Consider the following 246,781-nt stretch of genomic DNA (forward strand, 5'->3'; position numbering starts at 1 on the left):
TATACAATAGATTTCGAAAGAGATTAATTTTTATCGGAAAATCAAAATTAATATCTATATATTAACTGTTGACGATGCCGTGTGCGCCAAGTACGTGAACGGTGAAGTTTGAAGATGAACTGTCACTTAGCTGTCAAAACACTTTAATTAAAAAAAAAGAATGTGCATGCCATTCCCATTGTCAAAGCTTGTAATATTGAGCCGTAAAAAGCAGTATAAATCTCCATTTTATTCATTTTATTTTCTATATTGAAATGTTAGGCTGACTGCCACTGTTGTCTGTAACCAGTATATCTGTACTATGTAAAATTACGCAGATACGTGGTGTATCTAAAAACCTAATATATAATTTAATTAAATGTTTGATTTTGATTCAAACGTTACTTGGAATCTGCCAATATTACTGTTACTTGTGGAGTTTGTGTAAAAAGGAATATGACATACAAGGTCAGTTGATTTTCTTTTTAATTTCTTTTATAACCCGTATTATTATGAACAAATCAAAATTGAAAAAAAGTAAACATTAGATTGTAAATAGAAAGATGTGTATTAAGTATATTGTGGATGTCGCATTAGCTTGGGTTTCGTGTAAAACTACTATCTAATTCAATTAAATTTGTATGCTAACTTCTACAACCTTTATACAAATCTGTATACTTAAAATTTCTAACAATTTATATAGGCATCATTAGCTAACTACATTAAATTGCCCAAACAGTTGATACTTAGTTTAAAGCATACAAAAACATTTGTGCGTACTTTTGGAAAAATGTGAATAATATCTTATGCAAATTATCTAATGCCTTCAGTAGATATATGTAATATTATGTATCGGGACTGCAAAATATTGATTATATTGCACTAGTTAAAATAATACGCATAACCCTTAAAACGGTTTAAAGATTAACAATTTTGAATTCTAGTTAATATGCACTACGTAAAACCAGAATTTTCAGACAATTATACTCCAGAGATTTGCTTTGAACATTACACGTACAACTGTTGTTGTTTGATTTGTTATCAAGTTTTCGTACGAAATCATCTATTTATCATTGAAGAGTTAAAATCATCATGTTATAAACTTTCTATGTTCTTGATGCTGTTTACACATGGCTAAATAGTGCTGACTTTACGGCTGATTCGAACCGAAAGGACGAGCATCATTTAACCAGATCCTTTGGTCTGCGTTTGCGCTATAATGATGAAGTATTGTCTTTTAACGATTCTAGTTTCGGGAATTTTTTATATCGCATTTACTCCAATAAGAGCTTGAGAAAAGGAACACTGCAGACACTATAAAGTCAGTCTCATATCTCCATCTACACTTAGAGATCGATGGAAAAGGAAAACTTGTGACCAAAATATAAAACAAACGATAATAATGACTTCCCATTCCATATTGTTAACTTTCCTTTCTTATCATAACACTTACGTTATGCAGGAGCTTACTGTTACTAAGTGGACTTTTTTGAGCCGTGTAAGATTTCTCACAATTAAGCTTCTGGACAAGATTATTTTGCTACAAGATAGGATCCATTTGCATCGTAAGATCCGATTTGTTCATCTTATCATAGATTTACTTGCTTATTTCTTACACCCCGCACGTGACATTTTATGATCAACTTGATTGGTGTTTCTATAAAAAAAAACAAAGGACGCCTACCGACCGGTTCACATGATTTGCTCATGTACTTTTATTTATTTGTACTTGTTATTTTAGTACTTTCATGCGTGTCTGCTTTTCTTGTTGTAATAATTCGCATTACCCTTGAAATATGTTCTTATTTCTGCTCAAATCTTGGTTACCTTGATTACTCTTTGTCACCGTCATCATAAAGACCACAAATGTGGATGATTACATTCTAGTGTATACCATTTTTCTAATTGTTCATTTATTGATATGCATCCAAGCGCATTTGCCTTAATGAAAAAAATGAACGAGAATTGGAACTGTAATAAGAAAAGAAACAATCCAATAATAACAACTAGACACTGAAAATAAACACACACAGCAAAGAACATGAAATATTCAAAATATCACACACATTGAAACAGAATTAAATGAACAACCCGGAGTCCACTAAAAACACTGGAAGCATGAACCAGTTCTCCTGGTAAGCTAAGCGTCCTCTTTTTTTTTAAAAAAAAAAAGTTGCTTTTAATACTAATGTGTTATGTTGAAGCTTAACGATATACAATTAAGTACATAATCACTTCTGTAACCCGAAATTAGTACCAGCAAAATGTTTGTCCTAGGCCACTGTTTGGTTTAGAGACCTTAAAAACATTTTGGACGGATAGTAAATAATGTACACAGGTAACTTTTCTGGAGGAAAAGGTATATTTCATTTTCCACAGATTGGCAGATTCTATCCTATAGTATTGCACATATTAGTTCTTTTTTCCATTTGGCCAATATTCATGCCTAATTCTTATATTATCGTTATTACTCTATTTGGTAGCGTAACCAAAAGCAAATATTTTCAATTTGTCAACACTTTTGCAGAAAGCATTTTTTTATCTTTAATTATATCACTTCGTTTTTGGAAATGAAAAAAACAGTCGTTGGACACATTAATTATTTGTTTACGATGCTATCACTTAATTTAGCAATGCTGTCATCAATGTCAGCTGTTGATATAATTAGTTAAAAACATCAGACATTTTGATTGTTCGTGCGTGAATTGAAATAAAAACTTTTGTTGAGACATATAAACAATACATAGCAAGATAGGTATGTGTCCTGTCAAACATTGCTAATAAAATTATTCAAAAGTATAAAGCATAATATGAATGACATAATATATAAACCGTAGGGATTCTAATAATTTAAAATGTATGCCTAAAATAATGTTGATCAATTAAACTCATAATTTCAAATCATATTTAATCAAATCAATCTTTGGAAAATCCCAAAACTGTTATTTATAACCAGGTATTAACCGAATATCAACAATAAAATGCCATTTAATGCTACATCAATAGTGAATTGGGTGGAATAAAAAAAAACTGAACATTGTAGTAATGCATGCAATCAATCTTTATAGGTGATGATTGGACAACTATTACTACAAAAAATATTGCTTCAAAACCTGTTATCTCAATCAAAGACAAACAAAGCAACTGATTTCAAAGCTTCATTATACAAGATAGGTAGCAAATGTTTAATGTAAGTTGAAACGATAGAATTAGAGACATAAAAAAGCAATTTGTATTATAATATGTGAATAAAGAATAACTTCTATATTTTCATAAAATCGTTTTGATCCAGATTCTTATTATTTTCTTATTTTTTTGGGGGGAAATTTTCATTCAGCTATTCCTCAAAAACATATGGTGTATTTATTATTTTAAGTAAGTTAAAGAAATAATTTTTGACTGGCTTAATTTGACGGCTTCTGAAAAAAGAAAAAATGTTCAGATAACATGTCTAACTTTTATGATTTATAATATTGTGACAAATACAACTTAAACGTAAAACGACCTTTTTCAGTCTTAAATTATTTGACTGTACTAATAAATTGGTTCCGTGAATAAGAGGGTATGAGGACAAGGTAGTTTATGCATTGAAACTGAAAATGGTGTATAAAACTGAATGTAATATATTTTCGACTATTTCAGCAGTGCACTTGGTCCATGCTCCCAGTTTTTAGGGGAGTCCGAGTTGCTTATTTGCTTTTGTTACTTTGTATGTATGATTTTAGTTACTTTATGGTCTTTGTTGTGTATGACTGTTTTCCATGTCTGGTCTTTGTCCCTGGATTACATGCCTTTGATTATCGTTATAACCTTGGTTCCCTTGATTACTCTTTAAAAAACATATGTTACTTAATATTTGCTGTGTTTGTCTGCTTTCCATATTTAGTCGTTGTCCCTGGATTACATTCTTTTGATTTCTGATAGAATTTTGATTCGTTTGATTACTCATAAATGTCAATCACGGTTATCAGAAATGTGATTCCTTAGCTAAGAATACGTGATTTCAATTAAAATTCTAGTCGAACCAAAAAAAAGTAAAACTTTCATATGATTGTAGATATAACATGTTCTTTGTTGTGTGGGTCTCCCTGTCTAGTCTTTACCCTTCGACTGCATTCGTTTGATTTCCGCTAAAATATTGGTTCCCTTGGTTACTCTTTTAAGATAAGTACATAATCAGTACATAAATTCTGTGTTATGTTGCACTTTTTCTCGATCAAAATATTTTGATGGGATAGTTGATTCTTGGAACATTTTCTTTGAATAGAAAAATCCATGTCAAAATCATGTTTCATAACGACTCAATTGGTCCTCATAATTAAAATAATCTAATTGCTTTTGGTGTCGAAAACCGAATGATGGAAAAATATTGATTAATTTGAAAAGAGATACGTTATATCTTTTCTCCAGATGCACAATGATCCACGTCAAATTCCTAATATTATGGAACAATATCCAGTAAAATGATTAACGGGGGAGATTATTGTTTGATATCCGTCATCCTTTCTGTCATTCTGATTGATTAGTTTCACAATAATTATGTAATTATCAAGTGTCATTCAGTACGTTCGCAAATGAATAATTCAACCTTGGAATATCAACAATAATTAATTGTTAAAGAGTTGAAATTAGTCATTTGAATGTGGTGTCAATTCTTCTTTCTTAAAACGTCATGTATTCCTTTGACAAGTGTGTGTATTTATATGCGCATGTACCAGACAGTGCGTAAGGTGAAGGCAACCAGACAAGAAACCTGACTTATACGACAAGAAGAAGAAAGGCCATAGATTCCTACAAATGCGGGTACATAAGCAAAACTGCAAAACGATTAGATCAAAATCGGTTTGTAGAGTTCTTGTGATTTTTGTTTTTGTTTTTCGGGGTTTTTTTTGTCTTTTATAGGGGGGGGGTGTTTTTTTTATTTATTTATTTTTCTTTTTTTTTGCTTTGTCTTAATTTTTTTTAAATTTTTAATTGTATTAATATAGTTTCCAACTAGACACTCGGGAAATATTGGGTATAATTCGTAGTAAGTTCAAATGTATCCATCACTAGAATGTTAACCTATTTGGCCTCCATCAACATACTCAGCGCAATTGTACTTTGAAAACTTTAAATAAGTTCAATTATGTTGTAAAAATAAGGGGCATCCATAAAAAACGAACCTTAGTGAATGAGTTGCGCAAAGTAAAGGAAAATGTCATTGACCTATACCGTATACATATTCAATGAAGAAGTATGGCAAAAATTGTATGATATATATTATGTTGATTTGCCATCTTTTTAACGTCTTCTTTTACTATGCAATTTAATTTCTACCAGAGTAATAAAAAAAGTTCCATGTGGGTATGATTGTCTTCTTCACGGAAATTATTTGTGAATGTGGGTTGTTGTCAACAGCATCTATAATTATACCCATGCAAAGTATCATAACGCTAACCTTCTAATATAGATAATGTTAAATAGTTATTTATACAGTAAAGAAACAATCCACTGTTTCTGTGTTAATTTTATAAATACATACAAAAAAAAAACACTCGAACAAGATAAAGTTTTCATTTTACTTTATATATACACAGACATTAACATAATGCCGTTCCTCCTAATGCCCTATTTACAACTAATTTCCCATTATACCTATAATTTTCATAATTATGATATTGTACTTAAAGAAAATGGTCTTTTACCAATTCTTTACAGTTGTAAAATACAATAATTGTTGATTACAATTGAAAAAATCTAGACCCAATCTCCCAGTACACCTGTTCATATAATTCATTCAATAAAAAAATTATGAAGATTACAACATTTGTTGATACTCAATGATATTCGATATAGAACACCTACAAGTAAGCACTGGAAGGCCACGACAAAAAAGTAATAAAATACACGAGAAGTGTCAAGACTATTTTGCTGACCGTTTATACATAAAGACACATTTCGATGAACAGAATGATTTTCATTTGGACCACTTTCGTATAACATAATTTTATCTGATTACTAGTAATTCAGATTATTTTTCATAAGATAAAAGCTAAGGTTTAAACTAAGGCAAATGATGCATTTCCTTACAATACTTCATAATTGATTAATTTCAACAGTTCTGTTCTTATAGCACTCTTTTAAGAACCGGTCCATAAAGTTTCAGAAGACTAGGGAAGACTCGTATTTACAATGAATTATAAATAAATGAATACAGTTCAATTAATCATCATCTACTATTTTTTACTGAAAAGTAGATATATCTTAGTTTACTCAGAACTTATTCAAGTTTTTGTTTTTTAAGAAACTATCTTTCCATATGGAAATATGCGTCGTTGACCGCCTTTGCAGAAGAAATTGTTTCTGCTGTAAATAGTGTTCTTTGATATGGCAAGCCAGAATTAAAAATAAATCTAGATCACATGGATAACTGACAGTAATATGACAGCCTATTTCTGTATATAATAACACTAGCAATCTAAGTTATGTACGGAGAAGAAACAGAGGTTATCAGAATGCTACACATAATAAGGAAATTTATTGATATCACTTATTTAGTCATTGTGCGTCTGTTCTTTTGGTACAAAACGTGTGAGTTTTTGTCTACATTTTTCTTCCACTGTCACTTCAAAGTAACCAATTGCTTTAGACACTGCTTGTCATCATTAAGTCATTCTATAGATTTTATGATGTAATATTATGTATAGTGATCATACCATGCTTTGATGTAAGGTAACTATTAGTTACATGTCATAATGCTTGCATGTAGACGACGATTTTGTCATAAATATTTTAGTGTTGGCCAAGTTATGCTTAAATACGCGTCTGCCTGACTTTACCCTTATTAATCACAATCTATATCTAGAATCAGATCTATCAGAGCAGCATTTAGTACAAATAATATATTACATTTTTTTTATCTGGATGATGTTTCGGTGGTTATTAACGATTGTGCAACTCACACAAGAGAACTTACTATATCCGTCAGAACTTTCCGTCCGTGAATGAAGTTAAAAATTATGGACAGGGTTGCTTCCTGGAACTTGGATTCAATCTCTTTAACAGAATCTAAGCCCCTTCAATTGACATTTGTATGTCAAAGCATGTCGGATTTATTCATTTGTGCGATTTCTTTTAGGATTTTAATGAGTCTTTATAATTGAAAAACTATATCAAGGTTTTCGTTTTCATAAACTTATTAAAATTTGTCCCGATTTTTCATCGAAGACATCATTCGTAAATACAAATCATCTTGCAGATATTTTATACATTTAGGAATTTCCCACCCATTCTAATATCCTTTACAAAGCACAAAAATGTCCCTGATTGCTGAAGGAATTAATTGAACATTAAAATACAAGGGTTATAGTTATATATTTATGAAGTAACTAAAGAGGGCAGTTTTTGGATTGAATATGAATTCCCTAGTGCTTTGCATTGATATCACCCTGCTATTTAGAACCCAATCGTTGACATGAGATTAGTTGTGCTCTAATTATAAACTTTGATGAGGCACATTATTCAACTATTCAACTAAAGTCTATATCTGGAATGTCATTAACAGTTAAAAGTCGACTCAATATTGTTTATTGTTTTGTGAATGGTTTATCAAGTTTAATTTTTTTTCACATTTGCCTCCATCCTCTTTTAATTTAACTAATTTCTGTATTTTGTTGTTCGCATTTGCTAGAGGTAAGGGGACCTTAGTCGCACCAAAGTAGAAGTAGTTCATACCCGTCGTATGATCTTATGCACCTGTCCTAAGTAAAAGAACCTCTAGTTTTTGTATATAGCAGGGATTTTATACTTTGTTTAAATTTAGGGTAAAATGTAATGCAGATTTCGTTGAACTGGTATGTTTGTCGTTTCGGAAGCAGTTCGGAGGCGGACACCGAGTGTAGAAAGAGTAAACAAGGGAACCAATGTTATAGCGGTAATCAAAAGAATGTAATCCAATGACAAAGACCAGACATGGAAAACAGACATACACAACAAAGAACATAAAGGTGCACTATACATTTATATTAAGGCGCACTGTTTCGCACACCAAGTTACCCCGGTCAAATTTCGTAAAACTTAAAATTAAAAGTTGAAATTTGGTGGATACATTGTTTAAATGTAGATAAGCATTTATACATAGACAGATGTAATATTTGTTATGGTAAACAGGTGTAATTTAAATGAAAAATGGTATCCGGAACGTTTCAGTCCCCTGCCGTATTAGGCTCTCTCCTCAGCATTAGATGGCTGATTTTCAAAATACCTTATTTTGCACGAACTTTTGGGATTAAAATTGTGAGAGAATGAATCGAAAACGGTCTTATTATTTTTACCCTTTTCCACCTACTCCATGCATGCTTTCGTCTTGTGGTAGTGCTGAGTGTCTGATATTTTATAAAACATAGTATTTGACTGTTAGTTTTGGAAAGGCATTCCTGATTTGTACTAAAATTCAGTAATATTTTTTCAGTATGTTACCATGGCTACTGGATTTTATTAGAATAATCACTAAATTACTTATAAATGACTTGAACCTCCACACACCAAGGTTTTAAAAAATATGCACTTTGTTTTATGACAAAACACTAGAAATTTCTGTGTGGACTGCCTCAAAACAGCTTTATTTCAACAAAATGAGACCAAATTTTCAGAAATGACCTAACTGTATTATACTACCTAAAGTAACTAAAATCATACATACAATGTAACAAAAGCAGCAACTCGGACTCCACTTAAAACTGGGAGCATGGCCCAGGTGCACTATTAGGGTAAGCGTCCTCTGCTTTTCTAGAAACACCTGCCGAGTTGCTCATAAAAAGTCAAGTCCGGGGTAGACAAACGAGGAAAGGAATACAATGACCCGTTGAATAAATCAGTTTTCATGGTGCTGATGGATACACCATAACGATCCACGAGTTCATGATGACGACAAAAAAACTTCTGTAGTGATAACTTCAATCTTGTAGCAACATAACCCTGTTCCAGAAGCCTATTTGTTAGAGTTCTAGCGCGATACAAAAAGTCTGCGTAGTTTCACAATAATAAACGGAAGTTCTTAAAACTGCATTAGGGCTTAGTAATTGGTGTGGTTACACTTGTTCTAATCCTTTTGGTGACCTCTGAAAGTATTTACTATTTTGTATTTAGGTTGTACACTGGTGCTTTTGTTACGTTTCACCATATCCGTTCCTTTTTCTTTTGTCTTTTTCAGTTTCGTAGATTTTTTGCCTCTTTAGCACATACTTTCTAATTTTTAACCTTTAATGTAAAAAAGAAACACGATATTTCAGAGAATCTGAGAAATCATTGGAAATGTAATCGCAATTAGAAAGTATTTTAAGCTTAGTACAACTGGAATTTAATACTATGATTTTATTTTATGCGGATTACAAAAAAAAAAAAACATTTTTACGCAATAAACCAGTTCAATAAACCAGGGATATTAGATAGCACAGAACAAACACTACAGCAGTCATTGAGGGCACTTAGCACATTGATCAGAATCTATAGGACTTTACCTGACACCATTAGTTCAGTGCAATGATCTTTTTTTTATATTTTTGTATTTTATTACATCGATTTGCAGGTATCAATTACAGAAATATGGGTTGAATCGATCATTAAATAAAACAACGGTTCATTCGTTGTCATCAGAACTGAACATGGCCTTGCTTTCATCTTTTTGTATACAAATATATAAATTGCTAATTGATTACAGAGTAAACAGTCGTATTCCGCAAAACAGTGTTTGTTTAATTACCGCAACGTGATATTGTGTAATAAAATAGCTTTAATAACTTTGCTTGCATTAATGGGGTTGTTCAATGAAAATGCAATTTGATTTAGTAGGCTTTGAAACTGGACAATAACATTCGAAACTAAGTCTGAAAGAAAAAAAGACTATCCAGGACTATTCATATTACCTAGAATACTAGCATTTTATTCAATCAAACACAAAGAAAACAAGGAATGCTTATCCGATGATGCTGTACACGTTGTCTCGTGCTAAGGATTCCCCAACTCGTACACAAAGTTGATATCGAACAGCACCCAAAATTACAAACAATGTACGTACTGTCTATATGTAGCATCACTTCAAATTTGATACCAATCCATCAATATGAAGCCGTAATTTTTGCTTCGAAAATTTTTTCTATCATTCCATATAGCGAAAAATGGCTGTCATACAAACAAAGACGTTGACATATAGGACAGCACCCGAATCGCTAATAGCATATACCATATCTTTATAAAGTCACACACAAAATTTAAAATGAATCCATCAATCGGGAGCTGAGTTAACTGCTATTAAATACAGACGGCCGGACGGACGGACGAGGTGATTTCAATATACCACCAATCAGTGAAAAGTGTTTTTTAACATGGAACAAAACCAGCTTTCACTGTTCCTAACACAATTATAAATATTTTTTAACTTATAAACGTCATTTTCCTTCCTGATTACCAAATCAAACCAGTCATTTATCAAATCATGGTAAATTGATTAAAATCAACACAGGAAAGCCCTGAAATTGACACCTTAAGAAAGCTATCTGCTGATATGTCAACACAATTATAGCATTGATTGTACCATTTGATGAACTAATATCTAATGATGTAGGATATTTGCACATTTATATAACAAAATAATTTACTATATCAGATTTATTTACCGATGTTCTGTATATTAACCCAGCAATAACTTCAATAAGAACATTTTATTACAACATCATAACAATAAATCAGGAGAAAAAACAAGGGTCAAACCAATAATCTCTGCTTTGAACTAAGTGTTAAAAATGATAAAAAAAATACCAGTATATGTAACTCTTAACTCCATCAACAACACAAGATTTAAAAATATGCAGAAAACACGCTGGACTATGACAAATGAAACGTCTATTTTCATGTTTTCCTGAGTAATACATGATCAGTATAAACACAACAACATTTGGGTTTCGGATGATTATTTTTTAACTAAAAATGAAATCGTTTTCTATGCTGGATTTTAAGCATTATCCACATTTATATTTTAATACTTCACACTCTTACCAAGACTTACTCTCATCTCACATTCATTTACAAACAGGCACAATTATCCTTAATTGTGCTTAATCGACAACACAAAACAAATTATGTATAAATACACAAAAGTTGTTCTATGGATCTGGGAATAACGTTACATGAGGATTTTGTTTCACATAGTATCTATCATCGTGATATTCACGTGTCTCTAACCTCTGTATTCTACTAGGAGGCCATACGATAGCTGTAGCTTTGGCATAAATAAGTCCAAGAGGAACCTGCAAATACATTCAAAAAAACATTACTATAATATAATAATACAATTTCTCAAATCTAAGATGTTATTATATACCTTATGGAAATTTAAACGTCTTAAAGAACTTACCGGAAGTTGTAATTACACTTGTTGAAGATCTTTTTGTGATTTCTGAAAGTATTTACTATTTTGTATTAAGGTAAACGCTGGTGCCTTTATGTTTCACCATAACCGTTCCTTATATCTATTATGTCCAGTTAAATTATGTGTCATTCTTACACATATTCACTCAATGTAAGTACTAAGAAAGGTATTGATTTTAATATAAGTTGAGATTTTTTTTCACTTTGTATATGTATGCCAAAAATGTAACAAGAATTGTATTAATAAAAATATTAACTACAATTTCTTTCCTTTAATTTAAGACCCTTCCAGGAAATGAAATAAATAAATTATTGAACTGTATGTCTACAAATTCTACCACCGTCGGGTTGATGTCTCTTTGATATATTCACCGTATCATTTTGTTCTGATATATCAAACACCCTCAAAATATAATAAAATACTTTTTTTACATTAGTAAAATTAAAATCAAATTACCGGTCCAAATTTGTTACTATCAACACTCTGCTCCACATTATCTCCTTCTACCCAGCAATGTCCTCTAGGAATTCGTACACCGTCTTTCTTTTTTCTGGGCCTGTAGAAGGAAATTTAATAAAACACTGGAGATAAGAGAGATTGTATCAATTTATATGTATATCCTCGATAGCAATCACCTCGCTATTTAACAAGTGCAGGATTAAAGCTAAATCATAAGTAATTAATCTGTTGTCCATGAAAAATTTACTTTCTGAGAAAAGTATGTGAAATACAATGTATATTATCAAGGCAACATAAAGTACACCTCGTTTGGTGGTGTTACTTCTAAATTCTAAGGATAATCTATTTAAAATTAGAACTTATTCATCTATTCTTTATTCTGACAACGTAATCAGTATCATGACAATTTCTACTTAATAATAACAACCTGATAACATCGCCTTCAAGACCCACAATTCTTTTGATGAAATTTTCATCAGGCTTGCGTGGACTCCTGAAAAAGGTGTTAAAAACGCTTAAAAAATAATAATTTTGGTATTCAATTATTTATAATCTATGTCCGGCCATACTTACACCATGCAAATTTGAATTACAAAAAGACTAGAGATAACTTGACTTAGCACTAACCATATCCGTGACATTCAGAAGAAATATTTATTTCTTCGTGCAACATTAGAAATCTAACACTCTTCTGGTTGCAGTAATCCAATCGAGCGTATCCTGTTTCGAAAATAATGAATCAAACAGACCCTTTGCTGTATTATCTGTTGTAAATTGTATTCATTAGAGCAAACTGTTCATAATGATTTAGAAAACTGCAATTTGGTGCGATAAGATACTAAGTATTTGTTATAACTAACAGACTTGGCGTTTAAACAAATGTTTTACATTACTGGTACTCATTAAGCTACAAAGAATCTAAAATAAATGCACACACCAATTGAAAATAAAACGGTTTACACAACTAAGTGTTCTTTTTCAAGAAGTTTACTTTACACTATTTGGAGTTAATATAATGCTGATTAATTATAGTAAGGAATTCCCAAGATAAAAACAAAATGTTCAATGCCACTTTGCTTCCATATATCATTCTACTAGAATAGATCGGAGATTTCTTCTAGCATCAGTATACAATTGCGTGAGCGAATGCACAATAGAAATACCAGATCTTTGCATTGTATTGTCAATTCTCTTTTATTCATTTGTATTTTCCACATATCGAAACATGCGTTTTGTCATATACATGCTCAAGTTAGCCAAAATATCTTTGAATGTGCAGTCTGCCAAACCACAGTTCGACATACATAGGAAAATAATACAAAATTTATCATCTTTAAACACAATTCCTGACCAACAGAGAAATTTAATATATAATGGGTACAGTAATATCGCAAGTTATTCTATCATACAACCATCATATTATAAATCATAAAAATGGGCTCTAAATTTAATGGTGTACAACTCGTTCCAAATTAACCTAATCATTGTAGAAATAAAGCAGCTCGGTAGAAACACTTTTAAAATCGCCCATACAACAAAATGACATTTCGTTCATTAAGGATACCATTAAGGGCTACAGTGACCATATAACGTGCAAATTAACTACATCAAAGCACCATAACAAATCGACATGACTTTCTGATTGAACTCAATCATTTTATACTGCTAGTAATAACGAACAAACAACAACAAAAAATACAAAATACTGAGCATCGAACTACATGGCAATTACCAGGTTATCTTTATAACACCAGGACTCCATTGATAACCTAAATGAGCGAATCAGAGAACAAAGTTTCTCAATAATCTCTATTGGCATAGTTCCATTAAGCACTCAAAAATCTATTTTGCAGCTATTTACAACTTAAAGACCTGTTTAACTGTATTGTTCGACAGGAAATCTTCGGACAGGCTTTTACAATTACCATCAGGCTGCCAAACAAAGAATCCATATTTGAAAAGTACGCTGAAGTGTTTCTGGATTTAAAATCGTCATTTGAACTGTTCTTAGAAAATAAAAGAGCCGCGATTCCCTGGTGGAAATATACAAAACTGAGCTATACGTTACGAGAATTTTATCTCAAATATTGATTTAAGTTTCTAGAGTAGTATTTTGTCTGCAACAGTTGTTCCACTATTCCTGTATCGGTTATTATCACTGGGTTGCACGAGATATCTCATGTATTTCGCATATCAGAAGTTGTATTTTTCATTCACTAGTATTGCGTGACTGTTCATTCGATACCAATTTTGTTTTGGATTTTACTCTTCTCATACTTAAAGGTTAGTTAATGTTTTCAAATTCTGAGAAAAAATCTTGCAAATTGCAAAAAAAAAAAATTATCACCGGAATAGTTTACCACTGAACTAAGCTTTCAGTGAAACATATCATTGAAACACTGAAACTTGTCAAATTTATACTTACAACTGCATCACGCACATAACAATTTTGAACACCAGTTCTGTTATTATTACCTTACTGCCACTGAACTGTTGAGCCCTCGAGTCTCCGGTAAAAAATGCCATTTTCCTCTTTTAAAAATTACATAAACAGGGTTGCATAACACCATAAATAATAAATGTTTAATTTGCTAATGGATTGTAACTCTTGAGTGCAATTCCAATTAAATTAATCGACGTTTTGTTGATAATATCAAACAAATAGGTGTAATACTAGTAAATTGCTTTTATACGATGTTTATTTCACGTGACACCATTTTGTGACAACTGTATAGATATGACAATATGCCATACATGATTAAAGAAACGCAGGCGCGGATCCAAGGACTGGTGTACCGGGCGTAATTTAAATCTAAATCGGTAAGAAAAAAAAATTACCGCAAGTTTCACCCCATGATATTTTTTGCCTTGCTTTGCACGGCATTTAATTCAATTTACGCTCCCCCCCCCTAAACTCAAATCCTGGATCCGCCCCTGAAACGTGTCTGTTATTTCCCCCTATATATATCTCTCTTCAGTATTCTAATTCTTATCAAAATTAAGTTTCATGTCATGCTTTATAAACCAAAAATTCGTTTTACGTTTTATTGTTTATCTTTCAACATAACTAAATTGTGATGGGATACTGGTTATACATTACAGAATGGTTTAATTTTAATCTAAACTTTTGCCACAGTTTTCATGTTCAGGATACTCAACCGACCAAGCCCAAATCCGGTAAGCAATAATGTGTTGGCTGACTTGAAAAAGAAAACCTACAAGTCAACGTAGCAATAATAAATTTTGAATAACATACCATTCTTACAAAAGATATCCAATACAAAGCTCAACATGTATTTAAACTTTACCTCTCTTCACTAATACATATGTAGCCTTCCAAAAATCAATGAAACACATGCCCGCCTTCATTCTCAAAATGACTTTTCAAAACAAATCCCTTGTATTTATAATCAAAGTAACGAACAACATGAAAAGCCAATTTGCAAACATTAATCATGTTATATCCACATAACAGAGTAGAGACATAATCTAATGATGGCCCATCACAGAGATGTTTAGATAAGAAGCCTTTTTAACCCATACATTTAATCTCTGGGTAGCTAGTACTTTTCGAGGACGGTTGTTCGTGGATATGTGGGTAGTAAATAAAAGATTAAATACACAATTTACAGTTAATGTGTTTTCATTGGTTTGTTCCACCAGAACCACAGATTCCTGTTCCATTATTGGCCGGACAGGTCCGTACCTAGCGGCTCGACTAAGACGACGTACCAGAAAGTTGGTTCGTTAAAAAGTCTTTTTGTACAGTCTCTTTTAACTCCATATATATATATTTTTTTCAGATTCAACACACCTTCCCATGGGCAAAATCGAATAAAGAAGCAAATGTACAGTTGCGACTTTAGATAAGATACATCATATTATCAATCGAAGAGTAGTGAGAGAATTATGTAACGTTGAGAGAATCTATCTAAAACTGACTAAGGCAATAATGCTAAAACAGACTGCTGTAACTACTTTGTCAATCAACTTGCTGGCATAATCTCCATTTTGAAGATAGGAAGCGTCCAATGACTTCAACCATGTGATTATAAAAGTACGGGAAAACATGATTTCATCCTTTAGAAAGGGCAGTCGTAGAAGATTAATCGTAAGCTTTGTGATTCTGTTGGAATTGTTCATTACAGTGTCAGCTCGAATGGATTGGAATGTTCAATGTCCTGTAAAATGCGCTTGTTATATTGGAAAGCTCAACACAGAAAATTTTAGAAAAGTGATGAAAATTGTTAATTGTACGAGAGCAGGGTTAACTCGCGTTCCACAAAATATTTCTACCTCTACTCAAGCGTTAATAGTATCGAGTAATACAATACGTGATCTTTCACTCCCGCCTCGTATGAGAAAATTGGAATATCTTGATGCTTCAAATAACAAAGTCACTCGGTTTGACAAACAACTACAGAAGCTTATTCAATTGAGGAGCCTCAACTTGCAAAGTAACTCAATAAGTACGCTGGTCAATGGCCAATTTTCTGGCTTGAAATACTTAACGGATCTAGACTTGTCTCAGAATAGATTACGGTATATAGAGAATCATGCCTTTGGGGGTCTTAACGAAGTTCAGCGTCTAAATCTTGACGATAATGATCTCTATTCATTGAACAATCAATGGTTTGTTAGTATGCCATCATTGAAATGGCTCTATTTATCAAAAAATGGTTTGAGACTAATTAAAAATGGAACTTTTGATACCCCAAACCAACTTGACACCATAAATCTCAGTGACAATGGAATTCACGCAATCGATACTGAAGCATTTTTCGGTCTTGAAAAGCTTGCCACACTGATCATTTCAGGAAATAATCTTCTGTCAGTTCCTTGGCGGGCGTTCTTTGAACTTCCGAATTTAAGGAAACTGAATCTAGATGGTAATCCCATTTACCGTTTAGATTCAAAGACATTCTGCAATCTCAATATAACGGTGCTTTCATTGAGCTACATGCCACATCTTACGGTCATCGAGTATAACTCATTTGTTAATTTGACAAACCTTCGTCAACTTCAGCTTCATGACAATCAAAAGCTAGTGTTCATAGACCCAAATGCATTTCATAACATTCCGAAACTGACTAGTTTGTACATCCATAACAACAGGTTACGAGTACTTCCACATGAAGTTATCCAAAGTCTGCCATCAATCAAAAATTGCCATTTTTATAGTAATCTGTTACATTGTGATTGTAATTTAGATTGGATGGTAAATGATATCAAACTTGCAAAGAAAACTCCAATAATGTACGATGGCGAAATGTTGGTGTGCTACACTCCAGCCGAGAAAACTGGACAAAAACTAGCTAGTCTTCCTAATAATTCAATCCCACGAACCTGTGGGCCAACAACAATTCCAATTTACGCAAAAAAGTACGAAATGAGTGTCGGGGAGGAATTGCGACTAGAATGCCACGCAGTCGGGATTCCAAAACCAAATCTGACATGGATGCTGCCAAATGGGACGTTATTAAACCATAATAAGAAATACGATGGAAGAATCGAAGTTAAGGAAAGTTGTACATTGATCGTTCGCCACTTACAGGAGTCTGATCAAGGATTATATGCCTGTCAAGCCACAAACACAGATGGCTATGATATTAGCGAGACGATGGTAACAGTAATCAATAAGCCTTTAAGAATTATCGCCATACCGTCTGCACTAAATTACATTACAATTACTTGGAACGGCACGAAGTACCTATCAATGATCTCTGATTATCAAATACATTACAGGGAATCTAAAAACAAGCCACATTACAGAATAATTCACTTAAGCCCACATTCAAGGACATATACTTTCTCTAATTTAAAATCGTATACTTCTTATGAGTTTTGTATAGTGTACGTCTACTCAACAGAAACGTATCCAGTGGACTGCGTCAATGCTACGTCAGGAAAAGCTTTAGACTATCTTCCGGGTATAACTTCCGTCAACAGGAAAGCTGTCGCTGCTGTTATAACTATATTCGCAATGTTGTTTATAGTAGTATGCGTTATATTGGTCGTTAGACGCTTTAAACGAAAACAAAACTACGAATCGACAGAGGAAGAAGACACATTTGTAGCGACACAAATTCCACTTGAAAACGTCTATCAACCGAGCCCTTATATGTGTTCATCGAGAACTTCATTAATCAGAGCTCAAGAATAATCAAAAAGTTTCATTTTCTTTCTTTCAAAACCGTTTTGGAAAATAAAAGTTCGTGATTAGTATTTCCACAATGTGTACTATGTACGCATAAAAACGTCATTCAATATACATATTGATAGCAAAAATACATGTACTTGTTTAATCACACTGTTGAAGTGCTAACTAAACTGTCATGATTTATTATGATTTGTAACAAGCATTTTGGTTGGTTAGTTCTCTTTAATCACAGCAGATTATTTGGTATAACCTGGTTTGATACTTTGACATAATTACTTTCGGTTGGTCCATGAAATAAAATATCATTTTGAATTTGACTTGGACTGGATTCCAATAAAATTGAAGTATAAAGAATGTTTCAACTTTGTTAACAAGTTATAATTATAATCACACCAAAATTTATAGAAACATTTCTGAATTATAATTATTAATAAGTTATGCAGTTATTTATAATTACTACTGTGTTCAAGTGTTCCTTGTTTTGTTTTTGCTGTATCTTAATTTAAAATTGAAATCAAATCAAAAAATTTACCTAATCAGTATTACTATAATATTTATGTACCTATTATAGGGCAATTATGTGTTCAACTTGAAATGTATATCTATACCAAATAATGAACTCGTTTTCAGTCTAAATTAGCACAAGAACAGTATTTTACACCATTATGAAAGTCCATTTCCTGTTCAAAACAAAATGCAAGCTATACATGATAAATTACTGTATTTCTGATTTCTACAAAATAAAAGAAAATTTCAATAGAAACTTGGGATATTATTGTCTATGGGATATAGAGGGAAGTATATATAACCCTACTATATCTTTTTCAAACATATCTATTGAGTGAAAGATGTGTCTGTTAATTGTAACATACCTGAAAATGGTTTGAATTTTTTTGCACTTTTTGTAATATCAATACTTCATCTAATTTCATCCTTGATTTACTATATACAGCTAATTCAAATGTGAAATTTAAATGTGATGAATAAAAAATAATAACTTAGAACAGTGAAGACTTGCTTGGTTAACAGGACAATAACTTGTACAGGAGTTATTTCAAACGTCAGAGGGAGAAAAATATGTTGTTCAAATGATACTTGTTTCTATTTTTTAAAAAAAGGGTTTCTGTGATGAAGTCCTTTCCTTAAGAATTCTCAACAACTAGCCCGAATAATAGAGAACTGTATAGGTATAGGATTCAACTAGCCTGAAACAAGAAATGTGTGGCTAAAGGTGAGCACTGTGTGATGTAAACTTGTTTATTCAAAGAAGAGTGCTACTAAAGGCTCTCAAGAGCCTTAACCTCTTACTTGGTGCATTTTTTTTTGCTTTCAAGGGCAATCATTCTGACAAGGAGTTGTCCTACAACTTAGACCCATAAACACTTTTGTAGGTCTTGTGGTTAAGATCATTTTATCAAACAAAAGTTTTTTTTTCTACCAGTTTCTATTATTGCTTTCAAGATATTGGATAAAAACAACTGCAAGAAACATCATTTTCACCTTTCCATAACTCTAACAAAGAGTTGTCCTACACTAAGACCAAATTGCTGCTTTTGTAGGCCATATCATGAAGATAATGCAAGCAATTGAAAGTTCTTTTCTATCTATAATGAGTTTTAAGATAATGGTATAAAACTGTACAAAACATAATTTTTTCCCATTTCAAGGGCCATAATTCAAACAGGGAAACAATACCTTGGCAGGCCTTTATGTAAAGATCATTTCATCTCTTGAAAGTTTTTTTTAAATATTTTTTTTTTTTTATCAATTATGGTATTCAAAATATTAGAATAAAAACTGCAAAAAAACATAACTTTCGCCTAGTGTTATTAATTTAATGTGGATCCTGAAAAATTCCAAAAATCTTTTGGAGACTATCAGTTCAAGACTATTATCAGAATATAATAGCATTAAAACCTATGATTTTTCAAAACTGTATACTTCTATTCCACATACTCATTTAAAATCCCAACTTAAAAACATTATACATCGTTGTTTTTCCCAAAAAGATGGTACACCTAGATACAAATATATAGTTCTTGGTGGAGATTACTCATACTTTGTAAAAAATAATTCCAAATCATCTTCCAAATATACAGAAGATGTGTACAAAATGCTTGAATTTTGAATTGAAAACATATTTGTCCAGTGAGGTGGACGCGTTTTTCAACAAACAGTCGGCATTCCAATGGGAACAAATTGTGCACCTCTACTTGCTGACCTATTCCTTCACTCTTATGAGGCTGACTTTATAGCTGATCTGATCCGAAAGAAAGAATATCGTTTAGCTAGATCCTTTAATCTCAGTATCCGCTATATAGAAGACATATCTTTAAACAATCCTAATTTTGGGGATTTAACACATCACATCTACCACAAAGAACTTGAGATAAAGGATACTACAGACACTGTGAAGTCAGCCTCATATCTTGACCTACACTTAGAAATCGATGGTAAAGAAAAACTATTGACCAAACTTTACGACAAACTTGATGACTTTTCATTCAAAATTGTCAACTTTCCTTTCATCTGTAGCAACATCCCTTCAGCACCTGCGTATGGAGTGTTCATATCACAACTCATACGTTATGCCAGAGCTTGCAGAGACTATGCAGACTTTTTGTATCGCACTAAAATTCTAACAAATAAGCTCCTGGAGCAAGGTTATGTTGCTACAAGATTGAAGTCATCACTACAAATGTTTTATCGGCGTCATCATCAACTCGTGGATCGTTATGGTGTATCCATCTGTGCCATGAAAGTGATTTGTTCAAAGTGTCATAGTTTTCCTTTCCTCTTTTGTCTACCCTGGTCTTGACTTTTTATGAGCAACTCGGCAGGTGTTTCTAGAAAAGCAGAGGACACTTACCCTACCAGTGCACCTGGTCCATACTAGCAGTTTTTAGTGGAGTCCGGGTTGCTCATTTGTTTTTGTTACTTTGCATGTATGATTTTAGTTACTTTGTATGTATGATTTTAGTTACTCTATGTTGTTTGTTGTGTATGTCTGTTTTCCATGTCTGGTCTTTGTCCCTGGATTATATTCTTTTGATTAACCCTATAACCTTGGTTCCCTTGATTACTCTTTTGCCTCTCAAGGTTAAATAAAAAAAGGGAACAACTTATAACATCAACTAAATAGTGACTTTTGTAGGCCTTATCATAAGGATCATTTCATCAATTGAAAGTTCCTTTTTATCTGTTACAGTTTTCAAGATATTGGCTGAAAACTGCTACAAACATCATTTTTCTGCTTTCAAGGGCAACAACTCTAACAAAGAGTAGTCTGACAACTCTGATCTCCACACACTTTTGTAGGCCCAATCATGAGGATCATTTCAGCAACAGAAAGTTCCTATTTATCATAGTATTCAAGATATTGAAAATTGTAAAAACAAATGTCATTTTTCACCTTTCAAACACAATAACTCTTACAACTCTGCCAACTTTGACCCAACGCAGACTTTTGTAGGTCTTTTAATGAGGATCATTTCAAGAATTGATAGAATTTGGCTAAACCTGATGGTTTTTGAGAAAGAGTAATCAAGGGAACAAAGATTCTAGAAGAAATCATAAGAACATAATCCAGGGACATCCAAGAAAGACCAGACATGGAAAACAGACAAACAGAACAAAGAACGTAAAATAACCAAAATAATACACACAAAGTAACAAATGTAAATGAGCAACTTGGACTCCACAAAAAACTGGGAGCATGGATCAGATGTACAGGTGATAAAAAAATCCCCACATCAGTTCTATGCAGCACACCTTAAGAAACATCTATAAAGGGCAATAATTCCAACATGGCTTGTCAAATTAAAACGAAAATTCTACCATAGATAGACCTCATCAGAATTTGGCTAAACCAAATGGTTATGGTGATATGTGCGAAATACTTCTGTCTGACCTGTATGTTCTATTTTTAGTAACAACGGTCATGTTTTTCAACAGATCAAAGTTCCCATATCAGTTCTACGCAGAACACCCTAAGGAACATTCACACAAAGTTTGGATCTGATTGGTCTAGTAGTTTCAGAGGAGAAGACTTTTGAAAGAAATAACATTAAAAATAGGACAAAAACTTTGAAAAGGGGCAAAAATTCACACATGTCTTAAGATAAAAATGAAAATTTGACAAGAGATTGATCTCATCATGCTGAACACTTTTACCCATGTCAGAATTTGGCTAAACTTTACAGTTTTGGAGATATATGCAAAAAACTTCTGTCTGACACTTATGTTCTGTTTTTAGAAATGGCACCCATGTTTTTCTTAGGATCAAAAATCCCTGAATGTTCTATGCAGAATACCCTAAGGAACATTCAAATCAAGTTTGGTTCTGATTGGTTAAGTAGTTTCAGAGGAAAAGAGTTTTGAAAAATTGGCCTATGACCAGGTGAGGTAAAAATTACAATTGCATTTTCTCATAAAATTACAATCTCACAAAAAGCAATGCAAGCAATAAATTCTGGAATTACAGTATGTCATTATACCAGTACCAAGACTGATTTCTTGTTGTTTAAGAAATCATTGAATTCTTTGTTGAACAAGGAAGAAAAAGAAAGCCCCCTTCCCTGAAGTAATTTCAACAGCATTCCAATATTTTATAATATTAAAAGGGCCATAACTTCTGCAAAAAAATATTGATCATCAAACTGACATGCATGTTATTGTTAACTTACATGTAACTGTATACAATTATGGCAGTTCAGTGCATGTGATATGTTTTATGAAACACTTAAAATAAATAAGAACCAAGCCAATGGCTGAGGTTGAAATATCTTTTAAGTGTCCAATAAAACATGATATTGCATGAACCAAGCTGACAGAAATGTTTTATTCTTTTTCTATGTAGAAATTTTAAGAATTTCCCACTGAGTGACTTTCTCTTTATCACATTAAAAAAATATATATATTGGTATACATTGAATTTGTTGGAATCAAGTATAATTGAATTTGTCAGAATCAAGTATAACCACTTTTTTATGTATTTAGTTTTTGAATGCCCTTTTTAAAAATATTTGACAAATTGATATTCACTTTGACTGTTTGCTACATAAAACACTATCATCATGAATGTAAACAGCTGTGCAATATCACTTTGTAATTAAAAATATCAAGTGTACAATATCACAAAATATGGGTAAGTCAGAAATACATTCTTCAAATGGAAACCATAAAATAGGAGATGTAATACATTGTAATGTTAATTATGGAAAGGCTGGAGTCTTTAAAAATGCATTCAATGGAAACCTTAATTGAAATTAATACACAGACAGATAAAAAAGCAGATACAAAAATCACCATATACTTTTTGCAAGTACCAGGGAGAGAATGTTATGACTTACATGCTGGATGTTTGTATGCTCTGAATAACAATAGGCATCTAAAGCACAGAGAGGCACTATGCTCCTCTTTCAGGATAGATTTGAATAACATGGACCAAGATGAGAATTAGGCCTTTCAAAATTATTTTTTTGATTTTCAAGTATTCTTTAATAAAATAAAAGAGGATGGGAGGCATTGTTTTACTTTGTGTGAAGAAAACAATTTTACATAGTTCATAGCCAAATATAATGAAGTACATGTAGATGCTTTTGTATTCAATATATTGACATTGTAATAAAGTTGAAGGATGGTCAAATACTGATTTATTCTAAAGTTTTACCATCACAGTATCACTTTTGGTAGCTTTGAGGTTTTTTTTTTTTTTCTGCCTCTATCATTAACTTAAATAGAAATTATAATACTGCTATATAGTGTGTACTGCCATAATATATCACTCTAATGGTACCAAAGAACATCATGTCTAAATACAGTAAGAAATACATTAGTTATCAGTTCATCAAAAACTTGATTTATTTATTATATACAAGAATTTGAAGATGTTAGAATACTGAATTGGGAAAATGTTATATTGATAAAATAATTCAAGATTTAGATGAATACGGAATAAAAGACAAACTCATGAATAAAGGAATATCTTTTTTAAAATTCAAAGGGCAAAGACCATGTGAAAAAAATTCAGATAAACAACGACAACATACAAAAACAAAAAGAAAATGTTAGAGAGCACTGTGTAAAGAGAATAAAAAAGTATAGACCAGGTAAAGTGTCTTCAGTTTTTCTCTCGAAACAAACCAGCTCATACCAATTCTAGTATCCTACAGAGGAAGAGTTATGTTAGCTGAGGGTGGTAAAGATATGTACTACAGAACAATACTATAAATACACCATATAGCACTATAAAATTGTATTTTACAATTAAAACTTATCTAACTTACGTCAATGTAACAATATCTCCTCTTTTCACCTCATAGTTCTTTACTGCCCACTTGCTAAGGAGTACTATATCATGTTTGGAATAATCAGGGTTCAGAGTAGGCTGTAAAATACCCCAGATTATCAATAAAATCTTATCGAAAATATTAATTTCTCTATAAGAATTACAGATGTAATAGAGTAAAAACAATGTTCCTAAAATACTTTGGTCTGTGGCACAAAGAAATTATCCATGACAGATACAAATGTAATTGATTCTTAAAAGCAAATGGAAAAACCTCCATAATTAAATCAGATTAAAAAATTAATATACTTAAAACTGCTGAAAAAAAGATCTGAGTCACTACAAACAGTCAGAAGGGAAACAACTCAACTGATACAATGTTGTAAATTTTCCAATTACAGCCAGATTTCTCCCAGTTTAGTAGCCAAAATTATACTGTTCAACTTGAGTAATACTATATCTGTCAGTGATTCAAAACCTGAATGTTTGATATTCTTTATTCTAATGATGTAATCCAAATAGAAAAAAAAATACATTTTCAAAACGAAGACCTTGTTTTCAGGACATTTTGCTTTTCTGTGTTAAATACTGTAGATGCTGTATCATTCTCTAAAATGTTGTATATGAAAGTCCGAGTATCAAATTATCACTGTTTACATTTAGAAAGTAATTAAGGGCAGCCAATTTGCATTTGTGGGCAATACATGTAATATGTAATGTTATTGCTATTTCTGAATCTTGTGTTCCAAATCACCAAAACAAATGCATGATTGATTGATTGTTGGGGTTTAACGCCCAAGCAGCAATATTTCAGCTATATTCAGGCGAACCAAAACAAATGCAAGGAAAAGTTTAAATAAACACTCAACTGTTATAAATAATAACACAGCTAGAATAATGTGTTTAAACTACACAGATGCCCCATCAAGCGCTGCACACCAAATTTTAAAAAATTCCCATACAAGGTTTCTGAGATTTTCTTGAAAAATAATTATGAAACTTTAAAAAGCAAGTAAGATGATGCAACATCGAGAGCTGGAAAGCTTAAAAACACGCAGTACAACTCATCAAGGAAAAGCTGTATACCAAATTTCAAATTGTTCTAATGAAATGTTACTCAGTGGTGCAATTTTTGCGAGAAAACTTCATGGCAGAAAAATGCACATTTATCAACAGTAGTAAAGCATGATGCATCAGCATATAGGTTGGGACAAAAAAATTATTGGCAAAAAGGAAAAGTAATTGTTTTTGCATGCTAAATTACTTACTATGCATATATTAATTGAATAAAATCTTATATTTATATAAGTTTGTTAATTTACAAAACAAAATTTCAAAAGTATATAAAATTTCATTTAGTCTTGAGTATCATATACTAACTTACTGGGTAATATGATACCAAATCTTACTAAAAATTCAGTTAGAATCCTGGATCCTCCTAGAACAAATCTGGGTAATATGATACCAAATCTTACTAAAAATTCAGTTAGAATCCTGGATCCTCCTAGAACAAATCTGGGTAATATGATACCAAATCTTACTAAAAATTCAGTCAGAATGCTCAATCCTCCTAGTACAAATCAAACAAGAGGTATACCTCAAGAACTACTAGGACAAATTCCAAAATTAGAATTATTTCCTACTTTATTCCAATTTGTACTGTCACATGATGTACATGTATATATATCATTAAGAACAAGAGGCTGTAAAATTGACAGCAAACCAAATTTTCTTGCATTGAAACTAGAACTGTGAGTGATTAATTAGTCCATTTTAAAAGCCCTTAAGCAAAAAGTGAGTATAATATGGTAAAAGTCGAGCAACAATAACGCAGCTCACTAAGATGAGTCACAAAGGGGTCATCAGTTTGATTAACATTAAATTGCCTGTTTTCATCATCTTTGCATTAGAATGGCTTCTTGAATTTCACTGTCTGATTTTTACATAATCTTACTTAGAAACTGAAAATTTACATTTGTTAAAAAAACTAAAAATAAAAACTGCCTTTTCTTATGACTTCTCACAGAACGATAAGACAAAATTTTACCATACATACAAATTTTAAAGTTTTATATCTTACAGAAAATCTTCTTAGTCCTGCTACAGAGTTTACAGTTTCATGAAAACAAATCTCAAATTGAGATTTTCCTCACGACCTTCCTGAACTCCAAATCACTTGCAAAAATAAACTGAAGTAGAAGATTTGAGGCAAATCTCAATTTTAGTAATTTTAGTTTTTCTATGAAACCTATGCCTGTACACTTATCCTCAAGTTATTGTCAAGACATAAGGAACATGCATTTGTATTGCCCCCCCCCCCACCCCCCGCCCTTTTAGCCCTTACAACCAAAAAAATCTGTTCAAGCCTTCCTGTTGTGCTATGGCACTGTGAATCAATTTCAAAGAGATTCATACACTTTTACTCTACACATCAGAAAAATGCCTGCCTGTACATTTGTGGATTCTTCTGACCCTAACTCCTTAACAATTGATAACATACCATTAAACAGCTGTGAATTTTTGTGGTAATCTGAAAAGATGGAATTTATTACCCTCATTAAAAAGATCCAAGATCTTTAATGGTGTGAGAACCAAAACTATAAAACTATACCTGCATTGAGGATCCACTAACAACAGAAACACATCCTACACTTTCATACACGGTAACCATGAAAGGAACACACACTGTTGAACCATATACTACTGCTCTGACCCACTTGTTAGACATGATGCCAGAAAATCTGGAGCTCATATTCACTCATCTATCTTTCATTTTCATACATTGATTTGAACTACAAAAACAGATTTAAAAAGATGCATTTTCATACATAAATTCATCATTTAATTTCTATGTTCACACCGTAGACGATACACTTAGTTTACATGCAAAATCAATACTTTCATAGATGCAAATGTCCAGTTCACAGCATAGATGTGTTGATCAATATAGATGCTGTCAATGTAGTAAGAAACATGTTAAATAGATGCAGAATTATTTACTTAGTTCAGAGTGAATTTCAGAATGATTTTTTTTCTGATTTGTGTACAGTGCCAGAGACTTGGAAAAGACATCATTAAATATGGTATAATATTTTGTGTTTTAGAAAATGAATGAAAAAATAAATTTATAAATCTGACCCCAATTATGCAGGTTAGTCACGCCACTATGACTAAATTATTAGGTTATTTAGACCCAAAAAAAAAGGAAAGAAAAAACACATATGTCCCTTATAGTCATACTAGTAGGGGCTATAGTCTAATAAATTGTTGCTTTACTTATTCCTCGATTCAAAATAATGCCATATTCATATTATACCTAGTAAAACTAGTTTCTTCTTTATTTCTAACAGGCACATAGCAGTAATATTCCTTCATGCACAACTACATACATGTATGATGTCCAACTTTCCTATAAAATTTCTTCAAAATCCCTTGAGTCATGGTCACAAAATTTTAACTAGTAAAACCTTCAAGTATATTATCTTAATTTGCATTTTTAGATCTGTCTCACCAAATGGCATATTCTCACGAAGAGACAGGCTGTTGGACCAGGGTTATAAGAAAAATTAGTTCTTTTACGTTGCAAGAAAGAGTTTTATTTCCAATATTCATATCTTATCAAAAATATTCTGTTTCTAACAAACAAATTATAGATAATGGGTTTTGATAATGTCTACAAATTAATTTTCTAATCTGTGATTTTTACTTGTATATTATTATTTTATCTTGAACTTGACACACCTTCCATGCAAAGTTCAAGACATCTTGAAACTTGTGCCTTATTACATAATAATTATTGTATTTATTTTTTTTTTTATTTTCACTTTTTTATTGTTCATATCTTCTGCACTGTTTGGACTCCTGTTCTTACAGGTCTCGAATGGTGGCAATTTGATACTGCCAATTTGTATTTAAATATAAAGGAAATAATGAGTCATAATAGAAGCAGGTTTGGCATGCTATAAAACCTAGTTTAATCCACCATTCATTTTAAAATGTGCCTGCACCAAGTCTGGACCATTGTGGTGGTTTTAAAAGTTTCAGGTTTTTGCCCTAATATTGCCATTTGTTATACAGACTTTCCTTTTAGACTATCCTGTTTGACTTCTTCCTAGAATTTGATCAGTTTAGCAATTTTGTTATTACCTTTCATTTCATTTAACTACATGTATTAAGTAAATAGCAAACAAAAAAGTGGCATCCTACAATCACTTAAATGTATTATTTATGTGAAATTGTAGTCTAACATGAACAACTAGTTTCTGTATCAAAAATATTTCATTTTTTAATACCATACAGTAGACATGGAATTGAACTTAGTACCAGGTCTATGCAAGGAAGTATATAGTACATACATGTAATTTAACTATTACAAACATCCTTGATCTTTGGTTTTACTAAAAATGTAAATGCAGTAGAACAGTTGCATGGTTCATGGACTATATAATAGGAGAGTTTGCCAATCTCATTAGTGATGACAACATGTCATATTCACTAATTTGCATATTTATATATGTAAACTTCTACTTTCAATTTCATATAAAATTATTATTAAAATTTTATGCTCATTAACATATAGTCTAATTACTGAATATTTACTTAAAAATTCCATGAATAAAAAGAGTATTATTGAAAGTGGCAGGAACCAAAACATTTTTTTAATTATCGTAAAAAATGAAAAAGTCATGATGATTTACATTTGATGCCCTATGCCACCAGGCACTGATCCAAGGACTGGCGTGTTGGGCGTACACCCCCTAAATCGGTAAGAAAAAAATTTACCGCAAGTTTCAACCCAAAATATTTTTTGCCTTGCTTTGCATGGCATTTAATTCAATTAACGCTCCCCCCACCAAACTCAACCTGGATCCATCCCTGGCCACTCGATGGATTTTTTGCCAACCAAAGATAAATCACAGGTAAATGATGACATTACAAAGAACTCTCCTATACTAAAGGGAATGGTTAGTGATATCAGGAAATTTATATATGTGTACATGCATGATTGTTCCAATCTAGACTATAGTATAGGAGTCATGGGAGTGTCCCTTCCCAATTAAATATGTTTATGATATCTAAAAATAAACCCGTCGACAGTACCTGGCATCGCAGCCATGAGTTTGTTTGATTGTTTTTATCAGATCGTACGTCGGTCAATGCTCTATCACAAGAGTCTTTAGTAGTACCCCTTATAAACTTATTTCATGACCAAGGGGTCATACACCTAAATAATCGAATATCTTCATTGCGTTTGAATTCATTGATAAAATGATAGAAAAAAAATGATCGTAATCAATACAACGCTTTAAAAATTATTCCGGAAGTTGTGTCGGAGAATTTTGCAGAAAACAATCTTTTACCTGAGGAAAAGCTTAATAATTTCACCAGAGGTATTGCATTTAGACAAACAAGTGCTGCAACTCACAAATGAACTAAATGTCTTCCTCGCAGATCAAGGACGGCTTCTACAAAATCGAGCTAAATAAGACTGTCTGGGAAGTACCTCAGCGTTACCAACTTCTGTCCCCAGTTGGGGCTGGGGCCTACGGGCAAGTTTGGTAGGTATTTGTGGTATACTCATGTTTTTTTAAATTGTAGAATTTCAGTGAACATGATTTAATCGCTTAAAAATTACATTCATGTCAGTATTGACATTGACAAATCCTCAGTAACTATTTCCTGTTGTCATGGTTTTTTGTATCTTTCAAGGTTAGGTTTTGTTATTGTACTTGCAAGTTTCTTAGTTTATTTTTGAGTTATCCTGTAACCAGCATGAGAATGAAGTTGGTGTGAAAATTTCCTGGTCACATGATCATCAAAACATCAATGGTGATTCCCCAATTCCTACATGTGGGTTTCCTGTATTCAGAGTAGAGCTTTTACAAAGGAGATTCATTGTTTGTTTGCTTCTTTAAACTTTCTTAAAAACAAAATGAAGCAGTTTGTTAATTTGGAACTCAACAAAACTAAATGGGAGCTTGAAAATAGATACCATCCAATAGCACTTATAGGTGCTGGAGCTCAGGGACAGGTTTGGTAAGTCTGTACACTATTTCCAATAGATTATAATCAGTTACTAAAATGTCATGGCTTCTAGAATCCCTTGAGAAATTTGCATAAGTTGTAATCCCTTAAACAATGCAGGGTGAATTTGATTATTTAGAAGCATTTATACATTATACATGTACATTGTTGGTAATTCCTTCCCCATGGATGATACTATTGGTATACAGTTGGACTACCATGGTATTCAAGTACATGTAGTAACATGTCCAATGAAGCGCAAATGAATGTAAGTTATATAGTACCTATAGTCAAGCAGAGAAGTTTAGGGGAAATTTTGAGACATTTGACATCTCCATCAGCATAATTCCATCGAAGAAACAACAAGAGGATAACACAGAGTTTAACTTTTGCTCAACAAAAAGCTCTTATTGGTCCCAGTAAAAAGTGGAAATTAACAGTTTTGTTCTCTAACAACTAGCTTAAGCCAATGCAGGAAATAATTAATTAAAGATATTTGAATTGACAAAGGATAACTACAGTACTCACAGAGAGTGTAGAATCGGAAACTCCCATTTCAGTGTCATGTTTAGGAGTGACTCCAGGAAATTCCCAAAAATGCCATAAAAATCTTAAGAGTGATACTTCCTCCAAAAGGCAATAAAATACTCCCAGCTGGGAGTTTTTTATTGTCCTGATTATCCTTTGAAATACTACCTACATCCTGTCTTACCTGTCAAGTCAACATGATTACAATACACAAGGTACATGTACATGTAATTACATGTAAATAAAATACTCCCAGATGATGGAAATCACTTGGAGGATTTTAGGAGTGGACTCTGAAAACTCTGTGATCCACTGGACTCCAAAATAAAAAGAAACCTTGTAATTTAATATCTAGTCAAGTAAAATCAAAATTGAGATTTGCCCCTTCTTCAAAGCCTTTTTAAGTTCGGAATTATTTGAATTGTGAACTGCAGACCAATCGACATTAATGATTTCACAGTACCAATTTATTTTATGTAGAATAACCTACATTTGTACATGTATCTTGCCCAGATGAAAAATAAACAACAAGATTGAATTATTAAATATTGAATGTAACATCAACAATCAGTTTGTTATCTCAGTAAAAAAAAAAACGAGTACACTTTCCAACTTCTAAAATTATCTTCATTTGATAAGATTTTTTAACTACCAGTACATGTACTTACATTTAACTTTTTACATGTACATTGTATATATATATTTTATATGCACACATGTACATGTATATACCTGGTACACATGTATACATGGCATAATCTAGGATTCAGTGAATAAGAGAAGTGATTTGTCCCTTCCAGGAGTGATAGAGAGAAGTGAATTTTGAATAAGGAGAAATTCCTTTGTGGTACTTCAGGCTAGAACAATTTGATGCATCAATATGAAGCTGTATCTGAATAACCATATAGCCTAGTACATAAATATTATAGCAGTGATTGGGAGGAGACCATGCACCATTTTAATATCACATTCCACCTGAAAATGTTCCATTAAAATCAAATTTTTCTGCAAAGAATGTTAAAGAATGGCCCATTAAAATTCTGAAGTCAACTGAGGAACATTGAAAATGACCTATTTTCAGAATTGTAAACCCAATCGCTGTTGTAGTTGACTTTAATTGACACAGCAACTTCACTTCTCTTGAAAATACAGGAGCTGACTACTTAAATTTCCATTTCACCACCTAAATTAAGCCTTGTAACAATACTTTTGAAAAGCATATAATCTGTAGGTTTTTTTAACTACATGTACATGTTGAACAAAGATAATCAACTTTTAATCAATATTCACAAACAAACTTAAGATCTTCTTTAATGTGTACCAACTTGAGATACAAAATACTACATTTGGAAATGTAAGTACATGTAGTTACACACAGTGACAAATGTACAGATAAAGCTCAAGATTAATACAAATGACATGTTTGTGTGTTTTTTTTTGTTTTTTTTTTTTTTCAATTTGAACTTTCATTTTTATTCATCAGCTCGGCCCTAGACACCAACAGCAATACTAAAGTTGCAGTAAAAAAGTTAGCCAGACCTTTCCAGTCAGCCATACATGCCAAAAGAACATACAGAGAAATTCGTATGTTAAAGCATATGCACCATGAAAATGTAAGCTGTCATGAGAACAACATATCTTAGTTTCATTTTTTACAATTAGTACCATATACATATGTATAGTCTGTTTGAGTAAAATTATAAATCTTAAAACAAAATTCTTCTGAAATCAATTTTCAAAATAATTCATTTTTTCAACTGCACTTGGCTTAAATTTAAACGTTTCACTGTATAACCATTTTGAAGGATATAATTACATTTACCCTTAAAAAAAATGCTTGAACAAAAACGAATCTTAATAAAATTTAAATAAATTCTCTGAACAAATTTTAAAATTAAATCTTGTATCTAATTTTGTTTTTTGCAGGTCATAGGATTATTAGATATATTCACCCCTACTTTAACATTAGAAGATTTTAATGATGTGTGAGTATATTCAGCCTATAGCTTAAAATCATATGAGCATTTTTGGAGATGACTTGTATATAAGCAATTGTTTCGAAATTGAAAAGAATGAAGAAAAGCTGTGATTGTCATTATTTAATAATGCTTTAATACACTGTATCACCATAACACAATGGAAAACTTCTTTTATTTTAAGACATCAATGTGTGTTGTAAAATACAAAAAAGGAAACAGAGTAAGGCCTACAAATCAAGTTCTTTGCCCTTCTCTGAAAGTTTTGTACATGTACAGATAGTTGTACAATTGTACAAAACTACTGTATAAGACAATCTAAGTATTGTACATTTGCATTAATGTACAACATCCTATATGACACATTTGAATGTGTTTGACTTTGAAGAAAACATGCCTATCATTCGAAAGAGCATATACTCTCATTAGAGCGTTATAGTGTTTACTTTTGTTAATTTGTCTGTCAACAATTTGGTTGAGGCCAAAAGAAAAAAAAAACTACACAGCGCTTGGCCGCAATAAATAAAAAAAATAACTTGACTTTTATCTAATTTATGTAGGCTACCAAAATAAATGGCAAACAAATCTATACCATGTTTGTTTGGCTTAAATGTGTTTAGGAATCATGTGACATATGAAGATGATTGAACAAAGAGACTTAATGGCACTTATTGATATTAACAAAACCTTTTTAGCTCACCTGGCTGAAGGCTATGTGAGCTATTGCCATCGCTTGGTGTCCATCATCGTGGTTGTCGTTAACAATTTTTCAAAACTTTTCTTTGATGCTACTTGACCAATTGGAACCAAACTTGGTATGAATGTTATTTAGGGTATCTTGCTTAGAACTTATTGTGGGGATTTTTGAACGTTGAAAAACATGGCCGCTGTTACTAAAAATAGAAATAGGGTCAGACAGTAGTTTTTTGCATATATCTCCAAAACCGTTAAGTTCAGCCAAATTCTGACATGTGGTGTAAGTGTTCAGCATGATGAGATCCATCTGTGGTCAAATTTTCATTTTAATCTGTTGAGCCATGTCGGAGTTATTGTCCTTTTTTGATGTTTTTTTGCTATTTTTAATGTTATTTCTTTCAAAAATCTTCTCCTCTGACACTACTTGACCAATTGGAACCAAACTTGGTACGAATGTTCCTTGGGGTATCTTGCATAGAATTGGTGTGCGGATTTTTGATCCGTTGAAAAAAAAACATGGCCACCATTACTAAAAATAGAACAAAGGGGTCACAGTAGTATTTTGCATGTATCTTAAGGTTCTGCTAAAGTCAACATCTAGGACATTCCTCAATGAAATGTTTTCATTCATAGTTTTAATAATACATTAAATTAAAAACTGAAAATTGCTAAATGCATCTTTACATGTATAGAACACAAAAGCACAAGTCAAACTTAGGAACAAATGTTTTATAACTTCTATATAACATTAACAACAAAAATGTAAACAGCATACTTTAGAATAAATCTACAGCTGTCAAAAACAAAATTTGAAGTCTGAAATTCATACAGTTTTGTTCCTAAATGTATAATGCAGTGCAAGCTAGCATTAATTTTCTTGAAAAAATTGCAATTTCTTTAAATTTGGATGAATTGAGATATTTTATACCATGATACAGCTAAATACCAACACCAATAAACATGAAATATTAAAGTTTTCCTTCAGATTTAGTAATTTGTCACAAATAATTGCTTGCTTGCACTGCATTGTTCATTTATGAACAGAACTATATGAATTTCAGATGTCAAATCATGTTTTTGACAGCTATAGATTTATTCTAAAATATGTTGTTTACATTTTTAGCTCACTTAGCCAAAGGCCAAGTGAGCTTATGCCATCACTTGGCGTTCGTCGTCAGCGTGGAAAAATTTTAAAAAATCGTCTCCTCTGAAACTACTGGACTAACAGGTTTTAAACATGGCATGATTGTTCCTTAGGGTGTTCTGCACAAAATGACCATTAGGATTTTTGATCCATGAAAAAAAACATGGCCACTGTTACTAAAAATAGAACATAAGGGTTAGATTGCAGTTTTTTGCAAATAACTCAAAAACCGTTGCCTTTAGCAAATTTATGGCATGGGATAATTTTGTTCAGCATGTTCAGACGGACCTATGCCAAAATTTTCAAAACGATTGGTCAACTGATGTAGGAGGTACGGCCCCTGAAACAGTTTTTTTGTTGTTTTTTTTTTTTACATGTATAACTTTGAAAATCTTCTTTAAATCTATTTATGATCATTGAATGAAAATAAGCATGATAGTTCTTTAGTATATTGCACTCAAAATGACTGTTGTGATTTTTAATCCATGAATAGATATGGCTGCCTATACTAAAATTGGAACTTAGGGGTCATAAGACTGGTTTTTGAATAAAATTCAAAAATTGTTGCCTGTAGCAAAATTCTGGTTCAGGTCATGAAAATGCTATGAAAAGCATTTCCTGCATTTGACAATTTAGTTGATTTTAACTTAGCCTGTCTCATTCCTCAAGTTTTTCTAATAAGCAAATGGTTAATCAGGTGAGCGATTCAGGCTCTCTTGAGCCTCTAGTTGTTGTTATTGTTATATAGAAGTTATAAAACATGTGTTGCTAAGTTTGAATTGTGCTTGTGTGTCATATACATACAAAGATGCATTAAACAATGTTTCAGTGCTAAATTTAATGTATTATTAAAATTATGAATGAAAACATTTCATTAAGGAATGTCCTAGATATTGACTTTAGCTGAACCTTAAAAACTGTTAGGTTTAGCAAAATTATTTCAATTGCTGTAATGACCCTTATTTTAAGGCCTTCAAAAGTCATCAGGGATCAAAGTTGTTAGGCAACTCCATGTAAGAGTTATTGCCCTTGAAAGATGAAAAAGACTTTTTTACAGTTTTCAGCCAATATCTTGAAAACTACAATAGATAGAAAGAAACTTTCAATCGTTGATATGATCCTTATGTAGTCTTACCAAGTCTTCTTGAGTCAAAATTGTTGTTGACACTAGTGATAGCGAACAGTCCCCCACATTAATCTAGGCCTTCTTTGACACTTGTGATAGCGAACAGTCCCACACATTAATCAAGGCCTACTTTGACACTTGTGATAGTGTTTGAAATATAAAAAGAATACTTGGAACAGACAGACATCCCACGTGATACTCAGCCATTCACCAACTACATAACAGAACAGTGGGTTGATGCTGACGACCGACGCACATGGAACCACTTCAACACAGAAGGACAACGCACAACCAACAACCTAGAAGCCTGGCATGGTAAACTTAAGAAAAAGATTCAACACGCACACCCGAACATTTTCACCATCATCAAGACTTTCCAGGATATCCAGAACGCAACCGACATAAACCAACTACAGAGAGAAGCAGGGGGAACAGCCAGACCACGTCCAAAGAAGTACTTGAACACCGACCGCCGCATTGCCATCCTCAAGGAAAGACTACAGAACAGAACCATCATGCTCATGGAATATGCCGACTCAGCATCAGAACTTCTCCACCTAGGTTAATTGTGTACTGACTTTTTGTGCAACTTGCTGATCTGTTATGTGTATATGTTCCATAATAATGATGATTATGTCTATCATATTTTAATATTAGTTTCAGTGCTAAACTTATTATGTTTGTTATGTATAATACAAAATTACATTGATATATAATAAAATATCTATATACTATCTTGTTCTCATTTATAAAGTAATTGTCTGAAGAAAACTTTAAAAAAAGAGTTTTAAGTGACAAATGAAACAAAAACACACAAAATAAATCATTCACAGGCTTTAAAAAAGTTCATAAAACTGTACTTCATTTCAAATCTTTAGATAAAAATTAAATATAAACTTATGATTGATTTTTGTTGTAAGATTTGTTTTTTTTTTTTTGCAAATCAGTTACAATTACACAATATCCTTAATACAATTATCAACATAAACAATAAAGAAAATTATACCTGGATATTAATTTATCTGAGTTTCTCATTAGCGTAAATTCCCTTTTTGGTGCCCCATAATGAAGTTCAGTGAAGAGGAACATGTATATTAATTAATTAAAAGTTGACATTTAGAGAATCAGCCCTTGTGATAGCAAACAGTCCCACACATTAATCTAGGCCATCTTTAACACTTATACATGTATTTTTATTATTTACTTTCTCAAATTATCACTAGAGTATCAAGAGAACCACTTAAGAAACCATCTAGGGGGCACACAAAAAATCTTAGTTCAACATTTTGTTCAACATTTTTTCATGTGTGCATATTCACACAAAAAATATGTTATTTTCATAATTTTCAAGTTCATAGGAGGTCCTTTCCCCCACCCCCACTTGGATCTGCCAATGATTATCATATCTGATTTAATGTACCCCATTAGACTTCATAATCTCTCAACCCAATTTTATCAATTCCTCTTATTTTGTAGCTACCTCGTTAGTCCCTTGATGGGAGCTGATCTTAATAATATCATCAAGACACAAAGACTTAGCGATGATCATGTACAGTTCCTTGTTTACCAGATACTGAGAGGGATGAAGGTATCAGTTTGTAATGACTCCTGTAGTAAAACCATAGTACTTTTTTTATCTGGTCACAAGAAGTGGTGAGGTATTATGTAATACCCGCCAAAATTTGCATGTCCATCTGTCTGTTCCCTAACAGTTTCCATATGATCCCAAAGTTTCAAATGTAGTTTTCAAATTAGGTCATTTGAACATTTTGCCATTCTTTTTTTTCATATGTGGCAGAGTATCACTTAATGCCCAATTTTTTAAGCTTTTATATTGTGATGTAAATGATATAAATATAAAAGTCAAAGGTGCATGTCACTCAGTGTGCTAATCCTATAGGTTACGAGCTCTTCCTGCAATTCATACAAAAAGTCCTGGATGATTTATTAAGTATATGGGTTTTTCCAATCCATGCTGAATGGGAACTGTAATTAATTTGTTTCTACAAGAAAATAAATTCTTTCTGGTTGTGCAAAAATAATTTGTCAATTATTTGTAATAAAAGAATTCGGATGGGTTTATTAAAATTAATGATTATTCAAAACTGAGTGAATTTATTTTTTATGAAATTGATTGAAGCAACATGAAAAAGTAGGTCAAAATTACATATGCTTGGATGAATTTGTTTTTGAGACAATGTCATTCGTAGTACACGGTTATCCAAGAACTGATGAACAAAATATGTCCTAATACTGATATCTTCAACTTTTGTGTTGAATTTCTTAGCTTTTCTTTTCACAATCATGGAAGTGTAATGTCAATATGCACTAATATGACCCTAATGTATGAAGTTTTGATACATGCACATTGTATTGTTTAGGCATAAATGAGTAAAATCCACTATTCATTTGGACAATTTTTTATATTGCACATGTCATGAACATAAATTACATGAATTGAAAAGTATTTTATTCAATGTTTATTTTATTTTTTTATTATTTTTGATTGTTTGTTTTTGACATATTGTGCATTTTTTGTTTCATTTTTTGTTGCCTTTTAGACAGAAATTATGTAGTTATTTTGAATAACTAAAAAAGAGAAAAATGCCTTTGTGTAATTCATTTTGTTTGCTTTTTTTTTTTTAAGAATTCAGTTGTGTGCAGAAAAAATTATGGAAAGTTAATATTGATATTTTCTTTTTATTTTCAGTATATACATTCAGCAGGTATTATTCATAGAGTAAGTACTGATTTGATTAAGTTGTCTTCAACTACTACTGTGTCATGTGGCTAACTACATGTTTTGTAGGCTTTACCTGTAAGAAGTAGACTTTCTTCAGTCCTATAATAAAGTTCATGTTATCTTAGACATCTGTTAACATTCCAAACTAGGAGTGTTTTCTGTTACATGAAGCTAAACACTGTGATAAATTAGTATATTTAAGCCATCCTAATGACAAAACAAGTAGCATTAGAATGCATCTAGATCTTGTATATGTGTAAGTATTTTTTTCCGACTTTATTATGTGCTAATGGCTCTGTGAGTGGGAACACCATGGTGGTCCCACGGTAGCTTGCTTGCCTCAAGTATGGTAGGTTGTTGGTTAAATCCCTGGCTGCATCACACCAAAAACTAAAATTGATATTCACTGCTCCTCCAGCAAGCATGCAGTATTGAGAGCATGGAGTGAAAACTGGTTGGCTTATATTCTAAACAATGTGTCATCCTTAATCACAGGCTGTTGCTTCTGTAAGCTAGCACAATAAAGATCTAGCTCAGCATGTCTGACTAGTACAAAGCAGGGTTTGTTCAATAGGTCAATGTTTTCGCCCGTACATACTTGAATATCTGCCAAAGGACATTAAACCACAACCAATCAATCTCAGGATGTTTAAACTATAACCCATTATGTGATGTGGTAAACCAGCACCATACACTGGTATTGAAGTAATCAAATTAATTTGTATGCATACTCTAGTTGTTATTTACAGGATTTGAAACCGGGTAATGTTGCTGTTACTGCTGACAATTGGCTTAAGGTAACTACTGTTGTCTGTTGCTTTTATTTTAGGATTTAAAGCCAAGTAACATTGCAGTAAATGAAGACTGTGAATTAAAGGTAAACTATGTCTTTGTAATCATGTAAGTTGTCCCCTTGCTTTCTACTATATAAGCTACAGTTATCTCAGTGTAAGAATATTCCATGTTTTTGGCTTAGTTTTAGGTATGGTTTATTTATGGCTGTAGATTTTGTTTTGTTTGCTGCATAGATTCTATGTCCCCTTCAAAAATACATGTAAAAAATAATTATTCCCATCTAGGCTTCTTTCAAAGCTGCTTAAACTGTGTAATAAATTGCTTTAATATTTAGTGCAATTTTCCATTAAGTAGAAACAAGCATGTCACTCAGTTGTTGTAGTTTAATTTTCTTAACATTTTGGGCATTGTTTTTTTATTACATGTTTTAATTTTGTTTGTGTGTGTTTTTTTTTTCATTTTATTGATATAGATGTTAAGCTATATAAGATATAATGCTAAATGTGCATTATTTAGCAGCCAACAGTCTATCAATTTACATTATGTTGGTGATTTTGAGGTTACACTTACCCCTCACCCCAAAAAGAAAATATATATATATTGAAGTTGGTTTATTTTTCTGAGGTCAGATTAATGGATAAAGAAGAACTTCTTTTCATTAATGCCAGATTCTAAATTTGGTATTTTGTCATTTTCACAGGTTTTAACGTTAGTATGACTTATTCATATACACCATACTTGTAGAAAGCAAAAATATATGAGGGGTTAACTCGTAACAATAATTGTTAAAACCAAAAGTTTCACCCGTACTCCTTCATTATCTTAGGATTTAGTTATGTATGCTAGATAGAGTCAATAGACCAAAGCATAGAGCTTATTTATATTCCTTCCTGTATTGCCCTGATTTAAATGGAAGGATTTTTACATAACTTAATGTGTTACAGATCTTAGACTTTGGTTTGGCCAGACATACAGAAGATCAAATGACAGGTTATGTGGCTACCAGATGGTACAGAGCACCAGAAATAGTCCTCAACTGGATGCATTATGGACAGACTGGTAAGTTCTGACCTGGATAATCCAGACTTTAAGGTGTATTTTTAGTCCTAATTCATTAAACATAACTTTTTGCAACACAGCAGTAAACATACAATTTAAATTTTTAAAAAAAGTTTATTATATTAAGTATAACAATTGTCAAAGCACTTGGGAATTACAATCTCAAATCTTGTCAATATCCCATACCATTAGTTCAAAAAACTTTAAATTAAAGAAACATCATGTAAAGATGATCAGTTGAAATGAATTTGTAGAAAAATTGCAAGAACACTCATTATTATTGTAGAATGTCTACAGATTGAGCGTTTCAGTACTAAATGTGTCCGGAATGTGTTTTTTTTTTTATAGTTAGTTGCCTTTCAAATCAAAAAGAACTTGAGCTTAATAGTTTGTAGGACATTTTACATAGATGTATTTTTTTGTATCCTTGATAGTAGCTTGTGTAACTGATATATTGTTAGAATTGAAAGAAAAACTTGAGATGATGATTCTGTTTTAGTTGATATATGGTCAGTTGGATGTATAATGGCAGAGATGTTGACTGGAAAAGCATTGTTCCCTGGAAATGATCGTATCCTATTATAATATACCTGTCTATTACTAGGGGTAATCTGGCTGTTTGTTATCAAGGGATACACAATACATGTAACTCATACACAATTTGAAGGATAATCAGACTATTACTTGAATTGTTAGCCTAATGAAAGGATGCATTTTTTATATCATCTTATCTATCATTTCAGAGTATTTTTTTTTAAACTTTCAATGCCAAAATTAGAATAGGGATACATGTATTTATTCTTGTTCTTGAAACATAGTGTATTTTATGCTCCCATTTATATAAATTTGGACTATACTGTATTTATCTGTGTTAGCTTCTAATTACTAATAAAATGTCAGTATTAATGTTAATATGATATATCAGCATACATAACTACAATGCTTCACAGTAATATACTGGTTATCCTATGTATTTAAAGCCTTTACTGGCACATATGTGGGCATTCACTAAAGTTATCTATTATCATTACCATAAAGTCACATTCAAACAAAAATTTCAATGCTTATACTCTACATCTATCATATTTTATGAGGGGTTGTATTAAAAGTTGTTAATATGAAATAATATTATCACTTTTTAGAGGAAGCTTCATTGTTGTTGTGTTATTCCTCCATACTTTTATCTCAAAAGAAATTTGATAGCATTTTTTTAACCCTTTAAGGACAGAACTGCTTTATCACCTCTGTAGTTCTGCTGAACTTCCTCTTTGGTAAAGCCATTAGTTGTTGAATATCATAAAAAAATTGTTTCATTTTCCACAGTTTCTGATAGGTACAATATTGACCTATTATATGGTTTGTAGCATATACATGATTAAATATACTGCATGTAAAGAGTAGCACAGCACCTTCTGAGCATGAATAGCATATGGGCTCATTTTCAATTTTTATTGTTTACTTGAATATGGAAAAAGACCTAGTTCAATGGCATTTAATAATAATTTTACATAAGCTATAAACATTTCTTTAGCACACCAGTAGCCTCATTTCAGAGATGGTATGCCTCTGTCCTAATTATTATCACTGTATCATGTACCCGTGTTACATAACTATTAACATATATTATACATGTTATAGTATTTATACTAATCCTTCATTGAGCTTTAACAAAACTAACAAGACATTCACCAATTGAGATTAGTACTAACATTAACTGGTACACCACCTCAGCATCTTCTTGATAAAATAACTGATGATGATGTGAGTTAATTTTACTTCTGCATGTGGTGTTGTCTCCCTTTAAACAGTTATCTCTCCTTGAATGTATGGAATGAAAGTGAAGCATGTGTGGGACAGATTTTAAACTTTTTTATGACTTTCAGTTGATGTGTGCTTCTAGTTTGTTCCAAGTCTTAGTCTAGTTAAATTACTTATGTTTAAGGGTGATGGATTTATGAGGGATCTGTTGCTTTAATACTAAATTCAATATGTAAAATGTCCTGACTAAAGTGACATGTATATGCACTCAAATAGGTTGTTGTGTTTTTATTGCTTAATCGATTCAAAATTAAAAGATTTTAGTAGGATTGCTTGGTAGCTACTATAGAATGCCTGTACGCATGCTTTATGTGTTTTGGCAATAACAGTTTAGCCTTACTATAATAATGAATTTCATAGATTAACTGTAATACCTCATTTTTCAAAAAAGATATTGGACTATGCACTTGCTGTTGTGCCTTAACAACTATTGTAGATATTGATCAGTTAACAAGAGTTCTCTCTCTTGTTGGAACTCCTAATCAAAAACTACTTGACAAAATATCAAGCCCAGAGGTAAGATTATAATGGAGAAGCCATTTAAAAATGATTATTGGGGATAATTGCTTGAAATGTTTTTAGCCCTGCTATTTATCAAAAAAGAAAAGATTCAGTAAAATTCTCCAAACCGGCCACCACTGGGACAAGAAAAAATGGCCGGTTTTGTGAAAAATAGCAAAGCATTCTAAGAGCTGTTTCCATTAATGTGTTCTATAACTCTTCACCTTGTTAGTTTGTTGGTCGAGACATGTTTAATGCAATTCAAAACTTTTGGCCTCTTATAACATTTCAAAGCTTGCATCATTTGTAATGATCTGATTTTACAAACGGTTCTGCCGACTAAATAATGTTCACGGTTTTGAAAGAATGTGTATTAAAGATCAAAAGGCTATTGATGGTTATTAATTATTTGTATTGTTTTCGATAATTAACTATCAACAAAGTCTAATAATTTCACCCCTATGTTGTTTCGGCTTGGGTATAGGTCACTTTAATTGACAGTGTAAAGATCGTACTATTAAATGACTCCGGTTGCCTGACGTGTGTACACACCAATTATAACAGCCAACCAGTAACAAAATGTAATGTCTGGATTAAATTTGTTGTCTAAACTACTGTGCCCTTCAATTATCATCTGTCCACTGATGAAATGCAAACCAGTCAGTGAATGAATTATTAATAGCATAATATTACGTAATCATTTAGTTTTGTTGACACATTTATAACAAGTGAACAATAACCGGGCGGCCGGAATTTGAGAGGTTGTTTTTATTTGAAATATGAAGCTAAAACCGGCCGATGTACAGTTTTAAGGGGTGGCCGGTCTATTGAAGACAAAACACACAGGTTTTAAGGTATATCGGCTGGGACTTTTGAAAACAGCCGGTTTGAAGGAAAGACCGGTTTTCTGGGGGTCTGGTTTGGAGAAGTTTCACTGTACATCTTTGTAAGTAAAGTACTTCCTAAGTTTCCAACCACTTATATCTTTTTTTACTTACAAGTCAAGGCATAATCTTTAAATATTTAACTTTTGATGTAAATGTATTTTTTGTTCATAAATATCTCTGTTAGCTTTTGTAATTGGTTTTTATATTGTTTGTGTCTGAGGTATTAGCCTGTAATTATCCAATGAATTTAGTTCTTTTATCTGTTTTATTTTAGTAATTCATCTATTAGCATGGTTGAATATACATATACATGTTCCAGACCAAAAGGGTATTGGGATGTGCATGAATAGTTTAGATCGTATGTGTTGTAGATCATATTGGTTTATTTTTTTAAATGACTCAAGATAACGATAAATTAATTTTTATTTAATATATTCCCACATAATTTGAAAATTGCTAAAAAAAAACATTTTTCAATATACATAATCACATCATTTACATTTGAAATTTTAAAATCCTTCACATTTTATGCAGATTGACCGCATGTGAAAAGGTTATTCAAAATCTACTGGTATATTTGTTAAACCCTGTTTTAAAAATCTGTTCTTTTAAACCTATTTATACCCTTGCTCCAAAAGGATGGGGTATACTGTTTTACACATTTTTTGTATGTTTGAAAAAATATGAGTATGGTCTTGATTGTTGGTGTACAAGCCAAATACTTGTATGGTCAGGAAAAGGAATATTGTCTAAATTGTTGGAAAAAGGTGCAACTTGATATATATTTTAGGCTAGAAGCTATGTTGCCTCCATGCCCAAATGGCCAAAGAAAGATTTCCGAGAGGTGTTCATTGGTGCCAATCCTCTTGGTAAGTATGACAAAATGTTCATTTACTGTTTTACTACCTGAATGAAATGCTGACACTCACAAACACAATTTAGCATTGACCAGGAAGTTGTTAATGATTAAGCAGTGTTGCCAAAACTCAATTCTAACATTTTATTATATTACCAGTCAAAAAATACTAGAACTTTGAACAGACTATTGTATATGGTTACAGAATTTAAACGCAATTGACTTTAGTATATACATATGAATATAATGAGAATTGATATGGTGAGTATATAAAAGAAACAACAACCCCACTGGGATGAAAAATGTCAGCTCAAGGCCACACATTGGTCTTCAATGAATGACGAGGAAACCTTCACACCACGGCAGACTGCAACTGTCCCCAAAACAACTTCATACACAGGTAGAGTAAAATAGTTACCTCTATATACTCCAGCAACATCAAGTAAACTGAAAGTGAAACAAAACAAGACAAGACATACAGAGGCCATAAGTTCTCCATTTAAGACAGGTGCAAAAAATGCAGGGGGGGTTAAAGTACTTTGGCCTTATCACAACCCTCCCCCTTTAAAACTGGCCACTGTGAAAAAATATTACAAAATTAAACATACCTAAAAATCATTAAAAAAAGTCTGAGTTCCTCCTTAAAACTTAAATAAAGAAACTGATTATACATTACATAAATGCACTGAAAAAGGACTACTAGCAGTTAACTGACAAGCCAGCTCCAGTTAAGTCTTCATCATATGTGGCATCAATCCTAATTCTTCCCATGGGTGGTTGAGAACCACAGTACATCGTAAGTCATACAATTTGGGCACAACCTATGTCATGCCAAAAAATAAAATGCTTTTAAATGCAGTAAGTTAATTCTATGTATTTTTAAGAAGCAGACTTTTGAATAAAACAGCAAATTTACATACTTATAATGGCTGTAATTACATTATTTTTTTTTTAAAGTATTAAAATATGTTAGACATACATTTATCTTCATGATAAAACCCATAAATATCCAAACCACTGCACTATGGAACAGTCTTCACTAAATTATTGTGGACTACATTTAAGGTAGATTGTATATACACCTTTTAGAAAGCTTTCAGTTTGTCGGTCTTGAGCAATATACTGTGAAAGTACTAATATTCATTGGGTACCAATTTTTGTGGTTTTGGTGGTAGGCCAAACCACAAAATTTCGTTCCCAAGGAAAAGGAGATTTCCATAGATATATAAACAGAAAACCTCAAAACCAAGAATTCAAGAATCTATGAATTTGTGTTTCTTCCCTAATCCATGAAAATTGGTATCCACAAATTAAATACTTTCACAGTAACTGAATCAGATGTACATATTGATGATGAAGTTTAGATCTGATGTCTTGTTCAGATTGTATTGAAACAGAAATAAATGCAACCTTATGACATAAGGATTTTTCTATTATTTTTGCAGCAATAGATTTAATGGAAAAGATGTTAGATTTAGATTCAGAAACTCGTATCACAGCGGAACAAGCTCTTGCTCATCCATATTTAGCTCAGTATGCCGACCCAAATGACGAACCGACTGCTCCACCTTTTGATCAATCATTTGAAAACATGGAACTAAGTATACCTGAATGGCGTAGTAAGTATCATTTCATAGAAATAGAGGGGAAAGTTTGTCATAGGAGTTTAGAAATTACTAGTTGAGATGCTAGTAAAATGCCTGAGAGATCACAATCACTACAATACAAAGGTAATAATCCAGTGTTGTTCTTGATGATTTGCTGGGTCTTAACATTTTGGGTGTAAATTTCTCAGTCAGATATCTTAATGTATTTGACAAAGGAATTTTCATGTGGTGGTATTTTCACAGATATTTCAGGACTTTGAATGTAACATGATATCCTCCATGCAAAAATTCAACATTTCCAGTAGATGAAACTTAACTTTTAATGTATAGGAGATTGATGTGGAAATTAGAAATCTTACACCTGTATAAGTGCAAGATCGGGAAATCTCAGACACCTGAGGATAAGATTTAATCATTCTCTAACGAGGCTCCTCTGAGATAGAGAACTATTACTTCTTACCCAGGTGTGTCTGAGAATTCCCAATCTTACATGAGAAAAGTTTGTTTGATTCTTTTTCTCACTTCAAGTTAGATTTTGATTAAATGACCTGCATTAAACAGCTGATTAGGCAAGTGATACCGTATATACTCAAGTAGAAGTCAATCCGCCTGTAAGTCGGACCCCCTCTTCAGCCCGAAATTTCTGGAACCTTGTCTTGACCTGCTTATAAGTTGGACTGATTTCTGACAGCTGCATCGCTAACATTCCCCTAATTACAATGAGTTAACCTGTTTGTTTTGACAACTTCAATAAATATTTAAATAAATAATTCCAAGCCAGAGTGGTTTTTATAGTAGGCAGTAGTTAAATTTTTGACAAACCATGTGGATTGTTCTGATATGCCATTTTTCTCATTCAACTATAATATTGATTACTTTTGTCTTGAATTATGTTTTTGGGTCCTATTTCTATTACACCTTTGGATTTTTGGCTATATGAGTGCACACAGGAAAAAATCGATACACAAAATGGATGTGTGGGAAATATGAATAAAATCAGTATTGTGGCAAAATAAAGACTAAACAGTAAATATTCTTTCACATATCATATTTTAGCTGTAAAAGGTAGAAGATGAAGATTATCTTCCTAAAACTGACATTTGAAATTTAACATTAGGGGTAAACGGTGCTGGCCTGGCTGTTCAGTGTTGGGTGTCACACTCAGGTCAGTTATCAAGCTTGTGACATTTTCAAGCAGAAAATTTTAGTTCACAGTTGAGATCTTGCCTATAAGTTGGAACCCTTCCCAACAGTTAAAAATTTAGTCCCAAAAATCTGACTTATAGGCAAGTACACGGTATGTCATGACCAGGTTTAATAATTAGGTCACTTCAAAACAGTATAAACAAACTGCAAACAATAATCAATCACTGGTTATTCTCAGTAAAATTATTATTTTGAAAGAATTTTCAAACCCATTTGGTAAGTATTGATTGTTCTTAATTCTTTATTCGGTTGTTCAATTTTTTTTACGGGAAAGCGCACGTTCTGTCTCCACCGGTGGGTGAGATAAGGAAATCTTGCACATCTAAAAATAGGAATTTTATTGTCTCTTTAGTGAGAAATCAAGTTCTTTTAATTAAAATTATTATTTGAGAAAGTAATGGAAAATATATCTTATTATAATGTCAACTTAGTAATTAGAAATTTGCTAAAATTGACAAGAAACAAGACATCTCAAGTTTGTTGTACTGTTACCTTGTACACTTTGGCTCTCAATAAATTAAGCTGTTTTTTTTTGTAACAATTACAAAGAATTTTGTATCAATTTCAGTAAAAACATTTACATATTTTCATGATGTGATTTTTTTTTCTTTGCATAGGAATGTGTTACGAAGAAGTTTGTATCAGTTCTAAAAAATTATATTTTTATAATTTTATGGGTTTTTTTTCTTTTCACAGGACTTTGTTATGAAGAAGTTGAAGGCGGGCCTCCATCTTGATTTGAATGTTACTGTACAGATTTATATTACATTTATATCTTGTTAGATAAAGTTAGTTGTTCAAAGTTTTAAGGACTCAGTTTATGATCAAACATTTTTATACAACTGTGTATATCATGCTTTTGGTTGACTGATGGTAGAATATGCTCTGTTATAATCACCATTCTGTTGTTTTTGAATTTTTTTTTTAATTTTACTTCTGTAGAAATATAAGATGATGAAATATGATTTTTATTTTTGGCATCTGCAAGTAGATGTGGTGTTAAATCTATAATGTTTCATATGACTGCATTTACATGTCTGATTTGCAGCTATTTAAAAAAAATTGCAATAATTTACATTACAGTTTATTTTTCAATTTATAAATCACAACAATAGCATGAGATAGTAATGTCTATATGTACAGTCAATAATAATAGTTGCATCTCAAGTTTACGTTCTTTATCATTAATTTCATTTGATAGTTTTTTTTACTTTTGAAGTAATCAAACAAATGTAATGAAACCATGAAGTTTGTCATTTACTGGAGATTCCACCTTTTTGCTCACATACAAATATGAAGGAAAATGAATTATTAAATATTTACACATTAATGATGTAAATGAAATAGACTTTTTATACCTCCTTCAAATTGTAACATAATTTTTTTTATCAGCATAATTACCAGCTGTATAGTTATTTTGTACTTTGAACAAAATAATCAAGACCATACATTTACAGTTTCTCAATTTCTATGTCGGACTATCTGTTCTTTTAGCAATTTAGAAATTTTACCTTGCAAGATTGTGCATTCATCTTTAGTTTCAAAATTCATTTTGTTATTATCCTGGGCTGTTTATTGTTTGTAATGAAATTCTTTTTGTTGTTAATTTGTACCTCATTTCAAAAACTGTGCACTCATTAAAATCCACAGAAAATTCTGAACAAAAATATTTTAAGATAGTGCTAATACAGCTAAAAATAGTCTTTTGATAGTATCATGTATCAGAGTAAATTTCTGAGCTTAATAATGATATGTTAAGGCTTTGAAATGATGGAAGTGATTATTTTGAAGTTGAAAATATGTAGTTTTAATTCTACTTATGGCATGATTTTTTTGTATAAATCATTTTTATGACTGTCTATTTTTTTTGTTAAATAGATTGTTTGCCTTTAATTGATTTTAAATACTGGATTAGTACAGCGGGTCATACAGAAAATGGCATTAAGCATTCCATCAATGTATATACATATAAATTAAATGTATATTGGTATACTACAAAAAGAACCACCAGAGAAAACTATTTAAGATTTGTTATCATAGAAGATTATGAAGTAAAGTTTGTATTTTTGTTTTGATTGTTGTTAACCTGCTATCGTTTTTTTGTCTGTGGACAGGACTGTATAATAAATTAGATTTCAGATGTATTGTAGTAAGGCAGCATGGAAAGTTTTAGGGAGTGCCATAGAGGGGTCATGTTATAACATTGGAGGAGGGGGTCTTGTTATGATATCAGAGCCAAGTCCATGGTATATAGATAAGTATGGTGTATGATATTGTTAAGGTATTTGTTATGATTATATAGACAAGAACTAGAAGGATAGTCTTGTCGGGGGTGTATTTCTTCAATTATCAGTTTTTTCATGACTTGAATCTGAAACGATATTCAATGTAGTATCATTTGTTGCTAATTATAAATTATGATTTTTATGTGACTTTAATTAGGTGAAATCTTACTTTTGTATCATCATAATATTAGTCAGGTGAGAATTGTAATTAATAAAAATCTAAACATACACAATAACTTTCTTTATACAAAAATGATTATCAAAGAGCAGTTAATTTGAATTATTTAGTTCCAAAGTAAGGGATAAAAAAATGAGAACCTTAACAATGTTCTTTAGATTTTTAGTAACTTTAAAAAACAGGTAAGAAATGTTTCCAGGAATATCCTGATACTATGTATACTGTTCCATTAAGTGAACTTTGATTCAAGAGTTTTTTTGCATTTTTTTAAAATTAGCAGTGAATATTAATATGCTGAATTTACCTACAGCTATGAGAATTAATGGAAACATTTTATGATATTGTAATTTAATGAACTTGCAATAACATTATCTGTAGTTTAAGATGTTGTTTCATGAATGGAATCAGTTATTTTTAGAAGAGTGTTCTCTACTGCAGTGCAATTGACATGTTATGGAGGTTAGGTTTAAATTTGATGTTTACTGAACGTACAAATGTATTTCTTATATTTTTTCCAAATCAGTTTTTGAAGGCAAGCACCAACAAGTTGATGTACCAATTAAATGAAGTGTTTATGATGAAATGATATTAGATTTTCCCTTTAAGATGTAAACTGTAGTGAAGCAATAGGCTGTGCAGTGTGATTTAACAGAATTTTACTTAACTGTTTATTTTATTGGTAAGGAGTAATTTTCTTGAAATGTTAAAATTTCTTTAATTCATGGAACTATGTAATTTTTAGATTTCATTCAATCATGAAAGATTTATATGTACATCTTACATTCCGTTAAGAATTTGAAGTTTGTAATTTGGTGCCCGTACACATAAATGTTTCTATACAGTATGTATAATTGGCAACAATTTAAATTTCATCATTCTTTTAAATTATAATTGATTTTCAAGACCTTCAACCTGAAAAAAAGAGACTTACTGAATTTATGAAATTCTTCAAAACATTGAGTAGGCTAAGATTTTTTAAGCAAACTGTTAGTAGCTATGGTTTTTATTTGTGGATTTGATTAGAGATGTTCTAGTAATACAAGACACTGTCTACATTAATTTCACTCACTATCATGTTTTTGAGAAAAAGATGTTTGGTTTGTAGTATAGAAATGGATTCTATTCAACTTTGAATTATTTAGAATGAAGAAAACTCTTTTTCGTTCACATTACTAATTTTTATTCTTTTTTTTATACTCAGCCTTTTTACCTATTATGATTTTGGAAAGCTATGTAAAGTCTTGTGCCAGACTCATAAGAGTAGTTAATGGATAGTTTTGTTACTATGGTGAAAAATTCTGACAAAAATGATCAAATAATAGCTGGCAACACCCCTTTTTAAAAACCCTGGATCCACCCCTGGAGTTTGCTTCCCCCTGAGATCATCTACTACTATGCAAAGTCAATTTCTATACAACAAAACATGCACATTTTTTTGCCGATAGACTAAATATAAGTTCAGTGTGTATGTCTGTTAAATGCTTGATCTAGTTCATATTTTATGCATCATTATTGAATTCAGTAGGAAAAACAAACTATCATGCAAATAAAGCCAACAATTTTCAGGTATTGTCTTCTTGTTTAATGTATGAATAGTTTGATCTTACTATTATAGGATTAGGAAAATTCTTCTAACACTGATGAATGTATATAAAAACAACATCACTGCCACATGCTATTGTCTCTTGAAAATCATCCCAAAACTTTGATTGATCAAGTGCTTATTGTTTTACATCCTATTGGAGATATTTCATGCATTTCAAGATAAGATTCGACCCTACTCTCTAATCTGGCATGCTGGGCCAGATTTTTATTGTAGCAGTAAACAGCCTGCTGGTAGGCTTGTTAAACTGGATACATTATCCTGACTACGAGCTTACCAGTCCTCTCTCTTTCTCATATATATGCCATGTGCTTTGTGGAAAAACAGTGACTACAAATTTGAAAGAATTAAGTATGACCTGGTTAAGAAATGAAACTATGACCTTCAGCATTGCAAGGTGATTATGGGACCATTGAAAAAAGTCCGAGTCCTAGTATATGGATGTTTTGATTCAGACAAGTTCTTATACATGTACCAGTAATAGCAGGCTAACTCATGAGTATGATTAGAACAAAATTACCATGAGCTCATTAGAACCTCAAAGCACAAAGGTGCCATATTTTCTTAGTCTGAATTTTAACCATTTTATTAACAACCCCAGCATGTAACATGCCAGGGGTACCCCATTTCACCACCTGGGGCACACAACCCAGTTGCTCTGTGGGCAGAGCGCTAGGTTTCTGAGTACTATTTAGTCGCCTTTTACGATAGGCCTAGCGCTGCTGCAGGCCTATTCTTTTGACACCCGGACCTGCACGGGGCTTTTTTGTTATTAAACAAAAGCCACTAACGGAAGTTACCCTTTGTTTGGTTATTTTAAATATATTTAAACAACGCACAGGCTGGGTGTTTTGTTGTTGCCCTGCTATTGTGTTTTTAGCTGCCAAGACCTTTTAGCCGTGTGAGTTAATGTCATCACTTTGCGTTCATCGTCGTCTGTTGTAAAGTTTTTCAAACATTTTCTCCCCAGAATTAACTCGACTGATTGAAATGAAACTTGGAATGATTGTTCCTTAAGGTATCCTGCACAAAGTGATCTTTTCGATCTGTGAAAAAAAAACATTGCAGCCGTTATTTAATACAGAACATAAGGTTTAGCTAATTTCTGGAGTGGTAGAATGTTCAGCAATACTTGGGGGTATTTTCAAAGGAGATCATTAAAAAAAATAATGGTAACATTGAAAATCTGAAAAACATGTTGAAAAAGGGCAATAACTACAAGATCTGTCAACAAATTTTCATGAAAATTCATACACAGGTAAATCTCACCATGTTGGACATTCCAAAAACATGCATGTATTTGTCCTGTGTTGTGGACGGGTTTTTCAACAATCGGTCGGCATTCCATGCAATCCTTTCACTCTTTATGAAGCTGACTTTACAGCTGATCTTATCCAAAAGAAGGATTTGCAAATCATTTAGCCAGATCCCTAGATCTCAGTTTCCGCGACATATGATGTGTTAATACATTCCTAGATTCTGGGATTTTCTACATCGCATATGCATCTACCTCAAAGAGCTAAAGATGAAGGACACGACAAGAACACTGTTATAGTAGACCTTACATTCTGACCTAATCTTAGAAATCGATGAAAAGAGAAACCTCATGACCAAACTAAACGACAAACGCAATGATTTCTCGTTCCGTATCGTCAACTTTCCTTTTATGTATGCAACATCCCTTCATCACATGCATGTGCTGCTTTCATACCACATCTCATGCATTATACCAGAGCTTGTCGACTATTTGTACCGCGCTAGACTTCTTACAAATAGGCTTCTTAAATATGTTGCTACAAGACCGAAATATATACACAAGTTTTTGATCGTCATCACGCGCTCGTGTGTTGTTACGGTGTATCCATCTGCACCATGAGAACCGATTTGTTCACCCTGTCATAGCTTTCTTATCCTCTTTCGTCTACCCTGGACGACATTTTATGAGCAAGTATTTATGCAAGGTTTCTTTAATGAAAGGCAACAATAGAAAACCACTAGAGGAGCCTCCTTACGGCTACGCTAATCAGCAGGTCCGCTTTTCGGAATGTCTGGATTTGCCATTGTAATTAATCCCTTTTGGGATTCTACGCTGTAGATATTTTTTACCACTACCGATCATTAGCGCCGAATCCCAAAGGAATTACCATTGTTATCCACCAAACTTTTCGCACATAAAAGCACCTCCAAGTATAAATCCGCCTGTGCTATAAAATTTACACTTACAGTATATTAGGGATCCGCCGTTAGGCTGGCAGTTTTGGTCGGGCAGAATATTTTTAAAATGTACCGTTAGATTTATTTACTTAAATTTAATTCGTCTACCCCGGAGGTAGCAGTTTAAAATGGGCAACTCACCAGGTGTATACACATCATATGACACTTACATGTACCCCACCGGTGCACATTGTCTTTGCTCCCAGTTTTAGTGGAGTCTAGGTTGCTCGTTTCTTTTTATTACTTTGTGAATGTTATTTTGTTATTTCATGTTCTTTATTGTGACAGTCCATTTTTTATTCTATTCGTTGGCCTTACTTTGTGTTCTTTTTGATTACCGTTCGAATGGGACAAAGACCATCATATGTAGACATTATAGAGAATATAGCTCAATGTGCTGCTATCGTAAATATTTGGACAAATTTCCATTCTTTAATGATAGAAAAGGGACGACATAGAAATTCCCTGTTACAGAACGTCCATGTACATCTGAGCAAGTAGAAAGTAAAGAACATTTCTTGCCTCATTGTACTCACTATGAACAAGAAAGACAAAAGTTAGTGCTGATAAAAGTATTGTATTTCAGGGGACGACCATTTGGTTCAGAGCGGGGGTAGTTCTGGTCGGGGAAGAATATCATTTTTTAAAAATTGCGAAACAGAAAATTTATTTTCAAATACTCAGTAACTTATTTAACGCGTCGGTATTTTTTTGCCAATAATCGCCAATCATGGGTCCTCTCGGGTAGAAACATAAAGTACTATGATTACGATGATTTTAGAAAAATGTTTGCAAATGTACAATATACCGTAATCACGAATAATCCTCACAAAGTCGGAATGTAGTTTCTGCTCAAGGGTTGTTCTCCTTTGTATATCACGTGAGGTCGTCGCAGTTTGACACAATAAACTGTCAGTAATGTTTTATCGAAATATGCGCATTGTTTGCCTCTTTCCGAACAAGCCTTGTAATGACCATTCATGCATTAATAAACAATTCTGGCAAGTTATTAGAACATGTGTAATATACATGTATATAAATGTATACTTAACAATTCTACACCTGCTATAAATGTTATTAGACAAAAGATGTTTTGTTTTTTAAGCATGCAAGCAAATGAGTCGATGAATTCAGGACTTTATCTCTCCTAAGTTTTATCAATTCTGTTGTTAAAACCTTGAATAAGAAAGATTGCCAATTTTACAGTCATCAACCACAAAAGTTTGGAGGTTTCATCTAAATTCTTAAAATTTTGACAATCGCAATCGACCAGTACGTATATTCTTGTAAATGTGACATTTGGTTTAGAAATGAACTTCATTTTCAATGCCATTTTGTGTACAGAAATTGTATATCGTCTACTTAACTGGAAAATTAGATACTTATTTCTCATTCAAAAATAGTTTCTAACAAATAGGCTTCTGGAACAGGGTTATGTTGCTACGAGATTGAAGTCATCACTACAGAAGTTTTATGGTCGTCATCATGAACTCCTGGATCGTTATGTTGTATCCATCAGCACCATGAAAACTGATTTATTCAACGGGTCATGGTTTTCCTTTCCTCGTTTGTCTATCCCGGACTTGACTTTGAGCAACTCGGCGGGTGTTTCTAGAAAAGCAGAGGACGCTTACCCTACCGGTGCACCTGGTCCATGCTCCCAGTTTTTAGTGAGTCCGAGTTGCTCATTTACTTTTGTTACTTTGTATGTATGATTTTAGTTACTTTGTGTTCTTTGTTGTGTATGTCTGTTTTCCATGTCTGGTCTTTGTCCCTGGATTACATTCTTTTGATTACCGCTATAACCTTGGTTCCCTTGATTACTCTTCCAAAGAGAAAAAAATACTTAAATTTAGAGAATTTTCAGCTGAAAATGATAAGCTGCAATTTTTTCAAATTTAAGTATTTTTTTCTCTTTGGAAACTATTTTTGAATGAGAAATAAGTATCTAATTTTCCAATTATATTGCCTTTCTTTCATCGAAGAATGTTCAACTTTTGCATATCATCAGCCCTTTTATAATTTATCAATTGAAAAGTAATTGAAATAAGTTTCTGGTAGTCCTAATTTCTCCAACAAAAATTTTACACAGTAGTATCAATATGAGTGGCCGTTCATGTCAAAATAGCGTTATTTTCATCTAGATGTAATTTTCTATCTAGATACTTCTCACAACTATCTATATACTTCGCATAACTATCTAGATGCTTCATTCAAGTAAACAGATGCTTCATTCAAGTAACTAGGTGCTTCTTAAAAAGTATCTAGATACACAAAAACTCATCACGAGTATCTAGATACTTGGCTAAAAGCATCTAGATCCTTTTGAGAAGCATCTAGATGCTTGTGAGAAGTATCTAGATAGTTGCGCGAAGCATCTAGATGCTTGTGAGAAGTATCTAGATAGTTGTGCGAAGCATCTAGATTCTTTTGCGAAGTATGTAGATAGTTGTGATGAGTTTTTGTGTATCTAGATACTTGTTAGAAGTATCTAAGAGTAATCAAAGGAACCAAGGTTATAGCGGTAATCAAAAGAATGTAATCCAGGGACAAAGACCAGACATGGAAAACAGACATACACAACAAAGAACATAAAGTAACTAAAATCATACATACAAAGTAACAAAAGTAAATGAGCAACTCGGACTCTACTAAAAAAACTGGGAGCATGGACCAGATCTAGATAGTTGTGAAAAGTATCTAGATAGAAAATTACATCTAGATGAAAATAACGCTCTTTTGACATGAACGGCCACTCATAGTTTCACGTTTGGATATTACCTTCAAGCATAGGAGAATATTGAGGAGAAAAGATGGCGAATAATAACGGTTAGGGCGATTGGTAAGCAGTGATGACCTTGACATTATAAGCACTTCTGCAACAGTTGCTACGCGGATACTTAAATTTGTTTGGGAAACCCCATTCCAGCTAGTCCACAAAATCATGACACCGTTTAGCTCATCTCGACCAAAGTTCCATTTTCATGGTATCCCTTGACGTCCGTTGTCCGTTGGTATACTGCGTAAATCAAAATGCAACCTTATTTTCGGCCCGAAGAGGTGTAACTAAGAATGCTCATCTACTACTTAACGACAGGGACTCGTAAAAGTAATTTTATGCAAGATATTGGTGGTGGGAGGGTGGCTCTATGATATGTGTTCTAGGATTTTACTTTCCAGTCACCAGGGGCAAAGTGAGGACAGATTAGATTACTAAAATAGATTACTAACACTTCAAACTCTATATTTGGTCGAAATTGTGCATCAACTCCTTCCAAGAGTAATTGTCATTGGATGGCCGCAAATGAGGTTTTTGCAATTATTTGCAGATATTTTGAAAATACATATATGTACTTCCATAAATTCTAGTTATAATATGGCTATCTTACTAAATTGTCTTAAAAGTATCATGAAAATTTGACTAAAACAGCAAAACAATAGACCAAGTGATAGAACATAGGAGAGTATTGAATAGAGAACATTGAGTTATCCCTGTTGGTAAGTGCACAAGACTGTCAAAATAGCCAAAAAGATCATAATAACATTTATAGTTCAGACATAAATATGTGCTGTAGAAGAATTGGATTATCTCCCTCATCTTCCATAAATTTTGAATAGTCCTTCAGTTAAGGTGCTTGAAAATGAATAATTTCTGAGAAGTGTCTGAAAATGGTTGAATTTGATGGTGTATTTTATGAAATAAAAATGTCTGTATGCAAGTTGAAAATGTTTTATCCCTAAGCTAAGTTGAATATATGATACGTGTAGCATCTACTGATATAGAAAATACAGTGTTTTTTTTTGTGTTTTTTTTTTTTAATTGTTACATGAAAGAAAACTATTATAGACTACTTTCTATACGCAGCTGTGGTGCTCTAAGATGTATTTGGCGAGGGAGATAATTAATGAAAAAAAAAAAAAAAAAAACTCATACTTGTTAGCTTTAATTTTTCTATGTGTATAACTCATTATCTATTGAGTTGACAAGTTTTGTGGCTTTTGTCTCAGATCTATTTGACTTACTTAGCTTTAGAGATCGTCAGCATCATTCCAGGATCTACTGATGAAACAATCTAATACATTGTCACTTCATCTCATTTTAAAATTTTTATTTTGGTTTTCTCCCAACAAAATTATTTATTTCATGGTCAGGAAGAAATATTTTCTTCAAGAATCTTTTTCTTTGTGTTAAGTTCACTAATCTGGTATGTTTTAAGAAAAAGGAAACAAGAATTGCTTGTCGTAACTTTTTTATTAAAAGAAAAAAAAACAGGCCTAAATTAGTAGTGAAAAAAAAAATATTGTGGCCTACATTTTGCCTTTGTCAGAGAGAAAGATAATTTTCAAAAAAGATTATCTGGTAATATTCATATGGAAAAAAAATTATCTACATGAAGATTCCAGCCCCCCCCCCTCCCCCCATCCACCAACCACCACCACCCATCAATAACAACTCAAATGGTCAATAGCTATAGTCAGCTAATAATAATAAAGAACATTTCATCATTTCAGAAAGATTGTTCCTTTGTACATAATGTTTAGATATTAAAATTCTTAAAATAATTCTGAGTGCCTTATGACTTGAATGCCACTAAGTGCAGATTGACTCAGTAAAAATGTCAAGATATAAATGGGAAAAAAATAATTTTCAGTTTGAAATGGTTTGGAAGAAACAATTAATCTTTATTTACTAGAAACTGATTTTCCTATAAATGGATGGTTTCAGTGGTTAAAAACATGCATTTTGATCAAATTGGTAGTTCTAATGGTTATCAATGAGACAAAAACAACAATTATATACAAAGGATACACAGTGATAAAACCATATTAACAGTAAGTTAGATTTAAACTTATTGACATTAATGACTGTAAATTGAGACACTGAAAGGAGGTAAAATGGAAACAGTAGAACTTGATGAGATAATTGGCAAGATTGATATGGCAAAAACAGTTGGCTGCAGACCTGCATAATTGTTATTTATTGGACCTTTTTGTTCTTGATCGTCTGAAATAAAGTAATGGTTGTTATGCATTTTGATTGCTAATGGCATTCATTGCTCACTGCTTCAAAATGTGTATAAAGATATATGTTTAGCTTTGAGTATGTTTGTACCTGGTCCATGCTCTCAGTTTTCAGTGGAGTCTTGAGTTGCTCATTTACTTTTGTTACTTTATATGTATTATTTTAGTTACTTTATGTTCTTTGTTGTGTTTGTCTGGTCTTTGTCACTGGATTACATTCTTTTTACATTTGATTACTCTTACTGAAACATTGATCACTGGATTACATTCTTTTTACATTTGATTACTCTTACTGAAACATTGATCACTGGATTACATTCTTTTTACATTTGATTACTCTTACTGAAACATTGATCACTGTCAATGAAGAGTTGAACTGTGTTGTAAATACTAAAGATGCATTATTGAAATTTTTGCACAGTCTTGAAAAAACTATTGGTATTGCTGCAGTCCTTTCCATAAAAATTCTCAATGCATGACTAGCCTGAAAAATAGAGGACTGTATAAGATTCAACAAGCCTGAAACAAGAATAGTATAAATCATTTCATTAGCACCCAATTTTTACTAGCCCCCGGGCTTTGGGCAAGTGGCTGAAGGTGAGCACTGTTGCTGAACTTTCAATAACATTGTAACAATATGCTGTATATCATATCAAATCAAAAAGTGAGGAAAGTTTTTGTTCAAGCTCAGTTATGTGCAAACCTTTTGTGAAATGAATTTCCAAACAGAAGGAAAAGTTAAAAAAAAGATAGCGATTTAGGTATTTTTGAATATCTAAAGCTCTGTGACTATTTGATGTGTAATAGATTTCTATGACCCATCATGTGAGTTAAAAAAGGAGACATGGCACCAGCCGAAAATTGTTGAAGAAGGCCCTAGATTATGAGATAATTTTATTTAACTGAAACTAAGATCACCACTTCAACTGAAATACAGTCAGACTGTTAGTTAATCTGTTGTTGTAAAAATCACAAGGGCAAGATTTACTCTTGATTTGTTTCCGTCCTTAGTGATCCAAGTTCAAATATTTGAAAAAGACTTGAGTTTTCTTTCCACTTAACCAATACCAATTAAGAGAAAATCATCATACTATCTTCTTTCTCATTGTAGTTTATTGTTCAGATTTTTCGAGTGCAAGCCTGGTGTTTCTGTGTAAACACTGATAACCTTAAACCTTGGTCAAACTTTGTATTATTGTTTGTACAGCTGTTTGGTAACAAAGAAAGTAAAACCATTCCAGCATCAAACAGGATTCATTCCTTTTTTCCATCAGTTTTATCATAGTACATTTATATGAATGTAAAATATTTGTATTGAGTGGATGTGTTGAGATTGTTTTCTTGATTTCTCTTCAACATGCAGAAAACTGCATTCACATGGACAAGAAAATCTACCATATATAGTGGTTGCACCAGAAATTTTCCTTAATACATTTGAAAGTCTAAAGACATTTGAAAGTTTAAAAAAACTCTTATTCCGTTAATTTCAAAGACACTTTATGAACATGAAGTAAATTTGAAGAACTCTTTTACTTGTGGCAAAGTCATAAGCGGTATACTTTTTTTTTGCATTAATATGGAAACAAGATCCACATGAGATGAACGTTATATGCCAATTTTTATACCCGTATATACATTTTTGACTGCTTTAAAAAAATAATTAGGTTTTTTATTGATCGAACAGAAACTATGTGTACAAACTTTTCAAGCCACAGAAATAAAGAGGTATGTAAACTGTTTTAAAAACACACATAAACAATGTTACTTTACTTCATATTAATGCAATGCAAAATGCCAAGTGACCTATTGAACCAAAGTTTTGCATGATAGATTTAGTACAGTTTTTATAGGTACCGTGCAAAATATGTTCTTTTTTCTGCAAGTTTCTTATCAGACAGTTGTCTAGTATTGCTTTGGAATCTCATAAATGAAATCTTTATCATTGTCAGTATTCCAATAAAAAACTGTAATAGAATGAACCCAAAAGTCATTAGATATTTTTCTATAGTCCAAAATGAGATTTAACTTGAAGAAAATGTATTTAGTGTGCATTGATGCATAAAATCAATGTTTTTTTTTTTCACATGATTTGATTTTTAATGGATACCCTCAAATGATGGTAAAAAAGAGGCCACTTACTCATAATTAGTAAAAGTTTCACACCTAGTGATGCTTAATTGATACCAATCCATGAAATTCAGCTGCTTAGTAACTTTTTTCTTTACCATCCCCTGTATAAGGAATTCAACATACTGAAAGGATTTAAACTGAAATACATTACAGCTAGTGAAATAGTAAGCTTCAAGGGGTAGAGTTTGTCTTCCCTGACCGTCACCTGATAAAATGTCTTTAAAATACATGTAGGTGACCAGGAGATATAAACTTCCTATTATTCCCTAGAAGTCTGGTAGAAAGTTAAAATGTTCAGAGTTGTCCATTTAACTACCTATGGAATTTCATCACCTTATCACAGGAAGACCAACTTCATTGCTAGAACATTATCACAGTTTGTGCTATAACTTTAATAACATTATATTAAACAATCATCTGAAGCAACAATGAAATGAACAAGTTTCATTGAAGTGTTTCTATTGTATTGAGTTGATTGTCACTGTGAGTCAGCAAAACACAATATTCCAATTCTTTAATTTATACCAATTGAATTGAAGTTTAATAGAGATTTATGTCAATCAGATTCAAGATTTGGTGAAATAAAACAATGATAACACCATGGAAAGGCCTTCCGAGTGTTGTAAACTATTCATTTGGAAATTAGATTGAAAAAAGATCATCGTTAGGGGATAACTCCATTAACTCTGAGTGAAGGAATGTCTTGCCGTTAACAGGACGGAAAAAGTAGCTTGTTGGTATTTGAGTCATCAGTCAGTTTCCGTTAGTAATTTCAAGGGATTTGATTTTTAAAATTCTTAATTGGGATTGATTTAAGATGGATGAACATGCGGCATGAAACCCCATGGACATAACCATAACTTTCAAGAGTTTTAAAAGTCTAGCGAATTTGATTTAACTAATTTATTGGCTTGCACTTGAAAGTAGTGTTAATTAGACCTCCTGAATCATTCAGAATTTCCAGTCACATCAAATATGGTATCTGGAAAGAATAGAGAACAAGGCAATAATGACAAGAACTTTAAGTTGTTGGGAAATCTAATAATTAATCCCTAGTAAACTAATGCATAAGAATAATATAGTTTTCATGCTCAGCCAGTGAAGTTGAGGAGTATTGGCTTGTATATAATGTTCTGTGTAGGCATCTGTTTGGCAATCTGTTTTGCTTTTTTAAAACTGTTACCTCTTACAAATATTCAAATGACTGAAAAAGGTTGCAAGTACACTGTAAGTTCACACTTGTCCTTAATTTCCTTGATTTCTTCTTTCCAGTCTTTCACTACTCCTTGTTTCATTATTTTCATAAATATTAGAAGTGATAAATTTGTATCATTTTTCTTGAAATTTTAGGTACATGTGTAGGAGGAAGGAAATGAAAAGATCTTTGCACGTATAAATTAACACTTACTTTGTAAATGTACAAGTTCTTACAGTATTTTAACCCATGCATGCATGCCTGCAGCCTGCCGAGTGGTGTGAGGGTTACCATCGTTCATTGGCCTTGAGCTGACATTTTTCATCCTGATAGGGTGGTTGTCCTTTTGGCATACTTCCCATATCCATTATCCTTATATGTAGTTATTTGCTAGACTTAAATTTAACATAGGCAGATCCAAAGATGAAGGGCCCTTTATGCTTCGAACTATTGTAGAGAAAAACAATGGAAATCTTTAGAGTAGTCCTCTCCCTAAAGCTAGTTGGTGACCCCCTCTTTTTGGAATTTCTGGATCAGCCACTGTTTAGTAATGTCTAGTATTGTACATTTATTGCCCATTGTTTGCATAAACACTAAGCTTTAGTTGATAACAAAATCTGCCATGTGAAGGGAAGATTTTTACATAATTATGGTGTATTATACCTTCATTCCTAGAATAAATATTCATTTATCAAAGAAGTTTATCTTCGTTCATTCCAAATGCCTTACACATATGTAACTGACAAAGCCTTAATCCAAAAGGCAAATTTGGAAATGTAGAAAAGAAGTTTTCATCCCAGAAATGACAGATTTTATGAAGACAAATCCTCATATCATCGTAAGCAATTATGATTTGTCATTGGGATTTGATTCCTAAAGATTTTGGCTAAATTACACATGCTTTGGTAGCTTTATTCCATAGTTCTGATTTCAATGAAATATTTTAGGTATTTCATCTCTTTTGAAAGGATTGCCTTAATGGGTTCTATCAATCATGCAAGCTTATCAGATAGTTTGCTAGCCTAACAAATGAAATTTGCAAATATGGTGCAGAGCGCTATGGTGAATTCCTATTTTTTCAATAATTTGCTTTTTCCTCGTTAATTTGGACTGGGAAACTTTCCTACTGTGCATATCAATCATATGTTTTTATTCCAATTGGCAAATGTAATTTTTCATTTTGATATAACTTGTTAAAATTATCTTTGACATTTGAAAACAATGTTTCATACTTAATGGTTTTTGCCTAAAATCAGTTGCTTTTGAATTTCAAAAAGTTGGTTCATTGATTCTTTTTCTATTGGTCATTGTTTGATTAAATATTGCTTATACAAATGTACTTCCATGAAAATTTTTATCAATAGTTTTATCTCCAAAATAAATGCCATGAAAGTAAAAGTCATTTGGTGAGCAACCAATTAATATTAAGGTTTTTAAGTTAAAAGGGTAAATTTAGATACTCATATTTCAAAGTATAAAATGTTGTACTTAATGCGAAAATGTTAAAAAAAATAAATGTATGGGACCTGTTAGACAGTCACTATCACATATTTCTGAATTCATTTTTTTTGGCCCTGCCCCCCCCCCCCCCCCCCCCCCCCCCCCGAAACTAAAAGTTGGGGCATATTATTTTAACCTTCTCCCACCGCTCATCCATCCATCACATTTTGGCATGATAACTAAAAGATACTTTCACCAATTATAATGAAACTTTAAAAAAAACAGTTTATATCCATATTGGGAAACTCCCATAATTATTTTGAAATTCCATTTTTTCTTTCTCAAGTCATTGAAATTTGTGAATAAAAAAGAGTGGTATTTTCCAGTGTTTAGCACAATTACTCAGAAACACTTTCACCAATTATAATTAACCTATGGCTATGGTAAAGTATGTCTACCTATTGTGGTAAACTCTCTTTAATTTTTTGAAAAAAAAAAACATTTTGGGGGAGGGTGGTTATAGAAATTAATTCATAACAAAGAGTTTTGTAGGGGATTTTAACTTAAGTTTTTGTACAATAACTCAAACAAGCTTGCACCAATTAAGCTTTTTTTTGTGGAAAAATCCATTTTTTTATTTAAAACAATTAGGAGATATGCCAAAATTATTGCGATGATTTTTTAACAATGAGGTCATCACTTTGTCTAGTTTTTAACCTTGGTCTTCAGACAGTCAATCCCACTTTTCTCCTTGTCTAATTAAGAAAAATATTATTTGACATTCCTAATACTGTTAAAGTTTTAAGGGATTCAGGTACCAATGTTGGCTTTAACACTGGTTGGTTAACCAATTAATTACAATTAGTAATGAACTGTTTTTTTTGTTAATGTAGAAGTTGATGGACAAATGTGATCAACATGAATTCAAAATGCAAAGAAACACTAACATTTTAGCAAACCTCAAAAGGTGATATTGAATCAATGTGTATTTATAGATGTGTATTTATAGATGTTGCTATCTTTTTCTTTATCTTTATTTCTAGGATAAAATTTTATTTAGTTGTGAAACGTTTTCATTTGCTTATACTCTTTGAAAGTGTTTGTTATGAAATGAGACTCAGTTTACACACTGGTGTAATAAATGTTCAATGCAAGATGGGTTTTGTCTGACTGACTGTTAACCTTCATATTTCCAAAATTTCAATTTCAGTTTAAAAAGTTGGACCACAATTACTTTGTGCTCATTTCCTATTTTTGTTTAAATGATGTGATGGTTCTGAACTGTTTTGTTACTAAATGATAGATTAATCTGTATTGTATCCTTGATTGATTGCATTAATGTCTTGAGGTCAGGGGTTACAACGCTTTCAACTAATGAGTCACTTACAACCAGCAAGAATTTCTGGTTCCTTAGCCATGTACAAAGCTAAACTTGTTACAAAGCAAGCTCAGACCTCTAGAAAAAAATGTATTAATGTAACTCAGAATTAATTTCCTCCTTTCCAATAAAGAGTGAAAAGTAGCATTACAAATTCATTTCATTATTTGAATGTATCTCAATTAGACATGGTTGATAATTTCTTTTGGAGGTTTCTTGAGACTTTCTAGCAGTTCTTATGTTCACCAGTAATGAAACTTCGATTCAATGTATGCTGTGTGGATTTTGTTATGAAATTTTAGAAAAGAGATTTTGGGAATGACCAGGGGACAAAAAACTTAAGATACAGATGATCTGAGCTATGCCTTTGGTTTTTTCATTGATTTGAAATGGCTCTTGGCATCTAGCTATGTTTAGCTAGTGAGACAAGTAGGAAACACATCTTGACATTCAATACCTTCTATATTGCATAAAAATTGAGGCGAACAAATTATGAGAGGAATAAAATAATAAAACTCTAAGTTTTCAAAATTTGTTCCATGTAATTACATACTCATTCACTGTTAACATTGTAACTGTTGTTTTCTAACTTGTAAATCAATAATCATTTGAGTTATTTCCCTTGCAAATACCCCATTGATTGGAAGAGCAGTCAATTTATGGTTAAGATTGTAAAATTCCCAAAGACACACTTTGAGTAGCCAAGTTCATATTTGACTGACCCTTTAATATGAACATCCCTACAGAAGATAAAACTGAGTTTTGTAAGAAATGACTCCTACAAAGAGTTACTGCCCTTGAAAGGTGAACTTTTGCAGTTTTTAACTTATATTTAAGGACCATGCAGATACGGGACAGGTTTCAATTGCTGTTACATTTATATCTCTTTATTTCTAACATCAAATATTCATTAGGTGAAGAAATGAGTTCTTAGATGAGTGAGTCATGCCTCCTTGGGTCTCTGGTTACTTGTTTTTTTCTTTTTTTTTTTTTTTTTTTTTTTTTTTATAAATATTAGATACCTGATAAAACATATCAAACATCTTGTAAGTTTTAAAAATAGTATACATAACTCTGTTAAAGATGTCTTAAAAAATCAGCAATACATGTATATCATTTATACTTGATTAGGGTATCATAAGGTTTCTTAAGAAATCAAAGATATCATTTAAAATAAATATGATATTAATTAAAATAAATAAGGTATTAATTAAAATAAATAAGGTATTAATTAAAATAAATAAGGTATTAATTAAAATAAATAAGGTATTAATTAAAAAATTGTAAATTATCATATGGTAAATAAACAGGGTATGCAGTAGGCTGCACTTATCTAAATGTATGTACACGGACGAACAGACAGACAGACAGACAGACAGAACGACAAGATGAAACTTATATTTACTCCCAAACATCTTTTGATGGGGATATAAAAATTACAAAAAAAGTTATAATACTAATTTAGTATACTTGAGGGAGAAACTGTGGCTATTTGATAAATTCATATAAACACACAGTTTATAAGCTATGAGAATTGATACATGTAACCACAAATAAAAGTAGTTTATAGCACTTATAGTGATGGCACTCATTGGATAGATCTGGTCTTCATTTGATTTGATGGATGTTAGAACTTTAAATTACACACTTATTTACCTACCTAAGGAATGATGGAAAGTAATTAAACATACCTCCTTCCCCTATCTAATAGTGCAGTGGATGATGGCTAAGGCTAATTAAACATACCTCCTTCCCCTATCTAATAGTGCAGTGGATGGCTAAGACTAATTAAATATGCCTCCTTTCCCTATCTAATAGTGCAGTGGATGATGGCCAAGGCTAATTAAACATACCTCCTTCCCTATCTTATAGTGCAGTGGATGGCTAAGACTAATTAAATATGCCTCCTTTCCCTATCTAATAGTTCAGTGGATGATGGCCAAGGCTAATTAAACATACCTCCTTCCCCTATCCAAAAGTGCAGTGAATGATGGCTAAGGCTAATTAAATATGCCTCCTTTCCCTATCTAATAGTGCAGTGGATGGCTAAGGCTAATTAAATATGCCTCCTTCCCCTATCTGATAGTGCAGTGGATGGCTAAGGCTAATTAAACATACCTCCTTTCCCTATATAATAGTGCAGTGGATGGCTAAGGCTAATTAAACATGCCTCCTTCCCCTATCTAATAGTGCAGTGGATGGCTAAGGCTAATTAAACATACCTCCTTCCCCTATCTGATAGTGCAGTGGATGGCTAAGGCTAATTAAACATACCTCCTTCCCCTATCTAATAGTGCAGTGGATGGCTAAGGCTAATTAAACATACCTCCTTCCCCTATCTGATAGTGCAGTGGATGGCTAAGGCTAATTAAACATACCTCCTTTCCCTATCTAATAGTGCAGTGGATGGCTAAGGCTAATTAAACATACCTCCTTCCCCTATCGAAAAGTGCAGTGGATGATGGCCAAGGCTAATTAAATATGCCTCCTTCCCCTATCTCATAATGCAGTGGATGGCTAAGGATTTTTAGAACTTTAATGGGCCTACAGGATAAACAGCTATATTGTATGTCAATGGTCAAGATAAATCAATGTAATTTTTGAATATCAATCATTTCTTATTGAAAAGTGGTGGTTTTCTGATATTTTCATTAATTAGAGGAGGGTTCAAAGATCAATTGACCCCAATACACTTTAATCAGTAATTTAAGTGAAATCCTGCATTGTAGGTATCAGAAAACAGGTAACATGTAAAGATCACATGTACAGAATTTCAAAAATGTAGTAGAGATCTTTATTTGAACAAATGATGACTATGTAATCACAGAAGAACAATGCCTCTAAAATTGGTTGCATTTTAGTGTATTTTCAATGATTGAGAGATAATAAGACACCATAGAAAATTACAATGTATATCTAAATATTTTGTACAGAATTACAAATAAAATAAACACAACATTCTGGATTTGATCTGCAACATGAGCTTAGGAAAATGAGTTTAAAGTCGCAAATTTTCAATTATTTTTACTTGTACTAACATTGTATAATACTAAATCATTTCCAAGACTATTTGTCTAGTTTCCAGGCTGTTTTATGAACAGACACATGTAAATTATTGGCAAATGTAATTTTTCATTTTTAGGTTTTGGCAAATAAACTTAATGATATTTTTGATAGTTATTTTAATACAAAAATCATACATAGATTTTTTTGTATTTGTTTTTATGTGCTTGGACTTTTTGTTAAATGTTAAAGATTTAACCAAGGATTCTCAAATGAAAAAATGTGACTCGGGGTTCATGACAAGGCTGGATTTCATAATAAATTTGATAATTCATTCTGGTAGCTGTGAATTTTGAACTATGAACCTCTGGATCCGTCACTGCTCTGAACAAATTAAACTTAACCAGATTCATTGTAAGAAATTCCAACACACAAAACTGTCATTAGGGAATGCAACAGAAGTTCTTAGAATATTTTTTCCTAAAAAGACTCTGTTTCTAGTAGACATATGAATAGGACACAATGGTAACATAGTTGTTATAAATGTTAGTTCAAAGGAAAAATCATTGTCCAGGGCAGGGGCAGATCAAGAGCATTAGAAAAAGAGAGGGCTCTGATCAAGATGTTTATAAACAGTAGATACAATCTAGTTTGCTATTTACTGTCTATATATTATTAAAAACTGTACAGAGCAGTTGTAGCAAGTGTTTTGTGCTATAAGAAAGTATCGTTGCTTCTGTTGTCATTCTTTGACAAGGTTGAAAAGTTGTTCTGAACGTTTGCAATGTCATAATTTTAATTTTTGGGCAGCCAATCACATCAAGTCTGGTTCATGTAAAGAAGGAATAAGTGAGCCTATTTATGGTTCACTTTTTGAATTCTGATTGGTTATCATCTAAATAGCAACAAAATTTGAACTGAATCTTGGATTTATCACAACTGTAAAGGCATCTTTGCAAGCCAAGGATTACGGTCCTGCCCCTTCCCTTCACAAAAAGGGAGAGGCAGGACCATAATCTTGCCTAGCGAAGTTGCTGTAAAAGCTAGGAATCAAAAAAATAATCCATTTACAAAAATCTTTGTAGTGCTCTTATTCATTGTCATATACTAGATAACTTTTAAGAATGCCAGAGTTTCCATCCTTCATTTAAATCTGGAATGACATAATTCATATAAGAACAGATTAACGGGTGCTTGAGTAAAAACAGAGAAAAGGGGTTAAAATTGATATCCGACCAATGAACCTGGTCCAAACCCCTTTTTTCATCAAGCCTGGGTTGCTAATTAATTCTTTAAATTTTTATATGTTATTCTTATGACTATTTTTGTATTTATGGTGCTTTGTCTTGACTATGGATATCCTGTTCTTCATACCAATGTTCTCAAAACCAACAGTGTTGGGTGCTCAATTATTATATAACAAACACAAATAAATAAATATCTATGTGCTTAAAAGCTTTAAAGCACTTAAAGTGTTGATCATGTAAAAAGAAGTAAGTTACTTTATATAATAATATTCATGCTTTTCTGTTGTACGAAAAGTTTGGAAACAGAACAAGTTGTCGGTAAGTGATTTGCAAACAATTTTAGAGGCATTTTTGTTTAGTGATAAAAAAGTGAACTTTTGTCGGAAAAAGTTCGTATTTAAATTCTTGAAATTCTATACATGTGATCTTTACATGTTACCTGTTTTCTGATACCTACAATAGAATTTCACTTAAATTACTGATTAAAATGTATTGGCATTGATTGATCTTTGACCCCTCCTCTAATTAATGCAAAATTTCAGAAAACTCTACCATGTTTCAGTAAGAAAAGCACTTTTTAGAACCTGTATGCAGCACTATAAGTAAGTTCACAATGTGATTGACATTGAATCAATGGGACCACCAATTATATCCTCAGAACATGTCATTGTATGTGCTGTAACATTAAAATTCTGTTGTGTAAGATACCTACTGTTTTCAAGTTTCCAGCCTGATCTAAGGGTCATTTATCACACCTAACTATACATTAACAATGATCATATAGAAAAACAAAACACCAAACAATTTGCAGTGACGATAAAAAAAAACAATTATACATACTTACAATATTTTTTGTCTTAAAACCATAACCTAACCCTAGTTTTGACGTTAATTGTCTGAAAAAGTAGAATTTCTAGGAAAATTAATATATGAAGTCAGACAAGAAAATAAAGCAGGAATCAAACAAAAATAAAGATACATAATATAATGTCAAAATGTCTTCCAGACATCATATTTTCAGTTTAAATGAGACTTTTGTCTGTATCTTTAAGGATTTACAGCTAAATAACACTGTGTTGTTATATTTTATCCCTGTCTAACATGGAAGAATTCTTCTACAAAAGGAAAACAAGTTCAGTATAGAGATCATTGGGTTATAAGATTAAGGTCTGATATAAATGTTTCTGTGTTACACATACAAACATGAGAAACTGGGATTTACTTGCACTAATCAATACTTTGTTTACAATATTTTTTGAATAGTTCAACCTGTCAAAATGGAAGAGTAATCAAGGGAACCAAGGTAATCAAAAGAATTGGAACCCTCAATAAACTGAAAACCTGTTTAAACCAGACACTATAAATGTATTTTGAACTTTGCTAAACTGAACATGTCAGGCTAACTCAAACTAAGTCCAAATTCATTGTACATACGGCTGTCCAATCTATTTCCTGCATGTACAGTTTATGGATTAATATGAACATAAAAAAGTAAGATCCTAGGATAAAACCATAGCAGGCACTAACCACATGACAATACAATACATTTTACAAACCTCAATCAATGATATGCCACATTCGTCTCTAGGTGTATTTGCTCTTTATTTTTTTAGCCAGATAAGTAAATTAGAAATGATATATTTCATAAAACTTTCTAAAATATTTATACCAAAGATCTGAAATAATCACCATTGACATTTACTTACCCTAATTGTTACTAAATGAATTGTTCAATGATATAAAAAGTCTACTGATAGTTTTATCTGAACAACAACTTGGTCTTTTGTTTTTGTATTTAGTTTTTTCATGTATTGGGAATATCCCGTTTAATAAATTACAATGTCGACAAGAAAATAATAGTATATCACTGCCATTAGAGTCCAGAGAGTTGATATCCAGTGGTAATTTCTATGGAACAATTAGACCCTTATGAAATGGAAACAAATCATTCATTCTCCATTGACAAATTTGATACGGATGCCTGACTGAATATGAATGACATTAATGAATCCTGTATCTTTTTCCTTGAGACAGGAAGTGTCAAGAAGTCGTGGAGATGTCTCACTGATTTTTCCAGCTGTAAGTAAGAAACGTTATTGATAAGGATATGTCTAATAACCAAGTCCCCTGTTGACAGTATCAGATGATTTCCATGGTATATAAAACCGATTCATCAGGGCCATTACCCTTTTGGTATATAGATCTTTGTGAATCAATTCTCTCTCGCTTTAGTCTCCAAGTTGTAGAATTTTGTAATAAAAGATTGAAGATGGTGCTGATCCAGAGATTTTGAAAAGCAGGGGTTCTAGGGTAATATTTGCTCATTTTTGCCTCAATTTAGTTGAAAGTCAACAAAAATGTTCCTATAAGAGCAAATCCAACTCAAGAACCCCCCGGGATACCACCGCACTAGTCTGTCTTCAGCAAAATACCTTTAAAAAATGTTTTTTTATATCAGATTTTTAGGCTACAAGAAATTAACTTCATTTACTTTGTTAATTTCATTTTATGAATGTTATTTAAAATATTCCCTTTTCCACATTGTCTATCAACATGAACAAAATGTCATCAGTTGTATCAATCTTATTACTTAACTGTGCAATTGAAAGTTTCCTTTTTTTTCATTATCTATCAAATGTTTCAGGCTACACAAAATAAAATGTCATCAATTTTATTACAATAATGCCATTCTATAAATGAGTTTTTGAATAATTTTTAATGAAAATTGTTATATTTTTCATGATCTATGAATACAAGAATATTTTTAAATTACTTATGTTTATTTTGAAGAACAGCACTATAACATTAAAAACAAGCATTTAGATTTTTGGATTCAGATATATGTACAAGAATAATGTGGTACAAAGTTGTCTCCCTTCTACAGGAAAGATAAAATTACCAGCTTAACTATTCATTCATAGAATTGTCTTGAAACTTTCACCACTGTTTACAATCCCATGTGGAATAGTAGAAATGTTGAGAATTTTTTTTTCTAAATAGAACTAATAACAAAAACAATAAGTTCTCTTGATATTCATCTTTAGGTAACTGGTATCTGAAATTCTGAATTTGTATGTTTTCTGATATGATTATTTAACGATTCCCAAAATTCAGTGTACAAGTACATAGATCATCAAATTGTTCTTAAGATCCTTTTGCCTTAAATCGTTATGATTTGGACATTCTCCAATGAAGTGGTTGGCTGTTTCTACATTTTCACATGGACAGGTTTTGCTTTTAATTAAGTATTTTATCACTGTCCTGAACTAGCCCGGTTTAGGTTTTTCTTGGACCTGGTTTTGATAACACAAGATGACACTTATAAGATGAAATGATGGAAAGAATGCTCGACCCTCTGCTTGATTTCATTTTTTTTCACAATAAACAAGATTTCAATCAATGTTCTGTTGAGATTAAAGGCATTTTCATCCGTATATGAGGATTGTTAGTAATTTAGAATGTCATTGCTGTTTGTGTGTTACAATTTTAAGCAGTTACAAGTATGCATAAAGTCGTACTAGAAAGATATATAAGACTTGTACCTTTCGTCAAAGTGCCTGTCTGCCATCTTGCGTTATTGAAACCAGGTCCAAAAAAATCTAAACCAGGCTCATTCAGGACAGTGCTTATAAAAGAAATGGTCTTTCATTCTTAATCTCAATGTATAGATTTAGTTACTCTGTTCACCATAGTGAACATATCGAACTCAACATTCGTTCTGATTAAAAAATGTTTTAAGTTGAGAATTAGAGAAGTTAGAAGTGACTGTCAATTTTAGTGTAATCCAAGCCTGAATAGAAAACGGAAGACAATAATTTTGATAATATGGTGTTTTTCATTGTATGATCCTGATAGGTTAGTCCTGTGATGGTGAAGGTTTAATATAATTAATTAGCTATAATATTACCTTCCTATCTAACAAAACATGTAGATCCGTAAAAAAATAAATGAATTGCTCAATACACTCTGAAATCTATGTTTATCATGTAATGGGAACATACACTTCTGTTTCTGGCAAAGCAGAGGAAGCTTACCCTACCGTTGCACCTGCTCCCTACTCCCTGTCATAAGAAAAGTTCAGGTTGCTCATTCAGTCTTTAGATTCTGAATGTACTTTTTATCTCACCTTGCCAAAGGCCAGGTGAGCTATTACCATCACTTGAAGTCTGTCATCATTGTCTGTCGTCGTCGTCATTAACAATTATATAAAACTCTTCTCCCCTGAAACTTCTTGACTAATTAGAACCAAACTTGGTATGAATGTTCCTTGAGGTATTCTGCATAGAACTGATGTGGGTATCTTTGATTCGTTGAAAAACATAGACACCGTTACTAAAAATAAAACATAGGGGTGAGACAGTTTTTCACACATATCTCCTAAACCATTAGGTTTAGCTAAATTCTTTCAATACTTGAAATGATCCATATTATGAGGGCTACAAAAGTCTTCAGGGATAAAAGTTGTCAGATGACTCCTTGTAAGAGTTATTGCCCTTGAAAGGGGAAAAATGACTTTTGATTAACAGTTTTCAGTCAATATCTTTAAAATTATGGTAGATTAAAAGAAACTTACAATTGTTGAAAGGATCTTATGATAAGTCCTACCAAAGACTTCTTGAGTTAAAATTGTTGGACAACTTCTTGTTAAATTTATTGCCTTTGAAAGGCAAAATTCAACGAGGTGAGCGATTCAGGCTCCTGGGAGCCTCGTGTTTAGTAACTTATTGTGTTTGGTCAGTTTTCTTTTTCTGTTTTCTTTGTATAACCTTTGTTCTTTATCGTTGAAAACCCACGGCTGATTCCAGTGTGAATGGAGAAAGTTACGCATTGGAATCAGCCATGGGTTTCGAACGATGTAGTCTATGGATCATTAATATTCTGCTCCTTATTCAAACCATAGTGTTTTCTTTTACTAAATTGACACATATCTACTCATACTTCTTTAGAAACTGTTTGAGTTGGTGGCTTTACTTTTTGGATTCATTTTAATGAACAAGGTTTTTAATTTACTTTTTTAACATGCCTTCACCTTTGAAAAAAAATTAAAATACAGAAATCTCTCTGTTGTATAATTTATAGTATAATTTATGTATAAATTATCAAATCCAATAGATGTTTGTTGGAATAAATCTATTATTCTTCCTGTTACAAACTAAATCACAAGATTTTTATATTTATCTGTTAAATTTAAGAAATTAATTCTATGTCTCAATAACATGCATGAAAATTGAATGCTTTAATTTGCATTCCCTAAGCTCATTTATGACCAATTATATCGAGTTTTCATTTCGTGCATCAGAATTAAATGCAGATAAAATTAATTTGAGACAAATTAATATTTCTACAGCAAATATGCAGAGAATAAATTTATCCATTATAGTGTAAATTTCCATTTTTTTATTGCGCAAAATCTTGATTTCATGAAATTGCAAACTTATTGAGTAGTTAATGACAAAAAAGATATTTCTGAGCTTTAATTAATAATGGTATTAGAATTAGATATTGGTCTCTGATCTTGCTCACAAATGGGACAGTGATACTGTATTTACTTTCTGTAACACTTGCTTTGTTTTTATTAATGTTGGTTGGATTTATAGCAATAGTGTTCTATGCTGAGGTATAGCAATGTTGTAAAGTGATATAACACCAACAGCAAGCTATAATGAGAGTTCAGAGATCCCTACTTGGTCATCAGACATTGAACTTCACACTATAAAGTTGTGATAGGCCCCAATATGGACATAAAAATGAGTTTTACATCTTGTATAATGTAGCAAACATTAATAACACTGCAAAAATATGTATAGTTTCGATTTGAATTGCAAAATATATAGATGTTTGTTGATTGACATGAGTTGAATACGTACAGACAGTCAAATATATTATGAATTGCCTCTTTTCGGTGGTGAACCTGAGGGGCTGAGTTGGTTCCTGTGATTAAACCTGTCTTTAGTGGAAAAAAAATCAAAAATTTTGTGCAAAATTACTGTAAAAATGAAGAAATTAACCTACGTAGTTTTAGTTAATAGAGCTGAAAAAGGTACATATACTTGATTTGACTGATTGTTAGTTACTATTCGCCATTTGTATTCTGTCTGTCTGTCTGTCACACTTTTTTTTGTCATGCTTGTAGATATTTATTAAATATTTTGGTACATTGCTTTACAATGGCAAGTTACAGATCAGGGTTGAAAAATTTTCCATTCTGTTCATTTTTTTTTTTGCTGAGTTATGGCCCTTGGACTTTATTGATATTAATTCAGACTTGAAGCTTGTCATGCTTGCAGATATTCGAATGATATTTAGTACATTGCTTTACCATGGCAAGTTATAGAATAAGTTTGTAAATTGTTCAGGTCTATTGATTTTGTTCTGAGTTATGGCCCTTGGACTTGACATTTTCTGCACTTTTTAGTAAACAAAATTTGCATGTAGTTTGCATTCTTTTCACTTTAACAGACATTTTTTTTCTGGAAGGGGACTTTGTAATGATATGCAATACACTCTTTCATTTTCACCTCCGCAATATTTATTTGCAGTAACTTTTTAAATGATTAGTATGAGATAATTAAAAGAAAAGAATTAAATAAAAATATTGTAACATTAAACACAAACTAATGATTTATGGCTTTTTGTACTGCAATGATTTGTCTTTTGATATTAGATGGAAATTGAATCTTAAGCTCATCCAAAATTATTTCTTCCAAATCAAGATCTTCATTCTGATAAGATATGGCATACCACTAAGATGGTATGATAGGGGAGATATGCCTTAGAAATGAATTTTCTAGATGTTTTTTGTGCTTGAATAAATTCCTTTGTAAAGCTAATGGATCCATATCACGATGAAATGATATTATTTAATATTGGACGTTCAATTGACGGAAGCAATGCCGAATTTTGATTGTTGGAGATACTTTATAGCTAATATCGTATAATCTTGATTGTCAGAAGGAAAATCACTTTAGACGGAATCGAGAAATAACATTTATATTACTGGTGACTTGATATTGTATTTAGAAATGAACTGTAATACATCAGGTTCGGTAAGAATGTCAAAGGAGCGAGTCTGACTATTATGAATCATACTTCCAACACAATAAATGTCTATGATACCATAGACCAAACAGTATATGTACAGACAGAGTCAAGAATACCAGGTCTATGGGAGCAACTATTTGATTTTTAGGGGGGAGTAGGGGATAGAATGAAATTTTCTATCCTGTTTTTTATTTTGAGGAAGTATAGATTTTGCTGTTTTCTACAATAAACAATACAATATTAGCTAGGACAATAAATTATCCCATCTTCTCATTTTTTCCATATGGTCTATTTTGCTATTTTATTTCAAATTTAATCCTATCACCCCCATAAAAATCAAATGGTACATGTAGTTCCCTAACAACAAAAATATATAGCAAACTCAAAACACAAAAATTAATTGTATAAATTTTACTTGCTCCATCTAGGAGCATGGGTGAGGAGTACCCACCCATTTGCTCAGATCATATTTGGAAGCAGGGGCTGCTTATCAAATATACGCCAGTAGTTACCTGAAATTTGCCAGAGTTTTCTTTTGTTAGCTTCCTAGTTTTGAATGAAAAGGACCAACAAAAACACGTTTTTTTCCTAATTTATAAGTATAAGTCATTAATTAGCTTTTTAAAGCATATAATTACAATGTTCTGGTAAAATGAGTTTTACGTGAGCTGCAAAAGTGTTAACAAGATACCTGCTAAAAAGAAAAGGTAGCTCTGTCCAGGGATGAAATTTTATACTTATAACTAGGGCATGTATCATATACCCACTTTATGAGTGTGTTTTATATTGGAATCGCTTTCACTGTCGGGACGTCTTTCTGCCTGTTGAAATGTCCATCCAAATTTTGTTGAAATTTTCTCAACTCCCAGTGGATGGATTGCTTGGTATGAGCCTTTATATAGATTGGATATAGATTGTAAGCAGTTTTGGTTGTTGTCCAATATCAATTTCTATTTTGTGGTTCTTAAGATTTTAATCAGAAACATTTGTGCTGCCACTGGACAAATTGATTTCAAATATGGTGTGTGGATTTATATATATGATACATATGTTATAATATAAAGGATTTTGGTGGCTGCACTACCACATGAGGATTTACCTTTTAAGACATTGTATGCAAGTTCATGTTTTTGTTGTAACATTAGTTATTGAGAAGTAAAGTTTCAGCAATGACTTATAACCGAGATGAAAATGTCAGCCCAAGGCTTCCCATTGGTCTTCAATGAACGACGAGGAAACCCTCATACCACAGAGCAGACTGCGGCTGGCTCCAAAACATCATTATATACCGGTACAGTAAAAGAGGGGCCCCTACATACTCAAGTAACATAAAAGTAAACTTAAGGGAAAACAAAACAAGACAAACAAAGGCCAGAAATTCCTGACTCGGGACAGGCACATAAATGTGGCACAGTTAAAGTACTATGGTGTGATCACAACCCTTCCCCCTTAAATCTGGCCACTTTGAAAAAAAATGTTACACAATTAAACATACCTAAAAATCAGTTCAAAAGGTTCTGAGTCCTTTGTTACAATGAAATTAAAGAAACTGAATGTAAATTACACAAATGTACAAACTAAGGACTACTAATAGTTAAATGACATGCCAGCACCAGACCAATTTAAACCTACAAAAAGTTTTGTCCCTATCGTGTGTAAAATCAATCCCAATTCTTCCCATGTGGGGTTTAGAATCATGGTACATCAATACAAGAAATGGACATTCTTTATTTTCAATGTTTTCTTTATTCAAAGACAGTTCTACAGGATATATATCTTTAGTATACTTTAGTATAAATGTTGAAGTCATCATTGTCTAGAGCCAAAATATTGTCCACATATGTAAAAGTGTTATTAATTTTTTCTACCAAATGTTGTTTGGAAGGGTCTTTATTTATTCTACCCATAAATTGTGATTTGTAACAGTACAGAGAGAGATCCACAATAAGTGGTGCACAATTGGTCCCCTTGGGAATTCCAATAACTTGATGATAAATGGTTTTGCCAAAAAAAAATGTTGTCTCACTGGACTTTGAGTGCTGTAAGCATATCAAAAGAAGTTTTTACATTTTTTTTTACTTAAAAATGATGTAAAAGAATTCGAACAAATATATTCATATCTCGATTTATAGTACATTGTATACTATTTAATTTCTTTTGTTGAGTGATAGGTTTTTTAAATGTATGTAACAGTGTTAACCATCAAATAATGATTATAATATATTTTTTGAATAACTGTACTAATATGGATTTAAGAAGAACTAAATTATTGTGAAAGTACGTTTATTCATGGGTACTGATTTTCATGGTTTAGGGAATAAATGTTAGTTTGTATATTTGTGAATTTGTGGATTTGACAAATCCATTTTAAAGATGTATTGGAAATTTTCTTTTTGTTTGGAAGCAAATTTTGTGGTTAACCAAATCCACGAAAAACCACAAAATAAGACCTCTTGAACAATAGAACTTCCACGGTAAGTATATTGTTGTTGAGTAACTAATTTGAGCTGATGATTGACATATTATAAACTTTTACATGATTTTTTTGGCTCATATTTAAATTAAGTAGCCTAATTACAAAAATTAAATTTGTTTCTCTTTTAGATACATTTCTTTTCATTAGAATGGTATTATTGAATATTTAGCAAGGAGAGAATTGATTGAAAAAGGTCAGTTTTGTGTTGTTTTTATGCCCCCATGACAAGCAGTTGGGGGCATATTAATTTACCCCTGTGCGCCTGTTCGTCCTTCCATTCATCCGGATTACACATGATCATGGCTTGTCCGGCTATCTCCTCGTACAGTTTTTGAACTACATCTAAAATATTTTACATGATATTTATACACGTGATGAAGGTGTGTAGGGTAAAAGGATTTTGATTTTCATGAAATAATACTGTAAATGGTGATAGTTACACTTAATCATTTTCATCAGAAATAGGACTATATGGCTTGTCCGGCTATCTCCTCTTGTAGTTTTTGAACTACATTTAAAATATTTTTGCAGGATATTTCTACACATAATGATGGTGTGCAAGGTCATAGGATTTTGATTTTTTAGAGTTTTACGGAACTGGGTCGTAGTTGGAATTTGGAATGTTATGGAATTGGATGTTAGTTGGACTTTGTAATTTTTGTCAGAAATATACCCCAAACAATTATTATTAGGAGTATTAACATTTTTTTATGTGTCTGTCAGTCCATCCGTCAGTCCTCTTTTTCTCATTACAAGTATTTTTGCAGTGCTTAGCAAATATTTAATGCATCAACCAACAGTACATAACATTTCTGAATCTGCAAACCACATCTTCATACAAATATAAATATGTTCTTAATAAGAGCGGGGGCATCATTAGTGTCTTACAGACACATTTGATTTATTAAAAAAAAATACTACATGTACTAACAAATGACGTGGGGGCTCCTGTGACAAACAGGGCTTCTAGTTTTTATCAAAGAGCTCTACTTACATCTTCTTGGGATCAAAGTCATATGTCAACTTCTTATAGGAGTGATTCCTCTTTAAAATGTACAAATGTTTTGACTTCTATCTTGAAAACTGTAGTAGATTTAGAGACAAACTTTCAACTGAAGAAACCTTCCATTCTGGGTTAAATAAAGAAAAGATATTAGATATACTAGTACATATATTGACATTATACTCTCAACTTTAGATTTTATTATTGGAAGGGTTTACTACTTTAAATGAGGAAGGGCCCTCTTGATCTGCCTGTCAGACTTTTTATTTGACTGTTATTGAACCACCTTGATCTGCTTGTCATATTGAATGATTGGTCGATGTGATGACATCATATTTGATTTAGTCTTTTTTGGATCTGCATTGACATGTGCAAATAAATTGTTTAACGTTTTAGTTATTGAATCAGGATTTTTTGCTGTTACTCAGATAGCAAGAGTCAATGGTGAAAATAAATAGGGAGTTTTTTTCTCTAACACTGATATTTTTCAACCATAGGGAATAGCCTTTTACAGCATGTAATATAGTTTACTATGAAGTGACTCTTTCCTTGATTGAGTGACCACTCCTGATGGAGGTTAAAATATTCAATAGTTTTTTTATGCAAAGTTTGATAGAAAGTATAAAGCTACTTATTAGGAAGTTTATCAGGTGATTGTCATGCCTAACTCTATTCCCTGAAGTTAACTATATTACCATACTCGCTGTCAAAATATTTCCCCTGATTTTTGCTTTGATATGAATCCTTACATCTCTTCTTATGCTAAGATTTTATTCTGTGTTATTTATATTAAGAAAGCTAAGAACAAACTTCATTTTTTTTTATCTTTGTTGATTTTTTTTCTTATGCCTGTTTTAAAGTTTTAAAATATTTTTTTTTACAATGAGCAGCTTTATTAAAAAACTAGAAAATAAATTTCCAATACAAGTACTTCCATTTTACTTTTACATTGAATTTTTGATGGTTAAGTACTTGTGCACTTGTCCATTATTTTTTACATACTTGTGATAAGTATCCTTGGAATATTCTAAAGAAATGTAGAAATCAAATTTTTGTCGGTTGTCATTGTTGGATTAAAATTTAAAAATGGAAGTAACATGTTTTCTGAATGGTAAAGATTGGTTCGACATGTTAAGTGGAATTCCTGAAAAAGTACGTCCTAAATTTGATTAAAACTTTTAAATATTGAATGACAAGCTATTACTGGAATTTAACATCAATCTGAATCATTTAAAACTGATGTGGATAGAATTTTCATCAATAATTATAGAATTCACAGAATTTGGAAAATTACAACATGACGTGAGTGAATGTAAATGAGTCGTCATCAATAAATTTACATTTAATATTTTCTGAGTAATTTGTTTATAAGACATCATGAAAGCTTAATATGTCACTAACTAATCTATAACGCAGAAACGCAGGCGATAATTGAATAAACTCCTTGGTGTAATTCAGTATACGGAGAAAAGAAAACATGTAAATCACAACCGATTCAGAGTAATATTTACACTCCACCTTCGTGATATTGTCAAGTGGACGAATTCATCAAGTCTTAATCAAACATTGTTTGGCATCTACAATTCTGATTTACGTTTTTTTCACACCCTCTCTGATTCTTTTAATCTCCAGTTTTTCTATCATTCAATATTAAGATTTCATTTCGTCAAATGTAGCGTAGAAGTTTCTATTTCATCTTATGGAAATAAAGATTGAGATTAATGGTGAAGAAGCTAGCTCTATGCTTTTAAGGAAAATTTGTTTAGGATAGCACTAATTTTTGACAATCAAGATTTTACATTAAAGGATTTGATTAGATGCCTAATGTTTGCAGAACTAGATTGAAATTCGTTAACTGTTTGAATAAGGTTGACTTTGTGGCAAGTTTGATATTTAGAATTTAATAATAATGATATAGCCACAAGCAAATTAGTATTTACATGATCTGTTTTAGAAATAATTGAAATTGGTACAACTGAAGAAAAGGAAGTTACAAGAAGGAGTACATAGGGTTAAAAAAGCTAAGGTTGACCTTGTTTTATCCAACTTGGCTTGCTGATACTACAGCTTAGAAGTATATACAACACTGATATATTGCTAACAAACTAATGAAGGTTTTGATTGAAATAGTTTAATTCCTCTCAAAGAAATAATCACAGTGTTTAATTAATATTGTGTAGTGGTTGAATTCAGTGGGTTCTAATATGCGATATGGCTTGTTTTCATCCCATAAGACACTTTGAAATTTTGGGTTAATGCTTTCTATTGATGACCAGTTCTGAGTGGGATATAGAATTTCTACCTGTAACTACAGCAACTGATATAGTTAACTTCAGTAAATTGATTTAGTCTTGATTGAATGACCATTACCTCATGAATCAACTGGACAATTAACAAGATTTAAACTTTTAATCATTTCATAAATTTTTAAATCTAAATTTGATAGAAAGTTAACAACTCCTTTTCAATTGACCAATTTGTCATTTAATCACAGGAAGACCAAGTCTGTTCCCAGAAATTAACTGTATTACTCACTGTTCAAAAAACCTTAGAACTGCGCTGTCTAATCCATTGATCTATTATTGATTGAATCTGCCAATTGTGAAATTTGCCAATGGTAAATGTCTGTTTTACTTTTATATGCTACAGTATGTGTAAATTTATTCATCTATTAGTAACATCCATTTTGTGTAGTTATAAATTTGTATGCATTCTGTTTTTCATAATCCAAAACAGTTTTTTTCTACTTCAAATTTTCACTTTTCATGCCCCAAGCAACCAAGTTCACGTCCCGTTTGGATTAACATCAACCCTTTCCATGTTATCTTCAAGAGTTCTGAAGAGGAAGATTTCACATCATTACATGTTTTCATGTTATTTTTACGACTATAATCATTGTCCGTATGAAATTTCATACTTGACATGCTTAGATTTGAAGTATAGTGCGCATGAGAGGATTTTATGTAAATTTGATCATTCGTTTTTGTTGTAATTATCATGTGGCAACATGATAACAAGTTTGCATATCCATTAAAAGGCCACAAAGTCCATTTGATTAGGAAAGAAGTTTGAATTTTTGCCTACAGGCTGTACGTGCCAAGTTTTGGAATTATAACGGGAAGTCTGTCCACTAATGGAACATTGTTTTTAATTTGATTGCATTATTAAATGAATTAAAGGTTTGTATTTTGATCAATAACTTTATCCGAGCTTTTGAAATGTTCTATAAATTTGATCAGGAAATTTCCGTAGCAGTACCAATTGTTTTAATCAGAAACATGCTTTGCATGTTAAGAAAAGCAGTTGGATAGCTGTTATTTGGTTTGTAGTCTCTGGTATCTTATAAGGTGTAAGTCTGTATGGAGATAATTTAAATAGAAATCTATTGAAATGTCATCAGTAACATGCTGAGTCAATTGTCTTTCTTATGGTATTTATTGTTAGCTCTATCTTGTGATTTCCAGGATTGCTGTCTTTTATGCTGCAAGGATATCTAGAACAGAAAAAAGAATAGGAAATTTAAAGAATGTTAATTTAAACAAGCTACAACTTGCTTTGAATTTCAAGTTTTCTAATCATTCCTTAGCCTTTGTAGTAAAGATTCTTGCAAAATTCAGACAAAAAGCTTGGATGATAAACAAGGCATTGTATTTCATCTTACTACATGTAATTGAAATGAAATATTGGATATAGTATTCATATTTCAAATTTTTACTGAAATAAAAGCAATGTGTTTTAGATAGGTTTTAGCAGATTGTAAGAGAAAGACCTTCATAATTATGATTAATAAAAGAATTGGACTTAAATTTAACTGCTTCATTTGATAAGATGAATTGTAGGTGCTTTGAGAATTCATAATCTACAAAAAATATCTTGAAAAATTGAAACTTGAATATTATCTGGAGAATTGAACCAAATCTGAAATATAAGAATTCTGTAATTTTTTTACATTAATCTTTGTAAGAAATTTGGCAGAATATGTATTATATTTTGACTGCAGTCTAGAATGTAATTTATAGTATGTTAATTGATTAATGGATGTTCCCCATTCTGTGGCAGACGTTAGCTATTTGTTTCTGCTGGGTTTTGTGAGTTTTTCTATCACATTAATACTGGCTAGAGATATTTACAGCTTTTCGGGTGCTTAAGGGTTCTTTTGAATTAAATCATTAGATGTACTTTAATGTCATGTCCAGGAACATTGATTATCTTGTTCAAACAAGGGTAATAAATACATTTGATGGACATTTTTTCCAGTAATTGCTTCTAGGTTGCTCTTTTGTTGAAGGATTACTTGTTTTACACCTTGAAATGTTGATTATTCATACACAGTACAATTTTATACTGCAATTACTCTTATTTGTTTTATGAGAAGTTTGACTTGACAATAGAATTAATAAGAATAGGTTCCTCATGAAAAGTACATGTAGTTTTCAATAACAAAATAATAGGAAATTAAGAGACACATAACCCATGAGTATTGGTACCCTATAAACCATGCACAGAGTACATGTAACATCAAAGTATAAGCTTACTATTATATAAAGAAGGCCATAAGGTATTGTTTCTATTGCTAAAGGGGTATGTTTCGATCATTGTTTCTGTTGCTAAAGGGGTATGTTTTGATTATCTTAAGTTAATCATTGAGAATAATTTTGTTAAATCATTGTTTTTTTTCTAGTTCTATGTGTATAATATGGAAACAAAAGTGTGAAATGAATAAATTTGAATGATTTAGCTAAATACATTTCAATTTATGACATATTTCTTTGCCTAAAATATTTTCCTGATGCCTCAACAACTTAGATATTTTAATTATGACAGCCTGCTATATCTAGACATAACTTTAAAAAAAGTTAGTTTGTCAAAGTTCTAGATCAGAAAACCACAGATCAAACCTATTACATGGAGCATTCTTTTCTGCCATCTTACAAAATCATACAGACATATTTTTTGTCATAAACTTAAAGAGTTTTATATAAAGTTATAAGTAATTTTATCTTTCAGTTTTTTAGAAGTTTCCGAAATATTGAAAATACTTACATAATTTATATAAGATTTAGTAAAATATTGGCTTTAGTAAGGCTAAATTATCTCAAAATCAAGTTCTGTGACTTATGTTTTTACATTAAATTCTAAAGTACATACATTCAGAGTCATATTTGAGAAAAACCAGAAATATTAGGTATGAACTACCTTAAACTTTTCTAGGAATGTGAATGATGTTGCAGAAGACAAATCTGTGATACCTGGGTTTGTAATATTTTTATGAGTAATGGAGGAATGTGTCAATAAGTATTTTGAACAGTAATACCACAATAGTTCAATCTTTTGATTGAGTAAAGAGCAATCCACTAACATGAAATGATCAATTTTTAATACTTAGTTATCAACCACTAAAAAGTTCACCTTGAGAGATAGTTTTGAATTGATTGATTTTTGAATTGATCTTTCTTTAAGTGTAAATGCAAAGATTGATTGCAATCGATCTTCCTTAAATAAACACTACTGCTGTGCATGAGTGATGGAAAATTCAAGGGTACGATTGTATATTAATTATTGATGGTGAAAGGGACCAATAGTGGACTATTAAGAAACAAATTTGTTGATAGCAAATTATTGCACATGTACATTTAGTAGTTGTGACAAGTATACCCCATAGATGGTCTGCTTTGCATTCTAAACAAAATTGTGTTTAAAATACACCATAACACACACTTCTTATAATGGTTTGTCTATGTAGTTGATATTGTATTAACTATACATAGGCCAGTGTAAGTGCATTGAAGTTGTAATGGATCTTGGTAGTGATAATGTAAATCAATTAAAGATCAATTAATTTTTCTGCATGTGTTAATGTTGACTTCCCTGATATTTTCACAAAATAACTGGGTAGGAATTTTTTGCACCTGTCCCAAGTTACGAAATTTGTGGCCTTGGTATGTATTGTTTCATTTTCACTTTCAGATTATGTTGCTGGAGTATATGTTGGCAATGAATTCACTGTACCTGTATAATGTTGATTTGGAGCCAGCTGTAGACTGCCCTATGGTGTAAGGGTTTCCTTTTTGTTCTTTACAGACCCATGAGCGTACAATTTTCATCCTGTTGGGGTTGTTGTCTCTTTGACATATTCACCATATCCATTCTTAGTATAGGAGACTGGTATAAGCAAATTTACTGCTTAATATAAAAAAGGCTTCATTATCAACATTTGAGGCAGCCAACATTTCTTGTTTTGTGTCATTTCTAATTATGAATCCATTGTGTCAGAGTTACCCTATAACATCCAAAGAGATAGTTACAATAATATTTTGACATGAAATATCCTTGTTAATCAGACCATCCAATGAATGAATGTATTCAGCATGATGTTGTTTGGTCTATTGGGAGGGACAAATCTTTCAGATGGATGTTCAGGGAGGTACCTTGCTAATTAAAAAGGGGACAGATGTGTATGTTTCTCTCTAGTGGGAAAAACAAATCAGTTAAATGACTGTTTAGGGAAGTCTTTAATGACTTTAATGAATGAAAGTCATTGTAGTTTGGGCTCTGTATGAAATATAATCATATGTCAAGGTCAAGAGAAGATGATACAAATTTTGAGTTGAAAAAGTTCACAGTTAAGAAATGTGTGGAAAAAGTATTGGTCTAGATATCAGTTGGTTTTCAAAATTATGTTACAGGAAAAAAGTCAAGCAGTATGCTGGGACTTTATGTAAGATTCATAGTGCTTTATCAGAAAGCTAGCGAGGCTGATAACTTAGCATTGTAATTAAAATTCAAGTGTATAAAATAGATCTTAGTTCAAACACATGGAACAATATATTTTAAAATCAGGTGTTTTATTCTTTCATTGCTAGATAGATAGTGATTTTTATCTTCTTTGTAAAACTTCATAGAAGGGGAGATAACTCTGTAATCTTCACCTATGGGAGTATCAACTGATAGAACAAATGTTCTGAAGTAATAGATCATTATTAAATTATAGATAATCATCCAAGGTCAAGTAAGGTCATTTTGATGGTCTATCCCATTACCCAACCATCTGTTTTTGAACCAAAACCTGTTTTCCTTAATTATCCTGACTTAATGAAACTAATTGGAGATTATGAGGGTTTATGAGGTTTGCAATGGAACTTTATTGACCAGAAAAAATGTTTTTTGGTAGATTGCTCTATGATGAGTAATATGTTTTTTTTCTTAGTTATTCACAGTTTTAGATGATTACCAGTATGGCCATATGATCAAAGCAAAATATTTACAATATTACTTTTACTTGTGAGAATTTTTTAAAATTTTTGGCTGCCAGAAAATTAATTTTCAGTAAATTGCAAGAAAGAATGTTCATTTATACATTTGCCTTCAAAGAAAAAAAATTGGTTTATTTGAATATATTTATCCTATGATATGCCCAGTATGCATTTTCAGGGGATTTAAAAAAACTCATGGGTCAACCACTCATTAGAATTTCTATGCCTATTTCCTTTGTTCCTGAATCTTAATAGGTACTAATTGTCTGTCTGTCAGTCTGTTCTAATTGTATGTCTTCTCACCCCTATATTAAGATTTGTTATAACATCTGTTCAACCATGATTAAATTTTAGTTAAGTGTTTTAATTTTGTTTCTTTAAAACTTTTTAAAAAGTATTTTATAGCTTACATGCCTACATTTACCAGTAACTTGGGATTTTGCTGAATTGTCTTTTTTTTTTGGCTTTTTGTGAAGTTATATATTCCAAATGTATAAAAAGTGAATGTATATAGTGGAACATGGGAAAACTGTTCATTTATATTATTTCAAATGATGCATAATTGTAGATTTAAAAAAAAATTATCAAATATTGTGTAAGAGTTTTAACTCGTGTATGATTATGTAACTAAGTTTGAATTCTGCTGATTATAGTTAAAAGGGTATTCCTGTGAGGATCAAGACCGAACTGCTGACTGGTTTTATCCAGATTTCTTCAGTAATCTGTTGGTAATTGTCATGTTTTGAAGTTTTTATCAGTCTGATTTGTTAAACAGGGTGAATACATTAGAAAATAAAAACTTTCAAGTCTTACACAATTTTCCTTGAATTTTTCATCAAAGTTACAATTTGTGCAATAATCTTCCAACTTAATTTTAATGGTGATAAATGCTGTGATAGTAATTTCGTCTGAGCCTATGGTCTGAATAAAAGAGAGATTAAATCACAGACTTGTTTTCCATATGGAATGTTAGTGTATTGTAATTAAAGGAATAAAAGACAGATTTCATAAAATGTCTTCTGCTAATTTCAATGCAACCAAATTCACATGTATAACTGCATGACTATGTAGAAAAAGCCTGGATTTTAGCACTTAAGAAGATAAACAGGAACTTTAGCTTTGTGATTTTTATTTTGAGATTAATCTTTACTTATGTCCATCTAGATTGTATTATGAAATGTTTTTGTAAGACATATATTTAGGCTTACTGTTGAATCATCACATGCTGATGTGTTCTATAAAGCTTTCTTGATTTCCCATTTGTAAACTGAAAGTAGTCAAGAAAACTATGGAGACTCATTCACTGGTGTTAAAAAAGTGGTTTTATCAATTTGGTCAAAGATTTGGTATTATTGATTAATATATAAAATGGCTCTTTTACCATAATACATTGGTGAGTCAATCATTTAGTCCTCTGAGGGCTATAAATGAGTGATAAAAGACAAATCTCTCAAATGGACCATAGTCTACATTTACTTTATAAAAACATTTCTAAGATTTCTGGAATAGTTCCATAAAGGCCCTTCTTCTTTTAGATGAATAATTTTAATGTTTATTGGAGTATTAATTTCATCCCACATAAAGTTAATTGACTAAGAAGAATCCATTTCAAAGAGACTTTAAAAGAAACATTTCAAATTTAGAGTTCAGCTGCTTGTGCAATTTTGTGGAAGGATATTTGCACAAATTGGATCAATAGAAATGTATCATTTTTAATTGACGTCAGATTCAGATGAAATTTTGGATGTTTTGATCCATTAAAGGATCTATGTTTCGTATTAATGTCAAATCTGTGGATAAATTGACAAAATGGTGGCATAACCCCTCATTTGTTTTTAGGCAGTAAAAGATTTGTAGAAGAATACAGGGAGATTCAACAATTTAATGATATATGTATACTGTTTCAGACATTCGGCAGTTTAGTATAAAATTTCTAATAAGGTATTACTAGTATTCATACCCCACATAACAAAGTTGCAGGGGCTAAATGTTTTTTACTTGTCTGTCTGTCTGTCTGTCTGTGCATCCCAACTTCTTGTCACATAGATAGCGTCCCATTTTTTTAATAGTTTCCTTTAAACTTTGGTGAATGGTTAGTAGCCTTAAAATATTGAATGGATTAGATTTTCACAGATATTAGTTAAGGGGGACTACATTTTAAATGGGTAAGTGAGGACTGATTTTTTTCTAGTGTGAAAATGAGCATGCCTAGAGTATTGTGAGGGATAGTAGGTTTCTTTGCCTTTTTTTTATCTCACTATGCTAATCCCCCTGGCATGGTAGCATGGCATAATAGTTAACCCCTTTTATCTCATTGACCTAACCGCTCTGGCATGGTAGCATGGCATGATGGTTAACCTCTTTTATCTCACTAACCTAAACTCTCTATCATGGCAGCATGACATATGGTTAACCCCTTTTATCCCACTAACCTAACCCCTCTGGCATGGCAGCATGACATAATGGTTAACCCCTTTTATCTCACTAACCTAACCCCTCTGGCATGGCAGCATGGCATAATGGTTAACCCCTTTTATCTCATTAACCTAACCTCTCTGGCATGGTAGCATGACATGATGGCTAACCCCTTTTATCTCACTAACCTAACCTCTCTGGCATGGCAGCATGGCATTATGGCTAACCCCTTTTAAGTTAGGGTTAGTTATACAAATCATATTTTTAAATGCTCATTTACGGAATTCCAGATACTTTCTGATATAAAAAAATACCCTGTTTAAGAAAAAAAGATGTTTATAATGAAGTATGAAGTAAAGTTACCAAAAATATTTGAGGTTTGTTCAATATTTACATACATCTTTAGTGTATTTAACATATCATCTTATGACTTTCTGATCATAAAGACATGATCTTTAATTCATATTATAATGTCACAGCTAATTTTTCAATCAAATTTCAGTCTGTCTGTCTGTCTGTCTGTACCCCTTCTTTCTACTCAGTAATTATCTGAGCTTTGTGGGCATTAGATTCCCATTGACAACCTAAACAAAGTTAAAATTTCTGTCTTGTCTGGCGGTGAATAAAATGTCTCTAAATTCTGAACACAATGGTTTCTTAAAGCTCATGGGTCTTTTCTAATTGAATCTTTATGAGATGAGAAAAAAATATTCTCTAAGGATTCCATTGAATATTTCATGATTTTCCACCAAAAAAGTATCAAATGGTTCAATATCTTAAATGCTGCTAGACTAAATAAAGGAATTAAATCTCAATAAAAACCAAGAATTTGTGTCTTTAATGCATGTCTGATTAAGGGAATAAATTTGCTATAAAAGAAGATTTTGTACACAAACTTTGTCTGTATGATCACAGAGTGGGCTGCATTGCCCTATAAATATTACTTTTCTCTGGGTGTGAAGTAGCAATCTTGACGGGGATAATGATAGGTCTCTGTTTTAGTCCTAAAATTTATCTCCTCCAAAGCAGTGATTAAGTTAGGGGTATTGGGATTTATGGCCAGTTAACAATATGTTGCAGAGAAAATTTTTACCATGAGGTTTTAAAGTGAATGATATTGATTTTCTAAGATCTATGAAAAATGAAAATGATGTAAAAACAGTTTGTTTAAATTGTTTTTAGAAAATTTTTGACATAAAAAATTGTATGGTAAAATTTTAAACACTATTTGTTTAAAGGCCTTTTTAAGGGGGATAATTTGTGGGAAAATGTTCTACAGAAATGTAACTTTAGGGTTTTTTTTAATGTTACAAAAAAAAAAAAAAAAAAATTGGTGACCCCCAATTTTCTTTTTGAATTATGAAAGAATGTCAGTTAGGTGTTCTTTATACAAATTTAGCAGAAATTCTATCTACCAGTTTTTTTATTAGTTTGCAAAATAGTAAAATTCAGAACAAGATCCATATAAAAATTACCTTTATAATGGCTTAATTATCTCAAAATCAAGTTTGTTGACCTATGTTTCATACATTAAAATTCTTAAGTATGTTCATTTAATGTAATCCTTTAGAAAAATCAAGAAAATTTATCTACCAGAAATATTATGTATTATCTACATTAAAGTCATGATTCAATTTAGTTTTATTTTTACTATAAGATTCTATTAAAAAGATATTTGTCTGATAATCTGCTTTTTTGCTGCTAAAAAATAGATACTGTAGTTATGTGTCCTTTTACTAAAATATAGCAAAAGTAAACAAGTATTATCTTTAAAAAAGATAACTGACCCAAATTAATGCCTTGTTAATACCCAAAACGGATAATGATTTTATTTGGTTAACTGTGTGATCACTGTGTTATGTTTCGTATTTCTATTTCATTGGTTCAACAAGTAAACTATTTTAAATTATTCAACATATAAAAGATCATTAAATACATAAAATATTATTCAAAATATAAAAGTAATTGAAAATATTTTGGACACCATTGACCCCATTGGTGCCTTAAATTTCATGGTTGCTATTACATTTGTCCAATGAAATTTGTGGTTGCCATGGTTAAGCATCATGGATGTCACGTGGTGTCAAAGCGAACTCAAAACCAACTGTGTCTGAAAAAAAAAAAAATTTAAAGTTTGAAATCCAAATCATGAATTACTTTTACAACTAAATGACAAGTTAACAATTCATTTTCCTTGAGAAATGTCTCCACATTCTAAAGTCACTGTTAGCAGCTTAATACATTGTTGATAAAAATTAAATTGAATAAGAAAGCAGTACTATGCCAAATACTACTTAATGGTATGAATGTGTTGCTTATAATGCTCGTGTACAAGTAATTCCCTCCTTTATTAGTTGGATATCATTTGACATTTGCAGTTGTATCCAGCTGCTCTTGATGACACAATGATTTTATTTATTTTGGCGTATTATGTAAATGTACATGTATTTCTGAAATTAATTCACTGTGTTGACATGTTCAGGGATCTTAGACATTTCCTGCTGGTCACATTTGAGGTTGTATTTCTAGAAAAGCAAGCCTGTGGTTCACATGATACTGCAGAAGTGAACCTTTTCACATCTGTGTCAGTTGGCATTTCTAAACATCTATGCCATTCATGTAATTACTTCTATCTCAGGAAATATTGTTTTTACAAGCTTTATAATGCATGTACTGTATGTTTTGATAAGAACCAATCTTGTCTGATTCCATGTTTTATGAAAACAGAAAACAGGAATAATTCTATCAAAAACATCTTTATTTTATTTACATGAAATCTTGTAATTGTAGGAGAGAATTGACAGATGTTTTAAACTGCACTTTGGTTGCAAAATGCTTTCACTGTGCTGAGTGCATGTGAAAAGATCACCCAAATCAGTGGCAATGGATGTTTCTTGAATCATGAAAAATGCTTTATGAGTTGTCTAGAATATACAACAAAAAGGAAAGGGGGCAGAAGTAAAGTGTTGCCAAAATGTCACAAATATCCTGTACTAATCATGACATACATCTGCCATTGCCAAGTCATAAAGATAGCATGAATTTTTAGAATAAAACAATATCTTGAAGGAGAATGGTTAGATCAGCTCTATCTCTGCTGATGTACTTACAGTTATACATATATTGGTAATACACATTTAACAACTGTATACTGCAATCCCTGGGCTCATTCTTACATTATCAACTTTCATTATTCCTTCTCAACCACTGTTTTGCAGATTGAGTTCTTTTCAATTTTGTACCTTTGATGAGTCCTTGTACTTTTTACATTAACTTTCAGTTCAATTGGGCCACAATTTCTTGTTTGATTAAACTTGACTTTGTAAAGTTACCATATTGAGCATAAAAACGTTGATAATTTTTTTCTCACTTGATACTATAGACAGAATGTTTTCCTGTTTTTCCTGTCTGGTCTTTGTCCCTGGATTGCATTCTTTTGATTTCAGCTAGAATCTTGGTTCCCTTACTCTTTCCTAATTGTTATAGGACTTCAGCACTATAGGTTATGTGTTGTTTTCCATTTCTGTTCGACAAGCTGCATGTGGTTTGAAATTTGCTTTACATCTTTTCTGTTTTGGGTACTAAACCAGTATTCTTGAATTCCCATTTTCTGTTACCAAGGCAAGTGAAATGATAGATTTGACAGTTTTTTTATACTCAATTTAAGAATGTTTGCTGCTCATGTACAGCCATTCTTATCAGATTTTTTTCACTTATCTGTGACCAGGATGGGTTCAAATACTTTTAAAAGTAATCAAATACATGTACTTCCAATTACTTTGGAATTTTGGTCAAATACATTACATAGCAATTACTTTGTGTTTTTTTTTTTTTTAAATGTATGTGATTCTTTTCAAATACTTTTGAAAATGTAATTAATTACTTTTTAGATACTTTATGCTTTGAAAGACTACAATGTATGACAAATAAACAAAAAAAATCCCTGGACAGTAGCAGACATCATTCACAAAATCAAACTGAATTTTTCCTTAAAACTGATCACAGCCATTTAAAAAGATAGGGAAAGAGTCATTTCATTTTTAAACACACTACTTTATTATTTTTTGTTTGACACTTTTTTAATCACTTTCACACCTTTTCTAATTTCAAATAATGTTGTTATTTAGGTGTCTAAATATGACCCCAGGGCAGTTGGGGGACCAGGTTAATGACTGTACAAGGTGGATTAAGGGTTCATTCTCACTTAGCCAACATTTTGAAAATTGGGTTCATTCTCGCCTAGCCAACATTTTGAAAATTGATAGTCTCATCTGGATTAAGATACTAAATAAGAAAGGAACAACCTGTTTAACATGTAACAAATGATCAAAGGTACGATCTATTTATTTTGATGTTTGTCAAAAATTTCATAAAACATAATTGAAAATATATAACTTATCAATACTGGTTTATTGTAATATTGTTCAAAATATAATTATTTTATTTTTTTATTATGTATTTATTTGTATTGTTTGATCAATCTTGTCCTATTAGCTTATCATTAAATTGCAATATGTTTGAAATGTATTGGAAAAGTGTTAAAATGAAATCTTTTTTTTTTTTCAAAAAGTATTCAAATACTTTCAAATACATGAAATTGAAAATCTCTTCAATTACAAATACTTTGCAATTACTGATTTCAATTGCCCCAACCCTGCCAGTGAACCCGCTTTTCTTTCCATAATTTCATTAAATACACCTTAAAGTGTTATTTGAGAAGAGTTTTTTTTGTGAAATCCATGTTATTTTTTCATGGTTTTTGATAGATAAACTACTAACACAAAACATATGGAAAATCGAGAGAAATCGTTTTCCTGCCAAAATTTCAAATGGTTACATCTCAAAAACTGATCCATCATTTTTTTTTCATATTCATGTATTGTTCTTACATGAAAGGTCTTGAAAGCATCCACATCCTGTTGAAAACCCTATTATTCTTAAACAGAGCAGTAAATATCCTTAGTTGAGGGAAAATAATTAATGTCTCAGGGACAGTAAAATTTTAGAACACAACACAAAACTAACTATTTCCACAAACATAAATCTTAGAGAATGGCGGAGATCACTAACATTTTAATTATTTTATGTTTTGAGATTTTGTGTGATGAATTTTTTTGTACTAAAAGTGTTAGATACTGTAAATTAATTTTCCCAGTTGCTATTTTTCATGGATTTTGTCAAGTGAACATATTTGCTGGTATCAATCTTTGTGGTGTATAAAATGGTTTGGCATAATATAGTGTTAAAAATGAATTTCACAGGTACTATTTTTTGCGGTTTTCTGTCCATAGTGGAAATAGTGAAAATTAGTACATTTACAGTATTAAAAACAGTACAACATAAAATGAAGTATACACTGTAAAAATAATTTATTGAAGTAATTTTTCATGAAAGGATGCACATTTCAGGGTATGTACACTGTTCCATCTTCGATTGGTCTTTTGATGGAGGATTGAAAAAATTAAAAAAAAATTCATTGGCATATCTACTAGTTTATAATGCATGAGAAATCTTTTTAAGTGGGAGTTTTTAGCCTCCAAAGCAGGAGACACACTCTTTATGGAAGACAAATGTGGGAGTCCATCAAAATGCTTCCACTAAAATCCATTTACAAGTTTTAAGGATCACAGACTTTGTGGCTAAGTATTCTGTTCAAACATACAGTCTCATTTATTTCTGTTTGTATCTTACAGAAAAGACAGTATTTTGTTGATTGAAGGTCTTGATGGAGTTTCTCTTTCTGTTTTAATACCAGTGTTAGTAGACAGTTAGACTATCCTGACCACATGTTTGGTATGATCCCAAGGCTTGTCATGGATAGAAAACACCATCGTGTACTATGGTGCCTTGGTCTTTCAAATCAAATGACAGATAGATACATTGTTTTAAAATTAAACTTTAATGGAAACCTAGTCATCATGGCTTTCATTCCATAAATGGTAATGGAAATAATTTGCTTATTTTTTTAAGACACATGAAAAAGGGTGTGGAGCTCTTTCCTTGATAATTTTATGGGTAATGAATATAAATATAATTCTGCTAAGTTTCAGATACATGTATGTTAAGTTCAATCCTTAGAAATATGTTCATCATTTGAAAAAAAAAATGTATGAATTGTGCCAGTACAAAGAAACAAGGCATTTGAAAATTGCAAATTAAGGCCTAAATAAAAAATATCCTTGATTCTCATCCCCTCCCGCCCCATTTTTTTAACCTCTTTGAAAAATTTTATTTGGATTTTTTCCCAATTAAGGTCAGTTTTTTTTTTCAAATTTACAGCGTTTTTCCTTTAAATTGATAAACAATTTGAAAAATAAAATTTGCCCACCCACCCTTAATTTGAAAAATGTTGGATGAGAATCTAGGATTTTTTTATGATAGCCTAAATAGCAGTTGGATTTAAAATTTTGCCTGATTAAATTACGCAACATTTTGATTACCCCACTGCGTTTTGAAGGGAAACAATCACAGAATTTTATGGCTATTATTTTTTCAGAGTGCTAATGGCTCTTTGAGTAAACAATAAATGAAGTCTTTTAAAGAGTAGTTTTTGTTGAAAGATACAGATTCCATAAAATATTTCCTGAAATTACTGTAACACATTAGAAATTTGATAAGAATCATAATTTCCGCAATAAAAGAAGCAGTTCCACACCATTATGTAATCTTTAGAAAGACATCAAAAAGATGGATCCAATTTAATGTTTGATATGTATTCTTTATAATATCATGATTTCATCGCCTTTTCCTTGGAGTTCAAGATAGAAAATTAAATTAATTCAATTTGCTTGATTTCTTAAAGCCCTGTCCAAGTGAATTCACTAGACTGCCATTTTCAATTCTCATGGTTTCTTCAATGAAGATTTTAACATTTATGGATATTGACAGTTAAATTGATCAAAACTGATTTTACATCTTGTGCCATTCTGTTTCTGGCATGTACTGAACATTACAAGGTATAGCTGTACCAATAGTTATGATGATTAGGTGATTAAAATGTCAGTATATATTTCATGAACCTTTTTCTATAGGAAACCAGGAGTTGTTCTTGATTTTTACAAATGATTTTGAACAGAGAATTAGTCTTCATATAGGGATAATTAATTTAAATTTAAAAAAAAAAATGAAGAAGTTTCCTATCATTGTCATATAATTACCTCTAAATATGTAATATTTTAGACCCACATTAAATGCCTACAAAGTGCTTCCTTAAATATAAGTTGTAAGCTCCCATGTGACCAACTATGATTATTTAGGAAGTCAGCAGATTTGTTGGTGGGTGAGGCATTAGCTGAAACAGATCTACTGACTGTCTAAGTAATCAGAGATAGTTACCAGAGCTTATGACATTTTTGTATGATTTTGATGTCCTATATGATGGGGAAGTAAATTAATCTTTGTATTGACCAATATTTCTTTGAAGTTATTTCAAAAATCAGTCAGTGGTTACTAGATAAAATCTATTTTTGTCTTGGCGTCCACATCCAAAATACACAATGGCCGGTGGGGTGATTGGACTATTCAGGTCAATTTTTTTAAAACGTGCATTGTTTCATTGATAGAGCTATATCAGTCTCAGCATCATTCTACAACTATTTTTATCATTGGTGGATAGATTTTCCTTTTATGGTCATTTGCCTATTTCATTCAAATATTTTCATCAATGGGGGATGAATTTTTCTTAATTTTCATATTGCAGCTTCGGTTATTTGGACGAACAGCTTTATCCAATCACGAGTGGTAAACACAACGCAAAATCATACAATACCACATAGCTAGTTATTTCCACCTGGTGCTAATAATTTTGACATATGTTAGTGGTCTGTCTAATAGCACTTTGATTAATTCACACCACTTACTTCTATATCATCTAAAATAAGAAATACCAAAATTATTTGTATACCTTTTGGATTGAAAATCGCCACATTTTACACCTGTTAATCAGTAGTCCAATGAATTTAACAATTTAAGTCTTTTTTCCCTTTGTAGAAATATTGTTCATTTGAAATTTTCCTAAACCATCTTAAAAAGTGGTACCCACAAAACTTTATAAACTGCCATGGGAGATTTAATGTCAAAGAAATTACAATGATACCAAATGAATTGGCTGAAGAATCAAAGAGATTTTGTCTTGTCAATGTAATCATTGGTCAAATAGCTTTAGCAAAATTATTGGCAATCCATACATGCATTTAGAGTCTTTAAAGAAACCCATTTTCAGTGGTCACCATGTACCCTCATGAGAACTATGTTATTCATCAATTTGAAATTTACTGTCCTAAATACAATTCCAAAATAGTACACACTCTGTGATTTTTTACTGGTCAATAGAAACTGGTATCTCCAGGGAAATGACTTAATGAAGTTGTAGCGGAAAATGTTCTGACAAACAAATAATGTGCAAAATGCTTTTGACCAAATATTTGCTTTGGGGTTTGAAATGGCAATTTTAATTATATTATATATTATTTGGTCTCTTGCTGAATTTAATACTTGTCAATAATGTCGTCATTTGGGGGATGGGGTCAGATAGAAACTCATGATTTTAGGCTGCATGGTTGGATAGCAGTATCAGCATGAAATTGCTATTTGAAAACAGTTTTTGTTGGCAACTGAGAGACGTTAAAGCTGGAAAATGACTCAACATTTATTCAATTTTGGACTGTAGACAAAACAAGTTATTTTGATGTATTTTGGGAAGATATTCAACTCATTTATAAAAGTGTTAGTGTAAAAACAGACATTTCTCTCAGCATTTATTATCCACAGCAATTTAAAAGGCTTAAAGCCCAGTTTAGGTCCACCAACAGACTAAAAAATGCATGGGTAGAGATATTTGTGCACTGAAATAAACAAGATGTAGTTAGCTAAGAAGTATAACTAATTCTTGTAGTTATTGTTTACTAAAAAAAAATTGTGGTATACCACAGCAAAAAAGTTTATTTTACTTATTAAATTATGTGTAAATTTGTATAATGAAAGATTTTGGTCTTAGATACTTCTGGAAACTGTTATTGTTCTAGTATCCTGAAAAATTTTGGAAATTTTATAAAGGTTCCGTACAATTAATAAATAATTTGTTGATTTAAACCTATGGTATGTTTTCCAAAAACTTCTCTAATCCTGTACTGTTTAAAACTGCTTTCTATGATAATGATACCCCTTCTCCAAAGGAGGGGGTATGCTGTCATACCCTTGTCTGTCCATCTGTTCATCCTGTCTCAAAGTCTGTCTAGCTGTTGATCTGGGCCCATATTTGCTCAATGACTTATGTATAGACTATACTAGACATATCCAGTGAACAGTTTTTCTCAGCAGATATAGCCTTTTAGTAGCTGGGCTCTGACTGTCTGTCACTTTTTGTACAAGTTTTCTGTGCAACTACTTAAAACGGCCACTTAATATGTAGACACAGGTTTTATTGAGGTGTGCCATGTCATAGGGTGTTATTTTGGGGTACAACAGCTTTTAATTTGACAACTCAGTTTTAGTTACTGAAGATGGGTTGAAGGGGTATCACTAGTGGACATTGGTTCACAGATTTTTTCGTATTTTTGTTAAATGGCTTTGTGTTTGACTTGAAGACTCTGTAGATAGTTTTCTTTTCATTGTTCAACTATGGAATTAAGCAGTTTAGATTAATGAGTTGACATCTTATTCAGCTGCAATCCATTGGTGACTTTTTCTAACTTTGCAGATTGCTTTTGCCTTTCATGACTAATTGTCTTTCAGTACTGAATGACTTGATTGAAAATATTGGGAATCTTCAACTCTGCAAACAGCTGATTTATCGTTTATGAAATTTACAAATGGAGAAACAAAGCATTTATCACTTTAAACATGCTTTAAGTGCTTCTCCTCATGATATGACAAAAATGGAATATTGACGTAAATTTTCCTCACTACATTTAACTTCTGTCAAGTTTTCAAAAGCCTTCTATTAAGAGATTGTGATTTACTATGGCAAACGAATATTGTTTTTCCGAAATCCCATTGTCACTTGGAAACAGAGACTCATATTATCTTGGGACCATTTGGGAATTCTACAATTATGTAATGCGGCACTTTTGATAGTTTTAAAAACATAGCATATTAATCTATTCTAGTTGTTGTGAAAAATTACCACTAAACAAGCTGTTTTTACAAGCTCAATGTTACATAATAGAAATGTCTCCTGGTATTAATTGAGATAAGATATTGATGTTAAGTATATATTTTGAATTAGGAAGAAAAGTTTATGCAACTTTTCAATATTAGGAAATTTACAAGTGAAAATAAAAGTAGATTCAGTTGAAGTTGTCTGAAGAATAGAGTAATCAAAATCTGTATTCACTAGCCATAAATCCTTCCAGTTTAGATTCTCTGCACTTTTAACTATATAAACTACTACTTCCTCATAGGAAACAAGAGGTGGGTGAGAGGATTTAAAATCCCCATATACAAGGCATGGGTGGGAGGGTTTAAACATCCCATAGTAAACAAGGTTTGGGTGGGTGGTGTAAACCCCCCCATCAAACCCAACAAATCTATAATCTACTTAATGATTAAAACATACATGTACATTTATCAATAATAAAAATTCAGATTGAAAACCACACATGACATTTAAGAAAACAAACAATGGGATGTATACAAAACAGTCAAATAATCTATATGCTTAATCACCCCATAGTAAACAATGGGTGGCTGGGATGGGTTAAACACCCATAGTAAACATTGTATGGCTAGGAGGGTTTAAACACCCTAAAGTAAACAAGGGATGGCTGGGAGGGTTTAAACAACCTATATAGTAAACTGGTGATGGCTAGGAGGGTTAAAACACCCTATAGTAAACAAGGGATGGCTGGGAGGGTTTAAACACCCCTTGGTAAACAAGGGGTGGCTAGGAGGGTTTAAACACCCCTTATTAAACAAGGTATAGATGGGAGGGTATAAACACCCCATGGTACACAAGGGGTGGCTAGGAGGGTTTAAACACCCTATTTAACAAGGGATAGATGGGAGGGTTTAACCACCCCATAGAAAAAAAGAATGGGTGGGAAGGTATAAACACCCCATAGTAAACATGGAATGGCTGGGAGGTTTTAAACATCCCTTATTTAACAAGGGATAGATGGGAGGTTTTAAACACCCCATAGAAAAAAGGATGGGTGGGAGGGTATAAACACCCCATGGTAAACAAGGGATGGGTTGGACGGTTTAAACACTTCATAGTAAACTAGGGGTGGCTAAAAGGGTTTAAACACCCCTTATTAAGCATGGGATAGATGGGAGGGTGTAAAGACCCCATAGAAAAAAAGGGATGAGTGGGAGGGTATAAACACTCCATTGTAAACAAGGGATGACTGGGAGGGTTTAAACATCCCATAGAAAAAAAAAGGGATGAGTGGGAGTTTTTAAACACCCAATGGTAAACAAGGGATGGCTTGGAGGGTTTAAGCGCCCCATAGAAAAAGGGATGGTTTGGAGGGTTTTAACACTCTTTATATAAAACTAGGGATAAATAGGAGTGTTTAAACACTCCACAGTAAAGAAGGTATAGATGGTAGGGTTTAAACAGTCCTTATATGAAACAAGGGATGAATGGGGTTTAAACACCCCATAGTAAATGAGCAATTGATTGGATAGTTTAAACAACCCATATACAAGGCATGGGTGGGAGGGTTTTAACACCCCATAGTAAACAGGGGTTGGGTGGGAGGGTTTGAACAGCTCATAGTAAACAAGGGATGGGTGGGAATGTTTAAACACCTCATAGTAAACAAGGGATAGGTGGGAGGGATTAAACACCCCATAGTAAAGAAGGGTTGGGTGGGAGGGTTTAAACACCTCATAGTACACAAGGGATGGATGAGAGGGATTAAACACCTCATAGTAAACAAGGGTTGGGTGGGAGGGTTTAAAAATTCAAGCTTGATACCAAATAAACTGTTAATGTAAATCATTGACTGATGGGTGATGCTTTGTCTTAAAATAATAGCTGTTAATTAGCAATCTGATTGGTGCAGTTGAACTTGAATGGATCATAATCATGGGATGAAACCATTCAACCAAAGTTTTTTAGACTTAAACTTTTAATTGTGGACTTTTAAGAGTATTCAGAAATATTGCTTGTTAAAAATAAGCAAATTAATAGTAATGCATTCCTTGATAACAATGCCTATAGAAAGCACAAGTATTACCAATACTATAGTTAAATAACATATCAAGTTGTCTTTGTAACCAGTACCCAATTTAAAATAATAGGAATACTGTGTAAGCACAATTTCACAAGTAAGGTGGAATGATCTATCAGAGATCTATAAAACATTCTCAGAATAACATTAAGAAATGAAAAAATGATAACATATTTATTATTAAAGAGATCATTGCCAGATAGCTCTACCAGTAGAATACCACTTGCAGAACTTAAAGTCTTTCAAAATGGAGTTTCGAAGCCTGGCACATCAGTACTCAGAATAAGCCTTTGTGTAGTACTCCTGCTTTGATTTATATATGAGAATGTTAAGTAATGTCTAGAGATTTTAAGTTATGCTTTATGACTAAGTATGATGGATACATGTGCAATGATATTGAACATTTAATCCAAGTAATGATTTGTAACAACTATTTTTCTGTATTATAAATCTATCTTCCACAGATATGAGAACTTGCAAGAAGAGTAAGATATCACCAGACACCCATGTGTAAAATATAAGATTATCTAATGAGGCTTGTCCCTTTTAGAGAACACAGAATAATACCCAAGGGTGTCTGTAGTTTTCATGTCTGACTTTTTCTGTTGTGTTTTACTTTGTACAGATTTGTGTTTATACCATTGTTTCCATGGTGATATTACACTTTCAAAACAATAATATCTTTCCCAGATTTACATCTCTTTGACTATAAATCCCCCTAAAAATGGTTTCAGAACATATTTGTTAATCAAGGAAATTCCATATGTCAGGAATGGTACTCGCACACACATACACACACATACATGACATACAGAATACATGGGATGCATAACGACCACCCTTTATAAATGTCAGTTAATAGATATCACTCTGAAAACTTTCCTATGGCCCTGTATGTAGAATTCTATTCCTTTTTTTTTTCAGGATGATTTTAAGAGAATGTGATACTTCAGACATTAGTAGGATTCCACCCTTGAGCTTCTAGAAGATGTCAGAAGTTATTATAATATCTAATCACATCATTTTAAATGGGAAGAATATAAAAAATTTTCTAACAGTATATGGGTCCACCACTAGTAATATCATTGGTAAGTGATATTTCCATTTAGAATGCTTTCTGGACTATGTTCATGAATCTCTCGTTCAGAACATGTTAATTTGCTTGTATCTATATTGTAAGTTTAACTCTCAAACAGTTAACAGGAAGAACAAAACCCAGGGATGACAGCTAGATAAGGGCAATAGACAAACACAACAAAAAACATGAAATAACCAAAATATTAGGAACAACTACTTAACAGAAGTAAATGTGCAACCCAGACACCATTTAAAACTGAAAGCATGAACCAGTTGCAGCAGTTGTCAACCGTTGTGGGAAATTATCCAACTTAAGAGTCTTACAGGTCCAATCTAAGTAATGTACATGAATATTTTAAGCTTTCTAGTTCCCATTTATATATGTGTGGTCAAAATAAACCAGCATACTTAGTAATAAATCTTAATTGGCTACTCAGATAAAAATCACTTAGCTTATGTAAAAATATTTATTGTCAGCCTGTCGCTTTGTAACTGTTTAAAATGTAAACATGCATATGTGGTAATTCATATCACAATGGTGTGACATCTTTATTACCCATGGGAAGGTAACTCCTGACATACCACATCAATAACAACCCTTTTTTACAGAACATGACATGCAAACATTGACAGATAAATTCAATGCGGATGCACAGGCTTGTGATTCGAGTTCCACTTCTAAAAATTAGGCAGTGGCTGTAGCATCTTCAACAAAATTCCTCTGTTCTGACAATATTACTATTGCACAATGCAAAAACAAAAATAGAAGTCTTTTCATTGCAGAGCATGGTAGTTAAGGGGACAAAAAGCTATGAAGCGAATGCTGTTCATTAAATTTTGACTACCGGTATATGTATATCAGGCATATAATCTTTGCCTATTCCTGTAAGTACTTGTACTAACTGTTAATTAATAAATATCTTTCTAATAACAGTATTTAAAACTGAGTTTTGAGACCTTTGGGTGGTCTAATGGTTAGGGTTCATCTGAAGACTAAAAACTACCATAGGTTTAGTCTTGTGTTAGACTTAACATTCTAAAACTTGTGATTATTTTTTTATCAGTGAAGACTTGAAAATAATGCATATTTCAAGATCAGCATGTTTATCTATGGAGTGATCATGTTTTCTTATTGTGAAATGAAAGAATGCTTTTCACAATACAACAAAAAAAAATGCATTGAAGAAGAAAAATAAGTCCTTCCTGTAATATTTCTCAATCTACCACTGTTAAAAAAAAATACAATACTGCATTGCTCAAAAGGCTTTGTTATAATCAAGTTCAAAATAAAAAAAAAAACCATATCCATTTTTAACTTCTTGAAACCTTCATGTACAACTTTCAAGGTTGCACTAAGTTTTTTACATTAAATATAATAGTAACTTTATCAATATTTAATAACCCATTATAGTAACTGCACCAAGCTGGTAATTTTAATAACTTTTGAAATAACATGCAAACTGTATTATTCTGTACATGAATTTGTCATGAATATGATGCTAAACAGTGAAAAATCAATATAGCTCTAAAAGTTTGTGTAAAAATTATTTCCTATTTTTATTGCTCTATGGTTCTGTACAAAAGGAGACAATTATCTGTGTTGTGGTAATTTTGTAACTTGGTGGTTTATGTTATTTGTTAAAATGTTTTTTTTTGTTGTATAATCCTTATTGAGTATCAACACAATGAAAACCATATCTAGGGAATAATTACTCAATAATGGTATATTAATTATTATAATTGACCTAGTTTTCATACTGAGAAAAATTGTCACTGTATGTGAAAGATTTAATTTCCAGTGTTTGGTTTTATTCCTGTGGTAAAATTTCAATTATATACTGTTAGCAGTTAATGTATAGAGACTATAATGAGGTTGTACAGCCAGAATACAATAATGAGCAATAATTGTCTAAAATGACTGTAGCCAAATGGATTTTTGTATATCATTGGAATACTACTGCATACTAGCGTCCTACAGAGGTGAATTATTCATAACCAGAACTAAACCCTCCTGTTTATTGCTATCCAACAAGCTCCCTCTCTATGTTAGCAACTCTCTGATAGTTTATTTGGCTGATTGGATATTTTTCTCTTGCATTGGCTGTTTGAGTGCATGCAGTGGTTGTTAACAGCTGTGCTGTGTATGATTCTGTGGAAAACTCGGAGCTTCACCTCTTGTTACTGAAAAGTTACAGAAGGTAGGATATTTTTATTGACTACATTTGTTATACTTCTGAGCTGAGAAGTGGGAGACAAAAGCATCCTATTATCAAATGACTTCTGTAGTAATACTAAAAGGCTACAATTATAATGGTATTTTTTAATGTCATTTCCTTTAGTTAGGACTAAGTACACCAGGGTTCTGTTGTTTTTTCATAAGGATTCAATTTTGATATTATTTGAGTAAATGATGCAGCTGTTTTGATATACAATGTACTAGTATACAATATTAACAATTGATCCTTTTAACTTTATTTAATGTATTTGAAGAAATAAAGATTTTCTGTCATGTATAAATGACAGGTCAAACTAGGTGTCATGAAATTTGAAATGTTTAAAATTTATTTGATATTCTTGTTTAGGCACAGTAATCATTCTATGTGGAAGAGTGAAATGTTGATGAAAATATTGTACTCTGAGTATAAATATTTTATATTAGGCCAAACATTTCCTGTGAGGTAAAGTCTATACATTTTAAACAAATTAAATGAGAGAATTTTTAGGGGGGGGGGGAGTATTTAAAAATTGTTACATTTATTTATAGGTACTGGTTCTAATATATGCAATGCCATATATAAATGAACACAAAAAAAATTGCAACCAACCAATAGAAGCCACTAGTTTTTTGACAAAAAATAATTAATAAAGCATTGTTTTTCTTCATTGAGTAAAAAATATTTTGTTTAAACCAACTATGTACCTTAAGCAAAGTTGACATGTTTAGTTGTTAATTGCAGCTCAAAGTTCATCAACTTGTCTGGCAGCATTCCATTTCTTTAACCATCTTCCCTATGCTGTAAAAAATATCTAGGGCCTTATGAAACAAACTTTATGTTCTTTGCACTTGAAGGAAATCTTGCTGATCTCTCAGATGTTTATTTTTACAGCCTTTATTGTAAACAACTTGATACTTCTCTAGAATTGTAGAACATGATGCACTTGAACACAATTCTTCAGAGAGAACAAATTACCTATAAAAAGTGTATTAGGTAAATGATTGAAAGAAGGAATTAGATACGAAAGAAGAAAGGATATAAGGTGGTCTGAGAAGTATGTCAGCATTTACCTAAATACAGTGAAAAACCATGGGAGACTGGGGACTATTATGCCTGACTGGGAACTATTGAGCCCGACTTGGGACAATCAAGGCTGACTGGGGACTATTGAGCCAGACTGGGGACTATTTAGCCTGACTGGGGACTATTGAGCCAGACTAGGGACTATAATGCCTGACTGGGGACTATTGAGCCTGACTAAGGACTATAATGCCTGACTGGGGACTATTGAGCCTGACTAAGGACTATAATGCCTGACTGGGGACTATTGAGCCTGACTAAGGACTATTAGACCAGACTGAGAAATTTTGAGCCTGACTGGAAACTGTTGGGCCAGACTTGGATTATTGGGCCATACTCACTGAGAGTATTATCCCACACTGGGAACTATTGTGCCTGACTGACTTACTGAGCCTGACTGGGATCTGTTGAGCAGACTGAAACGTAGGACTTACTGGGGACTAATGAACCAGACTTGTAACTATTGAGCCAGACTAGGACTATTGAGCCATACTGGGGACTGTTGAACAACTTTGGCCTAAGTTTAGAAAATTAACAATGTTTTATAGCAGATACATGCAAATATGAGTTCAGACCTGTTCACATAATAGATAAGATCTCGCCCATAGTAAATATTATGTGCCTGATTCTTTTATCATCTTTAGGGTAAATTCCTCTTCTTTTTGGCACGATTTTAAAGACCTACTTAAATTTCCATGTAAGTGGTAATTTTCTTCTTGCAAAAGTAACTTGTTCATGTTAAAGATTATTTTAAAGTCTGTTAACAGTCCTGATTGGGGGGTGGGGGGGGAAGTTCAGTTTTGTTCTACTTTCTGAAGGGTGTTTCTACATTAATAAAGAAATGTCCAACAGAGCACACATGATATGCACCATTACATTCATTTACTGTATTTTCATCAATCTTAATAACTAACATATAAAGCCTTTAGTCAATTAAAAGAAAACCTAGTTGATGCAAAAATTACATTTGAAAGCATACTCTGTGGTGAGGTTAATGTCTTGTTGTTTACATGCTTTAGTTTACCTTTGGAAAATGAGGCCACGGCAATAAGAAATCTCAGACATTTTTATGCATTATTAAATGTACTTTAGTTTGCCAAACCCTGTTAGGTAGTTTGAATTGTAACCCAAGAGTGCCTGAGGTTTTCTGTGTCTCATACAAAAGTGGATACCTGTTAACTATGACAGGCTTAAATAAAAACTACCCATAAACTTATAACTCTCAGGTATCTGTGATGTTAAAAAGTGCATTGTTGTAGTATGAATGTGTTCAAGTTGACAGAAGGTTAATTACGTGCAGTTGCTGTCAAAAATTACTCCAAAGAAAATGAGAAAAACAGTCAAAGAAATTGACATTTAAAGTTCTCATCAGCTGCTAGTTATATATTTCACAGTCAATGATATATAACAAATACACCTGTCACCGATTTGTTGTAGTTACTGCACATGACTTTAATTTGCCGGGAGGATCAAAGGATAACTGTGTAGAAGTATTCTTCAATTGCTTTCTGATGCTTCTATCTGTCGATTGTTTTGATTTGATATCACATTTAAAAGGCAAATTAAATTGATGTGTATGTCAAGAAAATTTCCAGAGAATGGTTTAACCAGGAATTGTATTTATACTTTGAGTGTATTCAGTAGGACTTTTCTAAGCTCATTTCTTTCATCAGTTGTGAGGCATACAGCTTCTAAGTCTGTATGTCTGGTTGTCCCTTGTGTTATTATCTGGATGTCCCTTGTGTTATTATCTGGTTGTCCTTGTGTTATTATCTAGTTGTCCCTGGTGTTATTATCTAGTTGTCCCTGGTGTTATTATGTAGTTGTCCCTGGTGTTATTATCTAGTTGTCCCTTGTGTTATTATCTGGATGTCCCTGGTGTTATTATCTGGATGTCCCTGGTGTTATTATCTGGATGTCCCTGGTGTTATTATCTAGTCGTCCCTTGTGTTATTATCTAGTTGTCCCTTGTGTTATTATCTGGTTGTCCTTTGTGTTATTATCTAGTTGTCCCTTGTGTTATTATCTGGTTGTCCTTTGTGTTATTATCTGGTGGTCCCTTGTGTTATTATCTACTTGTCCCTGGTGTTATTATCTAGTTGTCCCTTGTGTTATTATCTGGATGTCCCTGGTGTTATTATCTGGATGTCCCTGGTGTTATTATCTAGTTGTCCCTTGTGTTATTATATGGATGTCCCTGGTGTTATTATCTAGTCGTCCCTTGTGTTATTATCTAGTTGTCCCTTGTGTTATTATCTGGTTGTCCCTTGTGTTGTTATCTAGTTGTCCCTAGTGTTATTATCTAGTTGTCCCTGGTGTTATTATCTAGTTGTCCTTTGTGTTATTATCTAGTTGTCCCTAGTGTTATTATCTAGTCCCTTGTGTTATTATCTAGTTGTCCCTTGTGTTATTATCTGGTTGTCCCTGGTGTAATTATCTGGTTGTCCTTTGTGTTATTATCTAGTTGTCCTTTGTGTTATTATCTAGTTGTCCCTTGTGTTATTATCTAGTTGTTCCTTGTGTTATTATCTGGTTGTCCCTTGTGTTATTATCTAGTTGTTCCTTGTGTTATTATCTGATTGTCCCAGGTGTTATTATCTGGTTGTCCTTTGTGTTATTATCAGGTATCTGGTTGTCCCTTGTGTTATTATCTGGTTGTCCCTTGTGTTGTTATCTAGTTGTCCCTGATGTTATTATCTAGTTGTCCCTTGTGTTATTATCTGGATGTCCCTGGTGTTATTATCTGGATGTCCGTTGTGTTATTATCTAGTTGTCCCTTGTGTTATTATCTGGATGTCCCTAGTGTTATTATCTAGTCGTCCCTTGTGTTATTATCTAGTTGTCCTTTGTGTTATTATCTAGTTGTCCCTTGTGTTATTATCTAGTTGTTCCTTGTGTTATTATCTAGTTGTCCTTTGTGTTATTATCTAGTTGTCCCTTGTGTTATTATCTAGTTGTCCCTTGTGTTATTATCTGGTTGTCCCTGGTGTTATTATCTGGTTGTCCTTTGTGTTATTATCTAGTTGTCCTTTGTGTTATTATCTAGTTGTCCCTTGTGTTATTATCTAGTTGTTCCTTGTGTTATTATCTAGTTGTCCCTTGTGTTATTATCTAGTTGTTCCTTGTGTTATTATCTGATTGTCCCTGGTGTTATTATCTGGTTGTCCTTTGTGTAATTATCTAGTTGTCCCTTGTGTTATTATCTAGTTGTTCCTTGTGTTATTATCTGGTTGTCCCTGGTGTTATTATCTGGTTGTCCTTTGTGTTATTATCTAGTTGTCCCTCGTGTTATTATCTGGATGTCCTTTGTGTTAAATTCTTAGGTGGAAAGTACACAAATTATGTACATTTTCGTGTGTAGTTCTATTAACTGACCTGGATTTGGTTGAAGATTTGCAGTTGGTAGGACATGATTGGTATTCACTTAATTAAAATCTAAAAAACTAGACCTTGAATAAAATGTATTAAAAATTCCCAACAAATGTATCCAATAAGAATTTAGAATTCAATATTCAATCTGAATTATATAATACAGGAGATGTCTGGATTAGATAGAAAACACAGTTTGCTTTTCATGTCATTTCAGTTAATGCTTTTAAGGACTTTAAGTTGTTGTGGTGTAAGAATTATATTTTTTGTTGTTCTGGTTAGTTTATATGGCACCAAACTCTTTGAATCACATGAAATAAACCTGTCATATGGCTTATAAGCTTATTCTTAAATAAGTCCAGGTCAGTGAATTCTTATCACAAAATTACCTACTGACAAAAATAAATCATCATCTGCCAATCAAAATCTGCCTCTTTTAATCTTTTAGTTTCATACCTGACAGCTCGTTATGAATATTGGTCATTTACTCACCAACATCAAAATCAGTATTGATACAGTGGTATATTAATTCTGTATTCACACAGGAGGAAGAACTGGACTGGGTCAATGAATGGCTTCAAAAAGAGGAAGAGTTTTGAATATTTATGAATGTAGATAACTTTTTATCAATGTTTGTGGACCAGACTGGTCATTTATCATGCTTTTTGTTCTTTTAGTATTGCTACTGGAAGCATTAATCATAAGATAATGAACAAATATTGATTTTCAGAGAAAAACAGAGTTACTTTCCCTTTGTTTGGGTAGATTTCTATTGATGTACAGTCTTAACTATTGCATGTCTGTGTCAGTGTGATAAAATTTTACTAAGAGGAAAACAAGCTTTTTCAATTAAGACAGTTTGTTATGACTGTCGAACACGAAAGACTCCGGTTTGTATTTCTAGTTTCTTTTTCCTGTTATGGCTTGCACATCCTTAATCGACATAATTTCGTATAGGTATCAGGAAATATTAAAAGTCATGGAAAGTGACAAACAAGAAATTTAGGTAGTGGAATTTACTTTGATCAGGACCGTGTCTTACATTTACCAGTAAGAAACAAAGACACTTTCTGTTGTACTAACCTACTGAAAGAGTTACTGCCCTTGATTTATATGATCACACTTGGAAGACTTCAGTGCCACTAACATTGTCTAGAAATCACCAACACCAGTCATTTAGCACTGTAAAAATGAAAACAGTACCTACATTTGAAAAAGTCTTAATAAGGCTGAAATATACTGAGATCTGATTGGCAGAGGACAGCAATCTTATTAAATACTTGTTGGGTAGTTCATCTTAGTATGATCATATTTGCGATACATATGTAATTAATAACTTAAGCAGGTTAATTATAATCATTAACCATTAAACCAGAGATTATCTGAAAATAATCATTCAATGGTTATTGATTTGTCTTTATCTCTGTAGATTTGACAAACCAGACCTTGTAATGGATAGGTGGGTTGACATTGGTCATTTGTCACTGCAGGTGAAATTTATACAAAACATAAACTAGAAAAAGTAGAACCATTGCAGGGGCTATAATTAATTGGAAGCAGCTACTTGATTGATGGGAAATGGGTCAAATTATCTGTCTCAACTCTGGGGATTCAGTTTTATTACAAACTGTTGGGGCATTCATAGGGCTATTTCAGAGAGAAAATTGATACAAACTGATAATCTGAAACTGATTGATATATTTTCGCTTCAGCCAACGAAATGCATAATATGATTTCAATTTTCTGTCTGGTTGGATTTCATAATGAGATTGGTCAGATGAAACTGTTTCACTAGGTTTCTTTGTGCAGTATGATACTGATGATTAGAAAATAGAATCATTACCCCTATCACCTAAATTGGTATTGGAAGAGTAGCAAAGTGTTTTCAAACTATGAATGAATGTTCTAAATTAGGAACCTTTGGAGTAATTACAGAAATTAGTGTTTTTCTACTTGATTAGATTTTCCTGTCTGACTGGGAAATCTGTTTTAGTGCTTGTCTGTCATAGAAAATTGTATTAGCACTTCTTTAGACCATGTATGGCATTTAGCTTTTGGAGGTTATTAGTTCAGAGTTCAATTTTGATTGTATATGAATCAGTGAATTGTTATGAAAGACAATGTTGTCCTAAGTTTAGGATTGATTTTAAGGGTACAACTTTTTATGAATAAAATCTGAAATCTGAAATCTTATAATCTCATCCTAGGGTGTCTTGAAATTTTGCTCTTTCATTCACCAGACGCTGTTATCTTTGATGTAACTCATATTTATAAGTACAAGGTGAAAAGCCTGTCTTCAGAGGTAAAGTTCTATTTTTTGGTGTTCTGTTTATTTCAACTGGACTTTACCTCACAAATCAAAACATTTAAAAGCTATAAGCTGTAACTGTTTGATATTCGAACTGGAATAAAGTTATGTCTGAGTACAACTGTGTAATGGTAATTACAAGGCCATTATTGTAAAATAGCAGAAAATTAATATGGCTATTTTGTGTGGTATTTTGATTTGATTTTCATTAAATGAGCGTTTAATGCTGGATCCAGTTTGTCTCATTTACATCATGAAATTGAAGCTTTGCATGTTTATTTCTAATTATCCCAACATTAAACTGCTAGGGTGCAAGATGGCTCATGTTCAACATGCTTTTAGGTGCTGTTTTAGTTTGACAAAGTGCAGCTGCACATTATGCAGTGTTGATTCTTGTTTTATTGGTTAATGTAAAAACAATTATCCAAGCAAATGTCCAATTAATGCCTTAAAAATAGGTTAGGAGAGTGGTCTGGTTTTTTTTTCTATTGGTGGTATTTGTTGTGTTATGGACAGTTGGAATGGAATGAGTGTTCCCAATGAAATGTACTTATGTGTAGAGTACTTCATTTCAAGAGAAAGCATAGTTACTGTAATATGATTTAGCATTGTATAGTCTTAATTCAATTTTTCAAATACTAAATTTCATCATAAATTCATATGGTTGCTATTATCCAGTCCAATACTTATTCACTGATTTTCATGTATGTCGACCTATCAATGACATTTGTTTGGCAGAGGAAAGATTGGAGTATTCTGGTAAGAATTCTGACAGTTTAATGTGATTATTTATTGTTTAGATAACTTTCTTTTATCAATTATTGTCTGAGTGATATCACTTTGATCATAGATTATAGGTTTTACAGTAAATTTTTGCTTGTTTGAGTATAATTTATTGTTGGTGAAAGTATTTTTAGTGAAACTCAATATATACTTGAATAAAGATGGTAACTGATTAACAGTGATGGGTGACTTGTAGACCTGATTTAGATAGGAAACAACCTTTATATTGTCTTCAACAACATTCCATAAACCAGTCAATGCATCTTATGTTACCAGAACCAATCAATGCATCTTATGTTAACAGAACCAATCAATGCATCTTATGCTAGCAGAACCAATCAATGCATCTTTCCAATATCTTGATCTATATTTTAATGACCAACTATTAGTACTGTGGAAGTACTATTGTTCGTGGGGTACTGATTTCGTTGATTTCGTGGGTTAGGTAAACCATGAAATTTGATTCCCAACATAAAGGATTATTTACTTTTAATTGTATGACAGGATCTTCAAAACCATGAATTCAGCAGCTTTTTTCCTAAACTAAGGAAATAGATACCCACGCATATAAGTACTTTCACAGTATTTCAAGTGTGTTTCTGGTATGGTAATAGATGCTTTTACTTTTATTTGCCAAAAATACAAATGACTTGGTATAGTTTTTTATTCACATTTTTGTTAATAATTTGATGGTGATATAGGTAATTTTGGCTGTCTTTCTCTGAAGTTAGTAACTTATTGGTGATTGATTTGTGATGTATTGATGACCATTAAATTGATAAATGATTATTGGTATGGTGCCAAAGGTCAGTTATTACAATATTCATTTGACATGTGCTCAGTTTGTAGTTTTATATTTTTAAAATTATAGTGAGAAAAAGGTGCACTTTTCCTATTAATTTTCTTCACTCATACACTTTTCATTAAAATATTTATTTCAGAATGAGCATGCCTTATTTTAATATTTCATCTCAAATCTATACTCTGCAGTCTGTATATCTGGCAGAAATATTAACTTTCTGATAAAATAGGTCAAAGTCAGCCAATGAATTCAAATTTAAAGTAAGTATATACAGTATGTTTAAAAACAAAAACTGATACACACTTGTACTAGTTTTCATAGCAAGCTACAATACACAGAGACATTTTGCATGAAGAAGTTATTTTTCTGTTAACCCTTGAGAGATGCTATTCAATTGTGCAGAAAAAAATTCCTTATTCTACTTTGAAACTGACACATTAAGTTATTCACATTCAGGGGAAACATTCAGTGATTAATGACTTGTACAGTTAAGGGCGTCAACAATTATCTCAAATATGATATGAAGTGGAGCTATTCAAATTTCATAGCCATTAAAAATATGATATGGCTTAAATAATATAATTATTTGTTTCAATTAGCTACATATGTTTGGAAAGCCATTACCATTATCTGAGTCATGGTTCTGCTAGATTAATCCCACTGAGTAAACTAACTTCTTTGTTTTTAATACATACACATTTCTTAAGTTTTCAGAAGTTGATAAAAGTGATCTCTTCTCATAATTTTTTTATCACAATCAGATAAAAGTTTATATGTATGCACCTGAAAAAACTGAAACTGAATATACAAAAATTATCTTAAATAATTATTCTTGTATCAGATTAAATACAATATTTTGGAATAAAAAGGGGCGAAAAAGTGGGAGCAAGAAACTAATACCCCCTCCATGGATCAGCTACCTAGTTCTTAATATCGTGACCAATGTGTAGCTTGTTTTTGCTATATAGGTTGTCTGAAGATCTTGTATAAATAAGTCCTTTGACTGGCCTCTTGGAATTAGGGAAATCTTAGACATTTTCAAAATATATAGTCAGGTTTAATGTGCCCTTGTTTATTAGCCTTTATCTTTTAGTATCTACTTTATGATCTATCTGTTTGCTTATATTTTTTCAACAAATTAGTAGAATAAGAGAGATCGTTGGTGGTGGTCCTACAACTTTTCCTGTCTATGTGGAGTAGTACACTTTACAATATGCAGATTTTGTGTCTCTGTAAATTAGCCAAATAACCCATGAGTTATGAGTGCTAACATATGGCTTGAAGAAATTCTTCAGAAAAATGAGATATTTGATAGTTAAACGGATGTTTAAGCTAATTTTCTGGAATTCTAAAAACAACTATTTCATGTTTTGATTGAAATCTCTATTAAAATATTTCAGAATTAACCTTTGCAAGTATGGTCTTGATTAAGGATTCAGCCTTAGTCTCTTGTTTCCATTTTATTTTGTCCATGTTATCTTCAAATACTTCTAAAAAATGACAATTCATTACATTTGATATAAAGTTTTAGAACAGTTACTTTGTCTCCTTACCTTTTGGAAAGATTAGATGTCTTTAAAAATATTAGGTCAGAACTAATTTATCTCCTGATTGCAGAAATGTTATTTTGTGTCACAAAACATGGTAACCATGCCTGTATATTTTACAGTTATTTTTAGATGGCAGTGATATTTGCAGAGTTATTTTTTGTATAACCTTCATAGTTAGTTTCCATTTAACTTTTAATTTACATAGATCAAAGGTCATGGCCAAGGTGAAGGTAACAAAGCTTCAAGGAAACTGCAAATGATAATACCCATGTTTATATTACTAAGTATTATGATTCTTCTGTATCATTGTTGTGTGTTCCAATGCAGATGTGGTGCAAATGTTAAAAGCAGGCAATATTTTATACAGATGCTTTTACAAGAATAGGTTAATGTGCACAGAATGATAATAAGAGCTAATTAGAGGAATGCCAGAGAACACCCTCCATTAACTTACTGTGAATTATCATGTTCATTCTTTGTATTTCCTGCAAATTAACATAGTGACTGTTTTAAGACTTTTTGCATAGCTGTATTAATTATTCGCTAAGAAAATTACAAAAACACAGAATATTTATGTCTGTTTATGTAGTTATATTTGATGTTTTTACTGTTATTTTCCTGTCAGCACCTAATGCTTATATTCCCCTTCCTCATAAATAGCAATGGATTTTGGAAATGAGGCACAAAATTATGTAAAATGTAATTATTTTCATTTCCTTTGAAAAATATTATGGCTTTGATTTTGCTTATATTCCGATGGATTTATGCTGACACTTATAAGCTCCACACTAAAAACAGCTGTTCATTGTTTATTTCATCTTTAATGAAGGGGTATTTTGAAACAAAAACAGAGAGGTATAAAATAGCAATATTTTAGATACCTGAATTTTGTTCACATCCTGTAGAAAAACAAATTGCCTACAGTACTATTAACTGAGAGATATTATGTATTTTGATAAATTGGTCAGTTTTGTTTATATTGATTGCAAAAAGGGAATTTGCTTACGTAGTAGAAAGTGGTAGATCTAAGGTACTGTTTGTAGCTGGATGTTGATAGATTGGCAAAGATTTTGACTGAAAGAAATACATATTTTGTTTTGTGAAAAAATTATTATGTAATACTCTCCAAAATGCAGCATGTCCATCCATCCCCTGACAGTTTCCAGATGACAACTTGATCCTTGTCGTGCTGCGCATTTCTGAACGAAAATCTAGATTTTGATATTTTGCAAATGTATGCAAATTAGAAAGATGGGTGATCATGGGGTGGGATGTTGTGTGTGCCAACTCATGAAAATGGGTCTGTCACTCGAAAATGGTCATTTTTGTCCATTTCTGGTCATAATTTGCTACCTGTGGGGTTCAACGGGAACAAATCAGGAATCAAAGCACATTCGTCTACTGCAACCAGATAGTGTGTTACAGTCACAAATGTCAGGAGCTCCCTGAAGGGTCATTCGTTTGAAAAAAATGAGAATTTTTTTTCCAATTTTTAGCCTCTGTTTGTCCATAAACTGGAAGTAGTCAATACAAGGGGTTGTCATTGAAATGGTGGCGACAGAAATCATTCTTATTTAGGTTGCAGGCGAAATAGAGTACAACAGATTAATTCTTCTCTGGTGAGGGTCAGAGAGATTTAATTTTTTTCAACAGTGTAAACTCATGACCTCTTCTTTTAGCTTTCAAGTCATTATTCATTAACAAACTCGATATCAGATAGCCTCATTTTAAATGCTGTTTGCAGATGGACACAGATTGTGCTTTCCTAAACTATGATTTACACTGCCAGAACCAATAAAGCGGAACATGGTCCAATCTCGAACAGGTCTGGGCGTAGCACAACAAGGGTTAAGAACGGATCAAGGAAATTTTTTGAAACTTTGTACAGTTGTTTAGTACCATAAATACAGGTTAATTTCAATTGTCAGCTATTTTGCCATCCCCCTTTTTTCACCATTACATTGCAGGGTATTAATTAATGTTCTATTAATGCTCTATTTTTACTTTTCATATTATTTTTAAGCTAACATGTAAGTGTAGTTTTCAAAAAGTAACAAAGATAAGATGTGCATGGAACAAAGGTTCTGTTAATAATTAACTACACTAATTGTACCATCTTGAGTGGAGAAATGATTTAAACTATTCGTAATTGAAGAAGAATCTATATTTATGTCTTTTGTGTATGAAGCTAGATACAGTAAAATATGACTTCTAGACTCTAAACAAAAACACGACTCTCTCTGAGAATGATCTTTTATCCCTTGATGAGTCTGAATAAAACTGTGTTATTGAGATCTGGGCAATATTATATGCTTTTTCTTCACATGAGAAATCTCTTTGATTCTGAAGAACAAAATGACATTGGTTTAGACAGTTTTCTGGGGAATATTGTTTGTTTAATGTTATATCAAAGAATTTTTCCTCATATAATGGATGCCTGGTATAATAGTTCTAAGTGCACAGGGGTTAAACATTATGTCATGAAAATGCAAGTTATAGTATAATGGCACATTTAATGTTTTAAAAAAATCTGTATTATCTTTAAAAATTGAATTGTTCTCTTGGTATTTGTAGTCAATATGTTTCAAGTACAAAATTGTCAAAACGTGGGGTGATATCGGTTCAACTAAATATAAGAGCTATTTATGTATCCAAGTCAGCAATGATATAAACTCAGAAATACATTCAGTGCAACTCTGCATTTTTATTTTTTGATGAAAGAGAATTGTTATATATTAAAAATGCTTTTGATGTAGTAGTGTATTGGTTATGGTCACAAAAGGTTCAAAATTATATCATAACTTACTGTTGAAAAAGCATCTGGTCAAAATTGAAGCCTAATATTTAGGACAAATGCATTAGTAAAATTGTACATACATGTATTATTAAACATTGAATCAAAGAGGAATCGGATGCACATTATATGACTGTTGCTGTTATCATAGTATTTTTGGTGTTAAAGGACTCTAAGTACTAAAAGGTCAAATATTACATCATGTAATCAGTAAGGTCTGGGTTGAAAAGTGTATACTCATGTCCTTAGAGAATATATTGCCTCAGTGCTGTTATACAAAATCTCAGTACAGTTATACATACTAGCTTTATTCTGACAGTAATTGTGCTCAGACATTCTAATATTCTACATATCAGGGTTCAAATTAACTCTGGTCTAAGGAAGGACAATTGAAACATTATATACCTATTTGGTTCTGGACCTACCATACTTTATATTTACTCTTATTTAGGATCTTTGTTCACTTTCTTCTAATTGACCTATTTAGGATGCAAACATGTTGAGGACCTTTCACCCTTGAAAGTAGATTTGAACCCTTTTAAATCTCATTCCCCCAGGTCTTCGACTGACAGACAGATAGACCATGGTTTGTAAGGGCATAGAAGGTTGTTAAAGACCTTTACAAGTCCTTACTGAAGGTGCAGCTTAATATATTGATAGTTTTATGGAAAAGATAACCGTAATTTGTATTAAATCAGTCAGCTTTATCTTATAAAGAATTTTTTATGGGCATCTTGTATCAATGTCACTATATTGTAGAGAATGTGTTTTATAGTTGAAAGTATTTTCAAAACTATAAAATCTAAGAGTAACCACTAAATTCTTAGTTATATTACTTGTAGAAAAGTGGTATTCATATTGAATAAGTTTCTTCTGAACTTATGTATTCTTTGATAGATCAACTGGTTATGACAGCTTTTTGACAATTTCCTTTTTGCTTTAGAAACTCTTGTCAAAATAGACATTTACAGACATTGTGTCTAACAGAAGTCTGTCTGTCAAATATAGGTTATCCTTGTATTTAGTAGTGCAACAAACCCATGTATATTGGAGATTCTGCATCAGATCTCTCTGTTAGATTGGCAACAACTTACCTATTTTTCTTAGATTGTTTTTAACTTTTGAGTCCATAATGATGGACAAGAAGTTGTATTTTATTGTCTTCAATACATCTACTAAGACAACATGCTAATGAAAATGAGCATGAATCCACTTATGCAGAATTTTTTCTGTTTAACACTCAACATAGTTTTCAGTGGTCCATGCTCACAGATTTTAGTGGAAGCCTGGGTCACTCATTTACTTTTATTTCATTGTACATGTTATTTTTAGTATTTTATATTCCTATTTTCCCTATAGTCTATATCTTTGGAATATATTCTTTTGATTTCCACATGAATCTTGGTTTCCTTGATTATTCTTTTAATCTTGAGGGTGATTAAAATGTTGGTTTGTCATGTCAAAGTGCTACTACCAGGCCAGTTGTATTTTTATAGAAATTCTCCAAAATATGGTTTGGTTGGGACTATGGACCAAAAGTTTTGCCTTTTGAAGACTGTCTACGAAAAAAAAAAACAGGATCAACAACATTTTTTCCTGGAATCCGTAAAAGTGGTGTCTTTCACCTGTTTACTGTTTTAGTTATAATGAAGAGTCCATATCGTGATTCATGGCTTTTTGTTGAATTGATTATTCACGATTTAAAGAAGAAACAGAATTTAGGTGATTTCCCTCATCTCAGTTCTAAGATCTTAGGATTCTGTATACCTACGTGTTGTTATGTAATTTGATTATATTTTCTATAACTGAACCTACTGGAAGTTTTCTTGGCAGAATGTTATTACCCACCTGTAAAACTTTCTAATACACTCACAGTGATAAGGATGAACTCTTCTGACATTTATTGTGGTCTGGTTTCTCTGGTTATACAAGTTTTTTAGACTATTTTTGAACACTACCTCAATACAGATATACAATATGGAGAACTTTTTATGAAACATGTGCTACATCCAGGTGTATATGGATTTTGAGTAAGAGTTTAATAACTACTATTCTCTGTAGTGATATTTTGTATATACACACTAGTTACTGTCTTTCTGATAAATTTCCAATATATTCAGTGATAAGTTTAGGCTTATAAAGCTAAGTCAAGAATCAAAACCGCATCTCATTTTTCTGTTCCCTTCTTATCTGAACATTCATCTGAGCATAGTAAATGTTCCATTGTGTCTTTTTTTTAAACAAAAATGGCAACTTTTAAATGTTTCATTTACATGTGCAAAGATTTCTCTCTCCATGTGATAAAACCTTAACTTTATAATAGTACGAGGTTGAGGTTTATTACAACTAGTATTTACCCCATCTGTATGCATTTTCATGAAACATATGGTCTTATTGTACGATAAAATCATTTTAAATATTTATTCTGCCATTTGCATAAAACATCGGGAGTTTTAAGACTATTAGCTATTATTATGTCAAATATGGGAGTAATATTTATAAAACAGATATCTGTATAATATATTCATGATTATTATAATGATATTTGAAAATGTGTGTACGGCTTTTCTGTTTATAGTGGAAATCATGGAAAGCTTATTAGAATCTGATTATGTACAAAATATTCTGTCCTTGTAGTAAAGAGTCACTACCTTATTGAAGTGAAATGTTAAATAAGATTAGGCAAGGCATATATTACTTCAAATAGTATTGTATGTATATTAAGACAATTTACATGAAGACTATTGGCCTGGCAACTTCATTTTAAATGCCCTAAAATGATTAATGTCATCTGTTTGTCCGTCTGTGACATTTTGTGTTTTGAAAACATTATCTTTTGTGCCTGCCAAGCATTAAGTACTATTCTGTGTATGAATCAGGTGACATCATATTTCTCAATTTGGTCTTTTTTTGCCTCATATTCAATACATCTAGAAAACAATTGAAAAGCTAATTAAATTTATCCTGAAGCATCTGTGATGTAGATTTTTTTTGACTGCAGGAAAATTTTCTCACCATTTTTCCATAGCGCATTTCAACTAAATTTGACCAATCAATATCTTAAAAAGGCAAACTTAACAAACACTTTGATGTTGTTTCTGGAGGTTATCAGGTATAATTAATTGGTTAATGTAATAAAATATTTGTGTTTTTTACCCTCATGTGCCACACCTTATACACATTTTGCCTGATTCTTAGACAGAGAAGTGCTTAAATAATAATGATCAAAAATTGCATTATTGAACTTTTTATCATTATTGACTAAAATAACAATATGTAGTGTGATACAATGATTACTGAATCTACAGTATTTATTATTTACTTGCACTTCTCTCATTGAAATCAGTGAATATAACAAATGCTCATAAAAGAACACCTTGCATTTCAAAACATCTCTTTTTAGAAAACAAAAACTTATCACTAAAGGCCATATGGAACACATTACAAGAATGTTTTTACTAAAAGTTGATAAGTTGAAAGCCTTTTAAAATATTTTTGTAGAAAAACTAATGTTTGTCTTGATATCAATCTTGAAATGTCTTGTAATGTGCATCAGACATTCAGTCTTCAACACTGCAACTGTTACAAGTAATTTATCTTTGTGAAATATTAGTATTTTATTTGTCTGGTTGCAAATTTTATTTCTTTTCCATCTCAGTAGCAACAGATAGCAATTGCATAATGGAGGTACTTATGTTTTTTCCTTCTGTCAGTAAAAAAATTCCGGAACATAGTTGATAGCAATCATAAAAACAGATTTTTCTCCATTTCTGTTTTTTTCCAACTCTTGCAACAAGTGAAAACAATTTCAAAATCTGTATTTTTGGATGGAAAAAAGTCACGCTTTTGTTCATTGAATAAAGAAATATGGCAAGTTTATATGATGTCATCGATAATTTCTAGAAAACATTATTGCCATATGTCTAATAGATTAAGAATTTTTAAAATGGCAAAAACTTGTTGTTTTCTTTCTGTTATGATTGACAATCTGTTTCTTAGTAATTGAAATTGATCTGAGATCTTGCCAAGAAGTTTAAAGTTTCTGATGTTATGCAATCTTGAATTTTTCAGTGATTTCTATTATTTCTGTGGTTCTCTGTGTGGTAACTTAACTATATGTTTTTCTTGGCTGGCCCAAAACTCTCATCTATCAACATTGAAAGAAACAGTTTCTGTTCTTTTTAAACAATTGAGCTGGAACTTCATTGCCAAGGGAGTGAATTGTAGCACTATTTCTTTTTCAACATTTGATGAATCTCACTTAACTAATAAAGGTCCATCAATTCACAGCTAGTCCTTGACTATTCATCTTTTTTTTTTATAAGATTGGGCCCCTCAATAATACTTTCAGTTTTTACTGAGAATGTTTTTTAATGATTGCAAATTATTGATAGTGCAGCAGTTCACATGCATAGTAAGACTGTTGAACTGTACAAACTTATGAATCATGTTTTATATAGCAGAGAACATTATTGTTTCTTTGAACTACTGAAAAACTTCTAAAAAATCCCATAAGAAGGCTTATCGGACTATCTCTGTTTTGTTGAAAACAACACATTATGTAGAATTTTAATTTAAGAAATCACATGGGGATGATAAAGTCCTTGTAAAACTAGGCTAACCCTGCTGCAGACTTACACCTGTCCCCGGAGATGTTGGTCATTAATGTGTCTTTGAGTCTTTATTTGAATTCTTAGGCTATTTTGAAGAAGTGTCATTGTTCTGTTACCATGGAATTTATTATTTTGTTGTCAGGGCCTTTCAGAGCTTACTTAAAGATATGTTTACACTTGTTGAAGACCTTTTGGTGATCTCTGTAAGTATTTACTATTTTTATAAAAGTTATATGATGGTGCATTTGTGGCTTTTCACAATATCTGTTCCTTTTTTAGCTCACCTGGCCAAAGGCCAAGTGAGCTTATGCCATCACTTGGCATCCGTCGTTGTCGTCATTGTAGTGGACAAATTTTTTAAAATCTTCTCCTCTAAAACTACTGGACTGAAAAGTTTTAAACTTGTCATGGTTATTTCTTAGTATGTTCTGCACAAAATGACCGTTGGGATTTTTGATCCATGAAAAAACATTGCCGCTGTTACTAAAAATAGAACATAGGGGTCAGATTGCAGTTTTTTGCAAATAACTCAAAAACCATTGCCTTTAGCAAATTTCTGGCTTTGGTAATATTGTTCAGCATCATGAGATGGACCTATGCCAAAACTTTCAAAAGGATTAGTCAACTGATGTGGGAGTTACGGCCCCTGAAACAGTTTTTTGGGTTTTTTTTTCACATGTACAACTTTGAAAATCTTCTCTAAAACCATTTAAGATCATTGAATGAAAATAAGCATAATAGTTCTTTAGTGTATTGTGCTCAAAATGACTGTTGTGGTTTTTAATCCGTGAATAGATATGGCTGCCTATACTAAAAATGGAACTTAGGGGTCATAAGACAGGTTTTGGAAAAAAATTCAAAAATTGTTTCCTTAAGCAAAGTTCTGGTTCAGGTCATGAAAATGCTATGAAAAGCATTTCCTGCATTTGACAATTTAGTTGATTTTAACTTAGCCTGTCTCATTCCTCAAGTTTTTCAAATAAACAAATGGCTAACCAGGTGAGCGATTCAGGCTCTCTTGAGCCTCTAGTCTATATAGCTCTTTATACAGAACCAAACTAGGATGTGGTAGAATTAATGTTAGAATTATCTAAAAGTACCACAATAGGGTACTGCAAGAGGGGCTATGTGGACTTTAATCATAGAAACTGATATCATAAGTTGAAGCACTAGTGTATATATCCTAGTAGGTATGAAATGAACTGTAGTGTACCTGTCTATTGGAGTATAATAATATTCTCCTTCAATGGTAACCCAATCTATCTTAGTTTTACCTCTTTCTAAACTGAACCCCTTAGGACTATAAAATCTATTCAGTTTAGACAGGCATCCGGTTTATCAAGGTTCAGAATACATTTAAATCAATGAAAATGAACTTAAAAAGGTGTCTGGTTTAGACAGGGTTTTGGGTTATTCAGTGTTCAGTTTAAGCAGGTTTTTTTTAATGCATATGCTTTAATGCTTTATTAACAAATGTTGTAATTTAAGGATGTTGCTTGGAATCTGTTCAGAAGAGTAACCTCCATCATTGAGCATTGTAAACAAAGCATCTTTGTTGCTGTCAGAACAGCTGTCAAATATAAAAAAACATACTGTTCTTATATATGATTGGTGCCAAAAATTTCTGTTTTTCAAAGCAGTTTTTATACTCTTGTCAATTTTTAGTAGACAAATTTCTGTTTTGGAAAATTGAACAATTTTGTACTGGAGACAGGTAGTAGAAAAGAAGCACTGTTTGCTTTTGCCAAATTTATTGCTATTATTGGAAACAAGCCACAAATCATTTTCGTGTACAGTTATATAATCCATTTCATTGTTAATTTCAGAAATGTATATATTCTCCAAAATCAATTCTGTAATTTTGCCATGAATTTCTGTGATGGGAAAGCAAGAAAATTGAATCTAAAATTAGACCCTAATTGTAGGAGTTTACCAGACAAGGCAATTGGTCTGTTATTTAATGCCTTCCCGCATTGATTAGTCTTATGCATTTGGACTGTTTGTAATTATTTCTATAAATAGTCCACTTTGATAGACAGTTATGGTGTAAAGATTTCACTGAAGTAAATCTACACTCTGTAGTAAGTCTATTAGTTATGTGATGAAAGACAACAATTTGGTCTTGGATTATTTATAATACACTCACCATGATATTTGAAAAACCCTGACAAGTCCCAGTTCAATGAAGGTCTAGGTCTTCCTTGGTTTCTCTTTATTATCTAGTACAAAGAAGATTTCCTGTAAAGTAAGAATACTTGGCTAATTTGATATAAAAAGTAAGTAATAACTTGGGAGTTTTGTATCAAATTACATGTAATCACAATGAGAATTGTCAGCACTTTCACTGTGTTTGTTAGTTTATGCGCGTGTATGGGAAAAGTAATGTCTTTCTTATATATCTTTACATGGAGAAACACCCAGTGTGTCTTCAGCTCCTTTTAGAAGTTGGTGCATTGGAATAGTACACCCTTTAATTTCCTCAACATCCGTTTAAGAATATATATTGATACTCAATACCAGATACATGGTTGATACTTCTGAAGTTCTGGAATTTTTGGGTGCCTACATGTATTGGTGAACTGTTTCTTTAACCTGTCTCATGTTTCATCTCATTGCTCCTCTGATTTTACTTTTGTGATTTATTCCAAACATTTCCAATTGTATGTTGTTCCAATTTGGAAAATTGTAATATTGGATTTTTAGTGCACAAGCACTCTTCAGAATAGATTCCAAAACCATATACAAATCTGACAGATATTTATATTTCTATGACATTCCAACAGACACAAAATATATCACACAATCCTCCTAGCCATGCAATTTCCTAATCGGATATATAATTACTGATAGATTTCCACCTGTCGTACTATGCACAGGTAATTTGTTTCTGATTATAGTACTGAGTAAATAGAGCTGGCATCTAAGATGATGGATAGAACTATTTCACTTTGAAGCTGGTCAGTTTCTTGTCTATTTCCTTATCTCTTTAATGACAGATTTTGCCTGGATAAATGTTCATGGTAAGGCCATTGTAATTTGGATTTGAGGAAGAGTTGTAGAATCCTCAACTCTGTGTGTGGGAGTTTCTTGGTTTCACTTCAAGGTAAGAAGTTTTTTTTCTTTTCAGGAAAGAGTTATAACATGCTGTTTTTTATTTTGCCAGTTATGATATACAGTTGTCCTTCCATTCAATTCTCGGGCTTCACATTGAACCATAACTTTTTAAGGGATTTTGATCATTTTTTATACAATACTAGCCATCATGAAAGTCTGCTTCTTTTAATTTTCATTAGTTTCCGATTTTTCAATTATCAGGTATAGCAAAAAATCATGAGACAGTCATATCATGTTATTTAACACAGTTGTATATTTTTTCTCTGGACCAGCTGAAACTGTTGAAATGCATAGCTGTAAAGTACTGTAAGAGCTCCATCAGAAGTGCCATGAGGATGTAGCTGTTAAATAATTTGAACTCATGCTAATTGTAATAAATTTTGATGAGAGACACTTGGCTAGTGTGAAATATAAAGGTTGCCAAATGAGAAATTATTGTGTTATTCAGATGGAAAAATACATGTAGCAACTTTCTTTGTATTACTGGGTGATTTTTCTTGTCTTATTACTTTGTGAGGCTGCTTGACTAGGATGATCATTTTTTGTGGAACTACACAGAATTCATTTGGCTCCATCAGCACTGTCAATCCAGATGGAAGTATCAGACACAAACAAGATCTCTAGTCATCTATTTCCTATTGAATTTCAATAGGTTAGACAAAATTGATTGTATTAAGGTAGAAAAAGAAATCAAGTTAATGAAAAAGAATACAATAAGACTATCGATTCTGACCACCCTGGAAGAAACAGACTATTTAATTTGTGTTTAAGACTCGAACTGACTGGAGTTCTTTTAGAAACAATCATTCTTTATACTGGTGTAATTATTTTATCACAAATTCTATTTGAATAATTTCTAAAATGTCTAAATTGGCTGTAAAAAGACCTAAATTATTTTAAAAAGCATGCTGTGTTGCTGTTAATGAGAATTTATGTGACATTTCAATTTTTCTACTTTTTCGTTTATTGCCGTTTTAACATAAAAAAACAACCGAATGATGTTCTTTATATTTTTATTTCCATTTTTCGCTCATAAACTCTAATTATGATCATCAGATATGACTGCTTTAGATAACAGGCAAGGGCATAATCTAAAACTAGACCTGAGTCAAGTGCTCCATAATCTTTAATTGGCTGGTACTGAAATTCGATACTTTATATAAAAATTCAGGCTTGGACATATAGGCCTGCATGTCAACATATAACTGGATCTGTCACAAGGCTAACAATGTGAAAGCAAAACATTATTTGGTGGCAAACTTTTTAGTTTTGTGGTGTGTGTATATATATACATAGATGTACTCTTGCTTGTAACATTTTGTTTAATGTAGCTGAATCAGTACGATTGTTACATTTAGTCTCTATGATAACCAGAAAGGAAAAAAAGAACAAACATAGTGAAACACAACAAATGGACAGACCATCATACTACCTTTATAAAAAAATGTATTGGTAAATACCTTTAGGTCATTTTCAAAAATAAAAAAAAAACAAAACTTATTTATAGGATAAACTGTATTGTTGTTGCTGTTGTACATATTGAACTCCATTGCCAGGCCAGAGGAATTGACCACACCAAGTTTTATAGCCCTCCAGTCTAACCATGTTTTATGTGGCATGACTTTAGTTTTGCACTATCAGATCATCTCTTGCTTTTCATCACTTTAATTGGGTGTTTTTGAAAAATATCACATTTGAAGTTGATTAATGATCAGGATCTATATCTTGTAAAAATTACAGGACTCAGATGATTGATAGGAATATTGATTTGCATTGGAAAAAATGATATTAGTAGATATATAACTATTGTCTTATGGTTGACAAGATTGAACCAAATTAATTGTAAAATGTTCAAAATGCAAGATGAAACTTAGTTTTAGTTTGTTTTTTTGTTTTTTTTTTTTGTTTTTGTTTTTGTTTTTTTTTGTTTTTTTTTGTTTTTTTGTGGGGGAGGGAGCAAGGTAAACAGATAAGGGTATAAATGCTGATTAATTACACAAAAATTATTCTGAAATCACAACTAGAAAGTGTCTAATGGTACTTGTCATGGAAGTTTGGTGTTCACTGTTCATGTAGCTTGTGCAATATTGAATTTTTAGAAACTGAAATAATGTATGTTTACAAAAGTTATGTGTGTATCACACAAGCTATAATTTTAGATTGTCAATATATCTCTTGTTCTGATTTCATCATACATGTAACACATGTATGCCATATTTTTAATGGTAATAATGCCCAGCTATTCAGTGCATCAGTGTATATCTTCAAATCTCATGATACACTTCAAAACCACAAGTCGTGAGTATAATATGACTGGTAGTTAACCAGTGCACATCTCATTGTTTAAGTAGGTGCTTCAACATTTACATAAATTGTGATCTGAATCATAAATGGATGTTACCCTAGATGTATGTTAAATAGGATTTTACTACATGTGTAAGTAAATTTTAACATGACCCCTAAATGAAAAGAGTGGGGAGGAATTTTGAGAGGTATAAAGTCAGTATTTAGATTATAACCCAGATTGAAATACTTGCTATCCCAAAGTGAAAAAAGTCATCAATTGTTTTGTTTACAATGATCAATTTCTGAAATTGCACTACTTGAACAAAAAGTCATACATCTTTACATATCTTAACAATTTTTATTGTCAGTTAGCATATATATGTCATAAAGAAGACATGTAAATGCTTGGTGTTTGTGTGTCTGTCAAACTATCATGGTAAGGACTTGTATTTCCATATTTTGTCCCCTATTGGTGACTTTCACCAAAGCAGACTTGAGGTTTGCACTCTGTCCATTTGTCAGTTAATTAGTCTGTCGTTCAGGCCTGCAAATCAGTTTTTTTCTAATATACAATTGGTATTTAGTACATTTCTTAACCATGAAAATTTACAGATTAAGATTGAATTTTGTTCAAGTCCCTTGATTTTTTGCTGAGTTATGGCCCTTGGACTTAGACAATTCATGTAATAAATCAGTTTCCATACTGTTTTCTGTCATACTGGCATAGTTTTCCACACTTATATTTATTATGCTTGCAGATATACAATAGATATTTCATACATTGCTTTACCATGACAATTTACAGATTAAATTTGAATTTTGTTCTGGTCCATTGATTTTGTGCTGAGTTATGGCCCTTGGACTTGGAAAATTGGACTCAGTTTATCACACTTTTCACATTAACAAATTATGCATGAAGTTTTGCATTCTGTTCTCTTCAACATCAATTTCTTCTGGTAGGGGACTTTTTATAGTCATGCTATATTCTCAGAGCACTTGTTGGTAGAATTCTTCATTTTAAGAAACATTTCGAACATTTTATCAATACCCCTTATATTTTTTGTTAAAGTTTTTCAGTTTAGGAGTCTTTTTGAACATTTTATCAATGTATATATTTTATTGGAGTTCTTCATTTCAAGAAACATGTTGAACATTTTATCAGTACCCTGTATATTTTGTTAGAGTTCTTCATTTTAGGAGACTTTTTGAACATTTTTTCTTTACTTCTGCTCAGACTGTTCACACCTTCTGATGTGACAAAAAGTGTCCCAGTCTCTGGAGACTTACTTTATTCTTGGCAGATGATTTGTTTGAATTTCATTGTAATGTCATTGACAAATTGTCTCGCTTTAGGACTTAAGGCTCAAAGAGCACATTTTTTTAAAAATTGCTCAGAATGAGCTACAAATGAAAACAAATACATTTCCACAATCTTAATGATTAAATTTTAATTTTTTTCATTAACAAAATTCTTGGCCAGTCTCAAGCTATAAATGTTGATATGACCATTATGAGTGTAGAAATACTGTTTACATCCCCCCCCCATGTCACTGGATGCTGTGTAAAGTACAGATTTGGCAGTTCACATGTTGCTTTTATCATCTCCAGCAACAAAACTTGACAATTTCCTTACCATTTGCACTGTATTTGTTTTCTAAAGGTCAATTCCCAATTTCTTTGTTTTTACTGTGTTGGTTTTTCTTTTCTCAATCAAGTTAAACCCAGCTATAGCTTAGTTATCAATAATAAAAGACCCAGGGTTATTTCCCCTGTAGATGGTTTCAACCCTTTTTGTTCTCAGTACATATTGTTGTATGATTAATTAACATGTGAAACAGCAATCATCCAGCATTGTAAAACTAATTGAAATCAATACAATATATTTTAATAGCTTAAAAGCATGGTTCTTGGTCTGATAGCATAATGATTTTCAGACAATATTTATTCATTGTGAAATTACTTATATTGAACTCAAGTGGAAAATTCTGCCAAGTTATATATCTTCATTATATTCACAACATGCATTTCTTATAATTAAACGGCTTTCCCTATGATTTTCATATGAAACATCTTTAATAAGGTTTCTTTCTCATCTTTTTGTAATCCCAGGGAACATGCAGACTTCATTAAGCATGTTATTAGAATCAGAAAATAATTAAATTCCCCTGTAATTAACACCTATAGAGTCAGTTCTTTGATCACTGACAGTAGATTCATGTCCATCCCAGCATTGGTTCCGATTTTATGATACATTCACATGCTTTTCTTATTGAGAGAGCAATACTTTGATGAAGGTAAAACATGCATTAAACCTTAGGATTCTAAGCAGATAGATATGGATCACATTCTATATGAACATTTTATATCTCTTTGAAAGTAGCATTAATTCATTGCAAATTTCTTTCCTGTTCTTTCATGTTGTCATATAGAACGTTTCTTGCTGCTCTGTTATGTGGAAAAATGGTGGTAAGATTTAAGTTCCAAAAGATTCAGTGGTCAGTGATATGTCATATGATTGATAGGGATAACTGTCCACACTGACTATTCTAAGGAATTATTAAAAAAAACATATATGACTAAAAGGAATCATGCATGTACAACATGTTCTAACTTCTAGGGTTAGTTACAGTCAGTAATAGTTACTTTATTTGACACATTGTATGAAATCAGTTAATCTGCAGAGAAAAAAAAACGAATGGACAAAAGAATAGGTGGACACCATGATCACTTAATTTGTACCCCTCATTTTTAAGGTTGTGGTATAATCAAGGGTTTGCTAAGGTTAACTTTCCTACTTGGTAACTTTCGTAGGAGGTGCACTACTACACTCTTTGAAATTCACTGGTAACTTCAAACTATTGTTTTAGTTATTCATCTTCATCCACACTGCACTGCAGAAAGTTGAGATTTAGCAAATGAACTTTGAAGGTTATCAGAATTTAGTTCTTATTAAAATGCTTTTGGCATGATTCTGTATCAAAAAGCTTTTGGCATATTATCTGTGCAGACTATCAAGATTGAAATTTACAGATTTCTGTCTAAATATCTGAACAATTTAGGTGTACTTGACTCATACTTGCTAAGTGCAATGAATTTAAGTGGATTTGCAGGTATTAATGTTACTTGGAAATGAAATACATTAATTTCAATCAGGTTTACAGATTGAATCCAGAAAACTATCATAAATATATTATGTTTACAGATTGAATCCAGAAAACTATCATAAATATATTATGATTTATTTGAATATGTTTGTTAATTTTGAAGAGCTTTTTTTCGTCATGTCCAGAATTTGATGGCACTCCACTTTACTCGGTGTTGTAATTTCCTATTCCATTTTAATTGTCTGATTCATTGTGGATAGAATACTTCTATGCTACAGTTTTGGTATAAAATCCTGATCTGTGTCATGACTGTGATTTATCAGGTTTATAGAGAATGGAATGATGAACTTCAGATAATAATGTTTTTTTTACCTTGATTGAATGTCATGATAAAATGTTTTAATGACATAATTTCAGTCAGATACTAACAGAATTATTGACCATTTAGATCTCCTAGTATATTGTTCAGTTCTTTCTATCAAAGATCATCGGGGGGGAAATGGTCATTCAATCAAGTATTCCTTGAAGTTTATTATTTTACTTGCTGTAATGGAAGAACACTGGTAAACTTCTATGTTATACATTGCTGTTCATGCTCTTTGTCACACTTGAAGACCTTGACTTATGACTAAAAATATTCAATTCCTTTTTTCTCAGGAAATTTCCATAATTATGTGATATCTAACCTCTGTATTATGCTGGTGCATTTAGATGATTACTTTTTTTCACAGACAGCTGGTGCATGGTGTCTGCTACAAATTTTTGGACAAAGCAGCCCTTGTTTTTCCCTATAGAGATTTATTCTCTATGGATAATAGATTGTGTAGCAGCCTTCCATATATAATAAACAACTCCCAACAACCACAAACATGAAATTTCAATATTGACATGGTTTTTATCTTTAGCAAGTGATTCTTGTCAGTTTCTGTTTTCATGCTGGAAAGAAATTCCTCTGAAAAACAGACTCTGTAAAATTCATCAAAACGCTTACCTAACGGTATATCTGCCAAAAATTCATTCTGTTCAATGTTCTAATCATTTTTACATGATTATGCAGTGTTTTAGCTAATTAAGGCATATGGGCAAGTCAGCAGGGCTTATCATTTGGGAAAATCATAAGATGAAAAGAGGATGCAGATCTCAAAAGATAGTATTTTTTCTACGTCTTAACAGGTCTCTGAGTAGGAAGTGAAGTCATAAAGATATTAGGAAATAGATTTCATGTTGGTTTGAGCTAATGAAGTGAATGATCAGATTTTAGACTCTGGCCATCACATTAGATGCTTTGTTAACACAGATTTGGATAGTTGTGTATTGCTTGCAAACTAATTGGAGACTTTATTAATGGCTGATTAGCTGAAGGTAAGAATGTAAATTGTTGTTGGTAACATGCTACCAAATGTTTATTTTTGTGTGAAAAACGCAGAAAATGTGTAATGATTGCAGTTCTGTGATGTTGATGTATTGTTAAATGCATAGGAAATGCGTGTACACCTAGAGGAACATACTCGTTAATTAAGAGCAAGTGCGTAATATAGTAATGAAAGTGTGAGGGAAATTTCTATTAAGTAAGATTATGGGTCAGAGTTTTGGTTGCTGTCTTGTGGTTTATAATACATGAGGAAGAATGAAACAAATATTGAAACTTAGCCAAACTGTCGATTAAGTGGATATGTTTTGTAAAAGATATATTGTTTATTGTTTTTTTAGTGTGATTGAATTATTCTGAGATCAATTTGATAATTGGACAAGTATTACTTAGTTGTGGGGTCTTTCAAGTATAGTTAACACACCCATATATATTTAACTGTTCTGTTATATCCAGAATTTGAATTTGAAAAAGAGCATTGCATTATACTTCAGTTTTGCATATCTCAGTATTTCCCAAAGTTGTCACTAGCCACTTGGATCTTGTCTGAGCACATCCACCTCCCCCCTTTTTTCATCTGCGAGTACATTGTACTAATATGCATCTAAGGGAGAAAAACAATTACAAATACTCATGTGTTAATCTTTCTCTCACCCAAAGATTACTCAAACAAATTTCTCTTATCAAATCTCTTGAGTGCTTACAGAAGTCTTTAAAATGTATTAAAATATTTAAAAGATAACATCTCTTTGATGCCAGTTAAAATGTTTACAATGTTTCCAGGTTTTCACAAAATCATTTCTGCACATGCTGTGGCTTATTTATCATGATGACAAATTTTCAGACTGAGTGCTCCAGTGGCCTTCTGACCTATAAACACTTCTAAAGCTAATTTGTTTCTGTATTTTCTGGTAGAAATGACAGTCCAGTGGCAACATTCAGACCTGTACATAGAAAGTGTAATAGGTGTGAATGCATATCAATTTATTGTCATGTCTTTTGGTATTTGGGACCTTTTGCTGTCCATACAAACATCTATGTCTGGTCCTATGCTCTTTTGTCAAGTATAACTTGAGAATAATTGATATTGGAATGATTTGAATTTTTGTATGGAGCTTTTGCATGTTCAGTTCTACCAAGTATGTGACTATTTTCTACCCATCAACTTTAAGTTTTCCTGGACCTTTAGTTCTGTTCTGTTTCTTCCTTGACAGCCCTGTATTGCTACGTCTTATTTCAAAGTCTACATGGAGGTCTTCAGCTTGTCATGACTTAGATATCAGATCTAGGTTCTATAGATATATGCATGTCTCAGAGGACACCTTCCTAGTCAGGAAATAAATCTGTCAAAAATATCAGAAAATGGTGTGGTTAATCTACTAGAAATCAAATTCACAACTCATCAGTTTAACAGAATGCTATCAAACTTGATATATAGCTCTCCAGACCCCAAAGATTACTTAGCAGATAAAACACACTTGATTAGCCAAGTCCAATGTGATGGATTCTCATCTATTTGGCTTAGCTGTCATTTGTTTACTGCTTATATTTGTAGATAGTTTACAACTTCAATTTAAGATTGATTATAATAGAAAATGAAACTTGCAATTTATTTTGAATGATAAATAACAGCTATAACAAATTATATTCTATGGGTAGCTTGTGGAGGATCATTAATTTTTTTTTTAAATGGAGGCCACTGCTGGCCTAAGAGGGTCCCAATTTAGTGATTTCCATGTCTATATGATTAACTAAATTTTTCTAACCTGTTACCCCCCTCACCCTGGATCCGTCCATGGAGGATTTAAGTTCTTCTGTGTTGAGTTTTAGGTGTAACATCGAACAGTGCATATGGCACAGTTTCATGGTTCATTGATTTAAAAAGTTTTTATAGCTATATAGAAAGACACTTTTCATCTGTAAGTATCTTAATTTATTTACACATGCATTTGTCATAAAACCTTGACCTACCTTTAATACCTATTTAGACAATAGTAAATACACATCAGGGGTGGATTGAGGCGGGGGCGTGGCGGGCGTGCGCCCCCCCCCCCCCTAAAATTTGTAAAGCATGGGTTGTCAGAGATAGATTTAGGCAGTTTTAGGTTGAAACTTTAATTTCTCGCTAATTTTACCACAAAAGATATCTACATTGCACCCACTCTAGAAGAATATTTAAAAAATTTAACCTCAAAACATTTTTCACCTCACTCCGCTCGGCGAAATTTTTAATTTGCGCCCCCCCTAATCTAAAATCCTGGATCCCCCCTTGCACATAAGCAGTAAGACTCATTAATATCTGTTTGTCTCAGGAGCATTATACCACAAACAGTATCAGCAATCAACAACAAAAGGCTTTTATGTCTGTTTACAATGAAAACAACCACTTATTTCATCCTGCTTTTTCTCATACTTCTCATTGTTTATTTTCTCTTTTCCATTTTTTGCTGTGAGAGGTTGCCAGTGCAAGTTTTCTAAATGTGATCATTTAGTATAAGCACTCTTTCCTTGTGATTGCAGTTGATAATTAGAGTAACAGAGAAAAACTTTTTTTCCATAAAATGAAACTAAATTTAAATGATATCTAGTAATGTTTCAAGACAAGCACAATCTTGACTTTAGACAGGGTATTGCTGATGCTACAGTATATTGTAAATGTTTTAATTTTCGCAGATTCTGGCAAGCGAACATATTTGCGGGTATTAATTTCCATGATTTAAAAAAAATGATTAGCATTATACTATGTTTTAAATCAATTTTTCCAGTACTATTCTTCATGATTTTCCGATTAAATAGCAAAAATTAGTTCACCGCGAAAACAAGTACATTTGCAGTAATTAAATTAACTTCTTGCAGACTTTGGTGTTCTAGGTGTTGATCCAGAGATTTTGAAATGGGGAGTTCTAGAATGGTTCCAAAAAAAATGGTTTTCCAGGCTATAATTTGCACATTTTTACATGGAATAACAACAAAAGGGGGTTCCACCAATCACTCCTTCCAAACATCCTGGATTTGCTACTATTTCCCTGCAGGTGTTCACATTGTTAATAAGCATTGACCCAATCCACTGAAGGCAAACACTTTTCTTTAGTATTCTTAATACACTGCTACTTCTTCACACTCTGTTACTTTTTGAATCCTATGGCAGTGCCCTATTGCTCATACAATACTTCTCCTTTCTTAATCTAATACTGTGGTTTTGTCTACAATCTTATTGACAGTTTTGATGATTTTTGAGTAATCAATTGTAGCTTACCCTTAAGATCCATGTCGATGACTATAGATGGTCCTTGATTTATTTTTAGTCAGTCAGTCTGTTCTTTTTAAATATTTTTTTGATTTTCCTAACATTCCAATTCTGTTTTTTTATATCCTTTATATGTCAGCCTGTTCTGTAAAAGTCAAATTGATATGCACTATTCCCAAATGTTAAGTATGACAATTAAATTAAGCAGCAGACATTAAAAATTAAATTCACTAATACAGTTTTGTCAAAATGCTTTTTGTATGTAAAAACAGATTTTATCAGATTTTGAACTGAAAAAATGAAATTTTGAAATGTTATTTTGTCAATTTTGCTACTTTATCCAATTGTAGACTTGAAATTGATTTTCAAAACATAGACTTTGAAGCTCTTTGGAACTTCGTCATTGCTTTAGGGTTTCTATTGCATATTTATTTTTTGACAAAATGAAATCAGAAAACACAAATTTAATGTTCTGTGGTATAATGAAGACTTGTCTCAAGGTTGATTTTATCTGAATTTGAATTCAAGCTTTTATCTGAAATCACTTTTTAATCCAAAAAATAAAATACTATTTTCTATTTTCTGTTTTTTCCAACCCTCAGTCACATATTTGTCAGCTGTTGCAGGCATGATTAATACCGATAAATTTATTATTAGTTGAGGGTGATATCAAATTTTACACCATCTGTTGTATCTGTTTTTAACTAAGATGACATTAAATGCATTGATTTCAAGCCTGTTATAGTATTGGTTTTCCTTTAACTTACAATAGATGTTTTTATTCATGTTGCTTTTTTCCTTTTTCATACCAAGATTTTTATGGGTCAATGTTTATGTGGTTACACTTATATTTACTAGAAGCACACTGTTATGTAATTGAATGGATTAAAATTTGTGTGGGTGAGTGTGTTTGTCTGTTTCAGATCTTATTACATTTTAATGTACAAACTTAAGGTAGGATTGATAATTACACCCGTTAGAATTTTAGTTGAAATATAATTCTTACTTTTAGGTAATTTCAGACATGTATGCATTTCAGTCTCAAGATTATTTTTTTTCTTTATTCCAAAATTATTTGAAGATACCTGAAGGCTTAACATGTAGCTGAGTTGCTTTATTCATTTAACCATTAGTACTTTTATTGAATCTTGATAAAGTAGAACATAATATGTAGAATGTGTATAGTTAAATGATGGTCCCTATCTGGTTCTTGGCTATGACTTGTTATAAAAACCAGTATGGTCATCATTTCAGGTTAATCCTTATTTTTCTAACAAATTAAAATTTTTGGTTTCTATTCATCCAAGTAATGGGTACAAAAATATTGACTTTAACTTCCCCATCCCAAGGGCTAAATTATTTTCCTATTAAAACATGATTATAATCCCTCCCTTCAGATCAACAAGGGCAATAAAGGCCTGTGAAATGTGATTGGTCTCTGTGACAATTGATTGAAAGGACAAATAAGATTTGAGCCATTTTCTGATTCTTGGGAGTAAATATGTGTAATGACTGTCTTTCTTGTGGACGACAATAGCCATTGCCTAGAGGCTGAAAATAATTTCATTAATATGTGCCCTGATTCAATTACATCTGTATGAGGTTGATAAATTTATTGTAAGAACACAAAGTAATGTTATATGGGACAAAAATGATCACATTATATTGTAAAGGTCACGCTCAGGACACAATACAAGCAATCTCAATTTGACCACAAACTCATACATACCAGTAAATCCTCAATGACTTGCGTAGGCCCAAACATCTCTCATTGTATGGATGTATAATAGGACATATTTAGTTACTTGTGGTAAGTTTCTATTCTGTTCTTAAGTGCTGTGCATGAGATTGCTTCAAATTATAGAATTTACAAAAGTTTTGTACCAACATGTGAGTGTTACTTGGCAGGTTTTATCTATGGATACGTCACTGTACTTAAACATATGAAGAGTTTTCATCTTGTGCATGTTATCATTTTTTTTATCAATAAAAACCCGCTAATAAGGAGTATATGGATAATGATTATCATGATTATTGTAATTTAAAACCATATGGTGTCACCAAGCAGTTTAGGAAGGATTCAGTTACTTTGCTACAATATTAAAAGCTATATTCTATACACCTGCATTCAAGATGAAGTAGGAGGTGACTGAATGTTTTTTTGGCAGTATAGTCTTTCATCCACTTTGAAATGAAGACTTTACTCCCTTTTATTGATAAAGGTAATGAATGAACTCAAAGTTCTTATACCACTATATAGTTCCCAATCTGTTACTTCCTTGATGTACTGTACGCCCTATACCGGTACTTCAAATTAAGATGGATGCTAACCATGAACTTAAATTACCAGTAACAAACTGTGCCATTTTCTACCACCTTTATATTTTCTTACGCCCAGTAATTCAAATAGGACTTGAAGCAGAATATTAGAAGTGAAATCCATAAAATTGCATGTTTAGAAAGAAGAGAGTTAATCAGACATAATATTTTGGCACTGCTACGGAGAGAAAATCAAGATTTGAAAAAGTTCCATCAATATTTTAAACTACTAGATCTCTTTCTTCATAGGCCTCTAAGGAATTCCATTTTAGATTGTCATCATCCCGTATAATATTTTATACGCAAATAGGCATAATGCAAATCGGCTAATGGATTCCTTAGGTAAAATTTCAAGTTTTGGTATACTTGATATTCCGCTGAAACCAATAGTCATGAAATTTTTAAATTGTGCTGTTCGTGTTGCTGCATAATAACTTGTTCAATTCATTTTGTTTTATTTTACCTTGAGGAAATTAATGTAGAGAAGTGCCTGGCCTTTTACAACCTCCTGAGTACATGAGTAGGGATCGTACATTATATTCTGTTATCTTTCATGATATATACACTCTTTTCTAAGTTGGGAAAACCAGCATTACGCAAGCAAAATGGATTTACTGATAAAAATGTTTTTTTCCAATAGACCTGAATAAAATTTGTTAGGATGTATCGCTAATTAAAATATATGATATTATTAATGTGATAATTGAATTTATTACTATGGCTAATGTTCCTTGGAACTTATTGAAAAATTCAGAATTGATGGCTTAAGTGTCATATTGAAGAACTTTCAGTGTATATGATTGACACTATGGTCACTAATCTGTTATTTCAGGGGGAGAGGTGAAATTTAAGATGTTGACAACTTTTCAGGGACATAATTTAAGCTTCAAAGAACTGTTCAAAATTCTAGCAATTCTTTATCATTAAATAAATCTGATTTATGTGTCTTTCCATTTATACAACAAGCATTGGCAATGTTTATAATTTATTGGTCTATCTTCTTTACAAAATGCCAATTATACCCCAAGCAACAAGTTGAGAATATATAAAATCTATGATGTTTTAGACCCATCAGTATGTGTGTCTGTCATTGTGTCATATCATGCTGTTGCCTGGATAACACCTCCATTTTTTACTGATTTCCTTCATACATCAATAATTACATTTATGGTACTGGTACTGTACATCTCGTCATAATACCTAATCTCATTGGATAATCGACTTTTTAAATGATGTTTGATAAGTTGATGAAACACTGTTCTAGTGTGCTTCATTGAAAATGTGCTAAGGTCTGTGCTATGATGAATATCGAATATTAAGTGTATGGTTTGTAGCAATTAAAGCTCAAACAGGATTGATTTTCTCAAATATCTGTCTTGTGGTACCACTTTTCTGGATGGGACAAATTCGCCTGGATAGTGCATCAATCTCTTGACTGATTCCCTTCAAACTTTGGTTAATGGTAGTAGCAAAACAAATGCTTGGAAGAGATTTATTTTCACAGAAAATTCAGAAGGAAGAAACTTGATAAATATGTTACAAGTCATGAGTTCCATTTAAATATGTCGTATTATTTCCTGTAGACTTTTTGACCATTTTTGTAAAGGATCTTGTTAACTAGGTGCCAACTTCAATATAGAATGTCCTCACTGGAGATATTGAATGTTGGCCTTTCAAAGCTTGTCAACCTTTCTTTGATCAGATTGCATAATATTTTTGCTTTGAGAACCTGTTAACTGAGTGCTCTTTTTTGGCATAAGGACTTGACTGCATATGTGGTTATGTGAGGTATTGTGAGTGTGCTACTAAGGCACTTTATTTATTTAAGATTAAGAGGAAGCTATAAGGTTGAACCTGTAAATTTATGTGATGCAAATATAGACCAATAACAAAAACATTGAGCAAACCCATTTCAATGAAGAAATTGTAGCACGTTATTCATTTGTTACTGTGAGTAACATATCAAATATGGAAATGAAAAGCACAGACAAGGGATTATATTACAGCATCTGTTAAATATTCAGCCCCAGGGAGGGAATGTTGATTAATGATAGGACCTTTACTGCAAAAAATACAATGTTTTATCCATGTTGCTAAACTGGGGATTCCTTGCAAAAAAATTAACAATTATGATTCGAGGGAATGTCAGTTCTCTGTAGATCTATAAACAGAGTTTTATGGTATTATTTTCCACGTTTAACATTAATAATACAAGTTCTTTATGAATGTTTTGGTGCTATAAATTACTACTGTTGTGAAGAGGATTATTATATAGTTTTATGTATGAAATTGATTGGGACTGTTAATTGTTTCTGTTGGGTTGTTGAATAAATATTGGATGTCGCATAATTTTTGTAATGGCTACAGAAGCCAGAAAATCTGGCTAATTGCATCAATTTGATAAAAAATTGTTGAATATCAATCAATTAACTGGTTGATGGCTGGACAATAGAGACTAGTATTACAACCTTTGTTAAGGCGATTGTCCTAGTCTCGTTTAAGAATTATGAATCGTATTTTCTTGGGTTCTTTATTAGATGCAGTTCATTATTTTGTATTGACCAAAGGCAATGGACATAATCAAGTAAATGTCACCAATTTTACAAATTACTTTCAAGTATCAATCATAATATTTACTGTCAGAAATCAATAGGGCAAACGGGCTAGGTTACAAAGAGCAGGATTGAAAAACGGCAGAAATTCGCTGTAATTAAATAATTATCGTCCACTGCACTGTTTGATAGAATGGAAAATTCTATATAAATCTGTCAAATTAGTCTTACAGTTACTTGCCAGGGGAAGCCTTATCACTTTGAGAGCTTGAGGAAAAATTTCTCCAACCAGTTGAAAACCTTAATTGAATGAGATTTCCGAGAAATTCTGATTGATGTTGATCTCAGTGACCCTGAAACGACACTGTTTTGTCAGCATGTTATATGCAGCCTTTTGTGTTTCAGACTTAGGGTGAATGATGTCACTTTTCATCAGCATCAAAGTCATAGGATTTGTCAAGATTTAACATAAAGGGCAAAGGTAAAGAGTATCCAATATGGGCTGCTGGTTAAAACCATGAACTTGATATTGACTAAAGTATATTGAGAAAACACTACAATTACTGTGACGACAAAAGCTTAAGTAAATTGTTCAGTCTTAGGCCTTGATTGATGAATTTATTCACAGCACAACTTTTTAAATAATAGTTATTGTGTGGGTGTAATTGAATCGTTTAATTCTGTGAAGCTTTCTTTTCTTATGCCAATAACAAGTAGCACTTCATTGTGTAATGAACATTGTGGATTTTTTAAAGTCTGGTGGAAAGCATATCCGAAGCGTTTGTTGTCATTACACAAAGTTTTGTGTATCCCACTTGAGTATCCCAGAAAGGGTTACAACAAACAGGATGCACTCTTAGACAAATCTTTGATAACAGTACATGAGTCCAGACTACAAAGTGTTAGGTGATCTTAATAAAACATTTTATGATGTGCTCCAATACTTAGTAACAAAGTCTTCATTGGCTGTTAAAAGATGACCCATACCTCAGTATTAGGAACTTAGAATTAGCTTTTGATTCTTGAAAGATCAGCTATAACAACAGCATCAACAATCTTCTTTGGTACTTTAAACCTAACTGTATAAAACTGTGGCCAGCTCTTGTCAGATGTTAACTGGCTACAAATTGCATGCGCTTTTACCACAGTATGGCAACTGTTACTGTTGTAAAGAACATAGACTTAGTAACAGCTGACAAACATGAATGAGATTACAGAGGTAGTTTTCAATAATTACTACATGCCTGTAACAAGGTAAATGATGACAATGTGCACTATTTCTGTCAAGTTTAAGAGGCAATCAACAACACTAGGTGTAGAAGTTCTTAGTAAGTTATGAATTAATATCATTATTGACAGCACCCTATTATAATGATGTATACCGGAATGTCTGTGAATGTAGTTGTTGATATCTGCCCTTATCTTACCACCCATCCTTTTCTACACATGTATGCTTTGTATGATAATACAATTTTATTGAATATCCCCATAGTACCCAGTTAATGGTAATCTCTCCTATTTTATTCCTCCATTTTGTTGGAGGTATACAGTGATCATGGTGTTGATCTGTCCAGTGTCCAGTTTATTCCTCCATTTTGTTGGAGGTATACAGTGATCATGGTGTTGATCTGTCCAGTGTCATCCACAACTTTTGTGTTACAGTTTTCCCTGTAATGACTTCACAGCAACTTAATACTGTATGAAGATATGCCAAATTATCAGATCCAATTTTAGACTGAAGAGGGATCAACTTCCTTTTTTAAAAATTATCGTAATATTTTGACCAAATGAGGTGGAGAGGAGTATCAACCAGTAAGCTTAAGTTTTTTCTAGTTTTAATGAGAAGTCATATTAAGTTTTTTTTGTATTTCAAACCTAAACTTGTACCATAAATGTTTGATTACCAAACCTTGGAATCATTTCATGGTAATGATTTGGAATTAGACATTCTACTTACCCTGCTATCAATTACTATGCTTGTTTACCAATTATATTCATTTGAAGTTCAGAGGTTCCTGGGAATCTTTGACCTATAACACATTTTTTTTTTTATATATAGTTATTTAGGTCTGTTTGCCAAATTTAAGGTGTACTTATTATATTAAATGACCTTAGGCTTTTCTAATAATGTAATTTTCTGCCTTGAAATTAAAGTCCATGTAAGGCAATATAATTAAACTGACATATTTCTTGTACATGTATAAAAAGAGTAGTTGCAGCTGAAATATCTTGATTCATATTGTCAAACTACCCATAAATATTTTGGTTGAATGCATAAATATTTCTCTTTGTATGTTATAAAAGCTAGTCAAACTCAAATTATATTTTGGGGCTGCAGTGTTAAATGAAAATTCCTAAATTCAATGATTTGCAAGGCTCACAACTGTCTAGCAATTGCTTCATGGTTAAAAGTACAAGTGCCAATCTAGGTGTTCAAAAGATAAACTTCAAGATGTAGGTAGTAAAAACTCTTAGCTAGAAATCAAAGTAACTGCAATTTAAAAGAGTTTGTTAAAACTAGAGAATTCTGTACAATTGCTCCATGGGAAGTTGTTGAACTTAAATTGTTTCTTTGAAAATTGTAATAAAGATGGAAAATATTATTTTCAGATTTGTTTTCATCAAAGAATCAGATATAAAGCAAAAAAATTTAAATGAGATTTTGAGGATAAAAGGCAGAACTTAGTAAAAGTTTTCTTTCATATCCTGTTTATTCTGTTCATAGGTTGTGTTTGTCCTTCAATGCTACATGGAAATGTTGATCTGTGGATGAGATGGAAGTTATTTGAATGGCTTTACTTAATTACAACTTTGTCCTTGAACTTTTTTCTTTACTTTTCTTTTTACCTTCTTTATTTTATTTTTTAAAAACTTCAGACTTTCCTCTTCATCCTTCCTTTGAAAATTAACTAAACAGCAGCTTGTTTGTCATAATATTCCCACTCAACCAGTGAATGGTTTGTCTGTCTTTCTTTCTGCCTGTCTGATAAATGGCTAAAGACAGGGCTTATCTTGTAGGCGATTTTGTTGCTGTCTGATGTCATCTTCCTGTGTTGTTTTTTCCTTTATGGAATTTTTTCCTTTATGAATGAAAAAATAATTATGTGACTAAAATCTCAGCTGTCACTTGACAGATTGATTTTGAATATAGTATGTGGCTTTTGTAAATAGATAAGCATTCGTTGTTAGCGAGTGTGGTTGCTTACTTGCAGGGTATATACCTACATGTTGTCAGAGCACATGTTGTAAATGATTTTGGTTACATGTAGGGGTATACCTAGCACACCAAAATGTTTAACTTCATGTCAATTGGGGTATACCTAGCACACCAAAATGTTTAACTTCATGTCAATTGGGGTATACCTAGCACACCAAAATGTTTAACTTCATGTCAATTTATATTAAAACACAGATGTATGTTAATCATGAAATTAACCTTTGCCCTCTTGTATGTTTATATTGTCTCCCAAGTATTCAACCAGATATGTTTTCTAGTGTTTATTTCATGAGTTACATTATTATTGTATAAGTTGCAGCTAAATTCAAGGGTTTATTACCCATATTATACTGATTTGCATATCATGATAGATTTTCATCTGTATAACATAATGAATAAAGTGAATGGAGTTATCAGATGTATTCTGAATATCATATGCAATGGAAACGTGTAGAGTTATTTCTCTTGGGAAAAAGCATTTGGATGGATACACTAATTATTTATGGATATGTTTGGGAGGAGGGAATTTCTGTGCCTAAATAAGGTAATTTGTTAATTTTCTTTTACAAGTTAAGTGCTTGACTTTGATGAATGCTATTACTTTTGGGTTATGTAACATCAGTAAATCATCTGTATTGAGATAAGATCTTACTCTAGAAAGACACTAGTACCTGAACTTAAGAATTTGATAGGTTTCTAGAAATATGTATCAAATACTGAATCAGATTTTCTGCTTGTAACAATTATTTTTATTTTTTTACATCATATTGCTGAGTTTAGTTATCAGCTCAGTGAAGCAAATATATCCATAAACTTCTGTGTGAAAATCTTGAGAGCTGTGAAAAGTCATGAATTTGAACTTTACCATCATGAATTCACTTTATGTTTTTTTTTCACTTTTGTTGCTGTTCAATACAATTCAACATTTTCCCATTGTACAACTCGTATATATTTTATGCTATGTACATGGATGTCTGTCTGTATTACATGTATGATATGCCAGGTCTTCCCATGCCTGTAAATAACATGTCTACAGAACTATAAATTATCAGTCTATTATCGCAGTGGCATGTTAACTGTTTTCTGACTGACCTCTGGAACTGATAAGGCTCAATAAAAAAGAAATTTCACACTTGACCCCATAAAGGTCATGATTATCTGTTGTGATTATCTGTTTCAGAGTTGTCTCCCCTAAGGGCAAGTTGTACATTTCACAAAAGACTCTTCCTAGTAGTAAAATGTACGTTTTCCATGTGGCATATTCTTTATAAAATGTAAACAAGGGATAAATAATGATATTTATGGATTATTAACAATTATTTTGCAAGGTATAGTCCTTAACTAATTGGATTTGTATGCTTTAAACAAATTGATGTGTATTGCAGATTTAGAAGGATTACCTAATTTTCTTTATAAATGTCATTTAAATCCTATAGAAATGACTTCAGCACTTTTTTTTATGTTACAAATTATACTGAAGTTAAGTCTGGTGATATTCTTTGAAGAAGAAGTATTTAAAGTGAAATATAGTCTTCACATCTGACTGACTTTTGAGGTGTTAGCAGTATACACAGTGTAAAATGTTGCTTCATAATTTTAAGGATTATTTATGTTGATTGTGCCAAGTAAGGGTCTCTACTAATATGATCTGTTTCATGTCAAGTAGATTAAGAAAGCTTATAACAAATGGGTTACTAACATGCTTTTACTTTCTACTCCACCTTACAGAAATTATTATTGAGAAATTCTTCACTATTTTTAGAAAAATAAGACAATTTGATAAATGGGTGATGCATTAGTTGCTTACATGTAGTTTGGCAATTATTCAAGTTGGACTGTTTTGCAATATCTCAAATGATTGTTTATAGTCATTTAGTTGTGATAAGGAGTTGTTAATGGTTTCTCCTGTAGGCTGCTATGACACCATACACTTCTATCAGCATTTCAGACATGTTACCACAAACTCTAAACCTAAAATATTAAAAATATCAATCTTACATGCCTGCTAAAACAATTATTGATAAAAATGCCATTATGCTGTTGTAAATCTCCATGAAATTTTATATAACTGTATACATGAGATAAACAGATACCTTATGTGATAATAAATGTCGCCTGTTGTATATTTATAGATTTGAAATTGACAATTATATATGAAAACAACTTGATATTCATTTACTTTATCGAAGTAGCTCACGTCCATTAGGATTTTTTTCTTTTCATTTGTGTCAATGCAATATTTCAGGTAACATAAACTTACAGTGTACAGTTGCCATTGATTGGTTGAAATATTTTTTATTGCTGAATTTTAAAATCTAATTGAGTACAAAAGAATACACTTGTGTACTATTAGATAAAAATGAAAAGAACTTTTTTTTCTTACATGATGAATGAAAGTAATAACAAAATTACTTAACTGAGAGTTATTGCCGTTAATACCATTTACTATTAAACAAATCTACTGTTGTAGTATTCTACTCTTGAATGACATTTATATTCTTGGCCTTCTTGAAGAATAGTTAACTCCCATTTTTCCGGTGCACCTGGTCCATGCTCCCAGTTTTTAGTGGAGTCCGAGTTGCTCATTTGCTTTTGTTACTTTGTATGTGTGATTTTAGTTACTTCTTGTTCTTTGTGTATGTCTGTTTTCCATGTCTGGTCTTTGTCCCTGGATTACATTCTTTTGATTGCCGCTATAACCTTGGTTCCCTTGATTACTCTTTCACCAAGAGAAAATTCAGAGATACTCTGCAATGTCTCATTTCTGATTAGAATGTAGCCAATATATTTTTCAGCTGAAATTTGCACATTGTTTTTACACATAATCTTTCTTGTATAGACTTAGTGATGACATTGATATGAATTTGTATGAAGAAAAAAGAAAAAAAGACAATGAATACTCGAAATCAGAGCAATTTTGTACTTATAAAATGAATGTCCAGTTCACACTACCAGGTCACTAGGATCCAGACAAGGTTTTATAAATGCCTACAAGCTATATTTTTATGTTCTTTTAACTGCTACTGTTAAAATAAACTCCATATTTACCAATATAGTTATGGTGGTAAAATTCAAAACACATAAGATAGTCATTTGTAGACAATTTAGATTTCCAGGTTGTTAAGTCTAGCCATTTGTCAATTTGAACTGTTAAATCTTGACACTTTAAGGTGGTTTTTAATGTTCAAAAGATTCAATAAAATTTGATTTAATGAAGTGCTAATTGAATTTTAATTGGTTCTCTGTATTTACATGTAAAGAACATCACTTGATAAGCATTTATAGAAATTGTTTTATGGTCATTGCCTGTAAGTGTGAGAGGCTTGTTTTCCCATTCCCCCCTTTATTATGGATATTTATAGTAGTTCTAACTTTTAGCACCCTAGCTTGAGTTGAGTTCTTAGACTTTTGTATTAAAAGGATAAATAGTCAACTAATCAATCTGTCTTGAAATTAAAACAATTTATCTTGGTATGCATTAGACATAAGAAAAAAACCTGCAGAAATTCATTTGTAAATGGAGAAGTCAAACAGGCATTTTATGTTCTGATCTTGAAGAAATGTTCATCCTTTGGAGATTGTTTTGTTATTGTTTGTGTTGATCGATGAAAATATCCAAATTTGTGCTTTGATTGTTGTATTGAGAAACTGATAAAGCACCATCACTCTCATGTAAACTGTCTTTTATGGTGATTAACGTAATATTTTGACGAACAAATGTTGCCTTTTATACAATTATGGTAAGAGGATGCTCATTTTTATCGTTTATTGTAGGAAGAGATCGGTACCGGTACATATTGTTGGAAATATTGGCCATTTAGACGTCTCATTAATGTATTAAAGCTATCATGATTCAGAATAATTTGGCCAATTTGTATGACTTGTTAAGGAAAGAAAAATAAATGTTTCTATGTAGTTTCTTAATAATCGATCAATTTGTTTCAAATTAATCTTAACAGCAAAACAGCGAGTGTTGATGATTGAGGTTAAACTGACAATTAGAGAGAAAAGCAAAGAGATTTTTACAAAACTGCATACTTCATTTCAATCATAAAATGTTGGTAAACATTTTCTTGGTAAATCTCTAACTCTTCTGCATTAGTCTAAAACCCTTAACAAAAGAAACTTCACAAATGCTGGTATGAATTTAGGCATTAATTAATTGACGACTGAAAACCTTTTAACTGCAAATTGTATCAATTTGTAATAATCACCACTGATACTTGAGAGCATTTCATTTCATTCTGCGTGCATAAAAAGAGCAAAAATAGATTTTTTAGTAAAAAATATTCTTTTTCTCTCCTATTTTTAACCTATAAACTTTATGACGTGAGTTTCTTGTTACATAACATGCCTGAAAATTAAGCACTAAAATTTTATTGATTGTTGTATACTTCCATACAGCACCATTAGCTGCAGTTAATTTTCATGATATAATGATCTCATAAGCTGTTACTTTAGAATCTTTGTTTGATGTTCAGACAATAAATGCATATGGCTAGAAGAGAGCACATGCTTGGGTCTATCCATAAACTTGAAATATTTCAAGAGGGATACGTTTTACCAGTTGAAGATGATAGTAAGAATATATAAATCATTGAAATTGCATAATTTTAGCTTTCAAAGGGTTTCATGTTGGCAAAAACTGCTTTGAGATATTTCCAAGTAGTCTTCAGAAGTTCTCATACAACATATTTGTATTTGTGTGACCTACTTCACTCTGATCTATATCATGAAAACAGTAAAACTGTAATATTAAATAAACTTCTTTTAAGATTAATAAAAAAACTTGCATTAAGTCAATTAAAATCAACAATTTTTAATTTGGGGAGATATCAAATGTAATCAAGTTATTTATAAACTAAATTAACATGAAAATTAATAAGAATGTCATAAAAATATTTTACTGTAAAACGACCCTTAATACAATATATATGCTATTGCTTGCAGTGGTACACATTACTAGAAACTGGGGAAATATGGTGCATACTTATAACCTTCTAATCCATGACTAGACTGCCTCAGTTTTCATTATAGACATTTAATCAAGTTACAAAATATTTCAACAGAAAACAGGCTTATCTGTGTGAAGAATAGGGGATTATGGCCATTAAGCCACCTATCAAACTTCAATCTAAGGCTGGCCAGGGAGGGGTGTCAAGGCTATCACCAGGATCTAATGTTTGACAGGCAGGGTGTTATCATGGTGTTGCTATCTGTATCTCCTCAAAAATCCATGTAATTATTATTGTCAGGGGTTAATCTAACTCAGGCAGTTTTTTTGGTGAGTCCTTTTAGATGCACATTAGTTTTTTAACTTTATTTGTTAATTAATCTAATAGTTTTTTCTTAGATTCAATAAGTAATTCTCACCTGACATCCTTTTATCTGTGCCTTTCATCTATTTCGTCATTAACTTGTCTTACATATTTGCTTCTTTTTATAGTATAAACTGTCTGAGAGTAACTCTTGAAAAAATCTGGTTATTTGATCTTTCCTTAATGTTTATTTTGGCTGACAGTGACGGTTATTTTATTCAAAACATTTATAATGTTAAGGTCAGTTAAACTTACCTTTAATTTCAAGAATTTAGGTAACTGCATGTGCAAGTAGTTACAAATAATTAGGATATTGCATAGAAGATGTTGTAAGGTCTAGTTTTTGTGTTGAATCAATAACAATTCTCTATGGTCCTGTAGTATTTTCATGAGATATTTATCCAGCCAGCTAGACTGCTTATTTCATACTATAGACATAATACATGTTCATGTGTATTACTGTGTCAATAATAACATTGTTGTACAAGAGAATTTAGTGGTAAGTTATGCAGGTAATATACCTGGTCAAGATGGTCATTAATCAGTAATGTGTATTGCTGTAAAAATAATAAACAAACACCTGTCATTGTATTTGCTGTGTATAGTAAGTAGTACATGTTGCTTTAATATAGACCTGTACATATTCACTATGGCTAGTTTAAAAAGAACGGTGAATATGATAAAGCGACAGCAACCCAACCAGGATAAAAAATGTCAGCTCAAGGTCTTCAATGAGCGATGAGGAAACCCTCACAACACAGGGTAGACTGCAGCTGGCCCCAAAACAACATTATACACAGGTACAGCATAATGGTTGCCCCCCCCCTCCCCCCATATACTCCAGCAACATAAAAGTAAACTGAGAATGGAAACAAACAAGACATACAGAAATTCCTGACTTTGTACAGGTGCAAAAAACAAGGCACATCATTGATTTAGATCAATATTTTTTGTGTAATGGGTGAAAGTTTACGAATAGAAAGAACTGTCTTTGTCTGAATGTTCTTCATATCAGCTTGCATTACAGACAGGAAAACATTTTATTGGAATAAAATAGCATCAAGACCTATGATTTTTCAACTCTTTATATGACTATTCCCCATATTCAGTTAAAATCTCAACTCAACAGCTTTATACATCTTTGTTACTATAAGAAAGATAGTACACCTGGATACTTGACAGAGATTCTCAACACTTTGTAAAAAATAATTCCAAGTCATCTTCTAAATATACCAAAGAAGGTATTTATTTTTTTTTGTTTTAAAGAAGATGTTTTTCTTTAGTCTTTGATATCTGTTTTCAGTTTTTTTATAGGGAAAGTGGTATTAAAATCTTTGTTCATAAATATACATTCAAAGAGTATTTAACTAAGAAAAAACAAGAAACCGAGAAACACTCAAATACATCTCACACACGAAAACAGGAAACCGAGAAACACTCAAATATATCTCACACATGAAAACAGGAAACCGAGAAAAGCTCATATACATCTCACACACGAAAACAGGAAACTGAGAAACACTCAAATATATCTCGCACACGAAAACAAGAAACCGAGAAACACTCAAATACATCTCACACGCGAAAACAGGAAACCGAGAAACACTCAAATACATCTCACACATGAAAACTGGAAACCGAGAAAAGCTACATAGACCGGTAATTACATATAAAAAACTGTAGATAAGAAAAACAAGACATCACACAAAATAAAAACTAAAGCACTAAATATGAACTCCCACAAAAAACAAGGAGTGCCATCAGGTGTCCCTGAAGGGTAAGGACTAAGTCATGCTATTCTGTGTGACTGCTAGACTGATCGGTATATATATATATATTAAATAACAATGAGATCAGATAATGTCTAGTGATATAGATTCATCTTTTAATGGACACATGTGTAATGAAACAAAACCATTTCAGCACTAGGAAGAAATTGATTCAGCTCTTTAGAAATTCCCATGGCAGTATTTTGGTTCCATCAAGAATCTTAGAATCATTTTATTTTCCAGTGAATGATTTTTAAGGTTTTTGCTCTTTTACTATATTTGTCTTGGTCATGTTTGTAGAATGGGTTAAACTGGGTTTCTTTTTGTCTGTTTAGGATTTCTGATGAGAAAATCATATGCCTCAGATTTAAATACTGTTTGTATAATCCAAGGACAGAAAATTCAGAATGGTTTTCTACCCCATGCTTACTTATGACCAAGGCTGCATGTATATAGTAATTATGTCAATTTGCAAGTTAGCTATATCAGTAAATCTGATGTAGTCATTTTCGGTCATAAACAAACATTCAGTTTACCCACATATTGATTCAGTATGTATTTTACATGTAAGTGATTTATGTCCAGTCATTTCCACATATGCTTTATTTTATATCCTTGTCTCTTTTTCACCATATTCTGCTTGTTAGCATTGTAGATGATAACAAGTCATTACAAGAATGCCGCTCTGATAAATATTTCAATGCATCTGAATATTGAAAATTCACAAAGGAGATATTAAGTGTGCAGTTAATGCATTTCATTAGCTGAGGAACAAGTATTGTATGTAGGACTCGTAGATAGATAATGAAATATTTATATTTTGGACTTAATATTGTGAAAAATACCATGAATTAGTCGATTTTTCACACAGCCTTTTGTTATAGTAGAAAAGGTGATACAATACCTGTTTTTGAATTTGATCCCTTTAGCTGAAGTGTTTTATATTACTTCAAAAAACGATCAGTAACCGTAGAAATTTGGCAGAAAACATAAGATTTTGATTAATAATGTATGTCCTTGTCGATGAATTGAAGCTGTCTTTTGCTTATTCAGAAAGAATTACCATAAATGAAAATTCACCGCCATGAAATAGCTTAGAAATATTTGTAAAGAAATAATTATCAAAAGTGAATTTTGTGTGATCTCAAATATTAAAATAAAAATTGATATTTTGGTTCAATTTGTTATTAAATGTCAAGTGTTTTATTGAGGAATTTTTGCAAAAGATGAAAAATAGGATTAATTTAATTGATTAAAACATTTATTAATGTTGTATAATGAATTTTCGCAGCATGAAAATATTTTTCCTTGTTCAGCATTGACTAGTCATAATCAATTCTATTAAAAGGAAGAAAAAACCTGGAAGGCAGGATTAAATTGTTTCATGATAAATTATTGACAAAATGATATTTTAAATAGCTGATGGTCTGTTCAAGCTTAAGAGCAATCAATTGCTTTATTTAACATGAATTTATCCGAAAAAAAAAAACAACAATATTTATTTCAGATGTAATTGATTAATATAATTGGATTAATGTGAAGGGAGGATGAATGACTGAAAGGGCTTATCTGGGGTGGTTTGTCCAGGGTAGTTAATAACTTTTATAGTCCTCTAGGGAGCAGTTAAATGAAAGTTATGTAGGGACACATAATGCTCATTTAAGGGCCAAACAAGAATGACAATTATATATTCACTTAGTACCAGCTAGGAATCATACCAACTAGGCTGAAGGAACATTAGTATAGCTGTTGAAGCACTATATTTAAATCATGCTGTGAGAATTAACCACTACACATTTAAGAGTCTATATATGATTTGATAATACCTACCTCGGACCCTTAGCTTAGCTGCTTAAGCAGGACTTTATTTGTTAGGCCTAAAATGGAGTAGTAGCTTAAAGTAAAAAAAAACCTGACTTTGTAATTGAACCAAGGACTTCTGGTAATATAACCCTATTTTTATTACCATCTATTCAAATGAAACCAATAAAGCTTGCTACTGAGTCTACCTGTGAGAGGAATCCACTGCTTTATTTAGCTTTGAATGAGAAATTTTCTTGCAAAACACTAACTAATAAATTCATAGATTCATTATTGATACATCATTTGTTTGTTACTTGTTATAACCTTGAAGTTATAGCAATATAGAAATATTTATTTATCACCAACAAAATGTAAGAACAATAGTAGTGACATTTACATCATCCCTGGAGAGATGGTGTCAATTTTCATCAAGTTTATAATAAGGATCTCAGTAGAAACCCAAATCATCAATACTAGTGGCCTAACTCTATAGCCAGAGCTTCAGATAATTTCATTGATTGGTCCCTAGTGGGGCATCATTTTTATGAATGGAATTCCACAGTTTATTTATATACCAGGCCAATTGTTGACATGATGTCTAATGGTCAGTGATCTGTATAGTATATTGTTTATGCGAAGTTACATCACAATCGGTTAAATTTAATGGGGAGCACAGCTGGACATCTTGTTGGAAAGCCTATTCAGGCTTGTATGTGTCAGAGTTATTGTTAATATTGACTTGGATGTTTTAGCTGGTTACTCTTGATATATAAAATTTGTTACTTAACTTTAATTAAATTGGATATGATACCAGTAATTATTCAATGTGGATATTTTAATGTCTAAATGGATCTTTCTCCAAATAAAGGAATGAATGAATAAGGTAATTTTTACTTCATTATTTTCACCAAACCATTTATAAAGTGAGATATTAATTTCCATGTATAGTATTATATCTAAGGTTACCTGTATTTGTTTCAAAGTGGAAAGAGAAAAAAACTTGTAGATAATTGTATAATCATGGGAAGCTTCAAACAGTGTCTCTAGACGCTGTAGCCTGCATTCTCAGAAAATGCAAGAATCTTGCAAGGTCAGGAAAAGTGAATTATTTTAAGCAATATTAACCAATTATCAAACAATGTTTTATTCAAATAATGTTTATGAATTTAGAAAGACTTGTCTGCAGTGGTTAGAAAGAGAGGAAATGATTATCTGCCGCTGCATCGAGCTTGTAACTGTGAGACATTGTAAAACAAACTTTGGCCGATACAAAAAAGTTTGTATTGTTATTATTCTATTTCAATATTTGGTAATTTTTACCAGATGGCTGTTTTGAAATACTTAATTGTTCATACTTGAAACTGTTATTTTTCTGAATATTTCTGTTTGAGTTTATCTGTAAAAATCATGTTCTTATTTAATTACCAGGGAATGAAGGAAAGTATCCTTTTCCTGCAGATAAAATGGTTTTAAGTATTTGATAAAAACTGAAAAGATATCTTTGTTTTAATCTCAGTATATTGATTAATATATATGATAAACACATTGTGGTGGGCTACTACTTGTAAATTATACTAACTGCTGTTGTCTAGATAGCATTGAATAAACCATTACAAAGTGAAAAATGGTGCAATAGTACAAAATTAATTGGCATTCAGGCTTTGGTTTCATAAAAAATCTCATTTTGAGGTTTTCCTCATATACTTAAGTCTGGGTTAAGTTTTTCCTCAAATCTTCAATTTCAAGTTTTTCAGTTGGACAAAATTTGAGTTGAGGATCATCATATAGAAGTCAGTTCACTCATAACTTTTTTTTGCTTTACAGTCAAATACTGGTATTCATTTGCAACTTTAAATAGGGCTTTTACATACCATCCTTGTAAAAGTTCAGTTAATCCTAGATTTCTATGAAGATGTTGGTCTCCTATTATTACATGCCAAGCACATTTATTTGCATAACTTCCATACCACCTACAGAAAATGTACAATATAAATTACAGAATTTTGGCTAACTTATTTTATCTTTATGTCTGTTTTGTTCCCCCCACTCAAGGATGTTACAAAGGTGTAACTTATTTTATCTTTATGTCTGTTTTGTCCCCCCCCCACTGGAGGATGTTTCAAAAGTGTAATTTATTTTATCTTTAGGTCTGTTTTGTTCCCCCACTCAAGGATGTTACAAAGGTGTAATATATTTTATCTTTATGTCTGTTTTGTTCCCCCCACTCAAGGATGTTACAGAGGTGTAATATATTTTGGATGGGTCTTTGATTCCTAACTCACTTTATCATCTTCTGGTTACAATCTTCATTTCATGTCATATTTTTGTGGCAGATCCAAAAACTCAAAAAAGGGGAGGACACCCTAGTGAACTCCAGTTTTTTTTCATGTTGGTGATCAACACAACTTTTTGAGCCTAAAAGGGGGGAGGAGGCAGGCCTCCAGGGCCCCTTAGATCTAACTATGAATTTCTGTCAAACTTAAGTGAAATGTTGGTTACCACAAAAGCTTTAGTAGAATGGATTTTAACCAAAATTCAATGAGGGGAGCTACTTATTTATTGATTTATGCTCTAATGTGGATAAAGCTTACATTTTCTAAATCATACATGAAATGTTGATTTCCATAAAAGCCTTCTAGGGCTAAATTGTCTAAAATGAAGTTTTAAGGGGTAAAAGACTGTGCAGACTTTAATTCCTTCATAGGGGATGCTATATGTATGTATACATCATCCATGTCTATAATTCTGACTATTAGAGTAGATATTGAAGTTGGTCTTGAAGGATAAGTAATAACAGGAAATGAAGATGTTTTTCATTACATTTTCTTGTTGCAACTAGAGAATTTCATGACACTGAATATAATCTGTTGACATTTTATTAGTTTGGTCAGTGTGAAATATTGCTACAAGTCCTATATCTAGTCTACTGGTAGTAAATTAAGTTGTACAGACATGAGGTCTGAAGAATTGTCATATATTGATAGATGAACTTTCATTAGGGGCCAGCGTATAGGAAGTCATGAAAGTACTCATTGACGCAGTGTAATTATTTTTAGGATTTAATTTTCTTTCTGAGGTTTGGTGTTCACATTTAATGTATGATTGTTGATCTATATATGTTGTATTAACTGATTGCTTTTATTGATTTCAAGTTGTGGTAAAGAGGGTTTTATTTATATCATTTATTTATTGCATTTAGATAAATGAATTCATGTATGTTCGTTGAATTTGCATTTCTGTTTTTGCAACATGTACTCAATATGGGTTGTTTATGCCCTTTTAATGAGGTGAAAAGGACAGTTTACATTCAGATGTTATAATTTTATAAAGGACAAAGATAAGCCAAAAATGGTATGTTTATATCATTCTAATAAATTTGTATTTAGTTAGAAATAACAGGTGCAAATGATATTACGTTCGATAAAATAGCCCACTTCATATCTAAAATTATCTTGATGGGAATGTAAGTTTCCACAGATCTACTTTCATTTTATGTTTTATCAGTTATTTATGACAACAGTTGTATCTTGAATACACAAGTAAATATTTAGTATATTGGATAAGAAGAGATTAATATTGTAATATCCATGTCATAGTAAATTATGGAAATATTGGTTTGTGTATTGAATATACAGGTTTACTTAGGAAATAACCTTATGTAATAACCTCTACCACCAAGGGAGTTCGTTTATTTACCAACGCTGATAACAGTTTTTTTTTACATCAAAGACATCATACAGGTAGGAAGTGTTCTGATTTTTTACCTGGAGTATTTTCCTTTTTAATTCCTTACATATTATTCAGTAAATCAGTCTAAGCTTTGACATAGAGGGGGAAATTTGAATTGCATTCAGTTCTTGGTTTAGTTTAAAAGCATTTACTGGCAGGATTTGAGCATTCATTTAAGTCCATTTATCACGTACATGTATGACTCATAAGTTTTACCTTGGATCGGTAAATGCACATTGTGATTAGCAATTTTATGCTATCAATATTGAAAATCTCTATGTACTTAATGGATTCAATCTGCTTAATTTGAATGTGCTCTTTCACTACAAAAGTAATTCTTAGATTTACCAGTTTTGGTAGACAAACCCTTTACAATGACATTATTTTTTAAAAAATGTATAAATCTAAAAAAAAAGTACCTTTCAATTAAACATGATATTTTAAACTAAGTCAATTAATGTTGAGCAATGTGCACTGTCATATATTTCTTATAGTGTGACCTATCTGTTTTTGAATTGCTTTGTACAAGAAAATTTTTGTTATTATAACAAGATGCTCTTTACTTTCCAACAATCTGGTTTCCTGCCATGAATCCACTGCTCTTCTATTTCTGTCTATTTAGCCTCTGGAGATTTTAGCATCTTTTATGTAACTCATGTGTCTAAATGGATTTTATCAGCTTCAAATCCACAGTGTTTTTGCAGTAGTTGCAATTAAACAACAGACAATGATTTAAGAAAAGCTTTTAGCCATTGCAGAAATGTGATAACACAGATAATTTTGATTTGTTATCAAAGTCTTTATCTTTTGAGAGCGTTTAAAAAGATTGTCAGAGTCTAGCAGCCATGTACAAGGTGGTTGAAATGCAGATGCATGACCTTTAATTAATATATAGTCTTGCATTTCAAACATGATCAAATACTGCTTGTCAATTTCATCTGAGTGTAAAAACAAATTAATGGTAGATTGATGTAAGTTTCAATGAAATGTACAATTCTGGACTGAAGCTGTGAGTCGTGGATTTCAGTTCAGTTTTAGACTAGAATCAATATTGTATTGATATATCATGTGGTATCCATGTGAAGTATGCCTATTTTAGATAATTCTGGAATTCCTATGAGAGGGAGATCTAGCAAATGAATATCAGGATGTGATACAGTAATGATACATTATTTGTAGGGGTGCATTTTTAAAAGGGGAGTCCAGTAATGAATTATTTTTATACAACATACAAATGCATTGAGAGCTACTAATCACTAGGACATAACAATGCCATTTAACGAAACAGATAAAGTTAATTTGAATAGCTTGTTTGTTTTGCCTTTTGCTGCTATATGATTTATGCATGGAGTCCCTATTGTTCAACTTTTTATAAGGTAACCCTCAGAAGAACCTCTTTTGATGCTTCTGGTTGGTATTTCCTTCCATTGTAGATTATATCCTTTTAGAATGCATGGAATTTATGTCAATAGGGACCATTAGAGTTCTTACAATTGACCATGTCTAGTCTATGATAAAGTTAACATTATTGTAGCTTTCGATCTGGCCTCACTTTGATAGAGTCCAGGTTTATTAAAGTTCTTTGCTTGACAACTAAGCTGACTTAGGCCCAATGACTGAGGTGTATTTAAGATTATGAATGATCAGTCATGGAAGACAAGTTTTAAAGTGACTAAAGAGTTAAAAGATAACTTGTGGTTGATAATATTCCTATGAATTTGTGATAACATATGTACTGTACCATTTTATCTGTAACATAAACCAGGTTCCTTCATCTCTGTTACAAGGGTTTCCTCCTTGTTATGTTAATATTAGGGAAAAAATAGCCAAATGTTGTCTTAACAGGTTAAATTGAAAATTGTCTATTGAGCTATAATATAGATATTTTAATACTTGAAGAGAACAAAGGTGAGAACAGTCATCTCTGTAAGTTCTAGAACAGGTTTTAGTGGTGAAATGGTCCAAGTCATAATGTCACAATACTAAAATGTATTCTATAAATATATATTACAGCTAACACTAAACATAATCACAGTCTAACAGCTATGGCTAAAATAATTTTTAATTTAATTATTTTTAGCCAATATAGGACCTTCTATTACTCACTCTTATCTTCACTATTGATATTGAGAACAGAAATGTATATAAATTACACAATATTATATATATCTTCTATAAAACAAACTTGTGAAATTGTATTTTAGCAATCTATCATGAAAATGTATATTGAAAGAAATGTTTCCTAACACACAAAGACAGACACAAAAACAATCTTTAAGATATTTCAATAGGTTTGGCAAATTAATCTGTTAGCTAAAAAAAACATAACATTGACATAAACTCTTAATGAACTTCTTGCTGAAGTACTATTAGGGATTCTTTCATTCATTAATGTTTTCTCAGCTGATCAGAAAATTCCGTACTTCCTATATCCAGGGATAGTAATAGATTATTGGCAGGAAATGAACTGGTCACTCTAAGTAAATGGTCATTAGAAGAAAATTATGGCTTGTGTCATGTGTAGTATGTTTGGCAATTGACATTTGTCATTCACTTATATAAACTTAGTATGACCCTTTGTAATATGGTTGATTGGTGACATGTTTTATGTAAGTAATGTTATAGATAGTACTTTTTTGTTAGCTATTGATGCATGTCAGGATGTGTAATTCTCCGACAGGAAGGGTAGACTTTAAAAAAGGGTGGATGTTTCAATCCAGAAATTTGAAATAGGATGTTCAAGGCTTTGATATGCTCAGTTTTGCCCAAACTTTGTACAAAATTAATAATTTTTTCCAACAAAAATGGTGGTCACCCACCCCAGGATCCACCACTGCAACAGTATTTAATTTTTAATTTAATTTTCATCTTAAAGCTAACTGACTTTTTGTCCCATGGAAGTCTTTGATTAGTTTTGGAAAGGAGATGATGTGGAGATGTGTGGATGTCACCAGAAAACAATATTAATTTACAAATATTGAATAATGATGAACTATGACCTTATGAGTTGTTATCTGGTGTAATACAGTGCTTGATGCATCACATTAAAATAGAAATATTAAAATAAATATTTAGAAATACTTCAATTGAAATAAACACAGTCTATATTTCCTACTTCTTTTGACAAAGCTCTGTTTGTTTTGCGGGTCATAGAGAGAGAATGCTATAATGAAGAATTATCTCTTTTATGCAAGAAATAGACCCATTAATTGATAAAATTACATTGAGGCATTACATTACAGACAAAATAAAGGAAATTGATCTAAAAAATTATCATATTTATTTCACAAACTTACAAATTGAACAAGTTTCTTGAACATCTTCCAAATCACATGTGGTTTTGAGAGGGTAACGTTAGATGATGGCAAAATAAATTCATCAGTAATTTGGCAGGAGAAAAATTATTAGCAATCACTTGTGTTTTTAGTACCAGTAGATTTATTGATATTTAAATTGGTTGTGTGTGATTATTTGATAAAGTGATGAAGAAAGATTGCTGCTGATATTCCATGAAAAATCACATGAAAAAGCCAAGAATTCTGGTTACTTTATGTTATGTTGCTTGAAATTAAAAATAAGATTAATAGTTTCTATTCAAATTTGAATTATGTTTTGGTTCTGGCCTTTTACTGCATGTGCATCTGTTTGGTACAGGCTTTAAACTCTTCATTTTGGCTTTCTGTTATTTTCTTGTTACCATAGTTACAATATCCCCTGCGTGAAAGTCCTGACAAGGAAATTCCCACTATGTACCATGCAACAGCCAGTTCCAATGGTAGTTTGAAATATGAATATTTCAGAGTAAATAATGTGCTAGGATGTTAACATCTAAACAATCATCTACAAAGACTATTATTTAAAAGATATTTACATTACCCAATGGGAAGATCACAAGCCTTCCATATCTAACTGCATGCTTAAGTTATTGCTCCTAAATATTGTATTTTGTATCTCAATTGTCTTTTCTTATAAATGGGAGGAAAATGAAAATTGGCAGTTTGGATTGATGTATGAGGAGGGATCATTTCCTTGGGTCACTCATCCTGAATGAATTGGTTGAGATTACAGGAGGTTCCAGGTTATGCAATATTGACCAAAGTGGTGATAACTCAATTTTTTTCTTTTGTTTCAGATTTTCTGGATTTTAATGAAATAAGAAGATCTATAAATTGTCTGAGATTTGATGTTGATTGTCTGGTAAGTTCAATTAGCACAATAGTTGAAATAATTGATGTTGGATCATTGACAAAGATTCCGTTAAAAGTTCTATGGCGGTAGTAATGATTGGTGGTGATTTACAAATGATGATTTAGTTATGTTGGAAGGAATGTTACTTATCTGTAAACAAAGTTCAACTTTTGAAAATAAGGGAAGACTATAAATTCTTGATCTTTGACTTATGAAATTCAAGGTTCCTCTTAGTCAAGTTCAACTGAACTATAAGCAGAGCAGTGCCTTTAAGGATTCACTTTAGTTTGCATTGATACACATTACCAATAGATGGCTTTATGTATAATTGTTCAGAATTCACTGTTCAAATAATAATAGGCAGATATAATGCATTATTGTAAAAATTACAAAATGTTAGGTAAAGATATCTGTATTATTGTCATTATTGGCCCTTTTGGAGAAATTCTGACAACCCTATTGTGTTTAGGACAGTAGAAGTTGTTCAGATTGATGTTTTTGAGAAAAAGATAGGACATTTTATTATAATGGAGGTCAGTCTACGTAGTAATTGAACTTCAGGTTATGTGATCTCTTATATCGGTTTGCCAGCCTATTGAAACTTATAGTGTAGTGACTTTAGGTGACTGGCTGGTTATACCAAACTTGTTATTATTGTTATTGTAAACAAAGGGATACAATTAAAAAAGGGTAGTTCAACATTACTGATTGTATAATACAAAAAAAGTAGAGGTGATTGTGTTGAATAATGTGCAGGACACATTTTTTTAAGTACATTCCTCTGTGTGTTTTTCAGATTTCAGAATTGCAAACGCTTAAAATATAGAACAAGGTCAGTTAAAATGATATTGTATTCCTTATTTTCTCAGCTTAAAATTTTAAAACATGTTGAATAAGAATTTCATAATCATATTAAATAAAACTTGGTGTTTGTGCCACTTCAGCAAATTTAAATAAACTCTATGAGAGAGGGTTCAGTGGATTATGAATTGGCTTGGTGAACCGACTTTTGATAACAAGATTGTCATCTCACCGAATATGACCTCAAGTGTTCTGCTCGATTTAATATCATTATTTTGACTAAGGTTTAAATAGACCTATTTTACACCTGGATGTAACTTGTATATCTAGATAAGTATATAATCATAAGGTAATTATGGTATTATCTTGTCTATTTCATAACATTAAGCTTGTTCATTTAAGGGCAGGACCACCATTTTCAAGGTCTGATAATTTTGTTTGTTTATTTGAACTTGATATTGAGATTGTGAAGCAATCACCTGTTTTAATTAAAACACTTCCTTTTGATGTTCCTTTGAGGGAAACATAAACAGGTGCTTACAATTTATGTCAATTTTATATGCATTATTTCTGCAATTTTGATGCAACATTTAGAAATTGATAGCCGGTACTAATGGGTGCAATCATGTATTTGGTTTGCACCATCAGAAATGATCTGAATTTCATTTATCATAAAATCGGCAGATGATATCCCCTTGTAACGAAGTACAGATTTCTATGACCCATCACTTTCTATTTAATTTCATGTAATGCACTTGAGCATTTTTGATACCTGAGTAAGCTAACTGGATACTGTGTTACAAATTGGAAATAAGAAATCTTTATTTCTGGCAAGGTCAGTATGATATATTCAGTAACTTAATACTTTCCTATTTGTATGTACTGTTTGAAGTGGATTTTGACACGTAAATGGCACTTTTTTTCCCTTACACTGTAACTTAAACTTGAAATGTTTTCAACGCTATATCTTTATACATCATACAGTGCATATTTTCAAAGCTAGTTTGCCTGTTCTGAGAAAACATGTTTTTTTTTCTTTATTTTTTAATAATTTAATTTCAGAAATAACACACTTCCTGATTGGATAAAAAATGTGTCCAACATCTCATAGACCAAATTTTGTAGTGTGACATTGACGTCATCAACTTTTTTTGATAGTTTACTTGTTAAATTTTTATATTTGAATTAATTTATTAGGAATGACTGTTATGATTTTTTAGTATATTTGAAATCATCTCAATGCCCATGATGCTACACAGGTTGTTTAGTGTGCAACATGTGATTGAGGTTATAGACCAAGAAATATAACAGTCATTCCTTAATTAGTTTTACTGTCACTATCCCCCACGAGGGCACCGAAATTTAAATATTCAATGAGCAATATTGACCACAATTTACATTCCAAGATTCAAATAAGGGGTGCATTAGATTTGTTTTGCATAAAAAAGCCAGAAAACAACACTTTCATGAATTTGAGGGCCCTGAAATGGTTTTCTTGGTTGCTGAGGACTATTTCATGCATTAAAACCTCCATGGACATTTTCAAAAGTTGGCAGGTATGAGTACAAGAATGAATATTCAATTGTATAATTAGTGTACATGTACTATATTAGAGAGAGAGACCATTACATGATGTAGGAGATTTGGCCTCTTTAGGTTTTACAGTGTCAGAAACATATATACTTTTTATTGTGCAAGGATGAGTAACAAATGTTTTCTGAATAACTAATTTAATGCTAAGTAGTTGAGTTCAAATTTCATATTAAATTGTGCTTGTGAAGAAGCCTTTGATGATAAAAGTACAGCTATATTCTCCTAATCAGCTTTAACTTGATAAGAAAAGATATGACAAGTTTCTATTTCTTAACATGACAAAGAGATGATTAAGTCTCCTTTTATAGGCGGAACAAGCATGGATTTTCCTATAATTTATTGAGAAAATTATAGTTCTGTAAATACCTTTATTAGTAAATTGATTTCCTTTTATCAAGCGCCATAAATCGCCACCACACTGTTTTCAGTAGGTGGAGAGATGATATCTATAAATAGGTAATATGAGATGAAAGAACAATCTAAATATATTGGTTACAATTAACATATGGTATTGTCGTTTTGCCTTCTGTATATGTGATTCATTCATCCTTTTTTTTTTTTACCTGTCCACAATAAAGACAGGTAATTGTTAGCCCCTTCTTTTGAGTCAGATCAAAACAATTACTTTGTAATCATTAATAGATAGTTTTCATCGATTACTTGTCAAGTGTTGGTAAAATTGACACTTAGTCTCAATGCAATATGATATTATTATCGCTGCAATATTACTTGACGTTTTGAGAAAATATCGTTGTAAATATGAACATAAATATTGTAAATATAGCTGTGTATTGTTGTTGTAGAGAATAGCTTTATGGGACTTCTAATTGGAAGGGCGACAGGTAACTACCGTTTGGCATGCAATTTTCGTTGCTTTGGTACAGGATATTGGAAAAACGATCTCCGATGATATTGTAGAGAAACCCAGTACAAAATTGGAGCAATCAACTAAGATTATTAAACTTTTAAGGACAATGCATTGTTTTTAGATCAGTAACGCACCATTGTTTGAGGAAATATTGTACTTGATTATTTCTCAGGAAGTGTAAACAATATCAATCTTGGAAATTTCATCTCAGATTACATTAGGAATAGCTAGGATTCTATGATATGAATACCGATTAACTTTTGAGTGCCTCCAATACTTCATATGGGAATAACTTATTTTTATTTTTCCTCAAATTGATTCACAGCAGGGAGGCCAAGACCTCAATTAATCAGCTAGTAATTTTGGGCTTCCTGTTTTTCGTTGTTTTAACAGGATACAACCCTCGACAAAACTGAAGATGGTGATTGCCATAAACTGAACTTTCAGTAAAAACGGATGTTAAGTTTATGGTATCTTGCTCTAAGGGGAATTTAGCCTACATATAGGCATGATATAGTGTATATTACTTCAACAGAAGGGTAAGGTCTTATTAAAAAGCTTTCAGACTCTAAATCTTAATCCATTTATTTATATCAAAAGTCAGAGCTTAAAATTCAAACTTTAAAGTGATTTACTTTATAGAATTGAATACTATTTCTTAAATGTAGAACTGAAAGCAAGATTTGTGTAGATATAATATAAACAACATTTCAGTTGTAGATTGGAGATCTATGTTAGAAGTATAAGCTTCTGATTTTTTATCCAACTTTTAAAGAAATATATTAAGAAATTTTATCTGTTTTTGTTTGTAAATTTGTCTCCTTTATCTTTTGCCTCTTTTGAAGTAACAGAAATTCATCTTGCTGATATCATAGAAACAGTGAAGTACTGCATGGTTTATGTAGAAAATAGTACTACTTAAAAATCAGAAAACGATAAAAAATGCCCCCCCCCCCCCTCAAATATTTTCAAAATAAATATTTTTGATTTTTACTCTGAAATTATTACTGTACACCAACTTATTTTTGTGAGCCATTTATTTTGCTTATTTTGCAAGAATGAAAAAAATCACGAAAATAAATTGTCTGAAATATGTCCCTTCATTATAGACCTACATATAAAAAAGGGTGATAGTCATGAAAATTGATTTGATAGCCTGAAATGCAATAAAAAAAAAACTTTTAGAATAGTCTGTTCATGGTAAGTTTTAGGTTTATTTTAGAGATCATTACAAGGTTTCCAGTACCAAGATAAGCACTTCGAAACCCTACCCCTAGACTGAAGTATACCAGTACCAAGATAAACACTTCCAGACCTTACCCCTAGACTGGTGTACCAGTACCAAGATAAGTACTTCCAAACCCTACCCCTACACCGATGTTCCAATACCAAGATAAGCACTTTCAAACCTTACCCCTAGACTGATGTTCCAGTACCAAGATAAACATTTCCAAACCCTACCCCTAGACTGATGCTCCAGTACCAAGATAAGCACTTCCAAACCCTACCCCTAGACTGGTGTACCAGTACCAAGATAAGCACTTCCAAACCTTACCCCTAGGCTGGTGTACCAGTACCAAGATAAGCACTTCCTTACCAAACCCTACCCCTAGACTGATGTACCAGTACCAAGATAAGCACTTCCAAACCCTACCCCTAGACTGGTGTACCAGTACCAAGATAAGCACTTCCAAACCCTACCCCTAGACTGGTGTACCAGTACCAAGATAAGCACTTCCAAACCCTACCCCTAGACTGATGTTCCAGTACCAAGATAAGCACTTCCAAACCCTACCCCTAGACTGATGTTCCAGTACCAAGATAAACACTTCCAAACCCTACCCCTAGACTGATGTACCAGTACCAAGATAAGCACTTCCAAACCCTACCCCTAGACTGATGTTCCAGTACCAAGATAAGCACTTCCAAACCCTACCCCTAGACTGGTGTACCAGTACCAAGATAAGCACTTCCAAACCCTACCCCTAGACTGGTGTACCAGTACCAAGATAAGCACTTCCTTACCAAACCCTACCCCTAGACTTGTGTACCAGTACCAAGATAAGCACTTCCAAACCCTACCCCTAGACTGGTGTACCAGTACCAAGATAAGCACTTCCAAACCCTACCCCTAGACTGGTGTACCAGTACCAAGATAAGCACTTCCAAACCCTACCCCTAGACTGGTGTACCAGTACCAAGATAAACACTTCCAAACCTTACCCTTAGACTGGTGTACCAGTACCAAGATAAGCACTTCCAAACCCTACCCCTAGACTGGTGTACCAGTACCAAGATAAGCACTTCCAAGCCCTACCCCTAGACTGGTGTACCAGTACCAAGATAAGCACTTCCTTACCAAACCCTACCCCTAGACTGGTGTACCAGTACCAAGATAAGCACTTCCTTACCATACCCCTAGACTGTCATTATACTTGTCTTAATTAACACAATACACAATCATTAAATCAGGATTATACCTTTTTTTCTTCTAAATCCCTTAAATAATCAATTTTTCATCAAGTAATAGACAGCCATTCTTAGAAAAATCTCTGTGAATTATTGGTGATTACATGTAAATTCAATTACAGAGTGTGTTTTTGGTGTTCTTAACTAAATTAACCATTTTGTACTATAATAGGCTAACACAGCTAGAAGCATTTTAATTTGTGAAGGTTGTTAAAATCTTTTCAGAACTTCTCTGATAGTATAACAGTTTTTTTCTTTTATTGATGAAAAATCTTTTTTTTCCGCCTGTGATCTTATTTTTTTTTTCAAATTTAACCTCCATATGGACTCAGCTGAACTTATTGGAACTAGGAAAAATAATCTCAATATAAAAAAAATGATGATGGGGAATATAATTTTAATAGATGCATAACATTTAATATTTGGACTAATTGCAGTGGTGCAGTGTTGAAAATGTTGTTAAAAGAGATTGAGTAAAGTAAAGCACGTTTTTAAATCTGATTACAAAGAAATTTTCATAAATATTTGAAATTGATATGGATTATAATTTTATTTAAAATCTCTCCTGTGATGAGTAAAAACAAATGTAAACAAACATTTAATCAGGTCTAGTTAATTGAGTCCTTTTACACTTGTGTTCTGGTAATAGTAGGCGAGCTTATATGAGCTTGGTTCCAAGGCTAGGCTAGTTGAAAAGTACACATTGAAAAGTACACATGTGCATTCATTTCCTCATCTTCAGTTTTTTGTGTGTGATTGTATTTTATTCTGTTCACTACATTCTGTATGTAGATTTCTCTGTTTCATGTTTCCAGGTTTCAGTCATGTCTTTGTTTCCAGGTTTTGGTCATGTCTTTGTTTCCAGGTTTCGGTCATGTCTTTGTTTCCAGGTTTCAATCATGTCTTTGTTTCCAGGTTTCGGTCATGTCTTTGTTTCCAGGTTTCCGTCATATATTTGTTTCCAGTTTTCAGTCACGTCTTTGTTTCCAGGTTTCGGTCATGTACTTGTTTCCAGGTTTCGGTCATGTCTTTGTTTCCAGGTTTCGATCATGTCTTTGTTTCCAGGTTTCGATCATGTCTTTGTTTCCAGGTTTTGGTCATGTATTCTTATGTATCTACTTGTGAAGTACATATTACTGTGTAGTGGGCTACCAATTTTCATGGATTTCAGGGGCAAGGTAAACCATTAAATTTGAATTCCAATGAAAAGGAATTTTTACTTAAAATCGTATGACAGTATCTTCAATAATCCATGAATTGTGCTTTTCACTTAAACAAAGAAAATTGATACTCACGAATATAAGTACTTTCACAGTAAATACCGCTGAGATTTTGAAGCTGAATCTAAGGTTATACAGACCCGTGCAGGTCCGGGTGTCAAAAGAATAGGCCTGCAGCAGCGCTAAGCTTGTCGTAAAAAGAGACTAAATACTGCTCAGAACCATAGCCAGAGGCTAGGGCGCTCTGCCCATAGAGCAACTGGGTTGTGTGCCCCAGGTGGTGGAATGGGGTTCCCCTGGTGTGTTACATGCTTGGGTTGTCAGACTATAATATGAAAAACCTGACCGCAAACCACACGGTGTTGGGAAAGATGCCACATTCCTCGCACATTAAAAAACCCTACTGTGGTATTTTCCCGGAGTAGGAACCATAGGGCTCTGCCACCCGGAGGCTAAATTGCCCGACCCTACCTACCTCTCCCTATTTCCAGTGGCAATCAAAATTTCTCAACCCCATTATCCTTGTGTCCCATCCCATTTTTCATTTCATTATCATTTCATGTTCATTTTATCATCCATTTCATGTTCATCGCCTGAATATAGCTGAAATATTGCTGCTCGGGCATTAAACCCCAATAAACAAACAAAAACAAAACTAAGGTTATACAATAGAATATTGGTTTAAAGTACATTACTACAAAACATAAATGTCTGCTATACTTTAGCTATGGATTGTAATATCTCATTTTACCTCATTTATTTATCAAGATCACAGGTTTTTATTTCTATGAATTTTTTTTTAGACTATAACTGCTTTACAGGTGTTTTTTTATTTTTCCTTCTAAATACCAATGCTTCAGTGTTAAATTGCTTGTTGCCACTTCTAAATCAGTTTTTTAGTAATAGGAGGCAGTACTTTCTTCTGTTTTAATTTAGGCAGGAAATTGAAATTCCAATTCATTTTTGACAAGGCCCCTAGGAGACCGACAGATCAGGTTTTCCTATTAGAAAGATGTGATGTTCCTCAAGTTACGTCTAGACAGCTTTTAGGACTCTGATGAAAAAAGTTAGAAACTGTTTTGTTTCCTAGTAGGCTGATAAACACTTTCATCAGTTACAGAGTGGAGAGGTGAAATGAGAAAATTCATTGAAAAAAATCGATGTGATTTTATATTTTGATCCACTTTCAAGTTTTGTGTAGATTGTTTGTGAAGCCATAATGTCAATTTGCCATAGGCAGGAAGAGTGGTCTCTCAATATGTTTTATGCTTCATATTAAAGCGTAAACAGAATTTTTTTTAAGATGGCCTATGAAACCATCATTTACTTTTTGAGGTTCCTGAATTTTAACTTATTTTTCTTCAGGTAGTCTTTTAATTTTTTTATTTATTTTGATGCCTTGGGGTAAAATATATTAGCATACTATGCTAAAACACTCCTTTTCATAGGAAATGCATTGTATTAAAGGGACTTTCCAGTCATATTCGTTATATATTGATGCGTGCACATTATAGAATTTTACCAGCAAGGAAATACAAACCATACATATAATCTATATAAGTAGGAAGTTTGATGACCTTTACAAATTGGTTACCACTCCACACATCTTAAGTAACAGTTAAGGTTAAAAGTGTTCTTTCCATGAATGTCTTATAAGGAAGTATGGTGATGACCTATTCTTATGCTAATTGTACATTTGGCGCAATACCAAACTTGTAACAGTGTTCGTCTTAAGACTTTGTGGTTCAACATTGTTTTATTGCTCACTTTATTGGTATGGTCATTTTCTGTTGCTATGTGAGGTAATTAAATCTGTTAGATATGTTAAAATTTGTGTATACTTAAAATGTAATGATATTTCTGGATGGTCATCGTGTTTGAAATGTGTCCTCATGTTTATCAAATACATGATAATTCTTTTTAGTTATTATGCATTAAGGACTGTAGTTGTTTTTTTTTTTTTCTGTGGATGAATGATCGAGAAAGATGTTTTTTTATTTCTGTAACAAATTCAATATTGCTTGCCAGCAGGCTGCTATATAGATGTGTTGGCATTAAAAGTTGAGGTTAGAAGTGTCTATATATCTTGAGTGTCTTATTTTAAGGAAGTATGGTGATGACTTGTATCTATTCTGATACTAATCATGTGACGGTGTTTATCGTGTGGTACAATATTTGCTTAATTTGGTACTTTTTGCTACTTCTTTTGGTTTTTTATTACTTGAAGTTAAACTTTCTGTTAATAAGTTGAAATTTTTATATGCTTACAAGATTTGTGAGATAATGGTGTTTTCATGATGACCATATTTGAAAAATGTCCTCGTTTTTATCAAATACATGATAATTCTTTTTAGGTATTGTACATTAAGTTTTTTTATGGATGAAATAGAGCAAGCTGGAGTTCTTTATTTCTGTTAGTTTCAATCAGTAAATTGTTACCATGCCTCACTCTATGCCATCTGCTACTTTCATCAGGTTTTTTAAAGACCTTGACCACCCTTTCAGGTCTTGTACCATATATGTAGGTGTTAAGGGTTAGTAGAACCAACTGTTGTTTGAGTCAAAGCCCACCCCTTTGCTTAAACCTTACTGAAAACTTGGCTCAGAGTATGGTCTACTATGGCTACTACACTGACATTGGTATGATGGCATTTTCCCACTCTGTCTGTCTTGTCTGTCTTGGATGTCGACCAGTAGTGATGCCAGATGCCTATAAATCTAAATTAAATGCTACATACTATATACAGGACAGACCAGCATGCATGATATGGTTGTGATATAAAATATTCATGGTTGTCTATTTGTTTTATGAACCCTTGTTCTGACCAGAATCAATATTTGTGACCCTTTGTTATTTCCCACAGATAGATTTTTTTTCTACAGACTTGTATGAATTTTGTCCACAAATAATGTTTATTCGACAAGATTGCTATCTATTAATTGGAAAAAAGTAACTTAGTCCATACATATGTCACACTTAGAAATAGCCACTACTGTGATAGATTGAATGTTGAGAAATATTGGGGAAAGTTTTGTCCTGCTGATTAGCTGTTATAGCATTGTGTACACTGACACAAGTGATTATTGAGGAATTGGATAATAATTGAATGTTTGCTTAATCACCAGACATTAGGAATATATTGGATGATTTTTTTAGCCCAGTCATTTTTCCCTTGTCCATCTCTTGTCAGAAGAAATTGCATTTTGATAATGACATCCTTCAATGGAGACTGGGTTGGTTTGATTACAATTCGAAAAAGAGATTGCTTGGATAAAAGTTTTTTGGTAGAATTATTACCATGAATTGCTTGTTATATCAAGTAAAATAGATTTTCAGAATATCCTCCCCACATTTTTCATGTTTTTGTCTACAGTCTATATTAAAACAGTTGTAATTCTTCAATATATGTTATTTTTATTCCCAAGTAGTAATTCATTTACATAACGGTCCATATTTACTGAAAATTGAATACTATAAGGCTTCTCATGTCCAGCAAGTTTTAAAAAACAAATTGCTTGCAAATCTTTCTTTTGTCAATTTGGAAAGAATTTTGGAAATACATTACTGAAAAAACTAAACAATTATGAAAGAACTGGAAACTAATTGACGAAGAACAAAGTCTTCATTGAACAGTTCATTTGTTTCATATACAGCAAACAAAACTTGTTCTGTATCAGTAATATTCTTGGATGTTGTCTAATGAAATATTCAATGGTATTTATTTTGTGGTTTTGTAGGAATAATAGATGTTTTTTTGTACGTAAATTATTTATTTTTTACATATTTTTTTATTTTTGGCTTATTGTCTTTACTGCAAAACATATGACACATTATACATTTGACTGTAATGGAAAAAACTCTTCAATGCAGAATCTATCATCATTGTGGTCATGTGATTACATTTTGTCAATTTTTTTCTCACCTGCAACAAAAGTCACAGAAGGCAAGACTTAGGTTTTGCTTTTCCGACAACAGTGTTGGTGATGGCGGCATCCACAAACTTAATGTTAAGTTTTTTGATAAGTTCATTTCAACATGAACCCCTTATGCTAGGTCAATGATATTTGGTGCACAGATGCATTACCATCTTTGCATCACAGATCCATGCCAATTTTATGCATATACCCTCACAGTCATGGTCTGTTGACTTAGAAAATTCAATTTTTTATGTTAAGTTTAATGACAAGTTCACTTAAACTTGAACCCCTTATGCTAAATCAATGATATTTGGTATACAGATGTATTGCCATCATATTCCCTTGCAGTCTAGTGCATTTTTTAGTGGTAACACAAAAATGATAATTTTATAATTTCATATTATTATTCAAAATATGAAAGCAATACCAAAAAATTTTTTTAAAAACACACCCTTATATCAAGAATATTGGACATGTGAGACTTGTATCTGCTGTGATAACAGTTTATTTTAACAAATCAAAAGATCAGTTGATCTTGTTTTGTTGCCTTATGTAGTACATATGTCACATGTTTGAAAAGCAATGACACAGTATATGTTTAGGGAGTTTGCTGAAATATTGTTTAGTAATGGTAATCTGTGACATTGTGTTATCATTTGGACAATACTGCCCTTAGGAAGCATTAAGGAAGATTATTTTTGTTGACATATTCTGTCTGATCTCTATGTAGCCAATGATAGGATTTGTCTCAAAAACTTTCCAAAAACACTTGGAGATCATTGTCAATCATTGTATATATTAAATATCATAAACTTTATCTTAAGCTGAATTTGACTGATGCCTGAAAAAAAATTTTAAATGACAAGGTGGAAGATCTTGTTGACCCAAAGAGTTTTAAAAACATTTACAGAAATATGTGTATTGTCAAGAATTTAGGTTTAAATAAGGTTTAATAAACAATGATGATAAACATACCCAAGGTTTACCTTACTCTTGGGCATAACAGAACTCATTCTTTTTTCTTTCTGGAATAATCATGATTTTATGGCTACCATATTAAGAAGCCATACTCAGAGACTGGCTAAAACAGTATATTTCATCACATAAAGAATGTAATATGTTACAGTCTGTTTTAAAATTTCCTGGTTACATCAAGGCTATATTTATTCTGTAATTCCTCCTAAATGTCTCTGTTTTAAGTGCAGAACTTGGTGTTTTCTTTGTAATTTCCTATTCGCCAGATCCTTCAGTTCAATATTGCCATATTGTAATGTAAATGACTTTTTATGGATTAAAGCATGCACTACCTACTTAGGAATTGTCAGGCAGAAAAGATTTTTATTGTCTTTCTTCTATAGCAGTGGTTAGTTTATTTAGCTGAAAAAAGGAAAGAACATTAAAAATCATTTACAAAAATCCTTCACATGACACGAAAGCTTTAAGTTTATGGTCTGAGCTGATCAAGTTCTATTTAGGATACTGATTTCTGGTGAGACATTCTGCTATGAAATTGATTTAAGAATCTGCAGCCAGGCTGCAGCAAATTGGAATTTTTCTGTCGTGTTCCATTCCAAAAAACATGAGGGTACATCATTTCTTTAATTTGCGCTAGAATTATTTAATGAAATTTGCTTCTGATATTACACATTAGTCCTTAGTCAGGCCTGGCATGTTTTTGTCTTTCCAAACTCTCCAATTTGATGACTGGGTGAAATGGACATGAAATGTATCTGGGTTGTCAATCAAAAACTGACATTCTAGAATTGCTCTCTGAGAAGATTGAATAATGCATGTATGTTGTGAATGTTTGGAGAGAATGAAATTGATGGGTTACATTCATATTGAGAAATGATCTGTCTCACATTAAATATTGTTTTGATAAGGGACTGAAGCTGCAATTTATAAAATTTGGTGTTGTATATAATCTTTTTTAAATGTACTTGAGGAAGTGTTTTATTACAATTCCATGCATGAGCTGCTAGGAGTGTCTTCATAACTTACTTTTCTGCCATTCAGGTATTTATTCATTCCTTAATAGCACTTCAATTTTTTTCACATTTGAACAAGCTTTGATAAATTAAAGCAATGTTGGATTTCTTCATCTTGTTTAATTATTATGTGCTTGAAGAACCAGCAATAACGGCCATATTCATCTGTATCTTTATGTGACAAAAACATTAATAGTGTCTGTATATTGTTTAATGAATAAGATAAAAAAAATATTGTAATAGTACAAAAATTTATGTCTGACAACTAAGATTGAAGGTATTCCAATTAACCAAAAAATAATCTACCATCTTTTTTTTCATTAGTGATTGGTGAGCAAGATAGGAAAAGTCAAGTCTTATTTGTACCCTTTTTTTAAAGTCATATCCATTTCATCCATCCACACACAGGTCATCTTTAACTTTCCTAATGATTATGCTGAGGAATTCAAGATGCTTGAATAACTGCTGATCTTTTGAGCTTTTGATAAACCCTTGCCCTTGTTAACAATGCTGATACACCTGGTCTGAAGGAAAATAATAGGATTATGAACCCTAAATGTTTGTTCCAAGTTTTGGTATCTGTACAGTTTAAGTCAGTGGGAGATATTGTTTGATCTTTGGAAATGTGAACAATGAATTGGATGCAGAGGTATTTTTGATAAAGAACAGGCTGAACTATATAAAACTTATTGAAAAATAAATGAGAGGCTTTTTGGATAAAGAGAATTAAGCTACCTATAGGACAGGTGCGATATGATTTGAACAAATATTTTCTTTTCGATTAGTCATTGTGTACCTAAAGAAATTTGTTTGTGTTCTGCTTGTCATAGTAGGTAATAGGACAGGTTTTAAAATATTGTAGGTTGTAAATTAATATTCTAAGTAAACTATATAGGAAGCCTAGCTAAGAATGTATTGACCAAGGATATACTTTGTGGCATTGGTCATATATTGTTTTGTTTTTATTTGTGATTTCATTGACTGCAATAATTTAGTAAACCCGAAGATTTTGGACACAATTTTAATATTTAGCCACTTATTTAGTCCTTTATTATTATAGGTTGTCTGACTTCAGGTCTATATACCCCCTCTCAAAAAGTTGTTGGTGTTTTGTAATAACCTTGTCTATTTATCTGTTTTGTCAGTCATTCTCTCCATCCATTATTCTGTCCATCCAAATTTCATCGCCATAGTCCTTTTTTGTATGTACCAAATGCAAGCCATTTTAACAAGTTTTTCAAAGAAACTGAACCCCCCAACACTTAACGATCTGGTTGGCATTCTTATGGAAGAAGGCCAAGAACAGTAAATATTTTTCTTGGAAACTCAAACTATTTTCACTTCAGTAAATAGCTAAATGGTCTGAAATAAGTTATTTAAAAGTATCCAAATACTTTCAGTGGCTTCAATAAATTGAAGATTTGAATTTGCTCCATTTGGACAGTAAAGTGTCTGTTGGGTTGGAAAGGTACTACGTTTTTTTTTTTTTTAAATTAAAATCAAATCAAATCAAATTCAGAAATATGAAAACAGATTATTATCTCAACTCATGATTGATGGATTGATTTTAAAAAATGGTATGTGGCTTTATTTGTTCTTTTTTTAAATGAAAATGTCAACTTCTGTACAAGTTGGCATATACCTAGTACAACATATGTGTGCAACTTCATATTAATGTAGAAAAAGTCCTCTCAGTTATATAACAAACCAGTTTAGCTCAAATTGTTTATACAATGTCCCTTTAAAAGTTCAAGTGTACATCAAAATACTTGTCAAAATAAATACTATTTACATGTAGAATATAATATATGTTAAACTACTTTTTATGTTTAAGGTGAAGTAGAAAAAAAAGTACTGTTCTTTCCTTCATGGGAATGTGTTGAAAAGGGGGTTGGGGACTTTTTTTTCTTTTTAGATGTTTTTCCTATTTTAGGACAACATTGAATATTGGAACTTAGTTGGTCAAATACTACAGATGGTATAATCACAAATGGCAACAAACAATCTTGAATATATTAAAAGGAGAATTTCAGGCTTAACTGTTCTAATTTGCAGTTTTCAGTTTCAGTATCACTGTGTATCAAAGGTCATGCTCCTATGATGAATTAGACCTCCTTTTAGAATAGGTTATAGTTATAATTAACAACAGTCTCTACCCCTTCCTGTATCACTATACAAAATGCCAATGATTAGAGTGTGACCATACTTAGACATAAATTATCTGACCACTCAGTATAAAAACTCTTTCTTAAACTTGTTTGTTTTCATTTTCACTTAAAATTTAATATCAGTCCAAGTATTGGGCGTGTCTTTTAGAAAGTGTGTTATAAACTTTGGTTTGAATGGCCGTAGAAAGTTAATTAGTATTGGAGCCTCTTCACCTACAAGAAATCAGACATCTTAAACAACCCTTGAGCTCAGGGTACTTGAGGTTGGTCATATTACTTTCTTTCTGAGGTGTTTGATTACTAAATCTATACAAGTTTTCAAGTGTCACTGATTTATTTCTATGTTAAATTCAGCCAAGAGTGTGTAAAGTTTTGGCATGAATAATATTTTGGACTAGGATTTCCTGTAGGATTTTGGGAATTAGGACTGTTAAACATTTGGCAGCCATAGTAAAGGTCTGTTTTTTTATACGTACATTTTCATTTCTGGAATAGAAAAAATGTTAAGTGATGGACATGTTAAAAAATTCTGTGATTTTCTTTAAATGTGTTTTTTTTTTTTAGTATTGCAGGATCAATTCAGGAGGTATATACTGTACCCAACAAGCGTTCTAAAAGTTTTAATTAAATTTGTATCTCAAATAACTGTACATTGAATCCTGTCTAAACTGAAACCCTTTGGTTTATGTAAGACAGGTTTACCAAGATTCAAAGTACATTTAAATTGATGTGAATGAACCTTTAAAAGAGTCTGGTTTAGAGAGGTTTTCAGATAATTCAGGGCTCAGTTTGGACAGTTCTCAATGTATACTTTTCTTCATGTATGTAGTGTCTTTTCTTACGTAGTGACCTAAATTCTATGTTTAATATGTATACAAACTCATATCCTGTTGATAAGTCAAGAGTTTTTTTCTTGTTAGACCCTTGTATACAAGTAAACAAATCCGTTTAGGGATTTAATCAGCCTGTAATAGATATACATGTATTGTTACTGGGGGATCTCTACTAATATCTGAAGTATATCCTTTTTTTTTGTGCTTATTGACAATCTGGGTAAGTTGTTTAAGAGGAAGTCTTTCTATCACAATAAGTGGTGATCATTTGAAAATTTCCTGCAACTGAATCATTGTATCAAGATTTGCTCCCAAATTTAAAACTATATGTAAATGTTTTTGAAGTACTGAGATGATTGATTTGATGGTCAGGGTATGACTGAATTACAGGACTAGTAATTTCTTCATGGTGGATTGTTAGTCAGCTTCTCTCATAGTTTTCTAGTTATTGCTAACCCATTTCTAGAATCTCATTTAAAACCAGCTGCCCAAAATTTTGTGTACAGTTTGAAAAGATAGGTGTTCATTGGCTTGTTTCCAGTCCTCTTCAGAAATAGGTAATTTGTACCCAACAGAAAGTCCAACTTACATTGAGGTTGAATATATTAACCATTTTATGTCAAAATATGACAAACCTATGTGCTTGTAAAATTCCTAGTTATGATATAATTTGATACATAGTAATACATATACTTCCACATGACCAATATTTAATGAAATTCAGGACGAGGACAGCTGCACCCATTTGCAAATTTGACTGAAAGTCTTTTTTGTACTCAAGTTGCTTTTCAGCCAGATGAAGATGTCTAGCAATGGGTTCTATAGACTGAGTACTATTATGCAGCTTCTTTTCAAACTGAGCCTTAACCACTAATTGTAAATGACGAGTGAGGTGTCACAATTCTTGTTTTTTATGTCCCTTTTAAAGGAATTGATGTATTGTATGGTATCAAGACCCTAACGTCATTGTTGTAATTGACAATCGTGTTGTGGTCTAAAACCTATCAGTATGTGAATTTTATGTAAGTTAAGACCATGATATTATCATAAAAGGACCTTGAAAAAGCCACAGTTGTAGTCAAAAGGATGTAGTTTTATTTTGTTGACAGTAAAAAAACTTGAATAGGTGCAGTTACAGTAAACCAAATACATTATTATAGTGGTAACCATCTCATGAATAATTGAAAACATTATGAATAAATGATTGTTGACATGTGAAATGCATTACTTAAGTGTGAAATGGAAATGTTACATGTGACTTCACAAAAGGTAGTAACATAGATTACAAGAAGACCAGATAATTTGATGGGGAATAATTAACAGACTGAGATGGTGAATATGTTATTGATTAGAGAATCCTGTTTGTGGGGGGGGGATAATTAACAGACTGAGATGGTGAATTTGTCATTGATTAGAGAATCCTGTTTGTGGGGGGGATAATTAACAGACTGAGATGGTGAATTTGTCATTGATTAGAGAATCCTGTTTTTGGGGGGGATAATTAACAGACTGAGATGGTGAATATGTCATTGATTAGAGAATCCTGTTTGGGGGGGGGAATAATTAACAGACTGAAATGGTGAATTTGTCATTGATTAGAGAATCCTGTTTGGGGGGGGGGGTGATAATTAACAGACTGAGATGGTGAATTTGTCATTGATTAGAGAATCCTGTTTGTGGGGGGTGATAATTAACAGACTGAGATGGTGAATTTGTCATTGATTAGAGAATCCTGTTTGGGGGGTGATAATTAACAGACTGAGATGGTGAATTTGTCATTGATTAGAGAATCCTGTTTGTGGGGGGGGGGTGATAATTAACAGACTGAGATGGTGAATTTGTCATTGATTAGAGAATCCTGTTTGTGGGGGGTGATAATTAACAGACTGAGATGGTGAATTTGTCATTGATTAGAGAATCCTGTTTGGGGGGTGATAATTAACAGACTGAGATGGTGAATTTGTCATTGATTAAAGAATCCTGTTTGGGGGGGGGATAATTAACAGACTGAGATGGTGAATTTGTCATTGATTAGAGAATCCTGTTTGGGGGGTGATAATTAACAGACTGAGATGGTGAATTTGTCATTGATTAGAGAATCCTGTTTGTGGGGGGGGGGGTGAAAATAAAAATACTGTGAGGGTGAATTTTACATTGTTTAGATAATCCGTTTTGTGGGGGGGGGGTGATAAGTAACAGACTGAGATGGTGAATTTGTCATTGATTAGAGAATACTGTTTGTGGGGGGGATAATTAACAGACTGAGATGGTGAATTTGTCATTGATTAGAGAATCCTGTTTGTGGGGGGTGATAATTAACAGACTGAGATGGTGAATTTGTCATTGATTAGAGAATCCTGTTTGTGGGGGGTGATAATTAACAGACTGAAATGGTGAATTTGTCATTGATTAGAGAATCCTGTTTGGGGGGGGGGGGTGATAATTAACAGACTGAGATGGTGAATTTGTCATTGATTAGAGAATCCTGTTTGGGGGGTGATAATTAACAGACTGAAATGGTGAATTTGTCATTTATTAGAGAATCCTGTTTGGGGGGGGGGTGATAATTAACAGACTGAGATGGTGAATTTGTCATTGATTAGAGAATCCTGTTTGTGGGGGGGGGGGGGTGATAATTAACAGACTGAGATGGTGAATTTGTCATTGATTAGAGAATCCTGTTTGTGGGGGGGGGTGATAATTAACAGACTGAGATGGTGAATTTGTCATTGATTAGAGAATCCTGTTTGGGGGGGGGGGTGATAATTAACAGACTGAGATGGTGAATTTGTCATTGATTAGAGAATCCTGTTTGGGGGGGGGGGGTGATAATTAACAGACTGAGATGGTGAATTTGTCATTGATTAGAGAATCCTGTTTGTGGGGGGTGATAATTAACAGACTGAGATGGTAAATTTGTCTTTGATTAGAGAATCCTGTTTGTGGGGGGGTGGGTGATTAACAGACTGAGATGGTGAATTTGTCATTGATTAGAGAATCCTGTTTGTGGGGGGGGGGTTGATAATTAACAGACTGAGATTGTGAATTTGTCATTGATTAGAGACTCCTGTTTGGGGGGGGGGGTGATTAACAGACTGAGATGGTGAATTTGTCATTGATTAGAGAATCCTGTTTGGGGGGGGATAATTAACAGACTGAGATGGTGAATTTGTCATTGATTAGAGAATCCTGTTTGTGGGGGGGGGGTTGATAATTAACAGACTGAGATGGTGAATTTGTCATTGATTAGAGAATCCTGTTTGTGAGGGGGTGATAATTAACAGACTGAGATGGTGAATTTGTCATTGATTAGAGAATCCTGTTTGGGGGGTGATAATTAACAGACTGAAATGGTGAATTTGTCATTGATTAGAGAATCCTGTTTGTGGGGGGGGGGGTGATAATTAACAGACTGAGATGGTGAATTTGTCATTGATTAGAGAATCCTGTTTGTGGGGGGGGTGATAATTAACAGACTGAGATGGTGAATTTGTCATTGATTAGAGAATCCTGTTTGTGGGGGGGGGGTGATAATTAACAGACTGAGATGGTGAATTTGTCATTGATTAGAGAATCCTGTTTGGGGGGGGGGTGATAATTAACAGACTGAGATGGTGAATTTGTCATTGATTAGAGAATCCTGTTTGTGGGGGGTGATAATTAACAGACTGAGATGGTAAATTTGTCTTTGATTAGAGAATCCTGTTTGTGGGGGGGTGGGTGATTAACAGACTGAGATGGTGAATTTGTCATTGATTAGAGAATCCTGTTTGTGGGGGGGGTTGATAATTAACAGACTGAGATGGTGAATTTGTCATTGATTAGAGAATCCTGTTTGGGGGGGGGGGGTGATTAACAGACTGAGATGGTGAATTTGTCATTGATTAGAGAATCCTGTTTGGGGGGGATAATTAACAGACTGAGATGGTGAATTTGTCATTGATTAGAGAATCCTGTTTGTGGGGGGGGTTGATAATTAACAGACTGAGATGGTGAATTTGTCATTGATTAGAGAATCCTGTTTGTGAGGGGGTGATAATTAACAGACTGAGATGGTGAATTTGTCATTGATTAGAGAATCCTGTTTGGGGGGTGATAATTAACAGACTGAAATGGTGAATTTGTCATTGATTAGAGAATCCTGTTTGTGGGGGGGGGTGATAATTAACAGACTGAGATGGTGAATTTGTCATTGATTAGAGAATCCTGTTTGTGGGGGGGGGGGGTGATAATTAACAGACTGAGATGGTGAATTTGTCATTGATTAGAGAATCCTGTTTGTGGGGGGGGGGATAATTAACAAACTGAGATGGTGAATATGTCATTGATTAAAGAATTCTGTTTGGGGTGATAATTAACAGACTGAGATGGTGAATATGTCATTGATTAAAGAATCCTGTTTGGCTCTTCAAAGGCTTTAAAGTATTGTGAAAAGGTTCATTGTAGTTGAATCAGAATTGTTTTTTCCCATTTGAGTTCTTCTTTAAGTATGTCTGATATGCCTGCATGTACTTCTTTGATGGATACTACTTCTAGCTTTAATGACCTCAGTGTGAAATAGAATGTTACTGGAATACAAACCAGAACTTTTATTCTACACTGATCAGCATACTGCATTGAAAACTAAGTTAAGTGTAAATTGTATAAAAATTGAAATAAAATCTGATTTATTGAAGCAAAAAATATGTAAGTAGGTTTTTTTTCTGGTCTGATTACTTTCTGTTTTATGTATAGCCTTCCTATGAATGAACAGTCTGTCACAGTTCCAGTTCAGTTCAGTGATGCATCTTTATTTAAATCCAAATCAGTTCGATCGATATCATTTTTCGTTGGATTTTAAAATAAACCACAAGTTAGTAGAATTTGTGCTTTTCTTCATTTAAATGGAGAAAAAGGTAAATCACACATAGCATCATACACTTCATTTGTTGAACATGTGGCCAAGGTGGTGGTGGTAAGTTTTCATTTTTGAAATTTGATTAGTTTAAGGTCTTTAGATTTGTAGCTGAGGCACGTCATATAAACATTATAGTTTTATGTGGTGGAACAAATGGGATGATCTGTTTTTAATTATAGCAGTATAAACACACATTTTACTCACACCAGATGATCTTATACAGAAATATATCCATATCATAACAATATCATAGCTTAATATTTGTCTTCTATGTGATCTGCCTCATTAAGAAGGAGAATTAATTAGAAGTGACCAAAAGAATAATTTATAGGTGATAAAACTCACACAGGTTAGTAACAGGAACTAGAAGATTAGGACTGATTAGTGGTATGTGGATATTAGGGGTAAAACACTGTAAAAACAGGCAAAGAGAGGCTTGTGAACGACAGTCTGAACATCCAAGATAATTGTTATTGTTGCTTGTTGTAGAGTGGATTATTGCTGCTCTTTGTACCTTTTTCTAGTTTTTGTGGACTTAAAATTCTCTAGCTTTTACAAAGGTATGTCTTCAATAACAACTATAGTGTAACAAAAAGACATGAAGCTCAAGAATTTACTGTGTTATGTTAAATATTGTGTGTTTGTAACCAGGTTTTTCACTCATTTTTCTTCTATAACACTCATTTTTTTACTTTCTTAAAAATATAGAATGTAATAATTCATACGATAGTGTACTACACCCTAATTAATTAGTGATATAATTATGTAATTAACATTTAATCTTTAAGATGAGCCTTCCATTAGTAATAACTGTCATTTCATGCCAGGACAATATTAGACTATCTATCATACTTGTAGCATGAAGACATTTGTTTTTACTGTCTGGGTCTTTTAAAGTCACGATTTGTGCAGTTCTTAACAGAACTGAATGATGGTTGGATATGAAATAAGACATAACAATTGACTATCTGTAACTTTAATTTATATCAGGATATGAAAATGATATCATTCTATAAATTAAATACTAATGATACAACATGAAAAGTTTCATACGGAAAATCTTAGTAGACTCAGTAGTAATAGAGAGCTACATTGACTTTTAGACTGGCCTTTGCTGTGCCTGAAATTTACATGATAATTTAGTGTTTAGGTCAAGCCAATAAGTTTGCCTGAAGTTTGAGTAGGTGGGGGGGTCATGGTTTTAATCACCAAAGGTTTTGAAATTTGCAGTTACTGCATTAATATCTGGTATTGCAATCAATCAATCAATCAATCAGTAGGGATAACATCATATTGTAATTAGGTACAGTTACAGTACGTCGTCATATGACCATTTTTTTTTAAATGTATGCAACTGCAAATTTCTATTAAGTGCTGTTTGAAGTATTACCTAACAAAATCAACATTGTCTCATATTGTGTGACTAACTTTACCAACATTACACAGGATGTAGTACATCTTAACCAAGTTATGAAGTAGATATTTTATAAAATTGTTAGCCGAATTATAACCTCTTTTGTTTAAGGTAAGCAGTTCGTAAATGAAGCTAGGGAGGTTCAGTTTTATTCTGACCATGTAAGATTTAGGGCCTGAGTTTTAAATGGCTAAGCTTTGTGAATACATGTACTTATGTTTGACAAGAAAGGAGTTTTTATTTTCCATTTGAAAGAAATTAAGTCATTTTACTATGTTTTTATTTCCTGACAATATTTCTTGTTTTTGTTCACGACTGATGGGTGCCATAGTCCTCAGTATAGTTAAGTATAATTTTCATGTAAGGGTGATGGTTACAGGCTTTATCTGATCTGCCATATTTCTCTAAACTCAATTATTGAGAGAATTTTTCAAATTAAATGTTGTTGTGGACTTGAAGCATCATTTCGGTTCTGTTGTATTTTCAAGCAGCAACAATAAGCCCAACCAGTGCTATTTTTGGGGTATGAGTATTTTTCTCCTTGAAACTGACCATTAAACTTTTGTATTAGATAGAGATGATGCTTTTATATCATTTTAAAGCTTAGTACATTTGTTTAAACATATTTCATTGTAAAATTTGCAAAGGATCAGACAAGCTTTTTACCACCTTACCTTGTCTTCTCTCTTAGTACATTGTATATATATAACAGTGTTCGTTCCAGTAAATTGCAGAAGGATTAAGCAGGGGGTTATTTTCAGAATAAAGGGGGTCAATATGGCAGTATAATATGGGATCATTAATAGATAACTAGAGAGATTCAACCTACAAATAAGTTAATGTCAGGTTTGTATACATTTTATAGTTTCATTTTCAATGAGAGGTAACAGAGGTATATACTCTTCAAATGGACAAAAGAATTAGTATTTGTTGTCTATTTATTATGACATTCTCTTGATTCAAATTGTTACTTATTTTGATGTGACAGCTCCACTTAGAATTTTTCTGTTCTTTTCGGGGTCATATCCAACCTGGCCCAGGCCTACAGTCATTCCATTTCCATTTTACTCAACATTCTCTAGTTTCCTCACCTATGTCTGTTTTCAGCCAGTCAGCTCATGTGAGAGTTACTGGGTGTCTTGGGAAACGAACTTGTCCCATGCACACCGCCTGCAGTTTCCCTAAGTATTTTGACCCAAAAATTTTTTACAAATTTTTGTTTCTCATGTTTAGTAGGAAACAGTCAAAGCTATTGGCACTTTAAAATGACAGAGACATATTTGAACACAGAGTAGAAAAAATTTCAGGAAATTCATACATAGCTCTACAGAATACTGTGCGTCCACTGGGTCCACATGCCACACTTTTTGTGCTCCATGCATAAAATATCCGTGCCAATGGGCGCAAGGGTGCGATCTTGAATGAACACTGTTAAAATATTTTTTATGATTCTGCCTTTATAGATGTTCACTAGCTTGTTTGTTGTTCACATAGAATCAGTATACTGATGCATTATTTCAAGCAGAATTTAACCTGCCTGTCAACTGATTCAAGTAAAGTGTCAACTTACAAGTCGCATGACAACTTACAAGTCACATGTCAACTTACAAGTCACGTTTCACTTAAAAGTCATGGTGTCCAATATCAAGAGCAAAATTTTGCTAATTAGGGAGCATCCTTCTTTAAATAAACTAAATTCTAAGTATGCATCTTTAGAAGAACCCTATTGCATCATTAAGCTTCTGTACAGTTCATTAAACACTATGGCTTTATAATTATTTAACATCATATTGCAACTGAATCTAACAGAGAAAATGAGCCATTTGTCAGCAAATTTATTATCTTAGTGTTATGGCTTTAAATACTATTGGCTTTTGCAATAGTTGTAACAACATGGGGTTGACTCTTTGTGAAGTTATTTCAAAGGCAATTGAAGTGTTAGGAGTAAGTTAGAGCTTGAAAGTATATATGTATCTAGGCCAAGCAATTATCCTTTATCAATCATAAGATCTGAGGGGAACTGAAAAAAAAATTCAGGTTGAAACTGAGCTGCACCACACAAAAAGGGTATGCTTAATATCTATTGTTTAATTTAATGTTTTTGGATGCTCTCTCCAATTGATTTAGTCTATCTATGTTACATAAGTTACTTACATGCAGACAGCAAAAAACAAAACAAAAAACTATGCTTTTTTGTGTGGAGTGTCACTTGAATTTACATGTGTTCATGCATATTATGGAACAGTTAGGATTAATTTTGATTCTTTAAGTGACAAAGTTGACGTAATCTGAGGAAACAACTTTACATAGAAGGAAGTTATCTACGTGGACACAAGGACTTAATTATCCTTAGAAAATTCTTGTTAGCTTAAGCACTTCCATAGGACTGTCTCAATTTCAAAAGTTTTAATTTGATAACTGTATTTTAGTGTTTGATGTTCAAAGCTAACAACTCAGGTTCTTTATATGAATTTCTCAATGACTATTTTGTCACTGACAAACCTAATACTATGCAAGGTTCTAAGAGCTTGAACAATTCTTGAATTACAAAGTTTCAACACCTAGATCTGTACACTAACCACTTCATCATGATGTTTGTCTCTCCACATTTATTGTTAACATTTGATAATATCCTATTGCTGTATTTTTGTGGGAATATTTTTACAGCAAATTCTACAAAATTTTAATTTTTTTATTTAAAATTGGTTTGTCATACCAGTATTCATTAACTCAAAGCTTTCCTTCTTGATTTAATTGCCGAGGGCATCAAAATAGAAAAGAAAGATTCTTTTACTGAAAACAATATAAGGAATGTGGTTTTTAGGATAAAACATACTTTTTGCTGTTGGAGTGCAATTCATACCCAATACTTTGCAACAGAAAACCAGCCAGATATCAAACATTGACCCTTGACACTATATTAGCTGACTCTCTACCAAGTAAAAAGAACAAGAGTATCCTTGAGGGATCAAATTTTCAGTAAGGAGTTCAGTTGGTTTTGGCATCAGCCCCTGGTCCCATAAATAAATAAATCTCAAATAGAGGATGACCATTATTTACAAATCAGATTGCTTGAAATGAAGATTTTTTACAGTGACGGATCCAGAGGGTGTGGGTGCAATGGGTTGACACCCCACCTTTTTATTGGAATCTTTGTCATTATCATGTGTAAAATTGACAAAAAGGGCAAACAATGTCCTAGCAACTCCCTTTTCTGAGAAATCCCGGCTGGCACCCCTCCTTTTAAAAGTTCCCAGATCCATAACCACAGTTATGCAAATAACTCGTCCCTTTTGATTCACAATAGAGTCTTCGAAGGTAATACAAGGAAACATTGATTTGCTTTAAAAGATGTTCAGTTTGTACAGATTTTAGGTAGAAAATAGGCAAATACGACGTCCAAGAAATGTTCTGAAATTTTGCATGTGGAAAGATCAACTCGATTGCAATCATACGACAGAAAAAAATGACATTGTATCGGATTTCATTTTCTAAGTACATAAATTTGAAATATACAGGTACAAGTATAGTGATGAAAATCCAAAGTATCAGAAGGAATCTGGTTTCTTGTTTCTCAGGGTTTGATTAAGACTGTATGGTACTTGTACATTGTTGATCCTTATCTTTCATGCTCACTTACTTCATAATGATGGACAATGAAAATTAATATACTTTTGTCATAACATCATTAATCAAGTGCTCTTGGATTGTTGTCTGGACTTTTTGCCTTAAATGTACTATTTTTGTGGTAAATGATATTTGTGTTATCTGAGTTTTGCAATTAAAATGTAATCTTGAATGGATTGCAGGCATAAAAGAAAAATATTAATTTTACATTCTATCATTTTTTATCCTTTTCTATTTAAAACTCCCATTGATTAAGTCTTTGTGTTTATAAAGCAGTGTTTTATTGACTTGCAAGAACAGTCACAATGACTCTTTTGTGTGGAGGTGAAAAACTGCTTAGGGCAAGACAAAATGCATGATTTGATTTTTCTGATGGTTTATGATAAAGCTTGTGTAAAATCCATCTTTAATTCAATTGACTATGTAAAACTCAATAACCTTCTTCTTATTTATTTGTACCTTCTGTATTTTTCAGTGGCTGAGAAATTTAAATAACTTTTGACACATGTCAATGAGGGATGGTTTCAGATAAATTTAAAAAAGGGCATTTTGAAGGGTTCTAACACAAACTTAATGTAAATGTGTTAGATGTCGTAGGATGGGGTTTTCAGGGGTTACTGGTAGTTTGGGGTCATTGTATGCAATATTAGCTTTTGATTGTCATGGAAATTTATTTGTAAAATGGAATAAAGGATGTGGCTGTTTGAGCTTCCTTTCCTGGTATTTGTGGTAGAAAAAAAGAAGTTCATAATAGTAAGTTTGAAAAGAAAAACATGAATAACTTGATAAATTGTGAAGTTAAAATCCACTTAAAATAATATTTCTTATGTATTTCTGACTCATTAATTTTTGGACAGAATCATAAATATTGCTCAAATGGGGAGATAACTCTTCATTTTTTAATGTTGGTACACCTGTTTGTAAAATGGAGTAGTGGTTAATTTACATTGAACATGGTATTTAAATGACAGTAATTTACACATTTAAACCACACTAAAAGAGTTGAGAAGGGGAAAAAATATGGTAAAAGTTGGCATGTTAACTGGATTTAAAATTTACCGTTCTTTGAATGTACAGTGACTTGCAAGTATTTTAAATATTTTCTTCTTTTTCAAGTGTGATAATGTTTAGATTCATAGTTTTTATTTCTTTCTATTTTCAGACAACTATCAATGAGTGAGTATAGTATATGCGGTGTAGCCAGAATGTTCGGATGGTGTGACTACTATAGGTGGATATAAAAATGATCAGATTCATCTTACTACGGGTAGACAGTGGGACTTAAAGAGGAATGAAAATGGCAGTGTTCCAGGATTGGTGGATTCAGTCCCCTTGCAGTAGAGTTTTACTGGTTGTATGTGTTTTGCAACACTTTTTCCTGGTGCTGAATTCGATTGTTGCATTATCTTATCCTGTTAATTCATACAGAGTAGAAACAACTTTCTTGAAAGACAACAGCAGTGAAAATGGTTCCATCATTCATTTCATTTATGATAGAGATCTGAATTCATTTTATGTTGGTGGTACAAATCGAATCTTCAAGCTTAGCTCTTCTCTAGAAATTCAACAAGAGTTAATCACAGGTCCAAAGTTAGACAGCATTCACTGTGAACCAGACTCATCTAATTGTGAATATGCTAAGGAATTAACAGATAATTACAACAAAATATTGCTCATCCAACAACCAGTGAATGGAAATGGCCATATTATTGTTTGTGGAAGTTTGTTTCAAGGATACTGTGAGTTCCGTGATTTACACAATATAAGTAGGACTATTAGTGCCAATGTGGAAAACAAAAAAGTAGTAGCAAATGAGAAAAAGGCTTCAACTGTTGGTATTCTAGTTAGAATTGGCCTAAGTGAGCATGTCATTTACATTGGAACATCATTTCCAATAGCATTCGTCTGTGAGAGTGATGAATATAGTAAGTTTCGTAGAAGTAGTGTTCCAAGTTTGAGTATGAGAAAGTTATCAATGGATGATGCCTTTGATTTGTATAATTCTCAGCTTGTAAGTCTTAGCAAAGTGTCTTCATCCTTGAAGGTTCATGATGATATGTTGGAAAAGTATACCATTGATTATAAATCAGCATTTTCTGTTGGAAATTACACCTTTTTTTTATCGATTCAACCTTCACGTACTTGTCAAAATGTACAAAGTGGCCCTCCTGTATCCGAATCAAAGATATCCTCAACATGCATTTCTGATACACTTTTTTATTCTTATGTGGATATTCCATTGAAGTGTGGAAATAGTATCGTCTACAACTTGATTCAAGCTGGAAAAACCTTGGTTCCTGGATTAAATTTACAAGAAAAAATGCTATTAAGTGATACAAAGGAAAAACACATTGTAGTTGGAATTTTCCATAAAATTGTCAGTGCAAATCAGGTTGATTCAGCTATTTGTATTTATTCTATCTCTGAAATTCAACGCAAAATGCAGGAAAATATCAACCTCTGTATGAATGGGAACAGATCAGTAAGGGGGGATGATAAATTTGAACATGGTGCAAAATGTGATTCAGTAAGTATAAACTATATTTTTGTTTGGAGTGGCAGATCCAGGGGGTTCAGATTAAAGAACCCTTACCCTGTTGTTGGAATTCATGTTTTTTGAGGTAAGACTTATAGCCCCCTCTCTGTATCTGCCACTGGTATTTATTTCCACTTTGAAACCTTCATTTTCAAGAGGATTTTGAGTTATATTCCTGATTGTCGTATTTTTTGCAAATTAGATATAAAAAATGAAATACATATCTATTCTGCAATTTGTTTATTATCAAAATTAATTATGTTAATTATGAAAGGGTATAAAGATCTGAAGGGCTAAACAAAATTCTGTTGCCAATTTTGAAGTTTATAGGAAGTAATATTTGTGAATTTTCAGAATGTTATATTAACTTCTCAGATGTGTAGCATCTAAATCTTGATTGGTATGGCTGGGGTAATGAACACATATTTGAACTTGTTTTTCTTATTTACTGAGTAAAATATCTTTTTTTTTTTTTTTTGTTCTTTTATTTATTTTGACAAAAATTATAGGTACTCTGCCAGCTGTACCTGTCGAACCAGCTGCTATGCCCCTGCTTTTTTACTGGATTGGGAATTTTTGTATGGAAAGAAGAAATTTTCTAATATTCTGCAGCACTCTTTGTACTACAATTGTACTTCTACATTCCAATTGTACATGTTACTATGTACTGTATCAATATTTGCACTTGTATTGAATTTTTTTGGCAACAATCTTAGACATGAATTTTTTTATCCAAAGATCTTCTAAAAGGTAATCTCAATTTAAAGTAAAAGGTGTATAGTGCATGAAAATAAATTTTAATAAATGATTTCTTAAAATTCCTTACTCATCAATCAGCTAGCTTGAAATTTGATAGAGAAAAATTAATGATTTTAGGAAAATTATTATGAAACATGGCCTAAGACAAACACTGATTATAATATATGTTAGACTCTCATTTAAGAAAGGAACTCCTTGAGTGGCATTTCAAAGTTTAATTTTACAGCAGAAAAATCTCAGACTCAATTTTTCAAATACATGAAGGTAAAATGAAACTTAGTTCACAACAGCCTGTATACATCCATCAGAGTGAGAATTATTGACAATGTCCTTCATTGTAAAAAAAAAAATGTATTTGTATTTCATCTTTTTTAGTCTGGTGTAATTGGAGCAAATCACGCATCTCTATGCAACGTCTTTATATCAAGTTATGGAAGGGTTGAAGGTATTCTTCCTGCTGTATCCAAGCCTGCTATTGTCTTCCCAAACACAACATTGACTTCCATTACATTAACCACAACTACCAACTTTACACTTGCTTTTCTTGGTACTGCAAATGGGCTTATGAAAAAGGTAAAAGTAATAGATAAAATAAGACATTTTTTATTTTTTTCCTTTGCCGGAAAACTTTTGAATTAATGGGATTGTATTATGTTGTGGTGCTTTCATTGTTGTTATATTCATCCTCAGTATTAGCATGGTCATCATCCTCAGTATTAGCATGGTCATCATCCTCATTCATAGACATTTGGTTTCTTCACAGTTAATAGTCCTTGAAAATCATTTTATGGATCTTATTATACAAAAGTCAGGTTGGGATTTTGGAGGTTATGACTATCAGCGTTTGGGTAAAAGGGTGTAATATAAGTGGCAGAACACAAACCTTTTACTAGTTTATACTAGTTTATACACAATAACTTGAGCGATCTCTATGAAATTATACTATAAATATCAAGCTATCAGAACAATACCAATATCTATATTTGTAACATGATGTTAAACCATATCACAAAAATATTTGGGTCTGACACTCTTAGGGAATCACACTGTCATTGTTCGTGTCAGCATCCGCAGCTCTGACACTCTTAGGGAATCACACTGTCATTGTTGGTGTCAGCATCCACAGTGGCTACATTTTTAGATGCCTTTTTTATTTGTAGACATTCGATGTATAGGCAGTTACATAAGTAAGATTCTTTGTAAGAATCATGCAAATTCTGTAATATGTGATACACCCCAAAAAAGGCTACACATTTTAATTTTTTGTAATCGAGATGCTTTATAGGTCTATATGATGAAATGAATAATTTTTCATTCCAGTCTGTCTGCTCTTAGTAGATAATTCACATTGAAAATCCAACAGTTTCTGTTGTATTTTAGTGTCATTTACAGAGTTATCTCCCTTAATTTTGAATTCTGCAGTGCATTCTATATAATTTTTATCTCTTATGAACAAGGGTTATATGAAAAGCCACATGTTAATTTATGTTTACTTATGAATTTTAAACAAAATATCAAATATAAAAATATGTAGGCTTTCCAACCATGTATCACATTTTGCATATTATCTGGAGTGCTAGTGTCATGTCAACTATGGACATTCATACTACAGCAGCAAGTTAAAAAAAACAAAGACAGAACTAAAACAAAAAACAAAAAAAAACATTGAGCGGTTTCATTATGAATAGGCAATAACAGTGAACAGACTTGATATAAAATTGATCTACGGATGACGCTTAGAACTGTGGGGAAAAATTCCAGGCTGTGCTGAGTATTTTCACTAGTTTGAGCTTTGAGCTAAATTACTATATCAAAGTTTTTGTCAAGTCAGTGCACTGTTATTGTCTTTATACTGCAACAAAATTTTGAAAGAAATGTGACTTATTTGAAGTAAATGACATTATTTGTGACATCACAACAAAAAAATTATATTCATTCAGTGACCATACATAAACCACTTGTAAATATATGGTCAATGCATTTTGACTGTTCAAATAGAACAGTTGCAGTAAAAATAGTTTTATTAGATACTTTCACATGTTAAAGAAACAACAAAAAAGATGGTTAGATAAGGTTCTAGATATTGACCTGTTTGATAGACCATTTAAGTAGCAGTCTTTGTAAAGATCAGACAGGAGGTGCTTCATGCATATCAAAAACCCACCAAATTCAGTTTTATTTCTTGTTCAGAAACTGTTACTGATCACACTACCAGTCTTAGTTTTTCATTTAGTTGCTTCTTAAAAATTATATGGATTGTACATGAAATTAGCACTTTGCAAGAGTTATCATTCTTCATTTTGTTTGATTTTGTTGATTTTAGTGCTAGATAAATGTATGATTTTCTCAAAAGTGCAGATCTGAATAAAGAAATAATTATTGCTGTGTGAAAATATAGCATATGTAGACTGAAAAAGCATTATTTGTTGGTGGGTTTTTCTACACTATGAATTTCTTAACCATTGGCAGTGTCTGAATTTTATGTGGACTGGTACTTAAAAAGACTATGAGTAAATCAAGAAACAGTGAAGAATTTTCTTAAAATGAAATAGGCTTACTGCATGTTAGATAATTTTCTAGGTATACAAATGACATCACTTATTTCTTCTTTCTAGATTGTATTAGAAGAGAAATCATTAGCTAAAGAGTATGATACTGATCTTGTCATTGACAAAGGATATCCAATTAACCAGGATACTATTTATGACGTGGAACATAGGAAACTCTATCTTACCAGTTCAAGATTGGTATGTCAATGTTTGGCATTTACAAAATGTTCAATAAAAGAGAAAAAGAAACTGGCTACAGCACATACAATGATTATGTTCAGTGGATAGATTTGGTCAAATGACAATCACCTAATAAATGTTTCCTAGGTAATTGACTACACAATTGATAAAGAGCTTGAAACCTTCATTAAATATCTATTGTATCATCTACCTATAGTGGGAATACTAGTTCATTTAGTGATTGTCATTTAATCATTGGAAGACGACATTTATCCCTTAACATGATCATTAAATGTGCTGTAAATCTGCATATTGTAAGAAGAGGACTGATATTGTTTTTCGATAAAATATTCTTCTGAATGAATTAACTGCAGTTTCTCATTTTTTTCTCTGTATAAAACAAATTGACAATGGTTCAAGGAAGATAACTATTGCAATAAAATCAGTAACTAAAAATGAACTTGCGTCTGTAGAAAAAGTAAAACTACAAGCATGAGAGTGTATATAATATTGTCAAGTGCTGAGAGAAAGAAAGAGTAAGAAATACACTCAATAAAATTAACTTATTGATACAAATACATTTGGAAAATAATGGAAAAAAAACAATGAATCTTTGTGCACACACAAATGTATTATTTTCACACTCAGTAAATAAGCATAATTGATGAATGAATGTGTTTGTTCTTTGTGGAAACGTCATGAATAATAATGCATATGATTTTAGTGGTAAGGGAAGTTTTATTTCTTAGCCATTAAAGTTACAGGTTTATAGCTGATCTCTGTTATCTTACTTTTTGTAGGTTGCCAAAGTACCAGTTGAGAATTGTGGGCAATATAAGAATTGTTCCACATGTTTGGGAAGTATGGATCCATTCTGTGGATGGTGTACATTAGAAAATAGGTAGAGATAATTAAAAAATATCATGATAATTCAATTTCACAAATTGTAATGGAACTTGTTTTTTATCAATAAACACATGGGATCCTCTCTATCTCAGGAAAATTTCTAACAATAATAGGAATAAGGGGCTGAAACAGGAGCAAAATTAAACTTTTTCTAGATTGTGGACAATAACAAGTAAATGTTAATGCATCTCATTGAAATTGTATCAAAAAGTGCCACACTACCAAAGGGAAGCCTGATAAGACTCTCGGGATTGTGACTTAAACCATTTTTTAATTAAGGGCCAAAAAGCAAGCATTTTTCTAATATCTGGACAATGACTTGACTGTAAGTGAAAGGATATCTTTAATATTATAGCACATGGTGATGTACAATTAAAAGAAGGCTTGGATTGATTTTGGGTGTGGTGACTGGAACTGTTGAGGAATAAGGGGCATAAGATTCTTTTCAATTTTTTTACTGTGTCAAATATTGAGTCACATTCTAAATACAGAGCAGTATCAAGCTTAAATGCCCCAACAGTTCAGGGTTCAACCTCTATGGTCATAACAAGATGCCCCCACCTAGCATTTCATAAGCATATTGAACTTAGCCATTTTTTCACTTTATAATGTAGATGGTACCTACTTAGTGTAATCTGTAAAAGTATTTACCAATACATTGTATTATTATTGTAGTATTTATACACAAATTGAAGATGTGTACTTTATGTTATGGAGAAATTTGAGTATTTTATTTGTTTATTATTAAGCATATTGAACTTAGCATTTTTTTTCAGTACACATGTATATGGTATCTTAAGTATATTACTTTATATTGCTTTAGGAAATTTTAAACTGATAATTTGTTTTTTTTCTCTCCACATTTTTCTTGAGGAAAAAGATAGGGCTCCAGGTTCCTTCAGATCTGCCACTGGTATTAGACACCATTAAGACTGATCCTTATTTCTAAGGGTTTACCATCAGTAGATATATTTTACTTCAGTCAGAATCATTTTCTTCTGCAGGTGTACTTTAAAATCAGAATGTTCTTTATCAACCCAGAATGTAGATAGATGGAAAATTTTAACAGACTGTACAGCAATAAATGACATCTCTCCACCAGATGCTTCTACATCACAGAATGTCATCGTAAGTTTATCAGCTAGTTTATTGTTTTTTAATCTTCTAAAATTGCAAAAAAATTAGTTACTACAGATGACAATGTTATGTCAAATTAACTACTAATATGACATTGTCAATGAACAGAATAACTTCTGTTTTAACTGTCTCAACAGAACATGACATCTTGTCCAATCAGACTTCCTGCCATAAATAGCAGAGATTTCTTACTTTTGAGACAAGACTATTCCTTGTTTCCTTTACTCACCTGTGGGTTAAAACATGCCACATATATAATGACAGATATCTTATAAGTACTAATGAGTACTATTGAGAATGGCATTCTGAATAAGCATATAGATCACAAAATTATTTCAATTATGAAAAATAGATTTAAACACTAGAAAAACCCAAAAATATTTAATTTTGAAACCTTCAGGTATGATTTGAATGTCTTTTCAATCAGCAGAGCTTCAGAAGATATTTAAGCTTTTGTTGGCACTTAAGTTTCCTTGTTGGCCATTCATAAACTGCACAAGGGAGAACAATTTACTGTATATATGAAATATCTTTATTGATATAATTATTTTCATTGCTGAGCTTTATAAAAAGCAAACTTGCTGCATTACAAAAAATGTCAATCCTATTGTAAGGAACAGTGAATTATAACTTTATTTTTAGACCTCATTGTCATTTTGTCTGTTATTTTTCAAAGATATTTGTTTAATATTTTCAGTTGTATCTGTCCATCATAGATTTACCCAGGGAAACAAACTATAGCTGTGTATTTGACTTTGGTGTAGTGAAACCCTCTACAAAAGGCACCCCATGGAACTTTGGAATTAGTTGTCCTACACCTAATATATCAGATTTAGATATTACCTTTGGCCCAACAGGTAAAGTGCTCTGTCAATGCGAGACTCATAAGAGTAGTCAAGGATGTTAAAAATCCCTTAGTAGTGGTAAAGTGCCCAGTCATAAAAATTATTCATTAGCAAGTTCAAATTACAGTAAAATAGTTAATTTCATCAAATAGAGTTGGTCTGTCCTTGATTAAATGACCATTACCTAATGAAAAGTTAGTCATATTGCTTGCTGTAAATGTTTGGTTTCCTTTAATTGCTTTCTTCGGTTTAGATTAAGTATCGACGTAAATAAAAGTTTAGTTCTTACAGAGCATATATATGTTGATATATAGTTAGTCTTCCCTCTTTTGTCACTTAATGTAAAACAAGTTCTCCTTCCATCTGTCCATCTCTCATGACCTTACATCCTCTCATGACCTTGCGTCTTTGTGACCACTTTTAAAACAGTCAATATGGATTTTGACAAAACTTTGTATAGGCTAAATTATAACACCAATCTTTAAACTTTTTTGACTTAGTCAAAAGAGTTACCTGTGACTAATACATGAGGCAAGGATGAAGGTAATACTTGGTATTTAGGGGTAATCAATTTACTTTTTCACAAATGGACAGTTGACAAATGTTTTAGAATACTGAATCATAATCATGTATTCACAATCCAGAATTGAATTGTGCGACTGTGATGGTTGATTATCATCATGATCTTAACCTTGTTCTGGGATAAACCCTCAGAACATTTGAACTTTGCCAATGAGAATTTAAGAGTTAAAACTTTGAAATTTTAGTATGGCACTAATACCCCAGTCAATAGTAAAAAAACTGTTGAAAGGGTAAACAGAACAATCTCGACCTTTTGGAGAAATAAGTAAAATGTTACAATTGATTTACTTTGGAAACTAAATACTGAAATGTAATAATAAATTTTCTTGCATGAAATGACAATAAATAATCTTCATTTTTCTTTTTTTGTAGGCAGTAGAAATACAACCCTACATATAAGATCAGAAGAAACTGGACAGTTATTTGTTTCTAGATATTTTACTTTCTATGACTGTGCTAGTTTTACAAGGTATGATGTTTCTGAATTTGCATTATATATACGAACATATTACAAGTGTTCACAAGAGCAATATATCATTATTGTAATCTGCAACAAATAATTCACTTCAGTACAAACGATTTACCCCCAATAAAATATCACAGAAGAAGTAACAATATAGAGATAGGTGACATCAAAGAAGAAAAGGATGATGTTAACTGTCCCCCCCCCTCAAAAAAAAAAATCATGCCATGATTTATTAATATGTATCAGTCCTGCTTCCATTCATCTCTTATGCATTAACATCTTTGTGACCACTTAACAATCAACATCCTTTAATAGATTTTGGCAAAACTTTGTATAAGCTATTTGGAACTCTATTGACCCCTGCATGATGGAAGTCACTTGAAGTTTGATGTATTTACTTTGTAAGCTTGCTCACTGCACAGTATTTTCTGTCTTTCACAGACAATAATCAATGTCAATTTTACTCAAAGAGAGGATGCTATGGTGTCATATGGTCTTTTGTTTACATTTTTACCTCTCATTTCAACGTGACTAATCTCTTCTATTTATAGCTGCACCTCCTGTACTGACAACAAATTTTCCTGTGACTGGTGTGTCTATGAGAATAAGTGTACCTTCCGACTCAACCCATGCTCAAACATCACTGTCTTCAGTAGAAATGTATGTATACAAAATCTATACAAATATTTACAACTATATGTATGTGTTGTGTAGTCAAAAAAGTTGTTGCACATATGTATACACTTGTACTAGTAGTCATTGATGTGAGTGTGTGTCATGTTGGTGTTCTGTGTTATAGGCCAGACAAATTGTGTGTATCTGGTTGTAAGACCATGAGATGGACTTATCTTTGTTACAATGGAATATATATTTAGATGTCACTTTCTATAATATTGTCAATGAACTACAGGTTTTACGATTGAAGGTCTTAGATCCAGATGGTTTCATATAGCCTTTAATATATGGATAACATGATACTAACTTTAACTGGGATACAACAAGGGCAACCAGATTTATAACAATACCTTTATGATGTTAGTTATTTGTTTAATTGGTTTAGTCTTTAGTCATTACATGAATGTTAATGTCTTATTCCATGAAACTAATTTAACTATACACAACTAATTTCCAGTAGATAGTGTAGATTCTGATCATAGAATTATCAGAGATTCTTAAAAATCAGGATCCAGATGATTTTTGTCACTTCATTTATTGTGAAAAAAATAAAACATACTGAAATACTTTCAACAACTGAAATTTATTAAAGTTATCTCCCTTTCACTAAGAACAAACTTACATATTTCAGGAACTAATACTTTAATTTCATAGTAAAAGATTTTAAATCTCTCCAGGTAGTGTATTTACTGAGTCAGCACTTGGATCTGTGAATTGGTCAGTTTAGGCACATACTATGACAATATTTAGGGTATAATGTTGGTCTTTTCTTGATTAAACGACAGTAATTTGATGAATTTCCTTTGATAGTGTACTGGAATTGACATAGACATGGATATTTAAACTTTCCTTTTAAATCTTTGATGAAAAAATGTTTAGATATCCTAAATTGTCCATTTCACTACCAAAGGCAGTTCATCAGGTGATTTTCATTTAATCAAAGAAAAGCCAACTCTATTTCCTGAACATCATTATTGTATGTGCTATAATATGGCGATATAAATAAATATGTTCACATTTGATGATGTGTATTTCAAACTCTGACAGGTTGGAAAGAACGACACCGCTAATATAACAGATGTAAGTTACTGCATTATAGAGCGTACTGTATATGCACTCAGGGACTAGGTGTTATATCTTACAAATTGTCCATTTCATAATGTACACTTGTCTATTACAATATGAAATGAACACTTTATGTAGGAATGTCTTGTTGAAAGTTTTTACAACAGTTACTTTTATTTTACTTATTCATTAAAATCAAGCATGAATTTCATGATTTATTTGATTTGCATATAAGATTTAACCTATATATTCCTAAAATTTGACCTAATTTTGGCTGCTAAGTTATATTTTATTATGCTTGCTACATTGAGGATAGATATTGTTATGCTTTGTATATATGCTTCTGTTATTTTGTATGCTTTTTATATATGTAAGCTTTTATGCTATAGAATGACTTACTGTATATCAGGTTATTTTATACATAGCTAAGTACATGGTCATTACTTCCAAAAGGCAAAAAATCTTCCATGCCGTATAGTTTAATTTCAAAATTAACACACATTTGGAAAGGCAAAGAACTTTCGTTTATCATATCATGGACAAAGTTTTGTTATGTGACTGTGATGTCTCGACATTCTTTTTTTTTATTATCATATTATAGTTGATTTTTTTTATATTAAAATTAAATCATAAGGAATGACTGTTATATTTTTTAGGTCTATTTAAGACAACCTCAATACTTATGGTGCGCACTATCTACATAGGTTATTTAGTTTGCAGCACATGATTGAGATCATCTTTTTTTTCATAGACTGAAAATAAAATATAGTCATTGTTTAAATAAAATCATTATTGATTTTGAAAAGACCATGAAATATTTGTATGGAGTCTATTTCATTTAGAGTAATAATAAGACAAGTGCTAGCATCACCTGATATACAGTACATCATTTATAGTATAAATTTCTCAAGTAAGATCATTTCATATGACTGTTAAAGACCCAAAGACTTATTTATACTAAAATTTATTTTATATTTCACAGTATTTCCATGCTATAAACCAGACCTATCAAATTTGCTTTCTCATGTAAAAAAATATTCCCTATTTTTGAAATCATATATATAGTTTTCCCCTCCTTGCAAGCTTTTGAAATTTTAGTACTATATATTTGTACACAGAAAGTTTGACAGAAGTAAGCACTATTAGGGCTGTCATTATACCTATTAAATTTAAAGGAGCTCCATAAAGCTTATCATCTAGGTTTCAATAGGATGTTGTTTCATGGTTATGCAGAAAGGCACTTCATCCAAGCCACAAGCTTTTTGGTAATGGACCACTTCAGAATATTTACTTCCTTCTGCAAATAAGGCCAATATCCTAAATGTACCATAACAAATCAAGGTCATTTATTGAGAACGATATTCATTAAAAGGTCACTGTATTTCTGAAAAGGTCCATTATCTTAGTTTAAATCAAACACAGCTTAAATCTGCACATGCTCATGTCTTTAGTCATAAAAGTAGAAATAACAGTTTAGGTTTAGAACTTCCTGTAGGGAGAGCAAGAGATCCTTCTGTTAAATAGATGTTAAATTGACAGGGGTATAAATTGAAACATACCAGCCTTGTCTTAGTCATTTAAGGTTGGTTTCAGAAATGTGTAAACCTCTATGGTACTGTTTTCTGAGGTTCCACCAACCATAATGTATATGTGTATTTGAGAAATGTCAAAGGTTTGAAGGTTAAACTTTTTAAACAAGAAGGTTAAGAGTCAACAAGCTGATGATGGTAATGCTCATTTGTATTTTTAGCTACAAGGTCTTCAGTTTTTAATTCCTGGATATAGGTATCACTTTGTAAGTACAAAAAAAACAAAACCTTATATAAAAAAAAATTGTAGTGCATTTGAACAAAGCCATACTAATCTAATTTAAGGTGCCTTTGGCAGTCTTTAATTTCAGCACCATCAAATTATATATCAGAACACAAAACTGTTATCTTCTTTTTTCATCCTTAATTTTAAACTGACAAAGTTAAAACTGAAATTTAAATACATATTGTTACATGTGCTTTCTCTAAATATGACTACTTCATGCTTTAATACAGCTTTCTAAGGTGCTTATGTACTCAGATTTAGTATCTGCCATCTGTCAATGATGCTTTTCAGTTGATACTATAACTGCTCATTATATGCATAGTTTATCTTATTTTCCTATCCATTTCACTCCATTATTAAATTTCATGCATCACTTTTATTAAATTATATTTTTTGTTTATGTTTCATGGTTATGAATTGTGCTGTAACTATTTATTTTATTTATTTTTTTGCTTAAATCTTCATTTGAACCCTGTTATGAAGATTAAATGTTTCTGCACTTTGTATTTAATTGTTTATTTTCATCTTTAGTTTTTAGTTTTGTCTTATGTTTTTCTTCCACTGCTCTATATCCAGTTATTTTTCTCTGTATTTTTTAGATTAATGAAAAATAATCTTTATTGGAATCATTATTGTCAATATTCTCTTTCTTTAATTCAGTTTTAAAAATTTGTTTCTTTCCTCCTTTTCAATTATTTTTTCATTCTTTTTCTGCCAAATAATTATTTTTTTTATTTTATTTCTTTTTACTTCCATCGAAATATTTCATATTTTTGTTCTTTGAATTTTACTGCCAGAAAAAAAAATCTGATAATTTATTTTACATTTCAATAGGATATATATGGGCATGGTATAAAGAAAGGACCACAGTTTTGTCCAAAGATAAATGTAGAGGAAACTGGGAAAATTTTTATCCACAATAATACTAGCAAAGAAATCCTGATACAGGGGTCATGGTTTCCTGAGGTCAAGGTACAAATTACATAAACTTATTTGATCAAATTCCATTATTAAAGATTAAACAGAAGTTTGATGGATAGTTTTGTACTGTTTTAATCTACTACCATTTTCAGTCGTGAATTGTTAATTTTTTTTTATACAAGCACTGACATCAAAAGACATGGATTTATATTACACATTGATACTTCATAAAAGTTTACATATTAATTATTTGCTGATTGTAAGGTCACTTAGGTTTAAAGTTTGAAATGTTTTTAAAGTATTGATCCTGATGCCTAAGCTGTAAACATGCTAATATAATAAACTAACTTTGCATCTTATGAAGTGTTTTGTCTCCTTGATATTAACTTTACTATCCAAAAAGTTGAGAGCACTGGTTTTTGTTCACAGTCTCTTGTGACATCATCATCGTTTCCATGGCAATTTTTTTTCTATAAATCATAAGTATTTATACATGTGTAAACCATGATAAAAAAAATACTGTTCTGACATGGTAATGATAAATGGATAATCATTTACTTTTTTTGTTTCAGGGAACAAATGGGTACCAGTGTATCATTGGAAATAGAACTTCTTATATTGGAGAAATGTATGCTAGAGCAATCAGGAAAACTGATCAACAACTGAAGTGTGTTTTGCCCTTGGTATGTCTGTCTGAACACTAATAATTCTGGGAATCCAAATAAAACTAGTATTTATTGTGTTGGGCACCAACGCGAATGTTCCTCAAATGTTCCCATTGTCACAGAAGTTCACAAAATCAGTTTTTACAGCTCTATAGTTTTTTGTCATTTTACTATGTTTAATTTCAACTGACAGCCATCTTGGAATGGCAAGCCATGTTCACATCTCTTTATGGCTCACTAGAAGCCCTTATAGTGACCTATTTTGGAACCAAATATCATATCTCTATGAGTTTTCCCTATTTTTTATGATTTTGTTTTTCATCTTTAAACAGCAACCATTTTGAAATAGTGGCCGCGATTGAAATTTCAATATTTGCATACACACCTCCAGATGGTGTCTTATTTTTGTGCAAAGTTTCATTCAACCATTTCGGTGTTGGCGACCTAAGAATTGTAAATGTCAAAACAAAAACATTTGGGGAACATAATTGTATGTGTCTTCATGTTATATAAGTTGATGTTTTATCACATCATTCAAAGATATAACTTAGGAAACTGATTTTACATGTGTTTGGAAGAAAGAATTAGCATGAGTCAGTTGGTCATTACAGTTTTACATTTGTTCAGCATCGTTAATTTTTAGATATTTATCTAACATTTCATTTCTAGTTCCCTTTTTCTTACAAACAATATATGTTTTGAGTATCTTGTACTCCACATAGTACAAACTTAAAACTATTCTATTTCAGAGGTCATACAATCTACCGGTGGCTGGTAAAGTTAATGTCAGTCTTAGGGTGATATGGGGAAATGGACTAGAAGTTGAAAGTGATGGAGCTTATGGTATGGCTTAAGCATTATACAAATGTATTTTATATTAGAGCTTTTGGTTAAATTTGATTAGCTGTCTTAAATTTACATGTTCTGATTACTGAGTGTAAATATTTTAATATCGAAAATAGCATGTGAGGCTAATGATAGATGTTCAGTCAGACGTAGTAGGTATCAGACAAGCCTGAAGAAATATGTCAGGGAAGTGAATTCAAAGTGAAAATAGCCTATAAATTGGTTTAAAATTACATTATGCAATGCAAAAACAAAGAAAAAGTAAAAAAAGAATTATTTACAATATCTATTTAAAAAATGGACAACCATTTACTTATCCTATCATGCCCCTTTCATCTATCATCCCTTTTTTCAAATGATTTAACAAATGTAAGAAAAAAAAGTGTAATGCTTAGTTGTAGACTGTGTCTAACTCAAATTAAAGAGAGTACTGACTGTGTACAAACTTATTAATTATATGCTTTAGTATTGTGATCTGAATCAATACTATGAAACAAATTTTTATATAACTATGCAAAATATATTACTTATCACTGAATTTATGACTTCTCTAGTAACCATCTACAGTTGCTCTAAAATGACTCAAGGAGACTGTAGTTGGTGTAAGAACTTTGAGGTGTTTCAACAAGAACTGAACTGTAGATGGTGTAATACTCCTCTGAGATGTGAATACAGAGACCATTGTCAGGCTCAGCGGTCTGTTTCTATGTGCCCTCCACCACTAGTTGAAAAGGCAAGTTTTATCACCAGCATATCAATGTTTGAAATTTATATTCAAATGTTTAAAAGCTTTAAAAAAACATGAAATGAAATTACTTTACTAGTTATAGTGCTTGATCAAGTTTGATCAGTATAATGACTATTTATGGGCGAAACAAACACTTCAATAAATTGAAATGATATAGGAATATTTAACGTGAATAATTCCGTCCCTCTCTGGTCCAATTTTCTATCCATCCAGGAATTATTTTTTTCTATCATGACAAAGAAGTCATTTTTGTCAGTGAGGTGCTGTTTAGGAAAATGAATTGGTCCTTCCAAATTACCTATCCATATCATTTTTTAAAATAAAGTACAATTACTTCAAGGTCTTAACAATAATATAATTAACATGCATATAATTGAAATAAGAAGTAACATTTAAATTGGAAAAAGAAAATTGAATGGCATTTACAAATTAACAAACCAATGGAATTGTGTCATGAAGTCACATTATGCGATGAAAATATAGGTCATTTGATCAAGTTGGAAATACCATCGTATGTTTTTAAGGTTAGTAAAATATTATTTCAGTTTCCCTTCCAGAGTTTCCATTGTAGAACATATTGAAATTTGAAGACCAATCTGCATTTTATTGTTTACTTCTGGGAAATCGAAAAGCTGAATCACAATGCAAAATCTTTTATATTATTTTTATCCTGTATAATTAGATGTTTGTCGTTTTTTATTAGTATTTTTACACAAAAAGATATTTTGCTTTTAAAAATTGAACCCAATGATAAGTTAATGATGAATCTCCATGCATTTGAATGGTAGACAAGGACCCTTTATCATGCAACCATGGAGTCACATGGCGAGACTTACATACCTGATGAAATGTCTTAGGTATTTAACTGGACAATTAACAATGAGGTATTAATTGTCTTTTATTGTCTAGTCCCTTGAATTTATGTCTTATAGAAGGTTTAAATCTCTTAGGCAATTGATTAGTTAACTACCTGAGACATTACATCATTTAATGGTTAATGGAAGACAAATTCTATCCGCTGAAGTTTACTATTTTACTTGCTGTAATAAGTTGCTCTTCATCGAATACTTGATTGTAATCATTTCTACATCCAGGTGGAACCAATGAAGGGGCATATTCTGGGAGGAACATTTATAACAATCACAGGAAGAAATCTTGGTGCCAAGTTCAGTGAGATAGAGCATAATACAACTATTGCTGGTGTGACTTGTAAACCTTTGGAACATATGTATCGCCCAGCTAGAATGTAGGTTTCTTATATAAGAATTCTTGTATTCTATTAATTAAATTTACACTAATGTTTCAGACCTATCACCAATATTTTTATATGCCTATATATAGCGATATACCTACATTTTTTGCCCCTGACAAAGACTGTAAAGCTGAAAATCTGGGCTCATCTTCTTTATTTTTTTATGTTTTATATATATTTTATTTATATGTAGTTCCTTTTTACCTTTTAAATGTGGCTATTGTTCACTTATTGATTATTCTTATAACTAGTATGGTTTGTGGAGTGGTGACAAACTGTCCCATCCCTTGTTTGAATGCTAAACAGCATTAAAAACTGTTAAAAGAGGCTTAGAATTTGTTAAGCACTATTCAAGACCTAAAATTATACCAAAAAGCCCTCTTTTATTATTTCTTGCTAAGTGTCTGTTATTTGACATCCTTTAAGAATCTATGAAACAATTAATTGTCAATGTTTTAGTTTTTTGTAATGATATTATACAAACATCTATATTGGAAAGAATTAAATGACACAGAGATGTTGACTTTAAGCATATTGTTTTAATGACTTTCAAAATGGGTTTATATGGAGTATGGAAATTATCAGACCACATTTAGATAAGAATTAAATAATTACTAAAAGCTACTTTTATCTCTTATAGGATAGTGTGTGCCCTTGGACCAAGTGATGCAGGGATTAAAACTGGTCCCGTTGTTATACTCAATAGAAAGTTTGATCAATTTCAGTTTCAATATTTGGTAAGCTCTCTATTTATGAAAGTCATTTTATAGAAGGTTTTCTGCTCATTATACAACAACTGTTTTTGCAGTCATATCTTGTTATTCTGTCTTGTTGTCTGCATTGTCATCATTGTTAATTTTTTTTTGTTTCTGTGAAATAACTTTAGTTGAAACCAACCAAATTTCATGATGTTTTGAAATATCATTATTTGCTGCTAGAGGAAACTTGCTATTATAACTGTTGTCACTGGCCCCTACCATTGTACTAAAAAGAGACCAAAAGGGATAAATCAGATGTTTATTTAAAATCAATCTAGAAGGTTTACTTTTCATTCAATTTTGTCAATTCTATTTTTTTTTAATTTGTTAACTACAAAGTACTGTGTTGAGAATACACAGATTTAGAATAGCATTTAATATTTTCAGAATATATATGGGGGACAAAGTTGGACTTAAAAATTAACTTAGTTTATCTTTGGTTTGATTTTGAATTTTTTTATTGGATTCCTCATGAAAATGCCTGCCAGCAGCATTTAATTCAATTTCAAATATTTCTTAAGATTTTTTATTAATAAGGGGCCAAAGGGGCTACACTAATTCTGGAAGTCCATACTTGCATTATTCAATTAAGTTTTTGAATATTTTCAACCGTTTTTGAGAAACAAGGGGTCAAGGGACCAAAACTGTCATTTTTTGGAAGTATGTTTTGTTTTGTTATTTATATCTGATATAATGATTTAACTTTTAACTCAATTGAATTTCAAAATATTGAGCAATTATGTATCGAAACAAGTTGTTTTGTCCACAATTAGTTATAAGTCCATATGTTAAAGTGTCAAAAACTAGTATTGTGTCCTTATTTGCCCTGAGATCAACTGGCTGCAGGTTTGTTATGTTGTGCTTATTGAAGCTTTTTATCTGTAAATAGACATTTTGATGCATTTGTTTTTTATTTCCAACAATGCCTTTGTTTATCAGGTAGTGCATTTGGTCTTGTAACCAATAGATTAAGTGATCTGTTGGTTACTTTAACTGATTTTCATGTTTTCTATTTTTCTATAAAAATACCCATGGCTAAAACATCAAAACACCATAAATTTTCTACTTGAGTTACGGAAGTCATTTTCTGCAGACATCTTTAATGATCTATAAAAATGCTTTATTTCTATAGGAACCTATTCTGGACAAAGTGGTTCCTCAGAGAAGAGCCTGGTCAGGTGGTGCACTGTTGACACTCCGAGGTAGACCTATTTATATTGGAACAACACTAGCTGTTAAAGTCAACAACAAAAGCTGTAAAGTTATCAGGTATGATGAAAATATAATGGTATACATTGGTCTTGTGTTGTAAAGTGAGGAAAAGATTTAGACTGTGTCAGTTGGTCTATTTGTCAAAGATATTTAATAAAATTATTAAAAATACAGAGGTATAAGAACAGGAGAAAATTGTTCAAAATGATATGCTTATCATTAACAAAACATTTTCTTTTAAACATTACAGGAAGAATGAAACAGACGTAAAGTGTATTTTACCAGCGAACCAAAAGGGACAAGCCATGTTGTCAGTGTTGATTGATGGGAATGAAGTCAGGAGGAACATGAATGGCAATACATCATTCTTTTATGTAGCTGATCCTACCATATCTAATATCACTCCTCTAAGGAGTTTCCAGAGGTGAGTCATTACTCTGTGGTGTTCATTACTCCTCTAAGGAGTTTCCAGAGGTAGGTCATTGCTTTGCGGTGTTTATTACTCCTCGAAGGAGTTCCCAGAGGTAAGTCATTACTCTGTGGTGTTCATTACTCCTCTAAGGAGTTTCCAGAGATAGGTCATTGCTTTGCAGTGTTCATTATTCCTCTAAGGAGTTTCCAGAGGAAATTCATTTCTATGTGGTGTTCATTACTCCATAAGGAGTTTCCAGAGGCAAGCCCTAGCTATGTGGTGTACATTACTCCTCTAAGGAGTTTCCAGAGGTAAATCATCTCTATGTGGTGTTCATTACTCCTCTAAGGAGTTTCCAGAGGTAAGTTATTGCTCTGTGGTGTACATTACTCCTCTAAGGAGTTTCCAGAGGTAAATCATCTCTATGTTGTGTTCATTACTCCTCTAAGGAGTTTCCAGAGGTAAGTTATTGCTCTGTGGTGTTCATTACTCCTCTAAGGAGTTTTCAGAGGCAAGCCATAGCTATATGGTATGTTCTACAATTATCTGTGTTGAAGGAACTGACTCCTTTCTGTTGTAAGAATTAATAAAGGTTCATTAAGGGTTAAGTGTGTAGGGTCATTGGTTTGATTCATAGCCGAGTCATGCCAAAGACTTAAAAACTTGATTAATGTGTCCAAGTATGATGACATGTCTACCTGTTAGTTGTTACTTCTGTGACTTAGCACATTTAAGATCCAGTTCAGTATGTCAGCCTAGAAAAAAGCAGGGTCATTGTTTTAATCCTGAAATCCATGAAATGTCTGCCATGGGACATTAAACTGCAATCAATCAAAGGAGAACATCATCAAATTGCCCAGTTGATTTTGTTACTAGTTTTATCTGCTTATTTTCAGTGGTGGTAGAAATATAACAGTCATTGGAACAAACATCAACATCATTGACCAGCCAAAGATGTTCATTAGAAAAGATAATTATGAGTCCAATGCAACTGTGAGTTTAATATAAGTCTTTTTTCCTGTTTCTGCTGGAAAAGGACTGTTAATATTAAATGATATCTTTATAATCGGGCAAAACATGGCTGACTTAAAATGACAATGATTAACATTATAAATTTCATGAAGTTACTGATGCAGGACAATAACAATCAAAAGCATACTGTCAACCAAAATGACAAATTCACAATATTTAAATTAATGAAGAGAATAATTTTTTAATTTACTGTATGTTGCTTTTTAAGTCATATCACATTATATTATCATGTTCTAGAATGCAAAGTGTTGAATAGGACATCAAGCATGGCATTGACAGATTCCATGTATCTTGAAAATGATAGTCTCCAGGTTAAATTTTGTATACATTAATATTAATAGTATTTTTTTTTTAATGGTAAAACTGCTCTTTTCACAATTCATTTTTTTTTTTCAATTGAGCAGATCTGACATGAATTTTTAATTATAAACAATTTTACAGAACTGTACAGTTAAGAATGAGACACACATGTACTGTCTGACACCACAACTGCCTGTCGCCATGGTAGTACAGTATGAACGTCGACAGAGGTCTACTGAACTGATGAGGGCTCAGATAGGTTTCATCATGGACAATGTACAAGATGTTAGGGACTTAACCACTACTCCAGGTTTCCAAGGACAATTACAGTATTATCCAGACCCTGAGGTCTACAAGTTTGAACCAGACAAGTCAGATTATGACAATGTCAAATTGTTCAAGTCAGAAATTGTAATTATCAATGTAAGTTGTATTTTCATTGTTTTATAATTAAGATTTGACTTTACCTAGACAGTATTAGATTTTTTGTCCTCAGCACTTTAAACAGTTCCTTTGGTTACAATAGTGTCTGAAATTCATTTGCAAAAGCAGGTACCAGGTCAGAAGTTTCCTTTTCCACAAATTAAACTTTGTATTAGAATAATTAGTAAATTGATGTCATAATTTCTTACAAAAAATATCATTAGATAAGCCAGCTTTCGTTTGGCTGTAAATTTATTAAATTCATGTTTCCAGGGCAAAAACCTGATGGTTGCAGCAAAACGTGAAGATGTACAGGTATCCATAGGTACATCTGTATGTAATGTGACTAATTTGTCAGAGGATCAGATTGTTTGTAATCCCCCTCAGTATCAACCTAAACCTGTCAGAACATATGACAGAGATGACCTACCTGCTGTTGTGGTAAGCATTATCTAACTTTAAAAATCAACTTACAGTAAAAATTCTTTAATCTTTTGCTTACCAAGCAAAATTTCGTTCCCATCAATGGGATGAAAAATTTCAAGAGGAAAACTCTGAATGAATATATCGGTATCAGTTCTTAGATTTTTAGTTTTAGTACATTGTTTTAGTACATTGTTTTATAAGAAGAGAAATATTTTAAACCAAGGAAATTATAAAACTAAGTTTGTTGATTATTTTGTTGTACAATTATTGTACTGGCATATTGAAGTCACCTTGTCTAAATCATCTTTCCAGTCTGTTGTTTCATAGGTCAAAATTTTGTCATATTTTCTTGACTCCCATTGCATCCATTGATTTCAAATTTGGTATTCGGCTTTAATAAGATGGAGCATACATTGCAAGTAGCAAGCCAATTTTGGGTTGCTATCAACTTCCAGTATCCTGTTTGATTGGGAATATACCGGTACATAGCACAATAGTACATACAACGTTATATTTATTTTTCCTATTTTCCTAATATTCTTGATTTATTCAAATATAGTTTACTACCTTGTTTGTTTTTCCATAGGTACATATTGGTAACCGAGACTACTTTGTTGGTTATCTGGAATATGAAACTGATGAACTCCTGGGTATTCCTATTGGTTACATCATTGGAGGTGTAGCCGGTGTGGGTCTGTTTATCATTGTGACAATCATAGTGTGCTGCTGTATCTACAGACGGCAGAAAAACAAAACAAAGAGAGATTTTGAGAAGATGAGGTACCAGTTAGACAATATGGAGAGTAATGTCAGGAATGAGTGCAAACAAGGTAAAGAAAAGTTGTTTTAGAATGTACAATGAAAAGTAACAGATACAGTGAAAACTGTCTTCTCCAAAACAAAGACCAAAAATCTATAGGACAGGCTGTTGGAGACTGTCTTCTCCAAAAAACAGACCAAAAATCTATAGGACAGGCTGTTGGAGACTGTCTTCTCCAAAACACAGACCAAAAATCTATACGACAGGCTGTTGGAGACTGTCTTCTCCAAAACACAGACCAAAAATCTATAGGACAGGCTGTTGGAAAAATACATTTCAGAACCAACAACAATAATGTTAGATTTCTCAAAATACAGTTTTATTAATCTGTCAAGACGTTTAGAACCAGCAGTAATGTTAGATTATATACAATCATACAAAAAGCAGCTGAACTCACCAGCCAATCCTGTATACAATATACATTTCTCTTTCATCTTCAAGAACATTGAACTCCTAAAGTATTTACAATCATAATGTTCATAATTTGTCTTTGCTTGTGAGTACAGAATCATATCCTCTGTAAAACATCTTTTCTTCATACAATGAAAGTATCTATTTTGTGTCTTGTTTAAACCGTAGAAATAAATTGCTAGATAACCTTTGTTGTTAGGAGTAGTACTTTGATCCAGGGGAGGTTGCTTTTCCCTGTTTCGATAATATAATGATAATTTTGTTCTTTCCATTTAGCATTTGCTGAGCTACAAACAGACATGACAGACCTTACAACAGAGATTGATGATGGAAAGAAGCCTCTTTACAGATATGATGATTACACCTTCAAAATTCTCTTCCCTCAAATGTTGGATCATGTTGTCCTCCATCCTCCCATAGTAAGATATCACAAAATTCTCTTCCCTCAAATGTTGGATTATGTTGTCCTCCATCCTCCTATAGTAAGATATCACAAAATTCTCCTTCCTCAAATGTTGAGTCATGTTGTCCTCCATCCTCTTATAGTAAGATATCACAAAATTCTTTTCCCTCCATTGTTGGACCATGTTGTACTCCCGCCTACCATAGGAAGATATACAAAAACTGACATTCTGTGTGCTACTCTCACTCAGCCCGTGACAAATTAGTTATAAGGGATAACTTAGACTTTGAGTCAAAATTATTATTCAGAATGGGATTCATTCATCATAATCAAGATCTTCAAATCTTTTGACAGTCGCATTAATCTTACAACAGAGATTGATGATGGAAAGAAGCCTCTTTACAGATATGATGATTACACCTTCAAAATTCTCTTCCCTCAAATGTTGGATCATGTTGTCCTCCATCCTCCCATAGTAAGATATCACAAAATTCTCTTCCCTCAAATGTTGGATTATGTTGTCCTCCATCCTCCTATAGTAAGATATCACAAAATTCTCCTCCCTCAAATGTTGAGTCATGTTGTCCTCCATCCTCTTATAGTAAGTTATCACAAAATTCTTTTCCCTCCATTGTTGGATCATGTTGTACTCCGTCCTACCATAGGAAGATATACAAAAACTGACATTCTGTGTGCTACTCTCACTCAGCCCGTGACAAATTAGTTATAAGGGATAACTTAGACTTTGAGTCAAAATTATTATTCAGAATGGGATTCATTCATCATAATCAAGATCTTCAACTCTTTTGACAGCCGCATTAATCGCACAAATGTAACCTCTTAAATAGCGAAAATTTTAAAAGCTAAAAAAAAAAAAAAAACAACCTTGAAAATGTTATTTACATCACATGCATCTTTGTGTGATTATTCATTTCAGAAAAACAAAAACAATGACCTGAAAAACAGCGTACTCATGTTTTTCATGAAAAGACATTTTTAAAAGTTTGTATAATTTGGACACATATATCCTTCCTGGGTTTATTAGTAAACTTGTTTTTCTTCTTCATATAGCCATAAATGTGTAAAAGGAACCTAATGTCACCTGTCAGCTTACCTAATATCCACCAGTGATCTTTAAGATATAAATGATAATTCTTTTATTTTTTCAGCCAAAGAATGGCAGTAATGAGAGACATCCAGATGTAGCCATTTGTCATTTCAGTCAACTTCTACAGAACAAACAGTTTCTACTTAAATTCATCAGAACATTAGAGAAACAGAAAAGTTTTGGCATTAGAGACAAGTTAGCTTTCTTTTATTACTGTATCACATGTTGGTCATTTATATTTTTGTTAAGTTTAATTTTGAAAGGCTTTACTAAGTCTGTTATTACTCAGTGAGTAAACTGAGTTTTTGTAGAGATAAAAATTAAATACAACACACAACTGCAGTATGATGTAATTAGGCAAAGCAATTTTTCTTCATTGGAAATATTGACAATAAGATTCTTATACTAGCTCTTTTGTATTTGCATCATAAATACAGTACAGTACTGTAATAATTTTTCGACTTTTTTTTTTTCAGATCAAATGTGGCATCACTACTTATCATTTTATATCAGAACAACTTAGAATACATCACAGAGTAAGTGGCTATTTCCAATGTATACTGAGGACAGGTCTACATTTAAGCTCAAACATTTTTAAGTCCTTGACAATATATTGTATTTATCCAAAAATGCCTTTTTCCTAATAAGTTTGGTCAAAGAAATCAAACTTTTTTTATGCATTAAACTTTATTTGAATATGAATGGAAGTGGATTGCTATTTCAAGGCAGTGATTCAAATTCTAGCAAAAACACTGAATAACTTGAAAAAAAGCAGATACTAATTCAAGCTAATTGTGTCATTAAGTAACAATAAATAAAGACCCTTATAATATAACATATTAATATATAAATGGACGGTCAACCCAGTGGTCTAAAAAGCTTTCAAGTGCATCATATTTGAAAAATATACTAATTATATTACATACCGGTTTTGTAAAAGCTGCATTTTTTTTAGAATCATTAAGGCACTTTTAAAAGAACTAGTGGAGAAATCTGTAGAAGAAAAACACCCAAAGTTAATGCTGAGAAGGTAATTATTGGTCTGCTATAAAGATTAATACACTTCTGGAATGCATTAATTATAATACCTTTTTAAAACTATACATCGCATGAATATAGCTGAAATATTGCTGCTCAAGCATTAAACCACAATAATCAATCAATCATTAAAACTATATAGTCTGATTGTCTTCCTTTAGCTAAGACCAGTCATAAATTTTATATAATTTATGAATTTTTAAATAATAATTGCTATTCAAATTTGACAATTCTCAAATTTGGAAGTTAAAATAATTGAAATTATTTTGAGTTATCATAAAGGGATAATGTTTGTATTATTTCAGGACAGAATCAGTGGTAGAAAAACTTCTTGCTAACTGGTTAGCTCTCTGCATGTACAAAAATTTAGAGGTTGGTATTTAAAAAAAAACACACACAACATTATTAAAGTTTGATAAAGGATATTCTTTGTTTTATTATCATTAATGATATTTTGTCTAAGAATTTCCTTCAATTATGTTCATATGTTTTTGATGAAACAATTTTCAAGATATGGATGATTTTTAAGAAATATATCATTAAAAAGGGAGTAATGATGTAGGTAAAATAAATACTTTTGATTTATTTGTTAGCATAAGTCTTGTATGATTTTATTCTTTGACAGTTTAATTGTGCATTAATTTTTCAATATATATTTCATTTAATTGTAAGATTTAAATGTCCTTTTTTTAATATAAAATCAGGAATCAACTGGTTCCTCCTTATACCTGCTGTACCAAGCAATAAAATTCCAAGTGGTCAAAGGTCCAGTGGATGCTGTTACCGGTGATGCTAGATATTCCTTGTCAGAGGACAGGCTGCTCAGAACAGAAAATAGGCTGGAACCAGTCACTTTGGTATGTAAAATAAAAGAAACAATCAACAATTCTGAAACCCATTTCATGATTTCTTGGTCAGCATTTGAAGTTAGTAATTATTCATCATCTATTTGATTATGTATATCAACAATTTTGAAACCTATTATGTAATTTCTAGTAAAGATTTTAATGTTCATAAACCTTATATAAAGATGATAGCCTAGTGGCAAAATTGTGGAATCGCAAAACATACAATACAAGCTCTGTTGACAAAGGGCTAAGTGTATTGTAATAAGATATAGTGAGGTGAAGTCAATGCAATTCATATATAATTACTTTATTTTCAGACTTTAAATGTTGAATATGAAGGGAAGAAATACAAATGTAGATGTTTAGACTGTGATACTATTACTCAGGCTAAAGATAAAATGCTTGATGTTATATACAGAAACATTCCATACTCCACCAGACCATCTGGAGAAGACCTCGATCTGGGTAAGGGGAGAAAGTCTCACCAGAAGAAGCAACAATATATATGTTTACTTACATCTGTTTTAACAGGTTTTAGTCCATTATTACACATACAAGCAAAATTTTGGCATTTATTCATTTGTCCATAAGTACATACATTGTACATATATACCACAATTTCTTCTACAAAATTCAATGGATTTTCTTCCTACCATATATTGAGATTAGGAAATATATGTAGATATGCATGTCGTAAGATCAGTATTGCTTGTTGTATGGAATGGTAATTAAAGTTGCAAGTTTCACATGTTAGAACGAGGTCTAATTAATTACTCTCAATAATAGTAAGTAGAATACATAAGTTGTCAGGTTTTTAGGTAACTGAAGGTCTGAATTTCAACAACAAAAATTACCTTTTATTAAACATCTTTGATACAAAATGTATTAATCTTTGGTTTTTTTTTCAGATTGGGTCAATGAAAATAAAACCTTACAGGATGAAGATAACCTGAAGTATAAAGACAATGGATGGAAACAGCTGAATATGCTGAAAGATTATAAAATACCAAATGGTGCTGATGTGGTGCTCACACAATACCAGAAGTGTCGAACTCTACCTAGATCTCCTAATGGTATGGGTAAATCAATAATACCAATTAACCTTTAAAAATGAAAACATCAATGACTATGTAAACAGAAAAAAAGACAGACAATAAACAAAAATAATTTGGTCGTTGATTTTTATTTATTGATTTTTATTTATTCATTTTAAGCTCATATATTTGTACCCTCCCAATGAGAGCGTAAATGGCTGTATTATCAACTGGGTCCTGCATACTTATGGGCAGAAAGAGCATCAATATCCGGTTTTGTGCATGTAAAATCGGGACCTTAAAAACAGTATAATGGCAGCTTCATTTTCGTATACTTGGTAAATGAGATTGAGGACCACACCAGTCTAGGAAACATAAACTAGCTTTGATGATGAAATACAAATCAAATCTGAGCTTTTTCAAAGATAATGGTGGTCAAAACATTGCACCAGAATGTTTACGAAAATGACATAATCAATACTAGACAATTCAACTCAAAGGCATTTAGCACCATGACAACCCACAGTACCTTACCAAAGCTGAACATTTCGGCCCATGACAAGAGGAGAATGCATAAGGACAATAAATACTACCTATCGTGACAAATTTTTCCAATTTGGAAGTTAATAACAGGGCTGACAAAAGTGTTAAAAGACTTACGTGTTTGAATTCATATGTTTCTTTTGGAGCATTTAAGGTTTACCTTTTTCATATTATTTTTCATTAACATATTGGAGATATATTTCATTGTTAAAAAAACAAAATTCCTTCAAAATTAACTATTTTGTTTAAGATAAACAGTTATGATACATAAATAAAAAAATATACTTACACTGATATAATATCAGTTTCATTATTGTATAAGAAACTTTTGATAATACTTTGCTTTCATAGCTTTTAATGTTCACTGTTGATATTTGAGCTAACATTTAACATCATCATCACCACCATTACTTTTGACATAGCCATCACCATCACTATCGATATAGCCATCACCATTACCATTGGTATAATCATCATCATTGGCATAGCCATCACCATCACCATCGGCATTGCCATCACCATCATACTGACTACTATCATCTAAAATATACAAAAAATTAATTAACATCATCTGAAATCATATCAAGGGATATATACAGGGTGCTGGCTAATCTTATGTTGTTATGCTTTTACATTGAGTTACCTCCCTTTAATTTCTAACCTATCATCATAGGTGGCGGTATTAACCACGTATACAACTAACACATTTTTATTAACAGGTTCTGTTCATTCCTCAGGATTCTCATACCGTGAGGCCGTCCCCATTACGAGGAACGACAGTGAAATTGGTACTAAATACTGGCATCTAGTGAGTAATCTGAAATATGATGTTATCTTAAGATTCTTTAACTGATCTGTAATTCATTATTAATACCCGACTAACAAAATTAAGATTGTAAGTCAAAACACTATTATTGTCTTTATACAACCAATTTGACTGATGGAAAACATACCAAAACTTGTATGTAGAATTGATAGGATGAGAAATTAGAATGTTTTGCATGAAAAAATAAGACTCATAATATTCTGCTTACTTACTCCTATCCATTCTTTGTTGATCATAGGGTATAGTAGATATATTAGGAAATCCCAATTAGTTCTCATAAGATATTTCGTATATATTTTATATGCACCCTTTAAACAAAAAATGTATTTTAAATATAATGAAGTGGGGATTGAAAATCATGTTTTATCAGAGTTTTTTATTACCATGACAAAACAATATCCCTGTTTGTGCAGTCAGTACAGTTGAATTAGGCAGTCATTTTTAACACTATTTATTGCATATAGGTAACCACAATAGAGATGATTTTACTATTTTCTTACAGGTAAAACAACATGACGATGCACAGACCAAAGGCCTTAGTTCTGAGATATACCTTACTAGATTATTAGCTACTAAGGTTAGTAGGACAGGGGTCAAATGGTTTAACTGTTAAATTAATTACATCACACAGGTTACAGCAAGTTAAATAGTTAACTTCAGTGAATAAAATTGGTCATCTCTTCATTACATGTCAATCACTGCTGGGCCTAGTTGCCCAAAAGAGTTGTCCGCTGGATAAAAGTTTTCCACTTTATATTCTAGTGCAATCTATACAAGTTAGCCATTTCTTAAGTGTTAATCCAGTGGATAATATTTTGAACAACTGGACCCTGATGAATTTCCTTAGGTTATTACGGTAGCTAGACAACTGCCAAGGAGATATAATCTCTTTATTTTTCCATAGGCCTAGGAATCTATGTCTGAGAGTTAAACCTTTCTTATGAGTCATTTCATCAGGTAATGGTCATTAAACAAGGAAAGACAACTCTATTCCATGAAGTTAAGCATTTATAAGTATTTTATTATACATGAAATATCTTCTCCCTACGCAGACTTTTTATATCGCACTAGAACTCTAACAAATAGGCTTCTGGAACAGGGTTATGTTGCTACAAGATTGAAGTCATCACTACAGAAGTTTTATGGTCGTCATCATGAACTCGTGGATCGTTATGGTGTATCCATCTGCACCATGAAAACTGATTTATTCAACAGGTCATAGTTTTCCTACCCCAGACTTGACTTTTTATGAGCAACTCGGCAGGTGTTCTAGAAAAGCAGAGGATGCTTACCCTACCGGTGCACCTGGTCCATGCTCCCAGTTTTTAGTGGAGTCCGAGTTGCTCATGATTTTAGTTACTTTATGTTCTTTGTTGTGTATTTCTGTTTTCCATGTCTGGTCTTTGTCCCTGGATTACATTCTTTTGATTACCGCTATAACCTTGGTTCCCTTGATTACTCTTCCATCACATTTTAATAAAAACCAAAACTAATTTGAATTGGAGTTCAGCTACATGTATGTATAACCTAGTTGGAGTTCAGCTACATGCAGGTATAACCTAGTTGACATTTTCAAAAGTTGAAGGATAAAGGCAGCGAGGCAATAACAGAGACGGAAACACTTTTGAAAGTATGAAGAGACAGAAACAATTTCTATAATAACTTTTTGAAAGTATGAATAATATTACTTAAAAAATATTACTTTTAAAAAATATGTCTAGGGCCAAAGTCAGTGTAAAAAATCTCTATCAGGTGTTTTGAACTTACGTTTGCATTGACTTTCTTTTTAGGGTACTCTGAAGCAATATATTGATGATTTTATAAAAACTGTATTAACTGCTAATGACTATATGGCGCCTGTGATAAAATATCTGTTTGATTTTCTGGATGATGCTGCCAGAGTGCATAATATTACTGACCCTGAAGTGGCTTATACTTGGAAGTGTAACAGGTCAGTAAAGGGTCAAGGGTTATAATTTCAAGATATATTTTGACAACTTTACAAAACTAAGGATTAGAATATGAAACATTTATCTGACTAATGAAAGGATAAAATTCTTGTTATTTGCTGTGCACTTTTTTATATGTCAAAATTAAGTTCGTTGTTTTCTTTTGACACGGTTGGTATAGTTTCATTTTTTACCTTTTGACCTTAAAGATGCTCTTCCATGGAAATGCAAGTCACCTGATCACAATTCTGTTTCTCGATTGGCCAAATAATGATATCTTAGTGGCGTTCGAAAAAATTGTATAGAAAATTGATGTTATTTCCTGAATGAAATGTAGAAAATAATAAATCTGAAGATCAAATTTTACTGTGTCTGCTTTCTTTTTTTTAAAGATAGTACTTGTTGTTTTTTTTTTACATAGTGTTTACTTCCTACTTAACAATTCTAATGTCAACACTTCACAGTACAACAAGAGCAAATAGGATTTTTTATTGATGTTAAAATATTATCCTATATGCAAATATGGGATTTATCCATCCTATACGGCTTTTAACTGCTCAATATGTCTTACTTATTGCACACATTTAAATCCAGGACCAGTTGCTGGACTAGTTGGTCAATAAAGATTTAATTTCATATGGTTTTTCCATATTGGCTGAGTAAGTGTTATTGGACTTCAGCCTCAGTCCAATATGGCTAGCTTTGGACCAATAATTAGGTCAATATGGTAAACTTTACACAATAATACTATAATATCAAAGAAATGAAGTATTAAGATTAAGTAATTACAATATGAATCTCATGTGTTATATTTATCACATCTACCAAGTTTAATTCATTATAAAGACAGGAATTTAACATTAAGTATTTTACATATTTAGGTATATGTTAATGTGTGTATATTTCAGTTTGTTATTACGATTCTGGGTAAACATTATAAAGAATCCTGACTTTGTGTTTGATGTCCATAAAACTAATATTGTTGACTCATGTCTGTCTGTGGTAGCTCAGTGTTTTATGGACAGTTGTTCAACGTCAGATCAGAATCTCAGTAAGGTATGTTTAACACATTGCAGAGGAGAACATTTAAGGTGTACATAAACATTTAAATCTGGCATATATAATTTCTTGAATAATGAAAAAAACACTTTCATAAAGATTACATATTTTTCTCAGATAACACTTTTAATTTTCAAAATTTGAAAAAAAATCACTGTGAAGATTTTTTAAAAAAATGCATTAAAGTTGTTTATTTGTTTCCCTGTTCAGTATAACTGTTAAGTTGTTCTGTATCGAAATAGAAAAAGAGCTTGCATAACTCATTTAGATGTTTGTCCTGAAAAAACCTGGATCATGCCGTCTTGTTTATTACATGTTTTCAATCTCACTCACTTTTAAGTTGACTTTGAGTTACATAACTTTCCCAATTTCTTCAGGATTCCCCTTCAAACAAATTACTTTTTGCAAGAGATATTCCAGTATTTAAGAGATGGGTTTCCCAATATTTTGATGACATACAGAAGATGCCAGCTGTCAGTGACCAAGATCTCAATGCCTATTTGGCAGAGGTGTCAAGGGTAAGGCTTGATGATACTATTTATTTCTATAGTTTCCTTTTTTGTACTGTTTTTTAATGATTTTTATTGAACATATTGCCAACTGAGATGTAATAAATGGTACTAAGCCTCTTCTAGTCCCAAACACGGCAGTTTTAGATGAATTTAGTGGACTTTAATAAAGAAAATGACACTATAATGAAAGGAATCAAAGATACAACCAGCAGATTAATGACATTTTTTTCATAATTTGTTCAATTTTGTCTTGCATAGAAATGAGAAAAAAAAGAAAAAGAGTTTAAAATGATTTAATTATTTAATTTTCAGATGAGCACCAATTATTTTACCAAAGATAATGCTTTGTTTGAATTGTACAATTATGTCCAGAAGTACAGCAATGAGGTAAGTGGCTAACCAGATAGTATTGAATGATGGGTTATTTCGCGGGTGTAAAGTTCGGTGATTTTGAGGCAAAAAAGTATACAAAAAAATTTTGTGTTTCTTATTTTGACGGATGCTAAGTAGTGCACTAAGTTCTGAAGCCATGAGAAATATTTTGCTGAACTCATTTTGGATTTTTAACTAGACTGCAAAAAAGTGCCAAAATTAGCATCCTGCAAAAATAACACCTAAATGGTATTTCATTCCCTTACAACAATTTCAGAAGCCGAATAAACTAGTTTCTGTGGATTAGTTATCAAATAAAACTTAAGATTTTGTTTTTTTATAAGTGTATTATTTGCAAATTGTTGATCTGGATCCTTTCAATATCTAAATATAAAACTCTTCAAGTTAAGTCTTAGTTTTTACACCATAGTTGAATTATGCTAGGCAAGTAGAAACAAAAATATGATAGAATTTTCACAGTAAGTTAAATAGTTAACAAAGAAGGAGGTTTAAACTCTCAACCATTCCTTAGGTTTTTCAATTTGTTTGATAGAAAGGTTAAATCCCTTTTCAATTGTCTAGTTGACTACCTAAGGAAGATAAGCAAATAATGATCGATTATTAATTCAAGGGAAGACTAACTCAATTCCTGAAGTGAACTGTTTTACTCGCTATAAAACTACAACAACTTTATAAGTTTTATGTAATAATAGTGATTGTTTCCTTTATAGATAAATGAGAGTTTAGAAGCAGACAGTTTCACAAAAGCTCAACAGCTTCATGATAGACTTGGTAATGTGATTACAAACATGGAGGGACCTTCTAATTCAGGATTAGCCTATGTGTAGCCCCTCTAGAATTTCTTTGAGAATGCATATACTAAGCATAGCCTTTCTTGGATTGGACTGCTGTAGATTTGCTCCTACAAAACCATTAATATTTGCCTTCAACTGATTTTTGAATGGTGGATGTATGGTTCTTGAAAGATGTCTATTTATGGACTATAGTTGATGTAGGCAAGTTACTATATTGCCTAGGACATTTTGACTTCGAACAGTTAGCCTATTAATTTGTAAGAATATGAATGTTGGGCAAGTTTTGTTCTGGGCAAAAGTTAGGCCAGCTTCCAGTTCATATTCTTATGTGTTGCCATAGTAGCAAAATTATTTGATGCAGTTGACTGTGATATAAAGAAACTCTAGATAGAATGCAATTTTTTAAACAAAAAATGGAAGACTTGTTTAACTTCTATTTGCAATCTTTGTGTTCCAAGTACAGCAATCAAGTTTTTATATGTCTATTATTTTGTATGTTAATGATTAGTTTGTATTTACTTTATTTTCTTTTTCACTTGCATCCCTCATATATACACTATTCTTCATACAGCATATATATCAGTTATGTCATACTTTTTTCTGTAGAAAGGGAATTGAACATTTTAAGTCACTACCAGGAATGAATGAAACAAGCTTTGCCGTGTAAACTTTCTAAAATATTTTTTAAGTGGTACAGAAAACAAAATTATTGTCTTCCATGCACAAAGCATTAGACACATTAGATAACTTTGCAATACAGAGATAGATTTTTATATATTATGCAAAATATCTGGAAATTTTAAATCAACACCCATGTATTAAGGTAGAAAGATGTGTGCATTATTTTTACATTATCAACATGAGCATTTTGCAGTTTAAACATAAATATATGTATATTCTGTAGAGTTTAATTTCACCTGCATTTTTTGTAAACATACTGGCTTTTACCTCTAGTATACAAACAAATGGCTTTTAATATATACAATATATCGCATTTTGTCTTATTTCTGTAATTTTTATAATTAGAGATATGATTTATTTCTGTAATTTTTATAATTAGAGATATGATTTATTGATTTTATAATTAGAGATATGATTTATTGATTTTGACTGAAAAGAATTGGATACAGCTGCTAAGGTTTTGTGTGATGAATAATCTTTACTTAAGTATACATGTACTTTGTCATCCTTGCAATAAAAAAAGTATAGGATTTTAGAATTATATATCTATATATTTTCACATTATATTTCAATGTGAAATAAATTTGGGGAATTTTAAACATGTCTATAGACTGTTCTTAAATTTTGTATAAATTACTCATATAAGGCCAAGTAAACGTAAATGGTAGATTCTCATCCAACCATCACAATAATATAGATGGGTTGAGGAATTTTTTTTTAATTTCTTACCAGATATTTGCTAGCCTAATTTTAGCTATTTGAAGTGTAGATATATTTAAAATCCATAGCCACATTAGTTTCTAAGAAGAAATATCATTCACCAAGATATGGAAGTGTTTTATAATATCTCAATACTGGAAACTGACACAGAAAAATCCAGATTTTGAGATTCTCGTCCTAATTTTTTGTCAATTTTTGGGGCAGGAGGGGATGAGAATCTACTTATTAATTTTATTTGGCCTTAAATCAAATTAAAAAAGTTTATTTACAATAACCTCTGTACATGTTAATAGGATAACTATTGCTATTCATATTTAAAGATATATTGGTTATTCATTTGCTACTTAAAATAGCTGGGACAAAAGTTACATAGAAATGTGGAATAGACAATAGTTTGTGTTTGTTTGTTTGTTAAATTATTGTTGTTGTTTACATCATGGTTTTGTATGGACAATATTTTGTATTATTAAGTCTTTCATTTTTATAAGGGAACAGTAAAACATCATTTGTGAATGTAGTCAGACTTTTGTGTCCAGAGTTTCGTTTTTGTATTTGTTTAAACCTGTTGCATAACTTAGGTCACCTCAGGTTTAAGAAAAACTTTTTCTTCCAGTATCAAATACCATGAAATGTCTCCTATGGTGAAAAGTATGTTGATTGTAATTTATTTAATTGTTTTTTTTTTTTTTATAAAATCCCTTGTTAAGAACAAAAATGAAATAAAAAAAGAACACTTGCTCTGTTTTTATAAATATATGCAGTAACAAAACCAGAACTAAACTGATTGTTTTTTGTTTTTTTTTGTTTTTGTTTTTTTTATAAATGACAGTGTTAAAAGATGATGACAAGTTTAATGTGTACAGAATATTCAGGTAGCTTACATTTTATGTATGGTCTTGTTAAGCATTTTTATATTGCTATAGACAGCACAATATGGTATATTGGTTTTGTTGTTATATACAAATCTATGTGTTCATACAGGTTTCTTATACTGTCATATTACTGTAGAATGTGTTTAGTTGAATCATGCAAAGTGCTTTTACCTCTAGTTGCCTCCCTTGATAGTCATCAGTTATGTAGCAATTTAAACAGAAGAAATTGGCCACCATGGGTTTTTGTCAGAAAACCAATGGAAATGTTCCCCCAAATACTTTATTGCCCCCAACAAAAGAGGTACTAATGAATATAATTTTTTTTCATAATTTCTAAATATAGTTTTCACTCTTATGTATAATCCATTAATGGTTGCCTATAGCAACTTAAATAAAAACTACTGTAAGGCAAACTATATCAACAAATTATGTGCAAAAATAAAAATATATTTTTTTGTGAGCAAAACATTGAACATAGTTATCTAGTCGCCCTTAAAGACCCTTTGTAACCAGAATAATTTTTACTTCATTTTTATGGCATTTTCTTTTCACTTCACATAGTTCTTTATAACCAAATTGAAATTTTCAATATCATTTTCATCAATCAATTGAAATATAAATTTTCTATAGATTGAAAAATTATGTAAAATAATACTTCATGGAGACAACTCAATTTGTTTACTATTAATTTTTATCAGTCTCATACATTGTCTATATTTATAGCCTTGAACAATATTTTCAATCACAGTGTTATGTTCACTGAACAAAACCTTTCCATATTAGTCATATATGCAATTTTAGATGTGACTGATCTAACAAATAGCAATCTCATTTACATTTGTGCCAAATTTTTATCATTGTGTATTTTACTTTCATGTTTGTTAAATAAGTGTAAGTTCTTGCAAGAATCAGGTAAAATGGGAACTTTGGAAACATGCATATCAAAACTCCATCAATCTGACAATTCAATTTCACTCAAAGGTGCTTTTTCAATTTGAAAAGACCATTATTTTATATCTGCATCACTGGACTTGCTAAAGAAATCTTTGAGTAGAATGTTAGAAAAATGAGGTTTTTGACAGAGTTATCTGCCCTTGAAATGTTAATTTTCAGTGCTTTTCAATGAAGTTACAACTCAATTCACCAAAGTGATGTAGAAAATCTTGTCTTTTTTCCTTGATTCTGATGGGGCAGAAAGACAATTTAAACTTTCAAAATGGTGGATTTTCAACCACTGCCTGATTCTTAAACAGACTGACACTTAACTTGTATTTTTGTTAGTGGATGATCCAGAGTCCTTGTTCCTTTTGTTTGAAATAATTAATAATTAAAAGTATACATAATGTTTTACTATAAATAGAATTTTAACTGGTTATTTTTATTACTTCTGGTATTTTTTTTAGTATCAGTAGAGATGCATGAAATAAGTTTTGAGTGATTGACAATTGAAAAACAAGAGTATGGTTTAAGTTGACTTAGATATCTGAAATTAATATATATATAAGTTATATTCAAGAACTCTAAATCTCGTGTGGAGATATAAAAATTGATATTAAGTAGCAATTTCTTTTCAAATGGAAAAATGCCCATTTTTTTCATGTATGGAAATAGTAGGATATACTTTTCCCTGTATATTGTTGGTATTTTTACCAATCCAATTTATTTTCCTTTCATTATATTTCATGTATTCAGAAACATTACATTGCTTTTATGTGTTCAAATCTGATACTATTGTTAGCTATGCACATCATGTAAATAATATTGTATATTGTATATAAAATATGATCTAATATGTAAATTACATGATATAAATGCTGACTTCTAAAGTTCTAAATGATAAATGTCATTTATGAGGAAATAAACTAAAAACAATTAAATTAAGGTTTTTCACTTTTTCTATATACATGGAACATAATCACTTTTTTAAGTAGTGGAATATTATTGACACAAAGTTTAACCACTTAATACAAAAAAGTACCTATTGCAAATTTCGATATGCTGTACAAATGTTTCAAGGAGTAGCTTCTCATCAGCAGTATTAGAATGAAGTATCCAAAAATTAATTACCAAATCTATAGAAATAGGAAGCCAAATCCATCACTGAGAGGTTTGCAATACAAAGAATGAAACCTCATTGTTATTTTTAAATTCGAAATAGTGCAGATTTTGATACACATGATAAATAAAATTTAATATGATTCAGGGTCAGACAAGTTTGACAACTGGGGTGATGAATAACCTCGAGGACCTTAGATCACCAGCAGTGGCATCAACCCAGTGGCTATTAAATACAAAAAAAATCCCAATCATATATTTTGCGAATTCCGATATGCTGTACACATGTTTCAAGGAGTTGCCTCTCATCAGCGGCATTAGAATCATATATATAGGAAGATCTTTATTCTAAACTTAATTACATACAAGAAATACTCAAAACTAAAACTATCGAAATAAGAAGCCCAAGTTCTACCATGTGCAAAACAAGGAATGAACCAATGTTTTTGTGCCACTAAAAGTGTGTTCAGTTGGTGAAATGAGTCAGCATACACTTACAACTATACCATTCCTAATAAAAAATGACCAGGGAAGGTAACAGAGTATGCATTAAAAATGATATGCATGGATAAATATCAGCAAATACATCAAAGCAAATGACAATGCAGATGCAACAAATTCCAAAGACGTTGGCAAACCTGGAAACAGGAAACTTACCCACGTACACAATGGAAACAATAGACTGAATACCAACACATAACGAAACTGAAGATAAGAAAACTAGACTAGCACATAAAAACTCACCTACCAAAAAAAATGAGACAGGATAAATCAAGTGATCCTAAAGAGTAAGTGTATCCCTCCGCCAGCGGCACGCATCACAATGCAAGTTCGTGAAATCTGGTTCGCGTCAAGATTGGTAGATAGTTAATCTAGTAAGAAATGAGAATTTTATTAAAATATTTTTTTTTTATATTTGAAATAGAAAATTCATATCGGTAAATCAAATGTCAGCCAAGTAGCGTACGTCTCTCTGTACGAAGAAATCACATACACGACGGAAAGGGATCAGTATTCCATAGGATAAAGATGTTATTGATAAATTACCACAAAGAAAACGGAGGTTCACAGTTGAAAAGTCCAAACTGTAATGTTTGTAATTAAGTTTCGATTTTAAACGACCTGTGTCATCTATGTGTAGGTTAAAGTCTACAAATTTCGAAATGATACTCTCGAAGTAGCTGAATTTATCCAAGAATAACTAGATGGTGGTTAGTCAATTAGTATATCGCGCAATGCATTTAAGATGTATTCACAATGGAATATGTGTCTCAAGGGAGGCTGTGAGTATTTTAATGCAAATTTTGGACAAAAAGGGCATCGAGTTTCGATTAAAACGTCGCCTCCGTAGACGAAAGTACTTTGCATCTGGTCCAGACTTTTTGTGGCATGTAGACTCATACGATAAGCTTAAGAAATTTGGTATCTGCATAAATGGATGTATTGACGGGTTTTCCAGAAACATAATATGACTATGTGCAAATCAAACCAGCAGTGACCCCAAAGTAGTTGCAGGGTACTTCATTGAATCAGTAAGCAGAAGAGGTGGTTGTCCACATCTTGTAAGGGGAGATATGGGGACTGAAAACGGACATAATTTCTAACAATCGCGAAGAGAGTTTTATATATGGTAAAAGTACGGGAAATCAGCGTATTGAAATGCTATGGAGTTTTTTCCGAAGGCAATACTCACAGTTCTGGATAGATGTTCTTTCAATCCTTCTCGATAATGGGCAGTTTAGTGGAAACCATGTCGACAAAAATCTAATGCAGTTCTGTTTTCTTCGTTTGGTTCAGGTAACTATAAATTTACTATTATTAGATGGTTTCACCCTATGCTAAGCTATTGTCAAGAGTTCTAAAAGTTATTTCGTACATCTTATCCTTTTCATCTACTGAACAGACATGTGCGCATGATATTTCCTCGTCATGTTTGGATTTGATTATCTTTAAAACGCTTAAGCATGCGTTGTGGTTACCAACAATGTTTGATGTTGACATTCCGTTCCTCGATACCTCGACACAATGCAACAGTTACTGAGCACCATTTTCACGCAGTACAATTGAAATGATTTTACAGAATTGGACGCTATCAGAACTCAACATTCAGTTTAAATAGCCTAAAAGCATTAGAAACCCCCTCTTTCACCTGTAAATAACTTCAAACACGAATTTTATTGTGTAAACCTGCTAAAGCAATGAGGTGCGTTTTTTTAAAATCTGATCTTTGTATAACTCAAAATCAGAAGAAATCATTAAAACCTACAGTTATATGTAAAAGGCATATGTACAATTTGAAAATAGACAGTAATTATATTGTTATCACATTGTAATCTTGTTTCAGAAAGATATTGACCGCATGGTTATTGAATAGAACTCGCATAATATCAGAACAACTAAAAATCAGAACTGTCCTAATGGTAAACCAAGTGTCATGTATGGACTTCCTCACTTGTATGGTACCAGAAGCTATTTGAACCACGTCCAGCCTGTTTACATCGAAGCCTGTAGATAAGAATGCACATTTAGGGGACAATTACCATGTGAAGTAGATTTTTATTAACTTTGTATGATATATATAGAAGAATTAAATAAAGGATTCCCTCAAACTACAGATGATGCAGTCGAACTGTATATGGATATTCTACATCAAATGTATATTGATTTATAGTTGACATGATATTAAATACAATGATTGAAAGGCCTGGTGTACAGCTTTGTTATCGAGTGTAGAAAAAAAGGGGGGAAAAAGACAAAAATACGAAACACAAATCAAATACAAATTCTACGCAAGAAATAAAAAAAGACTACAATGTTTATTATCTGCGTTTAAATATTTTTTTTCTTTTTAAGATATAAACAGAAGATAAGATATGTTTATTGCATGTTACACCTTTAAAAGGTAAAAAAAAGTACAAAAATATCAAAATAAGAAAAGTTTCGAACATTTTGAAACTTACAACATCCAACATCCTGATCTGCGAATCCGGCAAAAATGAGATTTTCCACATGACTTTTGTGTATTTGTTGTCGCCAAAGTCGATTTGTATGTATCGCCTATGCGAAAATATGTATCTAACCATAGCATTTATATAGTTTTATGCAGTTTGTACATCGCTATTGATGGCTGCTTACGGAAACAAACTTAACTTGCGAGCTTTTAGTATCCAGGGTTTGGGGGAAAATGGAAGCTTCGGTTTGGTCAGTTTTTGCGTGCGTTTGTCATTATAAAGCTACTGATTTTTTTTTACAGTTTGGCATGTTTCTATCGCATGCAAGTCGTCGTCTTATGTTAGTCAACAGAAAAACTGCAGATTTTGACTTGTTTCATGAGCAAAAAAAAAGAAAAAAAACAGAGAAAATACATGATGTATTATATATCATTGCACATTGCTTTTAATTTTGGAGAAATTTAGTGGATGTTTTAAATTTTGCTAGACTTGTCAATGTGTGTACATAATGTCGAGCACCTATTCGTTAGTAAAGACACAATGACGCTTTTGAACCTAGCATTTAAACGTATACCGCAGAGCATTTTTAAAACAGAGTAATTCTTATACTAGTATTAGAAAAGATATTTGGTAAGGACTGTATTTTTTAGTGTGCCAAAATATAAAGCTTTCCATAGTTTTATGATGACAAACGAAGGAAAAGACTGGCCAGAACCCAATCACAGCTTTCATTTTTTCCAAATACGGAATTAGGACTTGCCAGCGCCTGTAATGTACTATAATAAAAGAGTGCCCGAGTACTTTCGGAATCTGGTAAGCTACTTTCACTTTCAACAATAGTAGTTAAAATCAATCTTCTGGCTTTTAGCAACAGTTTCCAGACAAAGTGATGAAAGTAAACAAAAGTACAACAAATTTCTACAATTGGCCATTTTAATTTATATTATGAACAGAGTTCGCAACACCATCTGACTTATGTGAATATGTATTTTGTTCGTCCTGGGGCCAACAGCAAGATGGCAGACAACGTCTAAAGTCTACGTTGAGGGCTGCTTGCTGTCTTCCGTAGAGGATTTCAAATTGTTGCTGGTTTGTGAAAATTGTGTCACGTAAACTTATTCCATATCTCATTGACATGAGAAAGACGCAGCCTTAAAAGCTCGCGAAGATCTATCAAACGTATCTTAAGACTAGAGCCTCATAGGAGCCTAAATCGCTCACCTGGTACTCAAATGATACTCAGCCACCATAAAGGGTTGTATAACAATATTGAAAATTTTAGTTGAGTTCAATGTTCTGAACCTTTAAGCAAGCAAAAGCTTTTCTGTACCTGTAAACGTTTTTTTTTTTTTTTTTTTTTTTTTTTTTTTTTTTTTTTTTTTTTGGGGGGGGGGCAAAAACATTAAAAAATGCATAAATTACTTTTAAAGGTCCTTAGCACCTACAAGGTGTCATCAAAGAATTTTTTACCTTGAAAGGGCCATAACTCTTAAAAGGGTTCCACTGATGTCTCGACTCAATGGCACTTCTGTAGAGCTTACTGAATTGACCATTTCAGCAAGCAACAGCTTCTCTCTACCTGCAATAGTTTTCATTCTAGCGGGCAAAAATATGATCTTTCGCCTTTAAAGGGCCATAACCCCTTAAAGGGTTAATCTGATACTTTTGATCCAATGGACATTTTTGTAGAGCCAATTGATCTGAACATTCAAGCAAGCAACTGCTTCTCTCTATCTGTAATAGTTGTCAATCTATATGGTAAAAACACCAATTTGGCCTTTAGAGGGCCATAACCCCTAAAAGGGGACATCTCACGACTTTGACCTTATGGACATTTTTGTAGAGCTCATTGAACTGAACATTTAAGCAAGCAACAGCTTCTCTCTATCTGCAATGGTTTTCATTCTATAGGGCAAAATCATGAAAAAAATGCTATTTTTGGCCTTAAAAGGGCCAAAACCCTATAAGGGGTCTTCTGACAACAACAACCCAAGGTTTTGTAGTGCTCTTCAAGCTGAAGATGATAGGTTGCAAAGATTTTAATTATCTGCTATATTTTTTTGTAGTATAATCATAAAACTGCAGTGTGATCCCCTATTCCATTTTTAGAAACAGCAAAAGCCATGTTTTTTTCCTGCATCAAATATTGAAACACAACTTTTGTGGTGAATATTCAGAGGACCAATCATACAAAGTTTCATTTAATTCTGTTCAGCAGTTTCTGAGAAATTGTTTTTAGAAATTCAGCAAAAATCAACTGAAAAATCAATTAAAGGGAAATACCTCTTAAACGCTTCATCAGACAATTTAGCCCTGAAATCATTACAGCAGATTTTGATGAGCTAATCGATTTTGTAACGCTGACTTTTTTCTCTAGCTCATACGGTTTTCAAGATTTAAGGCAAAAACAGCAAAAATTGTCAAATTTGAGAATTAAGGGGCAATAACGCCAATAAAGGGTAATCGTACAACTTCCAGCCAAGAAGGTTGGTTGCTTCAGATTTCCTCTGTTTCTCTTATAATTTTTGAAATATAAGCAAAAAACTGTAGTCTGAACCCCCTGTTCTTTTTTTAGCCATGGTGACCATGTTTCTTCACAGATAAAAAAAAAATAAAACACAACTTGTGTGCAGGACACCCTACGGATCAATCATACCAAGATTCATTCATTTTTGCTTGCTAGTTTCAGAGGAGAATATTTTTGGAAAATTGTTAACAGATGAAAGTCGCTGACAACCACAGATGGCAATGAATGCCAGATAATAAGAAGAGCTCATCTGATATACCTTCTTGACGCTACAATCAGGAAACTTCACCCACCTATGTTTGTTGGACTGTTAATTTTTTGCACTAAATGTCCAATGCAACCACATAGCCGTAACTTCACCCACCTATGTTTGTCAGACTGTTAATTTTTTGCACTAAATGTCCCATACAACCACATAGCCAATGACAATTGTCCGGCGTCAGATCCCTCAATCTCATTAGATTTCAGATTTCACACAATACGTATGCTATGCTGTGGGAGTTTAGAAGGTCCCTGGTAAAAATATGTGACTTGTCATTTTTTTAATCAGGATATAAAATACTTAAAACTTTGTTGAAATGATCTTTGTTCTTCAAAGCAAGTTTACATATTACAAAAAGTCTTCGAAAAGGCAGCTTTACAATGAAGTGCATACCTCACTGAAAACAATTCTACAATTAATTTTCTCATTGAAGACAAAGTTACCATGAATAATGTATCCCTGATTTCTTAACAACTGCAGTTAAACTAAATTAAAATCTAAAGCAATCTTTATTTAAATTTTTACAACTTGTAGAACTTTCAACTTAATCACAATTAACTTTGCCTCTCCATATTTTTTCCAACAAATTCAGTTTTACCAACTTGAAATTTACTTTCTACCTCATGTTTCTTATCAAAGACAGTTCAACTAAATCAAAATTTAAAGCAGTTCAACATAAATTAAAATAAAATTAACACTGTTCCTCACTTTTCATATCAATCAACTTTAACTAAATAATCAAGCTGTTCTACTAAATTTAAACAAATATTTGACCCTATATACCTTAGCTAAGTTGATATAACAAGTTAGCTAAGTTGTTAAAACATGATAAAAAAAGAGCTTCACATGGTACTAACGGGCTTCCGTATTTTAGTACTATCTGTAGGAATCGAAAACGAGTTGTAAACTAACGAAAAGTATGCATAGCGATAACGAACTGAATTAAGTTGATAAGTATTTAAAAAAGGGAATGTTTAAAAACAAAGAGTACTTTAGTTGGCGAGTCAATTAGACTTGGTGATCTGTTAATGGATTAACATTCCGATAATGAACACTAACGAACTAAGTAGTAAGTAAATTATTTATCTAAAGATGGTAACCCAATAAAAATAACTTTTCATGGGGCCCTTTGAATCACGAATAAAATTTTAACAATTATGCAACATACATACAATTATATAAGTTTTATGCATTTACGCGAATAGATAGTTTTCTTAATAAATTACTCATTAACATTTTGTTAAATAACACTATAACAATAAAACTGAAAACGATAGCACTTTCCGTATTTCCGTACACCCATCATTTCGTGCATTATAAAGCTAAGACATCGTTGTTTCTAGCAGATAATGTCTTTGTGGATATGAACCACTAAAATCCCCAAAAATCTTTCGTAACACATTGTTATCCAATCATTTGCACGATTTGAGTGACGCTGACCATCAGCTGACTATTCCTATACTTGGTTTAATTTTCGTTTTCCTTCTAACATATATATTTAATACTGTTAGACTCGGTTTGCACTCATATGTGGTATTTGTAATACATGAAGGACAGAGAGTGTTCTTAACTCCCTTGGCTGTCATTTGGGGTCTCTCACGGACGGTGTAAAGCATCGAAGCGTTCACACAGTCCCCGGGCATAGTTATATCCGTGAGTGTGGGTCATTGTTTATCCTGAGAAATCGATTGTTATGTGACCACGTTCATTCGTTAAATGAATTAAAATGCATTATCGGGAGTTTTTTTTTTATTATATATAAACAAGTGTGGACACAGACTGGTATTGCCGAAGAGCAAATTTGAACATAAATACTTTTTTTCTTGAATGTGTATGCATTGTCTAGAAAACTCATCCATTTATTGATATCAATAATTGAATTATGCATATGTTACTAAATATCTACTGACATCAATAAACGGGGAACAAATTCCACAATGGCTTGCCATAACCATAAGACAGTTCATATACATATAGCAATACTTGTTTCTGGAAGGCGTACTTGCATGGATGTGTTGAACTTGATATGTCATGTTAAGGATTGACCATTTCACTTTATGTTCGTTGGCTTGGTGAAATTCTGGAATCTCAGTTTTTTTTTTAGATTAACAGAAACTAACATTATGTTATCTGTCAGTTAAATGGATGGCCCGAATTTAAAAAACGGTAGGGGCCATAAACTCAAAGTTAAATAGGAGCATTCCTTTAGTAGCTAGTAAAATTGAAATTAAAATATATATATGTAGATTCGGGGTTTGGCAAGCTCCATTTCAATTAATTAAAAATCCTGTCATTTACTCTTCCTAAGGACCAAAATAGCAGACTGTGTGTGTGACTTGCTAAGAATTTACATATTTAAGGTCTTTGTTTTTACATTAGTCCTAGTTAAACACTTCTCTATCAAAAGAGAATAAAACTGCAAAACTGTAAAATTTTCCCACTTACAGTCATGCACTCAACAAAAAACATTCAAAATTACAATACCGGTATATGAAGGACTTTAAGGCTAAATCCATCGATACTGGCTCACAGTTAACTTTTCAAAATAAATATTTCAACTAAATCTTGTATCAAACCTCTAAATAGCCCGAAAAATGTTACCTATACTATAGTACTTCTTTTACAGCTGTATAAAATTTATCCAGAAGCACTGCCAGTATTATTTGGTTTCAGAACTACCATAATGTATATGTACTCAGAACTACCATAATGCATATGTACATTCAGTACTTCACAACACTGTCATTAACTTTAGAATCTCTATTTTATCAAATCCTGTAAATTTTCACAATTCAACAAAACTGAGTTATTTTTACTTGTGTAGTATTAATGCCTTGATACTTGATAAAAGCTCCGCCCTTTTAACAAATGTTTAAGTATGAATGTGACTAAAATTATATTTTTGTGTACATATAAAAACTTTACTTTATTGGCATGAAGTCATAAACATAAACTATTTTAATCAAAAATCATATTTAGAGTTGTCAATACATGCAGTCTGACATATACATATATAACAAAACTAAAAATCGTCGGAGCTCCTCGGGAATGTACTTAATACATGTACACTGTACTTTTACGTTTACATAATGTCTAAATGGGTAGCTAATTGGACTACCCCAACTCAACAGATTCCCCAATACAGTGTGTTTTGCGACAAAATAGCTTGCCAGACAATTGTTGGAGTAATAAATAGACCATCCTATAAGGCCTAAAAAGATGTTTTGTTTCCGGTCAGCCTACCGACCCACCTACCGACCCCCTTCCCAAAAGTTTTTATTTCTTATTTTGAAATATATATATATATATCTGTCTGATTGTCTTTCAGAAAAAAAGAAAATATAGCCATAGATGTTTTTTTTCTATCCTAGCTGGAAAAACAAAGAGAAATAGTGGTTGTTTATATTTAGATTCGATTGTAAACACACGTGCCGTGAGTGTGCTCTTGGTCGTGGATAATACATTTTAGGATTCGGCACTTGAATTAAATATTTTTTTCTGTTTTGACCACCACCGTCAAAACAAAAAACATCTCAAGCGCCGAATCCTAAAAGAGATAAGGTCGTGGACTAAGTCTATTAGTTTTTTGCATCTTTGGTTTATTGTATTCTAAGTTTGGTGTCACTATGACTTATTCCATTTAAAAAAAATAAATAAAAATAAATCCCTACCTACCGACCCGACAAAATTTTAGAATGGTGATCGGAAACATAACATTTTTTTTTCGGCCTAGGAGAATTCTCATCAATTAACTGACGTGCACCATTAAGTTGACCTACCTTTCTGCCTTACATGCACTGGGAAGTGTTGATTTTATCCCAAAAAGTATTTTACTGGGTCAAGGATTCAGCAAATGCTGTAGGGAGTACAATATATAGCGTACATATTACTAATTGGACCACGGAGCCACATTAAATCACGTGATAATGCATTTAATGAATGAACATGGTCATATGACAAATAATTTCCCGAATACACCATAACTCACATTCGTTGGTATGACCATGCCCGGGGAATGGGTAAACGCTTCAATGCTTTACACCGTCCGTGAGATACCTCAAATGATAGCCAAGGGCGTTAAGAAACCCTTCTGCCCGTCATGTATTACAAATACCACATATGAGTGCAAACCGTGTCTATCAGTATCGAGTATTTGAGTTAGCACGGATATCAAAATGAAATCAAGTATAGGAACAGTCAGCTGATCGTCAGAGACACTCATATCGTGCAAATGATTGACTAAAACTGTTTTACGAAAGATTTTTGGAGATTTTAGTGGTTTATTTCAACAAAGACAGTCGAATTATCTTCTCAAAACAATGATGTCCTAGAAATGAAGGATGTAACGGGTATACGGAAAGTGCTATCATTTTCAACTTTATTGTTATAGTGTTATTTAAATTGTCATTTTGGCGATATAGCTCGTTTGTCTTGCTTATGATATTATGTTTCGTTTCTCTTCGAAGTCGTTAGTTTTAAAATTGTGAGGTGAGTACTTTTCAATTGGGTACAGGTACATGTAATCAGTTTAGATTTGGATTTTTTTCATTCTGCAGGGTTGGTGAAATTAAAAACGTGTTTCATTCATGTGATATCTCATTGGTAGTGTATTATTCATATGTTTGGTTATATGTATTTATGGTCATTATTCATTGTCTGATATTGTTTAGTTAAAATTATAACTTAAGATATATACCTTATATATTTTTTCTTTTTTCTTCAGGCTCTCTTAGCAGTAACGTATGCATTGAGTCCAGACAGCTTCTGAATAGTAGCTTATACTTAGAGCTGATTTAAGGTAGGATTATCAGGAAAGTTGTTTAAATCGTTCCGAATCCGGAGTCATGAGTTCATTGGAGTATTTCACCCAGTGCTTCTGATGCAGATTATATGCGAGTATAATATCGCATGGTTCTGCTGTCGTTTTATTTTTCGTTTTTATTTGTTTCCATGCTTATATCTGTCTACTGCACTTTTTCAGTTATATATACTGAAAAAGTGCAGTAGACAGATATAAGCATGGAAACAAATAAAAACGAAAAATTAAAAAAAAAATATATATATAATGTTAGAACTGTCAAATTTGCGATGCAATTTTTTTGGTCTTTCCCTTCGCGGGACTCGAACTCGTACCGCTGTGACATCTATGGCAACACGCATGCACAAAGAGTAATCAAGGGGACCAAGGTTGTAGCGGTAATCAAAAGAATGTAATCCAGGGACAAAAACCAGACATGGAAAACAGACATATACAACAAAGAACATAAGGTAACTAAATCATACATACAAAGTAACAAAAGCAAATGAGCAAATGAGCAAATGACTTCACTAAAAACTGGGAGCATAGACCAGGTGCACCGGTAGGGTAAGCCTCCTCTGCTTTTCTATAAACACCCGCCGAGTTGTTTATAAAAAATCGTCCTGGGTAGACGAAAGAGGTAAGGACAACTATGACATGTTGAACAAACAAGTTTTCATGGCGCAAATGGATACACCGTAATGATCCACGAGTTCATGATGACGGCCATAACACTTTTGTAGTGATGACTTCTTGTAGCAACATAACCCTGCTCCAGAAGCCTATTTGTTAGAATTCTAGCGCGATACAAAAAGTCTGCGTATTCTCGGCAAGCTGTGGCATAACGTATGAGTTGTGATATGAATGCTCCATACGCTGGTGCTGAAGGGATGTTGCCACAGATGAAAGGAAAGTTGACAATTCTGAATGAAAAGTCATCACGTTCGTCGTAAAGTTTGGTCAATAGTTTTCCTTTACCATCGATTTCTTAGTGTAGGTCAAGATATGAGGCTGACTTCACAGTGTCTGTAGTATCCTTTCGCTCGAGTTCTTTGTATCAAATCCGCAAAATTAGGATTGTTTAAAGATAATACGTCATCTATATAGCGGAAACTGAGATTAAAGGATCTAGCCAAACGATGTTCTTTCTTTCGGATCAGATCAGCTATAAAGTCAGGTTCATAAGAGTAAAGGAATAGGTCAGCAAATAAAAGGGCACGATTTGTTCTCATTGGAATGCCGACCGTTTGTTGAAAAACACGTCCACCACACTGGACAAATATGTTGTCGATTGAAAATTCCAGCATTTTGTAAACACCTTCCTCTGTATATTTGGAAGATGATTTTGAATTATCTCTTACAAAGTATAAGGAATCTCTACCAAGAACTATATATTTGTATCTAGGTGTACCAGTTTTTTTGGAAAGACAACGATGTATAATGTTTTTAAGTCGGGATTTTAACTGAGTATGGGGAATAGAAGTATACAGTGTTGAAAAGTCATAGGTTTTAATGCTATTATATTCAGATAATAGTCTTGAACACAAAGTCTCGTTCTACCATACATCGTGTACTAAGTTACAGGCCTAGATTGATATAGAAATTTTATAGAAATTTTTACAGTTTATAAAAATCTTTAACGTTTCTTTGAATTAATGATATTTAAATAAAAATAATTTGCCGAATATTTTGAGTCTAAATATTCTATGACATTACCATTTTTTTTTAATTTCCGATTTATAGAAAACCATCACATTATGACTCTATGTACGTGTACATGTTATTGTGTGTAAAATGTTTATGAACTGTACAAGTGCGACGGTTCAGGTCTGGTTTAAATTGATCTGGAGTGACAGTTTTAGCTTTGAAGCCACTTCTTATTGTTTTAAATGTACATTTGATATGTGTAGACCACTTTATGTTTGAAGTTGATCAATTTAAGTCATTGTCAGCATCATAAAATGAGTTTTCATATGTGTACCCCTATACATGGTCTAAAAGTGCATTGACCATGGCCGCAGGCATAAAACCCAATTTTTGGCATTAAAGCAGCTGGAACTTGAGTAAACTGAACTTCATTGCATCAAATACACATAATATAATGCAACCAATTTAAAAAATCACAAAAAAATATTGCATTAAAAAAATGTACATTTTAGAGGGACCTTATTTCCTTCGACCATTGGACATGCGAGTCATAAATGTACCACTGATACTAAATTTGCTATAACATATATATATTTTTCAACTAATCATGATGAAACTTTGTACTTGAAGTCAAAAAAGTTTCATCTTGACATGAGTGCAGTTTTTATTCAAAGTGAGCACATTTACTGATATAATAAGGGGGTTGCCTGGGTATCAGAAATAAATTTTATTTGCTAGTGTTTGCTGGGGGTAATTTCATGTTTATTTTCAAGAATTCAGTAAATCTACATGAAATATGAAGATTTTGACCCTTTATTCTCTATTTTCTGAAATTTAAATAAAAAATATGGTTTCTATGGTGTTTTCCATTGAAATTGCACTTTTGCTAGGGTGCTAGGTATGAAATATAGACCAGTGTGGAAAGTATTGTACAGGTTTGAGTTTTCTCCTCTAACTATATATACACTAGGAACATCAATTCTATATTCAATATATAGACCGGAAACGAATGTCAAACGAATATCGAACAGAAAAAAATCCTGTTTGATATTCAGTTTGATATTCAGTTTGATATTCAAATCCGTTCTATATTCAATATAAAAACCGGAAACAAAGGTCAAACGAATATCGAACAGAAAAAGATAACCGTTTGATATTCATTTGATATTCATTTAAAGTTGACATTCTTAAAAGTAGCCAGGAATGAATATCAAACGGTAAAATTTTACCGTTAGATATTCAGTTTGATATTGAAATGTTTGAATGTCGAATATCGAACATCGAATATCCAACGTACTTGATCTCGGTTATTAAGTTACTGAGTATTAATCAACATGTGCACAATTCAGTTATTGATATCAATAAATGGAGGAGTCTTCTAGACAATGTAAACACATTCAAGACAAACCGTATGTATGTTCAAATTTGCTCTTCGGGCAATACCAGTCTGTGTCCATACTTGCCCCTCGGGCAATACCAGTCTGTGTCCACACTTGTTCAACTGTAAAAAAGTGTTGAAAACAATATTTCAAAAATAAATCTAAATAGTTACAATATGGTATGGTTGGCAGCAGTTCATTTCAAATTTTAACAGCTGAGATTTGGTCTTGGCAGAAATCTTTGTGTTGACCACTCGTGATTTGATAAATCACGCCACCGATCGCGGCCAGTGTGTACATTTCAATAATCTGACCTGGTCGACAAGACAAAAATAGATTTTACCAGGTAAAAATTGAATGAATTTCGAAAAACTTCGAAGAAATATATTTCGATACTAAAAATAATTTATCATTTGATATAGATTAAAAAAATCTTACCAAAATGTTATAAGCTCCCGTAACCATCTATGATTATTTCGACAGCCAGTAGATATGTTGGAGGGGTTCGGCTAACGCCTCATCCTCCAGCACAACATAATCCTACTGACTGTCTAAATGACCATAGACGACCGCGTGGGGGCTGATTACTTATATTTCTTGACGAAAACCTGACGTTGATCGCAACGGTAAATAATCTGGCACTAATTCAGTAACAATTTAAGATATAAATATGGTTTTGTGGTTCATAACTTGATCAGGAAATGATAACCGTAATATTGAAGAAAACATGACATTATTCACAATCTAATATTATTCTAGCGACTCTTTTTGCAACTTTTTAATTCTATCAGAGCCTTTTTTTACAAACACATGCATGGGGAACAGGACATGGCAAATGAAGCAATGCATGATGAGTGGGATACGGTGAATGGAACATGACGAGTTGGGCATAGCGAATCAAGCAATGCATGAAGAATGAAACAATGCATGGGGAATGGAGCAATTCATAGTGAATTTGACATGGGAAGTTGGGCATGGCGAATCGCCCTATGCATGTTGAATGGGACATGTGGAACTGGGCATGGCAAATGAAACGATGCACGGGGAATGAAGCCATGCAAGGTAAATTGGCATGGGGAACAGGGCATGGCGAATGGAGAAATGTATGGGTGATGGGGCATGGGGAATTGGGCATAGCGAATGGAGCAATGCATAGGGAATGGGGCATGGGGAATTGGACATGGCGAATGGAGCCAAGCATCGGGAATTGCAAATAGGGATCTGGGCATGGCAAATTGAACAATGCACGAGGAATGTAACAATGTATGGGAAATGGGGCATGGGGAGCAGGGCACGTCGAATGGAGCAATGTATAGGGATTGGGACATGGGGAACTGGACATGCCGAATGGAGCAATGCATGGGGAATGGGACATGGGGAAAAGGGCATGGCGAATGGATCAATGCATGGGGAATAGGACATGGGGAGCTGGACATGGCAAATGGATCAATGAATGGGCAATAGGACATGGGGAGCTGGACATGGCGAATGGAGCAATGCATTGGAAATGGGACATGGGAAAAGGGCATAGCAAATGGATCAATGCATTGGGAATAGGACATGGGGAGCTGGACATGGCAAATGGAACATTGCATGGCGAATGGAGCGATGCATGATGAATAGGATATGGGGAGCTGGACATTGCAAATGGAACATTGCACGGCGAATGGAGCAATGCATAGTAAATAGGACATGGGGAACTGGACATGGAAAATGGAACATTGCATGGAGAATGCAGTAATGCATTGGGAATGGGACATTGGGAACAATGCAAGTGCAATAGGGCAATGCATGGGGAATAGAGCATTAATGGTGAATGGAATATTTGGCATTTGGCATTGTGAATGGACCAGTGCATGGGCATGGGAATGAGACCTGGTTAACTAGGCATGGTGAATGGGCATGTTGAGTTGAGCTATGCATGGGGTTTGGGACATAGGGAATGGATATTGGGAATTAGGCATTGCGAATCGATCAATGTATGGGGTATTGGACATGGGAAATCAGGAATGGCGAATGGAGCAATGCGTCGGGAATTGGACATGGAAAAAGGAAACATCATCATATAAACCACTTCATCTGATTAAATAAACCAGTTTGATTTATTTAAAAGTATTTTCCGTTTTCCGATATTTGAATTCAATTTGAAGTTCTTGTAAATACTTATATCTATTTCAGTAAAATTACACATTGTTTAAAATAATCAACAGTTTTCTCTCTATTTATAGATATGAAGAAATGTCTCTTCCAGGAAGTTATCACTTCAATATTGGACAAATTTTATGAACCTTGAAGACCTAAAGGAATATTCCTACATTTGTAACAGACCCAGCCTTCTCGTAATGATACCTTAACCCCTGGTATGTACGTTGATGATATGACAGTGATATTCGTATGTACAATTTTGCACTAACGGGGATATATTTTGATTTTTTTCAATTTTGAGAATGGGAACCTTTGGTGACAATAATATTTAAACAACATTTTTAGAACTAAATATATCGTTCAACTGAAAAAAAATGTATCCCCGTTTCATATTTCTAATCCATACATGTTTGTTGTAAATGTTCTGAAATGGCCTTATTTTTTTAGTGAAGAAAATACACTGTGATTGTGATTCATCGAACTTTCTAGAAAACATAAATATGTGGATACTCATTGATCATAATGTATCATGGTGTATCGGACATTTTTTCATTTTGCAACGTCATTTCTTGTCCATAAGTAGGGCTAAAATCTGTTACGTAGTTTTATGTTCCATGATTAACACCGATGTAACTAATCAAATGGGCCGAACCATCCAATGGGACGATTTGGTATTCAAATTTCAAAATAAACATTTGATGACTATTTATATTTTGACTCGGAAGATTTCCACAAAACGTGAATATGTGCTCTTTATCTTCATAGGTTTTCTTAATAAAAACAGTACTTGTGTCATAAAACCTTATCTTTTGGTATGTAAAATTGTAAACTACAATTATTTAACGAACACATGATCTGTAGAATTTTACTTTCATTTTCATATTTAAATTATTTTTCTTCTCAAAAATATGGGACGAACAGTATTACATGTATATCTTATGTTTTGCGTGACGGTATATTCCCATCGGCATTATGACTATAATACTACTTTTTTAAATAATAAACATAATATTTTTTAGTATTACTCATTGACTTTCATAAGGCACTCCAAGTATTTCTCATTAAATAGTAGTCTTCATAAGAATCATGCAAATTCTGTAATATTGAAATGTTTAATTATTTGTTCCAACTGTCTGCCCTTAGGAGATAATTCACATTAAAAATCCAATAGTTTCTATCGTATTTTTGTATCATTTACAAAGTTATCTTCCTTAATTTTGAATCACACAGTACATTCTTTATAATTTTTATCTCCTAAAACAAGGTTTTTATGAAAAACTACATGTTCATTTATGTTTACTAAAACGTTTGAAACAAAATATCACCATGAATCACATTTTGCAAGATTCTTATCTGGAGTGTTCCTAAATTAACGTTGTTATACCTTGTTGCATCTATAATTTGTCTATCGTTTGTCAAAAACAAAGATGAATAAACTTAAAAAGTATTTTATTTTTTAAAGTGAAAATGGATATAAATCGAGACACTTTTCGTAACCAGGAATATAATTTGTTGAAGACACTAAGAGAACAAAGAGAAGGACAGTCCGACCTTTTGGACGTTAAAATTATAGGTGACGAAGGGCAGGTATAAACTACATATAAACTTATTTGCTGCAGGATATTTATATTGTTATTATCCTGAGTTTAGTCCCACAATCTTTCTATTTTTCTCATTGTAGCACTGGAATTCTCGAATTGATAGTTTACTCTTTTTTATAGTGATTTTTTATTTGATGATTTTTATGCAGTATTATAATTTAATATGATAATATGAATATCCAAACTCTCATACAATTCATGTACAATTCATTATTTCCAATATACACATGCTCAGGAGCACACAACACATGATTGGCAGTATACAGTTCACATGGTTTGCTTTAATTGTATCGATAAAACATTCTTTGTGACATTCGAAAGAAATATTTTAGTGTCGGTACATAAACTTCTAGACAGGAAAAAATAGAAACATGTAACAAAAGATATGATATAACATGTGCAAAGAATCCAATATATAAGGGCAATTCTGGCGCCACTAAAACTGGGATCATGAACCAGGTTCACCGGTAAGGTAAGTGTTCTTTTTTCCAGAAACACCGCGAAGTGCTCATAATATATCAAGTGTGGGATAGGCAAAAGACGAAAAGGAAACTTTGACATTGTAAAACACGAAAAAGAATTATTTGACTGGAGAGTTTTTTTTTGCCTTAGAATTACAAGTATTTGTTGGGTAAAAAACTCTTGAATAGGGTTGCTACTGTCATGCACATTTTTATTATAAACAACTACAACAATCCATATTGTAGGAGTTAAAAGCACATTGGTGTGTACTTCTGTCATGTCCATTTTTTGAAAGTATGTACAGTAGTGGATTAACCGAGAAACAAACTGGTGAGTGATGTCATCAAAATTAATATTCACTTCAATAGTAGATATTGGAAAGCATCAGCTCGGTATGTGCAAAAGACATATAGGTTGGACTTAGTGTATTAGTGACGATTAAGATTAGTAAAGGGTGACTTTAATACGACATAATTATGTGACTTCAAAGTTTGTAAAACTACTCTTTTTAAAAATATAAACTTCACTAGTGGAAAACACGCATGAAATATTCTCCCAAATTATAATAACCGTAGAGAGAACAAGGAAAAATATAGCTCTTCTTTTTTTTTCTAGTGCGATTTATTTGTCAATTGTGTTTCACGATAAATTAACTTGTTCTGATTATCTGTGCAATGCTATCTTTCTAGGAATTGTGGAACTCAAATGTCTGACTTTTCCAGCTGTGAGACAAGCTGTTGATTTTCTATATGATGGAAGTAGCGATCTAAGCAAGTTAACTTTGTCAGAACTAGAAAATCTTCTTGAAGTGGCAGATTTCATGCAGATCAAAATCTTAAGACAAGAATGCATACAACAGATATCACAGGAAGTTCTGAATAATGACAATTGTATTAGGTTATGGGTTCTGTCATATCTTTATGACTATGAATCCAGTTTGAAAACACGGATAGAGGTGTTTGTCTATGAAAATTTAAGAGATCTTTTAAAGAAAAAGACAATTTTAGAAATTCCAAAAGACTTAGTTAAATCATTGTTAAGCAGTAATAAGTCGTCTCGTATCTCGCGGGATGAGATGACAGAGTTTGTAATTGATTGGACAAGATTCTTCTTTCATCCAAGGAAATGTTATTTGAACGAGCTTCTTCCACTCGTTAAGATAAATAAACTAACATACAGTATGCTTAAAAAGTTAAAGAGGATATGTGAATCCGTAGGGGACAATGAAAAGTGTCTACTGAAGTGTAAAACAGAATTGCGATCTCGAAAAAGGAAAGTTGAACTTGGGGATTGGGAGGCATTAAATCCAGAGGTAATACTACTATCTGACGGCAAATATATTTTGTATTACAACTTTGATGCACATTACTGGGGAAAACTTTGTAAATTGCCAGTCAAGGGAGTCGATTGCTCCTTGGTTTCTGCCTACAATACAGAACTGTACGTGGTGACTTCATTCTCATTTCATGAGGCATCAGTTCAGTTTTTATATCTTTATAAATATGATTTGAGAACTAACATTTGGGCACCACGTATTTGTTTTGACTTTAATTGTTTCGGGGCTAATAGGTTTGATATCTTGAACATATTTTTGATAAAAGGTACAGTGTACCTATTTGGTAAAATGAAAAACACGTCCAACAATTGCAAAATTATGATGGTAGCATGGACGGAAGATAAAAGCTACCCGCAAACTGAAATTCTTACTTGTCATGATGACGAAGAGGTCCAATTTTCAGTGTTCATGGATTGTGAAATTGTAATTTATAGTTGCATTCCACAAGTTTACCATAAGAAAAATAATTATGGATTTAGTTCATTATACAGGTACAATGTTGACCATAAACAGTTATCAGTTATCGTGAAAGAGTTTCTCAACCCTGTTAAAAAAATCAAACTCTTAAGTAGCGGAAAAGACATTTTGCTGGTGAACAAATTCTCCACTAGCGGTACGCTGTTCGAATTTGATGATAAAAGTGAAACATTTAGAACAGAAAAATATCCTCGAATGATAAGACAGAACCAAATACCAAAGTGCTGTATTTTTGTGAAGGGTAAGATTTATAAATTCATCTCAGCTGCTGACAGGGAAATGTTTATTGACAACAGGAAATTTGTGACTGTTTACAATCCAAGAAACCTGAAAGTCAAGCAATTTTGTATGAGTCATGAAACTCACAAATTTAGAGGGAGCTGGTGGGTAAGAAGAAGTAGGGTGCTAGCAAAATTTTATCCGCAAGATCATGCCGTATCAGTGTGCAGACTTCCATGGAATATTTCTTGTTGTCATATATTTTGTCAACATTGTGAAAAAAAAAGTAAAGAAGACGGAGAATATCTTTCAGACATTACAGAAGATACTGAATACAGTTCTTACAACTATTCTCAAAGTAATTCTGAAGAAAACATCAACTCAGATAGCGATAGTACTGATTATATATATGCGCAGTACAGCTCCGACAACGACTGGATGTGACTAATAATTTATAATAAGACAGCGTTGAAATAATGGTTATTTGTATTATTAAGTATAACAACCTGCTAATTCAGTAAATTATCGTTACCTAGAGTTTAAATAAAGGTTTTGTTAAGATTTCATTGTCCTTACCGGGAGTGTTTAGTTTCTTGTCCAGGACTTCGTATCGTTTATATTTCTATATCGTAAAAAAACAAGACAAAGCAAAATATCTTAGTCTTGAAATAGTAGGGAATTATATTTATACTTATATTTATATTTATTATTCCACAAGTTTTTGTATGCTATAAGCTAGACAGAAGTTGTCAGGTGCACCGAAAAATTCGACACCCCATTATATATGGTTTCTGTTCCAGAATGTTACTTTCATTAATTTCTTCTTCAAATTTTAATTTTGCTCTTCTGTAATTCAAAGCATACAAGTAAAAAAAAATCTAGAAAAAAATGACCAACCATATTTAGATCGTGTTTGCGATGGATGTACCACTTTTTTATTTTAGCTTTTGTCCAATTCGGACACCAATGGATGAGTTCTTCTACATCTGACAACATGTTTAATGCTATAAACAAGAGGCTTATCAACACAACTGTTTTTGAAACGACTTATATTACACAAAAAGATACACCAAAATCTGAGTCAATACATATTCTTAATATAACTACATTGCGAATTCGAATTGTTACTGAAACCGGTCGAATCAAATTGATACATGTTGGTATAACACGTAGTTTAGAAAAAAAGACGGAAATCTTTTTAAGGAAGCTTCCATCAGAACGTTGTTTTATGATTCATAATTTATATAGTTTCCAAATAATTCTAGTCTTTTAATGAAACCGTTAATACAGCGTTCTTTCATTTAGTTAAATTATTTTTAATGATGTGTAAATGTACTTTCAAACAAGAAAGTTAGTCTTTATCTTAGAGTTTCAAAATTTTGCATTGATGGGGGTGTCAAATTTTCGCAATCATATTTACAGTATTTATAAAATGACTTTTTAACGAAAATTATTTTAATTGTATTTCAAGTATTACTTATTTGTTTGTTTGTTTTGTCTGTTTTGTTATTCTTTTTTTCTCTTTGTCCTCTGTCGTTTTAAATAAGCAAAATGTTTCTATATCAATTCATTTGGAAAAAGTATGTTTATTAAATCTACCACCATGAAGTGTCTGTGAGTTATTGTTTTTACTTTGTTTATCATTTAACTCTAAAGAAGGCAGCCATTTTGAAATGACTGCCAGAACAGGACAAAAAATGGTCAAAATATAGACCATTACAACATCTCAGAAACCTAGGTGTCCAGGCACTTGAAAGTTTGTATAATTGGTAGATTTTGGCATGCTCAATAATATAAAAGAAAGGAAACGATATTTCGTCCGTTGTCATAGTGACTGATTTTTCCCTTTTTTTACTTTAACTTGAATTATGTCATATTTTTATCCATTCGACTACAATTTGCATCGCAAATTTGACAGTTCTAACATCGTTGGGAATTTTTCACACCCTTCTATAAGCTTATGTTAACTTCCCTGCATCAGTCTGATCCGATGGAGCAGTGTAGCGAATAGAGTTGTCACATTCTGAGACGTTTGTATAATATTGATTTGTTGTGACATGCATCAGTAATTTGATCATACCACCTAGATGAACTGTCCCGTACTACCATACATCGTGTACTAAGTTACAGCCCTAGATTAATCCTACGAGGAGGAATGACCCGGCCAGCAAAAGCTATAATTTTATATAGTCCAGCTGGCCGAGTAGTCTAGGGCGCTACCTTTTGTGCAGGCGGTGTTGCCATAGATGTCACAGCTGTACGAGTTCGAATCCCGCGGAGGGAACGACCAAAAATTTGCATCGCAAATTTGACAGTTCTAACATCGTTAGTAATTTTTCAGACCCTTCTATATATAGCAGGACAGCTCATCTAGGTGTTATTATGTAAGGTCAAGGATCAAATTAATGATGCATGTCACAGCAAATCAAAATTATACAACGTCTAAGAATGTGACGACTCTATTCGCTACACTGCTCCATCGGATCAAATTGATACAGGGAAGATGATGTAAACATATAGAAGGGTTTGAAAAATTCCCAACGATGTTAGAACTGTCAAATTAGCAAAGCAAATTTTTTTGTTGTTCTCTCCGCGGGACTCTAACTCGTACCGCTGTGACATCTACGGCAACTTCCGACAATGGGCTACATGTTCATACTTATATGAACATGTAGCCCA

At 32.1% G+C, this 246,781-nt stretch overlaps 5 protein-coding genes and 2 long non-coding RNA genes across 18 annotated transcripts; 4 read left to right on the forward strand and 3 right to left on the reverse strand.

Annotated features, from left to right (window-relative positions):
• The first annotated feature begins 293 nt into the window (after nt 1–293).
• LOC148627361 (uncharacterized) lies at nt 294–18,768 on the forward strand. 5 transcript variants are annotated; one of them, XM_088571729.1, is made up of 2 exons: nt 294–447; nt 15,649–18,768. In XM_088571729.1, the coding sequence occupies exon 2, from the start codon at nt 15,915–15,917 to the stop codon at nt 18,006–18,008; it is 2,094 nt and encodes a 697-aa protein (XP_088427855.1). In that variant the 5' UTR covers nt 294–447; nt 15,649–15,914; the 3' UTR covers nt 18,009–18,768. The 5 variants fall into 5 exon arrangements, with proteins under 5 accessions (XP_088427855.1, XP_088427837.1, XP_088427826.1 ...); XM_088571711.1 differs by lacking the exon at nt 294–447 and adding an exon at nt 13,658–13,806; XM_088571700.1 differs by lacking the exon at nt 294–447 and adding an exon at nt 13,669–14,128.
• LOC148627362 (mitochondrial inner membrane protease subunit 2-like) lies at nt 9,875–29,555 on the reverse strand. The gene is made up of 6 exons (XM_088571784.1): nt 29,395–29,555; nt 26,906–27,086; nt 24,293–24,393; nt 12,273–12,338; nt 11,843–11,942; nt 9,875–11,264 (listed from the first exon to the last, which is right to left on the reverse strand). The coding sequence occupies exons 2-6, from the start codon at nt 27,044–27,046 to the stop codon at nt 11,121–11,123; spliced, it is 552 nt and encodes a 183-aa protein (XP_088427910.1). The 5' UTR covers nt 27,047–27,086; nt 29,395–29,555; the 3' UTR covers nt 9,875–11,120.
• Nucleotides 29,556–29,584: 29 nt separating this feature from the next.
• On the forward strand, nt 29,585–51,288 carry LOC148627363 (mitogen-activated protein kinase 14-like). 4 transcript variants are annotated; one of them, XM_088571771.1, is made up of 12 exons: nt 29,585–29,852; nt 32,330–32,459; nt 32,773–32,831; nt 37,265–37,376; nt 38,499–38,528; nt 39,361–39,408; nt 40,271–40,385; nt 40,885–40,956; nt 42,640–42,719; nt 44,382–44,460; nt 45,893–46,066; nt 47,957–51,288. In XM_088571771.1, exons 1-12 carry the CDS (start codon nt 29,731–29,733, stop codon nt 47,995–47,997), a joined length of 1,062 nt encoding a protein of 353 aa, XP_088427897.1. In that variant the 5' UTR covers nt 29,585–29,730; the 3' UTR covers nt 47,998–51,288. The 4 variants fall into 4 exon arrangements, with proteins under 4 accessions (XP_088427897.1, XP_088427888.1, XP_088427878.1 ...); XM_088571762.1 differs by lacking the exons at nt 29,585–29,852; nt 42,640–42,719 and adding exons at nt 30,102–30,330; nt 42,067–42,146; XM_088571752.1 differs by lacking the exons at nt 29,585–29,852; nt 39,361–39,408 and adding exons at nt 30,108–30,330; nt 39,281–39,328.
• A 27,435-nt stretch (nt 51,289–78,723) lies between these two features.
• Nucleotides 78,724–82,391, reverse strand: LOC148627364 (uncharacterized). The gene is made up of 3 exons (XR_015919309.1): nt 82,011–82,391; nt 79,467–79,602; nt 78,724–78,814 (listed from the first exon to the last, which is right to left on the reverse strand). It is a non-coding gene; the product is annotated as an uncharacterized LOC148627364 (long non-coding RNA).
• A 22,115-nt stretch (nt 82,392–104,506) lies between these two features.
• On the forward strand, nt 104,507–224,120 carry LOC148627365 (plexin-A4-like). The gene is made up of 39 exons (XM_088571795.1): nt 104,507–104,594; nt 159,871–159,935; nt 186,885–188,249; nt 189,393–189,590; nt 191,633–191,764; nt 192,547–192,647; nt 193,657–193,780; nt 194,487–194,646; nt 195,589–195,685; nt 196,234–196,342; nt 197,405–197,437; nt 199,173–199,217; nt 200,072–200,209; nt 200,731–200,841; nt 201,573–201,666; nt 202,224–202,402; nt 203,512–203,663; nt 204,310–204,406; nt 205,560–205,696; nt 205,890–206,063; nt 206,948–207,044; nt 207,525–207,806; nt 208,080–208,247; nt 208,819–209,062; nt 209,740–209,882; nt 211,036–211,169; nt 211,451–211,510; nt 211,930–212,004; nt 212,318–212,384; nt 212,717–212,869; nt 213,178–213,325; nt 213,769–213,933; nt 215,157–215,245; nt 215,766–215,840; nt 217,054–217,214; nt 218,121–218,268; nt 218,649–218,789; nt 219,096–219,170; nt 219,887–224,120. The coding sequence occupies exons 3-39, from the start codon at nt 187,014–187,016 to the stop codon at nt 220,001–220,003; spliced, it is 5,859 nt and encodes a 1,952-aa protein (XP_088427921.1). The 5' UTR covers nt 104,507–104,594; nt 159,871–159,935; nt 186,885–187,013; the 3' UTR covers nt 220,004–224,120.
• Nucleotides 132,212–136,925, reverse strand: LOC148627366 (uncharacterized). Its single transcript, XR_015920586.1, has 3 exons — nt 136,761–136,925; nt 135,041–135,176; nt 132,212–133,127 (listed from the first exon to the last, which is right to left on the reverse strand). It is a non-coding gene; the product is annotated as an uncharacterized LOC148627366 (long non-coding RNA).
• Nucleotides 224,121–234,802: 10,682 nt separating the features above from the next.
• LOC148627367 (kelch repeat and BTB domain-containing protein 3-like) lies at nt 234,803–244,673 on the forward strand. Of its 5 annotated transcripts, XM_088571850.1 has the most exons (6): nt 234,803–234,836; nt 240,091–240,222; nt 241,470–241,594; nt 242,316–242,400; nt 242,760–243,382; nt 243,898–244,673. In XM_088571850.1, exons 3-6 carry the CDS (start codon nt 241,475–241,477, stop codon nt 243,907–243,909), a joined length of 840 nt encoding a protein of 279 aa, XP_088427976.1. In that variant the 5' UTR covers nt 234,803–234,836; nt 240,091–240,222; nt 241,470–241,474; the 3' UTR covers nt 243,910–244,673. The 5 variants fall into 5 exon arrangements, with proteins under 5 accessions (XP_088427976.1, XP_088427959.1, XP_088427941.1 ...); XM_088571833.1 differs by having other exon boundaries at nt 234,808–234,836; nt 240,091–240,254; nt 242,760–244,673; XM_088571815.1 differs by having other exon boundaries at nt 234,809–234,836; nt 242,760–244,673.
• Nucleotides 244,674–246,781: the final 2,108 nt, after the last annotated feature.

The sequence above is a fragment of the Perna viridis genome, chromosome 1, assembly GCF_037379345.1.
Source record: "Perna viridis isolate PV_CMFRI_1.1 ecotype Kerala chromosome 1, ASM3737934v1, whole genome shotgun sequence".
NCBI lineage: Eukaryota > Metazoa > Mollusca > Bivalvia > Mytilida > Mytilidae > Perna > Perna viridis.

Bases quoted from the DNA above. Each gene is read 5' to 3' on its own strand.
- LOC148627363 (XM_088571762.1), top strand. From the start codon at position 30,143: ATGTGGGTTTCCTGTATTCAGAGTAGAGCTTTTACAAAGGAGATTCAT. The intron at 40,957-42,066 runs GTATCCTATTAT...AAAACTAACAAG, and splicing joins ATTGTTCCCTGGAAATGATC to ACATTCACCAATTGAGATTA. The intron at 46,067-47,956 runs GTAAGTATCATT...TTCTTTTCACAG, and splicing joins AAGTATACCTGAATGGCGTA to GACTTTGTTATGAAGAAGTT.
- LOC148627367 (XM_088571833.1), top strand. From the start codon at position 241,475: ATGGATATAAATCGAGACACTTTTCGTAACCAGGAATATAATTTGTTG. The intron at 241,595-242,315 runs GTATAAACTACA...TCCATATTGTAG, and splicing joins TTATAGGTGACGAAGGGCAG to GAGTTAAAAGCACATTGGTG. The intron at 242,401-242,759 runs GTGAGTGATGTC...CTATCTTTCTAG, and splicing joins ATTAACCGAGAAACAAACTG to GAATTGTGGAACTCAAATGT.
- LOC148627361 (XM_088571729.1), top strand. From the start codon at position 15,915: ATGATTTCATCCTTTAGAAAGGGCAGTCGTAGAAGATTAATCGTAAGC.
- LOC148627362 (XM_088571784.1), bottom strand. From the start codon at position 27,046: ATGAGCTCCAGATTTTCTGGCATCATGTCTAACAAGTGGGTCAGAGCA. The intron at 24,394-26,905 runs GTATAGTTTTAT...GGTATTTTACAG, and splicing joins TTAGTGGATCCTCAATGCAG to CCTACTCTGAACCCTGATTA. The intron at 12,339-24,292 runs GTAAGTTAGATA...CACCTTTTTCAG, and splicing joins GGAGATATTGTTACATTGAC to GAGTCCACGCAAGCCTGATG.
- LOC148627365 (XM_088571795.1), top strand. From the start codon at position 187,014: ATGAAAATGGCAGTGTTCCAGGATTGGTGGATTCAGTCCCCTTGCAGT. The intron at 199,218-200,071 runs GTAAGTACAAAA...ACATTTCAATAG, and splicing joins CTGGATATAGGTATCACTTT to GATATATATGGGCATGGTAT. The intron at 207,045-207,524 runs GTGAGTTTAATA...ACAATTTTACAG, and splicing joins ATTATGAGTCCAATGCAACT to AACTGTACAGTTAAGAATGA.